General features: G+C 44.4%; 11 protein-coding genes across 38 annotated transcripts; 4 read left to right on the top strand and 7 right to left on the bottom strand.

Moving 5' to 3' along the window:
• Positions 1–8,490: 8,490 nt before the first annotated feature.
• GATA1 (GATA binding protein 1) lies at positions 8,491–51,426 on the bottom strand. Of its 3 annotated transcripts, none has more exons than XM_061614056.1 (7): positions 51,105–51,426; positions 39,871–39,974; positions 32,195–32,405; positions 26,355–26,747; positions 22,849–22,994; positions 17,872–17,997; positions 8,491–14,900 (listed from the first exon to the last, which is right to left on the bottom strand). In XM_061614056.1, the coding sequence occupies exons 3-7, from the start codon at positions 32,364–32,366 to the stop codon at positions 14,586–14,588; spliced, it is 1,152 nt and encodes a 383-aa protein (XP_061470040.1). In that variant the 5' UTR covers positions 32,367–32,405; positions 39,871–39,974; positions 51,105–51,426; the 3' UTR covers positions 8,491–14,585. The 3 variants fall into 3 exon arrangements, with proteins under 3 accessions (XP_061470040.1, XP_061470041.1, XP_061470039.1); XM_061614057.1 differs by having other exon boundaries at positions 39,871–39,971; XM_061614055.1 differs by lacking the exon at positions 39,871–39,974 and having other exon boundaries at positions 51,105–51,425.
• Positions 51,427–52,135: 709 nt separating this feature from the next.
• Positions 52,136–57,020, bottom strand: LOC133379228 (uncharacterized). Of its 2 annotated transcripts, XR_009761137.1 has the most exons (3): positions 56,196–57,020; positions 53,094–53,267; positions 52,136–52,866 (listed from the first exon to the last, which is right to left on the bottom strand). XR_009761137.1 is itself a non-coding variant. In XM_061614066.1 (2 exons), the coding sequence occupies exons 1-2, from the start codon at positions 56,906–56,908 to the stop codon at positions 52,857–52,859; spliced, it is 723 nt and encodes a 240-aa protein (XP_061470050.1). In that variant the 5' UTR covers positions 56,909–57,020; the 3' UTR covers positions 52,136–52,856. The 2 variants fall into 2 exon arrangements, 1 of the variants encoding a protein (XP_061470050.1); XM_061614066.1 differs by lacking the exon at positions 53,094–53,267.
• Positions 57,021–67,580: 10,560 nt separating this feature from the next.
• Positions 67,581–78,606, bottom strand: CDK20 (cyclin dependent kinase 20). 7 transcript variants are annotated; one of them, XM_061614060.1, is made up of 11 exons: positions 78,513–78,606; positions 78,280–78,356; positions 73,646–73,728; positions 73,371–73,484; positions 72,204–72,392; positions 71,503–71,624; positions 71,170–71,232; positions 69,953–70,076; positions 69,663–69,818; positions 68,075–68,297; positions 67,581–67,830 (listed from the first exon to the last, which is right to left on the bottom strand). In XM_061614060.1, the coding sequence occupies exons 3-10, from the start codon at positions 73,718–73,720 to the stop codon at positions 68,109–68,111; spliced, it is 1,032 nt and encodes a 343-aa protein (XP_061470044.1). In that variant the 5' UTR covers positions 73,721–73,728; positions 78,280–78,356; positions 78,513–78,606; the 3' UTR covers positions 67,581–67,830; positions 68,075–68,108. The 7 variants fall into 7 exon arrangements, with proteins under 7 accessions (XP_061470044.1, XP_061470042.1, XP_061470049.1 ...); XM_061614058.1 differs by having other exon boundaries at positions 67,581–68,297; positions 73,646–73,731; XM_061614065.1 differs by lacking the exon at positions 72,204–72,392 and having other exon boundaries at positions 67,581–68,297.
• Positions 78,607–84,280: 5,674 nt separating this feature from the next.
• LOC133379224 (chemokine-like protein TAFA-1) lies at positions 84,281–90,997 on the top strand. The gene is made up of 5 exons (XM_061614054.1): positions 84,281–84,356; positions 88,099–88,256; positions 88,960–89,100; positions 89,633–89,757; positions 89,935–90,997. The coding sequence occupies exons 2-5, from the start codon at positions 88,106–88,108 to the stop codon at positions 89,950–89,952; spliced, it is 435 nt and encodes a 144-aa protein (XP_061470038.1). The 5' UTR covers positions 84,281–84,356; positions 88,099–88,105; the 3' UTR covers positions 89,953–90,997.
• TIMM17B (translocase of inner mitochondrial membrane 17B) lies at positions 90,386–101,648 on the bottom strand. Its single transcript, XM_061614053.1, has 6 exons — positions 101,536–101,648; positions 99,879–99,978; positions 94,769–94,832; positions 93,368–93,496; positions 93,147–93,257; positions 90,386–91,815 (listed from the first exon to the last, which is right to left on the bottom strand). Exons 1-6 carry the CDS (start codon positions 101,559–101,561, stop codon positions 91,727–91,729), a joined length of 519 nt encoding a protein of 172 aa, XP_061470037.1. The 5' UTR covers positions 101,562–101,648; the 3' UTR covers positions 90,386–91,726.
• A 430-nt stretch (positions 101,649–102,078) lies between these two features.
• On the top strand, positions 102,079–114,672 carry LOC133379222 (polyglutamine-binding protein 1-like). Of its 5 annotated transcripts, none has more exons than XM_061614048.1 (7): positions 102,079–102,133; positions 107,883–108,010; positions 108,735–108,822; positions 111,199–111,308; positions 112,249–112,362; positions 112,509–112,569; positions 114,463–114,672. In XM_061614048.1, coding segments are annotated over exons 1-7 (660 nt in total). In that variant the 5' UTR covers positions 102,079–102,131; the 3' UTR covers positions 114,620–114,672. The 5 variants fall into 5 exon arrangements, with proteins under 5 accessions (XP_061470032.1, XP_061470031.1, XP_061470036.1 ...); XM_061614047.1 differs by having other exon boundaries at positions 102,111–102,133; positions 108,735–108,846; XM_061614052.1 differs by lacking the exon at positions 102,079–102,133 and adding an exon at positions 104,986–105,213 and having other exon boundaries at positions 108,735–108,846.
• A 6,139-nt stretch (positions 114,673–120,811) lies between these two features.
• On the bottom strand, positions 120,812–150,654 carry SHFL (shiftless antiviral inhibitor of ribosomal frameshifting). Of its 6 annotated transcripts, none has more exons than XM_061614045.1 (11): positions 150,225–150,654; positions 144,896–145,020; positions 143,347–143,488; positions 136,715–136,764; positions 133,440–133,484; positions 132,315–132,347; positions 128,321–128,476; positions 125,657–125,760; positions 123,864–124,078; positions 123,493–123,589; positions 120,812–123,367 (listed from the first exon to the last, which is right to left on the bottom strand). In XM_061614045.1, exons 3-11 carry the CDS (start codon positions 143,414–143,416, stop codon positions 123,220–123,222), a joined length of 918 nt encoding a protein of 305 aa, XP_061470029.1. In that variant the 5' UTR covers positions 143,417–143,488; positions 144,896–145,020; positions 150,225–150,654; the 3' UTR covers positions 120,812–123,219. The 6 variants fall into 6 exon arrangements, with proteins under 6 accessions (XP_061470029.1, XP_061470030.1, XP_061470025.1 ...); XM_061614046.1 differs by having other exon boundaries at positions 144,896–144,991; XM_061614041.1 differs by lacking the exon at positions 144,896–145,020.
• A 10,231-nt stretch (positions 150,655–160,885) lies between these two features.
• LOC133379220 (selenide, water dikinase 2-like) lies at positions 160,886–169,467 on the top strand. Its single transcript, XM_061614039.1, has 8 exons — positions 160,886–161,333; positions 162,167–162,270; positions 162,471–162,578; positions 163,285–163,439; positions 165,613–165,703; positions 166,063–166,162; positions 168,428–168,640; positions 168,734–169,467. Exons 1-8 carry the CDS (start codon positions 161,060–161,062, stop codon positions 168,961–168,963), a joined length of 1,275 nt encoding a protein of 424 aa, XP_061470023.1. The 5' UTR covers positions 160,886–161,059; the 3' UTR covers positions 168,964–169,467.
• An 80-nt stretch (positions 169,468–169,547) lies between these two features.
• On the bottom strand, positions 169,548–184,464 carry IKBKG (inhibitor of nuclear factor kappa B kinase regulatory subunit gamma). Its single transcript, XM_061614026.1, has 15 exons — positions 184,348–184,464; positions 182,703–182,897; positions 180,237–180,445; positions 179,931–180,029; positions 179,522–179,695; positions 177,999–178,054; positions 177,402–177,464; positions 175,944–176,055; positions 175,717–175,835; positions 174,717–174,869; positions 174,512–174,608; positions 173,656–173,805; positions 173,396–173,538; positions 172,749–172,807; positions 169,548–170,291 (listed from the first exon to the last, which is right to left on the bottom strand). Exons 2-15 carry the CDS (start codon positions 182,884–182,886, stop codon positions 170,134–170,136), a joined length of 1,776 nt encoding a protein of 591 aa, XP_061470010.1. The 5' UTR covers positions 182,887–182,897; positions 184,348–184,464; the 3' UTR covers positions 169,548–170,133.
• Positions 184,465–184,486: 22 nt separating this feature from the next.
• Positions 184,487–217,129, top strand: G6PD (glucose-6-phosphate dehydrogenase). 5 transcript variants are annotated; one of them, XM_061614028.1, is made up of 13 exons: positions 184,487–184,904; positions 192,874–193,019; positions 205,724–205,761; positions 205,849–205,957; positions 206,155–206,372; positions 208,424–208,582; positions 208,933–209,058; positions 210,582–210,675; positions 212,336–212,522; positions 212,644–212,879; positions 213,608–213,684; positions 214,907–214,999; positions 216,529–217,129. In XM_061614028.1, exons 1-13 carry the CDS (start codon positions 184,898–184,900, stop codon positions 216,617–216,619), a joined length of 1,581 nt encoding a protein of 526 aa, XP_061470012.1. In that variant the 5' UTR covers positions 184,487–184,897; the 3' UTR covers positions 216,620–217,129. The 5 variants fall into 5 exon arrangements, with proteins under 5 accessions (XP_061470012.1, XP_061470016.1, XP_061470011.1 ...); XM_061614032.1 differs by lacking the exon at positions 184,487–184,904 and adding an exon at positions 191,164–191,235; XM_061614027.1 differs by lacking the exon at positions 184,487–184,904 and adding an exon at positions 191,255–191,446.
• On the bottom strand, positions 216,342–252,429 carry LOC133379219 (ceramide kinase-like). 6 transcript variants are annotated; one of them, XM_061614037.1, is made up of 14 exons: positions 248,356–248,707; positions 237,507–237,544; positions 229,740–229,847; positions 228,508–228,633; positions 227,751–227,879; positions 227,249–227,312; positions 225,631–225,776; positions 224,954–225,028; positions 224,275–224,427; positions 223,719–223,824; positions 223,525–223,607; positions 220,226–220,425; positions 218,160–218,356; positions 216,342–217,750 (listed from the first exon to the last, which is right to left on the bottom strand). In XM_061614037.1, exons 3-14 carry the CDS (start codon positions 229,816–229,818, stop codon positions 217,687–217,689), a joined length of 1,422 nt encoding a protein of 473 aa, XP_061470021.1. In that variant the 5' UTR covers positions 229,819–229,847; positions 237,507–237,544; positions 248,356–248,707; the 3' UTR covers positions 216,342–217,686. The 6 variants fall into 6 exon arrangements, with proteins under 6 accessions (XP_061470021.1, XP_061470017.1, XP_061470020.1 ...); XM_061614033.1 differs by lacking the exons at positions 237,507–237,544; positions 248,356–248,707 and adding an exon at positions 252,100–252,428; XM_061614036.1 differs by lacking the exons at positions 237,507–237,544; positions 248,356–248,707 and adding an exon at positions 251,718–252,077.
• Positions 252,430–256,364: the final 3,935 nt, after the last annotated feature.

The following is a 256,364-nucleotide window of genomic DNA, read 5'->3' as shown; positions in this document are numbered from 1 at the left end:
CATTAAAATATTTCGGACTTCATGTAATTTCAAAAATCACAATTAAAATTAAATAAATAAAATGTATATCTAGTCTTAAAGTAAATGAAGCTTGACTTATAAAACAAATAAACATTACAATAACGAGTAAAATAACATAACACCTAATAACATAGCAGAGAGCATTTTATACACTCATATCTCCGAATCTCTATAACAATTAACAGAAATGGAATCCAGGAACTTTTCCCTGCATCTAACTATCAGTAACTGCAAAGACTGCAGTCCTTTGCACACTTGCCTACCAGTAAGCCCTTACTGACTTCAGTTGGAAATGCTTCTGAGTAAACATGTATAGGAAGGATTCTGCTGTAAAGCCTCTGCAAGCTGTACAAAAGTGAGGTACTTTATTGCTGAAAATGTGGAAGTAAAATACCTGGGTTTGGAAAGGTGTTGTGGATGAATATAAGAGCATAAGCAAGCTGACATAGACCAAAACACACAGCCACCATGTCATATGCTACAGTGAGGTGACAAAAATGGTCCTAGAGCTGTGATAGTTGAATGCCAGGCAAGTCTCACATATTTTAAAAATAATGCAGGACTTGTGAACTGGGAGGGAGACTGAGAGATCAGGTGGGAAGACCTAACTGCAGCTGAAAAAGACAAATACGATTTTTCAACTGATCAGAAACAGACTGTGAATTATGTTTAATGCACATTTATATGGTCTTCACTGCCCTTAACATGCCGGAGAGGTAGCAATAGTTCCTTAGCTGCTTTATTTTCCAAGCAACTGTGTGTGAGGTTACTATTCCCATTTTGCACATGAGGAGAACTGAGGCTAACAGTTTATCATAGCTGAACTCAATACCAAGTGTAATATTATATCCCTGTGAGTCACAGCAGCCCCAATCTGGCTAAAGTTAGCCGTGACTAATGAAAGAAAGTACTGTAATGGAACAAGTCAGTCGCACTAACTTGAGCTCATAGTGTTTTCCAGTTGTTAGGGTCTCCAACACTCATCAGCTCCAAGCAGTATGGCCAGTGATTAGGGATGATGGGAGTTGTAGTCCAGTAACATCTGGAGAGAACAATGCTGGCTATTTAGCTACCAGCCTTTCCCAACCAGTGTGCCTCCAGATATTGTTGGACCACAATTCCCATCTTTCCTGACCATTAGCAATGCTGGCTGAGGCTGATGGGAGTTGTGGTCCGACAACATCTGGAGGCACACTGGTTGGGAAAGGCTGAGCTAGACTGGGGCTGCACTCTGAATACACACAGGAATGAACGTGGACGCAGTAGATACAATATTTCTGTTCTTTTTGGGACACATCTAGTATGTTGCGGCTATGGAAAAGCTTGTTTGTGCAGCCTGGTCTTATGCATATTTGCTCAGAAGTAAGTCTTCCTTAGGTAAATAGGACTTACTCCTAATCAAGTAAGGACTGCAGAATTAAAGCCACAAGCTTTAATTAGTTTACAGCACAGTCCTAACCATGTCTGCTCAGAAGTAGGAATGGAGAAATCTGTCAGTTGTGAGTCTCCCTTTCCAGTCTTCAGTTCAGTTCTCTACATTTCCAAAACAATTTATAATTCTCTTTTAAATTCCTCATGAAAATTCATGAGCGTTTTAGTGCAAATTTCTTTTAATAAACATGTTTTTGTATGTTCTTTTCACTAATATGTTTGCAAAGCAATTTCCTCAATATATTTTTGTATGTTATTTTCATTAACATATGAATTTTTATGCACACTTTACCCTAGCATATGCATTTTGTATGCATTCCTTGGCTGGAGAACCGTGTGGCAAAATTTGCAAAAGGTGCAAATTTTGAAAGAAGGCTGTGTTTCAATTTGCATATTGTTTTGAAAAGGGTGAATTTGTTAGGTTCACCTTTATATGTGAACTGAATCAAATTTCTCCACCATCCTTACTCAGTATTCAATTGCACCCTTCTTGTCAGTAGATTCCAGAGACCCTAGGGAGGGAGCTGAACCCTGAAGAATGACACCAATTGCATTTGGCTGCAACAAAATGTTTAATCCCCCAAAGGCAAAATGAGGAATAAAATAGGTATAATGAATCACCAAGGCCAGGGCAGGCATCAGGGGAAAAAGGGCTGTCCCTGGTCAGTTGTGACAGCTGAAATGTATGGAATCTCCTTTATGCTTTCGGACATTACCTTGCTCCAGCTGCTGCTATGTGCCATCCTATATACAAGGGCTGAGAAACCCTTTTCAGCCCAAGGGCCACATTTTATCATGCACAGCATTTCAGGGGCCATGTGCCAGTGGTAGGCAGGAGCAATACGAAAGTGGACAGAGCTACAGATGTGACTCTTGCATTTGTATAGTAGGCTACATTCCAGCAGGGCCTGGAACAAAACTAGTTCAGATTAACTAATTCACTGAGTTAATAAAAAACAAACCCCTCTGAATTACACCTCAAAGTAGTTCCTATAATTTCTTCCTTTGCAAAACGTTGGGCAATTTTTAATACAGATTCAATTTAATTTTAATTCAGTACTTTATATATATTGGGGTTTTATTGCAGTTTATATTTGGTTGTAGCCACTACTTTTACAATTTTTATGTAACTGAAAAGTGCTGCTGCTGTTTGAGTTTAAAGAACATAATTGTTGGGAAATATAAATAAAGCAATTGCTCACATTATACCAGGTGTGGAGAACCTTTGGCCAGATGTTGCTGAATTGCAACTCCCATCACCCTCAGCAAGCATGGGCAATGGCCAGGGATGATGGGAATTGTAATTTAGCAACAACTGGAAGGACACAGCTTCCCCAGCCTGCATTACGCCATGTGTATTTTGATGTTTTCTTGGTCTTTTATAGTATATCTTATCCTTTAGCAGAGCAGCTTGTAAAATTCTGAAGACGGGGGGGAAACGCCAAGGACAGGGCCATGTGAATTAATTGTGAAATGAATTGGAACAGAATTAGTTCCTTTTTGGAGACGGCAAACTAGAACTAATTCCTTTTTTAAATGAACTTCCCAAGAACTGCATTCCAGCAATATAAAAGTCAGAGATTTCTACATGCACACCCACACATATTGCTCTATCCTCCATCAAGGCAAATTATCACCACTCAGACACATTCCAAGCAGGAAGAAGCATGTAAGGAGGATGTGGGCCAGGGCTGGTGAGGAGTGTGTAGTCCCCCACTGGCCTCAGTGGGACACACTTCTGAGTAGATGTGTACAGGGTTGATATGCATCAGGGCATACTCTAGATCTTATTTTTGCTACTGGGTATGAGGATGGTGATCTGGATGTGGGGAGTTTTACATCTCTCCCTTTGTCATGGACAGATCACCGCTTGCTGAAGTTCAGACTTTCAGTGGCTTTTCCCCTCTGCAAGGGTGGGGGACCTATTAAATTGGTCCGCCCCCGGAGACTAATGGACCCTGAAGGTTTCCAAAGGGCTCTGGGTTTTTTTCCGGCTGATAAGATTGGCGCTGCTGTCAAAGCCCTGGTCGAACTGTGGAACGCTGAGATGACCAGAGCTGTTGACACGATCGCTCCTGCGCGCCCTCTCCTGTGTAGAGTTCATAAAGCTCCATGGTATACTCCGGAGCTGAGAACGATGAAACAAGATAGGAGACGGCTTGAGCGGAAGTGGAGGCGAACTCCCGATGGATGCAATTATGAGTTGGTAAGTGCTTCCAACAGACTGTATTCAAAGGCGGTGAGGGTGGCAAAAAAACAACATTTTGCAGCCACTATAAAGTCATCTCTCTGCCGCCCAGCGGAACTTTTTAGAGTTGTCCGAGGCCTACTCTATTCTGGCCCTCAGGACATGTCAGAGTCATCGGTGGCCCGCTCATCGGTGGTGATGAGTTTGCTGGACACTTCCAAAATAAGATCTCATGCATCCGTTGGGACTTAGGCTCCCAGTTTATAGCAGTTGACCCTAATGAGGTATCTGGAGCACAGTCTTGTCATGTTTTATTGGATGAGTTTCAGTTCGTTCAGCTCGAGGACGTGGACAAGGTGCTTGGACAGGTACGTGCAACCACTTCGATTCTCGATCCTTGCCCCTCTTGGCTAATAAAAACTAGCAGGGATGGAACAGCTAGTTGGGCCAGGGAGGTGATAAACGCCTCTTTTCGAGAGGGAGTGGTCCCTGCCCCTCTGAAAGAGGTGGCAGTGAGACCACTTCTGAAAAAACCTTCCTTGGACCCAGATAATTTCAACAGCTACAGACCAGTAGTGTATGTTTCATTCCTGGGCAAGATCCTGGAGCGAGTGGTTGCTGGCCAGCTCCAGGCACTGTTGGATGAAACCGATTATCTAGATCCATTTCAATCGGGTTTCAGGCCTGGTTTCGGCACCGAGACAGCCTTGGTCGCCCTGTATGATGACCTGTGTCGGGAGAGGGACAGAGGGAGTGTAACTCTGTTGATTCTCCTTGATCTCTCAGCGGCTTTTGATACCATCAACCATGGTATCCTTCTGGAGAAGCTCGCGGAGCTGGGAGTTGGTGGTACTGCTTGGCAGTGGTTCCGCTCCTACTTGGCGGGTCGTCTCCAGAAGATAGTGCTTGGGGAACATTGCTCGACACCGTGGGCTCTCCAATGTGGAGTCCCGCAGGGGTCGGTCTTGTCTCCCATGCTTTTTAACATCTACATGAAGCCGTTGGGTGCGGTCATCAGGAGTTTTGGAGTGTGTTGTCATCAGTATGCTGATGACACGCAACTCTACTTCTCCTTTTCATCCTCCTCAGGTGAGGCTGTCAATGTGCTGAACCGCTGCCTGGCCTCGATAATGGACTGGATGAGAGCTAACAAACTGAGACTCAATCCAGACAATACTGAGATGCTGTTGGTGCGGGGTTTCTCTGATCAGACGGTGGATATATACCCTGTCCTGGACGGGGTTACACTCCCCCTAAAGGAGCGGGTTCGTAGCCTGGGAGTTCTTTTAGATCCTTCCTTGTCACTGGAGGCTCAAGTAGCCTCGGTGGCACAGAATGCGTTCTACCATCTTCGGTTGGTAGCCCAGCTACGTCCCTATCTGAGCAGGGAGGACCTTACATCAGTGGTACATGCTCTGGTAACCTCGCGATTGGATTACTGCAATGCGCTCTATGTAGGGCTGCCTCTGAAGACAGTTCGGAAGCTACAGCTAGTGCAAAACACAGCCGCCAGATTGATAACAAGGACCAAGCGGTCCGAACACATAACACCTGTTCTGGCCCGCTTGCACTGGCTTCCAATTTGCTTCCGGGCCAGATTCAAAGTGCTGGTTCTGACCTATAAAGCCCTATACGGTGCGGGACCACAATACCTGTTGGAACGCCTCTCCCAATATGAACCTGCCCGTACACTACGTTCTACATTGAAGGCCCTCCTCCGAGCTCCGACCCACAGAGAAGCTCGGAGGGTGGTAACAAGAACTAGGGCCTTCTCTGTGGTGGCCCCCGAACTGTGGAATAGTGTACCCGATGAGGTGCGCCTGGCGCCGACGCTGCTGTCGTTTCGGCGCCAGGTTAAAACCTTCCTCTTTTCTAGGGCTTTTAATTTAACTTAATTTAATTTAAAATGTGCTGTAATTGTTTTTAGATCTTTTATTCTCTGTACTTCGCTGTATGTTTTATTGGATTTTATTGTATATTGTACTGATCTGTTGTTCACCGCCCAGAGAGCTATGCTAGTTGGGCGGTATATAAATTTAATTAATAATAATAATAATAATAATAATATGCATATCATGTACATGGGAGCAATCTGGTGCGTTTCTAACCCTTTTGACAATGGAGAGAAATGGAAAAAGCACATGGGGGCTGTGCCTTCTGAAATTTCAGGAGCGGTAGAATTGGTGGTGTTGGTGAAAAGTTAGTGTCCTCTCCTTATCCCTGTCCCAGGATGTTGGCTTCTTTGGTGTGGAAGCTGAATTTTCTCTAGGCTCCCATTTACACTCAGCTCTGTCTGTACGGAACTAGCCTAGCTTTATCAGAACATTTGACACTGTGAGATCATCTGTCTGGGATCTCAACCCTTCTGACCCATCCGGTAGTAACTTAATTTTCTTCCTTATTAGCCCCCAGAAGAGTTTGTTTCATTAGGTCTGCTTGGTACCCGCTGGGTATGGATGGAACGAAACCCATGTTTGGGCCTGGTGCCCACGGGAGGGGGAGGAACTTTGGCCAATCTGCATCTCTTCCTGCCTTTTGCAACCTTTTGCAACCTTGTTCCCAGCACCCATGCCAGCCCCTTATCTAAGCAGGAGGGGACTGCGTGGGGAGCAATGATCTCATTCTGCAGACCTCCAGGGGCCATGACTTGATGGCTAGATAAAGTCCCCACTGACTCCTTTGATGGCTCTGCTGAAGGATGTGGGAAAAGGGGAGGGAGAGATGTTGGGCGATAGGCAGCCTCCACCATCAGCACTTCAAGGGAGAGCAAAAACCAAGGCTGTCCTTGGAGGGATTCTCCTGGATTTTGCTAACAGCTCTGGGAAAGGAATACTGTTGTGTGGGATGAGATGAGAGAGTGCTAAGAATCAAGACACACACACACTCCGACAGGGCTGCTGTTTCCCAGTTGGGCAGACAATGCTCTTTTTTTCCCCAAGAAGCAAGGAGATGGGAAAAGCAGGGATGGCTAACCTGTGCCCCTCCAGATGTTGTTCGCATCAGTCCCTCCCAGGCAGGCAGTGTGGCCAATAGAAAGAGATAATGGCAGTTGCAGTCCAGCCACAGGTTTTAGCCACCCAATTGTAGAATATCTCCTCCACACGTAGCTACTTACGTATCTTCTTGTCCCATAAACACTCCTGCCTGTTTCCCCCCTTGCTAACCATTATCCCTGGAACTCGCTTTCCAAGCACCTATGTAGCAACACCTCTCCCTTCAGATCCCTCCTCAAAATCCACCTGCTCTATGAATCTTTACCTCAGACTACACATAAGTACATGTAATTGCATTTGTGTGCATCCATCCTTTGCTACCTGTATCTCTGCTTCCCTTTCCTCTCTTATCTCTGAGCAATGTCAGAATGTAGACTGTAGGCTCCTTTGGACAGACACCTATTTTGTTTTGCTTTGTTCCTATTATCCTATGAAACATTATGTGCAAAGATGGTGCTATAAATAATAATTATTAATAATCTCCAAAACTTCTGGAAATGCTTGAAGAATGCAAGGTTGGACTGGGATTTCTGACGTCTGAAGATGTAGGCTATAGCTTACAAAAGTTGTTGCTGTGCTTTGAAGAAATGAGGGCCCCTCCAGACTGGCATTTTGTTGTAGGCTATTCTGCAACATGATTTCAACACAATAATAGTGCATCAGTAGTAGATTTATTCTGTTTTAATCGTTGGCATGTGATGCTGCCCCTGGTACCACATTATTGCTGTCTGGAGGGGCTAAAGCACAATGCAGGACAAAAAAACACATACACTACGTTCTGCTACGAAGGCCCTCCTCCGGGTTCCAACTCACAGGGAGGCCCGGAGGGTGATGACAAGATCTAGGGCCTTCTCAGTGGTGGCCCCCGAACTATGGAACAGTCTCCCTGAGGAAGTACGCCTGGCGCCGACTCTGCTTTCCTTCCGGCGCCAGGTCAAAACCTTCCTATTCTCTGAAGCATTTTAAGTTACATTGATCTAATTTTAATAATGTTTATTGTATTGTTGATTGTATTTTAATATTATTTTGTTATTCATTGTATTTTTATACTATTTTATGTTCACCGCCCAGAGAGCTATCGCTGGTCGGGCGGTATATAAATTTAATAAATAATAATAATAATAATAATAATACTCCAGAACATTTGAAGTATGAAAAGATACAGGATTTCAGCAGGAAGTTACAGGAGACACACTGATTGGAAATGAAGCAGCATGGCTGCTCCAAAACTTATTCAGGCGCAAAGCAGAATTGCATATAATCAGCCTGATAGTATCATGAGTGCAAATCCTCATGATGAATGTGCAATAAAAAGGAAGTCTGGAGGGGCCCTTCTTTTTAAAGGTACTACTGGACTCACACTTTTAATGCCTATAGAATAATCAATGTCTAACTTTTTTTTTCCCTGAAAGGATATCAGTTTTCTAGGTTTGATTCTAGAATCAGCAATTTTCCTTGTTGGTGAAATGGTGGGAAAAGTAGTTTAGGGATGCTGGCATTTGTGGGCCAAACTAGACATAGTGGGAGCAACCCTCCCTCTCCCTACTTTGCTGATGTAAATAATCCTCTCCCAAGAAGAGTGGCTTTCAAAGGAGAAGTTTTGTTATAAGTTGCTGCAGTATAATATGTATAGATCTTGTTCGTAAATGACATTATTTCTGTGGTGTGTTTCTAAAGAGAGTTATTATCACTGCTGCTTACTGTTTTATCCAATTTGTTGTTCTTAAGATTGTTATATTGCGATTATGGTATTTTGTCTATTATTGTTGCTCCATATTGAAGGAAGGGCAGGATTTAAAACTATTTAATTAATACATCAAGAAATGGCTTTTTTAAAAGAACATATTTTCTATACATCATAAAGCAATCAACACATGTGTCCATGGTTAATCAGTGACTGAAATGAAGACACTCAGCACATGCTCAGAGAACTCTTTCATATTACATTTCATGCCTCATTGCATTCAAAAGAGGTTCCAGGGCTGAGCCAGAGCCACATTGCTGGCGTGGGAGGGGGGAATGCGGAAGAAAACTGTTGTGGACCATATCCAGCAGGTTCTCTGTGGATCATAGTCAGCACAGACCAGTATAAACAAGTATAGAGCAGGGGTTCCCAAATTGTGGTCCGCAAACCACCAGTGGTCCAGAAGCTTCATTTAGGTGGTCCACAGTGTGTCTGTGGATTTGTGGTTGAAGACACACATCTATCACATTGTATTTTCATATTTGTTGGTCTCTGCCAACCAAGCTGAAATAATTTATAGCTGCAGATAATGGCCAGCAACCGGGCCATAAATCTGTCAGGCTTGAGTTGAAGAGGAGAGGCCAGCAAATGCAGCAAGTGTGGGTACCGGGTGGGCAGAGCCGAAAGAGTACAGAACAGACAACTTCTTGGGGGCAGTCCAGAGTCAAGATACTGAAGGTCCAAACAGGCAGGGCAAGGTCGAAGGCACAGGATCACAAGCAGGGCTGACAATGATCTGACATGGAGGTCCACCAAGAGCCCAAGCCACTCACAGCCTTTTAAGCTCAGTGTCTGAGGCCAGGTGTTTACAACCAGAGTCTTGAGCTGCCTCTCTGCTCATCCCTTCCCCTGGGCCTGAGGTCTCCTGCATCCTCTGTTGAGTCCTCTGAGGGAGGCATGACAATATTGATGTTAATTGTATTTTAATTGCTTCTTTTATTTCCTATATTTATTTTCTTTTATTTCTTTTTTTTTAATTGTATTACAGTTTGAATTCTGTGGAATGCAAATCGTAATGCAATAAAATACAATATAGAACATAAAAGAAGCAATTTAAACACAGTTACAATCATACAGAATCTAGCATAGCGCACCACATTACTATAAGAGGCAGAAAAATGATTCAGTGGTCTACCAAGATCCTCAGCAGTTTTCAAGTGGATCGTGGGAAACAAAGTTTGGGAACCACTGGTATAGAGAATAGGTCTAGGCGTGGGAAACCTTTGGCCCTCCATATGTTGCTGAATGACAACTCCCATCAGCCTCAGCAAGCATGACCACAGGGATGATGGGAACTGTAGTTCAGTAACATCCGGGGGGCCAAAGGTTTCCCACACCTGGTCTTGGTACTACCCTTGGAAGTAAAGGAGGTGTGTGTGAGAATTTGCCTGGCCCCACCCACTTTTGGCTCTGTTCACACCGACTGCTGGAATACAGACCCAGACAAGTTCCCAAGGTAATGGAGATGTGAACAGGAAAGGGATTCCCTGTCCCTGATGTTGATGATTCAGCTGTGGAAGCCTGGATGTCTGGATTCTTTCTCAACACTGAATTAAATTATGGGCATTATCTACCCTTGATTTTAAATCAGCATGTGCTGTGACCCACCATACCATACCATGTCAGTGAGGCAGTGGAATCCACTCCAGGTTTTAGTCGGAACTTTCAAGGAGCTGTCCAGGGTGCTCAGCCTATTGTGGGTATGTATTATATGTGGTCTGCTTGGCAACCTCCTCCTGCTGTTGCAGCCCTAGGAGCGCAGCAGAATCAATGTTTGTTGAGCCTTGGTGGACTGCATTTAGCCTGGAGATTGTACAGTCTTATTGTAGCTGGACATGTTTTTTCTCCCCATTTTTACCAGGGATAATACATCTCAATAAAGAGAGTGCCCATCATGATCCAGAGGTGGTCCTATGAGGAGGCAAGATGAGGCAATCATACTCTTGTGCAGCTTCTGTTCCTTTCAGTGAGTCCTGTGTTAAGCTAACTATCCTCTGGATTGCGTCCCATGTTAACTGGCTTGTTTGATGAAGCCAGGGGCTGGCCCAACACATGGTGCTGCCTGAGGCCAAAGGCACCCCTTACCCCAAAAACTCAAGTGCATAGTGGTGCCCAAGTTTGGCTGAATTATTTTGGTACCTGCAATAGAAAATTCAGCAAGTGTAATAAAAATATTAATTAGTATCATCATCATCTCCCAGTTTTATACACATTCATGGCACGTGGGCTGCGTACACACAATATTTTATTCTAGAATCAATGGAGTACTTGGGTATGGATTGTAGCAGGGCTGTGGAGTTGGAAAGCCAAACCTTCAACTCCACCTCCTCTATTTTTCTACTGTCCGACTCCAACTCCGACTCCACCCAAAATTGCTTCTGACTCCACAGCCCTGGAAAGGGCTGTAAATGTCTTTTTAAATTGGAAGCTCTCATAGGAGCATTTTTATCACTGCCTGAATATGAGCTGATCTTGGCATCACAGCATTTGTCTTCATCTGGGTCCTGTGTCATACACTGACACACAAAATGTTTTCCGTATTGAGTTATGGTGAAATGCTCAACTATAGCTGACTTCATGGGAAGCTTCTTTGACATTTTGAATTTATATTTTAAAAAATTTGTCAGTCAAAATTTATTTTGAAGTCGGAGTCGGTACATTTCTACCGACTCCGACTCCACCCAAAATTGCTTCCGACTCCGACTCCGCATCCCTGGATTGTAGTCCACACACAATCTAGATCTATTGCATATGTTTTGCCCCTGGAAAGCACTTCTTGAGAAGCTGGTTTCATTCCAAAAATAAAAGCTCATTGCAGATTGATTCTGTATTACTCCGCAGTGTGTCAATTTGAAAACAGTTGTGGGTGATCCAGGCGGGGGGGGGTATCCATACAGGCCCAATGATGTTCTGGGTTGATGTCTACCAAGATCGCAATCACCACTTAATTCACCTGGGGCACATGCAGGAAGGAAAAGGCAAGGACAACCTAATCAAGGGGAGAGTTTTCAAATAAGTATAAAGTAACCTTGTGGATAGCAGGATCTAGAATTAATGTAGATTGAAAGCAGCATTTGAGGATAAGCATGAACAATTCTGGATTGAAAAAAAAAAAATTTTGTGCTACAGTGAGGTTAGTGTGTACGCAAGCCCAGAACTAGCCACCTGGTAGAGTCACCTCACTCTGCCTGCCTAATGGTAGGGCTGGCCGTGGTTGGTTTTCTATCCTTGGATTTTCTGCCTTGGGCACCAAAATATCTTGGAATCCTAGGAGAAAACCCTGTCTTCATGAGACATTATTCAAATCATGCTTTTAATTTCACAAAATACTTCAGAAGGCATTTGAGAAAGCTGGCACTCCACCGCAGAAGCTCTTCCAAAGCAGCCCGAGCTTGGTGGGACCTGCAAAAGACAAAGCTAACTCTCACCCCTCTGTTGTTAACACACAGTGGTATATTTTTTCCCTCAGCAGCTTTGAAACAAATTTCAGTCCCCAGATAGCAAGGCATCAATGGAAGCCAAGTGGCAAATTTACAAAGCCAGCAAAGAGACCAAAGTAAACAGGGTGCATTATCTCCGCTAGATCACCTCCTCTTCTCTCTTGTGTTGTGGTGCTTCAGAGTTGGGAGTGACAATACCCATTTAAGGAGAGGGTTATGAGATGTACAGAGAAGTGGATTTGGGCAAGTATATTTTGGGATGGATTATGATTGTGATGGAATAGCAAGTACATGAATGGGAGAGGGAGCAGATGAATCCTTTAACATCCATTATAACAGGGCTGGGGAACCTATCACCCTCCAGAAGTTGGTGGACTACAACTCCCATCATCCCTAACCATTGGCCACGCTGGCTGGGGACTATGGCAACGGGAGTCCAACAACATCAGGAGGGCCACAGGTTGACCATCCCAGCATTATAAGATAGATGAATGGGGAGATACTAGTATAGTACAGGATTAGGCAGAAGACAGTCCACTGGCAGATCACTGGACAGTATCAGGTGGACCACCTAGTGCAGGGATGGGAAGTCTATAGACCTCCAGGTATTGTTGGACTCCAACTCCTATCACACACACCCGGCCATTGGCCATGCTGGCTGAGCTGGTGGGAGCTGCAGTCCAACAACATCCAGAAGGCCACAGATTCCTCACCTCTGAACTAGTGCCTGCTGACAGCTGGAATTCTTGCAAATAATGGTAGACCAGATGGACTCTGATCTGATTCAGCAAGGCACCTCTTATGTTTTGAGCAAGAGAGCATACTCTGTTTCCATCAAACATGAATCTGCCTGGGATATGCCTTGTGGGGATAAGTGGGTTACAAATGGAGCATGTAATAATACATATAAATAATGCCTTAACTGTTAAGAGATCCTGAGTATGCATGCTTGCTTTGAAAATTTAAATACATTGCTGGATCCTGTCCCTGGTTTTTAATTGATCATAGAGGACAGCTCACCCCACTACAGAACATATACAAACTGGCCTGCTCTGCAACTTTTTTTTTTGACGGGCCAGTTTAGTCAGACAGCAGAAACAAGCAGTAAAGTTTTTTGCTAGACCAAACCACTTCAGACTGCAGATGGGGATAGCATGATTGAGTGCTCCCCAAGGCAAAGGTGTTCAAAACCAAAACTCCATACCCCATAACAAGCAAATGGGAGTGAGCCACTGAGATGTATATGGGAAGACGTCTGCCACAATCTCTGCTGATATACACAGTGGGGTGGGGTGGGGTGGGGTGGGGTGGGATGTTAAAGAACCCTTTGCCAGTGCCTTGGCTTGCCTGGGTAAAAAACTGCTGAAGTACATAATTGGGGGGGGGAGAGAGAGAGACAGTCCTTGCAAGTGAGCCTGTGGGGGAGCCACAATTCTCAAGAGTGGTTTAACAATCAGTCCCTCTTCCCAGGGAACTCTGGGAATGGTAGTTCTGTAAGGCAAATAGGGGTCTCCTAACAACTCTCAGTGCCCTTCACAAACTGCAGTTCCCAGGATTCCTTGGGGGAAGCCACAACTATTTAAAGTGGTATGATACCGCTTTAAATGTATAGTGCAGATGGGGTGCAAGTGTGAACCATGCTTGGTGACTGATTGATAGAAAAAGGCAGGGCTAGTTTACCACATGTGGCAAACAGGGTTAATGGAGACACAATCTCACAAGCATCAAACTAGAATTTTTGCATTTACACTGCTTCCCTACGATGGGATGGACGGTACTGTGCAAAAATCATGGGGTTTGCTTACACCAATTCACCTGTGTGCATGTGTGGAGGTGTGCAGGCAGGGATGCTTATGATGAACGTGTTGCCATGCAATCCAAGGTGTGGGGGAAGCATCAGGACACAGGCAGAGTGCTTGTGTGAATGATGTCTCAGGGGACACACAGTTGTAAGGTCAGACAAACAGATGCAAATAGTCCACGATGAGCTGTGGGTGGTTAGCCGAATAGGCAAGAAAGAGAATATGTGGGGATAGCTGGACAGAGGTTATTTACAGATGGGGGGAGGAATGGGTAGCTCGCCTCTGTCCATGGCCTAGCAGATGAGGTGGTGTGATAAGGTGGCAAAACTGCACCACTTTGGGCAGCAGGTGGAGGAACTGCACAACACGCCTAGGAAACTAGATGTCAGAGAGAAGGGGCTGTGGTTTAGTCATTTCCTCATAACTTAGTGGTGGAACATCTGCCTTGCATGCTGAAGGTTCCAGGTTCAATCCCTGACATCTCCAAGTAGGGCCAGAAAAGATGCCTGCCTGAAATCCAGGAGAGCCGCTGCCAGTCAGTGTAGACAATACTGAGCTAGATGGACCAATGGTCTGACACAATACAAGGCAGCTTCCCAATGTTCCGTTACATGCTAGCTTTGTACGGGCAGCCAACGCATTTCCCCATGGCATCCAACCACACAGTCCCTCACCTACAATCTGAAGTGACACAGTCAGTCTGGAAAGAGCTTGACCCCACCACCTCATCACCACCTCATCCACTGCTTGAGGGAACTGCCCCATAGTATATATCTCTGTCTTCTCTGAAGAGCTGAGGGATCAGGGCGCCTTCCCGTTGTTATTATTTTCTGTCTTTCCAAGGGGCCCATGCTGCAAGCAACTGTGGTTGCTCCAAAAAAAATGATCAGTGGAGAGATGCACCCTCCTTGCTTATCGTCCCAGAGTCACTGTACATGAATGATGTGGGTGTTGTGTGGTTATAGGTTACCCCAGTGCAGAGACAACCCCAGGGGAGCCATGAGGGGCAGGAGAAGCCTGTGGAGGATAGCCTTGCAGACTTCCTAGAAGGTGTGGATTGGATCCAAAAGGGAGCAAATGTCCTGGCAGCATCATGGGGCTGAGAGTATAGAGGGCAGCAGTTTCATCCCCCATCAGAGGAGGTGGCATCATCTCCAAGGGGGTAGGGGTGGCTATTGCAGCATTCCCAGAATTTCCCTTGCACTTTTTGGACTTGGCTGAAGAGACCTTGCGGTTCCGGGTCTGGATCCCATCCTTGCGCATTGCCAAGGGACGATTCACCTGGAAGGTGGAAGCAGGAGCCATTAGTAAACATGAGATTACTATCACACAGTGGTCAAGAACCAACAAGCAACACTAGGGCATAGCTGAAAGGTCAAAAGACAGAATCACAGAAAGATCATAGAATAAGTCCGCCCCGACTTAGACTCCAATGTTGTAACAGTTGAATCGAATGAGGTGTCCAGCACGCAGTCTTGTCCTAATTTTTTGGATGAGTTTCAGTTGGTACAGCTTGAGGACGTTGACAAGGTGCTTGGACTGGTGCGTGCGACCACTTCTAAGTTGGATCCTTGCCCTTCTTGGCTAATAAAAGCTAGCAGGAATGGAACAGCCGGCTGGGCCAGGGCAGTGATTAACGCTTCATTGCGGGAGGGAGTGGTCCCTGGCCTCCTGAAAGAGGCGATAGTAAGACCACTTCTGAAGAAATCGTCCCTGGACCCGGAAAATCTTAACAACTATAGGCCGGTAGCTAACGTGCCATTCCTGGGCAAGGTCCTGGAACGAATGGTTGCCAACCAGCTCCAGACGCTCTTGGATGACACCGATTATCTGGATCCATTTCAGTCGGGTTTTAGACCCGGTTTTGGCACGGAGACAGCCTTGGTCGCCCTGTATGATGACCTCTGTCGGGAGACGGACAGGGGGAGTGTGACCCTGCTGATTCTCCTTGATCTCTCAGCGGCTTTTGATACCATCGACCATGGTATCCTTCTGGGACGACTCACTGATTTGGGAGTGGGCGGTACTGTGTGGCAATGGTTCCGCTCCTACCTGGTGGGTCATCTCCAGAGGGTAGTGCTTGGGGAGCATTGCTCGGCACCCTGGGATCTCCAGTTTGGAGTCCCGCAGGGGTCAGTTCTGTCCCCCATGCTTTTTAATATCTATATGAAGTCGCTGGGTGTGGTCATCAGGAGTTTTGGAGTGCGTTGCCATCAGTACGCTGATGACACGCAGTTCTATTTCTCCTTTTCATCTTCTTCAGGTGAGGCTGTCGACGTGCTGAACCGATGTCTAGCTGCGACAATGGACTGGATGAGAGCTAACAAACTGAGGCTTAATCCAGACAAGACTGAGATGCTGCTGGTGGGTGGCTCTCCTGACAGGATGGGGGATGTTCGACCTGTTCTGGATGGGGTTGCACACCCCCTGAAGGAACAGGTTCGTAGCTTGGGAGTTCTTTTAGAGCCATCCCTGTCACTTGAGGCTCAGATAGCCTCGGTGGCACGGGGTGCTTTTTACCAACTTCGGCTGGTGGCCCAGCTATGCCCCTATCTAGACAGAGAGAACCTCGCTTCAGTAGTTCATGCGCTGGTAACCTCGAAATTAGATTACTGCAATGCGCTCTACGTGGGGCTGCCTATGAAGACGGTTCGGAAATTGCAGCTTGTGCAGAATGCAGCGGCCAGACTGCTAACGGGGACCAGACGGTTCGACCATATAACACCGATTCTGGCCCGCCTGCACTAGCTGCCTATTTGTTTCCTGGTCCAGTTCAAAGTGCTGGTTTTGACCTACAAAGCCCTATACAGCACAGGACCACAATACCTGTTGGAACGCCTCCCCCGCTACGAACCTGCCCGTACACTACGCTCATCATCAAAGACCCTCCTCCGAGTTCCTACTCATAGGGAAGCTCGGAGGGTGGCAATGCGGAAAAGGGCTTTTTCTGTGGTGGCCCCCGAACTGTGGAACGATCTCCCAGAGGAGGTACGCCTGGTGCCAACGTTGCTATCTTTTCGGCGCCAGGTTAAAACTTTTCTCTTCACCCAGGCTTTTTAATATGTTTAGTATGCGCTGACATTGTTTAATTTTTAACATTTTAAACTTTTAATGTGTTTTATATTGTCACATGTTATTGTATTTTTGATGTTTCTTGTCTTGTGAACCACCCAGAGAGCTTCGGCTATGGGGCGGTCTATAAGTTTAATGAAATAAAGAAAGAAAGAAAGAAAGAAAGAAAGAAAGAAAGAAAGAAAGAAAGAAAGAAAGAAAGAAAGAAAGAAAGAAAGAAAGAAAGAAAGAAAGAAAGAATAGTCTAGAGTGACAGACAGTCCAGAACTAGAAAGCTGCCATTTGCAGAGCAGCAGCATAGTTTTCAACATTTCTACATCCATTTGGAATTTTACAAAAGTCCTCATGAAAATTTATTATCATTTTAGTGCAAATATCTCTTAATGTTCAAATTTTTGTGTGCAATTTAATATACACATTTTTGCAAAGCAATTTCTCCTGTTACAATGGATTTGTGTATGTTGTATTCAGTAACATATGCATTTTCATACACATTGAATCCTAGTATACGCATTGTTGTACACATTACCTGGCTGGAGAACTGCAGGGCAAAAAGTGTGGATTCTGAGCGATGGTTGTGCTCGGTGCTCACTTTGGAGCCTTGGCTCAGTGCCAGAGCACCTGCTTTGCATGCAGAAGGTCCCAGGTTCAATCCCCAGCATCTCCAGGTAGGACTGACAAAGACTCCCTGCCTGACACCCTGGACAGTCGCTGCCAGTCAGTGTAGACAATGCTGAGCTAGATGGACCGATGGGCTGACTCGGTATAAGGCAGCTTCTTATGTTCCTATGTTTTAGACAGTGCAAATTAGCTAGACGTCTTTAGGGACCCTGGGCTCCTACTGGGAGGGAAATTGGGATTTAAACAAAATAAAATAAAATAATGGAACTGAATAGAATGTTTCTGCCATCTCTGGTGGCAGGTCACTAGGTCCAAATGAAGGAGGGGACTTATCTGGTGCCCTTAGCCACTTGCCATAAAATCAGTGTAATTTTATTTATCTGTTAAATGGCGGGTGGTGTGACAAAAGCAAAGAGGAGGCATGAGATGATGGTGTGGCTCTTTATCATTCCACCCACCCACCCCCTGCAAGATATTCCAGATCCATCTTTCTGGATACCATCACACTCAGATGCCCTTATTCCACCCACTCATCCATCCACCTGCTGCCTATGCTTACATTGTGCAGCTTGTAATAGAGGCCGCAGGCATTGCATACGGGTTCTCCGTTCACGTTGCGGCGCCAGAGGGTGGTGGTTGTCGTTTGGCAATTACTGCACTGGGTTCCAGCTCGCTTGCTGACAATCTGCATTGTTGAATAGGATGGTGATTATTATTACATATACACTGACTAGTGGGATCTGCAACAAAACGTTGCAGTGTTCTTTTCAGGAGTCCAACCGCTCTATTCCATACCCGTCCCCAGAGCTTGGAAGTAACTAGTTACAAGTAACAAATTACTTGTAATTCATTACATTTTTGAGTAACGAGTGGGTAATTCCTTTACGTTTTGATTGTAATAGAACTAGGAGTAATTTTACTACTTTTGTGAAGTAATTGTAATGTTTCCAGAATTACTTTTGGGCATTACTTGGGGGGGAGCAGGGGAAGTCTTCTGCTCCTCTGATTTGTGGATGAAAATCATGTGCCTCAAACTGGGCTTCTGTGCAGTGTCGCTCTTTCCTCATGCTCTGTGGGTGGGTAGGAGGCGATGAGGGAGGAGGCAGAGAGTGAGACAGGGTGGAGTGGAGAAAACAATTATTTAAAAAAACGGATAGTGGTGGTGAAGAATGGAGTGGAGGGAAAAAGGAGCCGGAGGTGAAGAACATGGATAAAGGAGGAGAAGGAGGCAGCAGCAGAATGGAGATAAAGAACTGTGGAGGTGAAAGATGACAAAGTGTGTGTGCGTGTGTGTGTGTGTGTGTGTGAGTGAGTGAGAGAGAGAGAGAGAGAGAGAGAGAGTACTGTGTTTGCACTTGGCAAACTGGCCTCCACCACCCTCTCTGGCTACTGTGCTGCATTGCAGTATTTTAACTTTTTTGCATCTCAGGGGAAAATGTGTGCTTGGGTGAGTGTTTCTTAGTTGGTGGCAGGGCAGGGTCTGGGAGGTGGTTAAGTGAGAGAGATTATGCTGGCTGGCTAAGTGGGGGGGTTGCACTTGGTTTGACATGCAGAGATCTGAGTAGTGGCCTCAGCCTCTCTCTCCCCCACCCTTACCTGTGGAGAGACCACCATTGCTATCTTATGAATAAAAATAATTATTCTACTATCTCTGTATGTGTTTGTTTATTTTTACTGTTGTTTTAGGCTACTTAGATGTTCAGCAGCCAAGGCCAGCACCTCGTAGGTGTTTTTTTCTAAGTAACTGAAATCTAATTGTAGTGATTACTTTGGAGGAAAAGTAAAGTAATCAGTTACTTTCAGAGCAATTGTAATTGTAACAGTAATTACTACTTTTTTGGGCCATGTAACTGTAACTGTAATTTATTACGTTTTAGAAGTAATCTTCCAAGCTCTGCTCGTCCCCATCCCAACTGTCCATTCCTCCCCACCATCACCAACAACAGTCAGTCAGAATTCCATGTCCACAGAAAATACTTAATGGGCTGTTTTTTTCAGGGTGGGGGAAGGAGGTTGCTCCCTTAATTTTTCCTCATTTTTTTTGGTACTTTTGCAAGCCTTGGTATCCCCATGCACATAATAATGCCTCTCACTCCTTTGTGGGTGGTGCCACTTTTGGCTGCATAAGGACCAGCGCTTGGGGAATTGATCAGTGTTATATACTATTTTTACAGCCTATTCATTACATATAGGGCTGCAGATGGGAGAATGCAGGTGAACCTAGTGTGGGGGATCCCAAGTTCAGAAGGGTTGTCATGTGACCAGGGATTGCACCCCCTCAAAAAGGACCTGACTTCAAGTAACATATCGGGCCCAGACACGATGACATCCTCCCTAAAACTGCAAAGTGCTTTGTGATTTTCATTTTATTCATCATTCCCCTTCTATACACTATACATTTAAAGCATATAATGCCACTTTAAACAGTCATGACTTCCACCCACACAATCCTGGAACCTGTAGTTTGTTGAGGGTGCTAAGAGTTGTTAGGAGACCCTACAATTCTCAAGAGTTGTTTAACATTCAATCCCTCTTCCCAGCGAACTCTGGGAATTGTAGCTCTGTGAGGGGAACAGGGGGTCTCCTAACACCTCTCAGCACCCATAACAAACTACAGTTCCCAGGATTTTTGAAGGGGGAGGGAAGCCATGACTGTTTAATAATAATAATAATAATAATAATAATAATAAAATTTTATTTTTAGGCTGCCTAAAACAATTATAAAACAATTATAATCCACCAACCTACATCTATACACTGTAAACTAAAATTATCTAGGAGACTTGTATGCCCGCTGAAACAACCAAGTTTTCAATCCTTGGCGGAAACCTACCAGGGAGGGGGCATGGTGAAGGTCGTATGGCAGAGAGTTCCAGAGGGTGGGGGCCACAACTGAGAATGCCCTCTCTCTGGTCCGCACCAGCCTAGCTGTCTTAACTGGTGGGACCGAGAGAAGGTCTTGTGAGGCTGATCTCGTCAGGCGGCATATTTGGTGATGCTGGAGGCGCTCCTTCAGATAAACTGGACCGACATCGTATAGGGCTTTAAAGGTTAACACCAACACCTTGAATTGGGCTCGGTACACAACTGGTAGCCAGTGCAGATCTTCCAGCACTGGGGTGATATGATCCCGGCGGCGGCTGTTTTTAATCAACCGTGCCGCCGCATTCTGTACCAGTTGTAATTTCCGGACCGTCTTCAAGGGTAGCCCCACGTAGAGCACATTACAGTAGTCTAAGCGAGAGGAGACCAGGGCATGCACCACCCGTGGGAGCAGATGGACCGGAAGGTAGGGTCGCAGCCTCTGTATCAGACGTAATTGATACCAAGCTGCCCGGCTCACCGCTGACACCTGAGCCTCCATGGACAGCTGGGAGTCAAGAATGACCCCGAGGCTGCGAACCTGGTCCTTCAGGGGCAATCTAACCCCGTTCAGCGTCAGGTCAATATCTCCTATCCTTCTCTTATCTCCCACAAGCAGTACCTTGGTCTTGTCAGGGTTCAGTTTCAGCCTGTTTCCTCCCATCCATTCACTTACAGACTCCAGGCACTTGGAAATAGTCTCCACAGCCAACTCCGGTGAGAACTTAAATGAGAGATAGAGCTGAGTGTCATCCACATATTGGTGACACTGCAACCCAAATCTCCTGATGATAGCTCCCAGAGGCTTTACATAGATGTTAAACAGCATGGGAGAGAGGATAGAACCCTGTGGCACACCACAATTGAGAGGCCAAGGGTCTGAAACCTCCTCTCCCAATGCCACCCTCTGGTGCCTGTCAGAGAGATAGGAACGGAACCACCGTAAAACAGTGCCCCCAATTCCCATTCCCTCCAGGCGTTCCAGGAGGATACCGTGGTCAACGGTATCAAAAGCCGCTGAGAGATCCAGGAGGACGAGGAAGGAGTGTTCTCCCCTATCCAACGCCCTCCTTAAATCATCCACCAGAGCGACCAAGGCTGTTTCAGTTCCATATCCAGTCCTGAAGCCCGATTGGAATGGATCTAAGTAATCTGTTTCCTCCAAGTGTGTCTGTAGCTGTTTGGCCACCACACGTTCGATCACCTTGCCCAAGAATGGTAAATTGGAGACTGGGCGAAAGTTGTTTAAATCTTGGGGATCCAAGGAGGGTTTTTTCAAGATGGGCTTTATTACCGCCTCCTTGAGGGCGGATGGCAATGCACCCTCTTCCAAGGAAGCATTTACCACTGCCATGATCCCTTCGCTCAGTCTCTCTTTGCAGCCCACAATGAGCCACGTGGGGCAAGGGTCAAACAAACAAGTGGTCGGTCTCACAGTAGAGAGCACCTTGTCCACTTCCTCAGAGGGAAGAGGCTGAAACCGATCCCACCGGACCGGATCACAACTGATCGCCTCTGGCCCGCTTCCTGTGTCCACAGCGTGCGGAATTACGCTCTTCAGGCGATCGATTTTATCAGCAAAATGTTTTGCAAATGCGTCACAGGAGGCTTTAGAGTGCTCCATGGGTTCCTGGGCAGCTGGACCGACCAGGCTTCGGACCACTTGGAACAACCTCCTGGGACAACATTCTGCGGATGCAATAGAGGCAGCAAAGAAGCCCTTCTTTGCTGCCTTTGTTGCCACTTGGTAGGCTGCTATTGCTGCTCTAACCAGTGTCCGATCGTCCTCGGAGCGAGACTTCCGCCACCGGTGTTCTAGCCGTCTCACCTCCTGCCTCAAACCCCGCAACCGTGGGATTTAAAGTGGAATAATACTGCTTTAAATGTATAGTGCAGATGGGGTCTTCTTTGTGATGAATGCCATCAATTATGCAGTTAATAAAGAAAAGCAAAAGCTTTCAAATGCCTCCTTCTGACTGCTTTTGCTGCAGCTCTTTCTCGTAAAATGAAACTCTGGTTAACTCAATGTTCTATACAAACTCTGCCATTAGAAAAGTGTGAATATTCCATTGACAGAGTAATAATTAAAAAAACCTGAAGATAACCAAGTAGGATAAACTGATTATATCAAAAGAAGAAATGGAGTTTATTCTGCTATTTCTGTAACAGATACGTGGAATTTATTCATTGCGTAGTTGGGACCAACACTAATTTTCTTACATTGAATAGAATTGTCTTTCTATAATGCCTTAAAGCTTTTAAAAAACATTACGTTTACTATCCGCATTCCCTCTCCCTGCCCCTGCCACCTCTGTCAGGTTTGTTCTTCATAGCTGCAGTCATCTGCTTTAAGGAACATGGCTCTTTAATAAACAGAATGTCACTTACCATACATTTAAAGCACTCTTATACCACTTTAAGAGTCATGGCTTCCCCCAAAGAATCCTGGCAACTGTAGTTTGCTAAGGGTGCTGGGAACTGTAGCTCTGTGAGGGGTAAACTACAGTTCTCAGGATTCTTTGGTGGAAGCCATGACTCTTAAAGTTGTGTAAGAGTGGTTTTAAATGCATGGGATGGCTGTGACCTAATGGACAGTTGGAAATCTGGAATGGGAAATTTTACGAGAGACAGCAAAGGAAGGAACACAGATTTGATGGGAAGGGGGAAGATTTACCAGGCGCTTCTTTGGCCGGATGAGGGGCCTGTTCTGCCCATTCATCTTGTGATAGAGACCGCAGGCATTACAGAGGTAGTGGCCAGTGCCATCTCTCCGCCACAGTGGAGTGGCTGTGGCTCCGCAGTTCACACACTCTCGAGCCTCTGAGGGAACAGATAGAGACAGGCAGTCAATGGAGAGGTGGCAGAATAGCTCAGAAGGGGAATATGATGAGGCCCTTCGCCTCTAGGAAATGCTGTCAGCATCTCTGATGCAGTGATAGGCTGGAGAAAAGAGAAAGTGCAAGGAAGCAGGCAAGAACTATTATGAGCAATGATTCATCGGAACCTGGAAGTGGAATATTAAAGAAGGACAATTTCTGAAAGTCTAAGAAATGCTGCCAGGGCTCAATTTCCAGTAAGAGTTGGCCTCTGACCTATAAGCAAACCCTAAAATCTAAGAAGTCAGCTTCAGAACCTGTTTTCAGTGTCAGAGACCAGATCTGGAACATGTAAAGTCATAATAAGAGTGCCACTCAGCATGTGCAGAGTACATTACAGAGTATTGTGTCGGACAGAAACATCCCACACATTTGGAATGTAGAGAGGAAGACTTTACAGAGTTCAGATGGTAAAATTAATCAGCAAGATTAAGCTGTGGCACTCTTGCATTTTTAAAAGTTGCCTTTGGATACTGCTACTCTTAAATTCAGTTTGTACATTAACTTTGTCTCGTGATTGCCTCTGGAAAAAGGCTTCATGGTGGTCAGCTGTGATACCATGTCAGTAACATGAAAAAGTGCTGGTCAGCTAGGCCAGAAGTTCCCAAACTGTGGTCTGTGGACTACCAGTAATCTCTGAGCTTCCTGCAGGTGGTCTGCAGTACATCCACATTAGTCATGTTGATTTTTAACTTATTGGTATTGCTTCTTTTGTTTCTTATATTGTATTCTTTGTATTACAATTTGAATTCTATGGAATGCAAATTGTAATACTATAAAATTCAATGTAAGTAATAAAGAACCAATACAAATACAATTAAAAACAAATATGAATGTTTATTCTAACACAGTGCATTACAATTACACAACAGATAGAAAAACCATTCAGTGGTCACCAAGACCATCAGCAATTTCCATGTGGTCCATGGGGGGAAAAGTGTGGGAACCACTGAACTTGGCTGCCCAGATCATATAGGTGCTTCCAGCATAAGTACCACGCTTTCCATAGAGACTACTGAAATGGGAAATATCATCTGGGTGATCCACACGATTGGCACGTTTACTTTTTTTTCAACAAGCATTAAAATAGTAACATAATAGCACTTAAATGAAAAAGCATTTTAGTGCTAATTTTAAAATTAATTTGAAAAAAACCACACTGCCCTTCCGGTCAGCACCATTTTATCAATGTGAGTGTGTGTGTGATTTATCTTGTAATTATACAATGGTGCCTAAATAAAATAAGTATGGCAGTGCAACTCTTTTAAATGATCAAAAATTGTTTAAAAACTGTTCTTAAAAAATAGCACGCTCAAATGAATTAGGAACGTAGGAAGCTGTATTGTATCGAGTTAAACTATTAGTCTGTCAGACCCAGTATTGTCTATGCCATTGTTGCTTTCCAGATGTTGTTGGACTACAACTTCCATCAGTCCCAGCAAGGTCCAGCCAAAATGGCCAGTGGCCAGTAATGATGGAAGTTGTACTCCAACAATATATGGAAGGCAACACATTGGGTACTGTTGGTGCGCTTTGGCTGATAGCAACTCTCCAGTGTTTTCAGATATGATTACTTCCTAGACTTACCTGGAGATGCTAGAGATTGAACCTGGGATCTTTTGTATGCAAATGAGGTGCTCTTCCATTGAACTACGGCCCTCTCCTTAAGAGGAATCGTCCTTTCGCAACCACATAGCTATGCAACGCCCAGTAGTATGGACTAGAAATGGGAAGGCTCAGGAGAAAATGGGAAGGAGGAGGCCATGCCCCCCCCCCATTTTTCTAGGGGGAAAAAAGCAGAAATTTTCAGAAAAAAAGTCTCCCCCCCCCATTTTTCCAATTTTTTTCTGGGCCTTCACATCTCTAGTGTGGACAGAACGTAGCAGGATGTGCACACGCAAAAAGCACCAGTGTGGAAAATCCACTGCAGTTGCTCGTGTTTCATATAACATGCAGCGGAACAGCAAGGATTGGGTAGCGCTAGGAGTTGCCAGTGTGACTTCACCCCCTCAAAAGGAGACCAAAACCATAAAGCCGCAAGTCAACATCCTGAGATCTGGCCAATCCAGTACCGGGCACAAAAACGGCTTCTTAAGTCTCCATCCTTCCCTTTGCCATGGATTAAGCACAGTCAGCCACGGAATCTGATGCTTCTGCTTTGTTCTACTGCAGGGGTTCCCAGAGTGTGGTCTGTGGGCCACCAGTGGCCCTCAAGCTTCATTCAGATGGTCCAGGGCATGCCCACATGAAATGTTTTCTTAGGCTGCAATTCAATACACACTTACCCAGGAGTAAGTCCCATTGAACCCAATGGAGCTGACTTCTGAGTAGACACATATTGGATTGCAGCCTTAATTTCTAACTGTATTTTTATTGCTTCTTTTATTTCTTATATTGCATTACAATGTGAACCCTTTACAATTTATTTCTGTATAATAAAAAAGCAATAAAAATACAATTTAAATTCATACAGCATCTAACACAGCACATTACAATTGCTGCAACAGGCAGAAAATTCATTTAAGTGGTCCACCAAGACCCTCGGCAACTTTTAAGTGGTCTGTGGGGAAAAAGGTTTGGGAGCCACTGCTCTGCTGCATGGGTAGTGAAAGCAAGCCTTCACCAGAGTCTCAGGTGACCAAGGCTGCATCCATCCCATACATTTAAAGCACTCTTGTACCACTTTAACAGCCGTGTCTTTCCCCAAAGAATCCTGGAAATGGTAGCTTTTCAAGGGTGCTGGTAACTGTAGCTCTGTGAGGGATCTTCTAATAGGTCTTGGCACTCTTAATGTACTACAGTTCCCAGGATTTTCTGGGGGAAGCCATGATGGTTGAAGTGGTATAAGAATGATTTAAATGTATGGGGTGGATGTAACCTTAGGTTATCTTTCAGCAGCTCGTGACGTGGTTAATGTTGCACTCAAGATTCAAGTCAAGGCCCTGATTTGTACCTGTAGCACAATAAGATGGTAGAATGGACTGTACCACATCAGGCTACAGGTTGGGGTGTGTGTCACATTTTGGTATGCTTCTAGGCATTAAAAAGCACAGACACAATTCTCTGCCAACAGAAAACCAGCACAGCAAGCAAAAGACTCCATGATTTCTCCTTAAGTTTTCCTCAGCAAGGATTTTTTTTTTAATGCAGAGAAGCATTTGAAGGAGGTCTGGGGTGGTGCAGTCCATTGTGTCCTCTCAGTCATAGAATCATGGAAGAATAGAATTGGAAGGGGCCTATAAGGCCATCGAGTCCAACCCCACTTTGTTCTGTGGCCTGTGTGATACCCATCAGAAATTCTCACCAGCAGGAGAGAGTTGTGCTGCCCCCCGTATTTTGGGGGAATACCCAGCTGTCAGGGGGCTCCCAGCCGGCTGGAAGTATCCATACTCCTGCCCCATAGCATAAGCAGTATGGGCTGCACCAGTTGAAGTTCCCAATGGCAGCAGTTCGGCATGCGTGGGGCTCATCCGCTCTGTCTTCAACATCTCCAGGTATCTGGGACTCCCCTTGTCGTCGGGGGTGAGGTCCTTGGGTGAGGAAGGGGCTTGGAGAGTCTGATACGAGGACGTTGCTGAGGTGTAGATCGGAAGCCCAGCGTGGGGCTTTCCAGAGGTGCTAGAGGCCCAAGCTGCTGTGCTGTAGGGGTGTCCATCCACCCATTGCAAACCATTGAGAATGGGATACAATTGCCGCACTGTTGGGGTGGGGGAAATAAAAGAAAATGTTACATTGTGTGTGGTGATGGTGGGATCATAGTGTGTAAAGATGTAGATGGAAGTGAGCCTACACGAGCATTTGGCTGGCAGGCGTAAGAACAGCCCTGCTGCATCAGACCGAGGGCCTGTCAAATTCAGTATCCTGTTACCAGCACCAGCCAGTAAGATGCTTCTAAGAAGCCCACAGGCAGGGCACAGAGACAAATTACCTCTCCTTCCACCCCCACCCCCCACCCAGGTACTCAGAAGTATATTTGCCTCTTGTCCTGTTGTGGTCCTGTGGGGGAATCTGGGGCCATGAGGTTGGTTGTTGCAGCACCATGGAGAACTCCTAGTGAAAAACCTGCTCTCACAAGGGCTGGAACTGAGGCCTTTTTGAGCCCCTACCTGCAGTCCAGTCCATCTCTCTTATGTCCTGCCCTCTCATGAACTAGAACCTAAAGGGCCATCACTCTGTTCTGAAGGCAGATGCTTCTCCTATATTCCATGGCCTCCTGCCTGGTGTCCGCTCTACATTGTGGGAGGCTCTTGGTTCCCGAGTCAAGAGGAAGGCAGCTATGAAGGAGCTGGCTCTGGTTCTACAGGCCCTGGTTCAGTGGGCTCCTGCCAGCCAGCCAGCCTTGTGTTCAGTGGTTCCCTCATCACCAACATCAGCCTCAAAGTGGGGAACCTGGTCGGGCTCCACAGTTGGTGACACTGTCGCCTCTGACTCAGTGTTCTTGTCACTGCTGGACTAATAGCCAGTGACAGATCAATCATCCCTGTTTTTGTCTAGGTCTTTTTAAAAAAGGCATCTAAGCAGTGGCATCACATACTGTGAGAGGAAATTTAATGATGCATTGTAGGACTATTAACCCTATCCCTGGCCTGCTGCCCTGGAGCCACCACGTCTCCTGAATTATTGTGCATGCACAGCAGAGAAAGTGGTGGAGGCAATGACAAGAGGAGAGGAAGCAAACGCAGAGGGCTGCTCAGAGACACTCAGCTGCTGTGGCTAATTATTGAGGAAGAGTATAGCCAGTGCCACATTGGAATCTATAGGGAATGGCACCATTATATTGAAGCGGATGCTCTAGAACAGGGGCAGGCAGAAAATAGACTGAGATCTACTGGGAGATCTCTTCCTGTTTTGCAATTGATTTCCGACCCAATTGTTTAACAATGGCAACCACAACATCTGCTTTGTTTCCATAGTGCTAAGTGTCTCAAGGCTGTTTTATGCAATCAGTGGAGGCATTAAGTGCATGTTTTCCTACTATAATTTGTGGTCTGTAATCCGCAAGACTTGGACTGTTGATTGCAGGCCACAATTTAAAGTAGGGCTCCTTCCTAGAAGAAGGGTGGGACATAAATGTAATAAATAAAGACTTTTACCAAAGTTGCAGTGATATTGCATTTTCCTGGATAAACCCCCATTGCTATTGTGATTGCTATGTGAGATGTTGCTGCACGACTGTCAATAACAGATATAATTTATTAGTGCACCTGACCAAACGTAGCCATGGGGGGTGACAGTCTATGTATTTTCAACTGTCTTTTAAAAGAAGAAACGGCAGCCAGCCTTGCCAGCCCTTGTACTTAAGGACAAACCCCGGAAGTGTGTAGAGAAGTATTTTACCAATTGCGCACTAAGAAATAGATTCACTCCAGATTTTCAGTGTGTTGACCAATGAGCACAAAGGCACTGGGATTTTATAAAAATCTGGCACTTTGTAAATATTTTATTAAAATGTAATGTTATAGTTATTGAATAATTTAGATAACCTTAATAAAAAAACATATTAGACAACTTGAGCCTGATCTAGTTGGAATCTTAAGTAATTGCTAGGTACACACCGTTGTCCCAGGAGTGCACTGCTTAGCTCACAAGAGGATTACCAACTGGGGGGGGGACACAGGAAATTCCCATATGTGGAGCAGCACGTGTAAAAGGGGATGGGAAGCGACAAAGAGAAACTGGATCAAACACTAACTATTGAGGGCAGGGATGAAGAACAGGTGGCCCCTGAGCTGGTTGCAGTCCCTGGAGCTTCCCCACTGGAGCCGCAACATCCCTCTTCACCCCTCTCCGGCAGCAATTAGGCTGGAAAAAAACCTTTTACCGAAGTTTTTCAAGCCTAACTGCGGTGGAGGAGGGGGTTGCAGGCGGGGAGGTTAGGGCTAGATATTTTAATGTTACTGTTTCATGCTGCCCGTCCTGGATACTTTTAGGCCCCCTGGCTCGTTATGACTAGCAAGTGATGGAAAAAAGAAAAAACCCACACCAATTATCAATGTTTCAATTTGCATTTGAAAATCACCATTCAAATTCTTAACATGCTCAAAGACAGGGCCGTAGCTCAGTGGTAGAGCATCTGCTTTGATGCTTTTTAATCCCAGGCATGTCCAGAGAAGGCCGGGGGAGACCCCTGTCTGAAAATCTGGGAGAGCAGCTGCCAGGCAGTAGAGGGAATACTGAGCAAGACAGGCCAATGTTTTGACTCAGCACAAGGCAATTTCCTATGTTCCCAAGGCGCATAAAAAGTCTTACACAGAATCTAAGATTTGGAATCTGTAAGGAATATCCGAAAAGCCCTCAAAGCTAATATTCAAAGTTGCCATGTGTGAGTTTTTAAAAATGACGAGGTATTTTCACTTATTTATTTATTTATTAAAAACTCGAGCTGCATTTCAGCCTTTGGTGAACCTGAGTATTTCCCTGCTCAAAATCGGGTAAGGAGGTGTGAACATCTTTCCAATCAAATGTCTTTCCTCCCTCACCCAACCAATTCTAAATCCGTGGCCTGGTCTACATAGGCAGTAGAATGACGTGGGAATGAGATGGGAGATTGGACTGCACCACTTTAAATTGCAGATTGTGGATATTTTGAATGCTCCCTTACTTAAAAAGAAAACCCAGGAAGCAGAGAGAGTACTCGGGAACAGACTGACGTGCTGGTTTGTTGGTTGGTGTGTTTGTTTAATTTGTAGGGATATTGTTTTTTAAACGCACATTGAAATTCTGTTTTACAAAACCTAAGTACTTTGGGCCTGATTCAGTGCCCGCTGCATCCTTCCCTCCTACACTCAGAGGTCAGTGTGAGTGTGTTGAAGTTTCTGGCTGCTGACCTCTCCTCTCCCTGTTGGCAGCCCTCCATCGGTGCTTGGATATGTGTGTAAGGTATGAATGAAGTGGGCCAGGTTAGTTGCCAGATGCACACATACATAAAAAAATGGCTTCCCTTAGTAGCAGCTTGAAGTGCCACCTCATTCTCCTGCATGTGTCAAGCAGATCCTTCCTCCTTTCTGAGGAGCATAGAAACATAGAAAGCTGCCTTAGTATAAGTCTTTTACCTAGCATGAGTTAGATCACTGATCGATCTGGCATAGTATCATCTACACTGACTAGCAGTGGCTCTCCAGGGTTTGAGGCAGGGTTCTTTCCAGGGGATTGAACTTGGGACATTCCGCATTCAAAGCAGACCCTCTCTACCACTGAGCTACGGCCCTTCCCCAAAAAGAGAGAGATGCCAATGAGTCATCGGCCCAATTCTTACATCAGTTACAGCTAATGCTTTATCATGAACATGGAGATGGTTCCTACTTCCCTCATGCTGTAGTGCAAGTGGAAGAAACAAACCACCAGAGCTTGGAAAAGTTACTTTTTTTGAACTACAATTCCCATCAGCCCAATCCAGTGGCCATGCTGGCTGGGGCTGGTGGGAGTTGTAGTTCAAAAAAGTAACTTTTCCAAGCTCTGCAAACCACTATTCCTGGCTTAGCATTATGCCCAAACCAGGAATCATGCTTTTTTTCCCACTCAAACCACAGATGGTAAGCCAAAAACAAACCTTAGTTTCACGCTGCAGTTTCTCTGGAGCAAAACAAACCACAACGTCTGGTTTGGGTGTAATGCTAAGCCACAGATTGTGATTTGTTTCTCTCACCCACACTAAGACAGAAATACGAGCCATCTGTGTGTTCACTGTAAACTTTTAACTGTAGTTTACTGTGATGTGTGAACCCAAGCATTGCATTTTGCTCAATTCTGCATACCAATAGCAGACTCATTATTTGACTGCTGATCCTTATGCAGCCAAACCTACAATGTCTATGCACAAGAGCAGCAGTGGGGAACCTTCAGCCCCTGGGTCTTATTAGGCCCACCAAGCCTCTCCATTTGGCCCATGGCTATCTGTCCATTACCTGATGTCATAAGACATTTGGCATGGAACAGGTAAAGCCTGTCCAAATACCAAATTCAAAAGGAAGAATCAGGAGCGCACAAAGTGCACTCCTAACTCATCCTTTGCAGCAGCAGCAACAGCAGCTTGAATTCAAACTCGGGGGGAATCTGCAGCAGTGGCTTGAACTCTTTTTGTAATTCAAGCCATGGCTTCAAAGTAAGAAAGGAAGAATTGGGAGCCTATTCTTTTTCAGCTGCAGGTTTAAAATTGAATCACATGATGTCATATGATGTCATGTGATGGACAGGTGGGTGGCCCCACCCACCTTTCAAAGTGACCCACAGAAGGTAGACCTGTTCACCCCCTAATGGGATCCACTTCCATACCTCTGCACAAGAGGGCATTATCTGGAACCCCTTCCCCAAACAATCCAGTGAGGACTGTGAATGCTCAGTGGCCATAGAACACTGAGGCTGCAATCCCAATCATGTCTGTTCAGAAGTACATCCTACTGAATTCAGTGTGGCTTTCTCCCAGACAAGTGGGGATAGGATTACAGCCTGATTGTCTTTTTTTGGGGGGGGGGAATAGAAAATTGGTGGTGGGAAAGTGATGTAGTAACTTGGAAAAGAGCATGGTTGGCTGACTGGAACCCTGAACTGGAGTATCCCACACTATAACAATTGGCTGCAATATACTTGAAAGGTGCAAGGTGCAAGGTGAAAACAGCAATACCAATGTAAGCCAATCAGCCAGAAATTCTGAGGCAAGGTACACTAGCCTAGTCACTATCACAAGAATCTAGAACATGATGGCCACAAATGAAGGCTATTACATTTAGAGCTTAATTTAAGCCAGGGTTTACAAAGTTTAGTCCCTGAACCAGTTTTCAGTGCCAGGGCTTAGACCTGTAACATGTTAAGTAACAGTAAAAGTGCCTCTGAGAATGCTCAGTGCTTTTGGCAAGTACTACCAGTGCATCCACCCATGTATGATTAAAAAGGACATCCAGGACAAAGGGTTTAGGGTTGTAGTCAGTGAAATCCTACTCAGAGTAGACCCATTGGAATTAATGAACATAAGTTAGTTGTGTCTATTGACTTCAGTGGTTCTGCTCTGAGTAGGACTAGCATTGAATACCACTCAGAGCTTCCAGAGCTGCTTAATAATAATAATAATAATAATAATAATAAAAGAAGGAGGAGCTATGGCTAAGCTGTGGCCTCAGTGTGGTCAAGGCGCAAGCATTGTATACCTACCTGGAGAGTGTCTGTAGGATTCAGGCATACGAGAGAAATACATGGGCACGGCCCCAGAATCAACATCCTCTGAACCAGGAAAGAAGAGGTCTGAGTCATCATTAGGTTGTAAATGGGAAGGTTCCAAATATTGGGAGGCAGGATCCTGACCCCCCACAGTGGAGTAATCCATTGCCCACTCTTATTTAGAGTTCTCCACAGATGATAAAACCTACAAGGATGAAAAAAGGGTGTGTCACACGAGCAAGGAGCTAAGTCCAGCTTCCTGGGTCTGGGAATTGAATGAGATCTAATACACTCCTGGGGCCTGGTGGTTAGAGAGGGTGATCGGAATCAGCACTTGTGAATTTTATTCACCCAGGAATAAACCTGGTGATTTAACAGGAATTTTGCCTTTAGTTCCAAAGCACTCTACAGCAAGGGTAGCCAACGAGGTGCCCTCCAGGTCTCTTTCCTCCCTCCCCCAGCTGTTCCTCAGCTCTGTTGTGCTCCTGCCATTGCCATCCAGAAGAGTCTCATACATGCCTCCCATACCACTTCCCCTCAGGGCCTGGGTCCACAAGTTATTTGTTACCCATATTTATATCACTAACATACAGAAAGATATGTAATTTGTGGGATCCAACTTTTAACCTTTAAATATTCTCATTCCTATTTCTAATTTTCAAAGTTTTATTATTTACAGTTGATCCTACACACACACACACACACACACATGCACATGGATGGATTTGTTTTGAACTAATACAAGCTACCTGGGCTGTAGTCCTTTACACACATGGGGGAGTAAGCCCCATTGAACTTACTTCTCACCCAGTCTACTGATTCCAGTACTGAACAATTGTATTTATTAAATTTATATCTCACCCTTCCTCCCAAAGGAGCCCACTGAGGCAATGGCATCCACATTCTTTTCAAGTCTATATTGATTGCCCTTTCCTTCCCATAACAGTTTATAGCTGGTAATTTTATTCATGACCATGATTTTCCAGACTTTTCACTTCCATTGGTCAAATCTCAGTGTGCAAGCTGTTCTCCAAGCTTTTCTAGCAAGCTCTGCGCTACTTTTAGCACACGTGCAACCATAATTATCTAACCTCTTCCTATCTGACCTTTAATATTCTCTTTATTCTTTATGGCTACTTCAAATGAATTTCTCAGTGACAACCTCCCACTCTACTCTATCAAAAGCCTTTCTTGCATCTGGAAAAAAATTGCCTTGCCAAAAAAGCCCTTCTTGTCTCCCACCATGTTATTGAATAATATTTATTACTCACAGGATGTCTTCATCTACTCTGATCTTTATATATGTATTCAGTGATGTATTTATTTATTTATTTAAAATATTTCTATCCCGCCCTTCTACCCTACAATAGGGCACTCAGGGCAGCTACAATAAAATTGCACACATTTAATAATAAAATACACAATAAAAACACAAAACATTACAGTAAATTAAAATGCATAAAATACTATTAAAATACATAAAATGCATTATGCATACACATACAAACATACATACATGTATATATGTGCACACACATAAGAAAGTGAGAATAAAATAACTTAAAAGATAAAAATAAAAGATAAAAAACTTAAAACAGTGTCAGGCTGACCCATCAGTCCCAACCAAACGCTCTCCAGAACAAAATCGTTTTTACAAGTTTCCGGAAGACCATCAGGGAGGGAAACTATATGCAGGAACTGAGGTCAATACTATGTATGTTCCTCGTCTTGTTTTTGCGATTTATCTTGGCACTGGATGTGGAAACCAATCCTTGAACTGCCTGTTCCTGTCTTGGATATCTAGCTCTGTCACCAGCAACCAGTATACCCAATATCAGTTTGCAGTGTTTGCATTTTGGCCTTTGGGGGATAATCTGAACATCCCATTTCAAAGTCAGTAGCACAATATCCAGTCAACACATAACGGATGAGAAAGTAGAAGTGCTGCAGATGGGATTATCAATGCTGCTATGCCCACCCATACCTCTTTTAAGAGGTTGGATGCATGTTACAAGAGCAGGAATGCTCAACCTGCAGAGGTGGCTTACATAAAAAGCTGAAACTAGAGCTGAGCCAAAAATTTTCAGAATGCATTTTTTCTGATAAAATTTCATCCCTCTAGAAAAAAATGCCACTCTGCCAAAATTTTATCTGAATATCTCCACCATTATTTATATGTGTCTGTAGCAGCCACCATTTCCCATCTCCCGCAATGCCCGAGAGCACTGCTAAGTCCAGGGCACCGTGGAGGATCCAAAATCCTGGCCAGGTTGCTAATACAGGTGCTCTTACTGCCACATACAGAGGAAACAACCACAAAATCCTTAGGGGAGAAAACTACTGCCACTGCTAATCATGAGCCCAGCCCCTGAGAAACAGTTGGAGAATTCCTCTTTCTCCTGGAGAACTTTGGTGAAACGGTTCCTCCAATTTCTCTGCATACAGATAGGATGGGCACTTTTGAGAGGCCATTTGCACACAATTGTAGCTGAAACAAACTGATGTCAAGGCAAGCAACCCCACAAGTAGGGTGGCCAGTGATAATAGAATACATCTCACCATAGTGGGGAAGATACCAGGGTGACTTTGGCGCCTGCTTAGTCTGCTAACCAGGTGGTGCTCCTAAATATTGATGGCAACTTCAAGGCCTCTGCAACTCTCCCTTTTTACGGTTCCTTATCCTGAAACCAAACTTGGACTGGACAGCCCTCAAACAGGGGGCTGTTCTTTGTAAAGTAGGACACATGCCGTCTCCTTACATACAAGGGATTGTATCCAGCTAAATTATCCTCAGGGCAGACCCAGTGACATAAATGGACCAAAGTTAATGTCCATTATTTTCAATGAGTCTACTCTGAGTAGGACTAACATTAGCTACAACCCAAGTATTTCTAACTAGCTCTAGATTTTAGTATCCAGAATCATGTCTGTAAATGTGTGTCTCTGTGTGTGCAGTTCTCCACCCTAATTCCAGCAGCCTAATTCCACCTTGGAATTGAGAAATCAAAGGCAGTATTATTCAGTATCCAAAATGGGGAAAGAACAGAAATTGGGATGGTTTCAAAGTGCAAAAAGAAAAGGGGTTAAGCCAGACTCAATTATATCCACCAGAAAAGAAGTGAGATGGCATCCTACACCACTATGGGCTTCAATCAGATACTTGCTATAGTACCAAATAGCTGATTAGCATTATTCTGCACATCTGACCAGACACACAACCTGTCGATACAGTGTAAAAACAGGACCACACTGGCACCATTCTAATTCCTCCCATTAAAACACTGTGGCAAGGTACATTGATGCACAGCAACAGATTCCCATGGGACAAAGAAACACAAAACACAAAGGAACCCCTTTACTAGCGACAGAGTGAACTCGTCAATCTAAGATTAACCCTCCTTCCGCTATCTCTTTTCTCTGATCTGTCTTTCTTTCTCAGAAGTGACATACTCACTTTCCTCTCCGATATCAGCTTCCAGATCTGATCAGAGCTTGGAAAAGTTACTTTTTTGAACTACAACTCCCATCAGCCCAATCCAGTGGCCACGATGGCTGGGGCTGATGGGAGTTGTAGTTCAAAAAAGTAACTTTTCCAAGCTCTGGATCTGATTATGCCTCAGAAAAAAATGGGGCCTTCGGCACCAAAGTTCTGTATGGCAGTTTTACATTTGTGTGTCTGTGTGTGACTTAAGTTTGTTACAGTGTGTATCCCACTTAATATATTGAGTATATTGAGCCAGCATGTCAGGCTAAGATTGGGGAGTGTCAGACCAGGAGGACTGGGGAGACACGGATTCAAATCCCCACTTAACCATGAAACTCTCTCTCAGCCTACTGTACCTCCCAGAGTTGTTGTGAGACTAAGACAGTGGCTGATGAGAGGGAGGGGGGAAGCAGCCATATGTGTTACCTGTTATTCCTTGCAGAAAATACAGGTACTTGCATTGTGCTTATGAATTTTTTTCTTTTTAAAAAACTTTTAAAATACAGAATTACACATTAATTACAGCCTCCAAGCACGAGTGCTGCTTGACATAAAAAGAAAAATTATGTAACCAGAACAAACCTGAAACTCCCCCCTCCCATTTGCTGCAGAATATTGAATTTAAAGCCCAGATATAATAGAGACCAGAAAATTCTTAAGATAAAGTTAAAAACAAAAAACAAATATAGGACACATACATATATCAATATGAGTTTTTAAAGCACCTATCATTGTCTATCAACTTAGAAATACTGAAACAAAAAAGACAAAGTTAACTCACATACAATGTTAGGCATTCCAGATTCAAGTGTAATGTGGTGGAAGCCTTCTACCATCTTCTTTTTGATTTACATAGACTATAAATGGATACCAAGTTTCATAGAAATTGTCTTTCTTGGTGATACCTTGGGATGCTCTCAATTTGATCATTAATTTTTCCATGAATGCAAGATACCATGTTTTCCTATGCCAATAATCTACTGTAGCTCCTTGTAATGTTTCCCAATGCATAGCTATAGTAATTCTGGCGGCCATCAGTAAATGGCCTAATAGAGTTTTGTAGATTATACCTTTGTTTACTCCTTCAAATAGATTCAGCACTGCCAATTGTGGTGTTCTGTCTATTTGTTTGGAGATGATTATTTCAATTTCATTAAAGATTAAAGTCCAAAATGTTTGCACTGAGGCACACTCCCACCACCTGTGGTGATAAGTTCCAGCCATTATACATCCTCTCCAACATCTGGAGGAGTGTATCTGATTAATTCAAGATAGATGTATTGGTGTCAAATACCATCTGTGAGCTATTTTTAACATGGTTTCTCTTATTTGGTTGGAAGAGGTTTTCACCAGAGGTTTATTCCAAAACTTTTTCCATTCTTCATCCTCAACTTCTACTCGCCAATCACCTTCCCATACTCTCTTTAATCCAGATAAGTTCTCACCTTCTTTATCTAATAAAAGTTGATAAATTTTTGACACAGTACCCCTATCCCTATCTCTTGCTGCCAATATAATATTTTCAAAGGGGGATAAACTTGTCCTTCCTACTTCTTTAATGTTGGGACGGTGTATAAAGTCTGCTAACTGTCTGTCTCCAGTGTAGCCATTGAAGCTTTTGTCCCTCCAGTGCTGTTGTAAAGGCCTGCTGTGTTATTGGGGAACCATTAACATAAAAATCACAAAGATGATAAAACCCCTTCTCTCTCCACTGCTGCCAAGGTAAGTATCTATTGGTATTATAAAATTCTGGGTGAAAAAAGCATGGTGTCATAGGTGATGTCTTAGATAAAAGATATTTTCCCCATCTTTGCCAGCTTTGTAGTAAAGTATTAGTGAATGGATTTTCTTTTAATTGTTGTAACAAAGTTTTTGAGGGTTTTCTGAAGAGTATTACCCCTAATGGAATACCTTTCACTAAAATATTTTCTAGTTGAACCCATCTTTTTGTTTTATTATCCAATATTATAAAAATAAGATGATATAATTGGTTGGCATCAAAATAGTGTTTTAAGTGTGGAATTCCCCACCCCACCCCCTTTTTGGATTGTTGGTATAATAATGTTTTTTTAATTCTGGGTAATTTTTTATTAAAAATAAATTGTTCGATTTCTTTTTGCCAAATCTTTAATTGTTTTTCCAAGATGTGAACAGGGAGCGCATGAAATAAAAAGGTTAACTTAGGTAAAAATGTCATTTTTATTGCGGAGATCCTTGCTGATAGTGAAAGTTGTAAATGTATTTTTTTTTCTAACCCTGGCTAATTACATCTTAGATAGTAAGGCATTAGATCAGGCACATGAGGAAGGGTTGGAAATGGAAATGGAGTGCCTTCAAGTCGATCCTGACTTATGGTGACCCTATGAATAGGGTTTTCATGATAAGCGGTATTCAGAGGTGGTTTTACCATTGCCTTCCTCTGAGGCTGAGAGGCAGTGACTGGCCCAAGGTCACCCAGTGAGCTTCATGGCTGTGTGGGGATTCGAACCCTGGTCTCCCAGGTCATAGTCCAACACTCTAACCACTACACTACACTGAAGGGTTAAATATTGCTTTTTCTGGAACTACTGTGCCACTCAAAATCTGAACCCTTGTGGCCACATTAATGTTTTCTAAAAAAAAAAAAAATGTTGGGTGATCCAGTCTTCTGTGTCACATCTGTTTAGATCCTAAGCAAGTAGCAATCACCACAAACTTGTGAGAGTGAAGGAGAAGATTTGGGGGTGTTTCTCTCCCAGTGGGGGCTGGTGTCCTGCTTTTAGACTGGTGGTGTGGGAGGCAGGGAGCCAAGAGTAGATGGAGCCAGAGCCAATGGAATTCAGAGCCAACTCATTCTAGTTTTTGCCCTCATCCACCTCCCTGCTGAGGTCTATAATGGCAATTCTACTGAGACTAAGGAAGAGGAAAGTGACAGCCAGTGCCACCCCTTGGACTTGATGCAAGCGAGAAGGCGTGCAGGTGGGTGCTGGCTGACGGCAGACAGAGGCTGATGGGGCAGTGCCCCATGCACCCTAATGGACCAGTCTCCATTGCTCTTAAGGGAGCACCAGCATCTATCTGTACTGCACTCTTTTTCTGAGACTCACTGAAAACAGAGCCAAGCAATCCCAGCTCGTAAAGCCCTTCCACACAGCCTTCCACTACAGTTTGTGACTCTCTGCCTGCCCCGTTCTTTTGGTTTCCCACAGAGAACTTTGCATCCCCATCCTTCTAGGACCCTGTTCCTCCCCTCTGCAAATGGCAGTTGGACCTGGTGCCAGGCCTTATCGGCCCCATCTTTGCAGTATGTTCAGTCATCACAAGGCACCAAAGGAACCCTTTTGAAATCAACCTTGTACAGATGCCAGCTTCCTCTGAATGTGGGACTAATAGCGCTATTGTCCTCTGATTCATTTCCTACCCCTTTCCACCTCTGGGGCCTTTAAAGGACCTCCTTGATTCTGTTCTGTGGGAGGGGATTGGGCTGTGTTATTGGCTGGACTAGATTTCAGGCATGAATTTTATATGTGTTTGTTGTGTTTTAAAAGTGCTGTCCCTACATGGGACCCCCATGGGTGCACAAGGTGGCTTATGAATAATTTTTAACAGAGCAACAAAATCACAGCAAGTAAGTACAATAAAAATAATCTTCAAACAGCTTTCTGATCAACAGTAGAGAGGCAGCCAGGGATGTTTTTAAGGGCTGGGGGGGGGAATCCTGGATCTTCAGCAGTGGGTCCCAGATCTCCTTCCCCTTCTGCATCCCTTGTCTTTAAAAGCTTTTTAAACTTTGCTTACAGTGTGCCTTTTCCTCTGAAAGTCAGCCTAAATTTGCATATATTTATAGTGAAAGCAAAGTTGTGTTTTCATGGGTCTGTACTAGGGTTGCCAGGCTCAGGGCCTGAGACTGATCCTGTATCTTTAGGAGAAGAGAAAGTCAGCCAAGTGCAGGTGTTCTTGCAACACTGTAATGGGAAAAACTACAAGGTGGAATTCTCCCTTCCCCCTGCACAACTTTTAAAGATACAGAAGACCTGTCCACCTTGTGGTTTTTCCCATTACAATGTTGCAAGAACACCTGCACTTGGCTGACTTTCTCTTCTCCTAAAGATACAGGATCAGGATCAGGCCCTGAGCCTGGCAACCCTAGTCTGTACCCTCAGTTTTTTAAAGACCTAGCAATGCCCCCTGGAGGAAGCCTAGATACCTGAGGATTTCTGGGGGAATCAGACGCTTGGAACAGAACACCAGAGGTGGCCACCTTCTTTCAACATTGGTTGTCAGCTTGCAGAAGCATTTTTCTGGCCGCTGCTAGGCAGAATGGACAAAAAATCCACTGTAAGCAGTTCCATCTATGTGTTTTAATCCAGGGCTGAGGAAGCCTGTGGCATGTTGTTGGACTACAACTCCCATCAGCCCCAGCCACCGTGGCCAATGATCAGAGTTGATGGAAGTTGTAGTCCAGGTTCCCCACCCCCATTTTAAGCCTACCCAAAATAAAAAAAACAAATAAACATGGTGAGCAGATGGTGAACAAGTACACCTACTGACAACAGTAATCCTGAAACAACATCAATCCAGCTCCTCAACAGCTAAAGCTGCTTCTACCAACAAGAAAGAAACCTTTTAGATCAGGGATGGAGAATCTTTGCCAGCCCGAGGGCCACATGCCAGTGGTGGGCTAGGCAGGCCAGAGGCAAAAGTGGGCAGAGCAACGAAAGTAAATGTTACCTTTGTACAGTAAATTTCTTACACACATTCACACACCCCTTTCTATCCTCCATCCAGACGGGCAGGAGGCATAATCAGAGTTCAAGGAGGCATTCCAGCCAGGGAAAACACTTGGGGTATGAAGCAGGGCCAGTGAGTGATTTAGTGTGGGGAGAGTTTTGAGGGCCAGACAGCGCAGCCTAGAGGGCCACATTTGGTTCCCCTCTCCTGTTTTAGACTCTCCTGCCCAGACAACTTGTACTGTGAAGACCATGAACGGTCACTAATCAGGAGCCTGTTGCCCTTCCCCTCACCAAGTGACAGGCTCTACAAATACGTTTATTGTATCTCTCTTACAAGTCACATTTCCACCCATTGGCACTCTCATCAGGGAACTGTGAATAAAGTATCAATATTAAAAAATACAGACGTAATTAAATTGAATTTTAAAACACTGCAGAGGAAGAACTGTTGTTGAACAGCTGAATAGTAGAGTGCATAGCTTGTATGCGAAAGGTCCCAGATTCAGTCTCTAATAACACCAAGCAGGATGGAGAAAGATTTCTATCTGAAACCCTGGGGAGCTACTGCCCGTCTGTAGACATTACTGAAGTAGATGGAACAAAGATCTGATTTGGCAACAAAAAAACATAAGGGTGTCTTGGGGCCACATGGGCTAGACCATGGGTTCTCAACAAGGGGGGAATTCCCCCCCGGGGGGGAATTTTAGGGTTCCAGGGGGGGAATTGGGACCACTATTCAGCAAAGTGTGATGTCCTGTAGATTATGTACAATCTGTAAAATTGTAGTTTGTTTTTAATTTAATCTGCGACATTCAATAAAGTTTATTGAATGTCACAGATTAAAATCGATTCTTGAACATGCAGCATTATTTTCATTTGCAAAATTAAATTATTATTTAAAGACCAGAAAGTGCTCCATGACATTCTGTTATAATATAAACTAAGAAATTTTTCTCTGACAAGAAACACCACCGTCACTCACGAAACGTCAACACGCTATGAGAGACTATCTTGGGAAGGGGGGAATTATATTCTGAACAATGGTGAAAGGGGGGAATGGAGCAAAGAAGGTTGAGAGCCACTGGGCTAGACAGATACCCTCCTAAGACACATGCACCTCAAAGTCCACACATTTGGCTAGTGTATGAAGTAGCTCTACACATGTACTCATATACATACTTAGAGATCCTCCATATGAGGTGGGGCAGGGCTAGTCTGTGCAGCATCATGGTCACCACCACCCATGTGTTATTTCAACATTTGGTAGGGGAGGTCATTTGAACTCCTCTATTGTCTTGCTCCTTTCTAACCTGGATTCAGGCCTGGTTTGGGGCTGAAGGAGCCTTGTTTGCCCCGGTGGCTGACCTATGTGGAGAGCTAGACAGGGAGAGTGAATTGCTATTGGTTCTGCTGGGTCTCAAAGCAGCTTTTAATACCATCAACCATGATGAGGCCATGAGGAAACATAATTTGAGACAAGGTGTACATTTTGTTCTGGGTGAGTCTGCACTCCCCTTGAAAGATAAAGTTCATAGTCTGAGGATTCCCTTGGATGTAATTATGGTCCTGGCTGGGCAGGTGCTAGCTGTGGCCAGTAATGTCTTTGCCCAGCATTGTTTAATGCACCAGCTGCAATCTTTCTTGGATCTAGCCACTGTCAGACATTACGTGATCACATCCAGATCACTCTACATGGAGCTGCCTCTGCAAAGTGTCTGGAAATGTCAGCTGGTACCAAACACAGCCACCGGAATGACATCTGGAGTTTGTTTCAGAACATATTACTCTAACACTCTTTATTAAGAACATGTTTAATAAGAACTAGTTTTAGCTTTTTGTCTTTTGAAGTTCTTTTTTTGGTATTTTATATTTTTGCTTTTATTGTTTGTAAAGATTGTAAGTAGCCTTGGTGACCCCTTAGGGCAAAGTAAAATACCTAGATCAAGAATGGGGAACCTGTGGCAATCCAGTGGCATTCCAGATGTTGCTGGACTCTAACTCCCAATCAGCTCCAGCCAGCACAGCCAATGGTCAGAGATAATGGTTGTTGTAGTCCAACAACTTCTGGAGGACCACAAGTCTCCCACCCCTGACACAGATAAAGAAAGAAACTTAGAAGTAGGTTATTATTATTGAATTTGGATGATTGTATCTCACCTGAATAAGTGTTTTGGCCATGCATGCAGCCCCATGGCTCCGCCTCTCATGCTGGGAACTAACAAACCAGGAATTCTTCAGTTGCCTATAGTTTCCCATTTCGTCTGAATTGGGAAATTATGGCTAACACACGTCAGAACAAACCAGGATATTAAACCAGTTTCAAACCATCGTTTAATTTCATGGCTTGTTCTGAAGCCATTAACCATAGTTTCCTGGTTCAAATGAAATAGCAAATGATAGTTCATGTGGTGCTCTCCAGATGTTGTTAGACTACAGCTCCCATCCATCCCTGACCATTGGTCATGCTGTCAGAGGCTGATGAGAGTTGGAGTCAAGCAACATCAAAAGAGGCAGTGATCTGACCACTCCTGAAAAAGCCCACCCTGGACCCACTGGTTTGTGACAACTACCGCCTGGTTGCAAATACCCCCCTTTTAAGCAAAGTGATAAAGAGGGTTGTGATACAGCAATTGCAAGTACTCTTGGATGAAACAGATTATCTTGACCCATTCCAATCTGGGTTCAGGCTGGGTTCAGGTTAGAGGACTGAATCAGCCTTGGTCACCCTGATGGATGACCTTTATCAGTAGAAGAACAGGGGGAGTGCAACCATTGGCCATGGTGTCTTTCTGGGCCGACTTGGTGAGATGGGTATTGGAGGCACTGTTTTAGAGTGGTTCCAATCCTAACTCCAGGGTCATTTTCAGAGAATAGCATTGGGTGATTGTCTTTCAGCCCCCTGGCAGTTGTGCTGCGGGGTGCCACAGGGTACCATCTTGTCCCCAATGCTGTTTAACATCTATATGAAGCCCTTGGGAGCAGTCAACCAGAGATTTGTGGTGAGGTGTCAGCGGCATGCAGACGATACCCAGCTCTATTTATCTGTAACATCTGAATTGGGAGAGGCGGTGCAAGCCCTGGACTGGTGCCTCAACTCAGTGATGGGCTGGATAAGGGCCAATAAACTGACTGAAACCTATCAAAATGGAGACAATGTGAGCTGGTGGTTCCCACGTTTGTATAATTGGTCAGTTGCCTGCTTTGGATGGAGTCATTTGGATGGAGTCTGGGGTTGCTCCTGGATCCAACTTTGTCACTAGAGGCCCAGGTGACCTCAGTGGCTGGGAGTGCCTTTTACCAGCTTCAGCTGGTCAGACAGCTGTGGCTGTTTCTGGATCCGGATAGTCTGAGCACTGTTGTCCATGCACTGGTATCCTCCAGGCTGGATTACTGTAATGTGCTCTATTGGGGGCTGCCCTTGGGGTTGGTCCAGAAGCTGCAGCTGGTGCAAAATGTGGCAATGCAACTGCTCACTGGGGCAGGGCATCACCAACATGTCACCGCACTGGTGAAAGAATTGCACTGGCTGCCCATTAGCTCCTGGGCCAAGTTCAAGGTCTTGGTTTTGGTGTACAAAGCCCTATACGGCTGGGGACCAGGATACCTGAAAGATTGTCTTACCACCCAGTTGATCACTACACTCTGCAAGTGAGGGCCTCCTATAGATACCATCTTATCAGGAGGTCTGTTCTGCACAACACAGGAATCGGACCTTTAGTGTAGTGGCACTTACCCTTTGGAATTCCCTCCCCTTAGATATTAGACAGATGCCATCTCTGTTATCTTTTTGGCACCTACTGAAGACCTTCCTCTTCCATCAAGCCTTTTAAATAGAGACCTTATCCCAGTCCACATCTGTGTTGGAATTGCCTTTCAAGATGTTTTTAAACCTTTTTTAAAAAATATGTTTTTAAAGATGTTTTGTCTTAATATATTTTAATGTCTGTTTTTATGATGTTTTAGAGTGTTTTAGTGTTTTGGTTTGCTGCCCTGGACTCCTACTGGGAGGAAAGGCTGGATATCAATCAGTCAATCAGTCAATCAGCCAATCAATTAAATAAAGAGCACCACATTGGCAACATAGTTAATGAAAACACTTCCTGGTCTGTTTGCTTGCTTGTGCAAAGGGAGGAGTGAAGGGGCTGCATGCATGGCCAAAAGACTTATTAATATCTCGGCTTCTTAAGGCAAGATATGATCATCCGAACATGGTCATTATCTCCATATTGTAATTAGAAGGCCTGAAGCAGTGAGAGAATTATATGCCAGCCAGCGAATTCATGACTAAGGCAACTTTTGAATATGAGACTTTCCAGCTCACATTCCTACACTATAGGTACAAACACGTAACTGTAGCCGGACATTACTTTTTTTTATCTTGAAAAGCTGCTTCCAGAAAGGGCAATCAAGGGCGGACACGATGGGGTGTGGAAGGGGATATTTAAAAATCAGATTCTGGAAACCCTGGAGAGGCAAGAACTGCGACGGAACGATTTGGAGCTGGGAAAGAGCTATGCTCTTCCTCCTCTTACCACTTCTTCACTGTTATGTTGCTCCTCCCCAAAACAGTTTTTCAAGATTTGTTTTAATGGTTGTCATGCTACAGTTACATGTGTTTGTGTGTGTAACATGTAGTTTGGATCTTAGCCACTATGTTACTCCAGCACCTGTGAATAACTGCTATGGAAGGACCTCAGGCAGTTTCCTTATCTGCTTGTGAATGTAGCTAGCATGTCACAAAATACAAGCACATGTGAAACTAACCCTAATAATAATAATAACAATTGTTGTTGTTATTATTAATGCTTTCAACTCACAGGGAGGCCCGGAGGGTGATGACAAGATCTAGGGCCTTCTCAGTGGTGGCCCCCGAACTATGGAACAGTCTCCCTGAGGAAGTACGCCTGGCGCCGACTCTGCTTTCCTTCCGGCGCCAGGTCAAAACCTTCCTATTCTCTGAAGCATTTTAAGTTACATTGATCTAATTTTAATAATGTTTATTGTATTGTTGATTGTATTTTAATATTATTTTGTTATTCATTGTATTTTTATACTATTTTATGTTCACCGCCCAGAGAGCTATCGCTAGTCGGGCGGTATATAAATTTAATAAATAAATAAATAAAAATAAATAAATAAATAACTTTTTAGCAGATTCACCAACTGTCTTTTATAAAAATGAGTGGACATATCATCAAAATCTCAATAAAGATCTGGCTGTGTTCAAACATAACACTAAATCAAGCATAGCCAATGTGATGACTCCACATCTGGTTGAACTCCAACTCCCATCAGCCACAGCCAGCATGGCCAATGGTCAGGGACAATGGGTATTGTACCCCATCAACTTCTGAATGGGCCACAAGGTTCCTCACCCCTGCTCTAAACCACAGTTAAGACTAATGGCAATACTGAGTTCACACAGACCACCTTCAATATTTTCTTTTTAGTTCCTGATAACACCTAGTGAATTGAGGGCTGAGATATGAATTTGAACCATGGACCTTCTGGTATCTAGCTCACACCCTTGGCCAAAATGCTATGTTAGCTCTCAAAATGCTATATATAATATTTGAGTATATATATTCACAAATACAGCCACAAATTGATTGTGCATCTTGAAACACACACATGCACACACATACAAATTGTGTGTGTATTATATATAGAGAGAAAGTGAGAGAGGCTTGTTCAGATGTTTGTTAATTGCACCCATGACGGGGCTACAGGATCACATGCACCAGCCCTGCACCCTCCACTCCCCAACCTTCCCACATTGAAGAGGGACTGTGTGTTTACTGAACTCAGGTACCCTCCTCCCCATGATCGGGAACCCTGATAACACCATCAGGAAGGACTGTTACCACTTTCAGCTAAACGTGCTTACAGTCAAGACTTTGACACTCAACACAGGAATCTCAGGGGAGCAGGGGTGGCCTATGCATGGATACAATTAACAAATGCCTGAATCACATCATATACAGCAACACAGTCATGCACCTTCCATCAATACCTGCACTTAGAATCCATTACTGCTCCCAAAAACATGCAACAGGCCTCCAGAACTTGTGACCCTCCAGTGGAATGCAGTCTGTACTAACCATGTGTGATCATGGCCTACCAGGGGCTTGATGAACCTGGTTTTGCTGCCTGCCTGGATGTGAAAGGCCCAGGACAATGGCAGGCAGATGGCAAGCTGCAATGTATAGCTGGTGTGCTGTCTTCAGCTTAGGGAATCAAAAGTTTGATAGGTCTGAAGTGTACACATCAATTATTTATTTGATTAATGTTAAGGAAGGACCATAGCTCAGTGGTAGAGCACGCACCTTGTATGCAGAAGGTCCCAGGTTCGATCCTCAGCATCTCCAGGGAGGGCTGGGAATGTTCCCTGTTTAAAACCCTGGAGAGCCACTGCCGGGCAGAGAAGAGAGTGCTGAGCTAGATGGACTAGAGTCCATGTTCCTGTTTACCAGGGATAATCATTATTTTCTGCTACCTGTCCCAGGTAAAGTGCTAATTTTGCCCTTTGGGAAATTTGTTAGTGCAAGTAGTAGTGGTCTTCTACTGGGAGGAAGGACAGGATATAAGTTTAACTAACAATAACATTAACAGAATAATTATTATTCAGGATTCAGCTCTCTCCCAGGATAGCTAGACGTTATCCACGGCACTTGTTCCATTAGCACAAAGATTTATGCTGGCGCAACAGAATCCCCCATCCCCCGTGCTCTCTGCAGATCTGTTCCAGAGGGTTAGGGGAACCCCCACAACGGATTTAAGGGTCATGCAGGAGGAGGAGAGGGGGGAAGTTCTGTTGCACAAGCATAGATCCTTGCACTAATGCAATGTGTTCCTTAGCACTATGTTGGATAAAAGCCTAACTCTCTGAAATGGGGTTGGATGCATGTTGTCTCAAGCACCCATGCATAGTACTACAGTACTAAGCCGTGTACATCTGTCATTTCAGGCACTGCACCTGCTGAGGTATGCTTTCTTACTAACTTTTTGTGGAAGACTCATGTTTTTCTCTAATCAAAGGGGCGGCATTCTGAATTTTGAGCAGTATATAAATGCCTGAAACAAACAAACAAACAAACAAATGCTGTGTTGGCTTTTAAATAAGTGGAGGACAGGATATTGCAGTGGAAATAATTACAGGAGATAGATAGAAATATATATCAGGTCAAGTTGAGACATCAGCAGTGTGTAATAATGGGGGGAGGCAGGGAGCTCAAACCTCCTTATGAAAACAGGGATGTTCAAAGCGTGTCTGTGCATCTTGTGTGAAATGGTGGGTATGCTGTGCTGACACAGAGCATAGCCTCAAACCACTCACATACCCCAAATTTTTTATGCATGCACGCACACACTCTCTCATAATAATACATACATCAAAGCAACACTGCCACAAACTTCTCTGCCACAAACATCAGAGGCATCCCCTTATCTCTGGGCCACACCAATTCTTATCAGCAGGCACAAAATTTCCTTTTAAATATTTTCATTTCAGCCAAAATTACAGTTGTGCCCATACCAATTTGCAGACCCACCCTGCACAGTTACCAGGCTACATGTGGGGAGAGGGGGCTGGGCATGCGGGTCCCAGAGACGAGTACAGAATCTTATCACCAGCTTCACTGCTTCAGATAATTATCTGTGGGTATTTGTTATCGGGGCACCCAGGCTGTTGAATCAGAGGCAGCAATTTTAATCCATCCTGAAACAGATCGGATGCTGCTCCTACAGAGAGACTGGCTTGCATTTCAGCTCACTGCTTCCCCCACCAGAAACTGCACAAGAACATGGAAACTTCCAAAGAACCCAGGTGTCCAAGAGCCTAGGCTGAAGGTAAACCAGCTACTGGAAAGAGGAGGACTAACCTGGCTTCATTCTTTCTAGTAGATCCCATCCTCCCACAACTATCAGAGCAGAGCCCTGGCACTTTCCCTTTTCCCTAATCATGTAGATCCCAAATGGAAAGGTGGAACTGAGGAGTACAAGTCCCATCAAAAGCCAGGAATGGAAAATATAGCCTACTTCCCTACTTCTTGAACTCCATTTTTCTGCCACAGTTCCACAATCTGAGTCCTAATACTAGGACAAAAATTAAATTACAGTCAAACGCATTAGCCTCTGGGATCAGATGTTAGCGGGAAGGTTACATTAGAGAGAAAAAGGAATAAACATCCCTGACCCCTCTTTCTATATTACATTCCTGTTCATCTGTCCTTTCTGCATTTGTGTCCATCCATTTTCTTGTTACTTGTTAACGTTCCTCAATAGATGGTCGCCCTCCTATCCTTTTGTCATGCAGCTTTTTTACCCACTCTTTTTATACAGCCACTTTCACCACCAAATTCACACGGGCTGTTCCTTAGTTTTGTAGCAATCTATTTAGAGGTATCTCCATCCTAAAAAAGTGTGTGTGTGTGCATGTGTGTAGCAACATTTCCATATTTGGTATAGTGTCATTGCAAAAAAAGAATGAGCTGGGAAGTCTTTAGTTGAGATCTGGCCTCTGCCATGAGTTCACTTGGTGTCCTTAAGGCAATCTACTCTTTCTCAGCCTGGGTTTCCCCAACAACAACATCTGCAATATGGAAATAATAATACTGATCTACCTTATAGGATTATTGTAAGGATGACTGAGATTATGTATGTGAAGTATTTTGGATGTTCTAATGTGCTATATAAATGCTAAAACCACAAAGAGTTTTGTATCACCTGAAAGGCTAAGAGATGTATTGTGGCCAATGCTTTTGTGAAGTAACTGCATGAAATGTAATCTTCAGTTGGCCGGTAGATAAAAATACACAGACACAAATATAGTAAGTATTATTAATTGACTTCCCCACCCTTGACCATCAGCCTCCAGTCTAAGCGTGTTTTTTTGTAGGAGAAGTTCAGCTGAAATTCATGGGACTTGCTTACAAGTCAGTGAGTTTCTAATTGGGATGCTTCCAGTTTACAGATGAGAAACTGAATCAGTGCTTGTGTTTGAGATAGGTTTTTCCCCCCAAACCCAGTTCCCCCACGTCTAAGGCCAACTTCACCAGATTGCCCAGCTTCCTTCTCATATATAATTCTTGGGGGATTTTCCCATGGGAGGCTTACCAGCCCGACTCCTATGTGTATTTATGTGGAAATAGTTGTGCATAGGGTTGCTGCTGCATTGCTTTGCTTAAAGTACTCTCTAAAGTGAATGTTAAAAACTCTGTTGAACTAGTTGATGTCTTTGTCTGAAACTCCTGTCATGTTATTCTGAAACTCTGGGTGATATAGTTTTCCTCTAATGTATGTTTTGCTAATATTCTGTCCCTCCCTGTCCTGTTTTGCCATTGATCATACTATAGCTTTCTGTACTTTATGAACTGTCCTGCGCCCTTCCTTATATTCTCTGCACTATGTGGATCCTTTCTGTTGATTGAGCTGCCCATCCAGCCACTCTAGAAAACGACAGCCTCCAATTCTCAGTTGTTCTCTTCCCATTTCCAGGCAACCCGTTCCCTTTGCCATCATATTCTCACGGGCACCTTTCTGACTTTCTCAGCATGTTCCCCCAACCTTTTCATTTGTCACTCACAAGTCTGCCCTGCCATTTCTCAGCCACCCAGATGCTTCTCTAGACCCACCGCTTTCATCCCCATTTTTCTGCTTCTGTGCTCCTAATCCACTTCGTTCTCTGCCTAAACATGAAGTTTATCAGTTTGCATTTGTACCAGTTGTTAGTGCAAGGAACTCTATAATGTCCTGTAGGTTTTTGGTGCAGTTTATTTTAAACTTCCTAGCACCAATGTAAGTAGTACAAGTCAAAACCCTAGCACATTTTGCCTGAACCTATGTCTGTTTACTCAGAAACATGAGATTCAGTGGGACCTAGCTCCAATTTACTGTGGCCAGGATTGCAGCCTTAACCCTTTCCCAATGGTGCTACAAAGATTGTTTTCTTGAGTCCACCCTCCATATTAAAAATCTTGACTCGCCGTCTAATCAGCCTTAGAAATTGACAAAAATTGACTGTTAGTCCATGTGTTTATCTATTTACTCCCTGCCCTCAGTTATCACAATCTACTCTTTTTTTTTAATCTGTGGAATGATAATCAGATTTTGATGCCATTTAAAAATTGAGCCAGCCACACATATTCCTAACAATTTGTACTTGGCTCTGCTGTGATCACTTCGTGTCTAGTATTCTCCGATTCAGTCATTCCTACCTGCAATTTGGCCTCATACTGCCAGTTCCAATACCCTTCACCATTTGAAGAGTGAAAAGTTTTCATTTCCTCTGGCTGCCCATATGCAAGGATGTGCACAGTGTCAAGGTGGCCAGCAATATGAGAAAATAGCCATCATAAGGGCATAGACTTGGGAGTTCTTTTTAGTCCCAAGCTCAGGTGCACACCATGCAAAATAATAACTAAGATGAGGGTGCTTCTACCCATGTGCAGAGTGTACTTCTCTCTGCCCCAACAGTGAAGGGCATCCAGAGCAGAAGATGCAACTTGCTGGCAGATGAGCTCCCACGCCACTCATCTTCAGCAGTTCTCCCTAAACACAACTATGTCACATTCCCACTTTCCATCCCATTTCTGTATCTTTATCAGTCTTAGCAACTCCTGGCCACAATTCCAACATCCCTAACTCAAACAGAAATCAACGGTTAAGCTTTGATCAACTGGATTTTGGGCATGCATTGAATCAAACTGACCTGGTGTGGAGCACAAACCTCGGCAAATTTTTGAAAGCGTCTTGGTCCACGGAGCTTAGATAACGTGGGGAAAAGGCCTGAGTTGACACTGGCAAGAGTGTTCCCACTTCGGTCTGTTGATCTGTCTGTCAACCAAGCCCTCCGAGATGGGACAGAGAGAGAGTGAAAACAACAGGGAGGGACCGATGACCAAAAAAAATGACACAGCAACAGCCACCCAAATGATGTCTCCGCCTCCTCCTCCAAAGGGGACTGGCAAGGAGGATGAAGAAGAGGGAGAAGGCATGGAAGGAAATGCATAACACCCCTATGCAGAGACCAAATGAAATTACACCCTACTGTTGGAAACAACTCAAGGAATAAAGTTGAAGTGTGTAGAGTGGGAGAAAAATTCTGGAGTTTGTCTCAAGGTTTGTATGTAGCGGGTTGATGACAAATGTGGAAGGCAGAACTCTTAGATCTCATCCCAAACTATATGGGGAGGATTTGGGTCCTAGGCTTGTGCAGAAAAAAAAGTAGAAAGCCAACAATTTAAGGTAATATATCTTTTATGCTCTTATCTCTTGGTAGTTGGGTCCATGAGCACAATATGTCTTTTGCACAGCCTTCCTAGTGGGAGGGATATAGTCGAGCATCTTTTTTCCTCCTGATGCACGCAGACATCTTAATACCACTGCTCACATGGATGGAGAGATCACTGAAGGTTGCACACTGAAGGCTGCACAGAAAGGGTGGATGGGAATCCTAACCACTGCTTGCCCCCCTACCCGCCCTATTCCCCACAACATTTCTGAGTCTGGAGCCTCAAAAGCAAAAGCCAAGGGCTGTGAACAGACTGAAAGTAAAGACATGTCTCTGATTTATTATTTGAAGATAGTATTTGTAACAAGGTTGATCCGTGGTAGGTAAAGCACATGCTTTGCATGGCCAAAGGTCCCAGGTTCCATTCTTGGCATCTCCAGGTAGGCCTGGAAAAAGACTCCTGTCTGAAACTCTGGAGAACCTTGAAACACTAGTCAGTGTATTCCACAGTAATGAGCTAGATGGACCTGTGGCTTGACCCAGCACAAGGCAGCTTCCTATGTCTGGTTATCTACCAGGACTTCTGGCCTGAGAGTGAGTGGCGATGCAAGGCAGAACCATGGCTGACTGTTCTTGCTCTCCAAATTGCATCACATCCTTCACTTTTCCCTATGTTCTGATAACGGGCCCTGGGAAAATATTGCTCCTATTTTCTTTGTCTGTGGGGAGCTTGTCATCAATACCTTTTATGTTATTTGCTAGCGTTGCCATTCTTCTGGGTTCAGCTTCCTCCCAGCTCTCTAGGAGTTAAATTGCACAAGATGCGAGGACAAGTGTGTCCAGGTCTGTAAATATACACACATGAACAGAAAACACCAGTGCATCGTTTCTCTTCCATCCGTTCACTGCCTAGCCCTCACCCCACCCAGCCACTGGCCAGAGCTGCCTAACCAAACAGTAAACAGTTCTAGATACGTTTGAGCTGGAGCCATTTGATAAGCACAGCCAGATTCATTGTGTGTGTGGGGGGGAGTTTATTGATGTCCCCAATTTCAGAAGCAAATGCAGGGTAGGCTATGATTGCAAAGTAAAGGGCTCATCAAAACTATGCACAATTATATTTTTTCTTTTCACCCCGCAAAAGATTATCTCTCTTTTTTGGACAGAATCCCACGTAGTTGCCATTCTGTTTCAGGAAGGCCATATTTCCCAAGCACTGAAATGCTTTGCTTATTTGTTGCTGCAGGAGTTGACATGTAAAAGATAAAATACATTTAGGTTAAGATACTGCCTGATGAGATAGGAAAAACCATGAGAGACCTTTTTTTCCTCCTCTAAATCTTGTTTGACTTTAAGTATTGCATTCGCTTCTGCCTGCCATCAATCAGGGTTTCCCAACACTCTGATGGCCACACCTCCCGCTCCCTGAATCTCAATGATCCGAGAGTGTATAAGAGCATTACACACCTGCAGAGGAGTTAATACTTGTGTTTCTGTTGAGTCACTGTTCTAACTGCAAGGTGGCCAGCTCAGAGAAGGACTTGTGCAGAGACACAACAGTCGCCATAGAGGAAGGGGCAGAGCTCAACGGGCAGAGCACCTACTTTGCATGCAGAAGGCCTCAGGTTCAATCCTTGGCATCTGTGGGAAAGACTCCTGCTTGAAACCCTGAAGAGCCACCACTAGTCAGTGACAAGGCAATACTGAGCTAGATGACCCAAGGGTCTGACTCAGTATAACATAGTTTTATTTGTTCTGTGTTCTCTGAGAGTGGGTGATCTTGCATCTTTAACACCAGCAATGATAGACTTGCAGCCCATGAGAACAGAATCCCAGCTCAGCTCAGCGGATAACAGAAGCAAGCAAGGCCAGAGCAATGACTTATGCAGAAACACAACAGGCACCCTCTTCTGAGGGAGGGAGACAGTGCTTTGCCTTTACATTGGGAATGATCCACTTGCACCTAATGAAGAGACAGGACAAAATGCTCTCCCCACAGCTGATATCAGATGGAAAGAGTCACAGCCAGAGCAATGAATCATGCAGAGATGCACTGAGCAGCTTTCTTTCTAAGTGGGTACTTTGGACTCACAGGAGCTCTCTCTCTCTCTAACTTTCATTAAACTATTGAAAATGTGGCAAAAACAAATGTAAGTCCAGTAAAATAAAGTTACAATGCAGACTGCATTATATTATGAACAGAGACCATTTATCTAACAATGAAATTGATATGGTAAATCAGTTTCTTCTCTATATACTATCAGCTAGTTGATTTGTTTTGGTGATCTCCAACATTTAATGGGACTTAACATAATAACAGCATGCTGGATCAAGGCCAATGGCCCTTCTAGTCTCTTTTGTTTGTCCTGAATCTTCCAACATTCAGCTCCATTGAATGTCCCTGAGTATCTAGTATTATGATGAAAAAAAGTCTACTCTCTGTCCATTTTCTCCATACCATGCATAATTATATACATAATTATATACAATTGATTGAAATTGTCTAGGAATTGAAAGATCTGTTCATTTCTGTTCTCTTAGTTTCTCGTTTTTCTAATCTCAGATTCAGTTCTCTGCATTTCTGTAGCAATCTGCGATTTTAAAAAAAATCCTCATGAAAATTTTCCACCATTTTAGTGTGAATTTCTCCAAATAAACACATTTTTGTAGGCAGTTTTGATTCACATCATCTTTTTGCATGTTATTTTCACTCATTTATTCATTTTATGCACACTTTCCCCTAACATATGCATTTTTATAAATATTGTTTAGTTGGCAAACTGCATCCCAAAATTCTAATAAATGCTAATTTTGAAAGATGGCTGTGTTTTGGTTCTCATAACTGTTTCGGAAAGTGCAAGTTTAATAAATTCTGCTTGAAATGTGAACTGAATCAAAATTCTCACCCATCCTTAATCATGTCTCCTCTTTCCCGCCTTTTCTCTAAACTAAAAAGGGCCACATGTCGCAACCTTTCCCCCAAAGGGGAGTTGCTCCATCCCCTTGATAATTTTGATCAAGGTAAGTGCATATAGGATTGCAGCCTTGACCAATACCAACAAGTTCCTAATGAATAATTTTGCACAAAGCTGTTGTTCCAAATGCTGAAAAGCTGTTGTTCCAAATATTGAATAATACCACAATATAGATTTTAAATATGAATATTAAATATGAATATTAAATATTAGTATTAATATCAATTCCAGCCATTTGACCAATTCCTCTTGTAACTTGAAGCAAAGGCTCACAGGAGCCTTCCAATTATGTATCTAATTTATGTCTCATTATTTATCTTACTTCTCTGGTGGCACACAGTCGAGGAATGAGTGCCATCATCCCAAAGAGATCTGAGGTTAGAAAAGAGTCAGAGCAGAGCCACAGAGATAATAAAAGGTTTCAGAAGAAAAGGTTTACAAGATAAATAATTGAAGGGCAAAGCCAAAGAACTGGATGCATTTAGCTTGGGCGGGGGGGAGTAGATTACTGAGTTGGAGCGGAGCAAATGGTGATTTGTTTTGAAAACTAGCAGACAGGGATATCTGTAGGGATGACTGCCGCTAACTCAAGCCAGTCCAAGTTCAAAGCAATGGGTGGAATCACTTGCTGGAAGGTACGTACTAATGTTATGTTCCACCTTTCCATCAAGGAGCTCAGAGCAACATGGGCAACTCTTCCCTCTGCCCCTCTTCTCCCCAACAACCCTGGCTCAAGAGTGGCTGAAAAAGAATGACTGGCCCAAATTTGCCCAGTGAATTTCATGGCTGAGAAGGGATTTGACCCTGTATTGCCCTGGTCCCAGTTAGGAATGAGGGAGAAATTCAGTTCAGTTCACATTGAAGGGTGAATCTACCTATTTCACACTTCCTCAAATAATGTGCACAGCCATCCTTAAAAAGTTGCACTTCCCCAAATTTTGCTATGCAGTTCTTCAGCTAAGTAATGTGTACAAAAATGTATATGCAGGGTAAAGTGTGCATCAAATGCATGTATTAGTGAAAACAGGATACAAACATAATTATTTGGGAAAATTGCTTTGCAAAAATGCATATATGTATGTGTGCCCAGGCATTTGATGGCTGAAGAGGACTGTTTCTGGCAACCTGAAGATCACAAATGAAATAATGTTTTTTAACTGTGGCTGTGTTTTGAAATGTTTTAAACTGTTTTTAGAATGGTTCTTTTTATTGTGTTCATTTGTTTGGGCTCCTTCGGGAGGAAGGGCAGGATGTAAATTCAATAATAAATAAATATTATAATATTAGGAGAAATTTGTACTTGATTGCTGATGAAATTTCATGAGGACTTTTACAAAATTTTATTTTTATTTATTTTATTACATTTCTAGACCGCTCTATAGCAGAAAGCTCTCAGGGCGGTGTACAACAAATAAAATCACAATTAAAATATGAGCAAGTGTGGAAAAAATATATATATATAGTACAATTATAAAACATTAATAAAATTGCCATTGAGATTTAAATTAAGATCATATTAAGTTTAAAATGTTAAATTAAAATATTTAAAAATTTACAAAATTTAAAAAGCCTGGGAGAAAAGGTAAGTTTTTACCTGGCGCCGAAAAGATAACAGAGGCGTATCTCGTCTGGGAGGGCATTCCATAGTTCGGGGGCCACCACTGAGAAGGCCCTAGATCTAGTTGTTGATCTCCGGGCCTCTTTATGGGTTGGGACCCGGAGAAGGGCCTTCGACGTCGAGCGTAGTGAACGGGTAGGTACATAGCGAGAGAGGCGCTCCATCAGGTATTGCGGTCCGATGCCATTTAGGGCTTTATAGGTAAGAACCAACACTTTGAATCTGGCCCGGAAACATATCGGTAGCCAGTGCAGCTGCGCCAGGACAGGTGTTATATGGTCAAATTTCTTTGTCCCAGTGAGAACTCTGGCCGCAGCATTTTGCACTAGCTGAAGTTTCCGAACCGTCTTCATAGGTAGCCCCACGTAGAGTGCATTACAGTAGTCCAATCTAGAGGTTACCATAGCATGGATAACTGAGGCAAGATGCTCCTTGCTCAAATAGGGTCGTAGTTGGGCTACCAGCCGGAGCTGGTAGAATGCATTCTGTGCCACCGAGGCTACCTGAGCCTCAAGTGACAGGAGCGGATCTAATAAGACCCCCAAACTACGTACCTGTTCCTTTAGGGGGAGTGTAACCCCATCTAGGACAGGTCGAACGTCAACCATCTGGGCAGAGGGTCCTCCCACCAACAGCATCTCAGTCTTGTTAGGATTGAGTTTCAGTTTATTAGCTCTCATCCAGCCCATTATCGCGGCCAGGCAGCGGTCTAGTACATCAACAGCCTCACCTGGGGAAGATGAAAAGGAGTAGTAGAGCTGCGTATCATCAGCATATTGCTGGAAACGCACTCCAAAACTCCTGATGACCTCACCCAGCGGCTTCATATAGATATTAAAAAGCATGGGGGACAGAACTGAACCCTGCGGGACCCCATATTGGAGTACCCAGGGACTCGAGTAATGTTCCCCCAGCATCACCTTCTGGAGACGATTCCCGAGATAGGAGCAGAGCCACCGCCAAGCAGTGCCTCCCACTCCTAAATCCGTAAGTCGCTCCAGAAGGATACCATGGTCGATGGTATCAAACGCCGCTGAGAGATCAAGGAGAACCAACAGAGTTACACTCCCTCTGTCTTTCTCCCGACAGAGGTCATCATACAGGGCGACCAAGGCCGTTTCTGTACCAAACCCCGGCCGAAAGCCCGATTGAAATGGGTCTAGATAATCAGTTTCATCCAAGAGAGCCTGGAGTTGGCGAGCGACCACACGCTCTAGAACCTTGCCCAGGAATGGGACATTTGCTACTGGCCTATAGTTGTCCAAATTATCAGGGTCCAAGGAGGATTTTTTTAGGAGCGGTCTCACCACCGCCTGTTTCAGGCAGGGTGGGACCACTCCCTCTCGTAAAGAGGCATTAATCACCTCCTTGGCCCAGCCGGCTGTTCCATTCCTGCTAGCTTTTATTAGCCATGAGGGGCAAGGATCCAGAGCAGAAGTGGTCGCCCGCACCTGTCCAAGCACCTTGTCCACATCCTCGAGCTGTACCAACTGAAACTCATCCAATAAAACAGGACAAGACTGTGCTCTGGATACCTCATTAGGATCAACTGCTACAATAATGGAGTCAAGGTCCCGGCGGATACAAAAATAATCACAAACTGATGTGGAAATGTGGAGAACGGAACTTAAGGCTGGAAAGACGAAAAACAGAAATTGGTAGATTTGCCTGTCACTGTCCCTAGTCTGAAACACTAACCACTGAACCATCTTTTTTTTAAGGGTTGATTTATTTTTAAATTTTTAAATATTTCATATTTTTATAATTGTAAGCCGCTTAGATGGTGAAAAGTGGGATATAATTTTAAAAATATCATCATCATCATCATCACCACCCCACATCTTTAGATGGAAAATACTTCCTAGAGAATAACATTCAAGACCAGCAGCTGTAAAAGGAATCCTAGATATCTTGTCTTGGCCTGAAAGGAGAGTACTAAATGTCCAGATGGGAGAGCTGTCTCTCCACCTCTCTCCCCCAACCCTGATGCTTCAGACCCTGTGTGGTTGTTTCCTTGTCTCTTGCCAACCCAATGATTCTGCAAAGAGTCTTCAGCAGGCACAAACTCCTTTCCTATAATCTTGAGTTATTAACAAATAACCAAAATACACAGTTTGGAGTGCGGGGTGGGTGTCTTGTCTTGCAATTTAATCTTCAGTGTATAAAAAAGAAGGCCTTTCAGTACTGCCGGGAAGGTTGCTGTAAATAGCTGCCCCTTGAAAATCTGAAATGACACTCCTATCAACCGTGCTGGATTTGAAGTGGCAACATTCTTAGGGGTGCCTGCAAAATGGCACATGTTCTGAGAAATGCACCACAGAATCCATTGTGACATCACAGAGGATGTGAAGGGAGGTGGAGCAACTCTAGAATTGTCTGTGGCACAGAATATTCCCCAGAATCTTTTGCAACACTGTTAGTCCAGGGCAGGGGACCTGTGGCCATCCAGATGTTGCTGGACTCCAATTCTTATCAGCCCCAGCCACCATGGCCAATGGCCAGGGATGATGGGAGCTGAAATCTAGTAACACTGGAAGGGCCACAGGTTCCTCACTCCTGCCATGGGGGTTCATGGGGTGCACCTCTCAGATTACATGATATAGTTGTGTAAGCCCAAAAATTGTCTTGGGCCGGCGCTGCATGGCTATTGTTTCTATGCTGTGAGAGTTCATTTATGCTAAGTAATTTAAACTACTATCCATTCCACAGATCACATTGTGTCCTGCCTCAGCAAACCATGGCTGCATACAGACCATATATTTAAAGCATATGATTTATGCCAAAGACTCCTGGGAACTGTGGTTTGTTAGGGTGCTGGGAATTGTAGCTCTGGGATGGGTCAACTACAGTTCTCAGGATTCTTTGGAGACAGCCTTCATGAAACATCCTTCACTGTACCATTTGGTTTGCTTAGTGCTGGATCTTATTTACCTTGGCTGCCTTCCTGTTTGGTCATGTGAATGGTATTTCTCAAGATAAGTGGGGCAATTGATTACGAGGGACCCTTCCTTTGGATCCTGAAAGGGAAGAAATGAAAGTATTATTTCCAGCATGACAAATGCTCAGTTTGGATTTGTTTGTCTCAGTGTGAACATTATTGTTATTCAAGTTGTACTTAATTTAAAAAATAGGGGTGGTGGTGGAATAAATCTTGTCTCTGCAAGAATCCAAAGGACAGCCTATGAGCCAGTCCCTTCCATTGCCCCCTTAAATTGCTCAAGCTGTGAATCATGTAATTTCTGCAGTGCTAGGCTTGGGGTGGTGTAGGCAGCAGCTCTGAGCTAACAGAGCTGGACAGCTCTGATAAGGCCTTATCAGATGTCAAAGCTGACAGTTTGGGCTCCTGGGTGACAGGGCAGAGCTGAGAGGCAGAATGTCGATTGAAAAGCTATTCCGTGTGTGTGGGCGTGCATGTGTTTGTGTGTGAGCTGCCTGTGTGCAAAGAGCAATTGGAATAGTGTTGCCGGTTAGTCAGGTATCTTGTAAAGGGATATGTCCAGATCTCAGCTGAAAGACAGGCCAAGAACAAAACCCAACCAGGTAGTTGCACAGGGGCAACTGGCCACATATCGGCTGAGGGAGAGTGCCAGGAGCCAATGTCAAGGTTCTAGTCCTCACATTTGAAACTCCCTGCCTCTTACTTCAGCCAAAACTATGAATGCAACAAACACAGGTACCATCCTAGGTGTAACGAGAGACCTGCAGCACCGAGCAGAGATTAATCCAACCAAGTCTGCTACCTCCATCTTGAACTGAGGCAGAGGATATATGCCCAGTAAGGCTTGTGGTTGCTGCGTGTCCTCCCTCCCCTTCCACTTGCATTGCACCTCATCCAGCCTGACAAAAGAGCTCTTGAGAACTTAAAAACCTGCTCAGTATTTTGTGACATTTTGTTGGGTCCCAGTAAAGGTGTTGCCCAACTATGGCTTTACTATTTTTTTAAGGACCAAATGCAGCCTCCATGGCTTTTTTTGCATCATACACGTACATGTGCCAAGGCACAATGAGCAGCTGTACCTGCTGAATGAATGTACACTAGGGGTGGGCACTGTGGTGTCATCCAGATGTTGCTGGGCTACAACTCCCGTAATCCCTTGACCATTGGCCATGTTGGCTGGGGCTGATGGGAGCTGGGAGCCCAACATCTGGAAGGCACCACATTGCCTACTCCAGTATATTTCCGTAGAATGGCTCCCAAATGTCCTATATTCTCATCCCTTTTATTCTACCTACTCCATTGCCCATTAACCATCAGTCCCCTTTGCCTCCTTCTCTCATGCTGGTCTTTGCTCACCTTATCTAGAAGAGTCCTCCCTTCTCTGTTAACCTTCTTCTCCCACCCCCAAAGTACTCCAAGACCTCCTTAATTAGCAGAGTCTTTCCTGAACCACTAGTAACCATTCTTCCTTAAACAGGGTGACAAGGAGGGAGCTGCACATTGGTAGGTACAAATGGATGGATGGGACTGCCTTCAAGGATGTGATTCCAACTTATGCCGACCCTATGAATAGGGTTTTCATGGTAAGCGGTATTCAGAGGGGGTTTACCATCGCCTCCCTCTGAGGCTGAGAGGCAGTGACTGGCCCAAGGTCACCCAGGGAGCTTCATGGCTTGGTGGAGCTTCGAACCCTGGTCTCCCAGGTTGTAGTCCAACACCTTAACCACTACACTACACTGTCCATTTTTAATCCTCCATAACCATGATGGCTAGAAACCTAAGAGCCTTTATTATTATTTTTAAAAATGAAGCCCAATGTTCCGTGGAGCTTGTGAGAATGAGGTCATCCATATATATAGGTATGCATGCGTAAGGAAGCTTATGTTCTTCTGACAAACTTGGGAATATAAGATGAGGCCTGTTCTTGTACTTGATTCTCAAGTCAAACATTTCTGGCTTCCTCCTTGCTAGTGATGGGTAAAAATAAGGAGAGGGGGTGCAGAGTCAGTTTTCCTCTGATGTAAAATTCAAGTTAAAGTGTCGGCCACTTCTCTGAAAAGTGTCTTATCTCTGGGGCCAGATAATGAGAAGAGCCCCAGCAAGACACGGATGAGTACATGGTTGCTGGCTCTGCTTCCCCATGTGCTCTGCTGATACTCCTTGGTCGCTGGAAGTGCAGGGCTTGGACAGAGCAGCATGGGCTGCAATTAATCCAGACTGCAGATGATTCTGGAGGACAAACGAGATGGCCAAGACCCCTGCTTGGCAAGCTCCCATTAGTCATAAATACAGACCCCCTACACTATACCTTCGATCAGATCCACCATTTGATCAAGCATGTTGCAAGCATTTGAGCTTCTTTAATCAGGAAGATATGCATTATTCCCCCACCCCCTCCTCATTTTGGCAGCCTTGAAAATATGTAAGCTATGAAAAGAACAACAATAGTGAAAAACAAGGTTAGGAAAATAGTTGCTTTCTCTGATTTGCCCCTATAATTTAATTGGCGACTTTTGTTGTGCTTATGGTCCTTTTTCTCCGAGAGGTATCCTTGAATTAAAAAGAAGTTGTACAGATATGATTCAGTTACCAGCTTTGTAAATAAGATTATTCAATCTAAAGAATATATTTATTGTATTAAGCCCAAGGACCACAAGTTAAGTGGCTGGTGTTAACATTTATCATTTTTTCCCTTCTTATTTTGACACTTCAACAATTTGTTCTTGTGTTGTTTTTCCTGTCTTTTTTGCTCCTTGTTTCTAAATAAAACCAGTTTGAAAATGTTTAAAATAAAATAAATGTATTTTATTTGCCTACCACCATCTGCATGCATAGCGCTTTACAGAGAGGAAGGTCCCTGCCCTGAGAGGCTTACAGTTCAAAATTTGACAGAGGGCACCAACACAGGAAGGAGAGGGAGGTGGCGACAGGGGAAGGATGTGATTATTTCAGCCACACTTACTGCAGCTTCCACGTACTAAGGTCCTCAAGAGGTGTTTAAAATTTCCCACTTTTTCTGCCTCACAAACAGCACATGGACAGGTGTTCCAGAAAGGTGTTGGAACCGTGACCATTGAGAGCTGATGAGAGTCCAGCAACAGCTGGGTGGCCACAGGGTCCCCATCGTTGGTTTAAAAGATGAAGCCAGCAACAGGATTTGGGCGGCTCTCAGACACTGTTATGCATTGCCTCCTTAATTCCTATCCTTTGGAATTCCCTCCCTAGGAATACTTGCCACACCCAGTCACTGCTGGCTTTTAGACAAACACAGCGAAGATTTATTTCTTTCAAAAAGTCTTTGCGTGATTGGAATGCATTTTGGCAGGGCCATAATTTTTGCTGTAAAATGTAATTGCTGGTTTAGTGAGTTTGGAACTGATAAATAATATTATTATTTAATTATTATTAAATAATTTATAATTCATAATTTCATTTATAAATCACTTCATAGGAAGCTATATCACAATAAACATGTATAAATCAACTGCATGTATAAAAACTGCATACAAAAACAACTGCAAATCCAATACAAATACTGACTAATAATAAATAACAATTTTCAACATTTAAGACATTAGTGGCTTTTTTATATGGGTTAACCAACCTTGATTCACTCGGGCAAAGTTTCATTCTGATATTTAGAAGACTATTTGGTTCAAGAAAGGTATTTGCCCTGGTCCACCAAGAACATCTGCAATGCAAGGCTCAGTTGGTCTCCACTGAATGTGATGGATGCTTAAATATTTATATTTTTATGCCACCCCTCCACCAAAGAGCTGTCGGCAGCATATATGTCATTCCCTCACACCATCCATTTTGTCCTCAACAACCCTGTGAGGTAGGCTAGGCTGAGAGACATTCATGAGCTAATAAGGATCTGAACCTCAGTTTTCCTGGTTCAAACCTGACCCTCCATCCACTACACCTCAGTACCTTTCTTGAACAGAGACATGTCACCTGGGCTGACATGGATGGGAAGGAATATCCCAATAAGGGCCCATAACCAAGTTTCATAAGCACAAGTGAAGTTGGATCAGTGCCACAGTCTTGCTCTCTCTTCCGTGGAACTGATGTGGCCACCGTTAACGTTCTTTTTGTTTTAGTTCTGCTGCCTGCTAATTCCATCAGTCCCTCCTCATCCTTTGTCATGACAAATGTTAAACAATTTAAATAACTATCAATTGCCTCCACACTATTCATTGACTTCTAAACGAAGAAGCCCCATTCCTAACTTGGGTCTCATTGATTTCAACAGGACTTAACAGTGCAAGCCTAACCATATATACTCAGAAGTAAATCCTACTGAATTCAATGGGGCTTACTCCCAGGTAAGTGGGGTTAGGATTCGACCCTAAGGCACAATTCACTCTCTCCTGATGGGGGGCCTTGTCTTTTCCCCTTCTTTGAGGAAACACAATCATTTTGCTTTCTCTTCCAGGTTTGTCACGGTTGTTCTGTAAAACTGTTAAAACAGACAAGCGAACAGAACAAAGTGCTGCTTTTTATATGACCAGTGGCAGCACCAGAAAATACACATGTGAATGAGAGACAGATGCACAAGAGACCGATGGGGCAAAGTGCATCTTAGGAGAAGCAACTCCTGTTCCATGTGTTAGATTTTCTGAAGAGAAGTAACAATATATTTGACATTAATGCTCCCATCATAAACGTATTATCGGTGAAGTATTATTTGTTTTCATGGTTTTCATTTTCAAGTAAACATGCTTAGGATACAACCTAATTTTTAATTTCCCATTGATGATTCATTTACAGTTTGTATAGGAAAAATGTTTTTCTTTCACGCAACCTCAGGCATCCAGCAATGGACTTAGGGGAAGCTATTTGTCCCAGAGTGGTGGTGGGGAGACCGGTGCTGCCTACAGCATATGAAAAAGTTAATGCTCCGAGTCTCCCAGCTCTGCAACTACCAGAAAATCATAAATAAGAGGCCATGTGGCGTGGGGACACTGGGACGATAGTGGGTGGATGCTAAAAGCAAAACTACAAGACAAGGCAAGATGAATGACTGCAAGCAAGAAAGAGAAACCCTCCAGGATTGCCTTGCTTTCACCCTCTCAGTGTCCCCCCAGCCCCACCCGTTGTGCTGGAAGCAAGCAGCTTGCCCATGATGCAGCAGCATAGGCAGGGAGAGATAAAGTTATCTCCAGAGGCCAGACTGTGCTGGTGGTGGAAAGGGCTGTGGGGCCTCGTCATATGCCTGGGTCTGCACAGACGAATAGTCCTGCCGGGACTATCACCAAGGAGTTCCATTCCATTGGAGAATGAGCACCCCGGTGCCCACCCGCCTGGCCTACTTATTCAACTCATCTTGCAGAAATAAAACACAACAAATAAACTTCTCTCCCTTCTCTTTTCCAACCGAAGAGAGGCTACTTTGCTGCACGGCTGTGGCTGTGCTGATGATTTTTGAGGGGAGGAAAAGTATCTAGTCCTCATAGTTGAGAACGGAGAAGCAGTTGCCCCAACCTAGCAACACAATGGTGTACACATCATAGAAACTCCAATGCGTACATTTATTTATTTATTTATTTTAATTTATATACCGCCCTAAGCCCGAAGGCTCTCTGGGCGGTGTACAAAAAGATAAAAACAAGCAATGTATAAATACAATAAATACAATAAATCAAAAAATGAAACAAACAAATAATAAAGAAACCAAACAACATCGAGGATACAAAATAATAATGAAAATGCTATTAAAACACACTTTAAAATGCCTGGGAGTATAAAAAGGTTTTCACCTGGCGCCGAAAAGATAGTAGCGTCGGCGCCAGGCGCACCTCATCGGGGAGGCTGTTCCACAGTTCGGGGGCCACCACAGAAAAGGCCCTGGTTCTAGTCACCACCCTCCGAGCTTCTCGATGGGATGGCACCCGGACGAGGGCCTTAGATGTTGAGCCCAGTGTCCGGGTAGGTTCATATTGGGAGAGGCATTCCACCAGGTATTGCGGTCCCATGCCGTGTAGGGCTTTATAGGTCAAAACCAGCACTTTGAATCTAGCCCGGAAACAAATAGGAAGCCAGCGCAGACGGGCCAGAACAGGTGTTATATGAGCGGACCTTCTGGTCCGCGTCAGCAGTCTGGCCGCTGCACTCTGGACTAGCTGTAGTTTCCGAACAGTCTTCAAGGGCAGCCCAACGTAGAGCGCATTGCAGTAGTCCAGTCTAGAAGTTACCAGAGCATGAACAACTGAGGCGAGGTCGTCACTGTCCAGATAGCAACATGGAACTTTGCAGGGTAGCCTGTGTGTGCACCCAGTGTTCTGTTACCCCCAAAATGTTTCACAGCTACACTAAGAATCACCGCTTGCATACATAGAATGTCCTACGGTATGTAATAAAATGCAGAACGCTCCCTTACTTAGGAAGCTCCAAATGTAGTCAGTATTTACTAAATTCTCCAAGGCTAGACATGGCCTTGGAAATTGGTTCTAATGAGGACAGGCCATGTTGGATTCCACTGGTCCATCTAGCTTTATTGACAGGCAGCAGCTCTCCAGGTTTCAGACTGGAGTATTTCCCTGGAAATGCCTGTGAATTAATTTGGACCTTCTAGATGCAAAGCATGTGTTCTAACCACTGCACTATAGTCTCCAACCCCCAATTGTTTCCACTTCCGTTCTTCTCTCTAGTACCTCCCTTCTTTTACTTAGTTCCCTGTGCTCAATTTTGCAGTTAGGCACAACACCCAACTGAGCCTGTGTAGGACTGGCATCTCAGATAAATTCTTGCTACTTCCGTTGAATGAGGTTTGTTTCTAAAGCACCAAATATGACTGACTTCTTAGATCAGATCACCAAACCACATTCTTTAGTGTAAACTTGCATAATTCATCTTCTGCTCAACATGAACAAAGAGGTTTTGCCTGACTAGGCTGGGGAAGATTGGGTTTACACCTCGGTAAAATTGGCAATAGACACCTTACCCCAAGCCCAGTCAAGGGGGGGGGAAGTAAACAGAGCCCCTCCAAATGGACTTAAGAGAACAACAGGAAATTGTTTAGAAGAGCACAGAGTCAGGCCAGAAGGGAATAATCGTCAGCTCAAAGGATGCTTTAAAGCAGGGACAGGCAGCCCACTGGTGAACCAGTAACCAGCTTCTGGTGGACCACCTACAGCCTGCAAGATGCTAGGATTCTTGCAGTGCTGGACAGGATGGGGAAGGAATGTGTTTGGATCCTGAAAGGCACTTGTGTTCTTAAGTGAGAGGGCATTCTCGGGATCTCTTAACGAAGATTTATTATGCTTCCAACTATTGAGAGATCCTGTATTTGAGCTATTGCTTTACATATTTTAGAAAATAAACATTCTAGAAAAGAAAAAAAAACAGGCCACAGAAGCCACCCCACTCACACCTCACCTTTATTGGTCCTAAAATGGATTCACTCAAAAGAAAAGAAAAGGGTTGCATCCAGCTAAATGACTGTGTGCGTGGAATGATTTATGTGAGAGCAAAAGAATTTCCCCTCCCTCTCCTCCCCTTGCATGCCCCCCCAAATCTGCTCTGGGTTTTCCCCTAACCCTCTGGAGCAGATTTGGGGATGGTGCAGGGGACACACGGGGTGGGAGGAGAAGGAGGGGAAATTTTGTTGCATTGGTGGAAGTTGTTCCATGCACACAATGATTTAGTTGGATACAATCCGGCAGGGGATGGGAAGGAGCTGGAATGAAAAACTATACTAACCAAGAGGATGGAGGGGCAAATCCAATCAAAATGAGCACAGCTTCCAGGATTTGGGTTGGGAAATCAAAGAGTTTTCTTTCACAAGTTGTTTGCACAACTTTGGGAGATGACACTTCACACTACTCAAGATCATTTAACGCAGAGCAATTGCCCCTAAACAACTTGAGGTATTTGTAATCAAAGAAGCCACATGAGGGCAGATTCCTTGGGCTGTGTACACACACCCATTTACACTGCATCCAGCGCACTCCCACCAATGGTTTGAGAAGTGGTGTACACACGATGTTTGCAACAATCCATATCTATCCTGTCATTTCCTATGAGATACTACATTGTGGCACATTTTCCTCCAAACCAGCTTTGAGCAGAATTGAGAAAAAGAATGACCCAGCTGTATTTTAAGCCATAATGTGCACAGCATAAAATGCATGATTAGAAGTATCATGTGAATGTGTTTATGCTCTTCCTTTCTTACACCTCCCCACCCCCAAAAATCTGCCTCATCAGCTCTGGGGTAGAATTCAAGACAATTCTAAACCATGCCTGGACTGGAAAGCATAGCCTTTGATAGAGCTAAGCAGACCCCAAAAGAGCCCTTGGGATACTTTAATGGCAAATATATACCCCACAAGCTACACCCACTAGATACTATATTCCCTGACATAGCTAGTGTTGATCCCAAGAGTTCACCGTTTTTGAGTGAAGAAAGAGGCCAGGAGTTTGGTTCACTGTTTACCAAACTGTTTAATTGCGAAACATTACAGAGCCACTGTAAAACAGCATCACCACAGAAGCAGAGAGCTAAGAGCACCCCAAAGTACTGGAAGAAAAGGCTTGAAATGGTGGCGGCCGCCGCGGTGGTGGGGAGGAGGCTGGCAAGGTCAGTCTGCCCAGCAGCCCTTAGCGTCAAGTTTCCAACCTTGCTCCATAGGAATAAGGAGCGTGCGCTCCAGAACACATCTCACTGCACTGTCAGTGGGCAAAAAGCATGATTGGGAGGTGTTACCTGCAGATGTGTTAACTTCCACCTTGAACAGGGCTCCTGTCTTGAAGAGCAGCATAAAAGGAGATTTTGGACAGGAGCCGCTTCTCTTGTCTATGCTACCGCCACAGTGCCAGCGGCTCCTGCCTGAGTTTTTCTCTTCTGCCACCCCCATGTGCTAGCTCTATAAACTGGATCTCCCCTCCTTAGGGGCAGACTAGCCCTCCTGACCTGAGAGGTAGCGCCAAAAGTGACCCCTCTGTCTTCATATGTCAATCGCATAAGGTGCCACAAGCTCCAGGTCCACGACAGACTCCTCCAACGGCTGCTCCACGTGGAAGTCATGCTGGTGCTGGGGCCCATGACGGGCTTTTTTGCCCCCGCGCTGAGGGATGGGCAGCTCCGAGTGGTGGGCAGGCAATGGGGGCGTGAAGAAATAGGGGTGCAATAGTGCCTGGAAAGGGAAAGAAATAATGGCTGTGTAGAACAAGGCTGAGGGCCCCCTAGGCCAGTGTCTTGTCTCTTAACAGTGGCCAGCCAGAGGCCTCTGGATGCTCACAGCCTTGAAGGCAATGACGGGTTTCTCCTTATTTGTCTCAGCACATGGTATTTAGAGGTATAATATATTTGTACACGGAAGCTGAATAAGGCCTTGTACATGCAACTTAGGCTCTCTCCTCTTTCACTCACAAACCTGTTTCTTGCTTATCTCTTGCTTATCTCAACCCCAATTACTACTTGCCAATCATGAACTTAAATCAATAGCCACAGTGAGGAGGGTGTCCTTTCACATCTCCTCACCTGGGAAACATGGACAATCCTGGCCCCAGTAAAAGTCACATGGCGGTATTCTACTACTGGATCCTATCAGCGCAAGGATTTCTGTTTGCGCAGTGGGGATTTCCTCTTCCTCTCCTCTCTCCGCACCCTCCCCAAATCTGCTCCAGAGGATTGGCAGAACCCCTAGAACAGAACTGGGGGGGTGCAGGGGGGAGGAAGCCCAATTGCAGAAGCGGAAATTGCAACTATTGCCTTAGCACTACGATGGACGTCTCCAGCAAACAGTCTGGTGTGCCCTCTGCTGGCTAACTTGAAGAAAAACAACTCCTGCTTTTATTGAGATTCCAAAAGCGTTTTGATGTGACCTGTGCCTCCACAAGCCCACAGCAGAAAGCAGGGCATGCCTTCATGGTGATCTTTAAAATCAGGCTTCAGATCCCCCTCTACCAGCACATTCTACAGAGGGGAATGGATTCCGTGGGTGCTTTCCATGCTACAGCCGCCTTGCTCTGTACTGTGGGATGGGGAGTGTAGCCCCCTGCCCCCAAATGGGCAAACATACAGGAACTATGTGGCAGGGGCAACCCAATGGCATGACTACTCCAAGCACCAACTCTACCCTAGCATCTTGATGTAGTAGAGATCAATTTTGCAGTGGACACCCCTCAATCGGTGGGATTTATGCGCCTCAGCTCACACCTGCACCAACCTGTGGTCCACCAAGCCGAATGCAGCCCACCATGGGTTTCATAAACCTGCTGCTTTTGCTGCCAGCCTGGGAATGCAAAAACAGGTGGTTTTTCACAAGCTACTAGTGGACCTTCATACATGGAAGGTGGGCTGCATTGGGCCTGGAGGGTCACAAGTTGTGTGGGTCTGCCTTAGTTATGTATTAAATAGCATTTAATTGATTCAATTGAATTACGACTGCCAGCCATTACAATGTGCACCTGCTACTTGCTTCCTACAACCCAACAGGATTGCTCACTCTTCCCTGTAGGATATCAGCAAAACCAGGCTAGGAACCTCCACGTCTCACCTGTGGTGCCTGCACACGTTGCTTGGAAGGATAGAGCAGAAACTGCTTCAGGAGCTGCACAGCTTGTGGGGAGGCATCAGGCACCACCTGCTCCAGAGGAATTGGCAGCTTCTCTTTGAAGGAAATCTTATTGTAATCGGGCAACTCTGTGATCTCCTGAACCAAAGAGAAATTGGGAAGCCTGGGCTCTCAGCTTCTTTATTTTTAAAGTCCCCATTCCTCCCATACAGACAAAAGCCCAAGACCCTGGCCCCAATTCCTGGGGGCCATTTAATCACTACCAGACCCACCGGCCAGATCTTCTGGTTAGGTGTCCCAAGCACTCGGAGGACACAGCACAACTGCTCAATATCATTCTCTCCAGGGAAAAGCGGGGAGTTGTTGAGAAGCTCAGCAAAGATGCATCCCACAGCCCTAGTCAAAGGAGACAGAGTGGGTAGTGGAACCAGGCGACAAGAGGTCGAAGTGGAGGTGAAACACATGAAGCTCAGAGTCTCACCAGATCCTCATTTCAGGTTCTACAGGAATGGTATAGTTCTTTTTACTCCTGCAAGAGTGTGAAGAAATCTTCCCAGGATTCCTAGCCGACAGCCTTGACAGTAAAACAGGCATCAAACTGGCTTAGTTGTATAGTGTAGATGCCCCCAGAGAGGGAAAGTAATTGCTTCCAGTGTCAATTATACTTTAGTGGATATGACTATGTCTACATTACAAACTGGAGCTTGCTTTGCTGTTGTGGCTTTCCCCTCTCTACCCCCTCCCCCCCAACCAGGGATTCCGATGAATAGATATATTTTAATGGCTGTATAACTTGGGTTTTATATTTTGTAAACAGAAGCCTATTTCAGCATTAAGCAGTACATAAATAAATCATATCAAAAATGTTCAGCATGCTCACAAAACCACACCTCTTTGTGGGTTAAACCAGTTGACATCCATCCATCCATCCATTTGTGTATTGGGTGCCAACAAAACCTTTAATCTGTGTAGAAGGAACTCTAGATTGACCCACCCACTGGCCAAAAGAAGTATGTGTCCAGGGAGCTCAAGAAGGGAGGAGCGTGTGGTTTATTGACAGGTGCCCCCATTGTCTCATCCCCTGGTGCAAGCCCTGCACTGCACTATGATTGGCTGTGCATAGAAATCTACAGCAGTTGGTCAGGAACTGCAGAACTTGAGCACTTGCTACTGTTCAGGTCCACCTAGAGGAAGGTTGCAAGTCTGTCCAGCAGGACTCGAGTCCTCCAGTACTCGATGCAGCAGGATGAATTCCCCAACCTCAAGAAGAGAGATCCATAAAACTGCATCAGGATGGGGAGATCCAGACCCTTTACAGCAGAGATGGGGGACCTGTGGCCCTGCAGATGCTTCCGGACTCCAACACCCATCAGCCCCAGTCAGCATGGCCAATAGCCAGGGATGATGGGAGTTGCAGTCCAGCAACATCTAGAGGGCCACAGGTTCCCCAACCCTGCTTTACAGCAAAAGGCAGGGCAAATATACTCACCAGAGATCCACACCTTCGTCATATTTCCGGGCACCGTACAGGAGTTCGGGAGCCCGATACCACCTAATGGAGAAGATTAGGCAAGTCTGACGGTATTGAAACTCATTCATCTCTAGTACGCCCTAGCTCCAGCTACTAGGCTCGGTGCTTCTCACACCACCCAAGCCACAGTTCCTGGCGGCATCCTGCTTCAATGCCCCCAGGCTCCACAGACTTCTAACAGCTAAGCCAGACTTCAGGGGCCATGGAATAAGGCCTGCTGTTTTTTTGTTTCTGTTCTCCCTTCCCTGGCTTTATGCTCAGCCCACACACCCCTTGCCCATCTCTATTCACCTGGTGGCCACTTGGTGGCTATACAGCCTCTCTCCATCACTGGTGAATACCCTGGCCAGACCAAAGTCAGCAATCTTCAGCTGACCTGTGGAGCTGATCAGCAAATTGGCTGGTTTCAGATCCTGAAAGGGCAGAGAGGAAGTCAGAAATATCTGCAGGCATTGAGGGGAAGTCAAGAGGTGAAGAGGCATGCAGTGATGGTGGGCCAGAGAAGGGGAGGTGTGATCTCAGGGAGGAGAAAACAATCTAGAGGAAACATTCACTGCAGTCTGCAGGACAGAGTCTCTTTCAAGTGGTTGTTCTTATTATGATTAATTATCATTATTATTTATTACATTTCTATCTGGCCCTTTCTCCCAAGTTCCAAAGATATCGGAAGCCCCCTCCACAGTAGTTCCAGCAGGGCTTTTAGTGTGGCTGCCCCTGTCCTGTGGAATAGCATTCCTCCTGAGATACAACAGGCACCCACTCTTTGCACTTCCCAGAAACAAATGAAAGCATTTTTGTTCCAACAAGCTTTCCCAGCTAGGTGAGTGGGTCTCTGCCACGGGCATCTGTTTTGTACGGTTTTTAAATTTATCTGCTGTTATTTTTGGTGTCGTTTTTAAACTGTGAGCTGTTTCGATTGGATTTTGTACATCGTCTTGAGACTCGTGTGGAAGGCAAACAACAGCAGCAGTAGTGGTCAGAGCAGGGCTCACCCGGTGCATGATGGAGTTGGCATGGCAGAAAGCCACCCCCTTGAGCAACATAAGCATGTAGCCTTTCACTTGGGCCTCAGTGAGCGGCTGCTCGGAGTTGCGGATAACCTCCGACAAGTCGGACAGCATGTATTCAAACACCAGCACAAAACCCGTGCCATGGGGGAAGACGTCCTTCAGCTTCACCACCTATGGGGAGAGAAGCAGCAGCCGGACATCAGCCTTCCAATCTGTAAATGTGTAGTGGCTGAAAGACTGAGCTGCAAATCAGGAAGTTCCCAACCTCAAATCCCACCTCGGCCGTAAACTAACTAGGTGGCCTTGGGCAAGCTGTTGCCGCAGTATTGGCTCCTAACTCTGATATGGGGATAATCATTGTACTGTGACCTTACTGGGGTCACACAAAGATAATGTATGTAAAGCCCATTTGAGCACGCAAAGCATTCTATAAATGCCAAGATGATGAGGCAGCTTTAACACTGTCAATGTTTCCCAAAACAAATACTGAAATGCTGTACGTGGAATAAATTTGGCTTAATTTAACATAGCTTAATTTAAACATTTTTGGTCAAGTTGGGTTTTGAGGGTCTCTTTTCTTTCTTCGCAGAATTTGGAACTAAAAGGGGATTGAAAAAGAAGGGGAGGGATTGTCTGGTGAGGGAAGGGGAGCAGAGACAGGCAAGAGCCAAACTAATGGCTCCACTGCACACATGGAGAACTATACAGAACTATACAGAACTCCATGTGTGCAAGGGAACGCCATGAAGTGCTAGACTGAAAATGATGAGTATGCTACATGATGAAATCTCAGCTCCTGAGCATCCCTACAGTCACCATTTTAGCAAAAACTACTAATGTGTTTGCAGGTTTTAAACCGGGTATAAAAACACAGGCACAGATGTTCCGGGCACTAAGCAGCCTGCTGGATTCCTTATTTGGTTGTTTGTATTTCACAGTTACCATCATGAAGACTTCCTACCTAAACTCCCATGCAGTGAATCAACAGAGGGGAACTAGGTAACCTGGTTCCCTCTTTCTCTTGGACCAGAACAGTACAGTGTAACAACCTGGTGTCCTGCATCCCTGACAAGAAAGCTACACCAGATTTATCACAGTCTCTGCCACAAGCCAAGAGAGAGAAAGCAGTAAGTCAAACAGGCCACTCACATGTTGATTTTCCTCAATCTCCTGCAGGGCTTTGATCTCTCGAAGTGCTTGGTTGGGGATCCCATCTTCTAATTTGCGGAGGGCTACTTTCTTGAGGGCAACCGTCTCGCCAGTCTGCAATGAAAGTGGGCACAGTGAAAACCAAAAGCAAGGTGTTCTTTGCTCTTTATTCCGCTACTTGACCCCTTCTTCCCCCAGAGCTCGAGAAAGAAAGAAAGAAAGAAAGAAAGAGCTTACAGTGCCAAACTCCTGGTGACATCAGGGATCCCACTTACTTCTATGTTCTTGGCTTTGAAGACGATACCATGGGCCCCTTCTCCAATGCGGCCCAGGATGCTATACTGGTCCATGGTGGCCCCTGCTGGTGGAAATGGGAAAGACATCACAGTGCATTCTCAACGGCATGTCTTAGCAGAACAGCATGAAGCAGGCAAGTTTATAGTCCACCTTTCATCAAGTACATCACTGTCACAAGGTTGCAGATTTCTATCTATACCAATGTGTACCCTAAAAAATTAATCCAGATCCAGGTTGTCCTAAGGCTACAGATTTCTGTAAATACATCTACACGACAAATTTAGTCCACTCCCATGGCTTCCCTGCAAAGGTACTGCAGTTCTAGGAAGGAATGCAAACATGAAATTTGTAACACGTCACAAAATTATTATTCTTGATTATATGGGGGAGGCCATACATTAAATCAGTTTTTCTAAATGCCCTATGAGTGAAAGGGTTGGGACAAAAAAAGTCTATAATACTCCAGATCCCTCTACTGGAGCACACATGTTAGGAAGCAACTCAATCTGAGTCACATCAAGAATGCCCACTGTGGGATGCAGACGACAATCGCAACATAACGCACTGTGCCGTCTTTCCATCAAAGACTTCAACAGGATTATTGCACAGGATATGGAAGGGGGCAGGATCTTTTTCCTTTTCCTTTTTTCAGTTCTTAAATGTTCCTTTTTCAGATGAATAAAAACACCCAAGAATGCAACCATATAAGTCAAGATACAGAAACCACAATTAAACAGAGACAAGAGAACACAGCTACAGCTATATACAGGAAAAGATAAGGGGGGTGGGTGGGATGAGAGTATTTCCTGATGACAACTGAACATAAGAGTCAAATTCAAACAAAGCTAAAAGAATAACAATTAAGTCTTAAAGAATGGACATAAATGCAAGTCTCAAAGGCTTTTTGTTAAAAATGTGGTTTGTTTCCAACAGTGTGAAAAAAGGGGATCTACTGCTCCAAAAAATGTCCTGTGTGAGTTCTTCCTATTTACACCCTTGGTATGAGAAGTGATTTTGGCAGTAACCAGGATCTAATCTGACCCCTTTTACCAGGGCCAGCACTACATGGTGAGGGGGGAGGGTTCCAATGCCAATGATTTCCCACCTTGTTGCCCCCCCCCCAGGGCAGGGCTGCTTTGGTGGTGCCACGGCCTTCTACCGGGCCCTCAGAAATGCAACAATGTTTCTGGACTTCCGGGAAGGGTGACTTCGCTTGTGCCTGCTTTTGAGACGGGCTCCCGCCTCAAAAGAAGCTTATTCAGATATAAATCAGTCAGAACATTTTTTTTTTTGACTGATGAAATTTCTCCCGGGCAGGGAGAAACGTAGAGATCAACCTCAAAAGCCTGTTTTTGTTGGGAGGACTGGATTTCATTAATTTATGAGAAAAGGTCCAGCCAGCAATGCCGGACGGACTTCCGAACAAGCTCTATCTGATTAATGCGATACGTTTATCTTTTCTTCAAAGAGAAAACGGACTAACAGGCAAGCACCCTTCTTTCTATTCTTTTTTTTACTTGGTTTAAATTGTTGCAGCAAAAAGAGATTTGTCAAATGAATCAGCTTTAAAGAACTTCTGGGTGAGCTATAACTCTTCTCTGTTATTCACGAAATTAACAGCTTATCTCTGTTTCTATTGCAAAAAGCTGTCCTGAAAGTGCATTCTAAAGATATACACAGAAGAGGGATTTCTATTCCGAGGAACATTATACTGTCTGGGACTATTCTCTTTTTGGTCTATTTTATTTTGACGAATCTGCTTCTTCACGACGCCACTAACTGTTTTGATGCTGGGAACTAAATTTGTTTTGTATTCTTGAACATAGAGAGATAAGGCAGGCTGCTCTGTTTATATTGTGATGTCATCAAGCTTGGAATATTAACCCAATTGTTGCTGAAATAAGAAGTGGTTCTTCTTTATTTTTGTTTTGTTTTGTTTTCGTGGTTTTAAAAATGGCAATCAAGAAAGTGGCTGAGAATCTGGAAGTAATTATGTTTCAGAAAATAATGGATGAGATTGAGATAACGAAACAAACCCTGCGACAGGGCAGTAAGGAGCTGAAAATTGAACTGAGCAAAATGACGCAGGAGCTTAAAGAAATAGGGGATCCTGTGAGAGAGGAGAATGAGATCAGAGATGAGAAAAGAAAAAATAAAGGGAAGATACAAGCCCTGGAGATTGGAACAAATGTGGAATTGGAAAAAGATCTGGAGTTTATGGATATTAGAAATAAAATCTACTGTTTGGAATTTAACGTTATCTCTGAAGAAATTAATGAAGATATTAGAGATAAAGTTATCAATGGCTTGGATAATCTTCTGGACTGGAATGACGTGATGGAGCTTGATATAGAGAAAATATATGGAATTAACTGCAGCCATGTGACAATGGAAAAACTCTCAAGAGATGAGCCAGTGCATTTTGTAAAAAAGAAGAACAGAGATATGACTTTACAACAATATTTCAGCAACTTATTCAGAATTGATGGCAAGAAAATATTTGGGATAGAGGAAATTCCCATCAGACTCTTATTATATGACTATGGTTATGACAGCAAGATTATTATGGAATACTGATAATGGAAGATTGGACACTGAAATTACTGGACTTAACAGGACTATTGAAGATGGAAGATGGAATTAATATGGATAATGGAATAATGGCTATTGAAATTATTGGACCTAACAGATTTTGATGAGATGGATTAATCGATATGTTTATTTGGACTATGGTTATGACAATAAGATTATTATTATTATTAATGAGATGGATTAATCGACATGTTTATTAGGAGAAAAATTGATAGATATATTTCTTAAAGAATTGAAACCTCTCTTTGACTTTTTGTGGAAAGAATAAAGTAATGTTTATGAGATTTGATGATTAATTAAGATAACTACTGGAGGAAAGTGATTTTATAATATAATTTAAGAGACAGGATTGTTATATATTGTAGACCTATAACTGATTTGATCTACGACAAATGGGAAGTCAACATTTTATTTTTTTGTTTAATCATTTTTGTTTTGTTTTGTTTTTTGTCTTTGAATGTTTTATGATTTTGTTTTGTATGTTTTATGAAAATTTGAATAAAAATTATTGTAAAAAAAGAAAGAAATGCAACAATGTTTCTGAATGGCAGCCAAGCTCGGTTCCCATCCAAGCTGGCTGGGGAGTTGGAGTCCAACAACATCTGAAGGGCCAGAGGGTGTGGGATGGCTGAATTATGCAACGTGTAGAGAAATACAATACTGAGCCTGTGCTGAATCTACAATTACCAAAAAAAAAAAAAAAACCACTTTGCACAGTGCCCAGTTAAACTGTGGAATTTGCACCCACAGGGAGTAGTGATGGTCATCAGCTTGGCTGGCTTTAAAAGAGGATTAGACAAATTCATGGAGGGGTATATCTATCAATGGCTACTAGCCATGATAGCTTTGTTCTGTCTCCATAGCTGGATGCAGTATGCCTCTGAATACCAGTTACTGAAAACCACAGAAGAGAGCACTGTATTATTATTATTATTATTATTATTATTATTATTATTATTATTAGATTTATATCCCGTTGCACTCAAGCTCTTCTTGCAAACTTCCCACAGACATCTGGTTGGCGGACATTGTGAGAACAGGATGCGTTGGCCTGATCCACCAGGGCTCTTCTTACGTTCTTAACCAATTAAATAGGGCAACCTCAAGTACCAGTATTATGAAAGGAGGGGGGTTTCTTCTCTTCCCAATCTCTTCGTACTGGTTATGATTTTATGGGCTTCTATAACATTACTCTATTTCTCTCGTAACTAAAAAAGCCGCCAATATTTAGCCTTTCCTCACTGAGGAGGCACTTCAGCCTCCTGATCATTTTGACTGCTTTTCCCAGAAACGTTTCCCAGTACAGAAAAGGGTAGGAGACACCTGTTGAATTCCTGCCCACCACGCAGGCGTTAAAGGCACAGAACTTTGGAAAGCGGTGCGGGATGTGGCAATTTTAGCAGGAACATATCGAAAGGGAGGAGGAATCACTTTCCACACAGTCCCACGAAACCCAATCCTATACACCATACCCACTTCAGAAGCCCGGAGGACCCACACTGCTTGCTAAAATAATCTAGTGGATCCCACGCACAGTCCCATCCCTGAAATATTGGAAGGATGCGCCGGGGGAGAGTCCAAAAGGAAGGTAACCTGCTGCTATCACCTACAGCCCTCCTTCCCATCATGCACCGCTCTCTCGCTCTTCCCCCGCCCCTTTTCGGAATTTGGGGCGAAGTCTTGGTAGTTCTCTAACGAAACTTCAGGTTCTGTGTTGCAATTCGCAGCATTCTTCATATACGGGCCGAAGGCGGTGGAAATATAGAGGCTGCGGCATGAATGTAAAACTTCTAGGAGGCAGGGCTAGAAATTCCCTTTCGTTACATCTCTATTGAGTGAGAGAGCGAGCGAGCGCTGGGCGGGCATGCAGCTCCCCCCTCTTTTTTTGCAGGTTTCTATGCTTTTAAAGACTGACACATTTATTAAGACATCAGCCTTCAAGAGGTAATGAGGAGAGAGGCTTCTCCTGTAGAATGTCCACCTGCTATCCCGGTTTTAAAGGAACAGGCGGGTCACTTACAGTTACTCTTTTTGTCACGGCTCTCTGAAAACGTTGTTGTTGTTATGTGCCTCCAACAGCATCTGTCATGAACCACCCTGAAAACATAACAACCTCTTATCATAATAAAGCACGCTCCATAGAATTGGGGGGGGAAGTGTGGATGAAAGGTTCCCATGTCTTTAAAGACACCTCGACGGGCAGATATTCGTCAGATGCAACTCTCCCCATAATGGAGATCCTTTAATCCAAACCTGCTTTATTTAAAGATCTCTATCCTTCCTGTCTCCTTCTGCCATTCTTGCCTCACGCAGAGAGGATTCTAATCGGAACCGGAAGTGATAGCTGTGTGGGGAAGCTGTGTTACATCTTTGCCGGGGCCGGCCCGGGAGATGGCCGCGTTGCCCAGCAACCCTTCACCGACGCTTCCTGGAGTTATACTTAGCCCTATCACTCAAACAAGAGTTCTCCCCTTAACGGAGGGATAGACAACATGGTGCTCTCCAAATGTTGGACTATATCCCCTACTATCCAGACCTCTGGTCATGTTGGCTGGGGCTGGTGGGTGCTGGACCCCGACAAACATCTGGATGGCACCACGATGGCCATCCCTGCTGCCTTAAAGGGACATCTGCATTGGGAAAGAGTCACAGGACCCTGGATTCACTTTGAAAGGGTTGACTGGAATTCTCATATTATTATTTTCCTGGCAGGGCTCCCAAGCTGTTACACTTTAACAGCTGTATGAAACCTAGAAGTTCAACTGGTGAATTCCCCCTCCCCATTTTTGCATCTCCATGTCAGGAAATGCTTCACCAATTTATTATCTCCACATCTGGCAACAGAAACCTTATCTGAAATAAAGATGGCAACCTTAAGGTTGAAATTGGGGGTCTTAATGTAGGACAGTGATGGCACTCACTTCCATGGAAGGATGGGAACTGGTGGTCCTGCAGATGTGGTTAGGCTACAGCAGGGGTGGGGAAACTTTGGTCTTCCAGATGTTGCTGAACTGCAACTCCCATTAGCCCCAGACAGAATGGCCAATGGCCAGGGATTATAGGAGGTGTGATTCAGCAACATCTGGAGGGCTGTCTGCACCTGGACTACAGCACTCAACATCCTTGACCATTGGCCATGCTGGCTGGGGCTGATGGGAGTTTATGTCCAGCAACATCTGGATGCCCACAAGTTCCCTATCCCTGAGATCCATCAAAATAAGAGCTTAAATACCATCTATAAGATTTTAGTGTCTGAGCTGTCATGCATGAATCAAGTTATAAACCGGCACTGGGTGTTATTTTGATTTCAATATTAATTTGGATGTGCTCTCCTTTCCCCCACCTCTTCAACTGTTATTGTTCCCAGCCTTTGGGAAAGGTGGGATATAGGTAAGCATAAATGAGAACAAACATTTGGGATGCAGGACTCCAGACTGGCCACCATTCTAAGGATGGGGGATTAGGAAGCCTCCGAGTAGTAAAAATAGACTACATGTTTTCTGGGACAAATAAATTATTTTTATTTTATTTATCAATTTCTTTCTGTACCACTGTTCCACTTAATGGGGACCAACAAGCTTGCTCCTAGCCACAAAATGTTAAACAGAAGAATCATAACAGTATTGTTATTATTGTCATCATCAACAGCATCATCCCTGGTTAGCTTGCAGAAGCTGTACTATGACAGATTTTTGTACCTGTTTTGTTCCTCACCTGGTTACAGGCCAAGCCATCCTTTGTTCAAATTATGCCCCTAGGGGAAACACATCATGTCTACACCAGAGAAATGGCTACCATCTCCTGTAGCCACTGGCTTCGGGAGGGGAGAGGCCAAAACACATAAGAAAATCCCAAAGACCCCAGCAGCTGCCAGAGCTTACCAATTAGGGGCTGTGCAGGCAACAACACCCACATGCTGCCCACACATGGAGGGAGCCAATGAACTCAGGTCAGTAGAGACACATCCCTAGCACACACCTCCGCTTCACCACATTGCACAAAATGGCACCAGAGAGCTCCCCTCCGTCAGCTCTAGCAGCACAGCCAGCAACAGCTTTGGTCCTGCAAATTCCCAGGCATCCCTCCAGGCAGGCACTCCACTGCCACTGCTGGCCTAACACCCAAGAGCACTTTGGCACTACAGAATCACAGCCTGGATGCATGGAACAGAACAAGCTGTCCCTGCACTCACAGAGTTCCACTGCAACCCAGAAGGGGGAAGTATATTCATAGTCCCTGCAGCTTGTCCCTCTCACAGTGGTGGAGGGCTAATAACCATGAGCACCCAGGCAACACCACTTCTTCCTCACCTCCTTGCAAACACCTATTATGTCCCCTGATCTGGAGACTATGCGCTCCAGTTGCTGACTATGACTCATTATTCTCCCTGTGTGTCTCCCCTTGCTGTTCACAGACTGTTATCCCACAAGTACAGGACCTATCCCATACCCAGTTTTGTGTTGACTACAAGGGAAGGTCTACTCTATGGTGAGAAACAGTGGCCAGGGTGCTCGCAGCTGCTCCTCCATGCAGTTGTTCACTTCCTTGCTCCAGGCAGGCTCTTGTACGCTTGCAAGCTCAAATGGTCATATGGGTCCAAAGTCAAGACTGGGAGGAAAAGGCAGGTCATTCCTGAAGATAAGATACCACTTGATTTGGGAGGGGGGATGTAGATGGTAATGCTGGCTGGGGCTGATGGGAGTTGTAGTTTAAAAAAGTAATTTTTCCAAGCTCTGCCAGCTGATTACTGAAAGCTATAAACCTCTGTTGTGGGGATGCACAGCTGAAGAGAGAAGTGCTGTGCCGCAGGGAATCTGAGGAAAGGGCCACAGCTCAAGGGCAGAGAGTACCTGGTCTGCCTACACAAGATTCCAGTGTCAGTCCTCAGCATCACCAGCTAGGACTGGGACTCTTCCCTGTTCGAAGCCCTGGAGAGCAGTTTCCAGGCAGTGGATGATACTGACCTAGGTGGACCAATGGTTTGACTCAGCCACATTCACAACATACATTTATTTTTCCTCCTCAAAATGTTGAATTTGTACCTCTTAATATCAGACGTATGAGGACTGGCTTGGTTACAGGCAGCACATGCTCAGGGGCATAGTCATGTGTTCAAAAAAGGTGCTGTGTCTAAGAGAATCATGTTCTAATTCCATGCTAATATAGCTCATAGGAATATAGGAAGCTGCCTTATACTGAGAGACCATTCATATTGTACATTTATTCTACTGTTATTCCAACCTACTCAGACATGGCTTCCCCCAAAGAATCCTGGGAAGTGTAGTTTGTGAAGGGTGCTGAGAGTTATTAGGAGACCCCTATTTCCCTCACAGAGGTACAATTCCCAAGTGATTTAACAATCAGGCCATCTCCCAGGGAACTCTGGGAACTGTTGCTCTGTGAGGAGGAAAGGGTCTCCTAACAACTCTCAGCACCCTTCACAAACTAGCATGATTCTTTTAGACACAGCACCTGTTTTTGAACACATGAAGTAATCATAAAAGAGACTGTACCCCTGAGCATGTGCTGCCTGGAACCAAGCCACTCCTAATGTGTCTGATATTAGGAGGTACAAATTCAACACTTTGAGGAGGAAAAATTACCTCCAAACATCCCAAATGTGTGAGGACTGGCTGTCGTTATCCAGTGAAATGCAGTCTGTACATGCCCAGAGGCACAATAGCCATTATTATTTCCTCACATGTTCAAAAACAGGTGCTGGGTCTGAAAGAACCTTGCTCAAATTAAACCCCGGCTGAGGCAAGTCAGTTCCAGCAGGCTTATTGTGATTCTGCAGCATTTGTCTATTTCTGGCTCCAGAACCAGCAACAGTTTATGGTTCTCAGCAACCAGCCAGTTTTCTTCACAAGGTCTCATTAAGCAAATGAACTGCTCTTCCTTTTCATCCCTGGCCTAATTAATAAACGGTGTGTTCCTCTCCCACCCCCCTTTCTATCACTGTTCTCACTTCAGAAATGATGGGTCAGGAGCAAGCCTGGATTTGAGCTAGGAGGACTTGGTCACACTCTGTCCCCATGGCCTACTTTTTAATTGACGTCAGAGCCACTGCTGACAATTATGATTTATTTGCAACACACACACACACATGGTCCCTGCCCTCAAAAATGTATAATCTATGCAGGATGACGTTAGAGAAGGTGAGATAACAGGATGGATATGCACAGTTGCGATTATGGGGGAGGGGTGAAAAGGTGGGCTGAAGCAGGTATGGACTCTGAGCCTGTGGCCCTCTGGATGTTGCTGGGCCAAAACTCCCATCATCCCTGACCATTGGTCATGCTGGTTGGGACTGATGGGAGTCTAACAACATCTGGAGCGTCAGATGTTCCCTATCCCTGGACTAAAGCAGGGACAGGGAACCTGTGGCCCTCCAGATGTTGCTGGACTCCATCTCCCATCAACCCCAGACAGCATGGCCAATGGTCAGGGATAGGGTTGCCAGGTTCAGGGCCTGAGACTGATCCTGTATCTTTAGGAGAAGAGAAAGTCAGCCAAGTGCAGGTGTTCTTGTAACACTGTAATGGGAAAAACCACAAGGTGGAATTCTCCCTTCTCCCTGCACAACCTTTAAAGATACAGAAGACCTCTTGGTTGCCAGGCCCAGCCTCCAAGTGTTCTTCTGTATCTTTAAAAGTTGTGCAGGGGGAAGGGAGAATTCCACCTTGTGGTTATTCCCATTAGAGTGCTGCAAGAATACCTGCACTTGGCTGACTTTCTCTTCTCCTAAAGATACAGGATCAGTCTCAGGCCCTGAGCCTGGCAACCCTAGTCAGGGATGATGGGAGCTGTAGTCAAGCAACACTTGGAGGAGCACAGATTCCTCACTCCTGGAGAAAAGGAATGGAAGACATCAATGTTCATAACTTTCCATCAATAACTTCTGCAACTTCCACCCCACATAGCTCAGATAGGTGAGAAATTGCTTTGGGGAAAGAATGGCACTGACTGGCAAGTTGTGGGAGTGGGAAGAAGTATCAGGGCTGAGATGGAACACAACAGAGGAATGTTTGGCAGGACTGACTGGTCACAGGGCTCCAGGATGGGCGAGCTAAAGGATGTGAACAATTATATGTTTTAAATTTCAACTTCATACTCAAGTGCACCATAATGTCATATCATGCACACCAAACCTGGACATGTACAATCACACAGAACACATTCTTTTAACAAATTGAGAGCATGTCAAATTATATTTTCAAAATAAAGTTTGGGCTTCTAGTCTTCATCATATCTAGACTATAAAAAAACCCACAAATGTAAACTTTAAAATCTGAACCACTGACTGACCTTGGGGTAGTGAAATTGCTGCTAGCACAGATCAGATGCCTTTCTGGTCAGCACAGTGTATTCAAATGTGTTCCGTTACTTGCAAGGCTCTAGAACAGTCTACACTCTTCGATGTCAGAGACAAGCAGAGCTATAGGAATTGGTAGTTGCATCCTTACAAAATATCATCCTGTGTGGCTTCAACATTTAACACTTCACTCCCAATGTGAGAAGCAATGAAGGCAAGAAAAAAACCTGGCAAAGTTCTACCCTGGGCTCATCTCCCAGCGAGAGTGGGGCTGGGATGCCAAATCTGTAGGAGGAGGCCTTGTGTGGGTGTATTAGAAAGGCTGTTTCGACAGAGAGTATAAGGAAGAAGCACAAAGAGTGACAGTCTGGATCTCTCACACACACTCACCCTCTCTCGCTCACACACACATCCTCGTACACATATATCAGTCAAGCTCAGAGGCTGAAGAATAGTCAGATTCAAAAGCTCACACAAATACTGAGACATCTGCTGGGTTACAGAAGGAGGGCTGGGAGCCAGGACGTTTGGTTCTATCCCCAAATCTGGATGGGAGAGCAGTTTAGTTGCTAGCTTATAAGGGGGTTGTGATCAGGACAGATCAAAGCTGCAAGAACAGCTAGTTTGGTTCCAGGACTTTGTGCTCAGGGCTCCCCCTCCCCTCCCCTGAGTGTGGAAACAGATAGTCAGAACAAAGAAGACCATGCTTCAGGGTTCAAGGAACCCCTCCATGGCTGGGAGAGAGAGGTGAGGAAACTTCAGCACCAAGGATAGAGACACAGGTAAGACTTGATTTGTGATAGTGTTTGGAGAAGTTGTGTGACTGGCTCAGAAGAAATGGGTTAAAGGGACAGCTACTTGAGTTTCTCATGTCTTTTGTAGCTGTAGATGTCTTGGCAACACAAAAAAGGAAGGCAAACAATGTAGTACAGTATGCAATTTAACTGAGCCAACGACATTTCAGAGTTTCAGACAAAATTAAAATGTAATATTCTTTTGCTACAATGTTGTTAGGGTTGCTTCCAACTTGAAGGACTTCTTTAAAGCTTGGAAGTTTATAATATGCTTTAATAAGATATAATTTAATCTGTTCCACAAGCCTCAAATCTTTTGCACCTGATTCCTCCTTAAATGAGGTGTATCCATACCATGCAGAGTGTTGGACAGGGTACTCAGGTGGGTGAAGAGTCTGTATTAAATCCTTGCTGTCCTGGTGCACACAAAACCTCCTGGAGAGGATTAAGGTTATTATTTCTCAGCCTAATCTGATTCACAGGGTTGTTGTGAATGAAATTAGAGGACGAAGGTATTTTAAACACACCCTGAACTGCTGGGATGAAGCAAGAAATAAATAATTTATTTAAAAGTTATAATTTATATCCATTATTATTTACATTTATGTCCATGGTGATTTACTGACCCAGTATGGTGCAGAGATTAGAGTATTGGACTAGCACTGAGAAGATGCAGGTTCAAATCCCGACTCAGTCACGAAGCTCACTGGGTGATTTGGGCCAGTCACCCTCTCTCACTCAACCTACTTCTCAGAGGTGGTTGTTCTGAAGATAAAATGGAAGGGGAGAACCATGTGTGATACCTTGAGCTTTTTGGAGGAAAGGGAGGATGCAAATGTAACTAACTAAAAACTTACTGGGTAATATCTTTCTTTTAAAATATCACTGTTCCGAGGAGCTTACAATTATATAATAATAATAATAATAATAATAATAATAATAATTTCTTCGTCGCCTATCTGGCCAATGGCCACTCTAGGCGACTTACAAAATTATTAAAATGCAATTAATAAAATACAGTAATACAATAAAAACAATAGATGTACAACAACAATATTAAAACTGGGTAGGAGGCATTACAATTATATTGATTAACCCTCCCCGGATACCCCGAAGGCCTGCTGAAAAAGCCAGGTCTTTAAGGCTTTCCGAAATACATTTAGGGAAGAGGCATGCCAGAGATCTTGTGGGAGGGAGTTTTTACATTGGGGGAAACAGCAGAGTGGCATAAGGGGAGAAAAAAATGGGGGGATGCGAGAGCACCAGGGAATACATTTTTTCCCTCCAGAATAGTTGGATATAACTTTACTTTGATGATGAGTCTGTTCCTGATTATTTATCATGGTGTGATTGCACCAGTTTCTCTTTCTGCGCTTCATGCAACAATTTCTTGCAGGATATGGGAGGACATCAGACTGTGTACAGTAATCACGTGCAAATACTCTAATTGCTGGAACTGTTGCAATTTATGGTAGGGATGCAGAATCTTGCATGGTCTACTTTTTATTTGCTCAAATACCTATGGTTCATCAATGTGTTTGAGATTTCCAAGCAAGAGTGAAACTTCACTGTCACTCAAGGCATAGTTAATCTGTTTCAAAGTATCCTTAGTATACACTGTTGCTTAAATGTTTAGTTATATTTTTATTAAAAAGAAAACACAAATAGGAGGAAAAACAGATATATATATATAAGCTTGGGTGTTCTGTTTGTTGCTTTCAAAACTCTCTCTGTGTGTGTGTGTGTGTGTGTATGACAATAACATCATAAACAAAGCAGAAAACAGTTTCAATTAAAGTCATAAAAATAAATGCTCACAGATGTATAACTACTTAACTAAATTTCACATTATAAACTTATGCATGTCAGCTCAGAAGTAAACACTCCACTGGGTTCAGTGGCCCTTACTCCAGGTAACTGTTTATAGGATTGCAGCCTCAGATAGCTTAGAAACCTGCACTCTTCCTTAAGAACATAAGAAGTGCCTTGTGAACCAAGGAAGTGTGAAGATTACTGTAGAAGAGGCTGTAACAATTATAAAAAGTGTCAAAGTGCCAGTATATTTACTTGTGCTCACTGATTTGAGCACAACAAACAGAGAAAGCTTTGTCTAACCTTGACTTGGTAGTGGACAGCTCAAGGGTCAGAGCCAAGGAAGTTTGGCAGCAATCCCTCTTGGGGAAATTGGTTAACATTTGTCAGCATTCAATAAGTGAAAGAGAGGGTAAAGTGCCCCACTCTATATCTGCTGCAAAAACCTGGCCAGTGATTATACTTAAACTTGCCCAACAACTGAAACCAGAGGATGTGCAGCTCAGCTGCCAAAACATCTGTAGCTAGTTTGGGTGCAAGGATGTGCTGGAAGGTTTGTGGACTTGCCACCACTAGGTTCTGAACTGAAAAATTATAGGAGAAAATGGAATAAATGCATTCCACCTCTCTGCAAAATCTAGAATTCATTCATGATCCATCCTGAGTATGCACAGCAAGGCTTGTCTCGTCTGTCTTCATTACGCCAAAGGTACACTATAATAATCCCTTTGGTGCACTGGAATCCTTGAAGTGTGGGAGGTTTACACAATACAGCCTGGAAGTGTCTCAGGTTGCATTACATTCACCTCTCATGCATTTCTGGGACAAGGTTGGAACCTCCTGGAAGGAAAGCTAAGAGCTGTGATCTGTTGAGGTTTTTTTTCTGTATAGGAAAATCATGCATTCACCATTGCATTGATGAATGCCTATTTCTCTCTGCTGCATGGGTACATGTTGTACACAAAGTGTACAACCACAGCCAACTATGACTTCCCGTAAGTGTACATATGATCTATGTCTAGTATTTTCCTTACATATGACATACATGTAGGAGCTAATGTGTGAGAAAAGGTCCTTGCAGAGATCAATCTGGATGGTCTTCCTGAAGAGGCATCACAGTTATTTAGAGAAATGGTAGCAATTGTTCCTTAGTCACCCACCCCAACCCCACCTCATCCTACTGCGCCCCACCCATATATGTGTATATTGCACATGTTGTAAGCCACTGTGGGAGCACTGTATTTTGAACAGCAGGCAATACACTTCTTAAATATCATAACATAAAATGTGTGGATAGAGAGGATAATGCTCTCATTAGCTACCAGTCATGGCGGCTGTGTACTGCCTCTGAATGCTGCTTTGGAACAATTGCAGAGAGGGCTATTGCACCTACCTCCTGCTTGTGGTTTTCCCAAAGGCTTCTGGTTGGCCACTATGGGGAGACAGGATGCTGTATACGACACGCCTTTGATCTCATCCAGCACAGCTCACATTTTGTCCCATAACATAAGAAAAGTACAACCATATATATTCATATGGCTTTCACACTGCCCCATTTCTGGGAGATTTTATCTTTTTTGCTTTTCATTGGTGGCAGGGTGTCTCACGCCTATGTGGTCACGTTTCCTGAGAGCCCAAGACATTAATGAGAGTTGTCAGTGAAACTTTCTGAAGAGCCAATTAAAACTTTTAAGAAAAAAAACATACCATGGTCCACTAGGGACAGTATCACCCCAGAATGCAAGTGGATGAAATCGTGTTCAAATGCTCTCCCACATTAAAAACTCCTCATAGAATTTCTTAGCTTAAGAAGACTTAAGATAGGACAGGATGGAGCAGCATCTCCAGAGCCAAGGATGAATAAGCACTACCAGCTAACTGTTAACAAGGTTTTGTCCCTTTCTTTTCCCCTCTCCAGACCTACCATGATGTGCCATTCCACTCCAGCAATCTTAATGGTTTTTGCCATCCTTCTCTTTCGAGGAATCTGTGCTCAGGAGTTCCCTATTCACACTCAACAGCACCATAATGATCAGTACTGGTACCATACCACAAGGGATCAAATCCCAGTGATCAGTGAGTTGTTTCTCTTCTGGGGAAGGGTTTTTGGATACACAAGAAGCAAAATGTACCCATTCCCAATGTTATAACCTTATTAAAAAATCCTTACAGGTTTTTCCATTAAAGTGGTAAATAAATTTTAATAAATAAATAAAACAGGAAAGCAGGATTTAGGCCTGAGGCCTGTTTTTCAATCCAGTCACATTTACTAGGAAAATAAAACCAGGTCATATGTTCTCCATTTGACACCACTGTATTTCACTTGCTGAAGTCCCAGATAGAGTATTTTATGCACATGTGAATGAAGTTTCTATATGTTTCCTGTACATCCTCAGCTCTCAAAGTGTGAGAAAGGTCTTCCTCTGGGCTGGCAAACAGTTGCTACAGTAAGCCTTTCCCCGATTCCCATAGGCCAGAGCTGTATACACTGCAATTCCACACAAGGGTGACATAACATTCAATATGATATTGGAAGCAGATTTCAGGCAGCCAACACTCAGATGTGGTAGGGACAGATGTTACAATCTGCTTGTGATGGGTCACATGCTGATAAAGGAAATGGAGCATGGGGGTTAGGAGTTATTTTTGAAGAGGTGGGGCTCTTGTAGTAGCTGATGAAAGTAGAGAGCGCTGGACTTCGCTGCTGTTCTTCAAAGAAGGGAGGTCTCAATGCCTCCCTCCTCTCCAACCATAGCCCTTTGCTTCCTGCTCACTCTAGGTGGCGGAACCTGCAAGGTGATTGCTGTTCGCCGCTGCTGTAACCGCAACCACATTGAGGAACGATCCCAAACCATCCAGTGCTCCTGCCTCCCAGGAAAAGTGGCTGGGACAACCCGTGGCAAACCTTCGTGTGTGGATAGTAAGTGCTTAGAGCCAAGGCCTCTCCCTACCCACTACCCCAAGGGGGGGGGGTCCAAGAGGATCAAGGAAAAGCTAGGAACCCAGACAGCCGGGATCTTGGAGAAGAGAGAATAGAAAAGCAATTGGAGGTAGGATGACAATACTGCAGAAGGAAGTATCCAATTTTCTTTTAAAGGGAAGGACCAGAATGGTGGAGGGGATGAGGATAGTCAAGCAAGAGGATTCAGGGATGGACGATTAAAGGGCTTGATAACTATAGTTCTCCTTCTGAGAGATGAAGGTTCTGTGGCATGGGAGGGCATTAGGAGGCTCACACCAGCTGCTGCCCTATAGCTTGCCATCCTAAAAGGTCTGCATGGCCAGAGAGGCTGTCCATGTTGAGACAGAGTGAAGCATGAAACCCCACACTCCATAAACCTAGTGAATTGCCATAACCATTTGATTCCCTGTGTGGGGCAGGGGAGAGAAGGCAAGTAAACAGCTAAAGGGACAAGCATTGGTGGAGATAAATGCTTATCTCTGTTCCACAGCCTCCATTGTAACCGGAAAGTGGTGGTGTGACATGGAGCCCTGCCAGATCGAAGAGGAGTGCAAAGCGTTGCCTGACAATTCTGGCTGGATGTGTTCACTAGGAAATCGTGTCAAAACTACTAAGGTACTAGTCCCTTGCATCCCTGCTGGGAGATGAAGCACATGTACAGCAAATTTGTACACTGCCACCTTTTCTATCTCTCAACTGCTATGTCTGTGTTTTTTAAGCAGGTCCTGTGGATAGCTGGATGGCACTTACTTCAATCTCCATTTTGACAACTTTTCTTGTTTTCCCTTTCAGATCCACCCCAGGCACTAAAATCCACAACACAGAAGAATCCATCTCCCAAAGGGATCAATACAGATAACTGACAACGGCCAAGGACTTTGCTACAAATGCCAGCGGGAAATGCAATTCCTAACACTGCCACTAGGGAGGCCAGAATTGTGGGTGAAGCAAACAAAGGAAGTTACACTGCTCAAATAACTGCAAGGGGGGAAATCAAGTGATCTGAGAGGGCAGGTGCTTGTATCCAGATTGGGCTTTGGTGCCTTTGTAAGGGGTGCTGCTGTGCTTGGCTGGGAGTGGAATCAAATATCTTTTCACCTTCATCACAGCAGAGGCTCAAATCCATGCCACTGGATTAATAGCAATGCAGCAAGTCAGCTGACTCCTTTTGTGCCTCCTCAATGCAACATACACATCTAACTCCCTCCCTCTTGGCAGACATCTAATTAAACTCTCCAGGACAGAAGCCAAAGAGCCCATTTGTATTTACACCTGTAACAGATAATACATACAACATTTCTTTTAAAAGATCTTGAAACACAAGCAAGCCATAGTTAAGGGGATTTGCAGTTCAACAAGTCTGCTATATCTAGGTCTGGTTTTATATATAAAGATGGTTTGCACCCCGTTTTAATGAGCATCACAGCAAATCCATTTCTTTTTTTTAAAAAAGGATTTTTCTCATGTTAGTAAGCTTTTGTATAAAAGGCAAGGGTGTATGGCCCACTAGGACCCAGCATTAAGAACTTGTAAAACTGCAACCACAATTATTTTTGAGGATTGGAGGCAGTTTGGCTCAGATGCAGAGGATCCGGTCAACCTGAGTCACAACGAGCTTCATATCTTTCTGCATCCACAACTAGAGGGCTGGTTTCCAGCATGATGGGTGGAAATTGTAGGCGGACCAGAAGCTCTATCACTTTCTCTGTCCCTCCAACCTGTCTTGGTCAATAACGTTAAAGATGCTGGAGGCTGATGCATCACATTATTAGGGTAAACCTTGGCTCCAGGGCAGACCTGTGCGACCTGGGACCCATTAAGCTGAATGCAGCCCACCAGCCATGTTATTACTGCAGCCTGATATGTGTTTTGACAACCCCACTGTTTCTGCAGCCTCAAGCAGGCAGCAAAGCCAGAGGGATTGACTGAGCCCGATTGGGGGGGGACACTATGTGGAGCAGCAAAGCTGCCTTTGGAGGTCTGATCTAGAATAAAGAGAGGCTTATTTTGGGAACACGGCACTGTGGTTCTGGATACAATGGCACAGCTTGTGCTTGCTACAATCACGCCCCCTTACCTACACACAAGACCTGGGGAAAAGCCAAGGTACAGGCTGCTCTGCCTACAGACTTTTGCAAGCAAACCTGGGAATGGCTCTCCAGCATGCGGAGAAAGCGGTACAAGCCCCACAACTTGAAAGCCAGGGAAAGAGTCCTTTTGTGTAAAGTCCTTTGTCACAGGCATTTAATTGTTAATCCATATCCAGAACCTACAAAGCTAAGACATTTCCTCTTAGGATTCATATTAGCCATTCAGCCTGTGTAGGCTCTGGCTCCCTCAGCACACATGGAAGTATTCCTGGGGCATATCATTCCATAACCCCAAAGGCCCCTCAGAGAGAGGCAGACATTACACTGCTCAAATATTCTGTACTCTCCCTCCAAGAAAACTCTAGGAATCGCATCCCTTGAATTATGAGGCATGTGCTATTTTTGGTACTGTTGAGTGAAGGTCTTGAATAGCTTCAGGGGAAATGCCTGCCCCACCCCAACAAAAACTGAACTCTCCCTGGCCCCAAAGTGTTTCACTGATAATGTCCATAGCCTGGATATCCTGTAGGTGGTGAGCCGTCCTTGGGAGGTAGCTGGCTGGGATCTTCCCCAAAAGGGTTGGCTGAGAAGGAAAGAGAGAACAAATGGTTAGTGGTCGGCAAGAGACGTGGGTGCAACTATTCATGAGTGGAGCAGCCAAGGACCACTGTCTTTTGGGATAAAAATCAATGGAGGATGCTGAGAGGCAGCCAGGAATAGAGAAGTGGGTGAGGGTGACTCATTAACAAAGAAGTGAAAAATCCCAACTTTTGTGGCAAGAAAATTCAGAACAGGTTGAAATTTACACCTGTAACAAAGGACAAGGGAGGGTGTCAGACGCTGTGGGGAGTGAAACTTCTGCATGCATTTATAGAAGCAGCTGCAAAATGCCAGTCATAAGGACAAGTGGGCTGGGTGCAGAGGAAGGGTCTATATTTTGTTGAGGGGATGGTGAAATGACAAGCTGTTGCATGTATTCTGACGCTAATCTTGTGTCGGTGGAGGCCAGGCCATGCACTGTCAGGGCTGGAGACAGGCTTGCCCCCACAGCAATGCTGCCTTGTCACAAAGGGCAGCCTTTTTACTTCCCTTCACCTACTCTGTTGTGTATGAGAGAATTGCAGTAATAACTCAGAAGGGAGGAAGTGAAGGGGGTGCAGAGCCATCAATGGAGCGCAGCTAGACATGCTCTCTGCCCCAGATATCTGGGACGAGAATCAGGTTTTGTCTTCTCCCAAATGAGTACCAGAATTCATCTCATTTATTCTGACCCACAAAACTCGGTGCAAACTATTGAGAACTGAGTCTGTCCCTGTCCGCATAGCTCCACCCCTTTATTCACATGGGAGCCTGAGTGGGGAGCTGTTTTTGTTTTAGAGTTCTGTGATGGTGACGCTTACATTCAATGGACAGTATGCAATTAACTCATCCTGTCAGCACAAAGATCTTTGCTTCTGCAACAGAACTTTCCCCTCCACTCCTCCTCTCGTGACCTCTGCAAATCTGTTCCGTAGGGTTCAGGAAACCCCTAGAACAGATCTAGGAGGCATGTGGGGAGGAAGAGAGGGGGGAAGTCTCATTGCGCAAGCAGAAATCCTTGCACTAACGAGACCCTGGCTTAGTGCTACATTGGATACAACCCAAAAGAACCCTGGAAATTATTTTTGCCGACAAGGCTAGAAATGTCCAACCCCAACCCCTGCCCCAAAGAAGGATCCTACCAAGCCCAACCATTCTACAGATCAATCCATATAATCCTCACTACATTGGCCATAAGCAGACAAAAGGGACTGGTAAGGGACTCCACGTCAAGGGAACTGCCCAAAAGAGAAGTCCTTTCATTCTTAGTCCAAATCCACCCTTCTAGGAAAATCCTATTTACTGACACCCCACAGCCCTACTGTGGGAACTTACAATTCTGGAACTGCTGGGCTGTGTATCTCGTCAGCAATATCCCAACACCTTCTATCAAGGCAAGCAAGATGCCTCCCATCATAGCTGAACCTGCCATGGCCAACGCCCCACCTAAGGGAAAAGAATTATCGATTACAAAGCCTTGGTTCAGAGTTCAACCACAGAAGTTTAAGGGGAAAGTAAAAATGCTACATTTATAGGTTTATAGGATCACCACTTACTGCGCGATGCTAACACAGCTCCGGTGAGTGCCCCACTGGTGATGGAGTTCCAGGGATCCTCCTTGCCCCGCATCTTCACCAGGCCACAGTCAATAGTGGAGAACAGCCCACCCCACACTGCAAAGCTGCCTGTGAGGAAGAACACAGGGAGAGCATTTGGAGTCACCAGCTGGATGCAGAGCTGTTCATCCATAACTGGCACCAAAAGAGAGTAGAATTCCATACTGAGCAAACCCAAATTCTTGGCTCCTAGCTCATCAAATTTGCTTTGCGCACATGCTGAACTGGACGGAGACAGAGCAGAAACCAACTGACAAAGAACCGGCAGCATTAAGGGAGGGGATTAGGGTTTCATAGGGAGGAGAACATGCTTGGATCTCCTGAAGAAGGGACAGCAGCCACAGAAGGACACAGAAGCTCTATTCCACCTCCTCCCAAAGAACAGTTTTTTAAACTTATCTCCAGGATCATGAAAGACCGAAACATATTTTTTTATTATTTTGCAAAAAAAACAACCCTGACTCATGGCTCACACACTAGGCACTAGGAGTTCTGCACAAGCAGAATCACATAGGGGATAAGCAGCTTATAATCACCAAGATCCACAGAGAACATCTTCCTAACAATACCATCCCTGCACCACATTCAGATGGGAAGGGCATTAAGAGAGGCATTCTTAGTGGCTGCTTCTCCCCTCCCAATAAATTAGGGAACTACCTCATACTATAGACTCGCCAAAGTTGAACCTTGAACACACTTCAGAAACACCTCAGGAAGAACCATCTCAGCTGGATTTTCCAGCTCTAGGATAAACCAGATTAAGGGGGGGATTTAAATGGTTTAAACTGATGATGTTTCACTCAAGGGCTACAATCCTAAACAACTTAACTGGGAGCAAGCCTCACTGAATACAATGGGGCTTACTTTTGAGAAAACAAGTATAGGATTGCACTATCAGCCTTGGGGCTGGGCTAGGCTATAAAACTAAATAAAATAAGGCAGGCAAGCTCCAAATCATTTCATAGTGCACATATCCTTCTCCTTAATTCTTACCTCCCTTGGGCAGCAGTTATAATATCTACTGAATTTAATATCCCGTCTTTCCTTCAAAAAGCTCTGGGTTCCTCCCAGGGATCTCCCCCCATTTTATTCCCACAACAACCTTGTGAGGTAGGTTAGGCTGAGAGATAGTGACTGGTCCAAGGTCACACCTAGTAAGCTTCAAGGCTAACTGGAGATTTGTACCTAGGTCTGACACTTCTACCCACTATACTGCACTGGCTCACCTTTAAAACAAAACAAATCCTCATGCACCTCACCCCACAATCTGTCTGATTCATCTTTTCATTGACACCACTGCCCACATCTCCACCCGCCCAAGAAACAGGACCTTTCCCTTACCTCCAATCTGTGGTGCTCTGACTCTGATAGCATTCACACTGCCTTTGAGACGATGCCTGACGCCCTAGAAAAGAAGATAAGGAGACACTACTTCAGTTATGGGGCTCCTCTAAGGGTACTGAAAACCCTCACTGATGAAAATCATGCCCTGAAAAATTCTCAAGTTCAGGGTACAGAAGTCTGCAAGAGAGCAAAAGAAACAGAAAGAAGCCAAGATCATTCAACATAATAGTACAGGGTTGTATTCAACCCTACGCAGAGCAGACCCATTGATATGAACACAGCTATTCATGGTCATTAATTTCAATGGGTTTACTCTGAGTACAAGTTAGTTGAATACAACCCTGTCATGGGGCTTGGAGACTGTAGGTAGTATTCAATGCTAGTAGAATAGACCCACTGAAATTAATGACTATCACCAACTTAGATCCAGTAATTTCAGTGGGTCTATTCTGAGTAAAAGTTAGTTCAATACAACCCACAATTCTCAAACTCCAGCATTATAGTGGAGCCAGAAACTACAGTTCTCAATCCACAAAAGGTAGATGGTGTAATGGTGTGTCTGCAGTTGTCACTTTTCAGACAGGATAATGCGTTATCTACCTGATCTCAATTTCAGCTGCCCCAGTGTAATTACTTTCCATTTGCACCAAGTTTTCTCTTCCTGTGCTTCATGCTAGGAACGGCGACCCTCTACCTCTGTGCATTGAGCAAAGGGGAGCAGCAATCAGCAAGAACCATCTATTGCTTTGCAGGTGACAGATCCCAGTTCTGAAACCTACACCGTGGGCCTTTTGGTGCTAGCACTGTTTAGACAGCTGGAGTGAATCTGCTACCCAGGAGAAAGCATGATGCCTTCACTGACAGGTGGTAGCAGAATCAGGGAACTGGACAGAACCAAGTGGTCAAATCTAACTCTTTGCCTCAAAGTGGATTAATCTCAAACATTAGCTCTCCACAGTCTAATCTATGCTAACCAGAACCTAATGTGACACACTAGGTGTATTGGAGGGGAGAACCTTATACAAACTATACCAAGGTCCAACACTCAGAATTTCAGGGCAAACTTTGCAGGCCAGAAATAGCCAGGGTAGGCACTTGTCTTGGAAATATCCCAAAACAATAATGTTTAAAATGCATGAAGTTTCTTCTAAGTGCTCAAAGAACATGCACATTATCTCAATAATCCTTTCAACAACCCTGCAGGACAGGGCAGTATTATTATCTCCATACTACAGATCTGAGGGCTGAGGCTTAGAGATGGTACTTTACCTAAGCAGAAGTGGGCAGACCTTAGGCTGGCATGATCTACTGCTTTGCTTTTAAAAAAAAAAGACACAGAGAGAGAAAGAATCCAAGGAGAAGGGGTCGAGTCTGTGGCTAGCTAGCCAAAATGCATAGAACCCATCTCAAGCCCTCCCATTAACAGTAAGCAATTACAAAACTGACTTATTGAAACTGTCTCTAAGCAATTACACCCAGAGTTAGGATGCAAATGCTCAAGTTCCAGATGGACAAGGGGAAAAAAAAGAGAATAGGGTCCAGTGCTCACTGATACAAAATTCTTTACTGTAGCTCACACCAGCTGGAGCCAATCCCAAAATGGTGGTTCAGGATACGAGTCAACAGGGCCAGCGCCAGGCATGCCAGAGCCCTTGGGCACCAGCCTGCCCTGGGCTCTGGCACCTGCAAGCATGCCCCACCTACCTACCTACTTACCCACCTACTGAGCGGTCAGGTGGGGGGCGGGCCAGGGGGCAGAATGGCGGGCAAGCGGGTGGGGTGGTGAGTGGGCAGGCAAGTGAGCAAGTGGGCAGGGTGGTGGGAAGGACGAGTTAGCAGGCGGGTGATGGCAGGGTGAGCGAGTGAGCGAGCGGTGGGAGGGCGAGCGAGTGATGGGGAGCACAAGAGGGCAGGGGGGAGGGCGGTTGGGCAAGCGAGTGAGCGGGGGAGAGCGGGAGCAAGTGGGGGGAGGGGGAGCGAGCAGGCACAGGTGAGTGGGTGGGCAGGCAGGCGAGTAGGCAGGGGGAAGGGTGAGCGAGCAGGTGGGCAGCTCTCTCCCTGCGATCGTGGATCGCGGAAGGGGAGCGCTACTCCCCTATCCTAACAAGGGGCCCTTCAAGGGCCCCTGTAGGCCGTGGGGCCCACAGCCAGCGCCCCACCTGGCTGCCCTTTGGTGCCGGCCCTGCGAGTCAGTCACAATTACCTATAGCACCCTAGTGGGAATGATCCAAAGATTCTAACCCTAGCCCCCACAAAGTGCACTGAGACAACTGCACAAGTCACTTATCAGAGGCATGCTTAGGGACAAATTAGAAGAGACAATAGGATTGGTAGTTGGATCTCCTCAGCAAGTTAAAAGTAGTTGCAGAGGACCTCAGTCAGATCATGGCTGTACCACTTGGAGAATTTAAAAAACCACCACCACTCTTTCCCCAATCTAAATTGTTATCCACCACCGGAACATGCTATCTGTCATATAAAAGAAAACATCCAGGTATACCCTTTGAACTTCAGCACAACAAGGTCAAGCCCCAGCTTGAAGTTGGGAAAGAGCAGAGGGGGCTTGTCTCACAGTTGTGCTGAACTCTGGAAGTGCTTTTAGTGCTTCTGAAGGTCTTCAAGGTGCCACAAGCAAGACCTGGCTCAAAATGCAGGCCCCCGGCTCAAGCCCTCTGTCTCCCATTCCAGAAAAAACAATGTCGGAACCGGCTCATTGAGATTCTCTCCAAGAACTTACAGGCGAAGACAGGAAGCAGATGCTGAAACTGAGGAGGCAGGCTTGATATACAAGCAGCCAGAGCAAAACTTTACACACCTGAATCACAGGCGACAGGGAGGAGGATGTGGAAAAACCGTTATTGTGATAGCACTAAGTGTGGAAAAAAGAGCAGAAAAAAGAATAGAAATCCATCCTCCTTTGCTGCTACCTACACAGCACTTAGCAACTTTCTGCTCAGGGCTCAGAGGAACATGAGCCACCAAGGTGGTGGTTGCCAGAACTATAAATACAGTGGCCACTGTTGTATATTCTGCCCATGTATCAGATTCCTATCTAATCGCAACTGAGTGGAAGGAAGGGGAGTGTGAGGCACCAGGGAGCCAGCAATCCTTACTGGTTTATTTCAAATCAGGTAGACCTGCCAATTGTGACTTGATGGCCACTTGATGATTTCATGGCTGGATGAGGGCTAGTAGACTGTCTGATTCCGAGCAAGCTGCAGGTTGTGTGGAGGAGTGGTTCCTGGGTCCAGAAAGTCGGGGCCCTCTCCCTGAAGCAACAGGTGCATAATCTGGGGGTGGTCCCAGTTCCAGCTCTGGAGACGCAGGTGTCCTCATTGGCTAGGAGTGTATTTTTCCAACTTCAGCTGATAAGACAACTATGGCTGTTCCTGGATCGGGATATTTGCATCTGACCACAGTACTCCAAGCATTGGTAATCTCAAGGTTGGATTACTGCAATACACTCTATGATGGGCTACCCTTGAGGTAGGATCCAGAAACTCCAGCTAGTGCAGAATTCAGTGGCTAGGCTGCCTGTTGGGGCAAACTAATACCAGCATATAACATCTTGTTAGTGGGATCTGTACTCGATGCCAATCTGCTACCAAGCCAAGTTCAAGGTTTTGGTACCAATACAGAAGGCCTTATGTATGTAATTCCTTCCCATTACATATTAGACAGGTGTGCCTCTGTTCTTTTTTGCGCCTGCTGAAGACCTTCCTCTTTTAGCAAGCCTTTTAAAGTGGAGATCTTCATCACAGTCTGCGTCTGTATTGGAACTATTTTTAACTGTTTTTGTACATGGAATTGTTTTTAAATTTGCTTCAAAATATATTTTTAAGATGTTTTTATTTTATTTATTTTATTTTTATTATTTGATTTATATCCCGCCCTTCCTCCCAGCAGGAGCCCAGGGTGGCAAACAGAAACGCTAAAAACACTTTAAAATATCATAAAAAGACCTTAAAATACATTAAAACAAAACAACATTAAAAACATTTTTTTAAAAAGCTTTAAAAACATCTTTAAAAAAAAGGGTTAAAAACATATTATTAAAGAAAACATAGTAAAAGCAATTCTAACACAGACGGAGACTGGGATAGGTCTCAACTTAAAAGTTTTGTTGAAAGAGGAAAGACTTCAAAAGACGCCGAAAAGATAGCAGAGATGGCACCTGTCTAATATTTAAGGGAAGGGAATTCCACAGGGTAGGTGCCGCCACACTAAAGGTCCGTTTCCTATATTGTGCAGAACAAACCTCCTGATAAGATGGTATCTGCAGGAGGCCCTCACCTGCAGAGCGCAGTGATCGACTGGGTATATAATCAGCAATTTTCAAGTGATCCATGGAGAAAATCGTTTGGGAACTATCGTGCTACAGAATCACTGGCCAATCTGATTTAAAGGAAGATGTCTTCAAAATCTCATATATGTGCTAGGACCTTAAAAACTATCATTAATATTTCTAAACCACTTTGAAAACAAAATCCTGTACAACACAAAAAAATAGAGACAGGAGCTGCTCACAAGCATACAATGTAATATCAATATCATTATCATTATCATCATCATCTATTACCTGCCCTTCACCCATAGGTCCCTGAGCAAGTTAAAACAATTTTAAAATACGACATTAAAAATAATTTAAAAACAACCTAAAATCCCAAAATAAGGTGGATCCTAAAAATACATGTCTCAGGTATCATGAGCCAGGGTAGAGAGGTGCGTCTTCAGCATTCACCTAAAACTGTACAGCAAAGTTGCCGGATACACCTCGGTGAGCAGGGAGTTCCACAACTTAGGGGCCATCTCAGAGAATGCCCTCTCCCGCGACACCGCTGAGCTTTTAAAGGTGGTGGAACTATCAAAAGGGGCTCCTCTGCTGATCTCAATACCCGAGAGGTTCTGTAGAGAAGGAAGTGATCTTTCATATATTTCAGATATAATAGAGAAAGAAAACTGGTGAAAGGGAAGGAACGGAATAGGTAGGGAACCAATTTATGGCGGTTCCATTCACAGGAGCCAATTTGAACTAGAGTTCCTTTTCCTTCTGTGTCTCCCCACCCCAATCACTTGCAGGCTGAAAGAAAGGAAGGTTGGGACTCACCACTGGAGCATTGCGAAAGCCTTTGACAGCCTGGAAGACACCCCCACCAATCATCCCCATGGTAAAAGCACCACCACAGTCATCCACAATCCGCCAGGGGCTGTCAGATGGAAACAGAAGTTAGTGCGAGCTGTTCCTATAGCAGAAATCTCTGAAAAAGTTAGCCAAAAGCAGGCTCTTCAATTATACTTGGCAACAGACAACCAAGAAGTGAGGGAGTGGAGAAGACCTTATAGCGACATTATTAATATGGAGATATAATATTCCACCTCCCCTGGCTGATTTCTTAGCAGTTTGCATACCTTTCCTGGAATTTACATGGTCTATGCCCAGTAAAATATATTCTGATTTATATTTATTGAAGAGTTATTTATGAACACTTTGATGTGACTGATTTATATATGGTGTCATTTAAATGGCATCTTTGTGGATTTTATCTCAAGGATGAAGGAAAGTTCTAAAGGATTTTATGTTAAATATTTCTTACTCAAAAATAAAAATAGTTTAAAATAATACTAATGCCACATGTGTCCCACCAACCAAATATGGTAAAGATCAGATGGCAAGTGATCGTTGTGAAAATATTTTAAATATTCACCCAACTCACAGTGAACATGTTTGTTTACATTGCACCAGATACTGAAAGTAGCTCCACATTTGTTACAGTAATTGCATTTAATATGAGTGCACTGGTGTTACATGCATGTACATGCACATCTCCCCATAACATGCCTACATGACCATTTAAAGGTGCATGCTTTAGGTTCTTGCTTCATGTATTTGTCATAGGAAACACTGGCATTATGACTGCCATATAAAGTGTGAAAAGAACAACACCTCAGTCTTCTGAGTGAAGACAGTTGGGTTGGCATAACCAAAACTAACTATGGTCGTTATGATGACATCCAGTGATACATTGTTAATCAGCCATGCCCTGCCCAAAAACTTGCATGGACAGAGATTATCAAACTCCAAGCAAAAGATGCTCAAGAAAAATCAGACAATCACAGCATTACATTGAGAGTGAGGAGACATCAGGAACCCCAAAGTACAGGATGAAGGGCTGGACATTTGCCCTTCCAAGGTATTGGAAGGAGTTCTGAACACAAATATCCACAACTCAGCCATAAAGTTTACTAGACCACAGCCACCTTGAAGGAGTTCTGGTGAACTCAAAATCTTGCTTATTTCTGTTGGTCCTCATAAAGGCACATTCTGCTACTGCTACTTTTGCAGACCCTAATAGACTCAGTCAACGGAGAAGCCAGTGGAATACCGCAGTTGGAATGGGGCGGGGAGGAGGAGGAAGAAAAGGAAGAGGCTGAGAAAAGTCTACGAGCTGTCAAGACTTGGACTAGTGAGCCCCAGGTTGAAATCTCTCTCAGCGATGAAGCTCCCTGGGCAGACCTGGGGCTAGCCATTCCCTCTACCAGCCCTACCCTACCACACAGGGCTGTTGTTGCGGTGGTGGTTCCACTCTGAGCAACTTTGAGGAAAGGACATAATACAAATATATTAATGAGTTAATTAGCAGAATACTAAAAGGTACTTCGCTTCCCTTCACCCTCTAAGCCGCTTAGCAACAGCCACTGACGACAAGCCCGAGGGGCCAGACTTAAGAACAAACACCCTGGTCCTCTCCCTCTCCCTCGGTTACCAGGGCTCCCGGGCATATTCCTCCATAGCTCCCCGCAGTAGGTTCTGCCGGTCACGTGACAGGGAGAGTAGCACCTGACCGAATCACGTGACAGCCGTCTATTGGCCGGCTAGAAGCACGTGAAAGGGGCCCATGTGTTTTTCTCTCTCCCCATCCTAGAGACAGAAAAGTGTAGAAGGAGTACTTATTCCGTTAAAAAAATGGAAATCAAGACGTGATTAGGTAGTGCAGAGTTAGTGTCGCTCTAAACCCTGACAATTCTATGGGGGAAAAGTATGCATTGCATTGGAACTTAGAGGGGATGAAAGCAGCTCCATTTCAGATCAGAAGTGCAAGTAGGGACTGTGATAATGTGTGACCCTACATTTTTGCTATATTGATGGTCCTTCCCAGAATAGCTATAGCCAATCAAAACACAAGGGAAGGCGGGCACTTAGGTGCTTCTTTTTTATTAGGTGCCATTGGAAAAGCAAACTCATCTCTAATTGGCTAAGCGTGAGTCAAAGAGGGTGGGTCCAGTTGAGACTCTTTGCTAGTACTTCTCACTTTTTATAATCTGGCTTGGAAACTGGGTATGCTGCTTGAAGGATGGAAGCATGTAATTGTTGTTCCAATTGGTAAACCGGGGAAGATTTGGTCTAATGATCCTACTTCCTATAGGGCTATTGTACTTATTTTTTGTATGTGCAAGATTATGGAGTGTATAATTAATGTTAGGGTGGTGGCTTTTTTTGAGAGGCATACTCTCTTGACACCAGTGGCTTTTCTAGTGGTCAGCATGCTGTGGATTGTGTCATTCGATTGGAAACGGAGGTTTGGAAGAGTATTTGCCCCAGATAATTTTTAGTAACTGTTTTCCTTGATACTGAAGAGGTTTACGACATGGTTGGAAAGAGTGCCTGATCTATACATTGTTTCAATTGAGCTTCCGGAGTAGAATTTTTTGGTGGTTGAGAAAAATTTTTGCAAGGCCAGAAATTGCAGGTCTGGGTGGGTTCAGTTTTATCTGAGACATGTTTGATGGATAACAGTATTCCCCAGGAGAGTGTAGTTACTCCCACTGTTTTTAATGTTATGATTAATGATCTTCCCTCTGTTATTCTCAGTGGGGTTGTTTGTATGTGAATGATTTTGTACTATGGGTTTGAAGCCGATCTCTTCAGGTTGCTGAATCCTACCTTAATGTGGCTTTGAGTCAATTGGAAGGTTGGGGTAATTCTTGGGGCTTTCATTTTTCTTCAAGTAAAACTGTAGGTATGTTTTTTTTCTGTATGGAGGTTACCTACGACCATCAATCTGCAGTGATATAGGGGGAAGAATCAAATTGATAGTTTCTTGGACTAATCTTTGATACTAAATTAACATGGAAAGCATATCTTGATTCTGTGGTCTGACAAAGTTAAACTAGGTTAAAGATGCTAAGGGCTGTTTCTGGAAACACACAGGGGGCAGATAGGGAGATTCTTTTGATGTTTTATCGTGCCTATATTTGACCTCTGCTGGATTATGGCTATCAGGCCTGTGCATCAGCTTCTTCCACTTTATTACAGCAACTCAAAGTCATTCAGACTCAGGGCCCTGAGAAGAATTAATGGGGCTTTTGTCACTTCTCCCTCTGCTGTTTTGTAAGGAACCAGAGGAGAATGGCCATGTGATTTATGGTGTGAGTTCCTGGATCTTATAATATGGGAGAAACTGCACTTTCCAGGAAGGTAAAAAGGTAAAGGCGTCCCCGCACTTATAGTGCGAGTCGTTTCCGACTCTTAGGGTGACGTATTGTGACGTTTACTAGGCAGACCGTATATATGGGGTGGGTTTTGCCAGTTCCTTTTCCAGTCTTTCTTTACCCCCCAGCGTATGCCGGGTACTCATTTTACCGACCATGGATGGATGGAAGGCTGAGTTGTCCTCAACCCCTTTTACTGGAGATTCGACTTCCTCCTTCCGTTGGAATCGAACTCTGGCCGTGAGCAGAGCTTCGGCTGCATTACTGCAGCTTACCACTCTGCGCCACGGAGATGCCACCAGGAAGGTACATGTGGTTTATATGATGAGTGCTGGGAATTTGGTGATCCTAGGAAGTTGAAGCTTCGTACTCCCCATGTGGTTCGAGTTTGCTGTTTGGTAAGGAAATATAGCATAGTTAACAGTTTTATTCCAAGGAAATTTATTTCTAATTACTACGGCTGGTTATGGATTCCCCCTTTGGTGGATCTGCACACTGGTAAATTGAGGTCGCAGCAGTCTGGTGCTTTGGGTAGTAAAAACATGGCTTTAGAATATATATTTTCTTGGTGGAGCCTTTGTGGTATGATCTTTATGGATGGCTTCTGGGATTCCTCTGATGGCACAGTGAGTACATCTTATTGGATTCCTTGTTTGGGGATTAAAAAGGGATTTTGGCTATCCAGTTGGATATCAATAATGGTGGCAGAGTTGATGGCGATCCTATTGGGACTTGAATGGATTAAGGATCTAAAACCTGATAATGTTTGTCACATTCTCTTTCAGGATTGCAGGCTATTCAGTGTGGTGGGTTAGCCTGCAAGAATGATGTGGTCAATGAAATCTGGACTTTCCCATGGAATGAAGTTGTGTATTCAATCTGGCTTGGGTTTTGTTGGATACCTACCCATATAGCGATAGTGGGGAACAAATTGGTAGATTTAACTGCAAATAATTCATTTCAGCGCCCAGCTGTTGATGTCTTATTGCCTTTATTACAAAGAGAAGTTAAAAATTGTCTTCAAAGACTTCCCACTGAAGTCAATAAGCATGCAAATGATCAATCCATTCTCAGCAAACTTGCACAGGATCCCATTTCTTATCTCCCAGATTAAAAAGCAGAGAAATTTACTAATAGGCAAAAAACCTTGCAGTTTTAGAACGTCGCTATAGCCAACAGATATTTCTATCAAACTTTTAAAAGCAGGGAAATTGGGCAGCTATAGTGAATGCACCAGGGGAGCAAGAAACCTGACATCCTCTCTGAGATATTATACTGCCCTACAAATTTGTCAAAAAATAAACACAATTTGAGTTGGTGTTTCACAGTCCAATCCACTTCCTGTGTAGCTTGGAAGAATGCGGTAATGTGCCTCTGAGCATATGGTGAGTGGTGGCAACACGTGCCCTGTCCAAAGATGGAGAATTACATTTTTGTATGTTTGTTGGTGTTCTTCTTACTTCGCTTATTTCCTGTGGCCTATAGGTACTGCATTTGTGGGCTATAGGTACCGCAAGGTTTTTTGCCTATTAGTGAATCTTTTTAGCATTGGACGGGTGGGCATCGGTCTTTCTGAGTATGTGGAGTATGTGAAGCTATAGACCATATTCTTTGGGACTGCTCACAATCTAGAGATGAAAGGGAGTTTTTTACTCATTTGTTGTTTGATAAAGGAGCGCCTGTTGGTGACTTGGGAGTCCTTAGGAACTGCAGTTTGCGGACTCTAGTTTTATCTGTCATTTGGCGTTTTTTGCAAATCTGTAATTTAGTTGATCTATTGTGATTAGAGTGTTGTGTGTGTGTGTGTCTTTTAGTCGTCAGTAGGTGGTGGTAATAGGTCCTTTTAGGCCTCGCTTTGCCATAAAACCTCAGAAGAAGAAGACACCTTTCTTGCGATTGGTGGGGTTTTTTCACTATCAAGTCCCATACAGACGGGGAAAGGTCAAGGGAAGGTAAGTACATTGGCCGGTTTATGTTAGGCCCGGTGTGATTGGTCCAGGTGTGTCACGTGCTGAGGGAAACGTGGGAGAGGCTGGCTAAATCCAAGGAAGACGCTGACTTTCTGGAGCAAGAAGTCCCCGTGTTGAGTTGGGTAATGTCTAGTGTGGGCTGGGCTTTCGGAAGCGGGACGGGGGGGACGAGAAGAAGGCCCCGGGCGGGGGAGGAGAGATGTGTAGTCTCTTCCAACTGAGAAGAGGCTGGAGGATCTCTGCCTTCTGGGGGATCGTGGGGTCCGGGTTAGGACTGAGCTCTCGCTGAGGCGGCAACCCTGCTGTACAGCCAGGGACCTGAACGTTCCATATACACGTAGAAACCTTTCCCTGTTAGCCTGTTGCATCAAAAACAGTAATAAATTTTGTGGCACCTTGAAGCACGACACTTATTACGGACTACTATTCACTTCATTTCGGCTGCAGTCCAATACTCACCTGGGAGTAAGCCCCATTGGACCCAGTGGAGCTCACTTCTGAGTAGACATGTACTGGACTGCATCCTTATTCCACAAAAGTTTACTATGCTTTAAGAAACGTGTTAGTCTTCAAGGCATCACAAGACTCTTGCTGTTTTTGTAATACGCTAGCTTTCTATATGCAGGGAGCTTTTTTCTGGCATACGCAAGCATTTGGGCATGGGAGCACCCGTGTATGGTCTGAGGTGGTACACTCTGACACCAGTTTTCCAGCTCGGTGAGAACTAGGTCTAGGAAGTTATAAAGGTACAAGCTTGGTGTACTAATGAAATTATAACAAAAACTAACTATATATAATCTAGATATATTGCATTTAGAACTGTTTATATGTGATCTCCATTTATACCCAGTGTTTCACAGTGGCAGTATCAGAATAGCAAAAAAACCTGATAAAAAATCTCCGTAAAATGTTATTCTGACAAATAATACTACATTCAGCGTAAAGTAATTCAAATAAGATCAGATCCCTTGCTAAACAGAGAAGTTGTTCTGTTCCTTCTGAAATAATATTTAGTGCTAAGTAGGGGTGAACACAAGAACAACCCTGCTGCATCAGGCCAAAGGCTCATTTAGTCCAGCATCCTGTTCTCACAGTGACCAACCAAATGACTATGGGAAGCCCAAAGGCAGGACTCTTACCCGGTTGTGATTCCCAGCTACTGACATTCAGAGTCATACTGCCTCCAACAGTGTACACATTGTGGCTAGTAGCAATTGTTAGCCTTATTCTCCATGAATATGTCTAATCCTATTTTAAATCTATCCAATTTGATAGCCATCTCATCATCCTGGTGGGGGCAAATTCCATACCTGGAATTTGTGAAGAAGTACTTTCTTTTGTCTGTCTTGAATCTTCCACTATTCAGCTTCATTGGGTATCCATGAGTTCTAGTGTTATGAGAGGGGAAGAAAAACTCTATCCACTTTCTCCACACTGTGCATTATTTTATACACCTCTATCAAGTCTACTGTTACGCTGCTTTTCTCTAAACCAAAGGTGCTAGACATTGTATATGACATAAAGGCAATAGCAGCCCCTGCCTGTTTGGTTTTTGATTATATTTGATGGATAAGGTGGGCAACGGCTAGGAGTTGAATACTGATGGTGTGAGAATTAACTTCAGAATCATGTTGCAACAGAAGTGATTAGGGAGCTTTTTTGGCTGAAGCGCAGGTTAAAATGTTTTAAATCAGTGGTACCCAAACTTTTTTCCCCTTGTACCATTTGAAAATTGCTGGGGATCTTGGCAGACCACTTATAATGATTTTTTCTGCCTGTTGTAGCAATTGTAATGTGCTGTGCTAGATGTTGTATGGTTTTAATTGTATTTTTATTGCTTTTATTTCTTATATGCTGTATTTTATTGTATTCCATAGAATTTGAATTATAATACACTAATGTACAATATAAGAAATAAAAGAAGTAACAACACTAATTAAAAATCAGTATGACTATTTAATGCAATGGATGTGCCTTCTCCTGTCTTCAACCACAAATCCACAGACATGCTGTGAACCCCTTAAATGAAGCACAGACTGCTGGTCTGAGGATCACAGTTTGGGAACTCCTGCTTTTTGTAAGTTCTGGAAAAGCTCTGCTAAAGTAGTAAGCACAAGGAGCTGGAAGAAGAAGGAGAAGTGGCTTGTCAAAATTGACAGGAGAAGGCTAAGCCTGGCCATCAGATGAGCCATGGAAATGGGAGCAGGATAAATTACATTGCTTAACAGTAGCAAGGTGGTGGAGGTAAGCAAACTGGCTTGTAGACAATCAGATAAGTCCTGATTCCATCCATGCCGACAACTTATCTCTATGTGTCTAGGGACTATGAGACCCTTTCCCTTGACTCATACACAGAAGTTCATATTAGTTGCCAGCTGTCCATGAAAATAGGTCAAGTCGCTCCTCACACAGTGCAGTGGTTGCCTTCAAACTCTGAGCCCGTTGGTGTTTGGGGCTGCAGAGATGGGTGTTGGAAATGCCATGAAAGGTTTTATGTGGATCTACATGTAATCACAAAGAGCATGAGTGAAGAAAGGGGGTGGAAACTGGCAAGGAAGCTTGCAAATTATTTCTAGAAAGTAAAAATACTCAAATTCAGTGACACAAAATGTAATGGGTTTTATATATATATCTATTTCTCCTCTGCTCAGGGACTGGGAAGTGGGTGTGAAGGGAAGATCTGTCTGTCTGCCTCAGTTTGAATTGTTCCTGATGCCGCTGCCAGTGGCACTGCAATCCCGCCTGGCCAGGCGAGGCTTATTGAGGCATGTAGAGTCTGGTAAGCATAATAATACCTTCAGCTAGGCAGAGGAGAGTTGTATAAGCAGGTCTCCGTCTGGGCTTTCAGCAAAGGATGGCCAATCTGTAGTGCAGCCTAGGCATGGGGAACCTCCAGCCCACAGGGCACGGGTCCCAATTTGGCCCACAAGACCATTTCCTCCAAACCATGACCACCTGCCCACACTTGATTCCTATGTTATGTCAGAGGAGGGGCTTGTAGGGATGTGGCTGCCAGTGCACAATCGAGAACCTTAAAGTGCACTCCCCATTGCGCATTAGTAAGGGAGGCCTGCTGTCTCTGCCTAGCAGCTGATTGGTGGTGAGAGAAAGATGGGATCAGCTGTGCTGCTGGATTCTCCATGGGAAACTCTATAGCCACTGACTCCTGCAGAAAGCCGAGCCTGAAGTCAGCATTGATTGGCTGGGCTTGAATTTTCCTTTGTAGCATGGCAAACCTCAGTACAAAGGAAAAGCAGATCATCTGATGCCATAGTGATGTCAGGTGATTGACAAGTGGGTAGGCCCTGCCCACCTGTTAAAATGGCCCGCCAAGGGTGGGGGAATCCAGGATCTAGACCACTGGCCATACCCAATTCCCCACAGAACAATTCCACTTCAGTCAACTCTAAGAAAGCTGGCATCTAATCCGGCTCATGAAATTTTGCCACATGCTCCATACACAATTTCCAAGCTTGATCCCTTCATCTCCCTTTTTCTGACAGAGCCAGAGGAGGAAATCATTGCAGAAGATTATGACGATGACCACATTGATTATGAAGCCACTAGGATTGAGAACCTGCCACCAAACTGGTACAAAGTCGTTGACCCTGTCTGGTAAGAGCAGGGGTGGGGTATCTCGGGCCGGGGGCCTCTCTCTGACCCCAGGCCATGCCCCCACCTCTGCAGGCTACCCCCCTCACCAGCCCTGCTCTGCATTATCCCCAAGCACTTTTGCAGTACTGCTATGTGCCCTTGAGCTGTGATCATGCCTTGTTCTTGCCTGGATGGAGAAACTACATTCATGTGGGTGGGTGTAGAAGCCATTGACTTGTGTGGCTGGGACACGGTCGACTGCAGTGGTTCCCAAACTCTGTTTTATCATGGACCACTTGAAAATTGTTGAGGGTCTTGGCAGACCACTTAATCATTTTTCTCTCTGCTGTCGCAATTGTAATACACTGTCCTAGGTGCTGTATGATTTTTAATTGTATTTGTATTGCTTCTTTTATTTCTTGTAATTGTATTTTATTGTATTACAATTTGCATTCCAGAGAATTCAAATTGTAATACAATAACATACAATGTAAGAAACAAATACAATTAAAAACCAATATGACTATTTAATGCGGGCATGCCGCAGACCACCTGAGTGAAGCTTGTGGATCACAGTTTGGGAACCCCGGCCTACTGTGCAAAGATAAGCATCTGTTGCTGCCCACTTTTGCCTCTGGCCCTGCCTGCTTCCCTCAGAAGGTTGTCCCTGAGGGACTGCGGCCCCCAAGCTGAAATGGGTTCCCTACCTCTGGGTCAGAGGGTAACAGTATCTCCTCTGCCCACAAGTGATTGGGTGCCTGATAACATTTCCACGAGGATGCTTCTAATCTACACTTGGCAGGCTGGTGCCCATGTTCAGCAGCACTGGAGCACCAAGGTTAGGAACCGGATCTGAGATGAGACTCACCTGCCTTCGATGACCGCTTCTGGCTTTAGCAGCAGACCTGCCTCCTTTGCTGAGCCAAAAGGAGGAAAGCTTTGGGCCTGTTAGGAAATTATCATATGCTTTCTAACCATTACCAAGTTGACAAACATTTCAGTGCATTCCGTGTCTGCCTCTCAGAGGAGTGATGTCTTGTGCTTCTGTTGAGAGGTAGAAGCTGGAATATATTGAGTTAAGCTGAACTTATTCTTGGGAATCTGCAGTTCCCTAAATACTCTGATTATGTGACATTGGGTGTGATTGTATTTTATTTGTAGTGTTTGGTGTTTTTGATGTTTTATATGTTTTTTGCTTTGTACGTCGCTCGGAGTGGCTGGGTAGCCAGCCAGATGAGCAACTAAGAAATCGAATAAATAAAATAAATAATAAATAAATTTCCTGCCCTTGTATCCTAGCCTTTCCCCACAGCACTCAAGCTAACACGTAAAGGGTTTCCCCTTTTATCCTCACAACAGCCTTGTGAGGTAGGTTAGATGGAGAATGAGTAGCCCAAGGTCACCCAGTGAGCTTCATGACTGAACAGGGATTTGAACTTTGGTCTCCCTGATCAAAGCCCAGTACTAGCCTAGCTGCTATACCATATTAGTCTCGTGATACTGGTGTGATGATGTTATTGCTGATGTTATTACTAGTTGATAAACAGTGATTCTCAACTATGGTTTCAGCTTTTGGGTAGGTGTGTGTGAATCTGTTACCTGTTTACCTCGCACTCATGATTTCTATCAACAAATAACTTACAAGGGAATGAAAAGGAAATGGGGATCCCAGACTTTTCCATAGTTACTACAGCAATGTTGAACCTAAGTGGACATGTCTGTGCCTGGATGGAAGATCATGAAGAATCCTTTCAGCTGTTTAAAGCTGTGTGCAACTAGGGGGGTGGGAGACCGGCCAGGATGTAAGTAAACTAAATAATAAAGCCAGAGTACTGGCTGTCTGTGTAGGCACTTCTGTCTAGGGATTCAGTGGGAGTGTACGTCCTGGTACATGAGAGCGGTTGATAGCCCTGCCCCTGGGATTCTCTGAGGCTACTGCTAATGGCCTATGAAACCCTCAGACAGATGGGGAACCTGTGCCCCTCCAGTTGTTTGATTACAACTCTGGTCAGCCCCAGCCAGTGTGGCCAAGGTAGCTGGGGCTGATGCAAGTTGGAGTCTAGCAGCATCTGGAGAGCTATAGGTTCCCCATCCCTGACTCTGGGCAACACCCGTGGCCAGTGCTGGGGACAAGAAACAGTATGAGCATGGCCCTTTTAGCTTGCTTCTGAGAAGCTCAGAAGCAGCTATCTGGCTGGCTGGCTTCTGTTTGATGCGGGATTAATACAGTTCCATATAAAGTGGGGGCCCTGCTCTTTAGGCAATTGCAACAGAACCAGGAATGTTTCACTGCACATGGTTCATGGCTGGTAATGCTGGCATTGGCTATGAATGCCAATGGATGAAGCCATCTTCTCCTGTCTTCTTTCATAGCGGCCTCCCTTACTACTGGAATGTAGAGACGGATCTGGTTTCATGGCTGTCGCCCAATGATCCCAGCTCTGTGGTGACCAAAGCGGCCAAGAAGCTGAAGAACAACTTAGGTGAGTTTGCCTGTTTTTGCGTTTAGATGGCATGTGCCATTAAATGGGTTAGACTTGAGGCTAAGAGGAGAAGGTTTGGGTCTAGCCTTCTGGAAGAGATAGAAGACCTCAGGTGGCTGAAGTTCATGAATGTATTAACTCTCAGTAAGGCCTTAGGGAAGTAAATCAGACATGATTGTTAGATGACAAAGAGAACCCACCAGACTGGCATTTTTGTTGATGGAAGAGTCTGGGGTGATGATGGGAAAAAGTCTGGGTGTGCTTGAGTAGGGAAGGGGTAGGGAGAGGATGGACCTACAGGTCCTTCTTAACTGGCCACTGCTTCTGTGTCTTTAACTAACTACAGCTTGAATTACTGGCACAGGGACTGGGAAACTGCAGCCTTCCAGGTATTGTCGGATTCCAACTCCCATCATTGCCAGCCAGCGTGGCCAGGGATGATGGGGGTTGGAGTCCAACAATATTTGAAGTACCACAGGCTTCCCCATCCCTGCAGAGATCTCCATGACATGAAAAGCTTAATCTGCTGACCTCTGCTCATCAAGTTGCTGTTAAAGACACAGGAGCAACCTAGGCTGGGTTTTGTGGTCAGTTGGCAACCCCATGAACCTAGTGTCCAAGGGGGGAGATTTTTCTCTCAAAGTGATTTGGTTTGGGCAGTTCTGGCATGTAGGGAAGCAATTCACCCTGACATACTGGCACTTTACATGGATTTTGGACGATTGGTCTCAGGTGGCCCAGCTCAGCACATCCTGACTTAATCCACTTTGAAAAGATTTCTAACATGTGGCAAGTGACCACTTGCATATGTACTGGAGAATACTCAGGACCAATGCTTCATCGTGTTTAAAAAAGGCCCCAAGTGAATCTGTCCCAGGTCAGGCTGATTTTGAGGGCAGGATTTGAGTATTTCAATGCAAACTACCTGAATCTCTTCCAGATGCCGAGGACAAAACAGAGCGCTCATCGCATGAAAAGGTGGAGCGTGAGGAGGTGAAGGAGCGTCGCTACCACCGGCGAGAGGAGCTGGCCCCCTACCCCAAGAGCAAGAAATGTAAGTGCAGCTTCCCACAGCGGGATCCTCCCATCGGAAGGGTGTGCCAGGTCTTTGAGGCAGGGCTTGTGAGCCCCTGGGAAGAGGAAGAGAGAAAGGGTGGGCAATGACGCAAGTCCTGCATTCCCCTTGTCTGTCCTCCACAGCAAGCCGGAAGGATGAAGAACTTGATCCCATGGACCCCAGTGCTTACTCTGATGCTCCACGGTGAGTCTGCTCAGAACAGGAGGGTGGGAAGCTCAGCCCTGTGACTCCAGGAGAGCCTCTCCAGTTGGGTGCCCCAGCAGGAAAATGGCTAGAGGGCAGACTGAGACATTACAGGTGTGGACAGATGTCTCCGTTTCACTGATAGAGCCTGTGCTTTGCAAGTGTGAGCCCTTGGATTCAGTCTCTGGCACCTCAAGTTGAAGAATCTTCATTTACAGGAAAGGCCCTTCCGTCTGGACCTTGAAGAGCCTCTGCCAATCAGAGGAAACTCTATTGGGCTAGATGGACCAGTGGTCTGACTTTGCATATGGCGGTTTCAGATGTTTGTATTGTGGGTATCTACTAGGCTTCAAAGTGAAATGGGTTCAGGTACCTTGGGCTATCTGTGTCCTTTCTATAAGATGCATAGTTTTTAGAAAATGTGCCTCATTTTATTCTGACTTTTAAAGAAATTATTATTATTATTGTTGACCTCAAGCTTAGAAGACACAGAGCAGATCCAAATATGTGCTTTCTGATGGGGGGCGGTCCTGTTGCTGGCCACCATCCGCAGAAAGCTCATCACTTGTTTGCAAATGTTCCCCACTTGATCAGGGGAAAAGCCATCGCTCAGTGGTAGAGCACATGCTTTGTGTGCAGAAGGTTCCAGGTTTGATGCCCAGTATCTTGAGGCAGGGCTAAGAAAGAGAGCCCTGTCTTAAAACTTGGGAGAGCTGTTGCTGGTCAGTGTAGACAGTACTGAGCTAGATGGACCGATGGTCTGAATTGGTTTAAGGCAGATTCCTACGCTTCATCCTATGATCTCTCTGCACATGGAAGGCTTTTGACTGCTGTGCTAGTTTTTGCACATTCAGAGAGGTTTTGCCATGAGGGAGCTGGCAAAATAAACTCTTTCCCCAAGTGTATGGAAGATCTTTCAGTGCTCACAGCCTGTACCCCCATACCTTCTGCTTCCTTCCCACTGCAGTTCTTTTAATCCACTGAGCAACCCCTTTCTCCAGACCAATGGTCTCTAGCAGCGATTAGACCACAACTGCACACAAATCCTTGAAGAGTGTGAGAATCGGATGCTTTAAAGCATTCAAGTATTTTCTGTTTTAAAAAGTACTTTAAAATTTTGCCCTGAGAATCTGAATTGTGAAGTCTCCATCAGTTAAGCAAACTTGCACAGCATCTCTTTTTTTTTTTTTGCATAATCCCATAAGCACGCATGGGAAAGGAGTTTTGCAGGGCACTGAAACTCCCGTTCCCTGAAAATCTTGTTCAGCCACTATTTTGCCCTTTAAGACAGTAGCAAGCATTGCCCATAAACTGAGAAGCAGATCTGTACAATCATTAGGGCTAGAAATTTGCTTTTTAAAAAGCTCTAATCATGGGAAGTCTAATTCTGTCTCCAACATAACTATAGTTCTGTAACATTCCACACCACATGCACAAACCTGAGTGTTGCTTTGGCACATTGTTCATAGAATTCCACAAGTGTGATGATATTTCAAGGTGTCCTCACTCATTGAGAGAGGTTCTACTCCTTATCCTAAAGAAGTCCCGGAGATCAGAAGCAAGGACATAGATGTATTGAATCAATAATAATATATAATGCATTTTAGCATGTGTTTTAAATTGTTTTTATATTGTTTTAAATTTTAAAATTGTGTTTTAAATTGTATATTTGTTTTAATGTTTTTGATTGCTGTAAACTGCCCAGAGAGCTTCGGCTATGGGGCGGTATACAAGTGCAATCAATCAATCAGTCAATCAATAATCTTGCCATCCAGGCAGGGACAATTTGGAAAAGCTTGGGCTAAATATTTGTGAAGCTGGAATGGAGGACAGGTAAATTGTAAGGTATGCTGGGTGAACAGTTCCTGACATTCTCTCCCATTCTCATTCCAGGGGGACCTGGTCCACTGGGCTGCCCAAGCGAAATGAGGCAAAGACTGGTGCAGATACCACAGCAGCCGGCCCATTATTCCAGCAGCGCCCCTATCCGAGCCCTGGTGCTGTCTTGCGGGCTAACGCTGAAGCTTCCCGGGCCAAACAGCAGGACTGAGATGCCCATTATTGCCTTTCCTAATGTATTTGATAATAAAGCTAGAGAAAACATGTGATGAGTGGCTTTGCTGTGTATTGTAATAACTGGACTCATCCCAGGGATAGGAAACCTGTGGCTCTCTGAAATATTGGATTTCAACTCCCATTGGCCCCAGCCAGCATGGCCAAATGTGGTCAGGGATGATGGGAGCTGTAGCCCAGCATCTTCTAAAAGGCCACAAGTTCCCCATCCCTACTCTATAGCAGTATCTGTCTCTGATGAATTGGGCCAACAGGAGGCACTGTTGCATAGCTACAGAAGATAGAATATTCTGCCCCACTGTTGCCGATTTCTTGAGGCATCAGGTTTTCTACACCTGACTCCATTTCTTCTTGGAATCCACATACTTCCAATCTACAAAAAGCAGCTGTTATGCCATCATCCTTCAGGAATGAGTGCATTTACACTATAAGAAACACTTGCAGCTTCAGAAAGGCACTAGTTTACCTATCTGTAAGCCTCCTAGAGCTTACAGACACGGTGAAGGGACACCTTTGCTTTTCTCAGCTCCCTATATTTGAGCATTGTGGGGACATTGTCCCATAAGAAGAACAGCTACCTCAGTACTGATGACATGGATTAACATTTGCTCTGTTTAAAAATTATCTTTTTTAATTGCTCTTTTCAATTCACTAATGAATGCGCAACATACCTAGGGTAGATCCACACCATTCATTTAAAGGACATTCAACATACATTTGAAGCACATGAATCCCATCACAGAATCATGGGAACTAGTTTGTTAAGGGTAGTGGGAACTACCTCTGTTATAGTTTTTTAATACGTTTTTAAACATTTTTTTTAAAAAAATATGTTTTTAAAGCATTTTTAAAATGTTTTTAAATATGTTTTGTTTTAAAGTTTGTCTTTATGGTGTTTTAAAGTGTTTTTAGTGTTTTTGTTTGCCACCCTGGGCTTCTCCTGAGATGAAGGGCGGGATATGAATCAAATAATAAATACAATAAAATATAAATAAATATTGGGTGAGTTTTCATGCGCTGTTACCTTGGCCTGAAGGAGCTGCCACCAGAGGGCTTGAAGCTTGAAGTCGGTGGGCAACACTGCTGGCCATTGCCCCCAGCATGCTGGAGGAGAGGGCGAGGAAGGGCACCCGGAGGAGCAACGCCCAACGCCTGGAGTGAGGAGCCACTCACCGCCCCGCCATGTGCAAAGTTGCCAGCCTGTCACCCGCTCGCCTGCCAGCTGATGCCATGTCATGGAACCCAGTGCAGACAAGTGAAGTGCCGAGAGACGGAGTGAAGATGCTGAGCAATGGCTTCCAAGGAGTATTTTTATGAGCTCTGGATGCTCTATTTCATCAAGGACCCAATGCAGTCTTGCTTGGAGGCCAGGCCTGGCAACCAAGTGTTCTTCTGTATCTTTAAAAGTTGTGCAGGGGGAAGGGAGAATTCCACCTTGTGGTTCTTCCCATTACAGTGCTGCAAGAACACCTACACTTGGCTGACTTTCTCTTCTCCTAAAGATACAGGATCAGTCTCAGGCCCTGAGCCTGGCAACCCTAATATTGTCTCAGCCTAAGTTTCTTCAAAGGGTTGTTGCAAAGATAAATGGGGGGAAGGAATGGCAATAGTCGTGGCATTCACAAATCAAAATAAGTCTGGCGAGGGGGGCACACACAAGGAATAAGATGTCTGATAGATAGAATGGTCACAGGTGAAGCTTTCCCCATAATTATATTTTCATGCAAAAAAGGCTTACTCCATTTAATTTCTACCTGCCCCACAGCTGTCCATAAGAGCCTGATCTCCTGCAATGCCACCCCTAAACCACGCAAAGAACTCAAGTAAAAAAACCAACAATCACAGGATTTGGGCAATTTTTTTTTAAAAAAAGAACATCTGTAACAGTATGAAATACAACATTTTCAGGTAAAAGGAAGCTATGAGACAGTATGAAACCCACACACAAAGCCTTGACAAAGACCGACAAAAATACTCCAAGCATGAGCATTTTCACATTTTAAATTTTTACTCATCATTGTTTTTGCTTATTTGCCTTGGACCAGTCCCTAACTCTCAGCCTAACCTACCTCGCAGGGCTGTTGTGAAGATACAGAAGGCAGAATTAAAATGGGGAAAAAGGAAACTGAGGCTGCAATGCAATACATGTCTACTCAGAAGTAAGCTTTATTGGGTTCAATGGGACTTACTCCCAGATAAGTGTGTACACAATACATACTTGCCTGGGAGTAAGTCCCATTAAACCCAATGGGACTTACTTCTGAGTAGACAAGTACTGGATTGCAGGTCCTTGTATTACATGCATCACATTTTACTTGCCTTAACCAGATTGATGCATCTTTGTACTATAAACAGTCATATTTTTTCTCTCCCCCCTCCTGCCCACAAATTGGTACAGCTGCAACCAGACCTTATCTTGCCTTATTATATCCTATATAGGGTTGCCAGGCTCAGGGGCTGAGAATGATGCTGTATCTTTAAGAGGAGAACATTCAGCCGAGTGCAGGTTTTCTCAACACTGTAAGGGGAAAAACCACAAGGTTAAATTCTCCCTTCCCCCTGCACAACTTTTAAAGATACAGAAGACCTCTAGGAGGCTGGGCAACCAAGAGGTCTTCTGTATCTTTAAAAGTTGTGCAGGGGGAAAGGAGAATTGCAAGAGACTGTTGTGGCGCAGCAATTGCAAATACTCTTGGATGAAACAGATTATCTTGACCCATCCCAGTCTGAGTTCAGGTTTGGTTACAGGACTGAATTGGCCTTGGGAGCCCTGATTTATTTATTTATTTATTAAACTTGTATACCGCCCTATAGCCGAAGCTCTCTGGGCGGTTTACAACAATTAAAAACAAATACAATTTAAAATACATCTTTTAAAAACAATTTAAAAACAACATAGAACACATGCTAAAATGCCTGGGAGAAGAGGAAAGTCTTGACCTGGCGCCAGGTGCACCTCATCAGAAAGATCACTCTGTAACTTGGGGGCCACCACTGAGAAGGCCCTCTCCCTTGTTGCCATTCTTCGAGCTTCCCTCGGAGTAGGCACCCGGAGGAGGGCCTTTGATCTTGAACGTAGTGTACGGGTGGGTTCGTATTGGGAGAGGCGTTCAGGTATTGTGGTCCCAAGCCGTGTAAGGCTTTATAGGTCAAAAACAGCACCTTGAATCGAGCCGTGCTCGATTGAATCGATTGAGGCAGCCAGTGCAAGCAGGCCAGAATTGGTTTTATATGTTCGGACCGTCTGGTCCCTGTTACCAATCTGGCTGCTACATTTTGCACAAGCTGCAGTTTCCGAACCGTCTTCAAAGGCAGCCCCACGTAGAGTGCATTGCAGTAATCTAATTTAGAGGTTACCAGAGCATGGAAAACTGAAGCCAGGTTATCCCTGTCCAGATAGGGATGTAGTTGGACCACCAACCGAAGTTGGTAGAAGGCACTCCGTGCCACTGAGCCTCCCTGAGCCTCAAGTGAGTGACAGAGATGATTCTAGGAGAACCCCCAAGCTATGAACCTGCTCCTTCAGGGGGAGTGCAACCCCATCCAGGACAGGTTGGACATCCACCATCCGGTCAGAAGAACCACCCACTAGCAACATCTCAGTCTTGTCTGGATTGACCCTCAGTTTATTAGCCCTCATCCAGTCCATTGTGGCAGCCAGGCACCGGTTCAGCACATTGACAGCCTCACCTGAAGAAGATGAAAAGGAGAAATAGAGCTGCGTGTCATCAGCATACTGATGGCAATGCACTCCAAAGCTCCGGATGACCACACCCAACGGTTTCATGTAGATGTTGAACAGCATGGGGGACAGAACTGACCCCTGCCGAGCCCCATACTGGAGAGTCCAGGGTGCCGAGCAATGTTCCCCAAGCATTACCTTCTGGAGGCGACCTGCCAAGTAGGAGCGGAACCACGGCCATGCAGTCCCTCTCACTCCCAAATCAGCCAGTCTTCCCAGAAGGATACCATGGTTGATGGTATTGAAAGCCGCTGAGAGATCAAGGAGAATCAACAGAGTCACACTCCCCATCTCTCTCCCAACAAAGGTCATCATACAGGGCAACCAAGGCTGTTTCCATGGCAAAACCAGGCCTGAAACCCGACTGAAATGGATCCAGATAATCGGTCTCATCCAAGAGTGTCTGGAGCTGGCCCGCAACCACTCGTTCCAAGACCTTGCCCAGGAATGGAACATTTGCTACCGGCCTATAGTTATTAAGATTTTCTGGGTCCATGGAGAGTCTCTTCAGGAGTGGTCTCACTACCGCCTCTTTCAGGCAGCCAGCGACCACCCCCTCTTGCAGAGAGGCATTAATCACCTCCCAGGCCCAGCCGGCTGTTCCATCCCTGCTAGCTTTTATTAGCCAAGAAGGGCAAGGATCCAGCACAGAAGTGGTTGCACGAACCTGTCCAAGCACCTTGTCAATGTCCTCAAGCTGCACCAACTGAAACTCATCCAAGAAATTGGGACAAGGCTGTGCTCTGGATACCTCGCTTGATTCACAGGCTGTAACACTGGAGTCTAAGTCCTGGTGGATCCTAAAGATTTTATCCTGGAAGTGTCTAGCAAATTCATTACAGCTGGCCTCAGATGATTCTACCTTGTCCCTGGGGCCAGAGTGTAATAGCCCCCGGACAATTCTGAAGAGCTCCGCTGGGCGGCAGAGTGATGATTCGATAGTGGCAGCAAAATATTGTTTTTTTGCTGCCCTCACTGCCCCTAAATACAGCTTACCATAGGCACTTACCAGTGTATAATTGCATCCACTAGGAGTTCGTCTCCATCTGCACGCAAGCCGTCTCCGATATTGTTTCATCACTCTCAGCTCTGGGATATACCATGGAGCCGTATGAGCTCTACATAGGAGGGCGCTCAGGAGCAATCATGTCAATGCCCGGGTCATTTCTGTATTCCACAGTTCAACCAGGGTTTTGACACGAGCACCAGCCCTATCAGCCAGAAAACTCCCCAGAGCCCTTTGGAAACCATCCGGATCCATTAGTATCTGGGGGTGGACCAACTTAATAGGTCCCCCATCCTTGCAGAGGGGAAAAGCTGCTGTGAGTCTAAACTTCAGCAAGCAGTGATCCCCCACATTCAGATCACCAACTCCATGTCCAGATGCAAAAACCAGATCTAGAGTATGCCCTGCTTCATGTGTTGGGCCAATGGCATATTGGGACAGTCCCATGGTTGTCATGGAAACCATGAAATCCTGAGCCGCCCCGGATAAGGCGGCCTTGGCATGAATGTTGACATCCCCCAGAACCAACAGTCTGGGGGATCTCAACATTACACCCGAGACCACCTCCATCAGCTCAGCTAGGGAGTCTGTTGGGCAGCAGGGTGGGCGGTACACCAACAGAATCCCCAGTCTGTCCCGTTGACCCAACATAAGGTGCAAACACTCCAGACCAGTAGTCACATGGACAGGGTGCTTGCAGAGGGAGATGGAGCTCCTATAGACCACAGCAACCTCCCCGACCCTCAGGTCTACCCTGATGCTGGACCAGGTACCCTGGTGGACATAGCTGGGAGAGACTGACTCCTCCCTGCTCACCCACCCAGGTCTCGGTTATACATGCCAGATCAGCTGCCTCATCCACAATTAAATCGTGAATCAGGGAGATCTTATTATGCACCGATCTGGCGTTTAGGAGCAGCATCTGGAGGCCTGAGAGCTGGCTGATAGGGCAACCAACAAACCTGAGGGTGTGTGGAGGACCAGAACAAGGCACAGCCTTTAACTGCCTGGGCCGCGTTCCCCTTACCTGGCAAGTCCTCCTCACAACACCATCTCTCCCTCTACCCGTCACTACACTAATTGGGGCCCCCTCAAGTCTCCCCGCTTGGCTCTGAATCCTTTCTCCCAGGCACGATTCAAGACCCACAAAAAGGCAAACAAAGCAGGAGCCACCTCAGTCAGCTGGCTTATGTATCCCCTCCGAGGAAGGGACAGGTGGAACAATATCAGATCTTCTATTGGAATGCATGGGCTATTTGGCCACTAGGTCTACTCATTGAAATGCATGGGCTGTTCTGCCACCTGGTCTACCCATTGAAACAAATAGGCTGTTCTGCCACCAGGTCTACCTGTTGGAGAAATTTGTATTTCTCCTGTGGGATCTTTGCCGGGGGTCCTTTAAGTAAATTGAATACACAGGCTTAAAGCAAAAAGGTAGGCCTTTATTTCCGGTACAAGCATATGCAGGGACAGCCCATCAGAAATCTGAGAGGGACTGTAAAGAAATATAGTGTGCACAGATGTTTTATAGGATACCATTACAACATGTGAACATGATTTAACCAATTCTCCAAGTTCTTTGTAATAGTTCTTCCCTCCTGAAATATTTCCAACCAACCAGATAATTTTATTAAAATGAATACCTGCATATTCATACCTCCCATCTCCCATTGTGTTCATTGATGTCAACCTGTCCCTTTTGCTGATTTACCACTATTCAACTGTCATACATTACTGATGATTCTGTACTGTTCTGAAACCTATGTGTACCATTACATTCCTTTCTATTCAAGCTGGTCAAGGAACATCTCTTAGGACAAAACAGCATGTTCCTTGGTTGAAGTCATGACTACAAGCCAAATCTGGCTCTCCCTAGAGTGACTGGGAGTTCCATGTGAAATTCCTCTTGCTATCTTGCTATAAAGAGAAATTAATTTAAATCACCGTGTTATAACCACATAACGTTAATATAATATAAAGAATGATTAGGGAACACAGAAAAGGAAAAAGAGTAAATCTGAGCCAGCCACTTCTCCATCAAACACAGAGAAATGAACAAAGGCAGCCCATCTCAAAATACCCCTTACCTCAAGAACACACTTAATGATTTTATGGAATACATCATGCCATAATAAAATCAGTATCAAGCTAAAATTTCCATCTACTTAGATTTTCCTTTATAAAGATTTCTTTTAACTGAAGTCTTTTGCTTTTCAACAGGACAGCTCAGAAACCACGGGTTCCGAGATCAAATAGTAAAAATGTATTAACTAAGAGATGGCTTAACAATACTAAATTAATGATCTTCGGTCATGGTTTTAGCCATCTTTTTGGCACGGAGTGATTGCTCAGGAATTTTTGCAGAGAGGTGAGCTTGACCTCTCTGCTTTTCCCTAGACACACAGGGTTTGCTGTTAATGCCTGCTGTGTGAATAAGGGGAAAGAAAACAATTTTTTCTTAATCAATTTTCAGGGGCCCAAATTGCTTGGGGGCCAGGGTACTTGGGTTTTCCCCCTCACAGGTGCCCCTGGCAGTGCCCCTCTGACTTCTCCATCCCTGATTTTTGGTCCCAACAGCTTAAGTGGTAGGAAACTGGAGGCCAAATATAAACTAGATATTACTGCCCCTATCCACTCCACTGACCTCTGCTTTCCTAATACTAAGAACATCTTTTCATTTTTAGCTGAAGGAGTTTTAGGAGAGGCAGAATGTTCACATTCTTCCTGCAACCTCCCTAAGGAAAGACATCACCCCTTTCAGTCTTGGCCACCTAATCTTTAGATCCTGTGCAAGCAGCAGCAGAAGCAGCAGCAAGCTAGTAACAAAAAAAGCAAATTGGCCTCTGTCTTCCTGGGTTTGGTTGGTTTTCCTAGAGCTTGAAGCAGCATGCATTTTTTTCTAATGGCAAGTCCATCAAATACATGAACGGGGAATTTAGGGCCTTCCAAGAGGTTGCAGAACTACAACTCCCATCATCCCTGGCTATTTGTCACACTGGTTGCAGCTGATGGGAGTCCTACAACATCTGCAGAGCCACAGGTTAGACAATTCTGATATAATGTAAACTACCTACAAGCCGAGCAGACATTTGCCCTGCAGCATGCACACACGTGATCCTCTCATGCCAACTGCATATGAAAGTTCAAAGAGCTGGTAGAAGATATGCTGAACGAGATGGATGTCTCGTCTTTCAAAACCCTCTTGATTCTTTTCAGGTGGAGTTTACCACCTGGTTAAGACTGTGCCTAGTTTCACAGACAACTAGCACCAATGGGAGATGTCAAGGAGGGCAGACTGGACATAAGATGGGACATATCCACACAATGCTAGTTTTTTTACCAGTTAACTTCACCCAAAGGATCCTGGGAATCATAGTTTGGTGAGGGTGATGAGAACTGATTCCTTCAAACTTCAAGGCCACATCACAGAACTCAAAGCAGGTTCTCCGAGGAGAAAAAATGACCATTGAAACCAGTTTAAATCTGTGGTTTAGATATGCCTAGAAGATGACCCCTCCAGAACAAATCAAAGATTGACAACAAAAGCAGAGAAAAGCCAGAGAAAAAGATAAAGTGCAATGCCAGAGAGCCCCAGAAATGATCAATAAGTACACCATGGCATGAGGAACTGTCATCCACACGCATTATTAGAATTGGCAGGACTGAAGTAAAACAAGACTCCTTCCTCAGCCACCTTCCGCAGTTTGCAACTGGCATCCATCTTTTGTGATGAGTGGCCTGCTCCAGTCATCCAGGGGATTAACTGCTGCTCTCGCCATCCTCCTCTTCATCCATTTCCTTCAGGTCCTCCAGGATGAGCTCATTGATGTCACAGAATGCCAGGCTGCCTTGACTCAAGCAGGTGGCCACAGTGGAGCCAGTGCTGTCGTGCTCTTGGCTTGGGCAAATCACTTTGGGCAAGCCATTCTTGATACGGCTTTGGGGATGCACACAGTGAGTTCCTGGTATGTGAGGATCTGCAGGGGGATAGGAGGACACAAGTTAATACTGGTAAACACATCCACAGGTCCAGTGATGAATGTGGATTATCTGTTTTGCTGGAAATTGCCCAGCAACTTGCCGCAGCCACACATCAACCCACCTTTCTAGACTTCCTGCTTCCAAAGTCTCTATCTGGCAGTGAATCTCTTCCCCCTCCTCCACCTCAGGCCACCATTTACTTCTGTACTGGAACAAGGCTGGTTCCATGGCAGCAGTAAGGAGAAAGACCCATTATTCCAGAGAATTTATAATCTGCAGATAGTCTCATAAACATGAACAAGAGGCACGTTTGGTAAAGGGCCACAAGAAAAAGGCAAATTCAAAAAGGTGCCTTTTCCCCCAGCCAAATAATGTGCCTGAAATCTTGCTACAACATCCAATCAATCTGCAAACTGGAACTGGATGCCACTTGGCATAGCTCCAAAAAGACTGCACACATCCTTCTGGCAATGACACACACTAGCCACCTACCATGGAATGGACCCACGATACAGCTCTTGTCCACAATACAGCTTGTCACTGTACATCCAGCCTCACCTCTTCGGTTGTAGCAATCTTCTGCAAAGCACGAATGCTGCTGCCTGCTTCTTGGCCCCTGGGGCTTGCGAGGTGGGATGATAAACCTCGGGAGTACAGGGCTATGGCAACTGTAGCATGGAGACGGGGTCCCCATCTGAGCCGAACCCCTGCAGTGAGTGAGAAGATGGAGGAAGCTCTTTTATTTATTGATTCATTTACTTATTTATCTTCTGCCCTGTTCTACTATTTTTAAAAATCATTTTTTACATAATCAGGAAAACCATTACACTACAATAGAAAATTAAGCCAAGCAATAAGGAATCAGCCTAGCGTAAAATATCAACAGTGTATAGCGCATGCTCCACTTCCCCAGCAGAGAGACATTCCTGGGCTGCACTACTAGGTTTAGTTTTCTTTGGGTCAAGGAAAACGAGAATAAAAGTACAAGATATTTGAAGGATGTAGACTCCTAAAAACAGACAGTAGATCCCCAGAAGGCAAACTGTATACCCCCTACCAAACAAGGTTGCACCCCAGTTTCCATCTGACTCCAGGAATATATTCTCAGTGCACAGCCTTTTCAAATGGCAAACTTTTTTATTTTTCTTCTTTTAGCTGGAAGGCTGCTGTTTTTCCAGGGCTCTGATGGATATCCCATTCTAAATACTTGAGAGAGATTCTCAGCTATCTAAGCATACTGGTATTCTTTTGTTAAATCCAGAGAAAATATCAATCAATCTTTTGCAAGCAATCAAAGAAAGGAATGTTAGGTATAACAACAGTATGGAGACAAGTCATATTCTTAGTTATATGCCAAGCAAGATTGTTCACTGTGGTAAAAGCTCTTACAACCCAATCCCATGTTTATATACACTGTATGCTCGATGCAACTTACTCCCAAGAAAGTGTGCACAGAGTATCAGTCTGAACCTGACAAATTCTCATTGGATCAATGGGATTTAAAAGTTCTTCACTGTGTTAACTAGACTGTGCCCTCTGACAGTAGCAAGAGCACTGCATAAGAACTAATCAAATACTCCTTTTCTCATCTTCCTCCCACAGCCTCCAGCTATTTAAAATGAATATCCAGCACATTATGACAGACTGAGCATCCTATACAATGGCTGTTGATAGGCCTATATTTCCAATCATTTATCCATTTTGTTTGTATGGAATTTAAGCCTGGCAAACACATGCAATAAAAATGAGATGGTAATAAGGTGGTAAAGTGCAGAGGTGGTCTTTTATCATTTGCATCCCTTGACAAAATTATCAATCAAATCCACCTAACAAATGAATGGTCAGCTACCAGCATTAACATTCTGTATAGTACACAGCAAGATAGTATTCACTTCAGTTCACTAGATTTGTCAAATACAATCTTAGTTCAATGTTCTCTGAGATGGCAAATGGAGAATCGTACAGTTGGGAGGCACCTCAAAGGTCATCTAGTCCAACCCCCTGCAGGAATTCTACTATTGTACTATTCCTAGTAGGTGGCTATCCAGCTTCTGCTTAGAAACCTTTAATGAAGGTGGTCCACCACCTTCTACAGCAATCTCATGTTTTAATGTCAAACAGCTCATACAATCAGGAAACTCTTTCTGATATTTAGTCTAAATCTTAATTTGAACCCACTGGTTCTAGTCCTGTCCTCTGGAACAACAGAAAACAAATGTAAGTACTAAAGTTTCCCTCTCACCCCCACCTCGATGCTCTTGAGCCATTCAGTCCCTGCTTCTCACCTGAAAGTGCGCCCACAAGAGGTACAGTGGAACTCTGCTATGCCCCACATTTTGTTTTCTGGCACCGGGTCGTAGTGGTTCCCACACAGGTGGCAACGGGACACCTGTGGAGGGCATCAAGAGAGGTACTCAAACCCCAGCAATGATCTACCCCACCTAGGCACAGAATTAAGGATAAATTAAATGCAACGGCAGCAGACTCGACTCAAGTCACGCTGAAATTCTCTATAGACCAAAGTGTTGATATGGGATGCGGCCCTGAGACTGTTGCAGCACCCCTGATCCTAGCTATTTTGTTCTTGGTGGATTCTACTTCTGGTTTCAGAGCTCTGCCAAAGGGAAAAACTGTGTGGGAGCAGTGCTTTTTGAGGTAAAAAGTGGAAGAGTGAAAAGCATAAAAAGAGACTTCTGCTCCCCTTCCCACTTGTCCATGCTACACTTTCATTCTCCCCCCACAAAAAACAAAAGACATCATCCATGCTCTATATGTAGTGAACGCTAGTGGCTCCAACGTCAGTGGGGCAGTGAATCCGCTCCATGTTTTAGTCCAAACTGTCAGGGAGCACCAGCTATACTCGGCACCTTGGTCAGCTCTTTCAAAGTTCAGACTAAAACCAGAGGGGATTAACTGCTCTACTGACATCAGAGTCACCAGCCTCTGTTGTTTATATGGATTTGGTAGAAGACCCAATTTTAACACAGGTCTCTTTGGTTTTCAGTATTCCAGATTGTCCCCACCTAGTTTGGGACCTTTTTTCTTTTAAATTTAGACAAGGGTGGGGAGACAACAGAGGGAAAGGAGGAATGGGAGAAGCAAATATAAGAAGGATTAATATTCTGAGAATATAAAGATCAAATAAGGAACAGATTTGAGGCTTTAAACTTAGTTGACAGAGAACCAGAAGAACTATGGAATGAAGTCAAAGTCATTATCAGGGAAGAATGCAAAAAGACAATACCTCTAGTTAAAAAGAGAGAAAGATCTCAATGGATGACTGAAAAAACTCTTAAAATGGTTAAAGAAAGAAGGAAAGCAAAAGCAAAAGGAGATAGAAACACGGTTAGAACCCTAAATGCAACTATACAGCGACTGGTACACAGGGACAAAGAAAACTATTACAATAGTTATTGTATAGAAATAGAAGAGGACAACAAAAAGTGTAGAACAAGAGCCCTATTCCAAAAGATTAGAGAAATTAAAGGGAAATTTACACCAAGAGTAGGCATACTGAATAATCCAACAGGGGAACACACTATCTGACAGATCAAATAAAAGGAATATGGAAGCAATATACTGAAGAACTCTATAAAAGAGATGCAATGATGACAGTTTCATTCACGGAGGAACCGTATGATGAAGAACCAGACATTTTAGAATGTGAGGTGAAAGCTGCCTATACTCTGGACAAGAGGCTACTGTAAGGATAGAATATGGAGAAACTGATAGGTTCCCCATTGGAAAGGGGGTGAGACAGGTGTGCATTTTATCACCCAATTTGTTTAATCTATATGCAGAACACATCATACGGAAAGGGGGATAGGACCAAGATGAAGGAGGTGTGAAAATTGGTGGGAGAAATATTATTTTTTTAAGATATGCAGGCAATACCATACTACCAGAGCTTGGAAAAGTTACTTTTTTGAACTACAACTCCCATCAGCCCCAGCCAGCATGGCCACTGGATTGGGCTGATGGGAGTTGTAGTTCAAAAAAGTAACTTTTCCAAGCTCTGCATACTACTAGCAGAAACCAGTTATGATCTGAAACGAATGCTGATGAAAGTTAAAGAGGAAAGCACAAAAGCAGGACTACAGCTGCACGTCAAGAAGACTGAAGTAATGACAACAGAAGATTTATGTAACTTTAAAGTTGACAACAAGGACATTGAACTCGTCAAGGATTATCAATACCTCGGCACAGTCCTTAACTAAAATGGAGACAATAGTCAAGAAATCAGAAGGTGGCTAGGACTGGGGAGGGCAGCTGTGAGAGAAGTAAAAAAGGTCCTCAAATGCAAAGATCTATCACTGAATATTAAAGTCAGGATCATTCAGACCATGGTATTCCCAATCTCTATGTATGGATGAGAAAGCTGCACAGTGAAAAAAGCAGATAAGAGAAAAATCAACTCATTTGAAATGTGGTGTTGGAGGAGAGTTTTGCGCATACTATGGACTGGAAAAAATACAAATAATTGGGTCATAGAACAAATTAAACCAGAACTATCATTAGAAGCTAAAACGATAACACTGATCTTATCATACTTTGGACACCTAATGAGAAGACATGATTAACTAGGAAAGATAATAATGCTGGGAAAAACAGAAGGGAGTAGAAAGAGAGGAAGGCCAAACAAGAGATGGATTGATTCCATAAAGGAAGCCACAGACCTGAACTTACAAGATCTGAACAGGGTGGTCCATGACAGATGCTATCGGAGGTTGCTGATTCATAGGGTCGCCGTAAGTCGTAATCGAGTTGAAGGCATATAACAACAACAACAAATATTCTGAGAAGACACTCATCTCTCCTTTGGGTCATCTACCTCAGTGAATGGATCTGTCCACCACTTTGGTCTCTTGAGGTAGATGACCCAAGAGATATACCCTTCAGATATGCTAATGTGCACGTATGTGCACACACACACACACACACACACACACCTGTTTTCTCTCAGGGACTCGCCGCCACCACATACTGTCACAGGGCTGGCAGGAGAACTGACGGTCTTCAGTGGGGATGCAGTTCTTTTGGGCATTGTCAAACATGTGCAGGTTTTTCTGCGTCAGAGGCAAGAGCTTCAGCTGCTGAGCAACCTCCTGGGGAAGAATAATCATGAAATGCGTGGATTTGATCTCTAGGACGTCTCGTATCTCACAATTCAGTTTCCCTCCAAAATGTTAAAAGGCCAGGAACTTCCTTCCTCTCTGGCAGAGAGTAAGCCCGTCTCCCTCATGCCTGCCCAATTTGTGCACTGTTCAGAAGACTACGACAATAAAGACTAGGAAAGGAACATAGCTACTGTTGTACTTTTCCTCATGAATGGGCCTGATTGGGCATTGGTTGTCATGTAGGAAACTAAACTGGTTTAGGAGAGTCCCTGCTGGAAGTGCTTATAGAGTGGTAGACACCATCATGAAACTCGAGAGATAAATCCTTTGCAGGAAGACACTGGTGACTCTGCTCACAAAGCTCTGACACAGGGCAAACATTGGAAACTAACATATGATGTAGGGATATTCTATAGGTTAGTATTTATCTATTTATTTATTAAATTTATATCCCGCCCTTCCTCCCAGAAGGAGTCCAGGGTGGCAAACAAAAACACTAAAACCATTTTAAAACATCTTAAAAGCAAAAGATTTTAAAACACATCAAAACAAAACATCTTAAAAAGCAATTCCAGCACAGACAGTGACTGGGATAAGGTCTCTACTTAAAAGGCTTGTTGAAAGAGGAAATTCTTCAGTAGGCACCCAAAAGATAACAGAGATGTCGTCTAATATTTAAGGGGAAGGAATTTAAAAGTCAGTGCCACCACACTAAAGGTCTGTTTCCTATGTTGTGCAGAGCAGACCTCCTGATAAGATGGTATCTGCAGGAGGCCCTCACCTGTCGAGTGCAGTGATCAACTGGGTATATAAGGAGTAAGATGATCTTTCAGGTATCCTGATCCCAAACTATGTAGGGATTTGTACACCAAAACGAGAACCTTGGCCCAGAAGATAATGGGCAGCCAGTGCAATTCTTTCAGCAGCAGGGTGACATGCTGGCAACACCCTGCCCCAGCAAGCAGTTGCACCGCCACATTTTGCACCAGATGCAGCTTCCGGACCAACCTCAAGGGCAGCCCCATATAGAGTGCATTACAGTAATCCAGCCTGGAAATTACCAGTGCATGGATAACAATGGTCAGACTATCCCGGTTCAGAAATGGCCACAGCTGTCTTACCAGCCAAAGCTGGTAAAAGGCACTCCTAGCCACTGAGGTCACCTGGGCCTCTAGTGACAATGATGCCAGGAAGGTAGCTAATGCTTTTAGCAGTTGTGTAGATATGTTTTATTTATTTAGTCATTTAGTTCAGCTTTTTTTCTCTTGTCTTAATCTCAACAAAATTTTCTTTTGTTTCACCACCACTCCTCTAGAAGGATTATGGTTAAGGGGTGAGGGTGTGTAGGATTTTTAATTTTTTTTTTTTGGTGGCAAGATAATTTAAAGTGTGACCCAGCACCTTTCAGCAGGAATTTTACCACTTTGAAGGTGTGCATTTCATAGAAGTCCACCCATCATCTGAACCAGGCAGTGACAGATCAGACAAGTTCAAATATAGTTTTAAGCAGCTACAACTGCTACACACAAAAGAATAAGCAACGTGCACAAAAATAATGGTTCTTAAGCATAACGACCTCCTAGCTTGCAAGCACGGGTGCCTTCCAACTGCACCTCAACGGTCCTGGTCCAAATAGCCCCAGTCGAAGTCCTCTTTTCAACTCCCCCACCAAGTCTATTTAGACCATAGCCTTTTCTCCACTTCAACTTTCTCAATTCAAACTTGGGAGTATCTTTTCTGACTGCTCCCTAAATGTTGTCTTCCCCTGGTGATTACCTTCTGCTCTATTGTTGCTTCATTTCCTAGAAAAGAACATAGTACATCATGCCCCCCCGCTTATTCTTCTTTTTTTCTTGAACCGAGGTAAAAAAAATACTGTGTTCAATTCTTAATTTAGTGGTCTGATCTAAGCACATTCACTTCTAAATATGTGGTGTCACTTCTGCTTATTTAATGGTTTCTAACTGCTTTTAGCTATGATTTTGTGTTAGCTCTCACACTAATCCAATTTCTAGCGATATTTACTGAAAGCTTATCAGTCATATTAGATGTTATTCTAATCCTACAGGTGTTCCAAACTCTTTTCAGAAGTGGCATTCTTCTTTTAATTATTCTCATGTGTTCTCAAGGGCTCTGGGTGGGGAGGAGGCACTTCTGTGCCTCTGTAGAAAGTAAAGACGAGGCTGGTAGACGCCTACTGGAGCTGCTTATGCCTCAGAGCAACTGGGGTTAGAAAGGGCAAGTGGAAGCTCAGCTTTCTTGTGAAGGCCTGTGGAGCCACAGGCCTCACTTTTAGGCAGGTTGCCACAGGCGGGTGTGGCAGACAGTGAATTTATCTGCACAAAACCAGGAAAAAGGTGATGAGATCTATATTCCAAAACTGGGGGGAAACCCAACAGTGTTGTGGCCCCTTAAAGACTAACTTTTTTTATGGCATAAGCTTTTCATGAACTAGAGTTCACTACATCAGATGCATGTTATCTGTTATCTTTTCGGCGCCAGGTAAAAACTTACCTTTTCGCCCAGGCTTTTTAAATTTTAAATTTTGTAAATTTTTAAATATTTTAATTTAACATTTTAAACTTAATATGATCTGAATTTAAATCTCAATGGCAATTTTATTAATGTTTTATAATTGTACTATATATATATATATTTTTCCACACTTGCTCATATATTAATTGTGATTTTATTTGTTGTACACCGCCCTGAGAGCTTTCTGCTATAGGGCGGTCTAGAAATGTAATTAAATAAATAAAAATAAATAAATAAATAAAGTATTATTCTTAGTTGCCAGGTATATTCTTTACATACGTGGTGGATTATCTGTATTGACTCTGTGATGGCAGCTATATTGTTATTATGAGTTATAAATACCCGGTTTTTAATTTATTTTGATGTTTTAGTGATTGCACTGGTACTGACTTGTATTTTATTATTTTTACTGATGAATTGTGAACCGCCCAGAAATGAATGTGTGTGTGAAAAATGTAAAGCAGGTTGTCAGATGAAGACGAAATGCAAAGAATACAGTCTGAGACAATTATGTTAGAGCTTAAATGTATGCAAGCACAGTAACTATCCACACTGCCGATCACTGATGATAATACAAACACCCTAATTAACACATGTAATGGGATACAAACCCATTATCTTAGTTAATATATACCTGCCAACTTGGGGTAACACTTCATGCATTTGATGAAGTGAAACCCTGGTCCATGAAAGCTTTTATGCCATAATAAATGCATTTGTCTTTAGGTGCCACAAGACTTTTTTGGTTTTCACTGCAACAGACTAATACGGCCATCCCTGTTGAAATGATTTCAAATCTGGTTCAGCCCCACCAATTGATGTGCATGTTCCAGACTCTTAATGCACATCAGTTACTCTTAATGCAGAGATGGGAAACCTATGGCTCTCCAGATGTTATAGGACTCAACTCTCATTAGCCAGTTAGCAAGGCCAATTATCAGAGATGATGGGAGTTGTAGTTCAACATATAGATTCTCTTAACACTATACACTATTCTGTGATGTAGTCAAGACAGCTCACTCATGGCTGAATTGTACATCCTAATCTGGGCTTGTGTTCTGTTCATAGCCCATTCACTTTGACTGTGAATGGGACTTTGACTGTGTTAATGATGTGAGCAGGAGTCCAGGAGTTGACAAGTTATTCCAGATTAATTAACATGGAGTACCATGCCATGACCCTGCCAATATTTTCTCTTCCTCATCTTTCACTTCCTGTTTTCCCCTCTTTCACAACACACACACACTGCCATGGTTCGGTCACACAGCCCCGCCTAATTATCTATCCTCACCTTGATTTTCTCATCATTCTTGCCATTTGGTTTCTGCAAAGAAATAAATAAGTTACGATGCACAGAACTGTTAAAGAAATGTCATTAGTAGGTACTATTGGAGCACAAAAACACTGCCTGAGTGTATCCTTCCCAAATGCCACATGCTCTGTTTGTAATGCAAGACACCTTCTTAATGTGGCAGGCATTCTGAGACTTAATATTGGTGCATGGTGGATGAAATGTGCGACTGAGATGCTGTTGTCCTTGTTACACCCAAGGATAGCTCAGGACATGTTGGTGCCTGTGAAAAATCCAAATGGCACCTTTTCCGTCTCTGGGCACTATTCTCTAGAATGTTCTCCTGTACATTTCCAAGTCAGTTCAGTGGGACTTGAAAAGGGAAATTTCCTGAGGAATTATGCCCCACATTAGATATGCTTGCCTCTCAATTTTTTCTACTGTCAGTGGCAACCAAACCAGCTGCCTTGACTTACCACATGTACAACTGGTAAGAAAAATAAAGGTTTTATGGTTTCTCTGGCGGGGGGGGGCGCGGCTTGATGGGTTCTTTGCCTACCCATCCCTCATGTACTTGAAACACGCACAGAGAGCAAGAGTATTTTGAGAGTGGTGTCATGCCCATCACTGCTTCTTGCCATTCCCATCATCTGCCAACATGGCTGTTATGTGGATAAGGGAGCATGAAGCACTTAGGACTTGGATAGCAACCATCATACCTGCTCTTCAATGCAGAATGGTTGGGAAGGCAGCTGGTGTGGTTAAGCAACTACCAAGTGCTTGGAACTGGCAAAGAGGGTGCGGTTAGACTTCATTAACATTAAGTAATATTTATTCAGACACACATCCCATTTCCTTTTCTTAAAAGTTTAAGAACAATAATATTGGCAAGTGCAACTGATCATACAGGGCAGGTTTGGGGAGTCTTTAGCCCTCCAGATGATGCTGGGCAATGGCCCAAGATGATGGGAGTTGTAGCTCAGCATCATGTGGCAGGCCAGAGGTTCCCCACCCGTTATAAGGTGATCTTCAAAACAGATTACAAAAAGAGCTTGTCAAGTCAGTTAAGATCTACCAAGTGGCCCACCCCACACAATATCCTCCTCCTTCTCCTTCCTCATTCACCTGTTTCTCCTCCTCCTCTTCTTTTTCCAGTTTATCCACCACTTTCTAGAAGAAGAAGGAAAGGGATGCAAGTGCGTACCAGATAGCAGGAAAAACTATATCCATAGAATCAATCAAATTTTATTATGCGGTCATAGACCCAATATACAATTGATTTAACAGGAGGTAAAAAAATATAAGTTATAAAATAGAGCTAACAGAGCTCATATTAATACAGCATTAAAATAAACATTACTGGCTAAAAGAGATCTTCTTACATATAATTTGGGCAGCAAAGATGAACTTAGCAGCAGATAGGGTGGTTAACTTGTCAGTGCCGGCCAGAAAATGTTTCAGTAATCGGTCAACAGGCCTGCCCGGGAAGCTTTTTATAATAGGATTTAGGTACCTAAGGCGTTCAACATTATAGTAGGGACAAACAAAGAGAACGCGAGACAGTGATTCAACGTCTACATTCCTACAGGGGCACAGGCGGAGTTCGAGAGGTATACCCTGGAAACAGCATTCTAAGAGTGAGGAAAAGAGACAGTTAAAACGAGCCCTGGAAAAGGCTAGACAACATTTAGGAATAGTCAGAATTTCCAGGTAGGTGGCGGGTTTAGGAAATGTGAAGTTTAAATCGGAATGGGTAGGGGAGCAGGTTTTAGCAGCATCTGAGATTGAATTTTGAAAATAGACGTCCTTAATCCGGGGCTTGATGGTCCGTTTGGCTAATCCAGGCTCTAGTGAGGATAGAAAGTCCACTGAGAAGCCTAGTGTGGCCAGTTTGGCAAGTAATGTTTTTGATCATGTGCTGGAAAAGACGTCCTTCCAGAGGAGATGTAAATGTCCTGAGGTGGGGCTTGTGTAAGCTAATTTGGTCCAATATCTGAAAGCTAAGGACCAGGCAAGGGATTCAAGTGAAGGCAGTCCGGACTCTAGGCAGAGGCCAGCAGCCGGGACACATCGAGGTACACCAAAAATTGATCTTAAAAAGGTTGATAAGATTCAACCTTGGGGTCAAAACTCTGGGCCCAAAGTGGAACACCATACAGGAGTTGGGGAAAGATCTTAGATTTGAGAACCTGGATGGCAGCAGGTATATACTGCCCGCCCCTAGTGTAAAAAAAACAAAGAATGGCTTTTAGTGTGTTTTGGGCAGACCAGGAAAGAGAAAAGTGAAACATGACCCCAAGATATCTATATTGCCTAACCTGGGCTATCTTCCAGCCATTAATTGTCCAATCGGACACTGATGAGCGTCAGGAGAAGACCAGGATTTTGGTCTTGTTAAAGTTTATAGTTAAAAAATGTGTAGCACAATAGGACATAAAGGCGCAGAAAAGCCGTTTCAGACCATACAGGTGGCATCATCTGCATACAGCAGCAGAGGGATTTCAGGTCAGCCACCTTGGGGGGATGAAAGACGGGAGAATGGCAACATGTACTCAGGTCGTTTAAGAAGAGGTTAAATAGTACTGGAGCTAGAACACAGCCCTGTCTGACCCCCTTGGTAACGGGGATGGAGTTTGTTAAGGTTCCATTGGCACCGCATCGAACTCGAAGAGAAGTGGATTGGTAGAGGCAGTAGATAAGGTAGAGGAGTCTCCTGTCCATGTTAGTTCGAAAGAGTATGGCCCATAGTTTGTCTCTGGGGATGGTGTCAAAAGCAGATTTAAGGTCGACAAAGGCGAGAAAGAGGCCGTTTCCTAGGGGGCTCATACATTTTTCAGCCATGTGATTTAATAAGATACAATGGCCGAGAGTTGAACTGCCTTTTTTAAAAATATCCATAGAATAAGAAACACAAGACAGATACGGTGACATACACATTTTTGAAATACAAAGGACTCTTAGTCAGGGCAGACTGGAAAGGCAGCTAATTGTTTTTTTAATAACAAACAGTTCAGAATTCATGAGGCAGTATGATTCATCATTTTACTACAGTAATATAGCCAAACTATGATATTACACACCCATATAATTACTGCTGCCTCAAACCTGTTGCTATAGTATTGACTTTCATGCATTGGCAGGAGCTTAGACTAGATGCCCTTTGAGATCCCTTCCAGTTCTATGATTCTGTGAAAATTTAAGAGCCAGCAATGCTTTCTAGGAACCGGACCAGAGTCTTTCTTACTGCTGGTGGTAACCTTAAGTGCACCATGAGAGATCCTGTTCTCTGTTAGAGTATTCTTGTCTGTTCCCCTCCTGTACCTTCCTTTCAGGTAAAGCCCGATTAGGAAGTGCCAGGCCTCATAGGGATTGGAACCCTCAGCAGCCCCATGTATCAATCACCAGACCCAGTTTGGGGGCTCAAAGCAGGAATTTGCATTAAAAAGCCATGCAGGGTGAAATGAGTTTATACCCCTTAACATTACTCTATAAGGAGACTCAGTAGATGAGTTTTGTTCATCATGTTTAAGGCATAAGGTATTTGGGGTAGTTGTTGGGGTAGTCATCCTTAATGAATGGGACAGGTAATAAACAAATAGCAGATTAGAAAAAAAGTAGTTGGAATGTTTTGCACCAGTGGTTACTGGATGCTTGGAATTTTGTGCTGCTGACTATGAAGTAATAAAGTGCCATTAAAGTACCTGTACAATGACTGTTGGAAATTCAATGAAATGTCAGCATTCATAGTACAGTAGGGCCCCACTCATACGGTGGGCTTTAGTCTAATTGCGTCTAATTACAACCGCTGTATTAGCAAATCGCTATAAAGCAAATCGCTTTAAAGCGGGGCCCTACTGTATTCAAAAACCTAGACAAATACCACTTTAAAGACTAGCAAATATATTATGACCCTGCTGAATCAGTATTTTACAAATTTTATTTTCTTTATTTAGGTCATAATTAGACCATGGATTTTCTCCCACTATAGTTGTTAAATTAGCATAGCACACCTGTTAGGTTAAACCAGTTGTGCTCTTACTATTCCTTTCCCTATTTCAGCATCCTTCAAATAGAAGTGGACTAACTTCAAGTCGATTCTGACTTATGGCAACCCTATGAATAGGGTTTTCATGATAAGCGGTATTCGGGGGGGGGTTACGATTGCCTTCTTCTGAGGCTGAGAGGCTGTGACTGGCCCAAGGTCACCCAGTGAGCTTCATGGCTGTGTGGGGATTCGAACCCTGATCTCCCAGGTCGTAGTGCAACATTATAACCACTACACCACACTGTCTCTCTCAGCATGCTTGGATGCCCCTTAAAACTAGCCTCTCACTGCTTACTGTTCAGCTACCCATTTTTCTAGCTCTTAACCTCTGCCTAAGACAAACAGACAGAATTACCAAAGCCACAGGATCATCAGCAAGGCTGTCTCCATCTTCTGGGTCTGTATCTAAAGAACAACAACACACGGTTAGATGTGGGTTGCCCATATGGAAATGGAAATGGACTCCTTCAAGTCGATCCTGACTTATGGTGACCCTATGAATAGGGTTAGAGGTCTCAAATTGTGAAACCGGGAAATTAATTTTTTGTGACCAGGAGTCAAAAACTATCTGTGACCAGGAGAGATACAAAACAGAACAGTCAAATTGGCATCAAGTTACCTTGGTTCATACTCTTTATTCTAACTATTTAAGGATTATCCTGACTGCAGCACAACCTTCATTCATTCTTTCTACATTTGTTCCATCCAACACCCTACTATGTTGGTTCCACACATCACTCTCCTTTGAAATTTGCATGCTTCATCAATATTCCAATACACCAGAAGAAGAGAGCAGGAATAAACATGATGCCCCCCCCAAAAAAAACACAGAAGCCCATGTGATGCAATAAATAAGTTGATAAAAGCATCCAAGCAGTTCAAGGAACGGGAGAACATGCTCCCAGGATTGCTAGCTAATCTGATTGAGGTCATGGACCAATATGGGGTTCAGACTAGTTAAATACAGTAACATTTCAAGAAAGGGATACAAACTTCAGGTGATATTCAATGCCAGTTCTACTCTGACTCACTGAAGTTAATAGACATGGCTAACTCAGTTTCATTAATTTCAATGGGTCTACTCTGAGTAGGACTTAGTTGAAAACAACCCTTCCTTTTTAAAAAAAACATTAAAACCAGATTTATAGCTGACAGAGTAGCCTTTGTCAGCCTGGAGCTCTAGTTGTTGCATATTCCAACTCTAATAAATCCCAGGCTGAGTGGCTAATGGTCGGGTATAATAGAAGTTGAAGCTCAAAATCATCTGGAAGGCACCAGGTTTGGGAAAGCTGTGATGGGGAGGGCGTGGGCCAATCAGGCAGGGGAAGCTTTCACAAGCAGTGAATGGCAAATTGTCTCAAAGCAAGTTGTCAGGGTAGCTCAGACACCTGAATCCTATACCCCAAATTGGACACAACTTTCATTTTCAGAATAAAGTCTCATGGTGTTTCTTCGGACCTTGGTAAAGAGAAACAGCTAACTCTAGACACTAAGCTCTAGCTTTGTAGGATAGGTAGATTAGGAACGTTGTTGGTGTACTGCCCACCCTGCTGCTCTTGGATTGAGTTGGCCGAGGTAATCTCAAGTGTGGAGATGTAGGAGCAACCCCAGATTATAATCCTGGGTGGCCTCAACATCTACACTGAGGCTGCTCTTGGGTCTGGCTTGGGATTTCATGGCCTCTATGGTAACCATGATGGGATTGTGTAGGTTGTTCTCTGCCCAACACACAGAGCAGGGACACACTCCTCACTTTTTTGCTCCAAGTGAGGAGAGGGGGTGGTCTGGAAAGGGGTCTCTGTGACCCCATTTTCATGGTCAGACCACTTCCTGATGAAGTTTGGAATCACAGGAGCTATCCCCCTCTGCAGAGGTGGGGGACCAACATAGATGGTCCACCCTCAGGGACTTGTGGATCCTGATGAATTCCTGAATGTTCTGGGGGACTTCCCAGTGGATAGAGCAGGTGATCCTGTTGAGGCTGGTAAGATGAGAAGGACTGTTGACATGATTGTTCCTGAGCTCCCTTTCTGGCACTGCAGAGCCTGCAATGCTTCCTGATATTCTAGCAAGATGTAGGCAATGAAACTGAATGGATGAAGGCTAGAGTGCCGGTGGCATAGATCCCACTCCAAAGCTGACTGAGCATTGGTTAGAGCGCATAATTGCGCCTACCATGCAACAATAAAGGCAGCTAAGACCTACTTTGCTGCCTCTACTGCATCCTCAAGTAATCATATAGTAGAGCTTTTCCAGGTTGTCTGGAATTTGATCTCACTAGCTGGTGGAGACAACCCCCTGGAGACAACAGAGGCCTGCTGTAACCATTTGGCCCACCCTTTTGAGGACAAAGTTGCTAAACTCTATGGCAATTTAGAAGCTACCATTACTGTTGCAGTTCCAGCTGAGGTGTCTAATGTTGCATCTTGTTCAACTCTATGGGATCAATTTCAGCTTATTTAGTCTGATGATGTGGACAGATTACTAGCAGTATGAATCCAACTACATGCCCTCTGAATCTCTCCCTATCATTGCTAGCGAAATCAGGTTGGGCGCTGACCAGGTGGGTCCAGGGAGTAGTGAATGCTTCTTTTTTGTGAGGGAGTGATGCCTTCTGCCTTAAAGGAGATGGTAGCATGGCCACTACTGAAAAAGCCATTCCCTGATCCAATGGTTTGCAGCATGTATTGTTTAGTTACAAATACCCCCATTTTAGGGAAGTCGATTGAGAGATTGTGGCAGAACAACTGCAGACATTCTTGGATGAGACTGCTTATCTGGAACCCTTCTAGTCTCGGTTTGGGACTGAATCAGCTTTGGTTTCCCTGATGGATGGCCTTTAGAGAAATAAAGGCAGGAGGAGTGCAACCCTGCTCCTTCTTCCCAATCTCTCAGTGACTTTTGATGCCATTACCCTTCCGTACACACTCTGAGGGATGAGCATTTGTGGCACTGTCTGCCACAAATGCTCCGCTCCTACCTGCAGGGCTGAGTAGCAGAGAGTAGCATTGGGAGAATACCCTTCGGCCCCCTGGTGTTTAAGCTATAAAGTACTATTCATCTGTATGAAGCCATTGGGAGCAGTCATTAGGGACTTTAGACCAAAGTGTCAGCAACATGTTGATGATACTTCTTCATCACATCTGAATAAGGAGAAGCTGTGCAAAGCCCTGGACCAGTGTCTGAAAGCAGTGGTGGACTGGATGCGTGCTTTTAGTTTGTATACTACCTTATGATATTTTATATGAAAGTGTAGCTTATAAATATTTAAATAAAAATAAATAATTTTAAATAAGTGAGCCAGATGCACATTTTTAGCTCATGAGTTAGATGCAGGTTTTTAACTCAAGGTTTTTTAAGCAAAGAGGAATGAAACATCTCATTTTATTTCAAAGATACATATAATAAAGAATGTATTCATTAGCCATTAAGATTTTGATAACATATCTATGCAATTCCTATTCAGATGTGCTTTTAAAAATGGTACTTGCTTACACTTGATTTGTCTCCATTATTTGTTACCAATATCATTTTTCCTTTGAAGATAATTTTGATGAAGTTTGCATTTTATTGCATCAATTGTCATCAAACTAGGACATGAAAATGACAGGCGATAATGCTTAAATATATTGTACTTTATTGATTAAATATAGTTTATTGTTATAGAAGAATATAAAAAGGGCAAATTGCTGATATTAAGGTGGGGTTTTCTTTATAGAAAATACTCCGCTTGCATGATACCAGATCTAATAAGCCATTATAATTTTATAAGTGAGAATTATTTCTATAAGCTATGATCATGACAAGCCTTGCTATTAAAATATAATCAATGTTATGATTCTATGTGATTATGTATTAACTCTCTTCTGCATTCTAGAACTAAAACTAATACTTGCTTAGTAAAGGAAAGAGCTGTTTATCAGACTAGTTTTAGAAATTCAATTTTAAAAATAGTATCTGTGTGCCTTATCTTCAGTAAACGAACAATTGTCTGAAGGAGACAACTGGACTGGGACACTAATACATTTAAGCAAAACAGGGTATGACTTCAAAGTACAGGAGTGTAAATTAGGGAATTATCAGACAGGGCTTAATATGCCATAAGAGAAATATTGCAGTTTTTAAGAGAATTGAAGATAGTTTGATGAGGTATCATTGCCAGTGGTGTATAGCTGCCTGTGGTGAAACAGTTTTGGCAAGTTTTTGACAACATCCTAGCAAAACAAGGGACTAGTGATGATAGTGGGATGAGTGTGCACGCTACACTGAAAAAGATCAGGTAATGGCTGATGGGAAAGATCCCTATCAGAGACTCAGGAGAGCCACTGACAGTCAGCACATATGAGAATAGATGAACAAACAAGTCTTACCTAGGATTTAAGACAGCTCCCTACGTTCTTGTGTATCATAAGTAAGAATGCCCTTTCATACCACCTTTAACCCCCCACATTATCATCTGTCTCCAACCCAACATTTTGTGACCCATCAAGACAAATTTAACCTGTGGCCCACATAAGGTGGCCCACTGGGAGCTCCATAAACACTCCATGTTTGTTGCCCACCTATTGTTGCCAAACATCTAGCAGCCCAGGCAATGGATAATGTGTCCAATTTGGTGGGTCATAAGTTGTGGAGATCAAGTTTAGATGGATCAGAATTTTTTTTTAACCTAACTCAGGGTTAGCTAATCTGTAGCCTTTTTGTTGTTATTGGACTCCACCTCCCTTCATCCCTGACCACTGGCCATGCTTGCTGGAGTTGCAGAAGTCCGACAACTTCTGAAGGTCACATGTTAGCCACCTCTGACCTCAAGGGGGCTTAACTCCAAACCCAGCAGATGGCCAGCAGCTGCACCGCCACTTTTTTTTTACTAAAACATGTCAGCTCAGCACCAAACCATCATTTTCACCTCAGTTAGGCAGCAAAATTAGAAACAATACAAACTGCACCTTTTTAATGCTTTGGCAAGTTCTCTCTTCTTAAACATTTATAGCATGAATAGGACAGGCAAAAGATCTCATGGATATACAGGCAATTTATTACTGAATCCAAGGAGCTCCTAAAATGCATTTCTTCCTCTACTGAATCATTTCAACAAGTGCTCACACACCTGGGATTGGGAGACTGCATGTCCTAATCAGACCACAGCCCTCTATTGGACATCCCTGATTTAGCTCTCCGCCTCCCAACAATGTCACCTAGATGTGATGGGGTTATTATTCACATGCCCACCCTGTTCAAAGACAAAGTTAAGGATCTAAATTCCCCCCGTTTAACAGTAAGAGAAGACTGAAAGAGAGGGGCACTGAACCCTCCCCTCCCATGTCTTACCTCCCCATAATTGGTTGCTCCAGCCACTTTTTCTCCATTCCTGTTTATGGTATTGGAAGTGTGTGGGAACAGAGGCTAGTGGCTAGAGCAAAAGAGAAGGGGAGGGTTCAGTATTCATCTCCCATGTCTTTGTCTGCCACCATCACATCTACTTTGGTCCTCAGAGAAGTGCACAACATCCCTCCCCTATTGACCAGTATTTACTGGCCACAGACTGGTTTCAAAATGGGAGTGCCACTTACTTTTGTTGCTGCTGGCCCAGGACATTTTGCTGCCAGACACAGAGCAGTAAATAGCACACCACCCAAGTCAAGATGCATAGCACACAAGGCTAGTCAAGTTATTCTGGGATCTCCTATATCTCTCCCTCTCCCTGGAACTAACAATACAACAATAATAAATGAAATAATAGTCTACTGCACTTTCATGACACCCAAAATCAGTTGCCTGAGGTGGTCACCTACCCCCTTCCTCGACACTTGCTTGCCTGCCTCTGTTTCTGTCTCCTCCTCCTTTGGCCCAGCAGCTCTCAGAAGTCATGTCTTCACACTATAGTTCACAGTGCCACCTGTCGGCAGCCAAGTGAACTGCTGTGTGATGACATTCCTAGGCAAATACAGGAGATAGTGCATCTGTGTTCTGTAACCCTGCCTCTCCAGCTCTCAATTCCTACCAGAGAGGATAGCAGAAGTTATTGACCCCTAGCTGATGTAACGGAGTGGCTAAAAGACTGAGCTACAAATCAAGAAGCCCCCTAATCTGATTGTCACATCTGTCATGAACTCATTTTGTGGCCTTTGGTAAGCCACTTTCAGCCTCATATTTTCCAGCTGCAGAATGGGGACTGCAAGGTTGTTGTAACACAGGGGTGGAGAACCTTAGGTCCGGGGCCAAATGTGGCCCTTCAGGTCTCTCCATCTGGCCCTTAGACCCTCCCCAGCCCATGCCCTTCACTGTCCCTGCTCTATGCCCTTCTCAAGTGCTTTTGCCTCACTGAAATATGTCCTTGAACTGTGATAATGATGCTTGCCTGGATGTTGGATGAAGGAGTATGTGTGTTGATGTAGAAACCTCTGACTTTGGAGTGGCTGGGATGCAGCCTACTGTGCATAGGTTAAGGGTCACATCCGTTGCCCTGCCTATCTTTGCCTCTGGCCCTATGCACATCTGGCATGTGGCCTCTTGAAGGTTGCCCATTAGGGAATAAAGCCCTCAAGCTGAAAAAGGTTCCCCATCTGTTACAACAGATTGCAAAGATTACATAAAAGAGAATGTACGTTAAGCTGTTTAAATCCTCTAAAAAATGGACTGTCTTCAAGTTGACCCTATGGTTTTCAAGGTAAGTGATATTCAGAGGTGGTTTACCGTTGCCTTTCCCTGAGGCTGACATACAGTGACTGACCCAAGGTCATCCAGTAAGTGTCATGGCTGTGTGGAGGTTTGAACACTGGTTTCCCAGGTCGTAATCCCACACTCTAACCACTACATCACACTGGCTCTCAAATCCTCTATAGGGATATAAAAACGTTTGCGCTTCTCCCCCCCTGCCCATCTGCTCCTATGCATCACATACTTCTCTGCCTGTTATGGCCCTCTGGACATCCCCTTCTCTGATATAGCCCAGTGCACCTCGCCATGCATGAACACCTGACTTGCCTTCCAGCTCATTTTTGCAGAGGATGATGTAATTGCAGACGAGGTGGTGATTGTTGAAGAACTTCCGCATCAGCACCGTGGCAGTCTTGATGCTCACTATCCCGTAGAATTTCTCTCGTAGTCGACGGACACTTTTCTCCAGCTGTGCCAGAAGTGTGAGATCACGATTACTCAGTCAGTCAACAACAAAAGAAAAAGCTCCCATAGTTTAGCCAGGGTTGTTCCTAAAGTCCACTCCTTTCCTTGGGGCCAAACTATAATGGAAAATGCATCTTTGTGTGATTTAACCCTTTTGCCTGATGCTGTGACCTTGACCTCCACACCTCTAGAAGATTAATAGGGTTAATAGCAGTTTTGCATATATGCACATGCATAATTTAAGTTGGGATGACAGAAGGGGGAAAACTGCACCTATTATTATTATTATAAACCCCAATGTGACTGCTAAACTGTGTTTAACACACTGATAACCAACATGGTCTTGAAGTCACCAATACTTGAACTACTGTGGTCAGGCTCTTCCAGTCCAGGAATAGTCATAGTTGTCTTACTAAGCACAGCTGATAAAAGGGACTTCTGGCCACTGAGACTACCTGGACTCTGTCACTGAAAGCCCAGGTAGTCTCAGTGGCTAGAAGTGGCTTTTATCAGCTGTGCTTCATAAGACAACTATGACCGTTCCTGGACTGGGAGAGCTCGACCAGAGTAGTTCAAGCACTGGTGACTTCAAGACTGGATTACTGCAATGCACGCCATGTGGGGCTTCCCTTGCACTTATCCTGGAAACTGCAGGTAGTGCAGAATGCTGCAGCCAGATTGCTGTCAGCATATAACACTTCTGCTCAGGGATCTGCACTGGTTGCAGATTTGCTACCAGGCCAAGTTCAAGGTGTTGCTATTGGTATATAAAGCCATCAACAGCTTGAGACCAGTTTTACTTGTGAGACTGCCTTACTCCATATGTGCCCACTCGAGAACTTCAATCTGTGGAACAGGCTCTGTTATAGGTGCCACATAATATCCATTCTGCACTTGTAAGAAATCATTCTTTTAGTGTGGCAGGACCAACTGCCTGTTAACATTGCTGTATTCTTTTCGGCGCCTGCTTAAAACTTTTTTTGCTTAGGCAAGCCTATCCGAATGGGCTTGATACATTTTTATTTTTTTTGTCTATTGCTGTTTTTAATTGGTTTTAAAATGCTTTTAACTGTTTTTAACTATTTTAGCGATAATTTTAATGCATTTTGTAAACTGCTGAGGATTGTTTTACACTCAAGTAGTATATACAGTGCTTTGCAAGAGTAATCAGACCCCTGACCAATGCTCTCATATTACTGAATTACAAACGGTACATTGTAATTTTGTTCTGTGCAGTATTTTATTTTGAAACATTGAAACTCCAAATCAGTTATTGTAAGGTGACATTGGTTTTATGTTGGGAAATGCTTGTAAGAGACATACAAAACTGACACATGTTGCTTGCGTAAGTATTCAACCCCTGTGCTGTGGAAGCTCCCAGTTTACACAGATGAATCGAGGACACAATTACCTTGCCATTGGCCTCCACCTGTGAACCATTCAAGTTGCTGTCACATTGTCAGGATAAAAACCCCACTGTTGAAGGATCACTGGTCAGGCTGTGAATCTGAAGGAAAATGAAGACCAAAGACCATTCTACAGAAGTGAGAGATAATGTAATACAAATGCATAGATTAGGAAAAGGGTACAAACTAATATCCAAGTGTTTGGATAAACCAGTGAGCACAGCTGGATCAATAATCAGGAAGTGGAAGCTGCATCACACCACCCAGGCACTGCCAAGAAAAGGCCATCACTCAAAACTCAGCGCTTGAACAAGGAGACTTGTGAGAGAAGCCACAGAGAGGCCAACAATCACTTTGAAGGAGCTACAGAGTTCAGTGGCTGGGAGTGGAGTTATAATGCACCAGGCAACCATATCAAGAGCTCTACATAACACTTGCCTGTATGGGAGGGTGGTAAGAAAGAAGCCATTACTCAAAAAGTACCATCTGAAAGCACATCTGGAGTTTGCCAGAAAGCATGAGAGTGCCCCAGCTACAATGTGGGAAAAGGTTTTGTGGTTAGATGAGACCAAGATAGAGCTTTTTGGCCAAACCGCAAAGCACTATGTGTGGCACAAACCTGACACTGCCCATGCCCTCAAGACACACAATCCCTACAGTGAAGTATGGTGGTGGCAGCATCATGCTGCGGCGATGCTTCTCATCAGCAGGGACTGGGCATCTTGTTAAAACCACAGGAAGAATGAATGGAACAAAATACAGGGAAATAGTGCAAAAGAACCTGCTTCAGTCCACTAAAAAAACTGAAGCTTGGGAGGAAATTCACTTTTAGCAGGACCATGATCCCAAGCACAAGGCGGAAGCAACATTGGAGTGGCTCAAGAACAAAAAGGTGAATGTCGTACAGTGGTCCAGTCAAAGTCCTGATCTCAATTCCATTGAGAATCTGTGGCACTCTTTGAAAATTGTGGTCCACAAGCGACATCCAACCAACTGACCGACCTGGAGTGAATCTGCCAAGAAGAATGGGCCAAAATCCCTCCCACACTGTGTGCAAAGCTGGTACATACCTACCCCAAAAGACTGAAATCTGTTATTGCAGTGAAAGGTGGCTCTACCAAATATGAATGTGTGGGGGTTGAATACTTATGCAAGCAACATGTTTCAGTTTTTTATGTTTCTTACAAACATTTCCAAACTTAAAACCAATGTCACCTTACAATAATTGATTTTGAGTTTCATTGTTTCAAAATAAAATATCATACAGAACGAAATTACAATGTACCCTTTGTAATCAGACCCCTGACCAATGCTCTCATATTACTGAATTACTTTTGCAAGGCACTGTAAATTTAATAAATAAATAAATGGTGCATTCCAGGTGTTGCTGGACTACAACTCCCATTATCCCTAACCATTAGCCATGCTGGCTGATGGGGGGTTGAATTCAACAACATCTGGAAAGCCACAAGTCCCCTCCTCCTTCACCACCACCCTATGAGAAAAGGCACACATATGGGCAAATGTCCTGTGGGCATGAAAAAATAACGTAGAAACGCAGCTGGGAAGTTGCATATGTCCCACCCTTTCCAGAGGCACTTTCCAAGAACCACAGATATCCACTGGAAACTTGCTAGTAAGTAGACAGAGAAATAAAAAACCCCGATGGCTTGCTTGCCTTGTGGCATTTGTTTTGCCTCTCCTTATCACCAGGCACCCAGCCCTGCTGGCAAGTGAAGGCAATTTCCCGGTGTTCAAGATTGCATCAGAATTGCATTATTAAGGGATTTTCCTCGTACCTTTGCCCCCACCCCTTTAGTTTGCACAAGATAAACATGACCCTGAGCGTCTCCATTATACCACCCCCATGCAACAGCAGAAGAAAACTGTCCATAGTTTGCCAAAGCTCTTAAGATACAAAACATGCAGCAGACCATGCTATATTGGATGACGGAAATGCTGAGGATCTATTCCTTTTCTGTAGATAATTTCATTGCACTTGAACATCTGCTGTGCTGACGGCTCTTTCACGCCTGCCAGATGTTTCCACTTAACGAAATCAACAGTTTGGAGGCAGAAGTGCAGTGCCAGCTATTTGCATTTGAGAAACTTACCCATGCAAGATTAGAGATTAGCTTGGGCACCATTAGTCCTGGTACTGTGCAGGGAAGGAGACAAGGTCACCTCTTCTGCACAATCCATACAGGTTTCAGAAATTCAGATTTCCTTGGCACATGATTTAGCAGATTTTGTTAGCAGCGTATACCCAGCCCTGTCATATGACCTTTAGACCAAGCAGTCACATTCCACCCCAACCCCAGCCAAGAGGGGGCTGCATTTTGAGGCACCTGTGTCTCGCTTCCAAATAACAGATTGTCAGCGGCTACAACTGCATGATTTAGAACTGGTGTGAACAAGGCCAATGGATCTCACTCGAGCCTTTTCTGCTTGTAGTTGTTTGTACAACTGAACACTTTCATGTAGCTAAGAAACATGATCAAACATTGGTTTGCATCCCAAATTTCCATCATTTCCTGCCATTAACACATGTGATTTCAAAGTCATATTGTATATAAACACCCCTTAGTCAGCTATTGCCTTTAGTGAGGAAAAAAACCTCTCAAGCGACTGAAAAGTTGTAAAGCTTACTGATTACTGTTTTCTCAGCACTATTGCTAAAAAACTAGTTAGCTACACGATATTGTTTATGCAGGTAGATGTTTTGCTACTTCTCTTCTGCCACCATAGTGATGTCCCTCCATCCTTTAGTCCTTGCAGTAACTCTCTACTATGCTTAGAATCAACTTTGAGGATGTAGTCCTCAGTCTAAAGCTCTCACCCTCTGGTCATGCAGCCATGTCATAAAATCAACTTTGGCACATTTGGTTCACTACTAACCCCTCCTCAAGGCTGTGTTTCTGTTGCAAGTATGCTGCAGTTTTACAAATACTCAGGTCAGATCTACATGTTATGAGACAAACATGGGATTCTTAACTTTATAATGTTACTTATAATATAATTTTACTTATTATAATATTAATGCAGGGGCCACGTGCAAAGCCGATAGCAGCAAGCAAGGGGTGCCTCATCCTCCCTTTACAGCTTCCCTTCCACTGCCCTTCTCCCTAGATATTTTCCCTCAGCAGGCTCTGCTTATTCTGTGACAAAAGGAATTCCAGCTTTTTTGGGGGAAGGGAGGTAAGAGCCTGGGGAGAGATAATGCTGGGGGAGAATTGGTGGTTGTAGGAAGGACTGAACATCTCATCTCTCATTTTATCATTAACTGGCAATTTGGTGTGAGGATACATTGTTGACAAAATAATACTCAGTTCCAACCTGGATTTGAACTGGAAAAAATGCATTACTTCCTATAGACTGTGATCGACACTGGCCCAACTGCAGCATATATCCAAGTGGCCACTGATTGAAGAAAGCTGGTTGAAGGGCTATAGCTCAGTGGCAGAGCACATACTTTGAAGGCAGGTGATCCCAGCATCTCCAGGGCCTGAGATCCTGGAGAGCTGCTGTCAATCAGTGCAGATAAAAAAAGCTAGATTGTGTGAGCCTGTCCTGGAGGAGTGGCACCTTGGTGGCCCTGTGTTCCATGGCTTCTATGGGGAATAGGAGCCAAATGGGAGCCCCAATTAAGGAAAATATAGTCTAAAGTTCAAGAACTTCAGCTTTATTGGGTTTAGACCTTGCTACTGATAACAGGCCCCCAATCTCACAGTCCTTTCCCCTGGCAAAACTGACTCCAGCTCCCCCAAGGATCAGAGTCATAGCTAGTCATTCCAAAGGAGTTCTACTATGCCTTTTTCCAGGCCAAGGTCTTCTCTAGTAACATCAGCTATAGGCTTCAGGAATTCAGTCTGGTCCCCGTAAGCTGGGTGGGTCTGTGACAAGATCTCCCCAGCTTGTTGCATCTATGCCCCACCCCCAATGGTGTACTGGTTCAAATGGGTGCAAGTGGTCTGTCAAGTAACTGGTCCCAAACTGTTTAGGCCAGTGGCTCCCAAACCTTTCCTCCTATGGACCACTCGAAAATTGCTAAGGGCCTTAGCAGACCACTTAATGATCTTTCTGCCTATCCTAGCAATTGTAATGTACTGTCTAGATGCTGTATGATTTTTATTTTTATTGCTTTTGTTATTTCTTGTATATATTGTATTTTATTGTATTTCATGGAATTCAAATTGTAATGTAATAAAATACGATATAAGAAATAAAAGAAGCAATTAAAATACAATTGAAAGACAGTATGAATATTTAATGCCATGGATCTCCTGTCTGCAACCACAAATCCACATGCATGCAGTGCAGAGCTTGGAAAAGTTACTTTTTTGAACTACAACTCCCATCAGCCCAATCCAGTGGCCATACTGGCTGGGGCTGATGGGAGTTGTAGTTCAAAAAAAGTAACTTTTCCAAGCTCTGCGTGGACCACCTGATGGAAGCTCATGGGCCAGAGTTTGCGAACTCCCCGTTTAGGACTGCAAAGGCCAACACCAGCCTTTACCAATTGCTTTGGTTTGAAGGATGCAACTTCTCAAGAATCCCGAACAGGTATTACTAAGTAACCCAGGCAGTCACCAAAAATGGGCTAGTGGTTCACCTCCAAGGGCCAGCCTCCTTTCTCCCTACTCCTGTTCCAAGCAGAGCATTTAAGGCTGCAATCGGCGTCACCGTTATCTGGAGGTAAGTCCCGTTGAGCTCAATGGAACTTACTTCTGAGAAAACATGCATAGGATTGTGCTGTAAGAGCTCATCAGACAAGACCCGCTTTCTATTTGTTTTGCCGCCGGAAAAGTCTCTTCAAGTTTTTAATCTGAGCCAAAGTCTAGTTTCAAAACTTGCTATCAGTGCCAGAGCTCAGCCACGTGAACGTGTAGTGGCCACACATACACACACCTAGGAGGACTGAGGGTGGGGGATGGAAACCTTCCCAGCAGGCCAGAGAATCCCAGTTCTTTTTAGCACCCCCACCCATTTTCAGATGATTGTAAACGGTGTTACATCTACCAACAACTAAATGGAGCCTTCTGATTCAAAGGCAGTGTACCTCTGAATACCAGATGCTGAGGAGGTGGGGTGGGTAGAGGACTGGTGATTTCAAGCCTTACGTGTGGCCTTCTAAACTGTTGGAAACAAGACTACTGCAGTAAAAGGACCTTTGGTCTGATTTATCAGAGTTCTTCGTATGTTCTTAGTACTGCAACAAACTTTCTCGCCGCTGGATCGTACATGGATCCCTCCAATTTTGCCCAAGTAATTATCTAATCTCTCTGTCGATTTATCTGTCTCCCTCATTCGGAGGCAAGAAAGGGCGGTGCCTACCTCCACTTCATCCTGCCTGGCACGGTGCATGGCGCTGCCGGAGACGAGGGGTCTTGCTCTTTCCGCTTAGGTCCGAAGCGAGAGAGACCAGGGGCGGCACAGGAAGCCCTGGCCAGCCGAGGCGGACCGAGCCCAGGGTTGCTTTCGCTTTCGCTCTGGCCTGAGCCGAGAGAGCTCACTCTGGAGACCAGGGAGACGAAGAGGCAGCCCTCCTGGACTGCCCTTTCTCCGTCCCCATAAGATAGTGCCGTGGGTGGGGTGGGGTGGGGTGGGGGAAGGGGGAAAGCGCCTCCTCCCTCCCGCTACTACTAAGTCGCCCCACCGGTGGATCCCTGTGTTTTCTTGAAAGAAAGGCAGTTTCAGGTGCTGCTCCCTCACCGCCACCTAAATGCGGTCTGCCCGATCTGTGCCACTGCAATTCACCAAAAATAATAGGGTGATTGGGCTGTCCACACTCACAGAAAGAGGCAAGATTCAACAGGTGCGTTTTGTACTGACCACATCTCCATTCTTGGATAGCTACACCTGTTTGTTTGTTTGTTTGCCTCATGTGACTGTATAAGGGACACAGACCTCTGTTCACTATGCCAAGACTGATGAGCAATGCAGTTGTTTCTTTTTCAAGATTTGTGTTTCACATCTGTAGCACATTCCATTTGCACTTAAATACACTTTGTTGTTATGGGCCTTGAAGTCGATTACGACTTAAGGCGATGCTATGAGTCAGCAATTTCCAATAACATGTTATAAACCATCCTGTTCAGATCTTGTAAGTTAAGGTCTGTGGCTTCCTTTACGGAATCAATCCGTCTCTTGTTTGGTCTTCCTCTTTTTCTACTCCCTTCTGCTTTCCCCAGCATTATTGTCTTTTCTAGTGAATCATGTCTTCTCACTGTATGTCTAAAGTATGATAACCAAACCCCCTCTATAAAAAAGATGCAAGGATGACATTCATTCACGGAGGAACCATATGATGAAGAACCAGAAATTTTCGAATGTGAGGTAAAAGCTGCTCTTAAAATACTTGGAAGAAACAAATCACCAGGAACAGATGGCATACCAATAGAGTTGCTACAAGCTACTGAGACTGAATCTGTCCAAATTTTGACAAAAATTTGTCAAGAAATATGGAAAACTAAACAATGGCCCACAGACTGGAAGTGTTCAATATATATCCCAATTCCAAAAAAAGGGGGTCACAGGGAATGCAGTAATTATTGAACTATTGCCTTAATATCCCATGTAAGTAAAGTAATGCTCAAGATTCTATAACAAGGGCTCTTACCATATATGGAGCGAGAAATGCCAGACGTCCAAGGTGGATTTAGAAAGGGAAGAGGCACCAGAGATCACATCGCAAACATACACTGGATAATGGAACAGACCAAGGAATTTCAGAAGAAAATCACCCTGTGCTTTATAGATTACAGCAAAGCCTTTGACTGTGTAGATCATGAAAAACTATGGAATGCTTTAAAAGAAATGGGGGTGCCACAGCATCTGATTGTCCTGATGTGCGACCTATACTCTGGACAAGAGGCTAGTGTAAGGACAGAATATGGAGAAACCGATTGGTTCTCCGTTGGAAAGGGTGTGAGACGGGCATATTTTATCACCCTATTTGTTTAATCTGTACGCAGAACATATGATACAGAAAGCGGGATTGGACTAAGATGAAGGAGGTGTGAAAATTGGAGGGAGAAATATTAATAAGATATGCAGACGATACCATACTATAAGCAGAAACCAGTAATGATTTGAAATGAATGCTGATGAAAGTTAAAGAGGAAAGCACAAAAGCAGGACTACAGCTGAATGTCAAGAAGATCAAAGTAATGACAACAGAAGATTTATGTAACTTTAAAGTTGACAACGAGGACATTGAACTTGTCAAGGATTATCAATACCTTGGCACAGTCCTTAACCAAAATGGGGACAATAGTCAAGAAATCAGAAGGTGTCTAGGACTGGGGAGGGCAGCCATGAGAGAACTAGAACAGGTCCTCAAATGCAAAGATGTACCACTGAACCTCAAAGTCAGGATCATTCAGACCATTTTTATTTATTTTTATTTGTTGAATTTCTATATCGCCCGACTAGCATAGCTCTCTGGGCGGTGTACAACAGAGGAATATAAAAATACACAATAAAATCCAATAATTCAGTGCAAGGAACATGTATGTAGGCATCCACAAATCTAAAATCAATTTAACATATTTAAAAACTAAAATAGACTAAAATGCCTGAGAAAAGAGGAAAGTTTTAACTTGGCGCTGGAAAGATAGCAACGTCGGCACCAAGCGCACCTCATCGGGAAGACTATTCCACAGTTCGGGGGCCACCACTGAGAAGGCCCTAGTTCTTGTTATTATCCTCCGAGCTTCCCTATGAGTCGGAACTCAGAGGAGGGCCTTCGATGTGGAACGTAGCGTACGGGCAGGTTCATATCGAGAGAGGCGTTCCAGCAGGTATTGTGGTCCTGCACCGTATAAGGCTTTATAGGTTAAAACCAGCACTTTAAATCTGGCCTGGAAACATATTGGTAGCCAGTGCAAGCGGGCCAGAACAGATGTTATATGTTCAGACCGTCTGGTCCTCGTTATCAGTCTGGCTGCCGCGTTCTGCACAAGCTGCAGCTTCCGAACCGTCTTTAAAGGCAGCCCTATGTAGAGTGCATTGCAGTAATCCAATCGAGAGGTTACCAGAGCATGGACAACTGAGGTGAGGTCCTCCCTGTCCAGATAGGGACGTAGCTGGGCCACCAACCGAAGTTGGTAGAACGTATTCCGTGCCACCGAGGCTACTTGAGCCTCGAGTGACAGGGAAGGATCTAAAAATACTCCCAAACTACGAACCCGCTCCTTCAGGGGGAGTGTAACCCCGTCCAGAACAGGGTGGACATCCACCATCTGATCAGAGAAACCTCCCACCAACAGCATCTCAGTCTTGTCTGGATTGAGCCTCAGTTTGTTAGCTCTCATCCAGTCCATTACCACAGCCAGGCAACGGTTCAGCACATTGACAGCCTCACCTGAAGAAGATGAAAAGGAGAAGTAGAGCTGCATGTCATCAGCGTACTGATGGCTACGCACTCCAAAACTCCTGATGACTGCACCCAGCGGCTTCATGTAGATGTTAAAAAGCATGGGAGACAAAACCGACCCCTGCAGGATTCCACACTAGAGAGCCCACTGTGTCGAGTAATGTTCCCCCAGAACTACCTTCTGGAGACGACCCGCCAAGTAGGAGCGGAACCACTGCCAAGCTGTACCTCCAACTCCCAACTCTGTGAGCCTCTCCAGGAGGATACCATGGTCGATGGTATCAAAAGCCGCTGAGAGATCAAGGAGAATCAACAGAGTAACACTCCCTCCGTCCCTCCCCCGATATAGGTCATCATACAGGGCAACCAAGGCTGTCTCAGTGCCGAAACCAGGCCTAAAACCCGATTGAAATGGATCTAGATAATCAGTTTCATCCAATAGCGCCTGGAGCTGGCCAGCAACCACTCGCTCCAAGATCTTGCCCAGGAATGGAACATTCGCGACTGGTCTATAGCTATTAAGATTTTCAGGGTCCAAGGAGGATTTGTTAGAAGTGGTCTCAGTACCGCCTCCTTCAGATGGCCAGGGACCACTCCCTCTCATAAAGAGGCATTTATCACTTCCCTGGCCAGCCGGCTGTTCCAACCCTGCTAGTTTTTATAAGCCAAGAGGGGCAAGGATCTAGAGCAGAAGTGGTCACACGCACCTGTCCAAGCACCTTGTCCACGTCCTCGAGCTGAACCAACTGAAACTCGTCCAATAAAACATGACAAGACTGTGCTCCGGACACCTCATTCGGATCAACTGCTGTAACCTGGGAGTCTAAGTCCCGGCGGATGCATAAGATCTTATTCTGGAAGTGCCCAGCAAACTCATTACAGTGGGCTACTGATGACACTATCAAGTCCTTAGGGCCAGAATGAAGTAGTATTCCCGATCTCTATGTATGGATGCGAAAGCTGGACAGTGAAAAAAGCGGATAAGAGAAAAATCAACTCGTTTGAAATGTGGTGCTGGAGGAGAGCTTTGCACATACCATGGACTGCGAAAAAGACCAATAATTGGGTGTTAGAACAAATTAAACCAGAACTGTCACTAGAAACTAAAATGATGAAACTGAGATTATCATACTTTGGACACATAATGAGAAGACCTGATTCACTAGAAAATACAATAATATTTGGAAAAACAGAAGGGAGTAGAAAAAGAGGAAGGCCAAAGAAGAGATGGATTGATTCCATAAAGGAAGCCACAGACCTGAACTTACAAGATCTGAACAGGGTGGTTCATGACAGATGCTGTTGGAGGTCACTGATTCATGAAAAATGGAAATGGACTGCCTTCAAGTTGATCCAGACTTATGGCTACCCTATCAATAGGGTTTTCATGGTAAGTGGTATTCAGAGTGGGTTTACCATTCCCTCCCTCTGAGGCTAGTCCTCCCCAGCTGGCTAGGGCCTGCTCAGCTTGCCACAGCTGCACAAGCCAGCCCCTTCCTTGTCCTCAACTGCCAGCTGGGGGGCAACTGGGCTCCTTGGGACTATGCAACTTGCCCACGGCTGCACAGGTGGCAGGGCACGTAACCCCCGAGCCACTCAATGTGGGGGTGATCTTTAGCTGGCCCTTTACACCCAGGAGACACGAGTAGGGAGGGATTTGAACTCACAGACTCTGGACTCCCAGCCAGGCTCTCCTCCTCACTGTGCTATACCAGCAGTTGTCACTAATTCATAGGGTTGCCATAAGTCTTACAGTAATCGGCTTGAAGGCACTTAACAACAACAATGATAATCTCAGTTTTATCATGTTAACTTATAGTGATAGTTCTGGTTTAATTTGTTATAACACCCAATTATTTGTCTTTTTCACAGTCCATGGTATGCACAAGGCTCTCCTCCAACACCACATTTCAAAGGAGTTGATTTTTCTCTTAACCTCTTTTTTCACTGTCCAACTTTTACATTCATACATAGAGATCGGGAATACCATGGTCTGAATGATCCTGACTTTGGTGTTCAGTGATACATCTTTGAATTTGAGGACCTTTTCTAGTTCTCTCATAGCTGCCCTCCCCAGTCCTACCCTTCTTCTGATTTCTTAACTATTGTCTCCATTTTAGTTAAGGACTGTGCCAAGGTATTGATAATCCTTGACAAGTTCAATGTCCTCGTTGTCAACTTTAAAGTTACATAAATCTTCTGTTGTCATTACTTTAGTTTTCTTGACATTCAGCTGTAGTCCTGCTTTTGTGCTTTCCTCTTTAACTTTCATCAGCATTCATTTCAAATCATTACTGGTTTCTGCTAGTAGTATGGTATCGTCTGCATATCTTAAATTATTGATATTTCTCCCATGAGTTTTCACACCTCCTTCATCTTGGTCCAGTCCCGTTTTCTGTATCATATGTTCTGCATATAGATTAAACAAATAGGGTGATAAAATACACCCCGTTTCACACTCTCCAATTGGGAACCAATTGGTTTCTCCATATTCTGACCTTACAGTAGCCTCTTGTCCAGAGTATAGGATGCGCATCAGGACAATCAGGTGCTGTGGCACCCCCATTTCTTTTAAAGCATTCCATAGTTTTTCATGATCTACACAGTCAAAGGCTTTGCTGTAATCTATAAAGCACAGGGTGATTTTCTTCTGAAATTCCTTGGTCTGTTCCATTATCCAGTGTATGTTTGCGATGTGATCTCTGGTACCTCTTCCCTTTCTAAATTTAGCTTGGACATCTGGCATTTCTCGCTCCATATATGGTAAGAGCCTTTGTTGTAGAATCTTTAGCATTACTTGCATGGGATATTAAGGCAATAGTTCGATAATTACTGCATTCCCTGGGATTCTCTTGCTTTGTAATTGGGATATATATTGAATGCCTCCAGTCTGTGGGCCATTGTTTAGTTTTCCATATTTGATTACAAACTTTTGTCAAATTTGGACAGATTCAGTCTCTATGGTTGTGCCATTTGTTCCTGGTGATTAGTTTCTTCCAAGTATTTTAAGAGCAGCTTTCACCTCACATTCTAAAATTTCTGATTCTTCATCATACTGTTCCTCCATGAATGAATCTATCATCCTTGCATCTCTTTTATAGAGTTCTTCAGTGTATTGCTTCCATCTTCCTTTTATTTGATCTCTGTCAGTAAGTGGGTTCCTCTGTTGACTATTCAACATCCCTACTCTTGGTTTACATTTCCCTTTAATTGCTCTAATATTTTGGAATAGGGCTCTTATTCTACCTTTTTTGTTGTCCTATTTCTATACAATAGCTATTGTAATAGTTCTCTTTGTCCCTATGTACTAGTTGCTGTATTGTTGCATTTAGGGTTCTAACCATGTTTCTATCTCCTTTTGCTTTTGCTTTCCTTCTCTCTTTAACCATTTTAAGAATTTCGTCAGTCATCCATTGAGGTCTTTCTCTCTTTTTAGCTAAAGGTATTGTCTTTTTGCATTCTTCTCTGATAATCTCTCTGACTTCACTCCATAGTTCTTCTGGTTCTCTGTCCACTAAGTATAAAGCCTCAAATCTGTTCCTTATTTGATCTTTAGATTCTTCTGGGATGTTATTTAAATTGTATTTTGGCATTATGATTGCTTTGTTCTTCTTTAGCTTTACTCTGATTTTTTTATATTACCAGTTCATGATATGTACCGAAGTCTGCTCCTGGTCTTGTTTTTGCAGAAAGTATGGAACTTCTCCATCTTCTGCTACCAATTATATATTCAGTTTGGTTCCTATATTGACCATTTGGTGATGTCCATGTGTACAGTCATCTTTTTGGTTGCTCAAAAAATGTGTTTGCAAGAAACAAATAATTGGCTTCACAGAATTCAATAAATCTTTCTCCTGCTTAATTTCTGTCTCCTAACTCAATTTCCCCACAATTCCTAGTTCTTCTTTGTTCCCTACTTTTGCATTCAAGTCCCCCATGATTATCAGAACATCTTGTTTTGGTGATCAGTTTCTTCCTGTACTTCTGCTTAAAATCTCTCCAATTCCTCTTCTTCTGCATTTGCCGTTGGAGCGTAGACTTTGATGATGGTTATGTTAATAGGTTTTCTGTTTAATTTCATTGATATCACACGCTCAGACCTTGCGTTGTAGCTCCTAATTGCTTTTGCTACATCACTTCTCACTATTAAAGCAACTCCATTTCTTCTGAATTAATTACATATTTATCCCACCCTTAGTTCAAGGAGCTCAGGACATCATACAGTGTTCTCTCACTTCTCACCCCACCACAACGTATCCCCCCAACAGCCCTGTGTGAGGCTGAGAGATAGTGAGTGGCTAGGGTTGCTGAGCTTCATGGCTAGATGAGAATTTTAGTACCTACAAACAGGGGAATCGTTTAATTTAGTCAAAGTTTCTAGCCTTCAACAGATAATGTTTTTCAGCAGGCATTTTAAAGAGGCAAGTGAAGGTTTAACAAAACGCTGCTTGAGAATATAGGGCCTCCTTCTCCAGGCTATCTTTTTCTATGGCTGCAATCCTATACATGCTTACTTAGGAGGAAGTCCCATTAAACTCAGTAGGATTTATTTTTGCATAGATGTGCATAGGAGTACACTGTATGTACATTCACCATAAATTCTGCTATGATTTTTATGCAGATACTCTCTCCAGACAAGTCTTTTAGCCCATTTGGGGCAATTACCCATCTTCTTCTCATTTCTGTGGATCCATGCACACACTTAGACAAGATACTTGTTTCTCTATTTGCAAGAGGCTGTGTGGAGAAACTTCTATATAGTGATAGCTCACAGCAGACAGCAGCCAATTTCTCAATCCTGGGTTAAATAGCAAAATAAAACCTCTGTCCTTGTTGTTAAAAGACACCCCAGAACTAGCCTGAATATAAAAGGCATATTAGATCTGAATTAGTCCCTGGATCTTTGAGAACACTTTCCGCACTAGCTCTGAAATGCTAAATAGCAATAAATATGAGATTGGAGTGGGTTTCAATGAGCCAGACGCATTGAGCTCAGTGGGGATTACTTATGAGTTGAAATGTATAAGATTCCACTGTAGAACTTACAAGTAGTTTTCCCAATTATAGCTCCGTGTCCTTTGTCCACAGTGGAGGTTCAGCATATCATCTCTTTCCTCAAGGCTTCTTTCTCCAAAGACCAAAACAAAAGATTTAAGCAGGTAGAACAAGAAACCAGCATGATTTCTTCTCCAATTTATGGCAATAATCAATTATATATTGGCACTGAAGTCAAGAATTACTATTTTCCAGAGTACTTTTCTGTTGAAATTCCATGTTCTCACTGCTCAGAAAGATAGCAGTTGCTGTGAAAAACTTCCTGCTGACTGCTGGTGCTAATTTTTATTCTCCCTGAACAGCAGTTTTCAGTAAGGCTGCAATGGGATTATGAGTAGACCTGTATAGAATTGTGCTGTGATGTCCTTAAAGGATGCAATCCTATAGTGAAGATACCCTGTTACCCAGGAGTAAGTTATTTTACATTATTGTAATAAATGTTACTATATTACATAGTTCTCTGACCCCCCTTTTTTTGCTACAATATGTGTTCTACAGGGCGGATGCCTCTATTGTCCCACCCCTAGTTACACTAGTGTTGTACTCCCTTCTATATTCTTAGACAGTAAAACCTGAGAGTTAAAGTGTCCAGTTATGTAGGTGTACTAGAAATAACAATTTCCTGACTAGGCTGCTGTTATATTTGAATGGGAAAGGGCTGATGCAGAGAACTGCCAGTGTAGTTGGTAGTGTGTGGTCTAGTGAGTGACAGTACATAAGACCATAAGAAGAGTCTGCCGAATGAGGCCAGTGGTCCATCTAGTCCAGCATCCTGTTCACACAGTGGCCAACCAGATACCTATGGGAAGTCCACAAGCAAGACCTGAGCATAGGAACACTCTGCCCTCCTCAGGTTTCCAACTTTATTCAGAAGCATGCTGTCTGCCTCCAAATGTGGAGGCAGAGCATAATCATCATGGCTAGTAACCACTGAAAGCCGTATTCTCCATGAATTTGTCTAATCCACTTTTAAAGCCATCCAAGTTGGTAGCCCTCATTGTTTCTTAGGGGAGTGAATTCTGTAGTTTAGCTATGCGCTGTGTGAAGAAGTACTTTCTTTTGTCTGTCCTGAATCCTCCAACATTTCACTTCATTTAATGTCCACAAGTTGTAGAGTTATGTGAGAGGAAGAAAAACATTTCTCACTCCGCTTTCTCCATGCCATGCATAATTTTACACACTTCTATCATGTCCTACTTGCCTTTTCTCAAAACTAAAAAGCCCCAAATGCTGCAACCTTTTCCCCATGGACTGAGGAATGGTTTCCATGGGGGAGCTTCCAAAACATTTATTTATTAATTTAAGATCTGTGAGGAAGGACTAAAAATGCCTGAAATGGATTTGGAATAATAAAAGCGAACTCGCTCCTTCCTTTGCAGAGGAGGGATAGTGGTTGCATCTATGTAGGTAAGGCAGAAAAGGAAGCACTATTAATGAAGACCTCTGAGCCATAACAGCAGTACAAATGTAAATTATTTTTAATCCTAACTGACTCCACCAAAGGACAATGGAAAATGCTGTTTTGCAAAGGCTTTTCTGTGGTTATTACAGAATTAGAGTTATCAGGATTTCTTGCTAGGGAAGCCCTGACAGTTAAAATCCTTTGAATGTTGGAAGCAGAGACATGCCATATATTTTTTCTTTTCTCAGATGAGTGAATGAAATCTTCCAGAACTTTGGTTTTCTGCATCTGATTACAGAGTAAGATCTAATGGAGAAGATTGGCCAGCTCATCTGGGGAAACCAGTCGCTTGTTTTTCAGGTTTTAATGTGTGTTGCTGGGAGTGTAAAGGAGGAAGGCCTTTGATTTAAGTTGTCCAGTTGTCATTATGTTTTGTAACTTCTATATTTGCATCATAACTTCATTGAACACCAGAATGAAATATACTATTCAAATTCAGGACACAATCCTATGTTTAAAATTCAAATACCAGCTCAACACCCACACCATTGGGAAGCAAGAAAGCAAACTGTAAAACAAATGTAGTATCACCCTTGTAGAGCAAACCCCACATATAGGAGACAGGAAAAATGAAAACTTTGTTAAGAACAGTTTCCTTTGAAGACTGACAAGATCTGGGCTGATCCACACCATACACACATTGAAAGGACGTGACTTCTCCCAAAGAATACTGGGCACTGTAGTTTGTTAAGGGGGCTGGGAATTTGTAGCTCTGTGAGGGGAAAACCAGTTTCCAGGATTCTTTGGGGAAAGTCATGTGCTTTAAATGTGCATTTGGATGTGCTATTTAAATACATGGTGTGGATCTGAAATGATAGTTGGTATGCCCAATCAAGGACATCATTTTACACTTCAGGTTCGACCCCCTGAGCTCATTTTCAGGGCAGGGGGATATAAAAGAAGCCAACGCATGCAAGTTAGTGTACCATCAACAACATTCTGAGTTTCAAGTTCGCAGACCAGCTCTTATACACCACCACCATGCTTTTTCAAAGGGAGAAGGGGGCAATGACTGTAAAGTAGACGTTTATGCAGCACATGACGCGAGGCTCCCTATCACTACCTCCTTCTCTTCCCCGCAGCGTCACTAGTTCAACCTCGCGAGAGTTAACCCGATCAGGGAGAAGAGGCGATGAAGCATTCCCGCCCTTTCCTCTTAGTCAGTACTACGGGCCCGCCCAACAGCTCTTTTCACGAGCTCGAGCTCTTCCCCTTCATCCTCCCCCCCTTTTCTGTTCTCTCGGGAACGCAGGAACATTCTGTTTGGGAACCATCATGGCGGCGGTAGCTGGTTCTCCCTCAACCGGTCTCCCTTCCTTGACGACGGCCACTGCGAGCCCTGGCCCGCCTGGCTACCGGCCCTTCGAGCCCGAGGCGGTGGGACTCAGCCCAGGCTGGAGACTCACCAGTTACGGGGAGCTGCGGGGCTGAGGCTGCAAAGTCCCCCAGGAGACGCTGCTCAGGCTCCTGGAGGGACTCGGCGGTGCCCGGCCTGGATTGGCCGGGGCGGGAGAGGCGATAGTTGCTGGAAGTCCCGCTCCCAATCTCGGTGAGGCTTGGTGGGGAAGCGAGCGAGGGCTCTGGGCCGAAAGAGATAACGGAAGAGAGCTCGAGGAGGGTCTCGGGCTTAACAGTTGGGAGTAGGCGTCTATTGTGTGTTGCAATGGGGAGGGTGTATTTCCCGATATTTGGATCTATGCAGAACGATAGAAGAAGATAGTAAGAGTCCTGAAGGGGAAGAATGTGGTGCACCCACCACTTCAAGGCTGTAGGTGTAGGGGTGCCAGTTTTCGAATTCTCATCCAGCCCTGTTTGTTTAGTTAGTTAGCCTAAATAAATAAATGCAGGCACCCTAAAAAGAGAGAACTTGCCCTTCTGGGAGAAAAGTTTTGACACTTTAGATCTTGGCCTGCTGTGTTAGTTTTTTACTTGCAGATTTCCCTTTTTCTCTTTCCTTGTAAGAGAGCTGACATAGTGTAGCAGCCATATATTGGACTACAAATGAGTCTCTTAGTTAAAATCTAGCTTTTGCCATAAACTCTAGGATGGCGTATGGGGAATTACACTCTGCCTTAGCTCTCTCTTTTCTGTTCTCTCCCCCTCAAATTAATTTCACATATAAATACTGGTGTACCTTGCAAGGTTAGTGTAAAGATTGTAACAGGATAATGTATGGCTGACCACTCTAAACACTTAAGTATTTAGAACCCCTTCCTTCCTACAGTGTTATATCACCTTGGGACTCTACCATTTTATTCCGTTTGACTGCATTTGTAGACCTGGCCTGAAGATAGGGCTATTCTGAGTACGTGAACAAGTAGTTGTTCGGGGTGGTAATGCTTCTAGAGGTGCAGCAATTCTTGTGGTTCCCTCTCTCTACAGGCATTGGAATGGACTCCTGTGTGATCCCATTGAGACATGGGGGTCTTTCCCTTGTACAGACGACAGACTTCTTTTATCCACTAGTAGAGGACCCCTATATGATGGTGAGTGGGGCACACAGGTGGGTGGGGTTGGCCAGCTAAAAGGAATGTGCTGTGTCTATGATGCTACATGGTACAAGTGATATGGAACATGGTGTATTTGTCCTGTGAAGAGGGACAAGTATAGACTTGTGGTTCATGAGGACAATTGTTTTGTTTGTGACATCTTCCTTCATGTCTGTTGCTGCATGTGCCTGGTCTAGGGCCGCATTGCCTGTGCCAACGTGCTGAGTGACCTCTACGCTATGGGTATTACAGAGTGTGACAACATGCTTATGTTGCTGAGTGTGAGCCAAAAAATGACTGAGGAGGTGAGAAGTACAATGGATAATTTTGTATCTAGAAAGAGCTTTTATTTAAATAATAAAAAGTTGACTATGTTAAAAGTTCATTTTATATTACATAATTATGGTACAGATGAATTACGGTAAAGGAAGTTGCCTGCCTGGCTCCTCCTGTTGAGCCAGAGAGAGCTTGTTTCAGCCTGGCTGTCGCTTGAGATGTAGAACTAATCATACCTCTGAATATTTTAGGCGGAAGGACTATAGCTCAGTAATAGAGCACATGTTTTGTTAGAGGTTCCAGGTTCAATCCCTGGCTCTAGGAGAGCCACTGCTAATCAAAGTAGACTGTCTCTAGGATTTGAGTGGCTGACTTCAGAAATAAGATCAGAGACTCAGTTCAAACATGTCAAACTATAGTTTGTTTACCGTAGTTTAGAACTGAAACCATAGTTTTAGCTTGCAAACAAAAAGGCCAAACCATAGTTTAGTTTTCCATCAGTCTTGTTTCTGTAGTGCAGGGACCACCAGAGATATTTGTCTGTTCATATATCATCCCAAACCATATTGGGCACAACCATGGTTTCTTTTAACTTGGTGGCCAGTTGCAGATCTATGCTTGTCAACACAGACATCATACCAAACTACAGTTAAGCTTCTTTAATCTTAATACCCCTGACCCAGCTTTCCACAACTGGCTTGATTTCCTGAATCTTTTGGTTTATCCTTCACCTAGGAGCAGGAGAAAATCATGCCACTGATAATCAAGGGCTTTCGGGATGCAGCAGAAGATGGTGGCACCTCAGTGACTGGTGGGCAGACTGTCCTGAATCCTTGGATCATTGTTGGAGGGGTTGCAACAGTTGTATGTCAGCCAAATGAATTCATCATGTGAGTAATAGATCCCATTAGGAGGCAGTTGATTTGAGAAAGCAAGCTATAAAGTTGCAGATGTATGTACAAGGGAGGTAATTGTGTTGCAGTCTTCTTTATAGCTGAGAGATGGAGAGGCAGAGTTGAGTCAAGGATTGCCTGTGCCACTATTACAAGAGGAAACTGACTAAGGATGGGGGCTAGCAAATCCTGTTCTGTTCCAAGTCAAACAATATTGTTGCTTGGACCATCACAATGATAATTAAATCATATGCAAGATGAGGCTATAGTGAGAGCCAATGTGGTTAAGGTGTTGGGCTACGACCTGGGAGACCAGGGTTCAAATCTCTACACAGCCATGAAGCTCACTGGGTGAACTTGGGCCAGTCACTGCCTCTCAGCCTCAGAGGAAGGCAATGGTAAATCCTCTCTGAATACTGCTTACCATGAAAACCCTATTCATAGGGTCGCCATAAGTCGGGATTGACTTGAAGGCAGTCCAGTGATGCAAATAATAGTCTGAAGGCACATAATCAATTCTACTGTTTCTGATAAGTAGGACTGGCCTTACAAGCTGCCTGGATGCAAAATTCATTGGGGACTATGTGTTAGCTCCCTCATCCATGATTTGATTGTTGGTGGGGCAGCCAACCTGTCATGTATTACTGAGACTCAGTAATTGGGAGGAGTTGTCTCTTTCAGCTGTGCTCTTCTGGGTCCTCTGTTCAGCACCAGCAGAGATTTAAGGGGTGGGGGTTTCCATGGTCTATAGGGATGGGGAACCTCCAGCTTATAGGCCAAATTTTGCCCACCAGAGCATTTTCCCCAAACCATGCCCATTTGACCTACACCTGATGTCAAATGTGATGTCAGGTTTGCAGGAGGTAGAGACAAGGCTAGATCCTGTGGTGGGAAAGCAGGATTGAACCACTATGCATTAGCTAATGCGTGGGGAATTCGATCCTGTTTGGTTTAGATGCGCAAGCTAGTTCCCCAAGGGGACCCTGCAGAACCCAGGGCTGAACTCCTGATGTGTAGGTAGTTCAGTCCTACTTCGTCACTATTTCCCCTGCTGGTCAGCTTTGAAGGTGTGCGGAACCACCCACCTATCAAAGTTGGCCCACAGGGTTGGTGAGTGGGAGTAAATATCTGACCTGCCAGACCAAAAAGTTTCCCCACCCCTAGCCTATAAGAATTCTCTCTCCTGTTGCTCTCTGGAGGAGATGTTAGGTTATGGTTTATTACATGTAATAAGGTGGCTTACACACAAATAGAAAAACACAATACAATACAAGTAAAACTCAATTTACAAAAATTCAAGCCAACGAAAACCCTAGCATTTCTAAAAAGCAACAATGGCTAAAAACCAAAAGCACTCATCTTCCTGATAAAGGACAGTCCCCAGAAAAATGTCACTAAGAGCAGGGGTGAGAGGGCAAGGCTGGTGGACAAGCTTGCCCCAATGGTCCCAGCACAGTCTCACCCCTGCAGCAGTACCTCTCTTGGACCCAGGTTCGGACTACACGCTAAGCTAGGGGACAAGTGCAGCGGCTGCCATCTCCTCTCCAGGAACCCTCACGCTTGCACATTTGGGCTAACCCAGTGCTATCCACTTGAGCTTTTCCAAGTGCTTTGTGGTCTCCTGTGATCCAGCCTAGTAGATGTGAAAAAACGCTTGATAGCGGGCTGGGACATGTTTGGAAGGCACTTAGTGCAGATGTGATTGATTTTATAATCAATCTGGATATCATGGTTAATGCAGATCAGCCAGAGGATACTTCCAGGACACCAGCTTTGTTGGATGACTTGTTTGTTAAGGCCAGACCACACAGACAAGACACTTAACCAAGTGACCTGTGTAAGCAACCCTTGAGCCTCTTGGTCTGTTACAATCAATCAGGGAGGGGGTGTACAGCTGGATCCAGGAGGTAGTAAAAGCGTCTAAGAGAGGTGATGCCTGTCATGATGTTATTTCCATGCCAAGTGAAGACTTTTTACCTTAGCGTTAAGCTTTTTTTTAACTCTGTGACTCTTTATACTGTATTTATATTTTTGTTTTAATGAATTTTACATTGTCTTATTTTTTATTGTGAACCATCCTGAGAACTCTGTTTAGGGCTACCTATAAATAATATAAGTAAGTAAATAATAAGTGGCTCTGAGCTTTGGCTCCTGTTCTTTATGATTCTAGGCCAGACAGTGCTGTTCCAGGAGATGTCCTCGTGCTGACCAAACCACTGGGGACTCAAGTGGCTGTGAATGCTCATCAGTGGCTAGATAATGTGAGCACTCATCTGTGGGGAAATCTTTGTGTTCCTGCATAAAGGAACACCGGGATGGGGAGGGGAGGGAGATGGTGCATGGAAACTATTGTCACTATAATGTGCCTAAGCGTAAGAATATTTTGGAATATCCCACGTCCCTGCATTGTTTGCTTCAAGTGAGGTTGATAACTTGGTATGTAAGGGGTTTTATGGTGCAGCAGTTAAGCCATCTTGCATCACAATGGAATGGCTTCTTGCAGGTCTGAACATGTTGCATTGTCCTGACTTGATTTGGTGGTAAGAGGCCTCTGAATTTGCTAGTGAGAAATAGAGCCTGAGAACCATTTCTTAAACTCCTTATTTCCATTCTATTCCAGCCAGAGCGGTGGAATAAGATTAAGCTGGTGGTCTCCAGAGAAGATGTTGAACTGGCGTATCAGGAAGCCATGTTTAGTATGGCAATGTTAAACCGGACAGGTAGGGACTTGGGGTTTGACCTATTTTTCATTTACAGTTCAAAGGGTTGACTTTGCTATTTTTATTTTTTAAACAAGGGCTTTAACATATGGTTGTACTGGAGGCCCCAGCATGTAATCTAGAAAACAAAATATTTGATTGTTTTGGAAAACTTGTAAGCCACCTTGAATGCCTCATATTGAGGCAGGTGAGGTATAAATATTTTAAATAAATCTTGTCAGTCTACACTTGTATTTCTCAAGTTCTCAGAGCATTTGAGTCCCAAGAATTCTTCTGACCTTCATCCTGTCTCTGTTCTTTAAAGAAAAATATGTTCAAATATGGAATGATAACTCTCTTACTTTACTCTTATGTACTGGAGTGGGTTTTTTTAAAAAACAAACATCAATTGACCAGTTTCTCTCATCACAAGAAGCTGTTGGTGATATGAAACTCATGAAGTTCAGGTGTTTTTAACATTCCATGGCAGGATGGCTTAGTAATAATATATACTGAATTTCAAAAACTTATATGGTTAAACTTTTTTCTGTAAAGTGGTTACAAAGATTTTTATGACGGGTGTGTTGCAACCACTGCTTTATGTGGTTGTAGGGTTACAATGTCAGTTGGATAGTAAGAATCAACATCTTCAGTTTGTTAGCCTTTAGCAACGACATAGCAGCAAGATATAACACTTAAAATTCAGGGGGAAGCACCTCGATTGGGATGGAGAAACTCAGGCCTGGGAGGTCAATGGGGCTCTTCCCAACCCACAACCCTCACTGGCCTTGCTCGTGTTCATATTAAGCACTTTTACCTTGCTGGAATGTACCTTTCAACTGTGATAACATTTACTTGCCTTCATGCAGAGAGATGTGTGTGCAGAAACCTTTGAGGATTGTATGGCTGGAATGTAGCTTACTAAAGATAGTAGTCACATCCATTAGGGGTTTGTACTAGCTACAAATTTCGACTTCTATCTTGATCTCTAGTTTTGGGAAGCAGCTCAATTTGTGTCAGAGCTGCTCTGTTTTTCTAATTCAACTCTTATTCAGGACTGAATTAGATAGTGGTGAATCTAAACAGGGTTGTAACGTTTTTTCTTTTTCACAGAAGTGGATGAAATTTGCGTGCATAGCAGGCCCTCGAGACTAAATGAAACCTGCCAAATTGTAGGCAGATACTTCCAAGAGTTTTTGTGCAGGCTACCTCCAAATTTTGTCATTTTTAAACAAAGGGGAAAGTCTGTAATTTTTTCATTTTCTGCCAGAATTGGCTGCAGTATGGTCACACCTGAGGGAGTGAAGCCTGACAAATTTTAGAATGATAGTAGGAGAATCCTGTCTTGGGTGGGTACAATAGGAATCATGGGGCAGGGTGCTGGTGGAAAAAAAGAGCATAGATCCCCAGCAAAAGCAGGTGGGAGAAATGTTCCCACCCCTGGCAAGGACTCTGTTATTCCAAGGGTTATTGGAGGGAGGGAGGTGTCTGTTCCTACCCAAGGATTTTTTGAGAAGCCGAAGATCTCTTCATCAACTTGCATAGGGGAAGGCATACATTCACATGAAGAACAAACAGTTTTTAATTCCTCCCCAAATCACTGTGATTGGAATACCCTAGGAAAATAATTCACTATGATTAAAAGCTAGACCTGTTCATCAAAACAATGATTTCATTTCTTCTCTACTCAAAGTCTGGGCATTTCTCCAGTCAGCTTGGTATCATTTCTCAGGGGAAACTGGTTGTGCATGTTATGGACAACTAAGGCCACAGAGGGACTTTGAAGCTTAGGGCATCCCTGATCCAACTCAGAAATGTGTGAACCTTCCATGAATTTATCCTACCTCACTTTGTAATTCAGGGTGCACACAGAGCTTATAAACACCCCTAACATCCATTGCTCTGCCTGTGTCTGTCACTGACATGCAGCCCCCGGAAAGTTGCTTGCAGTTGTGTGCATCCCATGGGCCAAAATGTTCTCCATCCCTGAGCTAAATTATACACCTTTAGATTTAGGACTCTGAGACCTGAATGGACCTGATATCCTTGGGAACCTCCTAATACCATGTGTGATGGGCAGCTGTACATTAATTCCCCATCTTAGAAGTAAAGCCAAATGCTGTATCCCTCCTGTACATGTACTATTGCTCCTGATAAATCTACAGTAGTGACTGGCTCTTGCTGCATTAGCTACAGGACAGACAGTAATTGGCTGAAAACTGCTATCCACAGTTGTGGCTGCTGCTCTCACTTCTGTTCGAAATGTTCATATTCTTGGTCTTCCAGCTGCCAGTTTGATGCACACTTTCAATGCTCATGCTGCTACAGACATCACAGGTTTTGGCATTCTGGGCCATGCACAGAATTTGGCCAAACAGCAGCGTAGTGAGGTGTCATTCGTCATCCACAATCTGCCTATAATTGCCAAGATGGCTGCTATTAGCAAAGCATGTGGCAACCGGTCAAGGCTTCTGCAAGGGACATCCCCAGAAACATCAGGTAAGATGGATAGCCTAGGCTACACTAGCTGAAGATGGGACTGGAGGGGGTTTAAGTTGGTAAGTGGCTTTAATTTGCTCTCTTATGTGGCAGGGGGGCTACTGATCTGTTTACCCCGAGAGCAGGCTGCTCGCTTCTGTGCTGAAATCAAGTCTCCCAAATATGGAGAAGGACACCAAGCCTGGATCATTGGCATTGTGGAAAAGGGCAACCAGACCGCTCGCATCATTGACAAACCTCGTATTATTGAAGTGACACCCCGTGGGGCCAGTGCTTCTCCTCAGGATAACAATTCCAGTGCCAGTCCTGAAGCTGCATCATGAGGTGGCAAAATAGTTCTCTTCTATCCACTGTAGACTCTGCCATTGAAAAGGGCAGCACCTGAGCCTGTGGATCAGTGTGCAGGTGCCTTCTAAAGCAAAATGATCCCCAGAATATTATCTCCTTATTGGTTGATGGCCGATTCCTTCCTGCCATCTGATGTGATTAGTTGTGAAGCCTTTTCCTGCAAGCATATTGCTGGCACTCTTGATCTGGAGAAGATGGTAACTTGAATTATTTATTGGAATAGTTCTGCCTGTTCTTGAGCTCTCCCAGCTTTTGGTCAGACTGAGCAGCTGGTCCAAAAGGGGGGTGAGTAACTTAAAGCCATTTGGTTGGGCCAGAGGTCTCTCCTCTCTTTATGAAGCACCTCCCTTGAAACCCAGCTATGGGCTTGGAGGAGCAGAAGAAACCTGGAGGAGCAGCACCAAGCGCAGCTTCATGGATTGTTCCTTGGGTTGTAAATTATTGGTGATTGAGTTAATAAAAAGTTGATTTCTACAGTGTGTGGAATTGGGAAGGGTGGAATGCTTGTATACTGTTAACATAGCAGGGAGGTGCCTGGTATAAGTAGAGAAATAGTTGCTGATCTTGAACTTTTCTTTAATTGGCTTTAGATAAAAGTAAGGATAATACAGCTCTTGGAAAGCAGAAGAGATCTGCCCCCTTTTTCTGTTTTATGGTCTGCCTCATCACAGCTTGGCTGAGGAATTGTTTAAGGCACAGTTACGGGTAGCTTGGAGGATTCTTCCTATGACCTGGGAGGCACATAGGACGAAGCAAGAACTAGCAGTCTTCATGGAGAATAGGGGATTATTCTTACCACCCCTTAAAAGAGCTACTGAGAGTAGAGTAATCATCTGTATTTGTTATTCTAAAGGGGTGGTAGAATCCTGTGACATACAGTAGATCAAACATGTAAGATTGTTTCACACAAACCTAGAACAGTGCAACCCCCCTTTTCCCGTGGCTGTGGTAGCCAAGCCCTGAAGAAGGACGGCAGCATGCTTAACCATTCTCATAGGATGAAAAAAGTTAATGATATACAGGTAGACAGGAAACAGTCCATAATCTTAGCTCCAAGGTCAACTCTTAGCTGAACTGCTGGTTCTGCTTAAGGCAATGCAACAAAAGCACATCACAGACTGGAACGCTCCGTCCTTCATTCAGTGTCACTGGATACAATCCATGACATGGATTTGTAGTGTGTCCATGTCTGGAGCTCTGTACTGGCACTTGGGACAAGAGTACTCAAAGGGTTCTTCAGCAAGGCTTTGTCTTCGTCCTGTTAGAAGCTGGGGATGGAATGGAGTAGCACCCATCAGAAAAGCTGGAAGGACAAGAAAGGGCAGATTAGCAAATAGAATTCAACAGTACAATTAGGAGGCTTTATCTCTCCCAAGCTAACAATGACAGCACCAGAGCCGGCACTGGGAAGTGGGGCAATAGCCCTGGGCCCCACGCTTTGGGAGCCCCCCACGCTTGGCGATCTGCTCACCAGCCGGCTCCTCCCTCCCTGCCTGCTCGCCTTTGCCACGCCAGGCAGGGCACAGAGCTCGCTTGCTCTTTCTCTCCGCCCGGGATGGGCTCACCTGCCATGCCACCGCCACTGCCGCTCCTGCTGCGGTCAGCGAGCGGTAGCCGCCCTGGGGACAGTGAGCTGGGCTGGCAGTTCCCAGACTGGTGCCGGCTCACCTACAGCGACTCGGCCAAGATCAAGATGGTGACCCGGAGCAAATGTGGGGGGCCCCCAACTATGCTTTTGCCCCGGGTCCCGCACATGCTAAGGGAGGGCCTGACAGCAGCACGTCACCTTTCCTCTGAAAATGCAGTTCTTTATATGAAGTTTTTTAGAGGGAGGACAGTTAAGTCAAACTGAGGTGGCATACTAGGGCTTATTCACAAATTAATCTATCAGATCTCAGCCAGGAGCTGTTATGTCAATTTCACATTTAACAAATATATAACATTATTAAAATAACTCATTGCTAATTAAAAAGTCAACATAATGCTGTTTTGTTTTTAAAAAGGGATTCAGAAAAATTACAGACCAGTTAGGTTTAATAAGTAAATTGGTAGAAAGCAACACTAGAATTACTGATAGCTTTTGCAAAGAGAAGTCTACAGGTATTTGAATAGGAGCAATCTAATAGACATGGCTTCCAAAAAGCATTTGACAAAGTACCTCCCCAAAGGTTCCTGAATAAATTTAGTCATGGGATAAAATGACAGATCCTCTCCGGATTAGTAAGTGGTGAAATAATAGTAAGCAGAGGATTGAAGCAAATAATTTTTGTAATGAGAGAAATAAACAGTGCCCCTGCAGCCCATGTATTGGTAGTGGTACAGTTGTTTAAACTTACTCCTAAATGAGTTGGAATAAGGGATAAGCAATGACAGGCAAGTTTGCAGCAGACATCAAATTATTCAGGGCAGTGAAAATATAAGCAGACTGATGTGCTCTGAATGCATCTTCAAATTGGATAAATAGGCAACAAAGTGGAAAATGAGGTTTCATGTGTGAAATAACACATTAAGGCAAAAAAAAAAAATTGAAGTGCCTCCACTGGGGTGTGTGTGTGTGTGTCTGATTTTGCAGTGACTGAGCAGGAAAGATGTGGGCTCATGTAGAATAGTCCAAGGAACACATCAGCGCCAATGTGTAACCACAGTTGAATTCCATGCTAGAAAGTTATTGGAAAGTTGGGATAAAAGGGCAAGCAAAACATGCAAGAGGTTGTGGTAATACTTAAGACCGTAGTTTTGGCTGTCTTTGAGAGATGGTGGAATTCCTTAAGGTGCAGATAGGTTTTTTTTTTTTTAAATGGACACAACTGAGACAACTTCTACCCACTATTTTTGTTTTTCCCCAAAACCTTGAATGAATGTAATGTTATAGCTAGCTTAGGTGATCACTTCTGCCATCTTAGTAGCAGCAAAACAACAGACAGCCACTGTTGCTCAGTAAGAATAAGCCCCTACAAAACCCTTAAATGTTGCCGTCATCCACCCAAGAAAATGGTGAAATAGCCCCCAAATTTTCTACCAGTTTGCCTCGGTACCAAGTGGGAGCAACTTCCATCATAGATATGCAATAACAGGATTATAAAATTATGCATGGGATGCAGTGAAATGGAGAGAATTCTCTTCCAGAACGTGGGTTTAATTGATTAGCAGTAGATACAGCCATGACTAACTTAGATCCATTAATTTCAATGGGTCTACTCTGAGCAGGACTACCAGTGGATGCAACCATTGAACCATTGCTTCACAGAACAGTTCTGGCATTCACTGCCAAGATGTGGCCATCAGACTCGTTCAGAAGAGGTTTAAACAAATTCCTGGAGAAGCAAGTACAAGTCAATCAATGGCTGTTAGCCTGGATGGCTATACAGAACCTGTTCAGAGGCAGTATACCACTGAAAATAAGTTGCTGTGAGGCAGCAGGGGGAGAAGACTATTACCTTCAGATTCTGCTTGTGGGCTTCTCAGACATATGGCCAATGTGGGAAAAGAAGAAAGCTGGATTATAGATGCATCTTTGGTTTGATTCAGCACAACTCTTCTTATTGCCATTCTACTATAAGCAGGCAATAGACAGTCCCTATACACTATGTTACCAACAAAAACAAACAATGCTAAAGCTATTTCAGCTGACTGGCTTGAGTTATTCTGGGACCCCCTTGTGGGTCTGGACTTCAAGTCTTTCATTTTGCCAGGTCTCTGATTTACCCCTTGATGTCTGAGCTTATTGTCCTAGGATAAGCAATACTGCCCCAACACTCACCTGGCTGAGGTTGTGGACGCATTTCTGAATGGCGATTCCTCATCTCTTCCATAAGAGACCTATTTTGGGAGAGAACACAAATCAGATTTTTTTGGTAATGTTAAGCACAGTGGGGAGGAGAGCCTGGCTGGGAGTCCAGAGTCTGTAAGTTCATATCCCCGCTCGTGTCTCCTGGGTGTAAAGGGCCAGCAAAAGATCACCCCCACAGTGAGTGGCTCAGGGGTTATGTGCCCTGCCACCTGTGCAGCCGTGGGCAAACTGCAGAGTCCCAAGGAGCCCAGTTGCCCCCCAGCTGGCAGTTGCGGACAAGGAAGGGGCTGGCTTGTGCAGCTGTGGCAAGCTGAGCAGGCCCTAGCGAGCTGGGGAGGACTAGCCTCAGAGGGAGGCAATGGTAAACCCCCTCTGAATACCGCTTACCATGAAATCCCTATTCATAGGGTAGCCACAAGTCGGGATCGACTTGAAGGCAGTCCATTTCCATTTCCAACTCCTTCCCAGGACAAAGTGGGAGAGGTGCGAGACTTGTTGCTTCTGATTAGAGACCACTTTTCTACCTTGCCCAAAGTCAAAAGAAGCTTAATGCAGGTGTGGACCAATGGCTATATTCCAGGCATGTTGGTGTTTCAATCCATCCAATCCCTACTCACCGTCTGACTCCCTCAGATTCTGCTTGCAGCTTTTCATAGTCTCTCTGTAGTTGTGCAACTTGCTCCAGCAGGGCCTCTCGCTGTTCATGTAGCTTTTCCCGAGCATGACGCTCTGCCAAGAAGTCTGTCTTGTAGATATCGGCCTGAATAAAAAGGGTGGGGATAACAGTTATTTTACCCCTTATGTTGCACCACTCACACACACCAATCTGTTTCCCAGCATGGCTACTTCCCTGACACACCCTTCATTCCCTACTCACCTGTGCCTTGAGTACAGGCACAGTCTCCATGATAGCTTTGTGTTGTTCAGCCTCCTCCTTCAGCTTGTCAATTAGCTCCTGCTTGGCCACCAGAGCCTCCTCAGCCTGCTGTAACTGCTCAGACAATTCAGCAGCCTGCAGATCCAAACCCTGAGGAAGGGACGGAGAGTTCAATAGTGCTACAGCAGGAGTGGGCAACTTTTTTTTTCTTGTTGAGGACTGCATTTCCTCTGGGGTAGGGTAATCTTTTGGGGGCTGCATGTTTTAAAAAGTCAGTTTTTGGGGTGTAATAATCCTTTTGGCATCATTGGGGGGCAGGGAGTATTCAGTTTTATTTAAAAAATGGACAATTTGGGGAGGGGCTAAAAATAGGTATCACACCAGGGGACCCATCTACAAAAAATACCAGTTTTTTTTTTTTAATGGACAGAAGGGCTGGAGGCCACAAAACAACTTTTGGGATCATGATATCGCAGTGGGATACATGGGAGCAATCAATTTTTTTAAAATTATGTTTATATATAGGTGGGGTGGGGGTCAAGGGGCCATAGAAATCCTGTGGGCCATGTGTTAGCCACCCCTGACATAGAAAGAGGGAGGAGATGCTTTAAAAATCCCAGGAAAAATGAGGAAATGAGAAGGAAGGAGCTCTGATGGGTTTGAAGAAATGGGGCAGCTTCAAGGGGGTCAGGTGCAGCATGTTGCTAGAGGAAATTTAAAGCATAATATGGGCAAACGGATCTTTCCCCTACATCTCAGTCTACTTCATCCTGAAAAAAAGCAGAAGAGGAACCAGCCCGTCCCATCTCATCTATAGAATCAAGATTTACATCACAAGTTTGTATAATTTTCCCACCTTGTTCCGCTTCTCACTTTCCACGCTGGCTTTGATATGAGAGTCATATTCCTGAAAGAGCTGGTGATAGGCTGCCTGCAGCTGAGCTAGTTTCCTCCTATAGCGGAGAGATGGAATAGATCCGTTGACAGGTACTTGGCACAGGGCTCAGATTCCATTCGAACTCCCAGTCTCTTGGCTCTGCCTCTCCCATCCTTGTACTCACTTTTCTTCTGTGGCACTCTGCCGCTCCACTCGCAGGGCACTTTCTAGATTTTGCACCTGCAGACGCAACTGATCCACCTGTACACTGTGCTGTTTGGTACGGGCTTCAGCCTCCCTTTCGAGATGTTGGAGCCGTTCGCCAGCTGCACGGACCCTGTGGCACAGCACAAAAAACAAATCCAGCACTTTACCTGCTAGCCAAGATTCCTAGGTAGACAGAATTCCCCTCGGCTTTTCACCCCAGAAAGTATGTACCATGACAGCACAAGATCCAGCATTGTTTGGTTCAATAAGTTTTCTACGCAACTTCTTGAATCTTCTTCATTGTAACACTCGGTGCTGTCGTCCTCTTCTGTGGCCTCACATGGAAAGTGGGCCACTGTTGAGGATGTGCATGCAACTGGGGGTCTTTCTGACCTTTCCATCATAGCTGCTTGAATTCCTGAAAAAGCGACCTGCCTACCTCTTCACCAGCGCAAGTGATGGAGGTAGAAATATCAAAGAAACATCTCCAGCTCTTCAGCATTTTCTGTCATTTTTGTTGTGATCTCCATGGACTGTGTAAAAACATGGAGGACAAGCAGCAGTTCCTAACTTGGTTTGATTTAATGCCTAACAACTGGGAGAATAAGAAATCTTGCCCTTTGTATAGCTGGCCTCCTCTAACAGGTCAAACCCATCTCCTGTTTTTTCCTGAGATGGGGTACTGTGTTTGGTATTCAAAACACCCAAGGTTTTCCACAGGGGTATAGGGTAATGGGCAAATTTGCCTATTGTAGACTTAGGGCATCAGGTACAGGACACATCCAGATCGCTGCTGCACAAAGGATATCACATGGTCTCTTGGAGGGGCAAAGCAGTGCAGCTAATTTCCCTGTCCCACAGAGCAGTCCCAGCTCATTGTTTCATAATGTCTGCATCACTGCAGGCAAAAGAGGTCTCCCTCCAGCCACATGCCAGCAACACAGCCAGACCACACAAGCCGCCTGTAAGGCTCTCACCTCTCCTCCAGTTCTTTCTTATCCTGTGTGCAAGTCTCCAGGTGGCTTTGGCTCTCCAGCAGCTCCCCCAACAGGGAAGTCACCTGGGCCTTTACGGAGGCTTTGTCCTCCCCAGCCTGCTGTAATGGGACGGGAAAAGGTCACAGGTCAGTACCTATGCAGTGGGATGGAAAGGAGCCTCCAGCTTGAGAGGGAGTTTTCATACTGGAAACTGAATGAAAATTTACCTCCAACTGCTTGCTCAGCGTTTGAAGCTGCTGATGGGTCTCCTGCTCCCGTGCTGCCAAGTGTGCCAGTTCCTGCAGGGCTGATGCTAGCTGTTGACGAAGGGCTGCACTCCTGGGAGTTGGAATGATAAAATGCATGGCAAACATCCACCTGCTGGCCTTCACAAGATAGTGTTGTTGCCTACTCCAGTCCAGTGCTAGCCACAATAAATTGCATTGCTGAGTAGCAAACCCTTGATGTCCTGCCCAAATTGTACCGGCTACGATCTGCTGAGGACACATGGAGGGGGACCTGCACCCTAGGATTTACCTAGGATTTAAATTATGTTTCTTATCCTGTTCTGTGACACAATCATTTCCACCTCAACACTCCAAACTCCAAAATCTGCTTGTAGTGCTTTGGGTGTCACACCATGCCATATATCTGCCATCCTTTTTCCTCCTTAAGATTTAAATTGCTGTCATCATTCACTACTCCTCTCTCAGTCCTTACTCATGGCTGGGAAGGAGAGGAAAAGTAGGGTTCTGCCTTGACCCTTATGCACATACAAGTGGGGAACTTGTGACCCTCCAGATAATGTGGGAATCCCATCAGCTCTAGCCAGCATGACCAATGATCAGGGATGATGATGATAACTGTAGTCCAACAACCTCTGGAACAACCTGGCTCAAAAGACTATTTGTCACTGAGGTGATAATCCTGAGTCTCGATGGTACCACCTCAGACTACAGGTGGGGGCTCAAGACAGCACACTCCTCCATAAATAAAAATCCCTGCACAGAGGAAGTCAGACATCAGAAAGAGGTGTTCTAGCCAAGCCTTTTTCCTCTGAAATGTTAGTTTTCTGTAGGTAGGACGTTTTTTGTGGATGAGCATTCTACTACATGAAATCCATACCTGCAGTGTGGATCCATACCTGATGTAGCTCAAACACAGGTTTACCACCTCACTGAGGACTAAGAATTTGTTTTCTCTATACATTTCCCTGCATTGGCTAGGAGTTGCTTGTGGCTCAGAAGTGCCCATTTTGCCATCCTGACAGCTATAATCAGCAGACACCGAGTTGATCTCATCCTCCATTCTCTGGCTACACGGATTCCCCCTCCTCCAAAGCACCCTATTCTCCTGAAGAGGTGGAGATTATTCAGGATTGCATTACTCCTCCTACTTGCTTTGGATGCAAGGCTATGTAAATGACTGTGCTTGTTCCCATTCACTCTCCCTGGTTCCAGTCCTGACTGCTTCAAGGCAACAAGACTTCTGTAGAGCTCCAGCTGTGACCTCTTATTGCACTAGCAGCTGGATTCATGGATTTCTCCTTCTTTATGGCTTCTCCCCTCCACAAAATACCCCATTCGCCAGCATCTGTAACTCTCACTCCCAAGGTGTCTTCCAGTGTTCTGCCTGCCTGCCTGGCCCTACCCAAGGAAGTACCAGCATGACATCATCAAACTTACTCATCCTCCACTCCCTTCAGTCTTTTACAAAGCTGTTGCGCCTGGTCCCCATCAGAACTTTTTCTGTAAAGACAGAATGATGATGAATTGTTTGCAAAAAAAATCCCACACAACCTAATTTGCAGCATCAACTCTCAGCCAATTGTAAACACTCCCAAGTCAGCCTCCAGCCACAGCACACGGTCCCATCAAGGCTTGGCTTGACACAGCAATATATGCCAAGACAGATCTGTTGGTACATCAACCTTTTGTGCAGAATGAAACTTGTGAGGCTGTGGATCACATTGGTGGGGGGTGGGGCTAAAAAACTGACAGTCAGTTGGGTCAGAAATTGAGATGAACATCTGGCAGGCATATCTTGATGTCTTTGCCTGGTACTAGAAATACCTTTTTATTTTCCCAGACTTTTAAACTTGTTTTATTCTGGCTCGTATAAGATTTTGTTGCTTTTATGATTTGCGGTTTCAGCTTATTTTTCTGTATTCTTTTGTTATGTTTTTAATATTTTACTGTAAACTGTCCAGACCACTTGACTGAAAGGCAGTGTATAAAACGTTATAACTTCCATGGGCCATTCTCCATGCTAGGAGCTCTTACCTGTCCCCTGAGCCCTGCAAGGACTCCATGGGTCGTTCTTCTGGAACCCAATTCTCCTGGAAAGGTAATCAGAGGATGAGTTAAGAAATAACCAGATAAAATCCAGCTTTTGCTGTAAGAATGATAGCCTGCACCTGAAAAGGGAATTTAAGTTTTGACCTGGAGAAGCAAGAAGAGAGACTCATTTATAGTAACTCGGTGAAAGGAATATTCAAGCCAGCTGAGTTGCAACATATCCTTCTAAGTATGCTGATTGCTGTCTCCTTCACTGTAAATCTTTGCCATCTTCCCTTATCATTTGTAAAATTAACCAAAAGAGCATGAGACTCCTTGTGGCAGTGTTAAGCCAAGATATGGTCACCTAAAATGCCCCTCCTTCTTTCTCCCACCTCACAAATAGCTAATAAAGAAGTTTCAGTGGCCTGAGGCTCCTACCAAAAAAGACCCGAAGATACATTACCCATATCTTTTCCCTCACTCACCCAGACAGCAGAATAAAGATGCATTTTTGAAGCCATTTCTCAAAGATTTAGGAGGTACATTTCCTGGCTGGCACCATTTAAAAACTTTTAACACCCAATCGCTGCCAGGGAGACAGTATTGTAATCTTTGTTTTTTATTTTTTAGCTCAACTTGAGTATAAAAGGTGAGGCTTTTCACCTTAGCGATTAGACATCTCAAGAGACCTCATTTCTCTGTCCAGGAACTCTCCTATGGACTTTCCCCCACTTCCTCCTCCTCAACACCAACACATCAAGCAGCCACTTCACAAAAATAAGGACAGGTACTAAGCCCTGCTTCTTCCCGGGCAAGCCCATCAGCCAGCCAAACCTTCAACCTCTCTCCTTCCCCTATCTTCTGCTTTCATGCCTGATCAGGTCCCTGTTTCTTGGGGGGACCTGCTCTCTTTCTTCCCCTTGCTACGCTCCTCTTTTTGTTTCACCCCAAAATCATATTCCTCTTTCTTCGCCACCCATAGCCACCCACTGCAAAAATGGACTCCCTCTTCTGACAACCTTTTTCTAAAGGCTCTAGTCAGTATTCATTTTCTTTTTGATACAACCAAACACACCTTCATTCAGACAACATCCTCCTTCCATCTCTTTCCCTGACAGTTTTACCGCATCCTAGTTTTTCCTATGTGTTCCCAGACATGCTTTTAGAATAAATTCTAACTCTTATATTGGTTTTAAACTTAGCCTAATTGTTAGTTATGGATTCTGTTCAACATCTTTAATAAGTAAGCTAATTTCCTTTTCATACCATAAAATTGACTTTGATTTATCTTTGTTCTTGGAGTGCCAAATTCTAGACTGTGTTCGGTTCTCAATGTCAAAGATCCTAAAAAGGGGTGTCAGGAATGCATGTGACAACTGAAAGCTTGCATGCAAACTGAAAGCTTCAGAACAGGTGACTAGTCCTACCCCTTTAAACTCTTTATTTTAAACTCCATATGAGCTTTATCTCCATTGCCTATCCTTGACCCCTTCATACACTCTGTTGCTCCCCACACCAATTCTCACTTCAATCTTTACTGCAGGCTCTTCTATGGGCAATGTGGCCTTTGCTGCTTGTTGCAATGCACAGATCTCAGCCTGCAAGGCCAGCTTCTCTTTCTGCAAGACCTGGTTGGCTTCTTGGAGCTCCTTCAAATCCTCCTCCAGTCTTTCCTTTTTCTGTGGTGGCATCTCAGGGCCCTGGAAAAGAACAAGGAAAGGGAGAAGAAAGTGCATAATTGTGATGGATAATTGAGAACAGGTCAACCTCAATTGGGTCACAATATTCAACCATCACAGCATAATCTATAAGCTAAGAACTTGAGTTTATGACAGATTGTGGGATGTGAAGATAGCCATGATTTTCTTTTTCTATTTCTTCAGGACAACCTGAAATACTTATTCACCTAGCCGGATACACAACGTTTCCCCTTACCATGGCAATTACAGCTTCTTCTTGAGTAAGGGTCACAGTGTCTGGCTCCTCTTGTGCTCCAGAGGTCTCTTGTGTTATGGGAAGTGGCTGAGAGGCTGTCTGTGGTCAGGAAAGCAAAGACATGATGTACATAAAATGATCCAAATTGTTTCATTGTTTTTCCTGATGCTCCCTGTCCTTGATGTCAACACACACACACACATACATGCACACAGACACATGCCCTTTGTCAGGAGAGACGTTGTTAAACAGGAGCAGGGGAGCTGCACGGAGCCCCTACCCAACACTTTAGCCCCCCCCTTTTACCAGTTGACTCTTCAGTTGTTCCAGCTCCTGGACAGCCTGCTCCAACTGCTTTTTAAGCCCTGTGCGCTCCAAATGCAAATTTTCCACCACAAGTCGAGCCTCCTGGAACTTGCACATGAGGAACTCCTTCTCCTCTTTGTGGGAAGCTTGGAATTGCAGGAACTCCTGGTAGCGCTCCCGCAGCATGTGGTTACTTTGTCGGATGGCTTCTACCAGCAGAACAGAAACAAGGGATGTTTGCTGGAACAAAGTATCTGCTTCTCCATGTGGGAAGAAATAATTATATCGCATCTGCTTACGGCTGAATGAAGACGAATAAAGGTTGTATGTTTCTGTCAAAGGCGCTGGTTCACATGTAATGGTAAGCCAAACCATGGCTTAGTGCAAGCAAGCTGATGTCTGGGATCCCAAGAGGAGATTGTGGCCACTTTGTTCCTCCCCAGTTGTTTTGCTGCTGCAGTGAGCTACACCATGGTTTGGCCTAGCGTGTCATCCAAATCTGCGCTCATGGTTTAGCTCTCTCCAGACCAAACCATGAACTGTAACCAAGGTTTGTCCTACGGTTTACAGCTCATGGTTTGTCTGGGAGAGCTAAACGATGAGCCCAGGTTTGAACAACATGCTAAATCAAACCAAGGCTTAGTGTAGTGCAGTGCATCAGCAAAAGGACCAGAAAGGAGCAAAACAGGTGCAGTCCCCTCTGGGAGCCCATGTTTCCTCACTCATGCTAAGCAATGGTTTGGCTGAGTATTACGTGCAAACCAGGCTTTTGCCTACTTCCATTCTGCAGAAAGATTCTAGGTTCCTGCTTTAAAAAGCCAGTTCTCATTTCAGTGATATGATAATGTATCATGTCATTATAAGCATTAGGAAGCCAGATCCAAGTAAATATGCTCAGGATTAAACTATTTAAATCAAAAGGTTGGAACACACAGTTGTAATTTATATATGAGAGGGTTTGGTTCATTTCTTTTTTATTAGATTCACAAGCCACTGCTTTTGGATTAATATAAAAATACTATTTTATAGGCCAATTCTACTTCCATAGCAAAATCATCATTAATTAATATACTTCTGCAACTGCCAGATGCAAGTTCAGTTGTATTTTAACTGCTCCCACTTTCTCCTGGTTTGTCCCTGCACTGTAGACACCAGTTTCTATTTAAAGGGACTGAAACACTCTTCTGTACCACATTTTAATGTATATCACCTCACTCTAGGAAGTTCAGAATTGCAAAGATATTGCTGCATATTCCATGTTTAGAGGAGGGGAAGACATTTAAGAATCTCAAAATGAAAGGAAACATGGACCTTAAAATCAGATGCAAGAAGTCTTCCTGGTGTGGAAATACTGTAACCATTTTATTTATTTATCAAATTTCTATCCCACCCATCCTCTCAGTGGAATTGAAGAGCACAGGTAGTGAACCTGTGGCCCTCCAGATGTTGGACTCTTAATTCCCATCAGCCCCAGTCAGCATAGCCAATAGTCAGAAATTACAGGAGTTGTGGTCCAAAAACATCTGGAGGGCCACCAGTTCACCATCCTTGACTTAGAGCAAGAAACCAGCCAACTGGTGTAGTTCAGATCATGCCTTGTATTATAATGGGTTAGGGTAACAAGTTTGTATGTTTTACAAGAATAGTTTAGTCAGAAAAGGAAGAACTTCTTGCCTTAATCACTCCTCTAACGGAATCACTCTTCTAATGCTTTTATATTTTTATTATAAACTGTCCAGATAATTTTGGTTACTGTACTGGCCAGTATAGAAATGAAATAAAAAAACTGAACACACTTTAGCTATTTTAATTTGAACCCCATCTCATCATTCCCAGTAGGCAAATCACATTTAGTCCATATCAGTAGGTTTACATCACAAATATATCAGGCAGTACTGAAACTAAGCAGAAGTGAGAATAAGGGATTAGAATCTAAAATAAGGGATTAGAATCTAAGCCAGCATTTCCCAAAATGGTGCCCTCTAGATCAGGGGTTCTTAACCTGTAGCTCATGGACCCCTAGGGAGGAGGTCCGTAAACTGGGTGCAAATAAATAAATTTCCAATGCAATAAAATAAATTGTATTTATTTATTTATGGGGGTCCGTAGCATTCATCAGATTCTCAGAGGGGTCTGTGACCCAAGAAAGGTTAACAACAGCTACTCTAGATGTTGTTGGATTATAGTTTCCATCAGCCCCAGCCAGCATGGCCAAGGAAGAAGGGAGGTGGAGTCCAAAACATCTGGAGGGCACAAAGTCGGGGGAAGTCTGCTCTAAACAATTCTAATGAGCCACCTAATCTCATACTTAAGTGCAATACAAAACCCAGTTATGGAAACACCCATGGTGGCAATCACATACTAAGCCTAAACTGAGTGGTGGGATTCAAGGTGAACATTTCATCAATCCAATTGACTATTCTCTACCCAGAGCTGCATGCCAAACTCAATCCACTGTGTCCTCACCTTTGAGGTCTCTGTTCTCAGCCAGGACGTACTGCACAGCCTCATGTCCTGCCAGCTCAGCTGGTAGGTGAAGAGTAGCAGCTCTACCCAGAGAGGAATCATCCCCCATCATGCTGCAGTCATTACCGGGGCATCCGCCTGGCTGTACCATGTCACAACTCCAGCCCTCTGGGGCTGCACTCATTCAGCTAGACCCTGGGGAATGGAGATAGTGATCAAAACTAAGACTTAAAAAAAACATACACAGAAATTGAGTTACAGATCATCAAGGGGAGATGAGGAGTGATGGGATTTCACCCTGTTTCCCACTATAATAACAAATTGCCTATGGCTGGACTATACCACTTCAAATTGTAAGTGAAAGCTCATACAATTTAATGCTTCACCAAAAACAAGAAATAACTCCCTGCACACAGAAAACCGGTAAGTCAGAGAGAAGGCTAGGCTAGAACACTTCTTTCCTGACATCATGGCTTTCTATACGGAAGGATTTATTTTACTTTTATTTTTGCATAGAGGAGCATTTAATCATATGAACCTCCCTACCACAGTGGGCATAGACTTACCATCACAATGAGAAATAGGGCAAAGTCCACAGCCACAGAGAGAACTAGCCCTTCAACGCCCAGCTAAGAAATGGAGAGAGGGGGGAAAGATTCTCAGGTCCCCAAGGGAACAAGCTCAAATGCTTGTCCAGTTAGAAACATAGGAAGTTGCCATATACTGAGTCAGACCACTGGTCCATCTAGCTCAGTATTGTCTACACTGACTAGCAGCAGCTCTCCAGGGGTCTAAGCATGAATCTCTCCCAGCCCTACCTGAAGATGCTGGTGATTGAACTTAAGAACATAAGAAGAGCCTGCTGGATCAGGCCAGTGGCCCATCTAGTCCAGCATCCTGTTCTCACAGTGGCCAACCAGGTGCTTGGGGCCTTCATACAAGGCAGATACGCTACCACTGAGCTACTGCCCTTCTCCAGTTTCTTAGCAAATGCTTGAATTCAATGCTGTATCACTGATAAAGACTGTTGTACTTAGATCCATGAGATCTGGATTTAAATCCCAGCTCAGCCTCAAAGCTTGTTGGATGACCTGAAGCCAGTCAATATGGATCAACCTAATCTATACTGTGAGAATTAGAAGGAAGAGAATGAGGATCATTTACATTGCTACCTTGAGCTCTTTAAAGGAAAGGAGGGATAAAGTTATACTAAATAAAATTAACCAGGACGAGGAGGATAGAAACAGAACTCCCGTGTTCAGAGGCAACAAGCAACTAGGGAGGAGCTGTTGCCTTCATGCCCTGCTTGTGAGCTTCCAAAAGAATCCTGTTGGCCTCTATACAGAGCAGGATGCTGGTCGAGGTGGATCGTTACTTTGAGGTCTGTTATTAGTATCTTAAGGTTATCAAATGTCTCAATCGAGTTTCAGCGGGTAGGTGGGAGGAAAGTCCGAATCTAATTCCTAGGGCGGAAAGAGTGAGAAGGTTCACGTGTTTTGCAGACCAAGTTCGGGTCGAAAGAATGGGATGCCCGGGTCTCATTCCTAAATCAAATATTTCTCCCCAGAAGAACACCGAGGTGGGGGGAAGGATTCCCAATACACCCAATTTAAGAGAGGGAAGACGGGGGGGGGGGGAGTCACACCTCTACTTCGAACTCCAGACTCCAGGCAGTCTTGCCGCTGCTTCCTTCTTCCTGGTTTGTTGTTTTGTTGTTATCCGGAAGTGACATCTAGAAAGAGAAAGCGAATCGGAGAAACGAAAGGGACAGGTCTTGAGGCGAGGATAGAGGCGGAAATGTCGTTAGCTGGGAGGTTGTGGTGGTCATAGAAATAGAAGTACACATTATGGGATTACATTGTAGGATGTCAGAAGGTACTTTCTTTTATTCTCAGTGCCGTCCCCTCCACTGGCAGTAAAAAAATAGATATGGGAAGTAAAAATTATTTTTTAAAGGCAAAACTACTAGTGTTAATGATAATGGCAACGACATCAAAAGACGTGAGCTTCAAATGGCATGAGCTTTCGTCTTTGGTTCTAATGTGTGTATATTTTTGCGCGGAGCGTTAAGGTGGTTGTCAAATGCCAGCTACGATGAAGTCTTGGATTTCCCCGATGGTGTCTCTGAGCGGTTGCCCCCATTCTAAGGAGGGATGACCAGGGCTTCAAAGAGAGCCAGAAAAGCCTGAAGAAAAATGAACCGTGAGTCTGCAACTTTTTGTATGTCTGTTAGGTGCTGAAAGGGGAAAAGATAGAGCCTCCCCACCCCCCCGGCTCCCAGTTTATTTTGAGATTTCCCGTAGAGGGGCAAAAACACGTGTCTGAGCGTGCAAGGGGTTGAGTTCAGTTGAGAGCTGGGTTGGGGAAGGGTCTTCAGTAGGCACTGAGAAAACAACAATATTAGCCTGACTAATATTTAAGGGGAGGGAATTCCAAAGACCCCTTACTATTCTAAAAGTCCGATTCCTATGTTGTGCGGAACGGAACTCCTGATGAGATGGTATCTGCAGGAGGCCCTCACCTGCAGAGTGCAATGAGTAACTGGATATACAGTATAAGGGGTAAGACAATATTTCAGATATTCTGATCCCTTGCTGTATAGGGCTTTATACACCATTATGTAATACAGTTACATAATTTAAAAATACTACCCCCCAAACCCCACAATTAAATAAATGAACTTTAAAGTAACTATTTCAGACGTGGTAGAATGAGAGGCATCACTGCATAACATATAATAATAACATAATGTCATATATCACTCTGCCTGGTTTACAGTATGGAAACACTAACACATTGGAAAGATAATTTCTTTTCCTCTTAATATAGAAAGCATTTGCAGGGCAATATTTTATGTTATTTTATTAAATGTTTTTGAATCCCACATTTTCCCTGCATAAGAAGACTTGTATCTGAAAGTGCATGAATTCCTGCCTTTGTTTCTATTAATAAGTGGGGAGAGGGATGATATGATGCTGCCAAATTGCTGCAATGATAATGTTCCATTGTCTCACAAAAATAGCTATTACCTGTTTGGTCTGTGACCGTATTAAACTTTACTGCTAAATAGCTATTACTGTTATCACTCTAGTGAGAGATGGCAAGGGCTCCAAAAGTAACCAAGAAATTACGTTAGTAAACAAAGTAACAGCCAGTCTAGTTTTTTCTTATGAAAATGCAATTTGGCATATATTGACTGAGCAGGTTCAAGGTTGTTACTGCATTGGATTTGGCTGAAAAGATCCTGGTTTTCTGTTGGCTACCAGAAGTTTATAGTCTGAGTTAAAAATAAGAGTAGGAAAAGATAGAAGGGAATAAATCATCACCCATTTTGGCAACTTACTTCTCAACTAATAACGTTTGAATTGTGACCAATATGTAAAATGTATTTTTATTCATTTCCATAGCACATTTAGGCTGCAATCCTATGTACTTACTCAGGCATAAGCCCCATTGAACTTAGACTTGTTTGTGAGTAAACATGTGAAACCACTGGGCTGTTACAGCGCAATCCTAAACATGTTCTATTCTGAAGTTTCACTGAATAATCTCTCCCTTGTAAGCATGATAGGAACACAGGAAGTTGCCTTATACCGTCAGACGATTGGTCCATCTAGCTCACTGCTCTCTATGTCAGCTGGCAGTGGCTCTCCAGGTTTTCAAGAGGAGGACATTCCCAGCCCTACCTGGAGATGCTAGGAACTGAGTCAGGAACCTTCTGGGTGCAAAGCTACGCAGCTCTACCACTGAGCCATGGCCCTTTCCCCATGTTTAGGATTGCAGCTTTACAGCCCAACCTTAACTTTTTACTCAAAGGCAAAGCTCTCAGTGGAACTTACCGCCAATTGGGTTTGCTTAGAGCTGAAGCCTGAATGTGCAAAGTTTATTCCACCTCATAATAAGACCCCTTTGAGGTCACTGGATGAAATGTTTATTGGCCCTCTATCCACCTCACCCTCTGTGAGGAGTAGTAAGTGAGCTTTGCCTTTACCGCAATATGTAGCATTTTATTATCCCCATAGGAATGAATGGTGTCAGTTTGTTAATACTGGAAGAAGTAAAGGCAATGGAGGCACCCATTGGGGTAGGGTCTAAATATGTTCTCTTCTTTCAGTGATCCCAATGTGTGAGGAATGCCTGAATATACATAGGACTGCAGGCCTTATCACTTGGTAGGGTGATACAAGCAACTGGCTTGATCATTATGAATGATGGTCAGGGCTCCCCAGATGTTGTTGGACTACAACTCCCATAATTCCAGACTGTTAGCCATGCTGGCTGGGCTGATGAGAGCTGTAGTTTATCTCCCCTAGTCTAAACAAAAGAATATTTGTGTTTGTTAGAATGCCTGTGGATGGTCTATAAATGGGTAATTCATCCTCAAGGGTATGGTGAAGTGAGTGAAACAGCAGTTTTGGAGAAATTCCAAAATCCATAGTGGAGCAATGGACTTTATGAGGCCAACAAAACTGTAATAAAATAGTGAACAAGCTCATGAGTTCTCCAGAGCTCTTTATCAGGCCCAACAGATTATTTCACCTTGATTGTTTCATTGTTTGCTGTGTGTGATGTTGAGGCCAAGTTTCCTCAGGTGACAGAGTGTCAATGATCAGAGAAGGAAATTGCAAAGTACCAGAAATGCCCCTGCGAGGAGGCAAAGTATAGCGGTTCTCTCATGTAACAGAGTTTGGATATCATTAAGACATCAGGGTGCGAGGCAGATAGATCTGGTCCATAGGACATAGTTCAGAAGGAAGCTCTCCTGTGGAAGCCCCATTGAAGTGAGCTGCACAACAACTTTATTGTTTGCATTTTGCTGCCTCAAGCACCAAAATAAGCCACCAGGCACAAATCAGATTCCAAACAGAGAGGAAGAGAAAGAGAAGGTTGTGCAACAAGAGAAACTGAGCTACATGCATGCACATACAAACACAACGTGATTCATTGTTCCAGATACAATAATTAAAAGACTTGTTCACAAATGTATATGGTTTCCTCTCAAGTTTATGCACTACCAGTGGAATCTGCCTCCTCTCCTGGGAGGCAGATTCTGGCATTGTTAAATATTTATGGTGTTGTCACCCACTCTTATATCTTGTTAGCCAAATCTTACAATCTGCACTGAGAAGCAATTTCTACCTGTGTATAGAGAAATGTGAGTAAAATACATCTCCAAGCTGCAAAATTCAAACAAAAACCCTACGTCAACAGTGAGATGAAAAAAAGTGTGTTGCAGAAAGAGAAGATAATTGCAAGATAAGATTAGATAGCAGTGAGCCTCAGCAGTCTGGGGAGCTCCTAAGAGGATGAATCCAACTTGCATTCTCCTTGGCACATAAGTTAGGTAACAGAGTGCAGGAGTGTAGTTAAACGGAAGGGCCATATCTCAGTGGGAGTGCAGCTGTTCTGCACGCAGAAGGTCCCAGGTTTCATCCCAAGCATGTCCATAAGAAGAGCCCCGATGGATCAGGTCAATGGCTCATCTCATCCAGCATCCTGTTCTCACACTGGCCAAACAGATGCCTATGTCCAGGTAGGTAGGGTTGGGAAAGACTCTCTTTGAATCCTTAGAGAGCAGCTACCAGTTAGTGTAGACAATATTGTGCTAGATGGATCCAAGAATGTTACTCAGTATAAGGCAGGTTCCTGAGGTTCCTCTTTCCCTTTTGCCGTGGTAATATTTCTTGTTTGTCATGCTAGCAAAATATTAAAATAAACAGAACCAGAGAAATATTTTCTGCTCCATTACTCTAAGTTAGGGACAGTCTGGGATAGGTGCTTGATGAAATCATTCCATCAACAGGTTATCATTGGGTGCAAGTGGGGCTTGGAGAAGAAGACAGAGGCAGTGTGGTAGCCACCTGTCTCCAGGCAAGGAAGGAGGCTATTCCAACTTATCTAGAGGGAGGGAGAAGGACACACACACACACACACACACACACACACACACACACACACACACACACACACACACACACACACACACACACACACACACACACACACACACACACACACACACACACACACACACACACACACACACACACACACACACACACACACACACACACACACACACACACACACACACACACACACACACACACACACACACACACACACACACACACACACACACACACACACACACACACACACACACACACACACACACACACACACACACACACACACACACACACACACACACACACACACACACACACACACACACACACACACACACACACCCCCCCGGACTGGCCGCTGTCTGTTTTCCCTTGGCCCACTTTGGTACATGGGGGCAAATTCTTGGTGCATTGCAGTTGGTCGTAAGTTGCCATCAGATTCTCAACTGCTTATGTATTGTTTGACAGAATGATTTTACATTCATGTTTGTGAGGGGAAATCACACATTGAATATAAACGTAGACTTAACAGATGACCTGTTTGCCATGTAGTCAGATGAAATGTATGTTGGAATCACAATCAACCAGAGTGTTCGTTCAGGCTCCCTAAGACTTATTAATATGTACTTGTTGAAGAATCTCTCTCTCTCTCTCTCTCCCTCCCTCCCCCCCTCCCCCCATTATGGCTGTCAGGCTTTGAAAAGTGTTTAGGTGGTAATTTTATATTGCCAGCCTGAGAGTAAGTCTCATTTAAATCAGTGGGGCTTACTTCTGAATAGACGTGTATATGATTGCTTGTTAGTCACAGAATGTGTCTTTGAATCTCAGTTTGTCAAGCATTGGGAAGCCACAAGATTTTATTGCCCTTGTTCTCTTATTGTGTGGACTACTAAAGTTTCGCATCCATATTGTCTTGATGAAGATCTCCTGAAAGGAGTTAAGTGTTAATTCATGGGTTTCCTCTCAGCAATGTTTAAATTTTGAGTCGTCATCCATATACCTGGAGTTATATATAATTACTGTAGTTACTGTTATGATTCTGCTCCAGTCAGACCACATAAAGAGCACTGTGGCCAGTTCTGGGTGCCACATTTTAAGAAGGAAGTTGACTGACTAATCTCACTTGAGACTCCCTTGTTTGCTCAGGCTTCTTCTGGATATTAGTGCTTCAGCCTGTTTGTCTTGTTTCATTACGGTATTAGTTTTTCTGGTTGTTAAAGTGTAATTTTTTGCTGTACTTTATGTTCTGTAGTTACATTTTGATATACCCCACTCTGGAATTGTTTTTGCAATAAAGAGGGAGTAATAAATACTTTAAATAAAACAAATAAACACCAGATCACATCCAGTAGAAGGCGATCAAGATGGTGAGGGGCCTGGAAGCCAGCTCCTATGGGGAATGGATGAAATAGCTGAGTATATGTCATCTGGAGATTATCTGAAGAGCTAGCATGTAGAAGATGAAGTAGACTTGGTCTCTATAGTTCCAGAGTGCAAGATTAGAACAAGTGGGTGGAAATGGCAAGGAAACCATTTTCAGCTAAATATTAGGAGAAACCTTCTAATGTTGTTTGTTTAACAGTGGAACAGACTGTCTGAGGAGGTCGTGGGCTCTCCTTCACTGGAAATATTTAAGCAGAGGCTGGATGGCCATCTGTCAGGGATGCTGTAATTGCAAGATTCCTCTACTGAGCAGGGGGTTCATCTAGATGACCTCCATGGTGCCTTCCAATTCTAAAATACAATGGTTCTGTAATCTTGTGGTTATTTTAAATGTACACATTAAATATGTATTCTTACAATTGTAACTCATAAATATTTATCAGCAGGAAGTACATCAAAATATAAGCTTGTGCTTGGAAAGAGGCTGGGTGCCTACAAAAGATCAGGCTGCAACATTTTTTCTGATAGAGCTCCTGTGATTTGAATATTTGCATGACAGGTGAAGTAGAAGCTGTAGAATTTCTGCCTGCTGCAAGACAACTTGCAGGGGAGGGGAACTTCTAGCTGTCAAGCAACTGCTGTAAAGGTGCAGAGCTTGTGGCTGGAGACAAAAGGCAAATAATAGGTAGGGACCCTTCCGGAATTAGGACTGTGACACCTTCTCAAATTTCCCATTTCTTAGCTGTGTTAGTCTGTTGCAACATAAACAATACATAAGCACGTTAAGTTAAGTTAAGTACTGCCTCCAAGTCGATTACGCCAACCCTATGAACAGGATTTTCATGGTAAACAGTATTCAGAGATGGTTTACTATTGCCTTCCTCTGAGGCTGAGAGATAGTGATTGGCCCAAGATCACCCAGTGAGCTTCATGGCTATGTGGGGATTCGAACCTTGGTCTCCCAGGACGTAGTCCAACACCTTAACCACTACACCACACTGGCTCTCAAGCACGTTAAAGCTCACATTTATTATTGCACAAGCTTTTGCTATTTGTAGAGTCCAGTTTATCAAACGTAATGAAGTAGACTCTAGTAGTCAAAGGCCCATCGAGTAGTCCACCATCCTGTTCTTACAATGACCAACTAGGCCAGCCGGCAATTTGAGGAGCCCTGAATTGAAAACAGCCCGGCTAAATTGTGCAAGGGAAAGAAGGAGGTTCGGAAAAGTCGTACGCTGGTGAGTGTGTGTGACGGAGAAACGTCTTTAGGCACTTCCTATTGGCTCGCTCAGTCTCCTCGGGCCGAATGTACGGGCACCCCCGGCTCGGGAGTGGTGAGAGCCGGGCGAGGGGGCGGGGCGTTTGTCAGTCCCGGCGGGCGGGCGGGCGGCGGAATGGGGAGCCGCGCGAGCGGAAAGCGCCTCGGGAAGTTGCCGACACTGAAAGCAGGTAGGTGGAGGGGCGGGGAACACCGCGCTGAGGGCCCGGAGGGGGGGAGGAGGAGGAAGGAGCTGGACCAAGGGAGGTGGTGATGGAGATAGCAACGACGGCAGCATCAAGGCAGGCAAGGGGGCGTCCGCTGAAGGAGGGGGTGGAAACAAGGAAATAGGGAGGGGGTGGAAACTAGATTGAGATGCTGGAGCAGAGGTAACTGGGAAATAAGGGTGTCCCAGTATGTCCTCCTTTCTGTTTCTGGAGGGGCTCACCTACTCCCTCTCCCTGATACACGCCCTAGCTTTCATGGGACAGGCATGCATGTTTATAATAAAAAGGAGCGATTTGCGTGCACAAAAAAAGAGAGAAACGCGAAGGCGGAAGCCTGTGAGGAAATGCCGTGCATTGGGCAAGAGTAGCAGAAGAGAAAGCCATCTTGGCTCGGGACGGCTTCGGTGTGAAGAGGAGGTTGTGAGGTGGGGAGAGCTCAAACACGTGTAGGAACACAGAGGGGCAGATGGCGGCAGTTGGGCCTCCTGAGACACGAAGGAGACTTTATCTCTCCCTTGTCCCACTTTTAAGCTTTGAGGTGGACCCTCACCGGGCGAATGCACACGTGCTGCTGGTCCCGGGCTCCTTCCTTGATTGCAGGAGGCTGCTCCAGTTACTGGTGAGAACACTGAATCAATGCTGGGCTCCAGAGAGCCTGTCCTTTTGCCCCTAATATATCATGGCTCGCTGTTCCCCTTTCTGAGTAGCTGAGCCGTCTCCTCTGAACTGCTTACTGCTTCCTCTGCCTGCATCGGGACTTCACAGCTGCTTCCCCCTTTTCATTCCCTTCATAACCCACTGCTTGGGGAAGAACTGTGTGTAATCTTGTGTAATAATTTTTTTTTAAATCCACACCCCAATGATACTATTTTAGTATGTTTTCAATCTTACCTGGGATCAATGTGTTACCAGCCTTCAACAAACAATACAAATATACAAAAAGGTGGGTGTTGTTTTTCTGGCATAACTTTTCCTGGGTCTTCTTTCTGTTGCCATTGTTTCTCTCTGCCCCCCCCCAAAAAAATCTGGCTTTTGCCTCATCATTTTGTATCTGAATGGCAGTAGAGAATCTGAGTTGGTGGAGCCTGGTAGCCCTTTCTCCGTTTTTGGAGAGCTTCAGTGTCTAGGAAATACTTTGTCAACACTTGTATACTGCATCCTATAGGGAAAAAGGAGTGCTGAAACTGCCTGCAGGAAGCTATGCCAAACTTCCTTGGAGCAAGCTGAAACTTGTGTTGTGGCAATCAATCCAGCATGCCAACTGACATAGCTTGTGCCATGGAAGGAAGGAAAGAGGTGGAAGAGCTGCTCACCTGGGCAACACCTGCTGGAGGGGGGGCAGGACAAGAAAATGGGAGGATCCTCACCTGACCAGCTCCTTTTCTCCTCAGGAAACAACACTGCCAACATGAGCCGTCACCAGCCACAAGAGAGGTTGACCCGTACAGACATCTGTGGGATGCTCCGTGAAGAGCTGTGCAAGGGGAATGACTTCCACAAGTCAGATACCCACATCTTTATCATCTTGGGGGCTTCGGTGAGTTTCTTCCCTGTGGGCCAGGCTGGGGTTCATGAAGGGTGTGAACTTAAGACTGTAGGCATCTTAATGTTTTAGAGTGGTTGTTTGCAAAACCTCCGGATAAAATTTTCCAGAGTGGCTATCTGGATGACAGTGTGGCTGTGCAATGGGCGATGTATGGGACAGGTGGGTGGAGATGACATAGAGGTGAAAGGCACTCCATTTCAGGTGGTAATATGCACTGCAGGGTGCAGTGGTGGGTTTGCCAGCCCCATCCCATGGCTGGTACGAACAATAATGGGAGAGAGTCATATACGCCACCTTGTGCTCCTTGGAGGAAAGGTGGGCTATAAATTAATATAATAAACAAATAAATAATGTATTATCATTATTAAATATAAGGCACTTTTTTGTGTACAGCACTCAAACTATATTTATTACATTTAATTAAAACAATATACAGTAATCAATAGAAAAATAAAACCAATAATTGTAGAAAGAGAGGGACAAACAAAGATAAATCGTCAAAGCACAGACAAAAAAGTTGCCATAGAATGTAACAACTTTTATTTTAAAGAACTAAAATAAGTGTTTGATGCAAGTGTTTGTCAGTATAAACTGGCATGGGGCAACTGTTACTTCATGCCCTCTCCTCTTTCTGTTTTCCTCCTTGAATATTCAAGCTGGGGAAGAAGACCCCAAAATGACTCTCTTGTGTTCTGACGTTATTGTGTTGTTTATGTTCTTTCTAGCAGCACCCACTTACATAGAGTGGGAAATATTAGGGTAATTGATTGATTCCCTATATTATGAAGGGGAGAATTTGACACAGGGATTTTTTTTTGGTGGCAATTACATATCCCATGTAATTGGTAATTTTGCCCCAATCCAAGCGTTATATTGCTACAAGGGAGCTGCACCGGGTGGTAGCATTTTCCTTTCCCTTTGTATAGTCTATTAGATCAGCTTATGATTCCAGAGGTCATCTCTTGTATTTTATTACTCCACAGTTGAACTCTCAGTTGTTTCCCATCTACAGACTGCCTGTTGCTCCCTCTTTGCTCTGCTCCTACATCCCCTTTTCACTCTGGGACTGAGTCGAGCATCTTCCCTTCTGGAGCTGTGGCTCGCAGCCACGCAGGATATGTGTTTGGTGACAGGATACTGGTGTGGCTCAAATACCTGTGACAAGTGCCTCAGTCATGCTGCCCTGAAGCAGACAGTGGCTTGCCATCCTGCCCTTTGTAGAAGTGCCTCTGTGAGCTGGGATGCAGTTGTGTAACCTGCCACAGCAGTTACTGCGTGGTGTGTAAGCAACATCCCTTGCAGTGGAATGGTGGGGGTGTTTGTGAGTGTGCTTGAGGGCGTAGATGGTTAATCCTGACATAACTTGGATTTAGCAATGTGTTGGTAATCTGGTGCCAGTCAAGATCAGCCTAAAGTGGTTTGGTTTCTCATCAGGCTTTGATCACCATTCTATCTTGTTTCTATAATTGCAAAGTATTCCCTGCCTATGGTACAAGAAATTGTTTTGATGGAGAGTAATTTCAGGGAAAATCAAGCCTACTGCTCTCATGAGACTAAATTGTTGTAAATGTACTCTTGAGTCATTTTTTACCTTGTATTTTGTACACAGGTTTCTTTTCATGTACAAGACTACAGACACACATCTCTCTATAACTGTATATTTGATATGAGAGTTGGTGAAAATGAGTGGGTACAGTCAGATAATGGATTGCTAGCATATAGTTAACAGTATTTCAGGGATACCACCATAAACTCTAGCTTTTTTAAAAAAAGACAAGACACTTTTTGTCACGGAATTGTAGCAAGGAAGATACAGGCTCCCTTTAATTTAAAAAGAGAGGTGCAGAGGCTTAAAGGAGTCCTCCTACATGCTGTGGAAAGAAGCTTCACTGATGGAATAGACTACAGTTGCTCAGTAGTTGAGAAAGAAAGGCACTCTGAACATGCTTAGAGGCATTTAAATTAATTAGTATGTTACATTATATCTGTTTAATTAAGACTGCCCAAAGATATAGGGGGTGATACCTAATGGAAATGGTTAGAAGTTGAGGTAGGCCTGCAAGACCCACAAAACCTGTAAGATCTTGGTGAAAATGGATATGGCTTTATGTTTCTGGCCCTGCACGCGTTAGTAGCACTGTGGAATATTACTCCAACCCAAGTATTTACATATAAAGTGCCTGAATTGTTCCCAAACCCTTTATACTTTAGTAAATTGCACAGTGCTGTTGAAATGATTGCCTTGTGTGTGTATTTTAATCTCTTGTTTTGTGTGTGTCTGTGTTGGGTTTTTTAAAGCAATGTCTCTTTCCTGTTTTACCTTCTGCAGCGGGGTGGCCTAAGACTGCTTGGGTTACCGGCTCTGTAGTTGCTGTTCACAGAGGAGCGGAAAGGAGCTCACTGGATGCTCTAAGGCAGAGGTTCCCAAACTGTGGTCCATGGACCACCAGTGGTCCACAAGCTTCATTCAGGTGGCCCATGGCGTGTCCTCATTAAATATTCATATTGGTTTTTAATTGAAATTTTATTACTTCTTTTATGTCCTGTGTTGCATTTCATTTGATTATATTACAGTTTTAATTCTACGGAATGCAAATTGTAATATAATAAAATACAATATGAGAAATAAAGGAAGCAATAAAAATAGAGTTAAAAATCATACAGTGTCTTGCACAGTGCATTACAATTGCTACCACAGGCAGCAAAATCTTTAAGTGGTCTTCCGAGCCCAGCAGAAGTTTTGAAGTAGTCCGTGGGGGGGGGGGGATTTTGAGAACCACTGCTCTAAGGGGCAGGGAACACAGCTTTGGTAAAAGGAGAAGCACCAGCTTTTGCTGAGTCACTGGAGAATGAGGTGTGGTGCTCTCTTTAAGTACAAGAGGGAAGTGAGCCTGCTGGTATGATGAGGAGGAAGTACCAACCCTCCCTTCTTGTTTATTCCCAGCGTATGAAAATACTTCCAGTTTGGAGCTGTAGTGTGTAAATGGAAGAACAGACAGTGTCCTGGGAGAAAGAAGGACCGTTTCCTCCAGGACACCTCTGTACTCATCAGCCTTATGGATTGCAGACACTGTAGCTGTCTACCCTGTTCTTATGTTCTTATGGTGCATGTGGATCAGTGGGCAGCTGGTGTAGGAGCACGTTTAATCTGAAAGCACATAATTGATACATTCATTTCCTGAAATTAGAAGCATCTAGACGCACCCTGAATGTTAGAGCAATTCCAGATGTTATCTTTTTCCAGGTAGTATTAATGCTATTGCAGGCAGTTGGCTAACTGATTCAAAGGACTGATTGCCCACAAACAAAAATTTTATTGGAGAAAAGGAGATACTTCCTTTTGATCACTACTGATCTACGTGGAGTATCAGAAATGGGGGGGGAGTTTGCTATAAGAATGCTTTTTAGAAGTTTTTGTTTATTAAAATGTTTTGTTGATGTGTTTGCTGCCCTGAGCTCCTTTGGGAGGAAGAATGGGATATAAATTGATGATGATGATGATAATTACACCTAAACAGCAACTGTAGTTCAAAGCCACAGAAATACCTGTTTTAGAACTTCCTGTTTTTGAGGTTTATTGTTTTTCTGCTGTCATTTCTAGCAAAGTCTTTGGCCTCAGTGAAGTAATAAGCATATGTCTGGTCAGGGGCTGTACATGTACTACACACAGTCCCTGCATGTATAAAATTAGTATTGCAGGGAGAAGACTAGGGTAGAACCTTTCTCCCTGATACACAGTTTTCTAATTGCAGGTTTGGGGGTGTCTAGTTCTCCCTGTCACTCTGGTATCTGAAGTGGTGTTATAGCCTAGAGACAGGTTTGCCATCTCAGGGAAAACTAACTTCTGTGAAGGACTTTATTTATTTATTTATTTATTAAATTTATATCCCGCCTTAAGGCCAAAAGGCCCTCAAGGCGGCTTACAAAAACACGAATATAACACGTCATAAAGCATAAATACAATAATGCAATTCTCAAAATTAAATAACAAATAACATTATTAAAAGAAAAGAAAAAACATTTAAATGTGTCACAATAAGAGAACCAAACACTTTATAACTTAACTTAAATCTGTTAGGTCATTATGCAAGGCAGTTCCCCATCCATTAAATAAATGAGATTACCAGGAATGAAGGAAGCTGCCTTATACTGAATATGGATCATTGGTCCTTGTAGCTTAATATTGTCTAACTCTACATGGACGGGCAGCTCCTCTCCAGGGTTTCAGACAGAAGTCTCTCTTAGCCTTACCTGGAGATGCTGGGGATTGAACCTCTAACCTTCTGTATGCAAAGCAGATTTATTTATTATTATTTATTTTATTTATAGTATTTATACCCCGCCCTACTTCCATAGAACTCAGGGCGGCTTACAATTAAGAACCATAAACAATTAAAACAGTAATCGTACAGATTAAAACATTTAAAATGACTAAAAATCAAGAAAAAAATAAAAATATTTATCAATTTCAATTAAAAGCTCGTCTAAATAAAACAGTCTTCACCTGGGCATGAAAAGACAAAAGTGAAGGGGCCAATCGAACCTCACTGGGGAGGGAGTTCCACAAACTGGGGACAGCCAGCGAAAAAGCCCTATTCTGTGTTTTCGCAAGAAGAACTTGCGGAAAAGATGGAATAGTGAGTAATGTCTCACCAGATGATCTTAGAGTCCAGATAGGTTCATAGAGGGAGACACGATCTAACAGATAACCTGGACCTAAGCCGTATAAGGCTTTATAGGTCAAAACCAGTACTTTGAATTGTGCCCGGAAACAGATTGGCAGCCAGTGGAGCTGGTATAACAGAGGAGTTGTATGTTCTCGAGACCCAGCTCCAGTTAACATTCTGGCAGCAGCTCTTTGTACCAATTTAAGTTTCTGAGCAGTCTTCAAGGGCAGCCCCACGTAGAGCGCGTTACAGTAATCTTATCGGGATGTAATTAAGGCATGTGTCACCATAGTGAAGTCTGGCACGTCAAGGAACGGGCGCAACTGGCGAACTAATCTCAGTTGAGCAAAAGCACTCCTGGCCACAGCAGAGACCTGGGCCTCCAGGCCCAAAGCCGAGTCCAGGAGTACTCCCAGACTGCAAACCTGTGATTTCAGGGGGAGTGTTACCCCATCCAGCACAAGTTGAATCCCTATTCCCTGATCCGTTTTACGACTGATAAGGAGCACCTCTGTCTTGTCGGGATTTAGTTTCAGCTTGTTCTTCCCCATCCATTCCATCACTGATACCAGGCATCGGTTTAGAACCTGGACAGCTTCCTTGGTATCATTAGGTGGAAAGGAGAAATAGAGCTGGGTGTCATCGGCATATTGGTGGCACCGAACCCCAAAACTCCGGATAACCTCTCCCAGCGGTTTCATATAGATATTAAATAACATGGGGGACAGAACTGAACCCTGGGGGACCCCATAGGTCAAAGGCCAAGGGGTCGAGCAGGCATCCCCCATAACCACCCTCTGGGTCCTTCCTCTAGGAAGGATCGAAGCCATTGTAACACCGTGCCTCCAAGTCCCATCCCAGATAGGCGGCCCAGCAAGATACCATGGTTGATGGTATCGAAAGCAGCTGAGAGATCCAGTAAAACTAACAGGGACACACTCCCCCTGTCCAGTTCCCTGCGGAGGTCATCTACCAAGGCGACCAAAGCTGTCTCAGTTCCATAGCCAGGCCTGAAGCCAGATTGAAATGGATCAAGATAGTCCGTCTCATCCAAAAAACACTGGAGCTGGGCGGCTACCACTTGTTCTATTATCTTGCCCAAGAAAGCAATGTTGGAAACTGGGCGATAATTACTTAATAATGAGGGATCGAGGGAGGATTTTTTCAACAATGGTCTAATCACTGCCTCCTTTAAACTAGGAGGCATTCTGCCTTGTTGTAAAGAGGCATTAATCACTTCCCTGGTCCACTCAACCAATCCCCTTCTGGCATTTGTTATAAGCCAAGAAGGGCAGGGATCCAACATACAGGTGGTTGGGCGCGCTGCTCCAAGGATTTTGTCCACATCCTCGGGTTGAACAAGCTGAAAGGAATCCATTTTAAATAAGCAAGCAGAGGCCAAAGTTACATCCACCGAGACTGTATCAAGTTTGGCGTCCAAGTCAGAACGAATCCGAGCAATTTTATCTGCGAAGTATCGTGCAAATTCGTGACAGCGGGTTGCTGAGTGGTCAGCATCGAGTTCATGGGGGTCAGAACTTAAGAGACCTGTGACCACTTGAAACAGTTCCGCCGGACGAGATCCAGCAGATGCAATGGAGGCAGAGAAGAAAGATTTCTTCTGAGCCCGCACTGCCACGGAATAAGTCTTCAAATAGACTCTAGCCCGTGTTCGATCAGATTCGCTCCGAGTTTTCCGCCAACATCGCTCTAGTCTCCATCTTTCGCGTTTCATCGCCAACAAGTCTTCAGATGCTCTGAGCACAGGCCTTCCCTGGCAGGGAAGGACAAAATAGAAAAAGGACGTACTGCTTTTCATTGCCTTTCCCCATTGGAGTAGCTATGGTGGAATTAACGTGCAATCCTAACTATGTCTACTCAGAAGTAAGGCCTACTGAATTCAAGGTAAGTGGGGTTAGGATTGCAGCCTACGTTGCTGTATCTTCCTCTGGAACACCAGTGGGGCATGCCTGTAGTAGGATCGGTCTTTAAGCCACGGAAGTGAAGGTTCCACTATTGTATGATTTGTAGATCGGGATCTTCATTACGATACTTCTGCAGTGAGCAGCCAGGCTAAATACTCTCTACAATTAGTGCTTGGTCTTCCCGTCTAGACTTTGAAGCATGGGTGACTAATCTGTGGCCCTCTAGATGGCCTGGGCCTCCAGCTCCCATCAGCTCCAGCCAGCATGGCCAAGGACAGTGTTGTGGTCCAGCAACATCTGGAGGGCCAAATGTTAGCCACATTTGCTTTAAAGTTTAGGACAGGGAAAGACTGGTGGAAAATATTCTTATAATTGCTTCAGGTAGGAAACCTGAGGCCAGGAAATGCATTACCTTAGATGAGAATTGCGGATTTGATGTCTGTAACTTGTATCTGGTAGTTGAGCCAGTAATACACTTAGAACGTTCTGTGCACACCCCATTCAGTTGTAAACCTCGTGCCCTGGATGCTTCACACCTTTTTGGCCCAGGTCACCTCGGGTAGTTGACTTATCCATGTTTGCATTAGATAAAGAGCTTCCAGCCCTGGATAGATACAGGAGAAGCAGAGGCTTCCATAGGCCACTGCACTTCTAGCAAGAGCTGTAGGGCACAGCTCTACTTGGTAGCCTAACCGAAAACAGAAGCCATGTGAACTTGGAATGCTGTGTGGCTGAAGAAAGGTCTGGGTCTAGATGTTTGGTGGTTCTCAGCAGGGCAGAAGGGGAGAGCCTGCATGTACAAAGGATGGGGCAAGCATGTGTCAGTATTCAAGGAATCTGTGTCAGTATTCACTTCTGCACACATACCTACATGGATGCCAAAAATCATAAGGGTTAGAGAACTTCGCCTGCTTGGGAGGGAAGGGGACAGTCTGCTATATGGGAAGTGTAAGTACAACACCTCTCACTAGGCCCAAAGAGTAGTGAGTATTGTCACTCTTGTGGGAGAGGTTGACACTGGGGGCACATCCAGACGGACTGTAACATTAGGGAGTCGGTCTGTTTTTCCAGCACTTCCAGCCCCCTCCATCCAGCAAGCTGCAGTGTCTCCTGCTGCTGGATGGAGGAGACTGGAAGCAGACCTGCTCCCTAATGTTACATCAGTCTGGATGCCCCTCCAGTGTCAACTTGTCCCATGAGAGTGATGGCACTTGCTGCTCTTTGGGTCTAGCAAGAGATTTAGGCCATGTTTTCCCCCTCCCCCCCATTAATTAGAAGGGGAGAGGTTGGCCATTTGGGTTTATCCCTCCACATCAATACGTTTTGGGCCTGCAGTGCTTCAAAAGGGCATGGGATTGTGCAATTCTCAATATTAAACAGTTCTGGAATTGACGAGAAAGTGGACTTTGCCTAACACTACAGTATAGAGCTTTGAACAGTCAGATCAGGACTGATGGACACAAGGGATACAGATCCCATCTGTAGGGCTGGAAAGCCACCTGGGTCGGGCCATGGTGCTGTGCCTCATTCTACGCTCCCTGGCAAATACCTTGAGGAACCTTTCTTTTCCCTTATACTTCTGTGGTTATAGTGTACCTTGTTATACTTGAAAAAAATGAAATGGACTGCCTTCAACTCAATCCCGACTTTTCATGGTAAATGGTATTCACAGGTGGTTTACCATTGCCTTCCTCTGAGGCTGAGAGGCAGTCACTGGCCCAAGGTCGCTCAGTGAGCTTCATGGCTGTGTGGGGATTCGAACCGTGGTCTCCCAGGTCGTAGTCCAACACTCTAACCACTATACCACAGTGGCTCTATTCTTACTGAACTTACTGAACTGAAAAACAGAGCAACCACCAGGAATGCTGGTTTTATTCCTGGGGGCAGGGGTGGACCCACAGGTTTTTGCCCAGGGTTAGCTCTCTTCCCCATATATATGGGGAGTTGTGCCAGGGCTCCTCATGAAGGAGTTATGTTGTGTAACTGACACACCTCTTTTCTGTACAGTAATACCAGGGAGGGCAGGAGAAATCCGTACCCCACTTACTTAAAGATTAGAGCAGGCTTGGCCTTGTCTGAATAGCAAGAGATGAATCTGTTGCGCACACAATAGATCAAACAGGGAGGCCCTTTTAATCCTTTGGGGCAGGGCTGGCTGTGCTCTGTAGCTTGTTGAAGTAATTGGTGTCTGAATGGTGCAGCAGAACATTTTGATGTGTGGGGAGGGGTTGCCTTTTGGGCTTTACTGCAGGCATCAAAATGTTTTGGGGCAGCACTATTTGGAAGCCGCAGAGGCCCAATTTGATTCCATTTGAACTGTTATTGACAGAGTTGTGTTAGTCACAGGGCCAGTGCCAGCGCTGAACCTCAGAAGATCTTCTGGATGCCAAGGGTTGAGATGTGGAACCTGGGATGAAGTTGAGGGGCTCTGAGGAGTTGGATGGTGCATTGCTTTCCCTCACGACTGGAAAAACACATCTAGGATTAGGAGGGGAGTTTCCAGGTCAGAGGGTACTGTCTCCAAACAGGCAAGCACAGTCACCTGAATTTATTTATTTTTAAATCTCCAGAGGACTCTTGGAGAACTCACCATAATAAGTGATAGAGCTATTTTATTTTCCCTTAGTTACATATTTCTGTCTAATGCTTATTAAGCCAATACTGACCTCTCAAAGCAATTCCCACAACAAACTCAATAAAATCATTAGTAAAACATGAGCAGTTTACAACTACTATTACAAATAATAATAAACATTTATATAGCTGCTAACCACTACCAAAATCAAACAGCAGAGCAGCAGAAGTTATAACCCTCTTGGAAGATCAAAAGCCTTCCTAAACAGCTCTTTAAAAACCATGCAGGGTGCCACCACAGAGAAGGTCCTAAATCTTAACTGCCGCTATTTGGGCAGCCTAGGCAATGGCCCACCTAAGAGAACCTCCTGGGCAGATAGTAAAGCCTGAGGTGGCAAATAACAGGAGGGGGAGTACCTTGAGAGATGTTTCCACAAGCAGCATAGATTGTAACTGGCTATAATCTCTTATGGCCATCTCCTTATGCCAACACCAGGTTTTTCTTTGTCTTTTTTGGATACATGTTGACTCTGATAATTCTGAGCCTGTATTTCGGTCAGTTTTGAGGGTGTGTGTTTTTTGGATATGTGTGTGTCTCTTGGGAGATGTCACAGAACTTTTCTGCCATTTAGCCTGTCTTGTTTGATACTCTGAAGCTCCACTTGATGGTTGCTCGTTCTGTATTTATCATGTTTATCACATGTTAATCCTGTCAAGAGAGCCAGTGTGGTGTAGTGGTTAAGGTGTTGGACTACGACCTGGGAGACCAGGGTTTGAATCCCCACACAGCCATTAAGTTCACTGAGCGACCTTGGGCCAGTCACTAGAGCCTTCCCTTTGTAGTGATTTCTCATGTAGGAATAATTATTATTCCTGATAATCCTCCCATGGCAAGTTTAAGTGATAGCTGTTTAATGTTTTAAATTATTTTTTGGAGAGTAGCCTTAGTATACACCCTTTCCATGATGGTTTTACTCTAGTTTGCCCCAAATCATGCTTTTTTCATGCTCCTGTACTTTTCCATTGAATCTTGCTGCACTTAATATGTTTTTAGGGATGTTTTGTTGTAATAGTTTAAAGTCTGTTTTTATAATGTTTTAGAGTGTTTTTTGTGTTTTTGGTTGCTGCCCTGGGAGGAAGGGCAGGATATAAATCTTATAAATAAATAAATAAAGATATCTGTAAATCCTCAATAACAGGTCAAATGTTGTTTTTCATTTTTACTACCTGAAACCTCTGGGAATTTATGCATATCTAATGTTCATGTGACAGTCTTTCTATATTTCTACTACAGAATGTGTTGAATGCCCCTTGGATATTTCAGATGCTAAACTACTATAGAGTTACATCATTCCTGGCCACTGACCATGCTGTCTGGGGATGATGGGAGTTATAGTCCAACATCATCTGGGGACCCAAGATTGAAGAACAGTGCTGTAGACCTTCTTGCAGTACCTGAGTATAAGTTCAGCATATAGACCTTAACACCTTGTTTGGTGTTACAAATATTGGGGGTCCCCACACAGTATAGAATTCTATGGGAAGCCCACCACAGGCACATGTCAGTTGCACTGCTCCTCTGACCAAAGGCAGTCCCCTCTACGTGTCCACCTTCCGCTAATGACTCAGCTACTATTTATAATGTATAAAATAAAAAGGAGTTGGCCACTGTGAGAACAGGATGCTGGACTAGATGGGCCACTGGCCTGATCCAGCAGGCTCTTCTTATGTTCTTAATACATGCACTTTCAATGACACTTCATAGAGTAACATAAGCAAAAAAAGCTTACGATGTAAATCAATAGCAGAATAGGGGAGAGGGTAGAAGGAGATGCAAGGTTAATAATGGATGGATGTGAGCAAGCCAAAACAATCAACAGTCTTGTGACACTTTAAAGACGAACAAATTAATGTTGTTAATTTTGTTTTGTTAAAGGCTAACAAATTTATTATGGCATATGTTTGCATAGACTGCACTTCATTGGAAGGAGTCTGATCTGACTGGATGCATAAATGTGTTGGTTTTTAAGGTGCCCCAATACTTTTTGTTGGTTTTGCACATACTTTCACTTCATGTTACTTGGCACTGAAGATTCAAGTGTTAAGTCAAAGGCTTTGCAGAAAAGGTGGGTTCTCGGGAGGGTTTTGAAGGAAGAGTGGGATAAATAAATAAATGACAAAGGTGGCACCTATAATGTTAATATGAAGCCAGCAGCATGCAGGGTGCTGTACAAAACACAGAACTGGCAATACCTATCCAGAAGTTCTGCCTTTTACAATAAGGCAAGTTCATCTGAATACTCAGAGATCTATGATTCTCCATCACTAGCACTACCAAGAGGATGGGGTGTGTGTGTTCTGTTTTGCTGCCTCTCTCCTGCCCAGAAATCCTTGCCCCATTCTGAGCCTTGAGAACCCTCTCACTTTATGAAACTTACACTGGCCTCATTTGCCCCAGTCAGCCCTAATGCAACAGGATCAGGCTAGGCTTTGTTCCATCTCTCTTGATTCAGTATGTTTTGCTGCTTAGCAACCAGACAACTGATCTGCTGTAGACTCCCACTTGCCTGGTGGTGTGAGGAGTTGGACTGAGAGCCTACAGGTGTGGGTGCCAGCTGCATGACTCAGCATGTTTGCAGTCGGGTCTTGCACCAGTGGCAACCAAACTTGCTGCCTGCCACCCAATGGAAGGAGAAAGGTGAATGCCAGGGCGTTTCATGCAGTGTGGCACTGCTAGGCACAGGGAGAGTTCAGGCTGGAGGAGGGAAAGACCTGTGTCAGGGAGGGGTTGTGCTGTGGAATGTCAGGCTTGCCATGCTGAGGCCTCACTTGGATGAACAAGAGAGCAGAACTCAGCTGCAGTTTTGGGTGTGGACTTCCTGTGTTTTCCAAATGTCCTCAAAATCTGGTTGCACAAAGTATGGCCAGGTCTTCAGGAAAGACAGGAGGACAGAGGTATTTCCTTTTGTACTGCACTTTACCATCTCCAATGGCTCCTGTTTTGAAGCAGGGACTTATGGGAGATTGCAGCAAGGTGACATAGTGCATTGCAAAGATTGGGTCCCTCCTTCCCATCATTTAGGAAACCAGGAACCTGCATCTCTGTCCTCTGGATGGAGTAGAGATGCATGTCCATGAGGACTTCACTTAACTTAAGGTTTCCTGTTGGTTAACTCTTGTGAACTTACTCCAGTTATTGATTTCCACTGGTGTGTCAGCAGGAATTAATCAGTGATTGTCCTCAGGGTCTTTACGTGATCATACTTCACTTAGACCAGTAGCCATCTTTATGAAGATTTAAAAGGAAGGCCTTTTCTCTCTCTTGGGTCCTGTGGGACCCAATCTAACCCCAGGTCAAAAGAACAGGCTGACCCTTTGGGGACAGGGATTTAAATCAGGGAATTTCTGCTCTGGGTCACTTGGGTTCCAGCCCCAGGCATCCCACAGCTCAGCCTTTGCCTTTGGCACGCGTTCTTGGTCTTATCAGTGACAGATGGCTTTTTCTCTCTCTCGTCTATCATAATTGCAGGGTGATCTAGCCAAGAAGAAGATCTATCCAACCGTCTGGTAAGTTTGTTGCCCATGCGGCTTCCCCTTTCCCAACCCTTTTGTAGCTGTCCATTTGCATTGTGACCATTCTGATTGCCTGTGCAGGTGGCTGTACCGGGATGGGCTGCTTCCTGATGACACTTTTGTGGTGGGTTATGCCCGGTCCCAGCTCACCGTTGCTGACATCCGCAAGCAGAGCCAGCCGTATCTCAAGGTGAGACTCCCTCCTTACCCGCTCTCAGCAGCCCACACCCACCCATGCACTTTGCTTGTGCTCTTGAGCTTGTTGCATTTGCCAGCAGGAGTGATAGCTGATCCTCTCTGCCTAGCTGATGGGGGCAATTTGTAAAGGTTGGTGGAACACAGGCAGCCTTTCTTCTTGCAGCATGACAGATATTTATATTGTTCCAGGCCAGCCCTGAAGAAGAACAGAAGTTAAACGATTTCTTTGCCCGCAACTCCTATGTCTCAGGAAAGTACGATGACCGGGCCTCCTTTGACCGGCTCAATGCTCACCTGAACGCCCTTCACAATGGCAAGAAGGCCAACCGTCTCTTCTACCTGGCCCTGCCACCCAGTGTCTATGAGCATGTCACTGGCAACATCCAGCAGACCTGCATGAGTGCTGTGTAAGATCTGGAGTCTGACAGATGGGTCAGGGTGAGAGGCGGGAGGGCAGGACTAGTAGGAGAGTAGTGGGTGCCTATAGGTGTGCTAAGACAGAGGAGGCGGTGTTTGGTCCAGAAGAAGGGGGAAATGGTGGCTAAGAGGGAACCCGTTTTGACGTTGAGAATGCTTAAGATTGGTGCCAATGGATCCCGTAATTATGCTTAAGACGGGAGTGCGGAATTCACTGTGAGGAAGAAGAGTGTGATCCCTTCCTTGGCAGCAGCCTCTTAATCAGCTTCTGGAGGACAAGCAGCTGCCCCATTTCCCAAACCAGAAACAGGCTCTTGCCAGCTCTCCTGATCCTGTCAGTCAGGGAGCGGGGTGGGAAAGCAGGCTGAGCGAGAACAAATAACTAAAAGAACAAGGAGCACAGCAGTGAACTTTCTCCATGGCTCAGATGGGGGCAGTGGGCTGAGTAGAGTGCTTGAGGAGTCTGCTGCTTCTGCCACCACTTTGCAAGCAAGTGCCTCATCAGGAAACCAAGTCTGACTCAGGCTTGCTCTCTGTTCAGTGGCAAACCCCAAATTTGCCATCATTTAGTGTGTGTAAAAACAGTCCAGCCTTTTTGAGGATGAGCAGGGAGTTGCTGTAATAGAAGGTGTGAGCCCTTCTTGGCCTTAGTATCTCTCTCTCTCTCTCTCTCTCTCTCACACACACACATACACACACACACACAGAGAGGGAGAGGGAGAGGGAGAGGGGGGGAGAGAGAGAGAGAGAGAGCATGCGTGTGAGCGTGCGTGCCAGCAAGAAAATGAGAGCGAGCACAGCAAAACCTCTCTCACCATCCCTTCCTTCACTGCATTGTAGGATAGCAGCACAGTCCCTACCAGTCCCCTGTCTATGATTCCTCGGGATCCCTTCCCAAGGGATGTCATGGGCCTTGATGTCCTTTTCTCTTTCTTCTGTATAAATTTTTATTTATTTATTTTCTTTACAGAAATCTTTAGGTAAAACTTTGTACATATATCAGTCCAACAACAACATAATCCTATATCAACAACATTCAACAAAAATATAGAAACAAAAGGGGAACAAGATCTCTCGAGGAACATGTCCAAAAACAGAACCCGCAAATTGACCAGTTTATGGGAAGATGTCACACTTAAATCTCCTGTGGAATAGTTTCCGTAGTTATCTTTGTTTCCAAATGTCCTTTTCTCTTTTGATATGCTCCCTTCAGCACGGGGCAAAAGCAAGATCTGTCAGTTAAGCTAACTGTGCTTTGTTCTGAACTAGTTAAGTCTTGAGCAAGTGGTTCTTTCTCTTGATGGAGGGGAGATCAGAGCCAATTCATACCTGATTGAATTGGTTCTGATCTGTGTGAACAGGGGTCCCTCACATGCATAGACCACTCTTGGAAGCTTGCATTACAGTGGAAGAAGTATACTCCTGGAAGAAACAGTGGTAGCTTCTGCGAAAGGATGTCCTGGAGATGCAGAAATCCAAGCTCCTGATCTGACTGGTGCACTTACCAGAAATAGGTTTCTTTGTATGGCACGCATAAGTAGGCCACGGCAGGGAGAAGATATTCATGTGTATCTGAACCAATTTGTAAAACTTCTCAAAATGACAGTTTGAGAACTCCTGATGGAAGGGATGTCGTGGAGAAGTGTTCTGGGCATCAGTTAAAGGCAGAGCTGTTACACTTTGCACAAACATGGGTTGTGGTATCTGGAGAATCTCTAGGATGACTAGTGACCTTGGAAGCTGCAGAGGAGCTGAGCAAGACTTCTAGTGATCATGGGGTGGGATTTCAGTGCTCTGCACAGCACCTTGAGCCTCATCAAAGCTAGTCAAAATGAAATAAATATTGTAAAAGAACAAAAAAAGTACACTTATGGAAATCTGTTTGACTTGCATAACTTTTCAGGGGAGTATGTTAGGGTAGGATATGTGCAGCATGAATTAGGAGAGGGCTCTAGGGTTTACTTGGTTTCATCCCCCCCAAACTTATGACACCCCACATTTAAATGTGACCTTTGCAATCCCCTACTTCCCAAATCTCCAGGGGCTGGAATCGCATCATTGTGGAAAAGCCTTTTGGCAAGGACTTGGAAAGCTCCAACAAATTGTCAAATCACATCTCAGCACTTTTTAAAGAAGACCAGATCTACCGCATTGACCACTACCTGGGCAAGGAGATGGTGCAAAACCTGATGGTGCTCAGGTAAAGTGGGATTTTGGGGTGTGGCATTCAAGGGCTGTAATCGTGGGCCGACATGGGACTCAAACCATAGGAATCAGGCAGCAGCTACCTGGGCTAAAATGTGCCCCTATTGTTCAGTCCCTAGCAGATACCTTAAGGCTTGGTTCTCCCCACGTGCTTTAAAAGCACCTTTGAAATTTGTGCTATTCAAGCATCTCTTCAGCTGGATTTGGGGCAGGGTGTAATTTCAGTAGGAGTGTTGTTGGGTGGAGTTCAGCCAGTAAAAATAGGGGCCCTTTCATTCTGCTGTCCAGCTGGGGCACCCATGCCCTGCAGCCTCTGACTCAGGCAGTTTCTCATTTCATTTGCAGGTTTGGGAACCGGATCTTCGGCCCCATCTGGAACCGTGACAACATTGCCTGTGTTATTCTGACCTTCAAAGAGCCGTTTGGCACTGAGGGACGGGGCGGCTACTTTGATGAGTTTGGCATTATCCGGTGAGAGGAGGGTGAAGGAGTGTGTGGAATGTGACCCTTGTTTTAGGTGTGTTTGAGATGTATGTGCAAACCACTGGGGCAGTGCAGTGAACAAGAAATGTGTTCAGATTCCACTCAAATAGTGATGAAGTGGTCAACCTATGTCTGGAAGGTACCATTTCAGACTATAAGTGAGGGAAATGACATGGCTGAATGCTTCTGCCTGGAAGAAGAGTATCTCCCGCATAGGAAAACTAGCATGCCAGAGAGAAGGGTTCTAGTTTAGTTCTCACCCTAATATGGTAGTTTTCTTTGTGCAGGATATTTTTTCCCCATGCAGAAGCATGTAGCCATGTGATTTCCCCCCACCTATAGTCTGAAATGTTTAGGCCCACCAGGTTTTACAACTTCTTCCCCCTTTTCTGTGTGAAATAGACTTAAAAGAACTTTATTCACTGTAAATGGGCATTATACTTCGGTGCTGAATTACCTGGTAAGGAAGAGTCTATTACGGTTCTATGTATGTTTGTTTGTTTCTTTTTCCCACCACTTTTCCCACTTCAACAAATGCAACAAATTTATTTCCTTCCCCTTCGCTTGTCTCCAGCTGTGATCTTTTCAGGATAATTGGAAGTAGGATGCATGATAGTTGGATCCCAGGCTGTGTGTATTTGGTATTTTTAAAAAATTCAAACTCCTTGCTAGGAAAAGGTGACTTGTGCAATCTGTATAGCTCATGCAGATTCCCATATACTGCATAAGTCTCGTTTTGTGAGTTATGGGGAGAGGCAGAGCTTGGGGGGCACTGAACCCCCCCTCGAGCCCAGTCACTGGAAATCTTATTCAGCCACCCATCTTGCTATAAATCTAGATAGAGAGGGAAGGAATCAGATAAAAACAGGAAAGGGTGGACGATAATGGAAGACCTTGGAGGACCTTTCCAAAGGAGTTCTTGACACTTCCCACATCCACCACTCCTTCCCTTCGATTCTCCTCACCTTGCTTTCAGAAAGATGGAGGGAAATGAATAAAAGCGTCTGGTTTGGGGGGCATTTTGCAGAAGAAAATCTGCACATAAAAGAAGGCTATACACCTGCTGCTTCTCCTCTGCAAGACAACCCTCCCCCGCCACTCAATATTATTTCAGCAACCAGTTTTAGAAACTCCCCATCAGCCAAAATAATGTAGAATTTGGCTTTGAATTTCCCAGGAAGCTGAATTCTCGACTTAATCCCACATTCTATTATTCTTCTACTCTCTGTCCAATTTGTTGTGTGCGCATCAGAAACAGTCAAAGGTCACTCCTGTGGTTTTGCACCAACACTTCTTTCTGCTGCTCGTAGAGGTTGCCAGGGCCCCAGTTCCAGCCACCACATTTGTTGGCAAGATACTGCATACGTGCAGACATGCCAGGGAACATGGCAGTTAGGGTGCTGCAGGCCATTGGGAATAGGAGTAGGTAGTGCATATGGAATGCAATGATTAGTCGATAATTTGAATACCACAATTGTAGCTAATGCCAATTCTTTCTGCCACCTCTACAGGGATGTAATGCAGAATCACCTTCTCCAGATGCTTTGCCTGGTTGCCATGGAGAAACCAGCATCTACCAACTCTGATGATGTGCGTGATGAGAAGGTAGGAGCAGGTCTAGGTTAATGGATAGAGTACTGAACTAGGAGCTAATATTGGGACCCAGCTCTGCTGATTTGAATGTCCTTGGGTAAGTTACCATTCCTCTGGCTCAGTTCCCTGTAGAATGGGAACGAGTTGGCTACTGCCCAGAACTGCTCTTTCCCACTCCTCCCTTGGGAAGGCCCAGTCTCTTTTAAAGTAATATTAGGCAGGTGCCTGTGTTTGACATCCACTAAAACCTTTTCTGACATGTAGTTTTATTGTATACATTGCTTTTAAAACTTGATTTTATCTATGCTTTTAGTAATCTTACTATGTCTGCTTGTTTTTAAATTCTAGATTTTATTGGTATTTTCTTACGAATATTTTAGAATAGTTTATATAAACTTAGAGGTTTGTTTGTTTTATTAAGCGGTATATAAATCTTTTGAGATAAAACAATAAAAACAGTAAAGGTAATAGTCACAGGCCCTGAATGGAGGTGCTGGTGCCCCAAAGTGACTGACCCTCTCCGCTGTCACAACTGGACTGGTTCGTTTTGTGTGCAGTTCTTTCTGTGTTCTTTACTTTTTCCCAGTGCTCTTCAGGGCTTTTTCAGCCAAGCTGAATTTTCTTTGTGGTTGTCACTTCTAAGTAGGAAAGATTGCTCAGGTAGGGTACACAATCATGTATGATTGTCTAGCCACATGCACATAACACAAGAACCCAGCACCAACTGGGGGAAAAAATCTGTGGCACATGTCATTTCGTTAACAGCTATCACTTCTTCTTAGGAAGTTAAGTCTTATCTGAACCTTGAAATTTCCCAGAAAGAAGTTTTTGGTTTGAGATTCAGTAGCCCCTTTCCCCAATCAAATCATTAGTCTAATTAGATCTATGTGAACTTCATGCAACACCCATACTGGGTCAAAACTCCTGGAGAGTCAGCTAGTGCTGGGGTTCATGGCAACTGCTACCCTAACCATGGTTGAGAGATAGCGAGCACACCATATGGAAAGACAATATTCTCCTTCCTCTCTTAGGCCCGAGTGCTGTCCCCAGTCCTTGCACTTTTCAGGATTAACCACGGTTAGCATTATATGTACACTGATCTCATAGTTAACAAACTATATAGTTTGCAAACAAACATGTGAACCACAAAATCCATACTGTACTTTATCTTTCAGAAGAGACCCTCCCTCTAGGTATTTGGTTCTCTGTCTAATGAACAACACAGGAATGGCTGGCTCAGGCCAAGGCTCCATCTAGTCCAGCATCCTGACTCTGAGAGCGAGTGGCCACTAGCATGGCTTGAAAGGGGCAAAGGCCTTCGCCAATAGCATGAGAGGCATAGTATCGCATCTGCTCGTGGAGATTTATTCATTGAGATCCATTCCATCTGACTAGCAGAGCTAATGGGCATTGGCAAATATAAAGCACCTTCCCTAACTAGGCACTCTCCAGGGCAGCCTTTCCCAACCAGTGTGCCTCCAGATGTTGTTGGACCACAACTCCCATCAGCCTCGGCCAGCATTGCCAATGGTCAGGAAAGATGGGAGTTGTGGTCCAACATCTGGAGACACACTGGTTGGGAAAGGCTGGTCTAAGCTGTTGAGGCAACAGCCCCTCTCCCCTTTCAGCTCATCTGTGAAGATCTTAGACCCTGTCCATGTCTTTCTACTAGGTGAAGGTTCTAAAGTGTATCTCAGAAGTGAAGCCTGAGAACGTGGTGCTTGGTCAGTATGTGGGAGATGCAGCTGGCAATGGGGAGGCTCAGAAGGGCTATCTGGATGACCCCACTGTCCCAGCTGGTTCCACCACCCCTACCTTTGCTGCTGCTGTGCTCTATGTGGACAATGAAAGGTGGGATGGTGAGTATATAGGAGAAGGAAAAGGTAAAGGGAGAACATCCAGGCATCCTTGATTTGAGGTGCTATGGAGTGGTCCCGACTTATCTCTTGTCTCCTTCCTGTTTTAATCTTCCCCTTCTAGGAGTGCCATTTGTCCTGCGCTGCGGCAAGGCACTGAATGAGCGTAAGGCGGAGGTGCGGCTGCAGTTCCGGGAGGTGCCAGGTGACATTTTTCAGCGCCAGTGCAAGCGCAATGAACTGGTCATCCGTGTGCAGCCCAATGAAGCCGTCTATACCAAAATGATGACTAAGAAACCAGGCATGTTCTTCAACCCAGAAGAATCTGAACTGGATCTCACCTATGGCAACCGCTACAAGGTACCATCACCAAGAGTTCCTCTCTTTCTGTGGCAAGGAAACACCTAGTTCTGTGCTAAGTATCAAGAATTTTGCATGGGTAAAGATGCTTATTTTGCACAAGGTTGTTAAAGGTGCACAGTAAATCTGTTTGAGTCATTTTAGAAATTTTGTTTGTTTGAGCAGAAGCAGAACATGTGAATTGGTAGTGAGAGGTGATGAGCAGTAGTGGTGGTGGAGGGGTGAAAAAGCACAGCCTGACAGAGCCAGCAAGGGTCTGGAAGCATGAAGGGGACAGTTGTCATTCCCCCACCCTCTCCACCTTCTGGAAGGTGAAACTACTTTTGGCACACTTTCAGATAATCTCTACACCCACTTTGGGCTTCTTCACACATGCCTAGGCAGCACTTGATTAATACACACCACTGAATGTGTGAAGGCACTTAAAGTAAGATTATAAGAAAGTTCTGCCTGTAGTGTTTGATTTGGGATGGGTCTTTAACATAAGCAAGTTTCTCACTTTGTACGGTAGCCACTATGTAATAGGCATGCATATGTGACCAGCACCTTAGATTCTCAGGCTACTTAATATTGCAGAGTTCTGCTGGGCAGGTGTCCTGTCCACCTCTCAAATTCTTTCCTTCCAATGACCATTGCAAAGAAAGGAAGACCACCCATCCACCAAAGGCCCACAGCCTCTATCGTGGTGCACAGCACATTCAGTCTGTCGCTCCTGTCTCCTTCCACAGGATGTGAAGCTCCCAGATGCTTATGAGCGACTCATCTTGGATGTTTTCTGCGGGAGTCAGATGCATTTTGTGCGCAGGTATGTGGTGAGATCGTTTCAAGATTCCCATGGGACAGCAACTGAGGGCAAGACAGAACAAAAGGGAGCCTTCTGTTTGTGATCTTTCCAGATTGTCAAATGTAGCAAGGGGACAGGAACTGGAATGCACAAATTATTGACCCTTTGATCATTAAAATGAGGCAGAACAAGTTGGCAGGAGAACTGGAGACTGGCCTCTTTCAACAAGGCTTCCACAATCTTTATCCCAGTTGACATCTGTGTTGGAATTGAATTTATTTTATGTTATGTGCTATTGTTTTAAGCTGTTTTATATTTATAATTCTTTAAAAAAAAATTATACACATGCAGTTGCTTTAACTGTTCTTATATAGGTAACTGTCTTATATATGTGATTATATTGTAAATCAGTTTGGGATGCCTTATGAAAAGTAGTGCATAAATAAATAAACAAACACATAACGAGAAGAGTCTCTCTCAGACCTGGAACATCCAAAGGACTGCTGCTGTCTGTCCCACACCCCAGCTGGCATGTGCCAGAAATTCCATCAGCAGATTACTTCTGCAGTTTGGTATAGTCCACCACATTTTGTCATCGTGTTCCTTTAAAAAAACCCACAAGTGCATAGGGCAAGGATAGGGAACCTTTTTCAGTCTAAGGGCTAGAACAAGAACCGGCCCACCCGCTGCAGGCCGTTTCTCACAAGTGGGTGCAGCCTCCCATCTGTCAATCTCTTGAAATCATTGATGTCAAGTGACAACTTCAGATGGGCTTATCATCAAGCAGCTAACCAGCTCTGACAGTGAGCCCTGTGTGGCTATTTGCAGGCGTGGTTTGGATTCAAACCACATCTGCAAGTGGCCTTTTTTTCCCCTCTGCAGACCAGCAAAATTGTCTGCAGAGGAAAAATGGCCACTTGTAAGTGCAGTCTGAATCCATACTGTGCTTGCGAACAAAGGGGGGCTTGTTGTCAGTGCCAGTCAGAGCTGTCAGCAAGCCCCACTTGCCAAGGAACAACAGGAATCAGCTTTAAGCTCCTTATTATTTATTTGCAGCTGCTCCTTTAGCTGCCGCTCACCTGGTACTACATATGTGGGGCAAGTTTTGGGGAAAACTGCCTCATGGACCTGCTGGACCTAATTAGGCCCAAGGTATCGTGGCTGAAAAATCCTTGAACTACTGCAGCTTAAAGCAGATAACTTCTTCAGAGTTCTATAACCTAATCTTTCCTCCTCCCCTTAGTGATGAGCTACGTGAGGCCTGGCGAATTTTCACTCCACTGCTCCATAAGATTGAGGCAGAGAAAACCAAACCAATTCCCTATTGCTATGGCAGGTAAGATTGGAAGAGGAGGTGGGAGGACTTAGATATACAATGTTGGAGTACAGCAGGAGTTTCTTTGAAAAGCAGGCTATAGGGTACACCCACTGTTGTTATATTATTGCTTTATCTTTATTGCATGACTATGGGTTCTGTTCCTGTGCGCCACCTCCACCACCTAACAGGGACCCCAGGCACCCACTGTGCCAAACTGCCCAGTGGCTCCAGGCATGGCTGTGCAGCTGCCACCGCCTCGCTCTCCTTACTCACCTGATGCTGGCCTCCTCCCCCAGGTTGCCAAGGCACCTCCCCCTGACCTTTTCCCATGGAAAAGAGAAGCAGAGGAGGGAGGCGGACGGCAGAGGCAAGCTGCACAGGAAGGACAGCTGGCACAGGCAGCTCTGCAGCAAGTGTCCTGCTCTCCTGCCACTTCCCTCCTCCTTGCACTCCATTGGTGACATAGGTGGTGACGGCAGCAAAGCAGGACGCTTGCTGGGGAACTGCCCCGTCCTTTTGCTCCATGGCTCGCTCAGTCCCCTACCCACCACTTTTGGCTCATTCATCCACTCTCCTCCCTCCCTCTTTACTCAGTCCCTGGCCTCAGCCACACCGCTGTCATTGCCATGTCCCCACAGCAGTTAGAAGATTGTCATGTGACTACAGTGTACATTACAAAGATATTATATAGGAATATATGCAGTGTGTTTTTAACAATGTTGTACGTTGTTTGGAGACCTTCAAGTAACAAGTGGCTAACAAATCTAATAAATAATAAAAACAATCAGTGTGAAGTTCATCAAGGAGAGATTTTGGTGCTGACCTTTAACACATTAAGGATCACTTCAATCCCTGTCCTTTTCAAACAGCCTTGCTGGCCTAGTCATGGAGAGAGCCCTCTCTCACCTGACAGACTGGCCTCCTACATGGCCTTAGCCATGGCCTTAGATCTTTTGACTAGGATTAATTATGGCTCTGTTCACCCTACAAAATGAGAAACTTGGGAAGACAAAATATTTTCCAGCACAATTATTGTAATGCACATTCCTTGATTCCCCAGTGTAAAATATACCCAGGAGCTGGGAATTACACAGTGGCTTTGGAGAACTGGTCCAGTTGTAGGCACCACACCATGAATGGCAGGATTCCAGGACTACCTGGCCCAGCGATGTTAAAGTCTTGGGAGAGGGAGCTGCAGCCTGCACTTCTAAATTGATCCAGTTTTTCAGTGCATGCTTATAGGTGAAGTGGGGTGCTAAGTTGTGGTGGTGCCCAGAAATCAGCGAAGGGGGATCGTATTTAGTAATAATGTGCTATAATTAAATTACTAAAACTGAAGATGAAAAAGACCACATTCTGGTCAACTTTTGATCATTTTAATGTGCTGCTGCTACACCGTTCAGTCTATGGCAATAGTCAAAAGTGGTGATAACTGTAAAAAGCATTGCGTGGGAAACAACTGCCTGATGGGGCTTGCGTAGGAGAGATTCACTCACACGTCACATCTGCTGTTCCAGAATTACTAACAGAGACCTTTTGTTTTCTAGCCGTGGCCCTGCAGAGGCAGATGAGCTGATGAAGAAGGTGGGGTTCCAGTATGAAGGCACCTACCGCTGGGTCAACCCTCACAAGCTGTGACCACTGCCCGGGTGGCTCACATGGAGTGGTAACCGCTGCTCCTCACTGTAGAAGCTGAGCTGGCCAGGCTAAGCAGGGGGCTCTCTGTGCCCCAGTCCCTGCAGGCTACATTTGAAAAATGATGGGTTTTGTCCTAGGAACACCTGCTGGGTATAGGCATCAGTGCACTCCCCCAGCATCACCTGGGCTTTGATGTGAGGCTAGTAATCTCCATTACCCTCATTGTGGGCCTTCAATAGCAGGTGCCTCTAGTCCAGCTCCTTTTTACAATGCTGGCAGCAGATGGTGGACTAGATGTCCCATTTCACCCTTTGCCCCTCAGAATGGGGGATGTCTCTTGTGGTGGGGGGAGATTGCAGGGGGTCTCCTCACCCTCCTTTTCCATTTACACATGCTGCTCTGTCAATTGCACTAGCTGTGCTTTGGCTGCATTACTTGTTACATTCCTGCTCAATCTGCTTCTGGATTTTCTATATGATGCTATTATGTAAATGGAAACTATTACAGAGACTCGCTGGTCCTTGTATTTCTTTGGAGCAGCTTTACTCTTGAGGGGACTCAAGTCTATTTCTGCCTATTGGTAAATCCAACAGCAGTGGGAAGGGGTAGAGCAGGTGTGGGGCAGGTGGGCATGGTTTGGGAGGAAATGGCCTAGCAGCCTGAGGGGCCAGAGATTCCCCACCCTGGGCTGGATGTCCATTCTGGCAATCGATTCCCAGGATGACATGATTGCAGCTAGAATGAAGACCAGTGAGGAAGACACTGGAGTTTGGTATCTGCACAGCAGCCATGGGCGCATGTGCTGTTCCTCTCTAGGATCAGTGACCCCAAATGATTGTGTGTGAGGTGGCACTTCTACCAATCCAGGAGGAGCAGCAGCAGAATTTGGTTACACTTCCTCTGGAGCTGGGCTGTTCCATGTAAGTTCTGGGATGCCAGCCTGGGCCCGGTGAGATTTATTTCCAGGTATTCATGTGGTTTCCCCGTATTCATAGCCTTGCAGTTCCTCATCAGCAGTCACATGCTGTGCTGTCATTTAGCTCAGACCTTGTGTCAGCAGGAAGCACCTATGAGTTGCATGGGGCCTGTTCGATGCCACGGGCAAAGAGATGGATGAGTTGCCCGTGCACTCTGGAGAGAGAGCAGAGATGGTCAGGAGGAGCAAGGCTGCAATATATGATGTCTTTGAAATATCACACTCCCTGTTAGCACCTCTGGCATTTTCCATGCTTGCACTTGCAGTGAGCTACACTTTGTGGAAGGCGCCTATGCCCTTATAAGGAGTCTGCTAAGCCTTCTAAGCTTCTGCCTCTCCCGTCCCACCACTAATATCTTGGCATTTTAGTTAACCTGCCATGTAGTCCCAATCCTGGTCACCACTTCTTGCTCCGATACGTCTAGCTGTCTCTGTGCGATCCAAGGTGGAGTCATGGGCCTGCATTCACAAGCGTCTAGCTCCAGTCTGTGGATTGTTCTTCCTCCATCTCTGCCCTTGCCATACAGCAGAAGAATCTTTGCCCCAACCATTCAGGCCACCTACCTGATGCTGATGTCAGTCTGGCTCAAGGTCTCACCATCGCAGGTCCAGCAGCTGACGGGTGGTTCTCCCTGACATATTCCCCCACATAGTCCCTTGCGCTTTTGTGTGGCTGGTTCTCCATCCTCATAGTCCTCCACTTTTGAGGAGGTGAAACGAAGAGCCTGGACTCGGTACACACTCACAAAGGGCAGGTCAAACTGAGGAGCAGATGTAAGGTGGTGGTTGTTGTTTTTACAAGAGAGCCCCCTGATTGCTGAAGCTCACGGCATGTAATAGTTGCCACCAAAACAACCTCATCATCTCTCCAGCACTAGCTCAAGAGGCTGCAGTTCTAGCAAGGCCTCCACAGGAAGCCACCTTATCTTGTCAAAGCAGTGGTCCATTTAGACATGTACTGTCTATATTGATTAGCAGCAGTCTTTCCCAGACCTGATGCAGGTGGCATTTTGCAGCTCTATTACCCAATATATATATATATTTTTTGCAAAAGCACATGCTCTGAAACAGAATTATAGTTTTTCCCCATACCAGAGAAGTAAGCAACTAAGAGGAAAATATTTAAAATACTATTTTTTGTCTAAAGGCCCCCAAGCCACACACAGAATATGTAAGAAAACACAATAGTATCATCTCAATCACTAAAATGGAATAAAATAGCAGCAGAAACATCAGGTTTGGAATAGTTCAGCTACTGTAAAAAGCCCAGCAGAAAACCAGTTTTCACCATCCCCTAGAAAAAGTTATGATGGGGCTAGGCACACCTCTTGGACGGAGGAGTTCCAAAGCCTAGGTGTCACTGTGGAAAAGGCCCAATCCTGTGTATTCATCAACCTAACTTTTGGCAGTGGTGGCAAGACAGCAGAGCTCCACTCTGGGGCTTTGTGACTTCACAATTTGGAGGCATGGAGGATGTTCTCTATTTCTTTATTACATTTATACCCCGCCTTTCTTTTCATCACAGAAACCCAAGGCAGCTTACATATGGTTCCCAGGCGGTCTCGCATCCAGGCACTGACCAGACCTAACCCTGCTTAGCTTCAGCAGAGTGCTAGCCTCGTGTGCCTTGAGACCATAGCCTGGGACTAAAGAGAAAAGGAGGAAACTCTCAGAAAACTCTCAGAAGTGGTACAGGGCCCAAGCTGAATCAGAAAAAGAATGGAGTTGTTAATGCAGGATGTTCCCTGCACGTTATTCCCATTTTGCTTGCAGCTGTGGAAAAATCCCACTGTGTATCGGTTACATTCAGACAGGGCTTCTAACTGCCAGCTTTTGAGCTTGATCCCAGGCTATGGTTTGAAGGCACAAGAAGCTAAGCAGGGTCAGGTCTGGTCAGTGCCTGGGTGGAAGACCGCCTGGGAATCATATGTAAGCCACCTTGGGTTTCTATCATGAAAGGAAAGGCAGGGTATAAATGAAATAACTAACTTGTGCTCAGTCCTCCATTAGGGGACCTAAAAGTATGCACAAGTGCAGATTCTAAGGTAAGAGAAGCCTGCAATGCCAAATAGCATGCCTCACTTCTGGAGCAATTATACATGTCTGTTTTACAGTTTGCTAAACTTGCATTAGGGATGGGGTCCGTTGGCCAGTGCTGGTTTGAACGCATTCTGTTGACTAAACAGGCTGGTATTGAATGAGTTTGTCTCTTTGTCTGCAAGCTGCTGCTTTTACTGATCTGGTTTTCCCCCCTCAGAAATGATACTGATATTAATATTGACATTTTAAAAGAAACTATCAATAAATTAAAGGAAATGTTGATATTAACATCAATATTTTAGACAGTTTTTTTTAAAAAAAACCTGTTTCCAAAAATAGCCATTGAAAACCACTCCGTAAAAATCCAATCTGCAACAATAGCAAATAAGCAAATTAATGGAAAATTCGATACCAAATCCAAATTGGGCAGAATTCTAACGCATCCCTAGTTTGCATTTTGTTTTCTTACTGTACACATGTGCAGAATTGTAACTGTTGGAAAGACACTTGGCCTTTTAGACTTTGCTCCCAGCTGAAGGGGATGAGGAGTGCAGGAAAAAGGAGGCTCTTCCCCTATCTGCCTTCCATACCTGGTCTGAGCCATTGGTGTGCCGAGTCAAGTGCCGTAGGAAGGACAGCGTTGAACATTCATGCACCAGGATGAGGTCAGCAGTCCCGTCGGCCAGGTGGGCGCAGGGAGAAAGTCCCTCAGGGCTCTTGGGACAGGCACTGCTCATGCAGGTCAAGTTGACTGCTAGGAAGCGGCCCTGAACCCGTTGCCATTCGCCATCTGGGGGAGAGGGGGGAAATAGGAGGCTTATCCTGGGCAGCTTTTACTGAGGCATAACTGCTACTTGGACAGTATGTCTGAAAAAAGGTTTCTCTGGGGTGCAGGTCTCCTGACAGGCCTACTGCAGAAGCAAATTGTTGTGACTTGAAAGTGAAAGTAAGGAACATGCTCCCTTATTACAGATTCACATGCTCTGCAGCCAAGCCCTGATGTTTAAAAGCTATTTCCAGGGCTAAACTCTGGCTCATTAATCTCCCAACACAGGGGTTTAAAGACAGCAGCAGCACCCATTAGCTTAGAACAAGCAATTAATTCCTACTGGAGGTTGCAAACTTGCTGTCAAAGGGAAAGTACTGCACAGCAGTTCATGTTGTTCAGAAACAGGAGTTCCCCACTGTCTTACCACACCACACCAAACGCAAGCATCTCAAGCTGGTTTAATTTGTTCCAATCATATTCATAGAAACAGGGTGATCAGCTATCACCCAGCCTGTCCTTAGACTGCTTTTGAGATCTCCAAGGGAGGGGAGGAGTCTCAAGGATGAAGGAGCCAATGAAACATAAGACATATAGCATGTAAGGTAGCCAGGGCATGGTCTATATCCTGAACCTGGAAATTAACAGGGTGGATAAACCAGCCTTGGAATTGCCATTCTGGGTATAACAACAGGATCTCTATAGTACTTTAGGATACAAAGTGCTTTGAACATTAATTTGCTCTGTAATCCTTGCAATCCTGTAAAGTCTTCCCTACTATAATTGGGAGGGCTGAACCTGGGAAACTGGTTTACTTAATGCCATCCAGCAAATTTGTGGCTGAGGTGAGATTAGAACCAGGGTTGTCACACCTTACACTTTTTGCCACTACATTCCCTTTATGAGAAAAAGGTTTCTGTGTGTTTAATGCTGGCATGGCAGACAGCTATTGGACAGGTGCAGCTTCTGCCTCAGAAGTGGAAGGTGCAGCTATGGTAAAGTTCTTTCTGTGTCAGATTGCTTAAGAGTAATGAGAATTCCTGGGTCAGATCTGGCCACTGCAGCAAGACTCAGAAGCATTACCAAGTCCGTGTGGATTCCATGATAGAAACAAAATTAAAACTCTGTACTCGGGAAAGCCAGATTTTCTACCAAGAAATACTAATTTCTGTATAAACTATGCAAATTTGCATAGGTTCTCTAGTTTTATATTTCCCATATTCTGCCACCTAGCTTCTAAGATTTGAGCAGTCATTTGCCAGTGCACTCTGAAAATGCAGACAGCTGGTATAGCCTAAGGGAATTAACTACAAATCAGTTTGTATCTCCTCAGCCATCAACTCATTAGGTGGATCGAAGCAAGACATTCTCACACATACAACTTCAGCTTCTTACTTTCAATATGACAATACTTACCTGCCTTAAAAGCTTCTTTTAAAGATTACAAGATCAACTCAAGCAGCAGACAATGAGGAATGGCCATCTCCACTTGCTGCTGTTTTACCAGCACTACCTCCTCTCCCCCCACCCACCCACCCACCCCTGACCTCTGCTCAAAGGATTCTGAAACCAACTGCCCTGTGAGGGAGAGCAGGAGGATCATCTGCTCTGGGGATGATGGTAATCAACTGGGTCTACATGAAGCTACCTGCTGTAAGGTTGCCAGGTTCAATCCCTGAGACTGATCCTGTATCTTTAGGAGAAGAGAAAGTCAGCCAAGTGCAGGTGTTCTTGCAACCCTTTCATGCGAAAAAGCACAAGGTGGAATTCTCCCTTCCCCCTGCACAACTTTGAAAGATACAGAAGACCTCTTGGTTGCCAGGCCAGGCTTCCCAGAGGTCTTCTGTATCTTTAAAAGTTATGCAGGGGGAAGGGAGAATTCCACCTTGTGGTTTTTCCCATTACAGGGTTGCAAGAACACCTGCACTTGGCTGACTTTCTTTTTTCCTAAAGATACAGGATCAGTCTCAGGGATTGAACCTGGCAACCCTGAAGTAACAAGAACCTGGCAGAATCCAGCAAGATCCCAGAAAGCCAAGCTCCCACCTGTAAGGTCAACAACTTCCCACTACAATATAGTCACATCCAGGTCACAGTCCGTTACTCATGAGCTACCAAAGCCTTTGTTTGTTTTGTTTAAACTGAGTAGCCCACTTCCATCTGAGCTGATCATTATAAGAACTTTGTAACATCAAAAATTTGGTGCTAAGCTTTCTTGTTCTCTTCCCACCCCATCCCCTTTTTCCTTCTGTATTGAGTCTTTTTAGATTGTAATCCTAAAGACAGGGACTGTGCCCTTTTTTAAATCTGAAAGCCACTCTGGGAACCTTTCTGGCTAAACAGGTATAAATAGTTTGACCAAATAAATAATGCATAATATAGTCAAGTGTTTCCAATATGGTGCCTGCAGAAGCCATTGCTGGCACCCAAAGGGTCTCTTCCATCCACCTCATGCCCCAAAATTAGATTTGAAAGAAGCATTCTGTAGTAACACACAATAGGTTGTGCTGTGTTCTTGGTAGTTATAGGTGTGTGGTGCCCCCAACGGTTTCTCTGGTTTCCACATGTGCCCACTGGCCCAAAAAGGCTGGCAACTACCAAGTAGGTGAAGTGCTTTAACATTTAAAAGCACTATATAAATGCTGAGTATTACTATTAGCTTTGCAGTGATAAGGAGTACAAAGCTGTTTTTTTTTAATTAAAAAAAGCAGTTGCAGATTCTCAAGCCAGATCTAGTTGCATGCACACTAACAGAAGCCCTGAATGTGGCTCAAAAGATGCGCAGAGCCAGTTCCACTGGGGGGCAAGATGTACATCCACATCTACGTATGATACACGTCCATTCATAGAAGCCTGCTGGATTGGGGCAAAAGTCTCTCTTGTTTCTGTCACTGTCTTATACTTGGGTGGTGTCATACCCACATATGCACAAGAGGAGTGCAGCTGAATTTAAAAAATGAAGTAGGATCCAGGACACCTGGATTCTACCCCAAGACCAGGGACCCTGTAGCACCTTCAACTGCCCCACATCTAAGTTAATTGCCTTGCCAAACAGCCTGTCTAGGAAATGACCCAACCCCAGCCGGTCAGCTGTGCACCAGTCTCAGCATTTAGCTCTCTCACCTGTGTGCTGCTCTGGTTCCGACAGCTTTTCTTCCTCTCTTCCAGCCAGCAGCTGTTTGCTAGACTCGGAACAGATCATGCAGCTGAAAGAGAGAGGTAGTGTTAGGATGACACCCTAACCCTTTCCACCACTTGTGATGCTAGCTTTTGCCCTGATTGTAAATCTAATTATCAGACTTCTCACACACACATACCCAGACCGGCAGCGTGTCTGGTCCCTTGGACTGGCCTCCTTGGTTCGTGCCACTTGGAATTCCACTGTGCCTTCATAGCTGCGGTTGCTCAGTACTGCTTTGGCACCTGCAGAGAAAAGAAGGGAGAGTTATATGGGAAGGCTGACAGTATGCAGCATGTCAGACTAGATTTTGAAGGATTTTAACAACTGACAGAGACTCTTAACAATTTCAGCTTTCATTTAAGTAAAATGGGCCTCTCAGATCATGTAAATTATCAATCAGTCAGGTTTACTGTCAAACATACCATAAACAGAGACATGCATATTTTCAAAAGTACTTCCACAAACAGTGAGGGTTATAACGTGGATTGTCTTGACACACAGTATTACTACATTTGGTTCATCCTACTGCTGGCCAGGCCTCTCCTAACCCTCGCATCAAGCCAGAGGTCCCTTTCAAGCCTGTCAAAGAGGGTTTTAGTGTGCTAGTCCAGGTATTCGGTGTATATTCCTTTGTCAGTTGGGCATCCTATGCAAACGTATCACAGCCGATTCCTTCCCCTACCCAAACATACCTGCATAGGTGTAGCGCATTGGCCCCATCCAACGATACTTCTCACTGGTGCTCACTACATCACCATAGAAGCCATAACCAACCAGTGATACTGAGTAGCGTAAAAGCCTTGCATTATGCCAAATGCTGCAGACATCCAGAGGCTGGCTGTCCCCTGGAAAGAACAGAGAAAGGATCCAGAGGTTAACAAAGAATGCTCCCTCCCCAGGTGCATGGACACATCCACAACTTTTCACCAGAAAAAGAGAGAGAGCAACTATATTCACGAGGGATAAATCTGTGTTTGCATTCCTCACCAAGCACTGGAACACAGCAGCAGAGGTCTATCCACTCCAACTTCACAAACCTATTATTTGAAAAGGAGATTGGCCTCCAGAAGGATGTGTGGACACATTTGATAAAAAGAGGCACACATGTCTCTCTGTCTCATCCTTATTAGCCCTACTCAGGTGTCCTGAATTGGCCAGAGCAGGCCTCCCAACTCTTTGACTTTAGTGGAGAGAGGGGGCCACCCAACTTTCAGGCAGCTTGGTCTCTCTAAACTTGGTCTGGAACCTGGGAGAATTTGCTTCCCAAATCCAGCCTTGTGATGTTCTCAGCCAAGATAGATGTCAATACCCCATTCTCTCAAGAGCTGAATGTTCTGAGCCATGGAGTAAATGGGAGGGGGGGATGAGTACCTATAATAATGTGCAGAGCAGAGGTGATGGGGTCATTTGTTCCCACAGTTGCAAAACAGATGCAGTCAGTGGAACCTGGGGTAAAATGAAAAGCAACATATTACATGGCTGCCAAAGAACAACAGGGATTCCTGCTTACCTTTACCTGCATTTGTGGATTAGCAGGGCTAAATCATAAGAGCATGAGAAGAGCCTTGCTGGATCAGACCAAAGGCCCAGCCCAGCATCCTGTTCTCTCACAGTGGTCAACCAGATGCCTCTGGGTGGCCCGCAAGGAGGACCTGAGTGCGACAGCACTCCATCCATTTTATCATGACATTTCAGTCCATAGCCTTAAAGCAGGGCTCACCAACCTTTTTGGGCATGGGGCACATTTGGAAATCTAATAAACCGTCACAGGCAACACAAAATACCCATTCCACAGAAGAAAAACCAGTGATGCTTAGAACACCCCCCCCAAATAATAAAAGACCAACAAAAAAGCAGGCAACCCTTCTCCACTTCTCTACAACAAAACCAAGATACAATTGCAAGGGACAGAGAACCTTGGCAGGCACCCAGGAGAGTGTCTGAAAGTGTTGGGGCGCCCATGGGGTCCACATTGGGGACCCCAACCTTAAAGGAAACCCGTAGTCCCAAAATCACTTTCGAGTGCCCAGGACCTTCCTTATCCTCACCTGCAGGTATGATGCCAATACGAAGCCTTGGGGACAGGAGTTCTGTGTCAATGTCAGTCTCTGAACCCCCTGCTTTCCACTGTGTCCGGTCAATCAAAGCATGCATTAGCTCATTAAAGGTGCCATCGCCCCCCACACTCACCAGTCTGTGGAAAAATGAGGCAGGTTGCATCAGGTACGGAGACAGCTTCCCCGCTGACCCCAAGTCAAATAGTCCATGATTGTGGGGATTCCCCTGTCCTCAGTTCATTCTGGGGAATGGGGGAGCTGCCACAGCTGATAACAGGATGTTGGATTATATGGAGCTGCACTGAAAGCTGCTTTTATACAGTTAGTGTAATGAAATGGCAAATGTGTTCCTCATGAAAAAAAGCTCTCTGCATACAGAAAAGTAGTATGCCAGGGAGAAGGGTGATGAAACCCAAGGCAGCGTACATGGAGTTATTCCACCCAGGCATGAAGCAAACCCAACCCTGCATAGCTTCACAGCATTGTGTCCATGCCACGGGGAGCACAAAAATATGTGCGTACATTACTATTTCAGGCTACAACTGGTAGTGCATATCTGAGTGCAGGGTTTACTGCTACAAACTGAAGGATGTACAGCACACAATCTGTGTATTTTAGAAATTTTGTAAGCCTATTTGAATTTATATATAAAAACAAAAGTGAGGTAAACATATTTGAAATAAATAAATGAAAATCTTCTTAACTTGATTTTTAAGGATCTTAACATCCTTGAAATTTCCTTCTGAACTGTATCAAATGTAACCTTAACTTGCAAACGGGGCCAGCGTGATTTGGAAACATCAGCCAATGTCAAATTAACCACCTGATTTTCATTTCAATAAAACCTGTCTACGAAAACTGCATTTTGAAAACTGAGAGCTTCGTTGTTAGAATACAATTACAAATCAATATGAATTTTTAATGCGATGGATGTGCCATCTCCTGTCTTCAACCAACAATCTTCAGATGTGCCAAGACCAGCTGAAGGAAGCTCAAGGACCACTGATGGTCTGCAGGCCACAGTTTGGGAACCCCTGCTCTATTTGAAATGTGATCTAATCCAAGTCTGGTTTAAAGATAAAAAACCCCAAGAGAGAAGAGCAGTGAGGGACCTCGAAGTTGTGCATGAACACTTAGCATCTGGACTAGGAGTTCTCACACTGTGATTCGTGGACCACCAGTGGTCCATGACCTTCATTCAGGTGGTCCCCAGCATACCCGTGAAGAACATAGAATTCAAATTGTAATAAAATAGAATACAATATAAAAACTAAAAGCTATAAAAATACAATTAAAATCACACAGCACCTGGCACAGAGCATTACAATTGTTACAACAGGCAGGAAAATCATTAAATGGCCCACCAGGACCCTCAGCAATTTTCAAGTGGTGCATGGGAGAAAAGGTTTGGGAATTGATCTAGACAACAGATTGAACAGGCACACAGGTCTTCCCCACTAGATGTACTGTTTTTCTGTTTATACTATAATAATTATTTCTAAATTTGCATCTATACATATAAATTAGCATGTGCACATTTTATGCAAATATGTGCCCTCTTTTGTCATCTTTTTGGCAATGCAGGCAAACCCACATGATAAGCCCTTACCCGTCAAAGTCTCTGAGGTCTTGCTGTAGGATGTAGTCACGAGCCTCATTAGCATGGCAGGTCTCTGGGAGGGTGAATAGAGGAAGAAAAGTGGAAGTTGCTCATTACGGGAACGGAGGAAAAGAAGAGCTGAGCAAAGGATAGATCAGAGGTCATGCCACTAGCAATAGTGGATGGTGGGCTGGGACGGCACTACCCTAACCTCCCAACAGCTGAATTGCTGCTGATTACCAGTGGGGAGGCAAAGGGGAGGTCAGCACAGTGCAATCACACAAACAAGAGTGCTGGATTAGCTCTGCCAGTGTTTGTGCATCAAGCCACCCTCCCCATCATCTTGTCCCTCCCCCTCTCCTTCTTGGTAAGAGGCAGCAACTCAGCTGTCCCAAGGTCAGGGGAGTGTCACTGTGCCACCATGCCATCAGCTACTGGCCGCTGGGAATGGGGAAGAGAGCCATATTGAAGGGAAAACAGGGAAGTGGTGATGGAAGAAAATGGGACTCACCCACAACTTGAACATAGATCCCAGCCAGGGTGAAGAGTGGAGCCACCTGACCACGGTAGATTTCCACCGCTTGCTTGCGCCCCCCAACCGGGTTGATGAAGACAAGGAGGCTCTTGGGCCGTGTAACTCCTGAAGCAGAGGGAGGGAAACCAGTCCTGATGGGTGAGCCCAAAGGCCCATTTAGCCAAGCATCAAGCAGGTGCCTCTGTGAACCCCACATTCAAGACATGAAGAAAATGCCCTCCCCACTGTTTATTTATTTGTTTTTATCTTATTTAACAAGATTTATATACTGTTTGCTTGTAAATACAACCTCTACACAGTTTACACTGTTGCCTCCTCAGCAAGTGGTATTCAGAGGTAACGTTGGTTCTGAACATGGGGTTCTGTTCAGCTATAATTTTGCTCTGTGTGCATGTGTGTGTTGATTTAAAGGCACTCAAACCCCCAAATCTAATTTATTATTACCAGAGCTCAGCCTTGGACTAGCTGAAACAGCAATAATGAGTACCTTGCAACACATGCAGACAGCTCTCCCTTACTAGTGACAAACCACAGTCCCCACCAAACACACAGAATTAAAAGGGCCTCACTGCCTCTGTCTTCTTGGAAATTAAGAGCTACCCATTCAGATGCAGCTTGCCTTTGCCATGGCAACGAAGGCCTGCCTCTTAGGCTTTGGCCCAAAAGGAAAGCACCATTTTAAGCATAGCTACAATTGATCACCCCTTTCCATTGGAGCCACCTAGGAACTGACCATGGAGACGTATCCAGATTTGTAGGGCATTGACCCAGCGTACTGCTGGCTGAGACTTGGGTGGGGCAGTGAACTCCAGCACTCCCAAGCTCCAAAACTCTTGCTTCTCCCGTTGTACAAAGAACACTGTGGAAGAGGGGAAGGAGAGCATCAGAGAGATTAATTTACAAGGAGGTTAGGAGTGGAATCTGAGAGGGCAAGAGGGAGGGGCCTGCAGTAGCCCAACACTAAAAAGGCATGAAGCAAACATGAGAGATTGCCCTGAGCATTACTTACACATTGTTCAACTGAAATAATACACACATTTACTTACATTTCTACTATAATATATTTGCCTAAAGATGTCATCACACAGCAATTCACTTGGCTACCGACAAGTGGCAAACTACAGTGTGATGACTGACTTTTGAGAGCTGCTCGCCAGCAGAGGAGGGAGACAGAGACAGACAGACAAGCAGGCGTAAAGGGGAGTTGGCTTTGGCAAGGGGTAAAGGGAGATTGCCCTGGGCATTACTGACACATTTTTATCTGAAATAATACATTTACTTACATTTTGGCAAGGGGTAAAGGGAGGGAGTAGTGAGGGGTGTTGGTGGGGGTATGCAGGGTTGGCAAGCAGGGGCACAGCCCCTAGCACATACAAACTTATATCATTCACAAATTCTGCCCTCAGTCTGAAGAAAGAGGGTGAAGACTCTGCACATTACCTCTCAATCCATTTTCCTGAGCCAACTAGTATACTGAGAGTCAAGGATTAGAAACAGTAGAATGAGGAATAGGCTTGGGGCAAAGAAGTACCATTTCTATGGCTAATGAAGGCTTCAACCTCTTGTAGTTTGCAGAAATACTTTAACTTGTTTTCCTGTTGTTGCTTTACCATCATAAGGAATAGAAACTTTAATTTAAATAAATGAAATATCAGGTAGTCAAGAGTTCATAGCAGTTATCGGATTCATTGAACCATGAAGCTAGAAGGAGACAAATGGGACGTTTCCTCCAATAACTCTTCACCAGAAATAGCATGCCCCCCCATTAAGAATTCCTGACAGATGCCCAGCCAAGCTTACTTTGATGTCACCAAAGGGAAAGATTCCACAGCTCCCCCTAGAAGTGGGAATGTTGCCCAATATTTAACTTTACTTTTTGACTTTACAGACCACATGTTCTGTTCTGCAGCATAACTGGCAATGCAGATTCTTATGAAGCTGCCTGTTTTGGCCTATTCCACTCACCTGTGAAACAATTTTCATCCCCTGGAGAGCCTAAGACCTCCTTTCCATCCCTGGCTGCTCCAAGCCTCACAGCAACCATCTCCTGGACAGGAATGCAGAATCCCTGGCCTGGGAAGGAGAGGTCCATTATTCAGAGGCCTTAAAAAGCCCTTGTCCACAGCTTGTTTTTAAACAGAGGACGTTTTGAATGCAACAAAGGCTGATGAGTGAAAAACCATTGACTTCACCCTCATTTCAGGGCAGAAGCAAAGGTCTTTTTAACGTGCTTGAGCACCCCCCCCCCCAAATTATTTTGTTGTGTCTTTCAACTGCCCACTCAGTGGTTGGCAGTTGTAAATCATCACTTGGGAGTCCTTTGTTGCTCTTCGCATGGGGGAAAGGGTGGGGGAAAACCCTGGTCAGTAGGGATGCTAGGGCTTAGTGCTGGCTCGTTTTAGGAGGGTCCTTGCCTAAGACAGGTCCTCCCCACCTCTGTTCATTTACTTGACCTTTCCTCTGGATGCAGTCCACAACACCATGCAGAGGAAGAGGTAAGTGGAGGAGGATGCCACTTCTCATCACATGTGGCAGGCCTGGCCTTACCCTTAAGCAGTGACCCAGAAGCTTCAGGTGGCAGGTGCTGAAGGGTGGCAGCAAGCTAATTGCTCAGCTGAGCTGTGTGGCCCATACAGCTTGTTCTGTAACCACTAAGCTACTCAGTTGTCCTCAGGAAAACGCTGTCCCATCACAAGTATTGAAATAAGCTTAAACTACCAGTCCAGTCAGCTTCTGTATGTGGACTAATGGAGGCCATCCTGTCTTTCACCTCAGTCCAGATTAAAAAAGCAACACCAGGGAGATAGAACAGCAGAGCCAGAGGGCTCCAGGGGTTGGCAGTGGGCCACCTGCAAGGGTGTGAGCGTCAGCAAGAGCCCAACAACGCTGACCCCCCTGGGGCTGACTGTGATGTTCATGTATTAGTGTATATATGGTAAGTGCTGTTTGTACAGGAGATACATGGTAAGTGGAATGAAAGAGGAGGGGGGAGTGAATGGGCAGTAGAATGCTGGATGATTGGCTGAGTGTTTAGAATGGCTGAGGGTATAAATGGAAGGATGACAGTTAAATCTGGGTGGACGGTGAACGTGAGTGGGTTGTTTTGGTGAGTTTTTGAGAGGAGATTGGGTGGAGAGTTGGTGGATGTGAGGAGAGTGTGGAGTTCGGATTAATACTAAGACCAGTACCTCAGGAATAGATGAAACCATATGCTTAAGTGCCTTTATAAAGTAATCTTGTTATCTCTGTTATTTAATAAATATATTTGGTTTACCAAAGGCCTGATCCTTGGCTGGGGTTCCACAGACCAGAAGGGAGGGTAAGGTAAATACCAAGGCTGAAGGGTAACAAATGGTGGCAGCGGTGAAGAGAATAACACCACAAGTATTCAGAGCAAACCAGGATTATCTGCATTGATACAAAGGGATTGGGACAGCTTAAGCACGCAGTCACAGAGGTAACCTGATAGAGAGACTCAGGCAGAGTCTCTGGGAATACGGGTTATAGGACGTGACTGGTGGTGCTGCCTAGCAGGGGGATCTGGTGAGGTCTATGCTAGAGCGGGGAGAGAAACCATAAAAAAGGACAGTCCGGACTGGTGGAGTCCCTGGTGGTGCCTAGTGACAGGCAGTAACCACGAGCAGGTAGGAACCTGACAGGGAGAGCCAGGGAAGGGCATCACATGTGGTGGCTGTAGCGGTGGGATACGAACAAAGGAGACTACGTCACAGGTGGTGGCAGTAGCGGTGGGATACGAACAAAGGAGACTACGTCACAGGTGTTGGCTGTAGCGGTGGTACGAATACTAGAGAATCCCTAACAGTGGTGTGGCAAACAGAAATAACAAAACCAGATTACTTGTGAGAGTGACTGGCAAAGAGTGTGTGGCAAAGAGTGAGTGAACTCAAACACCATGGCTGAATATATAAAAATGAAAAGAGAGGAGCTGGTGGAGAAGTGCATAACATTCAATTTACCTCACGAGGGTAAAGGGGTAGATGAATTGAGGGTAGCACTTATAGGATTTGCAACTGCCCAGCAAAAACAACCTGTCAGGGAAGAGACCCCAGAAGGATACTTAAGCAATCCCGCTTATATAGAGTATTTGAGAGAGAAGTTAAGATGGGAGGCTGAGGAAAAAGACAAACAGCGAGAGTTAGAAACTGAGAAGTTGAGGGTGGAAACTGAGAGATTGAGGATGGAAGCTGATGGGAAAGATAAACAGCGAGAGTTAGAAACTGAGAAGTTGAGGATGGAAACTGAGAGATTGAGGATGGAAACTGAGAGAATGAGAGTGGATGCTGAGATACAAGGGGAAAGATTAAAATTGTATAGAGAGAAATTTCACTCTGAGGAGACAAGGAAAGACAGAGATGGAGCAAAAATAAAAATTACTCCAAAGAACTTTGCTGTGTATGAGCCTGGTCAAGATCCTCAAATTTATCTCACAACCTTTGAAAAGGCAGCTCAGTTGTGGGGGCTACCTGAAGATAAATACATGCAGTATTTATCAAACCTGATCAAAGGGGAATTGGCAGAGGTATACCAATATTTCCCCTCAGACAGGCCCGTCACCTATGCTGAGTTTAAAGAGGCAGTCTACAAAAGATTCAGACTGGGACCTGACTATTTTAGAAAGTTATTCCGAAACTGTCAGATCCAAGCAGGGAGGTCTTTTGTTGAACTGGGAGCAAAGCTGATGGATATATTTGGAAAGTGGATGAGTAGTGCCAAAGCTCAGTCAGCGGAAGAGGTGAAAAGCCTCATGATACTGGATCAATTATACCATCAGTTACCACCAAAAATAAGGCTCCTGGTCAAAGACCGTTCCCCTACATCGGTGCAGGAGGCTGCAGAGATGGCGGATCACTCTGCCTCCAATAGAACTGGCTGGGTGGGGAAAACATCAAGATATTTTAAACCCAGACCATATAGTGGCGGCAGAAAGGATGTGGTACCACAGCGAGTGAGACCTCCAGTAAAATCTGAAGGGCACAGGACACCCCAGAGTGGATCTGTGTACCCTAAAACAGAGGAGAAATTATGCTATAAATGTGGTAGACCGGGGCACCTACGTTTTCAATGTGAGGTTGCCAACCCCATTAGTAATCCTGCTCAGGCAAGGGCAGTAAAAATAGAACCAAAAGATCTAACCACGAAAAAGGTTCAGTTCTGCCAGATAAACTGGACAGAAGTAACAGACCTTGATTCAAGTCTGAGAGAGGAAGTGAGTGTACAAGGGGCAAATTATTGGGCATTGCTTGATACTGGTGCCGCTCAGACATTACTGAGGCCAGATTTAATAAAATCTGAGGAAATATTACCTCAGGAAACGGTGACTATTCAAGGAGTGAGGGGTAGACCAGAAAGCTTGCCTATGGCCCTAGTGAAAATGGAGTGGAGAGGCCGAGAGGGCAAATATAAAGTAGGTATTAATGCCCAACAACAAGAACCAGTGATACTGGGAAGAGATGTTATGGGGGCACAAGGGAAAATATATGTGGTGACCAGACAGCAACTTGGCAGAGAAACAGAAGCCATGTTAAAAGGGGCTGAAGGAAACAGGGTGGAATCTGTTTGCGAGCCTCAGGTCACCATAGCAACCCTTGGCAGGCCTGCTGAAGGAGACAAACTGTATCAAATGGTCTCTGGGGAAGAGACAGAGCATTGCAGAGAAGAACTGGATAAGGATACCAGTTTGAAGCAAATAAAGAAGCAAGCCCTGACCCAACAGATTCCTTTCACTGACAAACTGAGGAATCAAGTTGTGTGTGAGAATGGGATTTTATATAGACTGTGGATGCCTGCTGAGAGAAAGGATGAATGTGAACCAGTGAAGCAATTGATAGTACCTAGCAAATACAGAACCAGATTGCTAGAGGTAGCCCACGATGTCCCATGTGCAGGACATCTGGGAATAAAAAAGACCAAGAGGAGATTGGCTGCACACTATTATTGGCCAAACATCTCCAAAGATGTAAAACAACATTGTCTATCTTGTGGTATATGCCAAAAGGTGGGAAAAAGTGGAGTAAAGACCAAGGCACCCTTAAAGCCCCTTCCTATAATTGGACAACCCTTTTATAGAGTGGGAATAGATTTGGTGGGCCCTTTTTCCAAACCCACAAGGCATGGCAAGAAATATCTAGTGGTGGTGGTGGATTTTGCCACCAGGTACCCAGACGCAGAAGCACTAAGATCTGTAGAAGCCCCTGTAGTGGCAGAGGCTTTATTAAAAATCTTTATGAGGCTGGGTTTCCCTCATGAAGTGCTGACGGATCAAGGCAGTGTATTCATGGGAGAAGTGATGCAATGTATGTGGAAATGTTGTGGTCTAAAACATCTAAAGACCACTACTTACCATCCCGCCACTAATGGGCTAACAGAGAGATTCAACGGGGTTTTGAAGGGCATGATAAGAAGCTATGTTCAAGATCACCCACAAGACTGGGATGAATGGTTGGGATGCTTCTTATTTGCATACAGAGAAGTCCCTCAAGAGTCAACAGGCTTCTCACCCTTTGAACTGATGTTCACTAGAAAAGTGAGGGGACCTTTGGAACTGTTAAAAAATTCATGGGAAGGAACCCTGAGAGAGTACAAAACATCTGTAGTAGATTTTGTATTGGAATTCCGCAATAAATTAACATCAATGATGGAAGTAGTGAAAGAGAATTTGAGTCAAGCACAGGAGAAGCAAAGTTACTGGTATGACAGAACAGCCAGGGAACGTGTGTATGATGTGGGAGATATGGTTATGGTGTTCATACCCAGGAAACATGACAAATTACAGGCTAGCTGGGAAGGACCATATACCATAAGAGAAAGGCTTGACACAGTGACATATGTAATCACCACAGACCAATTAAACAAAAGCAAAGTGATTCATGTAAATACGTTAAAGCCTTACCATACCAGGGATGCAAAGGTGTTGCAAGTTACCTTATTCCCTGAGGGAAGTGGGCCTGAACTTCCAGATTTGGTACAGGAAAGCAAAGACAAAGGAGGGGTAGATCAATTGGAATGGTCAGAGGAGGTGCAGGGGGAAGTAAGAGAAGAGATTCTGAGAGTGTTGAAAAACTATGGGGATCTCTTTAGCAATAAACCTGGCCGAACCAGTATAGCCAAACATTCCATTGATACTGGAGATCATGCCCCAATCAGATCTATGCCGTACCGTGTGAATGGGAAAGTTTTGAGTGAGATCAAAAAGGAGGTCGAAGATATGCTGGAACTAGGAGTGATCAGGGAATCTATCAGTCCCTGGGCCTCAAGTATTGTCCTGGTTCCGAAAAAAGATGGAACAACAAGATTTTGCATTGATTATCGGCTAATCAATAAAATTACGGTCCCAGATGCGTATCCTATGCCCAGGGTAGACGCAATGTTAGAGTTATTGGGGGCAGCAACCATTATCTCTACGTTAGACCTCTGTAAAGGATTTTGGCAAATGGAACTAGACGAGCAATCCAGAGCCAAAACTGCCTTCAGTACACCAGATGGGTTATATGAGTTTGTGACCTTACCCATGGGACTAAGGAACTCACCAAGTTCGTTTCAGAGGCTAATCAATACTGTGTTGCGAGGCATGGCAGATTTTGCAGTGGCCTATATCGATGACGTGGCCATTTTTAGCAAGTCGGTGCCTGAGCATGTCCAACACCTGACAACAGTATTAGAGGCATTAAGAAAGGCAGGCCTCACAATAAAAGCGAAGAAATGCCAGTTTGGGTTGAAGGAGGTGGTCTATTTAGGACATAAGGTGGGGAGTGGGAAAATCACCCCCTTATGGAGCAAGGTGGAGGCAATACAAGCGTGGCCTATCCCCTTAACCAAAAAGCAAGTTAGGGCATTTCTAGGTGTGGCTGGTTTTTATAGAAAGTTTGTGAAAAATTTTGGGGAAATCGCAACCCCCTTGCATGAATTGACAAAGAAAAAGTGTTCTGAGCGTGTGGTATGGACGGATGAATGTCAGAAGGCTTTTGATCTGCTGAAGCAAGCCTTGTGCCAAGGACCCATATTAATAGCACCAGACTATGAGCAACCATTCATCGTGGCTACAGATGCGTCAGACCTCGCGCTGGGAGTCGTCTTGCTGCAGGAGAGAGAAGGCACCAGACATCCAGTGGCATATCTGAGTCGCAAGCTGACACCGAGGGAGAAAAACTATTCGTCGGTCCAAAAGGAGTGCCTAGCGGTCGTGTGGGGACTGAATAAGTTGCGCCCATACGTGTGGGGACGAAGATTCACGGTAACAACGGATCATCGGGCCTTGTTATGGTTACAGACTATGAAAAACCATAATACTATGCTGCAGAGGTGGTCCTGGGCCCTACAAGACTATCAAGTGGACTTCCAGTTCATCAAAGGCAAGGACAATGTATTGGCCGATGGACTGTGAAGGCAGGTGGCTGGGACTGCAGTGACGTGACCAGACGGAGGAACAAAGAAAGACATTTTCCCCAGAGAGACTTGTTTTATTTGTTAACGCGGCGTATGAATCCTGGAACAGGAATAATACTCTGCCGTTATTTTAAGGGGGGGGGGAAATGTGATGTTCATGTATTAGTGTATATATGGTAAGTGCTGTTTGTATAGGAGATACATGGTAAGTGGAATGAAAGAGGAGGGGGGAGTGAATGGGCAGTAGAATGCTGGATGATTGGCTGAGTGTTTAGAATGGCTGAGGGTATAAATGGAAGGATGACAGTTAAATCTGGGTGGACGGAGGACGTGAGAGGGTTGTTTTGGTGGGTTTGTGAGAGTTGTTTGAGAGGTGGATGTCAGGAGAGTGTGGAGAAAGAGAGAGTGGGAGTTCTAGTTTATGATAAGTCAAGTATCATAGTAATAGATGAAACCATATGCTTATGTGCCTTTATAAAGTAATCTTGTTATCTCTGTTATTTAATAAATACTGTATTTGGTTTACCAAAGGCCTGATCCTTGGCTGGGGTTTCACAGACCAGAAGGGAGGGTAAGGTAAATACCAAGGCTGAAGAGTGACAAATGGTGGCAGCGGGGAAGGGAAGAATAACACCACAAGTATTCAGAGCAAACCAGGATTATCTGCATTGATACAAAGGGATTGGGACAGCTTAAGCACGCAGTCACAGAGGTAACCTGATAGAGAGACTCAGGCAGAGTCTCTGGGAATACGGGTTATAGGACGTGACTGGCGGTGCTGCCTAGCAGGGGGATCTGGTGAGGTCTATGCTAGAGCGGGGAGAGAAACCATAAAAAAGGACAGTCCGGACTGGTGGAGTCCCTGGTGGTGCCTAGTGACAGGCAGTAACCACGAGCAGGTAGGAACCTGACAGGGAGAGCCAGGGAAGGGCGTCACACTGACCCTGTCCCATTAGCTCTTATCCCTGACCCTGAGATGTAATTCATTCAGTGGGCACTGAGAAGCAGGTGAAAACCCTGAAAGTTTGGGTCCAACCTTGACATTTGTTAGTGACTCAGTTTGTGTGGGAAAGGGGTTCATAAGGAGAGGAGGCATCCATGGGATAAGAGATTACAGTACATTGTGGTCCAGATGAGAGCTGAGTTGAGCCCCCACACCACCAGTTGCTTATCCTTATCAAAAAGTCAGCATCAGTGCACACAGAAATCCTGCCTATCCTATCCTTCGGCAGAGCCAAGCAGACTTCCTTCCCTTTTCATCCAGCCCCCTCCCACCCTTTTATCATCCACAAGTGTGGTTACTATCTTTTATTGTCCAAAATACTGTACCTCTTCGGGCTGCTGAGGATACAAAGAGTGCCTTCTCTCTGAAGAGAACAAAAGTTTTGAATTACCTCTGGGAAAAGTGCTTCTGAGCACGTGCAGATGCATTTTCCTTCTGCAGGGAAACAGGTTCCCCCACCCCCAGCAAGGAAAAACATCAGAGTGCAGCATGAGCTGAATGTCTCCTCCCTGAGTTCTTCCATCTTTTGTTTTTAATCTATTTTATAAAAAATAGTGAAACCAAATATATGCTCCCCCCCCCCGAACTTAAAAACTCCCAATTCTGGCAACTTACCAGGAAAAGAAAAATCCCGGTCAGGCCAGTAAAATTCTGGCCATGTGGCCCTTACCAAAGACCCATGAGGTACTGTACAAACTGGACTTTTTCAAACCATATAATTTCTGTCGCTCGTGTCTGGAGGAGGCCTCAACTAGAATAACCAGTTTGTGACATTGGTGACATCTTTGCTTCAGGGAAAGCTGATGTGACAGAAACAGCCACGTATGTCTGAATCATCAGGGGACCCATCTGTCAAGGCAAACATCTGAACCCATCCCTTCAGCTCCCCCTACATTTCCCCACCAGGACAACTGCTCCAGCCTCAAGGGAAATCACAAATGACATGCATTTAGGTCAACACGGGTCCAGCCTTCAAGTGCCAGGCAAATCCTAAGTCATGGTTGCCCACGGTGGCACTTTCACCATAGCAACAGAAGGAAGGCCTGTCTGTTCCTAGCATCAGCTTAGTGCACCTCTTCTTCTGAGAAAAGGGTCGAATGCTAAGAAAAGGCCCAGACAGTCCAAGCAGCCAACAGGAAGCAAGGAACATAGCAGCTCTGCAGCCAAGCAAAGGACACAGACGGGGAAACAACAGGCAACCTTTGGGGCAGGCCCCAGATCCCAGGGCTCACTGGGAGAGTTATGATAGCAATGATGACCACTAGTGCAAGTGGCTTTTTTTTTTTAAAAAAAAGGATGACCAGCCTTTCCCAATCTTTGGGTCACCAGATGTTGCTGGACTACAATTCCCATCATTCCTAACATTGGCCATGCTGGCTGGGACTGATGGATATTGTAGTCCAACAATGTCTGGGGACCCAAACTTTGGGAAAAGTCCAGACAAATTAATGGAGAATTGGCTTACTAATGGCTGTTAATCCTGACAAATAAAAATAAATATTTCATCTTCACAGGCACTATACCTTTGTACATCACAGGTGGAGACAAAAGAACAGCTGTCTCCATCATGCCCTTCTTATGAGCTTCTCCTTACATGCATGGTGGCACATGACCAGCTCACTGTAAGATGAAGAGATAAAGCACCACTCCCAAAGCTGTTACACACCTGAATGGTCGTATAAATAGATTTGCACCAGGCTTCAGTCATTGAGGGCACTGAGAGCAGGACTGATATAGAGTGGAGCACAAAAGAGAGGATATATGGGGGATATGGGGGAGAAATTGCCCTTCGAGTAACTATCCTGGCCCCAAGCTGTTTAGATCCATATATAAACCAGAACCTTGGACTAAACCTTCTTGCCTACAAATGGATGATTAGACACTGGGCCCTGCCCTCCAGTAAGGGGCGTACCATGACCTCCTTTCACATATGTAGTATATGATATTCTAATAAAGAGGCATTAATGGCCTCAACTGTCCAGGTTTCCAACCTTAGCCTAGCTGTACACCTTTTTGCAACAAATGGAAATGCACATTTTTTAATATTTTACTTTAATGATTATTTTTTTTGAACTCAAAGCACATCTGACTCCCAAGATACTATAAAATTGTTAGAAATGTCATCATTTAGTATACACATTTATAAGATTCAGTATCCACATAAGACAGGGAGTTTTGTGTCAACCAAATTTTTAGGTACCTCCACTCTTCAATATCAATTCAGAACTCAACTAACAAAGTCTCAGGGATGGGTTAAGAAAATGAAGGTCCATATATTTCAGGGGCCCACAGGAACTGCGCACTGCTGCTGAGCCCTTCCAGGGGGGTCAATTTGTAAAGATCTGGTGTCTCCAAATGCAACTATTGACACATGTAGCGCTTCATTTTTTCCATAGGAGTCCATGGGAACTTATAGAGGTCATTTAGAAAGCCACCATCTACCAGCCTCAGCCCCATCACCTGCAGCATTGAGATAACTACAATCCCATCTCACTTGGCTCTTTCACAAACAAACAATGTCCCTCATCAGTCCAATCTTCTCATCAGACAACGCTTGCTTAAGAAAAATGCTGGGAAGAGAAAGTTTAAGATGAAAGGATGTAAAAAATCCTAATTTCTTGCTGGAAAGTGAGAAGAACTAGCTATTCCAACTTCCAAGCCTTCTTAGGTCAGTTAAATTACCTTTATTTGTTAGTCAAGACTGACCACTTCCACTCATATGTGAAGAAATAGTATGTCAGGAGGCTGGTGTGACCCTGTAGTAATCTTGCCCAGCAACTCCTGCAGTAAACTTCTTAGCTTGTTCTTTGCTATGCCAGAGCTAGTCTCTTACAGAGGTGGGAAGTGGCTGACAAGTAAGATTTATTTCACAGTGGACCAAAGGTCATCATGAGCAAAAGACTATAATCGTTTACACACATAAGAACATAAGAACATAAGAAGAGCCTGCTGGATCAGGCCAGTGGCCCATCTAGTCCAGCATCCTGTTCTCACAGTGGCCAACCAGGTACCTGGGGGAAGCCCGCAAGCAGGACCCGAGTGCAAGAACACTCTCCCCTCCTGAGGCTTCCGGCAACTGGTTTTCAGAAGCATGCTGCCTCTGACTAGGGTGACAGAGCACAGCCATCATGGCTAGTAGCCATTGATAGCCCTGTCCTCCATGAATTTGTCTAATCTTCTTTTAAAGCCGTCCAAGCTGGTGGCCATTACTGCATCTTGTGGGAGCAAATTCCATAGTTTAACTATGCGCTGAGTAAAGAAGTACTTCCTTTTGTCTGTCCTGAATCTTCCAACATTCAGCTTCTTTGAATGTCCACGAGTTCTAGTATTATGAGAGAGGGAGAAGAACTTTTCTCTATCCACTTTCTCAATGCCATGCATAATTTTATACACTTCTATCATGTCTCCTCTGACCCGCCTTTTCTCTAAACTAAAAAGCCCCAAATGCTGCAACCTTTCCTCGTAAGGGAGTCGCTCCATCCCCTTGATCATTCTGGTTGCCCTCTTCTGAACCTTTTCCAACTCTAGAATATCCTTTTTGAGATGAGGCGACCAGAACTGTACACAGTATTCCAAATGCGGCCGCACCATAGATTTATACAACGGCATTATGATATTGGCTGTTTTATTTTCAATACCTTTCCTAATTATCGCTAGCATGGAATTTGCCTTTTTCACAGCTGCCGCACACTGGGTCGACATTTTCATCGTGCTGTCCACTACAACCCCGAGGTCTCTCTCCTGGTCGGTCACCGCCAGTTCAGACCCCATGAGCGTATATGTGAAATTCAGATTTTTTGCTCCAATATGCATAATTTTACACTTGTTTATATTGAATTGCATTTGCCATTTTTCTGCCCATTCACTCAGTTTGGAGAGGTCTTTTTGGAGCTCTTCGCAATCCCTTTTTGTTTTAACAACCCTGAACAATTTAGTGTCATCAGCAAACTTGGCCACTTCACTGCTCACTCCTAATTCTAGGTCATTAATGAACAAGTTGAAAAGTACAGGTCCCAATACCAATCCTTGAGGGACTCCACTTTCTACAGCCCTCCATTGGGAGAACTGTCCGTTTATTCCTACTCTCTGCTTTCTGCTTCTTAACCAATTTCTTATCCACAAGAGGACCTCTCCTCTTATTTCATGACTGCTAAGCTTCCTCAGAAGCCTTTGGTGAGGTACCTTGTCAAACGCTTTTTGAAAGTCTAAGTACACTATGTCCACTGGATCACCTCTATCTATATGCTTGTTGACACTCTCAAAGAATTCTAATAGGTTACTGAGACAGGACTTTCCCTTGCAGAAGCCATGCTGGCTCTGCTTCAGCAAGGCTTGTTCTTCTATGTGCTTAGTTAATCTAGCTTTAATAATACTTTCTACCAGTTTTCCAGGGACAGAAGTTAAGCTAACTGGCCTGTAATTTCCGGGATCCCCTCTGGATCCCTTTTTGAAGATTGGCGTTACATTTGCCACTTTCCAGTCCTCAGGCACGGAGGAGGACCTGAGGGACAAGTTACATATTTTAGTTAGCAGATCAGCAATTTCACCTTTGAGTTCTTTGAGAACTCTCGGGTGGATGCCATCCGGGCCCGGTGATTTGTCAGTTTTTATATTGTCCATTAAGCTTAGAACTTCCTCTCTCGTTACCACTATTTGTCTCAGTTCCTCAGAATCCCTTCCTGCAAATGTTAGTTCAGGTTCAGGGATCTGCCCTATATCTTCCACTGTGAAGACAGATGCAAAGAATTCATTTAGCTTCTCTGCAATCTCCTTATCGTTCTTTAGTACACCTTTGACTCCCTTATCATCCAAGGGTCCAATTGTCTCCCTAGATGGTCTCCTGCTTTGAATGTATTTATAGAATTTTTTGTTGTTGGTTTTTATGTTCTTAGCAATGTGCTCCTCAAATTCTTTTTTAGCATCCCTTATTGTCTTCTTGCATTTCTTTTGCCAGAGTTTGTGTTCTTTTTTATTTTCTTCATCTGGACAAGACTTCCATTTTTTGAAGGAAGACTTTTTGCCTCTAAGAACTTCCTTGACTTTGCTCATTAACCATGCTGGCATCTTCTTGGCCCTGGCGGTACCTTTTCTGATCTGCGGTATGCACTCCAGTTGAGCTTCTAATATAGTGTTTTTAAACAACTTCCAAGCATTTTCGAGTGATGTGACCCTCTGGACTTTGTTTTTCAGCTTTCTTTTTACCAATCCCCTCATTTTTGTGAAGTTTCCTCTTTTGAAGTCAAATGTGACCGTGTTGGATTTTCTTGGCAATTGGCCAGTTACATGTATGTTTAATTTAATAGCACTGTGGTCACTGCTCCCAATCGGTTCAACAACACTTACATCTCGCACCAGGTCCCGGTCCCCACTGAGGATTAAGTCCAGGGTTGCCGTCCCTCTGGTCGGTTCCATGACCAACTGATCTAGGGAATAGTCATTTAGAATATCTAGAAACTTTGCTTCTTTGTCATGACTGGAACACATATGCAGCCAGTCTATGTCCGGGTAGTTGAAGTCACCCATTACTACCACATTTCCTAGTTTGGATGCTTCCTCAATTTCATATCTCATCTCAAGGTCTCCCTGAGCATTTTGATCAGGGGGACGATAGATCGTTCCCGGTATTAAGTCCCTCCTGGGGCATGGTATCACCACCCACAACGATTCTGTGGAGGAGTCTGCCTCTTTTGGGGTTTCGAGCTTGCTAGATTCAATGCCTTCTTTCACGTATAGAGCGACTCTGCCACCAATACATCCCTCCCTGTCCTTCCGATATAGTTTATATCCAGGGATAACCGTATCCCACTGGTTTTCTCCATTCCACCAGGTCTCCGTTATGCTCACTATATCAATGCTCTCCTCTAAGACCAAGCACTCCAGTTCTCCCATCTTGGTTCGCAGGCTCCTAGCATTAGCGTACAGGCACTTGTAAGCAGTGTCTCTTTTCAAGTGTCTTTGGCACTTGCGGTTAGGCCTGTGGTAATTTTGCTCTTCTGAATTTATATCCTGTGCCCCTGCTCTCACAATGCCTACTTCTAGGCCTACCCCTTTTAAAATTTCATCATTTCTTTGGTTTTTATCCCAGGGGGGAGGTTTATTCCGAACCGGACCTTTCTCAGCTCCTGTCGGGTTTCCCCTCTCAGTCAGTTTAAAAGCTGCTCTGCCACCTTTTCAATTTTAAGTGCCAGCAGTCTGGTTCCATTCTGGTTCAAGTGGAGCCCGTCCCTTTTGTACAGGCCCGGCTTGTCCCAAAATGTTCCCCAGTGCCTAACAAATCCAAACCCTTCCACCCGACACCATCGTCTCATCCACGCATTGAGACTGCAAAGCTGGGCCTGTCTGGCTGGTCCTGCGCGTGGAACCGGTAGCATTTCAGAGAAAGCCACCTTGGAGGTCCTGGCTTTCAGCATCCTACCTAGCAACCTAAATTTTGCTTCCAGGACCTCACGGCTGCATTTCCCCATGTCGTTGGTGCCAACGTGCACCACGACCACTGACTCCTTCCCAGCACTGTCTACCAAACTATCTAAACGACGGGCGATATCCGCAACCTTCGCACCAGGCAGGCAAAACACCTTGCGGTCTACACGCCCATCACACACCCCACTGTCTATGTTCCTAACGATCGAATCACCCACTACAAGGATCCCTCCACCCCCTGGAGATATATCCTCGGCACGAGATAGCTGCTCATCCCCCAAGGAATGGGTCCCTTCTAAGGGATCGTTTCCCTCTTCCTCAGCTGGATGCTCTCCTTCCCCGAGACCATCGTTGTCCATGATAGCAGGAGAGCTATCATCGTTGGAGTGGGACACAGCTATAACGTCCCTGAAGGCCTCCTCCACACACCTCTCTGCCTCTCTCAGCTTTTCCAGGTCCGCCACCTTGGCCTCAAGGAAATGAAGTCGTTCCCGGAGAGCCAGGAGCTCATTGCACCGAGAGCATACCCACGACTTCTGTCCAACAGGCAGATAGTCGTACATGCTGCAGGCGGTACAAAACACTGGAAAGCCCCCACACCCCTGCTGGCTTCTTACCTGCATAGTTTTGTTTAAGGTTTATTACGTCAATGGGTTGGAGACTGCGGTTTAGTTGAGGTCAGGGAACAGACGGGCAGAGTGGGGGGCCCTGGCCTCCTCGCCCTGCTGCCGAACTCGCTCTGCTGCTTAAATCGCCTTGACGCTTTGTCAGCTGGGGCTCCCTCTAGCTCGTGGAGCAGGCTCCCTTGCTAGGGTGCTCTGACTTTATATGTGTGGCTGGTTCCTCCCAGCTACTGCTGCCAGCCAATGATGTATTACTTGAGGCTGATGGCTATCAGCTGGGGCTTAACTCTTTAGTATTCTCTCAGGCTTCCTTCCTGAGCGAGGGGCGGGGCTGTTTAAGCTTTTGGCTGCTTTTAATCTCAGCAAGGGGCTGCGCCTTCCAGGCAAGTCTTTTGTGTTTGTTGTTTTCCCACCTAGAACAGCCTGACCTTTCTTTAACCTAGGGAAACAGAGCTTGTGGTTGTGTTTCAGGAAGGCTGAAGCTGCCCTTTTTAGCAAGGACTGAGCTGACTCTCTCCCTGTATGTATTGGTGGAGTTTCCTTTTCCCCCTTCTCTCCGACTGGAATTTAGCCTTGTTTACAGTGTCCCCTGAAGCTTTCCTGCTAGGGTGGTGTTGAAAACTAGCTTTCTATACGCTTCCTTCTCCTAGGATCTGTCTCCTAAGATATAGGTTCTTTCAGGATTTGGCTCCTAGCTCAGGGTGACCTTGGGCTGCCCTTATTAGTTATTTCTCTGAGCTGTTTTACTTCAATTAAATAATGGAATAAATGGGAGCTACTTACCCTCTTTTCGCTCTGCTGCTTAACTCGCCTTGATGCTTTGTCAGCTGGGGCTCCCTCTAGCTCGTGGAGCAGGCTCATATATTAAGGCTGGGCAAGAATTTCTATTCAGTTCACATTTCAAGCCAAATCTATTGAATTTGCACTTTCCGAAACAACATGAGTACCGAAACACAGCCATCCTTTGAATTTCACACTTATTCAAATTCTGCGGTGCAGTTTGCCAACCAACCAATTTTTACAAAAATGCATATACTAAGGGAAAATGTGCATAAAATGAATAGATGAGTGAATATTACATGCAAAAATGCCTTATATGACACAAAATAGGTTGCAAAAATGTGTACATTAGTCAAAACTACAAAAATGTGTTTATTAGCAGAAATTTACACTAAAATGCTGGAGAATTTTCATGAGGATTTTTTTTAATTGAAAATTGCTGCAGAAATGTGGAGAACTGAGTTTAAAATTGGAAAAGGGAGAAACTGAGAGAAATGAAACTAACAGTTCTTCCAGTGAGCAGATGTTATGTCTCTGCCCAAGCAAAAATACACTGGTTGTTATATACATTCAAGGCAATCTGATCCATTTTGTGGTTGCATGATTTTTTAGCAACAAATGTTTTTACAGACACAACAACAAAAACACATGCCTCCTGATAGGATATACTCATTCCTTCTCTAAGCAGGAGCACTATTTCTTGCATTTCACAAAGATGTACCCAGACTATCTAGCAGGATCCCTATCAGTTTCTGCCTCATTTCTCTATAGCAGCCATATTTCAATAGATAATATTGGTTAGGTCTGTCCCTACTCTCCCTCCAGACACACAGTCTCTTGTATTAAAATCAGCTTTGGGGATGCGTTACTCTCAGACCTGGCAGCAGTTGGCATGGTTTGAAACTCTAAGGCTGGGCTCTGGAAACTCTGGGCTCCTGCTGGGAGGAAGGGTGGGATATAAATCAAATAATAAATAAATAATAATAAATAAGGGGGTAAAACTCTGAGCTGGCCTCCTACAGTTAAATTCCTTGAGGTGGGAAGGCAAATCCCCACTATGTAGGCTGTCCAGATCTCTGATCATAGCAATTGATCTTCCATACCCCAATATCAGAGATAAAAACAAAACACACGTTATTTTTGCATTCAAAAATATTGCAATACATGACATACAACGCTTTCTTATTCTGCAAAATCTTAAATTTCCATGCATTGTTCTGAAGCCAGTTTTGGATTGTTGTCAGGAAGCAGAATGCTTGAGGTGTATGAGGAAAGGGAACAAGGCTGTAAGAGGCCACCAAGGAGGACCAGGCAGCTATATGAGGCAAAGAAGGTTCACCTCCTGTAAATCATACATTACCCTCACCCATATAGATGTAGATACAGATAAATAGATATTAACAATCTATGATGGATCAGGCAAAGGGTCTGTCTAACAGTGGCCAGCCAGTGGCTCTTTGGAAGTTTGCAAGCAGAGCAAGATGAGACAGCTTACCTGCTATTGCAGCCTTCTCCTTCAATCTAGTACCCTCCTGATGTTGTTGGATTACAACTCCATCAGCCCCAATTGGCATGACTGATAGTCAGGGATTATGGGAGTTGTAGTCCAACAACTCTGTTCATAGGGTTTAAAGAAAAGAAAGGACATCCCAGGGAATGCAGTAATTATCAAACTATTGCCTTAATATCCCATGTAAGTAAAGTAATGCTCAAGATTCTACAACAAAGGCTCTTACCATATATGGAGCGAGAAATGCCAAACATCCAACCTGGATTTAGAAAGGGAAGAGGCAGCAGAGATCATATCACAAACATACGTTGGATAATGGAACGGAGCAAGGAATTTCAGAAGAAAATCACCCTGTGCTTTATACATTACACCAAAGCCTTTGACTGTGTAGATCATGAAAAACTATGGAATGCTTTAAAAGAAATGGGGGTGCCACAGCATCTGATGGTTCTGATGTGCAACCTATACTCTGGACAAGAGGCTACTGTAAGGACAGAATATGGAGAAACTGATTGGTTCCCAATCGGAAAGGGTGTGAGACAGGGGTGTATTTTATCACCCTATTTGTTTAATCTGTACGCAGAACATACCATACGGAAAGCAGGATTGGACCAAGATGAAGGAGGTGTGAAACTGGAGGGAGAAATATCAATAATTTAAGATACGCAGACGATACCATACTACTAGCAGAAGCCAGTAATGATTTGAAACGAATGCTGATGAAAGTTAAAGAGGAAAGCACAAAAGCAGGACTACAGCTGAACGTCAGGAAGACTAAAGTAATGACAACAGAAGATTTATGTAACTTTAAAGCTGACAAGGATATTGAACTTGTCAAGGATTATCAATACCTTGGCACAGTCATTAGCCAAAATGGAGACAATACTCAAGACATCAGAAGAAGGCTAGGACTGGGGAGGGCAGCTATGAGAGAACTAGAAAAGGTCCTCAAATGCAAAGATGTATCACTGAACACTAAAGTCAGGATCATTCAGACCATGGTATTGCTGATCTCTATGTGTGGATGTGAAAGTTGGACAGTGAAAAAATTGGGTAAGAGAAAAATCAACTCATCTGAAATGCGGTGTTGGAGGAGAGCTTTGCACATACCATGGACTGTGAAAAACAAATAATTGGGTGTTAGAACAAATTAAACCAGAACTATCACTAGAAGCCCCTCCGATGTGCTTCCTGTCCATAGACCTATCCTCCATTAATTTACTTTTTTTAAAAGCTATCTAATCTTTACATCTACAGAGAAAGTTCATGTGTTATAGTGGATAATATAGACTGAGGTCTAGTTTATCCATGAACTCTTTAGATAGCACTGAGCAAATGGAAATTTTCTCCGTTTCATTTCCCCATCTGTAGAATTAGAAAATCAAGTAGATAAGTATGTGAACTGGGAAGTTTCCCCAATTCAGCTCTCACCTTTTCCACAAATTTACTGGCTGATCTTAGGCATATCTGCAATATGGGAATAAAACTGACCTGCCTAACAGGACTGGTGATTGGATTACAGAGACAACAAATGTACTTTGAAATCTTAAAATGCTCTATGTAAAATTCGAAGTATTATTATTACTACTACCCTAGAAAATAATTGTAAGAAAGAATGAGAATTTAGTACACCAGAAAGCATGCACGCAAAGGTACTGAAAAAGGATCAAAATACAGGAGTCTTCTTAACTAGATTTACTCCTTTTTAAAACAAAACCCAAGGTACAATCCACCAGGATCCACTCCTGCTCAAGCCCCACTGAAATCAATAAATTCCTGAGCAATTCAAATGGGCTTCTAGTTACTTGTCACTCTCACTATGTAAATGAAATACACACATACCTGACTTTTCAAAGACAGTTATGGAAGTCTGAGTAAGACCTGAATAAAAATGTTGTGGTGCAGAGTGTTTCCTCCTTCAGGATTCCAGCCCCTCCATGCCATTCTCCCCTGGCTTTCCACACACATGCGGCAGTCAGACAGCAGTCCATGATCAATGAGGATGTTCCGCTCTCATGGGGCTGTTTTGGGTCCCCACAGCTTCCTCTCTCTCTCTCTCTATACTTGCATAAGCTTCACATTTCCGCCCCCCCAGCCTGTTGATATCTCTATCTTCTGCATGTTTTGAGTATATAGTCAACTGCACCCACAGCCTGAATATCAGAAAGAGAGGGAATCACACACACCTCTGACCCCATGTTCCTTTTAGTGATTCTCTAATCTGGGACTCTGTATGCATTCTTTCCATGTTCACCTGTATTAAATGATTAACTTTGGTGAGGAAATCATTCTGGCTCTAAGACTGGAGATAATTCACCCTGTTTACTAGGAAAGGCAGGGCAAATACTAACCATGACTAACTGCATTCAGAGGACGGGACAGTTACTAGCTGGGCATGGCAGCATTACAATTAATTAAAACTTTAAAATAATTACTACTTAATTATAATTAAGTTTAAGCTGCCTCTGCCCTGTGCCTACTGGTCATTTCTGCCGAGATGCTTTCTCAGAGCAAATTGAAGAACAGCCAAGTTGCCTGGTACAGAACAGGCTGAAATGGAACTAGATGTGGGTGTTGGTAGCTTCATACCAATGCCAACAGTCAAGAAAAAGATGAATAAGTCAAAAGTAGTAAAATAGGTCACATATATAAATACCAGTTCCCAACATTCCAGTCACACCATGTGACCAAGACTGCCTTCTCACTACATCTCTTCTCTGGAATTAGTATTGCCATCCTTTGTTCATTCATTTTCTGAGCCCACTGCAGTACAGTGCTTTTATATTTTTATTTATTTATGTTTGTGTGTGTGTGTGTGTGTGTGTGTTTTAGATCTGATTTGTTGTGTCTTTGTAATGAATTGTAATTGCAGCATTGGCTTGCGCTACTCAAAGGCAAAGTGCTACTCAAGCTTTGCCCCTTAATAGCCTCTTGAACAGAAGACCTCCAGAGCCTCCATGTTCAGAGACAACATGATAGGGACAAACCAGGGGGAAGGGCTGTTGCCTTCAGGCCTTGCTCGTGGGCTTTCCAGAAGTATAGATGGCTCGCCACCAGGAGCAGCAATATGCTGGACTAGTTGGGCCCTCAGTCACATCCAACAATACTCCATGAGTTGTACTTATAGATTATAAATTATCTGAATTGTCCTTAAGTCACGTTTCTGTTCCTTTGGGGGTGTGGCAAGCAGTCTTTAATGACCGATTTCCTCTAATAATTTGTTCCTTTTAAAAAATAGCCCTAATTCACTACGAAAAGAAAGGAAAAAATGTACTATGTACTTGTAGGGTCAATGGGGTGGCAGTGCACAGAATGATGTATTTGTTTTATATTGGGTGAATGTAGAAATGCTGGTGAACTTGGATGAATACGTGAATAGATACTGTCAAATTATTCTTCATTCATTACACTCTGAGAAACAGGAATGATCTTGGATGTTTTGGTACAGAAAGAAGAATATAGTTCTTCCACATACAAAAATAACTACACTACAGATAGGAATATCTATTTATGATACACACATTCACATCCTCGATACTTAAGAAATAATTTACCCTATGGCTAACTTTTACATCTTAAAGGAATAGTTGTAGCATTTCCAAATATATGTCTGAGTGGCTGGTATATAGAAATTGCATAAAAGTGCTGATGCAGTATAGCGACAAGAAGTGATCTATTTTGAAATGATTTTATTTTGTCAATGTATATTTTCTGTATGGATCATGTGAAATGTGGAAAATTTAAAAACAACAAACCTTAAGTACCAACCTAAATCCCAGGCAAGCCTCCAAGGAGTCCCATTTGGTGCACGATTCACTGTCTTAATCTAATCTACAATCCAGAGACAAAGATGTTATGTGGGAGACCAAAGCTTGGGGTTGAGGGGCAGATAATCTTTAGTTCTTTTTTAAGTTGTCTGAGCTATATTTTGAAGTTTTGTGCAAATAAGAAACTGAAAACTAGTAACCATCACTGTGAGACAAAAGCTAATTGGGGAGGCAACCATCAGCTCCCACCCAGGTGGGGTCTCACTCTCTAGTCCTTAGGGCAGACTGTGCCATTGGTGACTCTTTGTGTTAAATAACACCCTTCTGTTCTATTGAGCTACTGTCTTCAGTCCAGCAATGCGTGGAGGGTGTCGGAATTTCTCTATTGAGATGCGTAGCAAAGTTGCGTCGCGCTGTGGAACGGAGAGTATTGAGCGAGCTGTGTGTGTGTGTGTTTGAATCTTTGCTAAGATTCTACCTTGCCTGCAAATTAGTCAGACAGAGACTTTAAGCTTTAAAATAAGAAACAACTACTTTATTCTGGAAGTACATGCTTGATAGGAAAGAGTTCTATATCTAGCTAACTGGCTCTGCTGGAGCAACGAGCACTGGTCCCAGTACTCGCCCTCATCCTGGTTGAGAGGAGAGACAAAGAGAAGATGTCTGCTCCCCTCTCGAGAGAAAAAGAACACAGAGAGAGGCGGGAAGGAACTGGGATCAAACATCCTGTTGCTTATCAGTCTAGCAGGAAGGGAAGAGACGGCAGGATCAAAGGGATAGGTATAGCCTCAACCAGCAAGAGGTCTAGTTCTCTAGCTACCCTTTTTAACCTCATGCAGCCTCAATCCACCAAGTTGGAGTTGAACCTCATACATTCCAACAGAGGGCGCCATGTTGGCTCCCCCCCCTTAAAGTGTGTGGAGTGGAGTTCATAATCCCCTTTGCTGACGCTCATTGGAAAGGGTCTGGGCACCTATTTGGGTGGGCAAAGAAGAAGACTTGATGGAAGGGTGTGTGTATGACTCTACATCCTTGTTCTGTTCAGGGCTGCTGCAACCATACAGGTAGAACAATAAAATTATCTAAAGCAGGTTAATTCAAAGAGAAGTTAGAAGCCAAGGTGGCTTAATTTGTGCCAGCATTCAACCCTGGCATCTGTTCTCAACTTCGGGTCACCTTAATACCAAGGGTCAAAGTGCATGTCCTGTACCGCTGAGTAACCACAGACACTCCAAATATTAGGACTCGAGGGGGAGAATGGAGAGCTTCCAGATAAGTTTGAGTGGGAGTATCACTCCCCCCCCCTTACACACTGGGGTTCGCACACATTGCTCTCAACATTACCACCGACTGATTTAAAGGCAAGAAAGGCTCACTTCTTTCGGTTAGGGATATGCTAGAAAGAACGCAATTGTCCCACTAGGACATGCTACCAACCTCAGTCGTTGCGGTGTGTGAAGTGGCAGGTGGGTGCGCACTGCGCCGGTGCTTGACAGAGCAAACCTGTGCAAGTCTACTCAGAAGTAAATCCCATTGAGTTCAATGGAGCTTATTCCCAAGGAAGCGTGTACAAGATTGCCGCCTTAGCAAAGATACATCCTAGGAAATCCCGAAAGGAATCTTGAAGAAGGCAGGCAGGGAACAACTGGCGCTACTCTGAAGGAGACACCCGCATAAAAGTAACAAAGCGGGACCAGGGCTCCGGGGCGGGATGTTTGGATCCGCGCCCTTCTTTCCCTCCTTGGTCGCGGACCCCGGGATGTCGTGGGAGCGCACGCCCCGCCTCGTTTCCTTCAGCCCGGACGGCCGAGAGACTCACCGCTCGCCCGGCCCACGAGCTCCGGAGTGCCCAGCAGGAACTCGCCACCCGACGGCAGAGACACGAGAAAGCGGCCGGCTGGAGTGCGCAGCGGGCAGCGCTGGAAGGTCTCCCCCATGCCCGGGTCCCGGAACAGGTGCGCTCGCTCTTTCCGGCGAGAGGATCCGACCCTCCAGTCCTCGCCGCTTCCGCCCTCCCAGCGCTTTTACCTGTCGCAAGGCTGCTTGTGCACCTCCCCGGGGCGGAGGTACCCGTCCCGCCTCCAGCTAAAGGTCCTCCGGCTCCCCAACTACAGCCAAGCAGGGCCTGCCTGACGTCGGCCCCAGCTCTGGCCCCCCACTTTCCCAGTGATCCCACCCACTACTGGTCCCCTCCCTCCCCCCAACCCCCTAGGGCCCTCTGTCCCCTCCTCCCTGGGCCTTCCGTCAACGAGGACACGAAAGGCACCGCCGCGGTTGGCGCGCAGGTTGATGCATCAGTTTATACAGCCATACATTCCGGCGCTTCCTCTTCACAGGAGCCCCGAGTCAGACCCTTGGGCTGCATGGTCCGCCGTGGCTGGCAGCAGCGGCTCTCCAGAACTTCAGGCAGGAGTCTCCCAGCCCTACCTGGAGATGCTGCCGGGGACTGGCCCTGGGCCCTGCCGCATACAAAGTAGATTGGTTCTCTTCATGGCTTCGCGGGGTGGCCTGAAGAGAAACGCCTTGTGAACAGCGCGGCCTTGTTTCCCAGAAGGACACAGGAAGCGGCCTCGTACTGAGGACTGAACCCAGGACTGTCCACGTGCAGGGCATGTGAGTTCACTGTAGAATTGGTCGTAAGGTCAGGGCACCTTCCTTAGAGGGGAAAAAAGCCAACATGCACATTCTTAGAGGAGCAGAGTTGGGGCCGGACACCTGCACATTTACTTCCAAGTAAGTCCCATTCCCAATTATCTCTCTAGGTCCAACAGCAGCGACAACAAAAGAGGCACATTGATTTCAGGGTTTTCCCCCTCACAAGGAAGACTATTCACTTTGATGATGATTTTCACTGCCTTTGTATCCTGCTCTTCCGTTACTCTTTTCAAGATGGAGGAACCAGAATTACAGTAAGCACCACCAGGCCCGTAGTAAGCACTTTTCCCATTGTCTAATCAGTGGGAGGGAACAGAGCAAATCATTCTGCCATTCAGATCATCCGGACATAAGTGTTCAACTTCTTCCTGGCATATTGGCTTCATTGACAAATTGCCCAGACGAAGGGCACCCCGCAGACCTTGGAGTTAGACAGCAGGCAGTGGCACACGATTGGCTCTCTGCTGTCACCTACTTCCCATGGCCAGGAGGATGTTTGTATCCCCGCTTGAATTTCTTGCCATTCCCTTCTCCTATTACTTCTTCTGGGTGATAAGAGGGAGCTGGCACCTGGCTGGAAGGGCTCCTTGACTGAGGTTCCTGTTGCCAAGCTGTCCAGAGGATGTTGGAAACCAATTTCTAGGAGGCCTGTGGCTGCACACAATCCTTCCTTCTCTGGAATATTGGAAGCCACCCACCTGAGTTACAAGCTGCTTCACTGGTGTTCCACAATGATTGCTTCCCTAATGACCCCAGTCAAGCTGGTCTTGATTTTGATTATCAGCAGCAGCATCAACTGCTTTGTAAAAGAGATTGGACTGGACAAAGAGGATAGCTCACTTTTTGGTGGCTGTAAGACAGTGACAATATCCAACCTCCATGGTCAGAGATGCTATCTTCAATCCAGACACGGCTGATTTTCAGCACTAGGTTGAGAACCTAATGGATAAAGTTATCTTATGTACTATATACTATAATTGGAAGCAGCTCTCCCAGGTTTTCCCCAGCCTAAGTATCCTTTCAAGTGGAGATGCTGGGAGCTGAATTGGGCCCTTCCGCATATAAGCACAAGTAGGCAAACCTATGTCCTGGAGATGCATGCACCCCAACCACCTGTATCTCCCCACACCACCTGAAGCTGCCCCAGTCTTCCATCCCATCACAGTTCCTTCTCCCTGTTTACTCCCTCATTTTTTTCTGACTTTTCCAAGTGTTTTTCACTTTATGTAATTTCATAACAGTTAGAAGTGGCACTATCATATTTTATTTTCAAAGTCAGATTGTTTTTTATTTAATCCTGGTTGTGTGGGCTGGGGAAAATAAGGTTTCCCCCAGCTGTCAGAGATAAAATAGGTAAGTTTCTGCCATATATATCACACTAAAGTAAGAAAGGAATTACTTTCACTTGCTTTCCAGAACAGAGGCTGTATTGGATTATTGGTACTAAAATAAAATAAACATCATCAGATTTTTATTTGCCCAACAAAACCAGTGAATCTTCTTTCTGAGAAGACTTGCATAAGATTGGGAATTCTGTTCTGAGTTAGTAATTGTGAAAACTGAAGGTGATCTTTATTCAGGATTAGTTAATCCAAAACAATTTAGTCTCCAGCTCTGCTGGCATGCAGTCTCTGACAGATGACCCCCAAGAAAAAGCAGACCTTGACAGAAAAGAAAAAGTTGTCCATCCCTGATGTAAAGGATGTACTCTACCCACTGAACTATGAGTCTTGAGCCTCTTCTAATATCTCTTAAGGCAAAGTATTTTCAATGCAGGGAAGGAATCTCTTCATAAACAGCTCTCCTCATTCCCTATCATCTGGTGGGATTAAAGACTGCTCTGCTTTTGAGAACTGATCTTTCCATTGCATGAATCAAGGATAAAAGCGTAAGAGCTTTATGGGTTTTTTGCTCGGAAATTATGAGAGACATAGACTGAATTTGAGAACTGATCCCCTAACAACAAGGGCTGATAAGAAGTCAACAAACCTGACCAAACTTTAGTCTGGATTTAAGACAGGAAACAATATAATAGTAGCGGGGGAAAGAGATATGAAGAAATAGCCTGGTGTTACCAATGTTCTTGGCACTTTGGATTGCCGGAAGGAACTGAATGTGACAGAATTTGACAAAAAGAGACAGGAGCGTAAGAGCCAGGAGGCCACTGGATCAAATCTGTCCCCTCAAAGGAGGATCTCTAGCTCCAGGTTTCCAGCCAAGAAGCAAAAAAGTTTGGAGGAGTAGCAGCAGGATTTGGCAGCAGAGCATTAGGAAGGATGGGAATTGGGGCCTTGGTCTTCTTCTCCCCCATGATAGACTCTCCATGGAAATCTCAGAACCAACCTCCTGAAAGGAATGGATAGAGGAATTCTTCTGCAAGTCTCCCTGTGCAAGCAGAATAGAAGCGCCTAACCTGCATAAGTCTTCCTATTTTTGAAACCAAAACTGTCAGATGCAAAAACAAGGAAGCCTGTAGCAAACAGCTTTCTCATCACTGGAAGATCACTTCCTTGTGCCTCCAAGTGCTCTCTGTGGGAGTAAGAATCTGGATTTCTCACTCATCTATTTGGCAAGAACCTTTTCCTCCTTAGTCTCAGATGTCTTTATAAAACAAACACACACACACATTTCCACATCACAGCCTCTGCTGACAACAGCAGGGTCTGACCCCAAGGCACATACCACCCTGTGCACTGATTAAGTCTGGCTTCCTTCCATGATGCAGAGGCCAAAGCTGGGAGTCTGGAATATATGTTAGGATGGCTGCCCAGAGGGTCACTGTGTTTGTTGCAGTAAAAACAACTCATGGCACCTTAGACTAGCACATTTCATTATGGCATAAGTTTATGCATCTGATGAAGTGGGCCCTAGTCCATAAAGGCTATGCCAAAATAAAATGTAAGTCTTTAAGGTGCCATGAGACTCTTTGTTGTTTCTGTGTCAGAATGAATAGGATCCCCAGGAACTCCCAGGTCCTTCTAATTCAGCATGCGTCTAGCCAAGTTCCCCAACTTGTATTCGTACATGATGATTTTCCAGTCCATCAATAGAATTTCCCCTTAAACTGAAGAATGTTCTTTAGTCACTGAGTACTTCCAGTTACAAAGGTCATATTTAATCCTGACCCTCTCTTGTTTTTCCACTTGCCCTCAATCAGTGTCACCCACAGCTCTGATGAACATCCTTTTCATTCCTTAACCAAAATAATTTTGCAAAAACCCCACACCTCATCATCCCTCAGGCACTTCTTCTAGAGTTGCAAGTCTTTGGACTTTCAGATAAAGCTTCCTGATATGTCTAATAGTGGGTACAGACCGTAACATTACTGCAGGCAGAATCAGAATCTTAAAATGTTCATGAACTCTAGAAGCCCAGAATAGCAGTATAATCTGTTGTTTTTACCAGACTTTGTTGTTCAGTGCAGTAGTC

This window comes from Rhineura floridana, chromosome 3 (genome assembly GCF_030035675.1).
Source record: "Rhineura floridana isolate rRhiFlo1 chromosome 3, rRhiFlo1.hap2, whole genome shotgun sequence".
Lineage (NCBI taxonomy): Eukaryota > Metazoa > Chordata > Lepidosauria > Squamata > Rhineuridae > Rhineura > Rhineura floridana.
The sequence above is the reverse complement of the archived record's forward strand: the minus strand, read 5'-3'. Positions and strand labels throughout refer to the sequence as shown.

Bases quoted from the DNA above. Each gene is read 5' to 3' on its own strand.
- LOC133379222 (XM_061614047.1), top strand. The intron at 112,363-112,508 runs GTAAGTGCAGCT...TGTCCTCCACAG, and splicing joins CTACCCCAAGAGCAAGAAAT to CAAGCCGGAAGGATGAAGAA. The intron at 112,570-114,462 runs GTGAGTCTGCTC...TTCTCATTCCAG, and splicing joins GCTTACTCTGATGCTCCACG to GGGGACCTGGTCCACTGGGC.
- CDK20 (XM_061614058.1), bottom strand. From the start codon at position 73,720: ATGGACCAGTATAGCATCCTGGGCCGCATTGGAGAAGGGGCCCATGGT. The intron at 73,485-73,645 runs GTAAGTGGGATC...CTTTCATTGCAG, and splicing joins TCAAAGCCAAGAACATAGAA to ACTGGCGAGACGGTTGCCCT. The intron at 70,077-71,169 runs GTGAGTATATTT...TCCTTTGACTAG, and splicing joins GACGAAGGTGTGGATCTCTG to GGCTGTGGGATGCATCTTTG.
- LOC133379224 (XM_061614054.1), top strand. From the start codon at position 88,106: ATGATGTGCCATTCCACTCCAGCAATCTTAATGGTTTTTGCCATCCTT. The intron at 88,257-88,959 runs GTGAGTTGTTTC...TGCTCACTCTAG, and splicing joins GGATCAAATCCCAGTGATCA to GTGGCGGAACCTGCAAGGTG. The intron at 89,101-89,632 runs GTAAGTGCTTAG...TCTGTTCCACAG, and splicing joins CAAACCTTCGTGTGTGGATA to CCTCCATTGTAACCGGAAAG.
- GATA1 (XM_061614056.1), bottom strand. From the start codon at position 32,366: ATGGATTACTCCACTGTGGGGGGTCAGGATCCTGCCTCCCAATATTTG. The intron at 26,748-32,194 runs GTAGGTATACAA...CCACCCCAACAG, and splicing joins ATCCTACAGACACTCTCCAG to TGCGGCAATTGTATCCCATT. The intron at 22,995-26,354 runs GTGAGAATTTCT...CTGTTCCCTCAG, and splicing joins AGCACAACTCTCTCCTGCTG to AGGCTCGAGAGTGTGTGAAC.
- LOC133379219 (XM_061614033.1), bottom strand. From the start codon at position 252,217: ATGGGGGAGACCTTCCAGCGCTGCCCGCTGCGCACTCCAGCCGGCCGC. The intron at 223,608-223,718 runs GTATGTGTGTGT...TCTCTCTTTCAG, and splicing joins CAGACACGCTGCCGGTCTGG to CTGCATGATCTGTTCCGAGT. The intron at 218,357-220,225 runs GTATGGAAGGCA...TCTGCTCCTCAG, and splicing joins ACACCAATGGCTCAGACCAG to TTTGACCTGCCCTTTGTGAG.
- SHFL (XM_061614041.1), bottom strand. From the start codon at position 150,254: ATGCACCGTGCCAGGCAGGATGAAGTGGAG. The intron at 132,348-133,439 runs GTGAATGAGGAA...ATTTCTTTGCAG, and splicing joins AAGAGGAGGAGGAGAAACAG to AAACCAAATGGCAAGAATGA. The intron at 124,079-125,656 runs GTGAGAAGCAGG...CACTCACTGCAG, and splicing joins TCTTGTGGGCGCACTTTCAG to GGGTTCGGCTCAGATGGGGA.
- IKBKG (XM_061614026.1), bottom strand. From the start codon at position 182,886: ATGAGTGCAGCCCCAGAGGGCTGGAGTTGTGACATGGTACAGCCAGGC. The intron at 179,696-179,930 runs GTAAGGGGAAAC...GTTCTTTTCCAG, and splicing joins AAGAAGCTGTAATTGCCATG to GGCCCTGAGATGCCACCACA. The intron at 170,292-172,748 runs GTGAGTGTTGGG...TTGTCCTTCCAG, and splicing joins GCGTCCACAACCTCAGCCAG to CTTTTCTGATGGGTGCTACT.
- TIMM17B (XM_061614053.1), bottom strand. From the start codon at position 101,561: ATGGAGGAATATGCCCGGGAGCCCTG. The intron at 99,979-101,535 runs GTAACCGAGGGA...TCCATCTGACAG, and splicing joins GAATATGCCCGGGAGCCCTG to CCCCTGGCGGATTGTGGATG. The intron at 93,497-94,768 runs GTAAGGGAAAGG...TCTTCCTCACAG, and splicing joins CAGAGCACCACAGATTGGAG to GCAGCTTTGCAGTGTGGGGT.
- G6PD (XM_061614027.1), top strand. From the start codon at position 191,392: ATGGGGAGCCGCGCGAGCGGAAAGCGCCTCGGGAAGTTGCCGACACTG. The intron at 205,762-205,848 runs GTAAGTTTGTTG...TTGCCTGTGCAG, and splicing joins AAGATCTATCCAACCGTCTG to GTGGCTGTACCGGGATGGGC. The intron at 212,523-212,643 runs GTGAGTATATAG...TTCCCCTTCTAG, and splicing joins GGACAATGAAAGGTGGGATG to GAGTGCCATTTGTCCTGCGC.
- LOC133379228 (XM_061614066.1), bottom strand. From the start codon at position 56,908: ATGGGCTGGATGAGAGCTAATAAACTGAAACTCAATCCTAACAAGACT.